This window comes from Amblyomma mixtum, unplaced genomic scaffold, assembly GCF_055824585.1.
Source record: "Amblyomma mixtum isolate Tamu unplaced genomic scaffold, ASM5582458v1 scaffold_15, whole genome shotgun sequence".
Taxonomy (NCBI): domain Eukaryota; kingdom Metazoa; phylum Arthropoda; class Arachnida; order Ixodida; family Ixodidae; genus Amblyomma; species Amblyomma mixtum.
The window spans coordinates 5668-294025 of NW_028317684.1; the positions used below are offsets into that span (position 1 = coordinate 5668).

The following is a 288358-nucleotide window of genomic DNA, read 5'->3' on the forward strand; positions in this document are numbered from 1 at the left end:
CCTTCACCATACCAAGCATCACCTTCACCATACCAAGCATCACCTTCACCATACCAAGCATCACCTTCACCATACCAAGCATCACCTTCACCATACCAAGCATCACCTTCACCATAGCAAGCATCACCTTGACCATAGCAAGCATCACCTTCACCATACCAAGCATCACCTTCACCATAGCAAGCATCACCTTGACCATAGCAAGCATCACCTTCACCATAGCAAGCATCACCTTCACCATACCAAGCATCACCTTCACCATACCAAGCATCACCTTCACCATACCAAGCATCACCTTCACCATACCAAGCATCACCTTCAACATACCAAGCATCACCTTCACCATACCAAGCATCACCTTCACCATACCAAGCATCACCTTCACCATACCAAGCATCACCTCCACCATAGCAAGCATCACCTTCACCATACCAAGCATCACCTTCACCATAGCAAGCATCACCTCCACCATAGCAAGCATCACCTTCACCATACCAAGCATCACCTTCACCATAGCAAGCATCACCTCCACCATAGCAAGCATCACCTCCACCATACCAAGCATCACCTTCACCATACCAAGCATCACCTTCACCATACCAAGCATCACCTTCACCATACCAAGCATCACCTTCACCATACCAAGCAACACCTTCACCATACCAAGCATCACCTCCACCATAGCAAGCATCACCTTCACCATACCAAGCATCACCTTCACCATAGCAAGCATCACCTCCACCATAGCAAGCATCACCTTCACCATACCAAGCATCACCTTCACCATAGCAAGCATCACCTCCACCATAGCAAGCATCACCTTCACCATAGCAAGCATCACCTCCACCATAGCAAGCATCACCTCCACCATACCAAGCATCACCTCCACCATAGCAAGCATCACCTCCACCATAGCAAGCATCACCTTCACCATACTAAGCATCACCTTCACCATACTAAGCATCACCTTCACCATAGCAAGCATCACCTCCACCATAGCAAGCATCACCCTCACCATACCAAGCATCACCCTCACCATAGCAAGCATCACCTCCACCATAGCAAGCATCACCTTCACCATACCAAGCATCACCTTCACCATACCAAGCATCACCTTCACCATACCAAGCATCACCTTCACCATACCAAGCACCACCTTCACCATACCAAGCATCACCTTCACCATGCCAAGCATCACCTTCACCATACCAAGCATCACCTTCACCATAGCAAGCATCACCTTCACCATAGCAAGCATCACCTTCACCATACCAAGCATCACCTTCGCCATAGCAAGCATCACCTTCGCCATAGCAAGCATCACCTTCGCCATAGCAAGCATCACCTTCGCCATAGCAAGCATCACCTTCACCATTGCAAGCATCACCTTCACCATAGCAAGCATCACCTTCACCATAGCAAGCATCACCTTCACCATAGCAAGCATCACCTTCACCATAGCAAGCATCACCTCCACCATAGCAAGCATCACCTTCACCATACCAAGCATCACCTTCACCATACCAAGCATCACCTTCACCATACCAAGCACCACCTTCACCATACCAAGCATCACCTTCACCATGCCAAGCATCACCTTCACCATGCCAAGCATCACCTTCACCATGCCAAGCATCACCTTCACCATGCCAAGCATCACCTGCACCCTACCAAGCATCACCTTCACCATAACAAGCATCACCTTCACCATACCAAGCATCACCTGCACCATACCAAGCATCACCTTCACCATAACAAGCATCACCTTCACCATACCAAGCATCACCTTCACCATACCAAGCATCACCTTCACCATACCAAGCATCACCTTCACCATACCAAGCATCACCTTCACCATACCAAGCATCACCTTCACCATACCAAGCATCACCTTCACCATACCAAGCATCACCTTCACCATACCAAGCATCACCTTCACCATACCAAGCATCACCTTCACCATACCAAGCATCACCTTCACCATACCAAGCAACACCTTCACCATACCAAGCATCACCTCCACCATAGCAAGCATCACCTTCACCATACCAAGCATCACCTTCACCATAGCAAGCATCACCTCCACCATAGCAAGCATCACCTTCACCATACCAAGCATCACCTTCACCATAGCAAGCATCACCTCCACCATAGCAAGCATCACCTCCACCATACCAAGCATCACCTTCACCATACCAAGCATCACCTCCACCATAGCAAGCATCACCTCCACCATAGCAAGCATCACCTCCACCATACCAAGCATCACCTCCACCATAGCAAGCATCACCTCCACCATAGCAAGCATCACCTTCACCATACTAAGCATCACCTTCACCATACTAAGCATCACCTTCACCATAGCAAGCATCACCTCCACCATAGCAAGCATCACCCTCACCATACCAAGCATCACCCTCACCATAGCAAGCATCACCTCCACCATAGCAAGCATCACCTTCACCATACCAAGCATCACCTTCACCATACCAAGCATCACCTTCACCATACCAAGCATCACCTTCACCATACCAAGCACCACCTTCACCATGCCAAGCATCACCTTCACCATGCCAAGCATCACCTTCACCATGCCAAGCATCACCTTCACCATGCCAAGCATCACCTTCACCATACCAAGCATCACCTTCACCATACCAAGCATCACCTTCACCATACCAAGCATCACCTTCACCATACCAAGCATCACCTTCACCATACCAAGCATCACCTTCACCATAGCAAGCATCACCTTGACCATAGCAAGCATCACCTTCACCATACCAAGCATCACCTTCACCATAGCAAGCATCACCTTGACCATAGCAAGCATCACCTTCACCATAGCAAGCATCACCTTCACCATACCAAGCATCACCTTCACCATACCAAGCATCACCTTCACCATACCAAGCATCACCTTCACCATACCAAGCATCACCTTCAACATACCAAGCATCACCTTCACCATACCAAGCATCACCTTCACCATACCAAGCATCACCTTCACCATACCAAGCATCACCTCCACCATAGCAAGCATCACCTTCACCATACCAAGCATCACCTTCACCATAGCAAGCATCACCTCCACCATAGCAAGCATCACCTTCACCATACCAAGCATCACCTTCACCATAGCAAGCATCACCTCCACCATAGCAAGCATCACCTCCACCATACCAAGCATCACCTTCACCATACCAAGCATCACCTTCACCATACCAAGCATCACCTTCACCATACCAAGCATCACCTTCACCATACCAAGCAACACCTTCACCATACCAAGCATCACCTCCACCATAGCAAGCATCACCTTCACCATACCAAGCATCACCTTCACCATAGCAAGCATCACCTCACCATAGCAAGCATCACCTTCACCATACCAAGCATCACCTTCACCATAGCAAGCATCACCTCCACCATAGCAAGCATCACCTTCACCATACCAAGCATCACCTCCACCATAGCAAGCATCACCTCCACCATAGCAAGCATCACCTCCACCATACCAAGCATCACCTCCACCATAGCAAGCATCACCTCCACCATAGCAAGCATCACCTTCACCATACTAAGCATCACCTTCACCATACTAAGCATCACCTTCACCATAGCAAGCATCACCTCCACCATAGCAAGCATCACCCTCACCATACCAAGCATCACCCTCACCATAGCAAGCATCACCTCCACCATAGCAAGCATCACCTTCACCATACCAAGCATCACCTTCACCATACCAAGCATCACCTTCACCATACCAAGCATCACCTTCACCATACCAAGCACCACCTTCACCATACCAAGCATCACCTTCACCATGCCAAGCATCACCTTCACCATGCCAAGCATCACCTTCACCATACCAAGCATCACCTTCACCATAGCAAGCATCACCTTCACCATAGCAAGCATCACCTTCACCATACTAAGCATCATCTTCGCCATAGCAAGCATCACCTTCGCCATAGCAAGCATCACCTTCGCCATAGCAAGCATCACCTTCGCCATAGCAAGCATCACCTTCACCATTGCAAGCATCACCTTCACCATAGCAAGCATCACCTTCACCATAGCAAGCATCACCTTCACCATAGCAAGCATCACCTTCACCATAGCAAGCATCACCTCCACCATAGCAAGCATCACCTTCACCATACCAAGCATCACCTTCACCATACCAAGCATCACCTTCACCATACCAAGCACCACCTTCACCATACCAAGCATCACCTTCACCATGCCAAGCATCACCTTCACCATGCCAAGCATCACCTTCACCATGCCAAGCATCACCTTCACCATGCCAAGCATCACCTGCACCCTACCAAGCATCACCTTCACCATAACAAGCATCACCTTCACCATACCAAGCATCACCTGCACCATACCAAGCATCACCTTCACCATAACAAGCATCACCTTCACCATACCAAGCATCACCTTCACCATACCAAGCATCACCTTCACCATACCAAGCATCACCTTCACCATACCAAGCATCACCTTCACCATACCAAGCATCACCTTCACCATACCAAGCATCACCTTCACCATACCAAGCATCACCTTCACCATACCAAGCAACACCTTCACCATACCAAGCAACACCTTCACCATACCAAGCAACACCTTCACCATACCAAGCATCACCTTCACCATACCAAGCATCACCTTCACCATACCAAGCATCACCTTCACCATACCAAGCATCACCTTCACCATACCAAGCATCACCTTCACCATACCAAGCATCACCTACACCATACCAAGCAACACCTTCACCATACCAAGCAACACCTTCACCATACCAAGCATCACCTTCACCATACCAAGCATCACCTTCACTATACCAAGCATCACCTTCACCATACCAAGCATCACCTTCACCATACCAAGCATCACCTCCACCATAGCAAGCATCACCTCCACCATAGCAAGCATCACCTTCACCATACCAAGCATCACCTTCACCATACCAAGCATCACCTTCACCATACCAAGCAACACCTTCACCATACCAAGCAACACCTTCACCATACCAAGCAACACTTTCACCATACCAAGCATCACCTTCACCATACCAAGCATCACCTTCACCATACCAAGCATCACCTTCACCATACCAAGCATCACCTTCACCATACCAAGCATCACCTTCACCATACCAAGCATCACCTTCACCATACCAAGCATCACCTTCACCATACCAAGCATCACCTTCACCATAGCAAGCATCACCTTGACCATAGCAAGCATCACCTTCACCATACCAAGCATCACCTTCACCATAGCAAGCATCACCTTGACCATAGCAAGCATCACCTTCACCATAGCAAGCATCACCTTCACCATACCAAGCATCACCTTCACCATACCAAGCATCACCTTCACCATACCAAGCATCACCTTCACCATACCAAGCATCACCTTCAACATACCAAGCATCACCTTCACCATACCAAGCATCACCTTCACCATACCAAGCATCACCTTCACCATACCAAGCATCACCTTCACCATACCAAGCATCACCTTCACCATACCAAGCATCACCTTCACCATACCAAGCATCACCTTCACCATACCAAGCATCACCTTCACCATACCAAGCATCACCTTCACCATACCAAGCAACACCTTCACCATACCAAGCATCACCTCCACCATAGCAAGCATCACCTTCACCATACCAAGCATCACCTTCACCATAGCAAGCATCACCTCCACCATAGCAAGCATCACCTTCACCATACCAAGCATCACCTTCACCATAGCAAGCATCACCTCCACCATAGCAAGCATCACCTCCACCATACCAAGCATCACCTTCACCATACCAAGCATCACCTCCACCATAGCAAGCATCACCTCCACCATAGCAAGCATCACCTCCACCATACCAAGCATCACCTCCACCATAGCAAGCATCACCTCCACCATAGCAAGCATCACCTTCACCATACTAAGCATCACCTTCACCATACTAAGCATCACCTTCACCATAGCAAGCATCACCTCCACCATAGCAAGCATCACCCTCACCATACCAAGCATCACCCTCACCATAGCAAGCATCACCTCCACCATAGCAAGCATCACCTTCACCATACCAAGCATCACCTTCACCATACCAAGCATCACCTTCACCATACCAAGCATCACCTTCACCATACCAAGCACCACCTTCACCATGCCAAGCATCACCTTCACCATGCCAAGCATCACCTTCACCATGCCAAGCATCACCTTCACCATGCCAAGCATCACCTTCACCATACCAAGCATCACCTTCACCATACCAAGCATCACCTTCACCATACCAAGCATCACCTTCACCATACCAAGCATCACCTTCACCATACCAAGCATCACCTTCACCATAGCAAGCATCACCTTGACCATAGCAAGCATCACCTTCACCATACCAAGCATCACCTTCACCATAGCAAGCATCACCTTGACCATAGCAAGCATCACCTTCACCATAGCAAGCATCACCTTCACCATACCAAGCATCACCTTCACCATACCAAGCATCACCTTCACCATACCAAGCATCACCTTCACCATACCAAGCATCACCTTCAACATACCAAGCATCACCTTCACCATACCAAGCATCACCTTCACCATACCAAGCATCACCTTCACCATACCAAGCATCACCTCCACCATAGCAAGCATCACCTTCACCATACCAAGCATCACCTTCACCATAGCAAGCATCACCTCCACCATAGCAAGCATCACCTTCACCATACCAAGCATCACCTTCACCATAGCAAGCATCACCTCCACCATAGCAAGCATCACCTCCACCATACCAAGCATCACCTCCACCATACCAAGCATCACCTCCACCATACCAAGCATCACCTTCACCATACCAAGCATCACCTTCACCATACCAAGCATCACCTTCACCATACCAAGCATCACCTTCACCATACCAAGCAACACCTTCACCATACCAAGCATCACCTCCACCATAGCAAGCATCACCTTCACCATACCAAGCATCACCTTCACCATAGCAAGCATCACCTCCACCATAGCAAGCATCACCTTCACCATACCAAGCATCACCTTCACCATAGCAAGCATCACCTCCACCATAGCAAGCATCACCTTCACCATAGCAAGCATCACCTCCACCATAGCAAGCATCACCTCCACCATACCAAGCATCACCTCCACCATAGCAAGCATCACCTCCACCATAGCAAGCATCACCTTCACCATACTAAGCATCACCTTCACCATACTAAGCATCACCTTCACCATAGCAAGCATCACCTCCACCATAGCAAGCATCACCCTCACCATACCAAGCATCACCCTCACCATAGCAAGCATCACCTCCACCATAGCAAGCATCACCTTCACCATACCAAGCATCACCTTCACCATACCAAGCATCACCTTCACCATACCAAGCATCACCTTCACCATACCAAGCACCACCTTCACCATACCAAGCATCACCTTCACCATGCCAAGCATCACCTTCACCATACCAAGCATCACCTTCACCATAGCAAGCATCACCTTCACCATAGCAAGCATCACCTTCACCATACCAAGCATCACCTTCGCCATAGCAAGCATCACCTTCGCCATAGCAAGCATCACCTTCGCCATAGCAAGCATCACCTTCGCCATAGCAAGCATCACCTTCACCATTGCAAGCATCACCTTCACCATAGCAAGCATCACCTTCACCATAGCAAGCATCACCTTCACCATAGCAAGCATCACCTTCACCATAGCAAGCATCACCTCCACCATAGCAAGCATCACCTTCACCATACCAAGCATCACCTTCACCATACCAAGCATCACCTTCACCATACCAAGCACCACCTTCACCATACCAAGCATCACCTTCACCATGCCAAGCATCACCTTCACCATGCCAAGCATCACCTTCACCATGCCAAGCATCACCTTCACCATGCCAAGCATCACCTGCACCCTACCAAGCATCACCTTCACCATAACAAGCATCACCTTCACCATACCAAGCATCACCTGCACCATACCAAGCATCACCTTCACCATAACAAGCATCACCTTCACCATACCAAGCATCACCTTCACCATACCAAGCATCACCTTCACCATACCAAGCATCACCTTCACCATACCAAGCATCACCTTCACCATACCAAGCATCACCTTCACCATACCAAGCATCACCTTCACCATACCAAGCATCACCTTCACCATACCAAGCATCACCTTCACCATACCAAGCATCACCTTCACCATACCAAGCATCACCTTCACCATACCAAGCAACACCTTCACCATACCAAGCATCACCTCCACCATAGCAAGCATCACCTTCACCATACCAAGCATCACCTTCACCATAGCAAGCATCACCTCCACCATAGCAAGCATCACCTTCACCATACCAAGCATCACCTTCACCATAGCAAGCATCACCTCCACCATAGCAAGCATCACCTCCACCATACCAAGCATCACCTTCACCATACCAAGCATCACCTCCACCATAGCAAGCATCACCTCCACCATAGCAAGCATCACCTCCACCATACCAAGCATCACCTCCACCATAGCAAGCATCACCTCCACCATAGCAAGCATCACCTTCACCATACTAAGCATCACCTTCACCATACTAAGCATCACCTTCACCATAGCAAGCATCACCTCCACCATAGCAAGCATCACCCTCACCATACCAAGCATCACCCTCACCATAGCAAGCATCACCTCCACCATAGCAAGCATCACCTTCACCATACCAAGCATCACCTTCACCATACCAAGCATCACCTTCACCATACCAAGCATCACCTTCACCATACCAAGCACCACCTTCACCATGCCAAGCATCACCTTCACCATGCCAAGCATCACCTTCACCATGCCAAGCATCACCTTCACCATGCCAAGCATCACCTTCACCATACCAAGCATCACCTTCACCATACCAAGCATCACCTTCACCATACCAAGCATCACCTTCACCATACCAAGCATCACCTTCACCATACCAAGCATCACCTTCACCATAGCAAGCATCACCTTGACCATAGCAAGCATCACCTTCACCATACCAAGCATCACCTTCACCATAGCAAGCATCACCTTGAGCATAGCAAGCATCACCTTCACCATAGCAAGCATCACCTTCACCATACCAAGCATCACCTTCACCATACCAAGCATCACCTTCACCATACCAAGCATCACCTTCACCATACCAAGCATCACCTTCAACATACCAAGCATCACCTTCACCATACCAAGCATCACCTTCACCATACCAAGCATCACCTTCACCATACCAAGCATCACCTCCACCATAGCAAGCATCACCTTCACCATACCAAGCATCACCTTCACCATAGCAAGCATCACCTCCACCATAGCAAGCATCACCTTCACCATACCAAGCATCACCTTCACCATAGCAAGCATCACCTCCACCATAGCAAGCATCACCTCCACCATACCAAGCATCACCTTCACCATACCAAGCATCACCTTCACCATACCAAGCATCACCTTCACCATACCAAGCATCACCTTCACCATACCAAGCAACACCTTCACCATACCAAGCATCACCTCCACCATAGCAAGCATCACCTTCACCATACCAAGCATCACCTTCACCATAGCAAGCATCACCTCCACCATAGCAAGCATCACCTTCACCATACCAAGCATCACCTTCACCATAGCAAGCATCACCTCCACCATAGCAAGCATCACCTTCACCATACCAAGCATCACCTCCACCATAGCAAGCATCACCTCCACCATAGCAAGCATCACCTCCACCATACCAAGCATCACCTCCACCATAGCAAGCATCACCTCCACCATAGCAAGCATCACCTTCACCATACTAAGCATCACCTTCACCATACTAAGCATCACCTTCACCATAGCAAGCATCACCTCCACCATAGCAAGCATCACCCTCACCATACCAAGCATCACCCTCACCATAGCAAGCATCACCTCCACCATAGCAAGCATCACCTTCACCATACCAAGCATCACCTTCACCATACCAAGCATCACCTTCACCATACCAAGCATCACCTTCACCATACCAAGCACCACCTTCACCATACCAAGCATCACCTTCACCATGCCAAGCATCACCTTCACCATGCCAAGCATCACCTTCACCATACCAAGCATCACCTTCACCATAGCAAGCATCACCTTCACCATAGCAAGCATCACCTTCACCATACTAAGCATCATCTTCGCCATAGCAAGCATCACCTTCGCCATAGCAAGCATCACCTTCGCCATAGCAAGCATCACCTTCGCCATAGCAAGCATCACCTTCACCATTGCAAGCATCACCTTCACCATAGCAAGCATCACCTTCACCATAGCAAGCATCACCTTCACCATAGCAAGCATCACCTTCACCATAGCAATCATCACCTCCACCATAGCAAGCATCACCTTCACCATACCAAGCATCACCTTCACCATACCAAGCATCACCTTCACCATACCAAGCACCACCTTCACCATACCAAGCATCACCTTCACCATGCCAAGCATCACCTTCACCATGCCAAGCATCACCTTCACCATGCCAAGCATCACCTTCACCATGCCAAGCATCACCTGCACCCTACCAAGCATCACCTTCACCATAACAAGCATCACCTTCACCATACCAAGCATCACCTGCACCATACCAAGCATCACCTTCACCATAACAAGCATCACCTTCACCATACCAAGCATCACCTTCACCATACCAAGCATCACCTTCACCATACCAAGCATCACCTTCACCATACCAAGCATCACCTTCACCATACCAAGCATCACCTTCACCATACCAAGCATCACCTTCACCATACCAAGCATCACCTTCACCATACCAAGCAACACCTTCACCATACCAAGCAACACCTTCACCATACCAAGCAACACCTTCACCATACCAAGCATCACCTTCACCATACCAAGCATCACCTTCACCATACCAAGCATCACCTTCACCATACCAAGCATCACCTTCACCATAGCAAGCATCACCTCCACCATAGCAAGCATCACCTCCACCATAGCAAGCATCACCTCCACCATAGCAAGCATCACCTTCACCATACCAAGCATCACCTTCACCATACCAAGCATCACCTTCACCATACCAAGCAACACCTTCACCATACCAAGCAACACCTTCACCATACCAAGCAACACTTTCACCATACCAAGCATCACCTTCACCATACCAAGCATCACCTTCACCATACCAAGCATCACCTTCACCATACCAAGCATCACCTTCACCATACCAAGCATCACCTTCACCATACCAAGCATCACCTTCACCATACCAAGCATCACCTTCACCATAGCAAGCATCACCTTGACCATAGCAAGCATCACCTTCACCATACCAAGCATCACCTTCACCATAGCAAGCATCACCTTGACCATAGCAAGCATCACCTTCACCATACCAAGCATCACCTTCACCATACCAAGCATCACCTTCACCATACCAAGCATCACCTTGACCATAGCAAGCATCACCTTCACCATACCAAGCATCACCTTCACCATACCAAGCATCACCTTCACCATACCAAGCATCACCTTCACCATACCAAGCATCACCTTCACCATACCAAGCATCACCTTCACCATACCAAGCATCACCTTCACCATACCAAGCATCACCTTCACCAAACCAAGCATCACCTTCACCATACCAAGCATCACCTTCACCATACCAAGCATCACCTTCACCATACCAAGCATCACCTTCACCATACCAAGCAACACCTTCACCATACCAAGCATCACCTCCACCATAGCAAGCATCACCTTCACCATACCAAGCATCACCTTCACCATAGCAAGCATCACCTCCACCATAGCAAGCATCACCTTCACCATACCAAGCATCACCTTCACCATAGCAAGCATCACCTCCACCATAGCAAGCATCACCTCCACCATACCAAGCATCACCTTCACCATACCAAGCATCACCTCCACCATAGCAAGCATCACCTTCACCATACTAAGCATCACCTTCACCATACTAAGCATCACCTTCACCATAGCAAGCATCACCTCCACCATAGCAAGCATCACCCTCACCATACCAAGCATCACCCTCACCATAGCAAGCATCACCTCCACCATAGCAAGCATCACCTTCACCATACCAAGCATCACCTTCACCATACCAAGCATCACCTTCACCATACCAAGCATCACCTTCACCATACCAAGCACCACCTTCACCATACCAAGCATCACCTTCACCATGCCAAGCATCACCTTCACCATGCCAAGCATCACCTTCACCGTGCCAAGCATCACCTTCACCATGCCAAGCATCACCTTCACCATACCAAGCATCACCTTCACCATACCAAGCATCACCTTCACCATACCAAGCATCACCTTCACCATACCAAGCATCACCTTCACCATACCAAGCATCACCTTCACCATAGCAAGCATCACCTTGACCATAGCAAGCATCACCTTCACCATACCAAGCATCACCTTCACCATAGCAAGCATCACCTTGACCATAGCAAGCATCACCTTCACCATAGCAAGCATCACCTTCACCATACCAAGCATCACCTTCACCATAGCAAGCATCACCTTCACCATACCAAGCATCACCTTCACCATACCAAGCATCACCTTCAACATACCAAGCATCACCTTCACCATACCAAGCATCACCTTCACCATACCAAGCATCACCTTCACCATACCAAGCATCACCTTCACCATACCAAGCATCACCTTCACCATACCAAGCATCACCTTCACCATACCAAGCATCACCTTCACCATACCAAGCATCACCTTCACCATACCAAGCAACACCTTCACCATACCAAGCATCACCTCCACCATAGCAAGCATCACCTTCACCATACCAAGCATCACCTTCACCATAGCAAGCATCACCTCCACCATAGCAAGCATCACCTTCACCATACCAAGCATCACCTTCACCATAGCAAGCATCACCTCCACCATAGCAAGCATCACCTCCACCATACCAAGCATCACCTTCACCATACCAAGCATCACCTCCACCATAGCAAGCATCACCTCCACCATAGCAAGCATCACCTCCACCATACCAAGCATCACCTCCACCATAGCAAGCATCACCTCCACCATAGCAAGCATCACCTTCACCATACTAAGCATCACCTTCACCATACTAAGCATCACCTTCACCATAGCAAGCATCACCTCCACCATAGCAAGCATCACCCTCACCATACCAAGCATCACCCTCACCATAGCAAGCATCACCTCCACCATAGCAAGCATCACCTTCACCATACCAAGCATCACCTTCACCATACCAAGCATCACCTTCACCATACCAAGCACCACCTTCACCATACCAAGCATCACCTTCACCATGCCAAGCATCACCTTCACCATGCCAAGCATCACCTTCACCATGCCAAGCATCACCTTCACCATGCCAAGCATCACCTTCACCATACCAAGCATCACCTTCACCATACCAAGCATCACCTTCACCATAACAAGCATCACCTTCACCATACCAAGCATCACCTTCACCATACCAAGCATCACCTTCACCATACCAAGCATCACCTTCACCATACCAAGCATCACCTTCACCATACCAAGCATCACCTTCACCATACCAAGCATCACCTTCACCATACCAAGCATCACCTTCACCATACCAAGCATCACCTTCACCATACCAAGCAACACCTTCACCATACCAAGCAACACCTTCACCATACCAAGCAACACCTTCACCATACCAAGCATCACCTTCATCATACCAAGCATCACCTTCACCATACCAAGCATCACCTTCACCATACCAAGCATCACCTTCACCATACCAAGCATCACCTTCACCATAGCAAGCATCACCTCCACCATAGCAAGCATCACCTTCACCATACCAAGCATCACCTTCACCATAGCAAGCATCACCTCCACCATAGCAAGCATCACCTTCACCGTAGCAAGCATCACCTTCACTGTAGCAAGCATCACCTTCTCCGTAGCAAGCATCACCTTCACCGTACCAAGCATCACCTTCACCGTACCAAGCATCACCTTCACCGTACCAAGTATCACCTTCACCGTACCAAGTATCACCTTCACCGTACCAAGCATCACCTTCACCGTACCAAGCATCACCTTCACCGTACCAAGCATCACCTTCACCGTACCAAGCATCACCTTCACCGTACCAAGCATCACCTTCACCATACCAAGCATCACCTTCACCATACCAAGCATCACCTTCACCATACCAAGCATCACCTTCACCATACTGTATCGGGCATGCGCTGTCTGCCTTATCGTGTCAGCGCATTGTCTTATCAGTGCTACCGCAAACTGTACGCTTGGCACTGCTACTGCCCCGCCCCCCTCCATCGCCTATAAAAGGGCGTGCTAATAAACCCTTCCTGTTCTTCTTGTTCCTGCCACCATGTAGTTGCCTCTATCCTTAGTGCGACACACATCACGATACATGGTGTCAGAAGTGGGATTCTGCGACAGCTATGGAACTTCTAAAGGCCCCGCCACCTTTGCAACTGACCGGCAACCTCTCTGAAAATTGGAAACGTTTCAAGCAGAAATTCGACCTGTTCCTGCAGGCGACCGCAACGAAGGAGCAACCTCGCAGCAATTCTGCAAAAGCCGCACTCCTGCTGAGCTTAGCCGGTGATGAAGCGCTCGACGTGTTCAACACGTTCAAGTTCGAGGCAGCCGAAAGCAAAGACGATTACGCAACAGTGGTTGGAAAATTCGAGTCCTACTGTGCCGAGGTGAGCAACGAAGTTCACGAACGTTATGTGTTTCGCTCAAGGAAGCAGGCAGATGGAGAACCTTTCGAAAAGTTTGTCCGGGACCTCAAAAAGCAAGCCACGCAATGCAATTTCGGAGATCAGCATGATTCGCTGATCAGGGATCAGATCGTGTTTGGCACGAATAACTCAAAGCTGCGCGAGAAAATGCTTCGAGAGAAATCTTTAACGTTGCTGAAAGCTGAAGAATTGTGCAAGGTAGCAGAGTCTCTCGCACAACGAAACGAGGTCTGGAAAGCCGCGGATGACAGGGTCGATGCTGTTTCAAGGCACGCGCCACCATCGCGAAGCAGAAGTGATGACTGCAAGAAGCAGTACCGTTGCAAAAAGTGCAACCGGCGGCACAAGCCCACACAGTGCCCAGCCTACGGGAAAAAGTGCCATGAATGTCGAAAACTTCACCACTTCGCGGTTTGCTGTGAAGGCCTATCTAAAGTTGAACAAGTTAGTAAAGACAGCAGCGATGACGACTTTGACATTCTAGAAGTAGGAACTGAAAAAGGAAGCAGCAAAGACTGGATAGTGGAAGCACAAGTTGCCGGAAAAAATATTTGCTTCAAAGTAGACACCGGGTCCCAGGCCATGTCAACATGTCAACAGCTGGTAAATGAAACTGCCCGCGACGACTACCTCCAGGCAGTCATTTCTTGCCTGGCAACTGGCAAGAATGTCGACGGGGAACTTAAACCATTTTCGTCTGAGCTTTCCGTCGTAAATGGGATATTGTTAAAAGGCACGAAGGTGGTGGTACCAAAATCCATGCGGCGTGGCATTTTAGCGAGAATTCATGCCGGGCATTTGGGTCTACAGAAATGCAAAGAAAGAGCCCGTCGTCTTGTTTTTTGGCCCGGTCTCAGCAGTGACATCAGTGTATTGATCAAGGGTTGCCCGACTTGCCGCGAATTTGCTTACAAGCAAGCGCAAGAACCAATGCTGATGCGCCCAGTTCCTCGATGTGCGTGGTATCGCGTTGGTGTTGATATTTTTTCTTTTGGGGGAAGTTCGTACATCCTGGCATTTGACGCGTTTTCTAACTTCCCAGAAGTCGAGAAACTTGTCGACACTACTGCAAGGACGGCAATCGCTGCACTCAGTGCCATGTTCGCGAGGTACGGCGTACCACTTGAAGTGTGCACCGATAACGGGCCACAATTTGCCAGTCACGAGTTCGCAGCCTTTGCAAGAGCATACGACTTCACTCACGTCACATCCAGCCCCCGCTACCCACAATCCAACGGACTGGCAGAGAAAGGTGTCCAGGTGGTAAAGCGGATCATGAAGAAATGTGAACATTCACAGGAAGACTTCTGGCTAGGTCTGCTGGCCTACCGCTGTACGCCACTGGAGGACGGCCGATCACCTGGGGAACTTCTTCAAGGCAGGTGCTTGAGAGCTAATCTTCCAGATTTTGGCGCTGTGCAGACAACTGTGGTCAAGAAGCACCATCAGAAGTGTGGCGGAAAGCCTCTGCCACCTTTGGCTGAAGGTTCTGTCGTGAGGATCCAGGACAAAACATGGTCAAAAAAAGGCACTGTCGTTGGGACTGCGGCTCCCAGGTCCTACAAAGTGCAAACCGAGGATCGGCGGGTGTTTAGGCGCAATAGGCGGCATCTTCTGCAAACCCGTGAGAAGTGTGCAGAAGACACTAGTGATGACGACAGCAGTTCGTCCGAGCGTGGGCCAGATAACTCCGGCCAATCTGCTCCGAATATCTCGCCTGGTGCCACAGCACGAACATCTGCTGACTTCCCTCGGCAACAGTCCGCCACCGACAGCTCGGCGCTCGGAGGCTGTGGGAACCATATGCCACTAACTCTGCCTGGGCCCACACCGGTTCCAAGAAGGTCGGCACGGACAGCAAAGCCACCTCAACGTCTTCAGTACGACGCTGCTTTTAATCAAATAGCTTGAACATTTGTCGTTTTCATTACCCCTCGGAAGATGTATCGGGCATGCGCTGTCTGCCTTATCGTGTCAGCGCATTGTCTTATCAGTGCTACCGCAAACTGTACGCTTGGCACTGCTACTGCCCCGCCCCCCTCCATCGCCTATAAAAGGGCGTGCTAATAAACCCTTCCTGTTCTTCTTGTTCCTGCCACCATGTAGTTGCCTCTATCCTTAGTGCGACACACATCACGATACACATACCAAGCATCACCTTCACCATACCAAGCACCACCTTCACCATACCAAGCATCACCTTCACCATGCCAAGCATCACCTTCACCATGCCAAGCATCACCTTCACCATGCCAAGCATCACCTCCACCATACCAAGCATCACCTCCACCATAGCAAGCATCACCTCCACCATAGCAAGCATCACCTTCACCATACTAAGCATCACCTTCACCATACTAAGCATCACCTTCACCATAGCAAGCATCACCTCCACCATAGCAAGCATCACTCTCACCATACCAAGCATCACCCTCACCATAGCAAGCATCACCTCCACCATAGCAAGCATCACCTTCACCATACCAAGCATCACCTTCACCATACCAAGCATCACCTTCACCGTACCAAGCATCACCTTCACCATACCAAGCACCACCTTCACCATACCAAGCATCACCTTCACGATGCCAAGCATCACCTTCACCATGCCAAGCATCACCTTCACCATGCCAAGCATCACCTTCACCATGCCAAGCATCACCTTCACCATACCAAGCATCACCTTCACCATACCAAGCATCACCTTCACCATACCAAGCATCACCTTCACCATACCAAGCATCACCTTCACCATAGCAAGCATCACCTTGACCATAGCAAGCATCACCTTCACCATACCAAGCATCACCTTCACCATACCAAGCATCACCTTCACCATACCAAGCATCACCTTCACCATACCAAGCATCACCTTCACCATACCAAGCAACACCTTCACCATACCAAGCATCACCTCCACCATAGCAAGCATCACCTTCACCATACCAAGCATCACCTTCACCATAGCAAGCATCACCTCCACCATAGCAAGCATCACCTTCACCATACCAAGCATCACCTTCACCATAGCAAGCATCACCTCCACCATAGCAAGCATCACCTCCACCATACCAAGCATCACCTTCACCATACCAAGCATCACCTCCACCATAGCAAGCATCACCTCCACCATAGCAAGCATCACCTCCACCATACCAAGCATCACCTCCACCATAGCAAGCATCACCTCCACCATAGCAAGCATCACCTTCACCATACTAAGCATCACCTTCACCATACTAAGCATCACCTTCACCATAGCAAGCATCACCTCCACCATAGCAAGCATCACCCTCACCATACCAAGCATCACCCTCACCATAGCAAGCATCACCTCCACCATAGCAAGCATCACCTTCACCATACCAAGCATCACCTTCACCATACCAAGCATCACCTTCACCATACCAAGCATCACCTTCACCATACCAAGCACCACCTTCACCATACCAAGCATCACCTTCACCATGCCAAGCATCACCTTCACCATGCCAAGCATCACCTTCACCATGCCAAGCATCACCTTCACCATGCCAAGCATCATCTTCACCATACCAAGCATCACCTTCACCATACCAAGCATCACCTTCACCATAACAAGCATCACCTTCACCATACCAAGCATCACCTTCACCATACCAAGCATCACCTTCACCATACCAAGCATCACCTTCACCATACCAAGCATCACCTTCACCATACCAAGCATCACCTTCACCATACCAAGCATCACCTTCACCATACCAAGCATCACCTTCACCATACCAAGCATCACCTTCACCATACCAAGCAACACCTTCACCATACCAAGCAACACCTTCACCATACCAAGCAACACCTTCACCATACCAAGCATCACCTTCACCATACCAAGCATCACCTTCACCATACCAAGCATCACCTTCACCATACCAAGCATCACCTTCACCATACCAAGCATCACCTTCACCATAGCAAGCATCACCTCCACCATAGCAAGCATCACCTTCACCATACCAAGCATCATCTTCACCATAGCAAGCATCACCTCCACCATAGCAAGCATCACCTTCACCGTAGCAAGCATCACCTTCACCGTAGCAAGCATCACCTTCTCCGTAGCAAGCGTCACCTTCACCGTACCAAGCATCACCTTCAACGTACCAAGCATCACCTTCACCGTACCAAGTATCACCTTCACCGTACCAAGCATCACCTTCACCGTACCAAGCATCACCTTCACCGTACCAAGCATCACCTTCACCGTACCAAGCATCACCTTCACCATACCAAGCATCACCTTCACCATACCAAGCATCACCTTCACCATACCAAGCATCACCTTCACCATACCAAGCATCACCTTCACCATACCAAGCATCACCTTCACCATACCAAGCATCACCTTCACCATACCAAGCATCAGCTTCACCATACAAAGCATCACCTTCACCATACAAAGCATCACCTTCACCATACCAAGCATCACCTTCACCATACCAAGCATCACCTTCACCATACCAAGCATCACCTTCGCCATACCAAGCATCACCTTCACCATAGCAAGCATCACCTTCACCATAGCAAGCATCACCTTCACCATACCAAGCATCACCTTCGCCATAGCAAGCATCACCTTCGCCATAGCAAGCATCACCTTCGCCATAGCAAGCATCACCTTCGCCATAGCAAGCATCACCTTCACCATTGCAAGCATCACCTTCACCATAGCAAGCATCACCTTCACCATAGCAAGCATCACCTTCACCATAGCAAGCATCACCTTCACCATAGCAAGCATCACCTCCACCATAGCAAGCATCACCTTCACCATACCAAGCATCACCTTCACCATACCAAGCATCACCTTCACCATACCAAGCATCACCTTCACCATACCAAGCACCACCTTCACCATACCAAGCATCACCTTCACCATGCCAAGCATCACCTTCACCATGCCAAGCATCACCTTCACCATGCCAAGCATCACCTTCACCATGCCAAGCATCACCTTCACCATACCAAGCATCACCTGCACCATACCAAGCATCACCTTCACCATAACAAGCATCACCTTCACCATACCAAGCATCACCTTCACCATACCAAGCATCACCTTCACCATACCAAGCATCACCTTCACCATAGCAAGCATCACCTTCACCATACCAAGCATCACCTTCACCATACCAAGCATCACCTTCACCATACCAAGCATCACCTTCACCATACCAAGCAACACCTTCACCATACCAAGCAACACCTTCACCATACCAAGCAACACCTTCACCATACCAAGCATCACCTTCACCATACCAAGCATCACCTTCACCATACCAAGCATCACCTTCACCATACCAAGCATCACCTTCACCATACCAAGCATCACCTTCACCATAGCAAGCATCACCTCCACCATAGCAAGCATCACCTCCACCATAGCAAGCATCACCTCCACCATACCAAGCATCACCTTCACCATACCAAGCATCACCTTCACCATACCAAGCATCACCTTCACCATACCAAGCATCACCTTCACCATACCAAGCATCACCTTCACCATACCAAGCATCACCTTCACCATACCAAGCATCACCTTCACCATACCAAGCATCACCTTCACCATACCAAGCATCACCTTCACCATACCAAGCATCACCTTCACCATACCAAGCATCACCTTCACCATACCAAGCAACACCTTCACCATACCAAGCATCACCTCCACCATAGCAAGCATCACCTTCACCATACCAAGCATCACCTTCACCATAGCAAGCATCACCTCCACCATAGCAAGCATCACCTTCACCATACCAAGCATCACCTTCACCATAGCAAGCATCACCTCCACCATAGCAAGCATCACCTCCACCATACCAAGCATCACCTTCACCATACCAAGCATCACCTCCACCATAGCAAGCATCACCTCCACCATAGCAAGCATCACCTCCACCATACCAAGCATCACCTCCACCATAGCAAGCATCACCTCCACCATAGCAAGCATCACCTTCACCATACTAAGCATCACCTTCACCATACTAAGCATCACCTTCACCATAGCAAGCATCACCTCCACCATAGCAAGCATCACCCTCACCATACCAAGCATCACCCTCACCATAGCAAGCATCACCTCCACCATAGCAAGCATCACCTTCACCATAGCAAGCATCACCTTCACCATAGCAAGCATCACCTTCACCATAGCAAGCATCACCTCCACCATAGCAAGCATCACCTTCACCATACCAAGCATCACCTTCACCATAGCAAGCATCACCTTCACCATAGCAAGCATCACCTTCACCATAGCAAGCATCACCTTCACCAAAGCAAGCATCACCTTCACCAAAGCAAGCATCACCTTCACCATAGCAAGCATCACCTTCACCATAGCAAGCATCTCCTTCACCATAGCAAGCATCACCTTCACCATAGCAAGCATCACCTTCACCATAGCAAGCATCACCTCCACCATAGCAAGCATCACCTCCACCATAGCAAGCATCACCTCCACCATAGCAAGCATCACCTCCACCATACCAAGCATCACCTCCACCATACCAAGCATCACCTTCACCATACCAAGCATCACCTTCACCATACCAAGCATCACCTTCACCATACCAAGCATCACCTTCACCATACCAAGCATCACCTTCACCATACCAAGCATCACCTTCACCATACCAAGCATCACCTTCACCATACCAAGCATCACCTTCACCATACCAAGCAACACCTTCACCATACCAAGCAACACCTTCACCATAAAAAGCATCACCTTCACCATACCAAGCATCACCTTCACCATACCAAGCATCACCTTCACCATACCAAGCATCACCTTCACCATACCAAGCATCACCTTCACCATACCAAGCATCACCTTCACCATACCAAGCATCACCTTCACCATACCAAGCATCACCTTCACCATAGCAAGCATCACCTTCACCATAGCAAGCATCACCTTCACCGTACCAAGCATCACCTTCACCGTACCAAGCATCACCTTCACCGTACCAAGCATCACCTTCACCATACCAAGCATCACCTTCACCATACCAAGCATCACCTTCACCATACCAAGCATCACCTTCACCATACCAAGCATCACCTTCACCATACCAAGCATCACCTTCACCATAGCAAGCATCACCTCCTCCATACCAAGCATCACCTCCACCATAGCAAGCATCACCTTCACCATACCAAGCATCACCTTCACCATACCAAGCGTCACCTTCACCATACCAAGCATCACCTTCACCATACCAAGCATCACCTTCACCATAGCAAGCATCACCTTCACCATAGCAAGCATCACCTCCACCATAGCAAGCATCACCTCCACCATAGCAAGCATCACCTCCACCATAGCAAGCATCACCTTCACCATAGCAAGCATCACCTCCACCATAGCAAGCATCACCTCCACCATAGCAAGCATCACCTCCACCATAGCAAGCATCACCTCCACCATAGCAAGCATCACCTCCACCATAGCAAGCATCACCTTCACCATACCAAGCATCACCTTCACCATACCAAGCATCACCTTCACCATACCAAGCATCACCTTCACCATACCAAGCATCACCTTCACCATACCAAGCATCACCTTCACCATACCAAGCATCACCTTCACCATACCAAGCATCACCTTCACCATACCAAGCATCACCTTCACCATACCAAGCATCACCTTCACCATACCAAGCATCACCTTCACCATACCAAGCATCACCTTCACCATACCAAGCATCACCTTCACCATACCAAGCATCACCTTCACCATAGCAAGCATCACCTTCACCATAGCAAGCATCACCTTCACCATGCCAAGCATCACCTTCACCATGCCAAGCATCACCTTCACCATGCCAAGCATCACCTTCACCATACCAAGCATCACCTTCACCATACCAAGCATCACCTTCACCATACCAAGCATCACCTTCACCATAGCAAGCATCACCTTCACCATAGCAAGCATCACCTTCACCATAGCAAGCATCACCTTCACCATACCAAGCATCACCTTCACCATAGCAAGCATCACCTTCACCATAGCAAGCATCACCTTCACCATAGCAAGCATCACCTTCACCATAGCAAGCATCACCTCCACCATAGCAAGCATCACCTTCACCAAAGCAAGCATCACCTTCACCAAAGCAAGCATCACCTTCACCATAGCAAGCATCACCTTCACCATAGCAAGCATCACCTCCACCATACCAAGCATCACCTTCACCATACCAAGCATCACCTTCACCATACCAAGCATCACCTTCACGATACCAAGCATCACCTTCACCATACCAAGCATCGCCTTCACCATACCAAGCATCGCCTTCACCATACCAAGCATCGCCTTCACCATACCAAGCATCGCCTTCACCATACCAAGCATCGCCTTCACCATACCAAGCATCACCTTCACCATAGCAAGCATGACCTTCACCATACCAAGCATCACCTTCACCATAGCAAGCATCACCTTCACCAAAGCAAGCATCACCTTCACCATAGCAAGCATCACCTTCACCATAGCAAGCATCACCTTCACCATAGCAAGCATCACCTTCACCATAGCAAGCATCACCTTCACCATAGCAAGCATCACCTTCACCATAGCAAGCATCACCTTCACCATAGCAAGCATCACCTTCACCATAGCAAGCATCACCTCCACCATAGCAAGCATCACCTCCACCATAGCAAGCATCACCTCCATAAATAGCAAGCATCACCTCCACCATAGCAAGCATCACCTCCACCATAGCAAGCATCACCTCCACCATAGCAAGCATCACCTCCACCATAGCAAGCATCACCTCCACCATAGCAAGCATCACCTCCACCATACCAAGCATCACCTTCACCATACCAAGCATCACCTTCACCATACCAAGCATCACCTTCACCATACCAAGCATCACCTTCACCATACCAAGCATCACCTTCACCATACCAAGCATCACCTTCACCATACCAAGCAACACCTTCACCATACCAAGCATCACCTTCACCATACCAAGCAACACCTTCACCATACCAAGCATCACCTTCACCATACCAAGCATCACCTTCACCATACCAAGCATCACCTTCACCATACCAAGCATCACCTTCACCATACCAAGCATCACCTTCACCATACCAAGCATCACCTTCACCATACCAAGCATCACCTTCACCATACCAAGCATCACCTTCACCATACCAAGCAACACCTTCACCATACCAAGCATCACCTTCACCATACCAAGCAACACCTTCACCATACCAAGCATCACCTTCACCATACCAAGCATCACCTTCACCATAGCAAGCATCACCTCCTCCATACCAAGCATCACCTCCACCATAGCAAGCATCACCTTCACCATACCAAGCATCACCTTCACCATACCAAGCGTCACCTTCACCATACCAAGCATCACCTTCACCATACCAAGCATCACCTTCACCATAGCAAGCATCACCTTCACCATAGCAAGCATCACCTCCACCATAGCAAGCATCACCTCCACCATAGCAAGCATCACCTTCACCATAGCAAGCATCACCTCCACCATAGCAAGCATCACCTCCACCATAGCAAGCATCACCTCCACCATAGCAAGCATCACCTCCACCATAGCAAGCATCACCTCCACCATAGCAAGCATCACCTTCACCATACCAAGCATCACCTTCACCATACCAAGCATCACCTTCACCATACCAAGCATCACCTTCACCATACCAAGCATCACCTTCACCATACCAAGCATCACCTTCACCATACCAAGCATCACCTTCACCATACCAAGCATCACCTTCACCATACCAAGCATCACCTTCACCATACCAAGCATCACCTTCACCATACCAAGCATCACCTTCACCATACCAAGCATCACCTTCACCATACCAAGCATCACCTTCACCATACCAAGCATCACCTTCACCATAGCAAGCATCACCTTCACCATAGCAAGCATCACCTTCACCATGCCAAGCATCACCTTCACCATGCCAAGCATCACCTTCACCATGCCAAGCATCACCTTCACCATACCAAGCATCACCTTCACCATACCAAGCATCACCTTCACCATACCAAGCATCACCTTCACCATAGCAAGCATCACCTTCACCATAGCAAGCATCACCTTCACCATACCAAGCATCACCTTCACCATAGCAAGCATCACCTTCACCATAGCAAGCATCACCTTCACCATAGCAAGCATCACCTTCACCATAGCAAGCATCACCTCCACCATAGCAAGCATCACCTTCACCAAAGCAAGCATCACCTTCACCAAAGCAAGCATCACCTTCACCATAGCAAGCATCACCTTCACCATAGCAAGCATCACCTCCACCATACCAAGCATCACCTTCACCATACCAAGCATCACCTTCACCATACCAAGCATCACCTTCACGATACCAAGCATCACCTTCACCATACCAAGCATCGCCTTCACCATACCAAGCGTCGCCTTCACCATACCAAGCATCGCCTTCACCATACCAAGCATCGCCTTCACCATACCAAGCATCGCCTTCACCATACCAAGCATCACCTTCACCATAGCAAGCATCACCTTCACCATACCAAGCATCACCTTCACCATAGCAAGCATCACCTTCACCAAAGCAAGCATCACCTTCACCATAGCAAGCATCACCTTCACCATAGCAAGCATCACCTTCACCATAGCAAGCATCACCTTCACCATAGCAAGCATCACCTTCACCATAGCAAGCATCACCTTCACCATAGCAAGCATCACCTTCACCATAGCAAGCATCACCTTCACCATAGCAAGCATCACCTTCACCATAGCAAGCATCACCTCCACCATAGCAAGCATCACCTCCACCATAGCAAGCATCACCTCCATAAATAGCAAGCATCACCTCCACCATAGCAAGCATCACCTCCACCATAGCAAGCATCACCTCCACCATAGCAAGCATCACCTCCACCATAGCAAGCATCACCTCCACCATAGCAAGCATCACCTCCACCATACCAAGCATCACCTCCACCATACCAAGCATCACCTTCACCATACCAAGCATCACCTTCACCATACCAAGCATCACCTTCACCATACCAAGCATCACCTTCACCATACCAAGCATCACCTTCACCATACCAAGCAACACCTTCACCATACCAAGCATCACCTTCACCATACCAAGCAACACCTTCACCATACCAAGCATCACCTTCACCATACCAAGCATCACCTTCACCATACCAAGCATCACCTTCACCATACCAAGCATCACCTTCACCATACCAAGCATCACCTTCACCATACCAAGCATCACCTTCACCATACCAAGCATCACCTTCACCATACCAAGCATCACCTTCACCGTAGCAAGCATCACCTTCACCGTAGCAAGCATCACCTTCACCGTAGCAAGCATCACCTTCACCATAGCAAGCATCACCTTCACCGTAGCAAGCATCACCTTCACCGTAGCAAGCATCACCTTCACCGTAGCAAGCATCACCTTCACCGTAGCAAGCATCACCTTCACCGTAGCAAGCATCACCTTCACCGTAGCAAGCATCACCTTCACCGTAGCAAGCAGCACCTTCACCGTAGCAAGCAGCACCTTCACCGTACCAAGCATCACCTTCACCGTACCAAGCATCACCTTCACCGTACCAAGCATCACCTTCACCGTACCAAGCATCACCTTCACCGTACCAAGCATCACCTTCACCGTACCAAGCATCACCTTCACCGTACCAAGTATCACCTTCACCGTACCAAGTATCACCTTCACCGTACCAAGTATCACCTTCACCGTACCAAGCATCACCTTCACCGTACCAAGCATCACCTTCACCATAGCAAGCATCACCTCCACCATAGCAAGCATCACCTTCACCATACCAAGCATCACCTTCACCATACCAAGCATCACCTTCACCGTACCAAGCACCACCTTCACCATACCAAGCACCACCTTCACCATGCCAAGCATCACCTTCACCATGCCAAGCATCACCTTCACCATGCCAAGCATCACCTTCACCATGCCAAGCATCACCTTCACCATACCAAGCATCACCTTCACCGTACCAAGCATCACCTTCACCGTAGCAAGCATCACCTTCACCGTACCAAGCATCACCTTCACCGTACCAAGCATCACCTTCACCGTACCAAGCATCACCTTCACCGTACCAAGCATCACCTTCACCGTACCAAGCATCACCTTCACCATACCAAGCATCACCTTCACCATACCAAGCATCACCTTCACCATACCAAGCATCACCTTCACCATACCAAGCATCACCTTCACCATACCAAGCATCACCTTCACCATACCAAGCATCACCTTCACCATAGCAAGCATCACCTCCACCATACCAAGCATCACCTCCACCATAGCAAGCATCACCTTCACCATACCAAGCATCACCTTCACCATACCAAGCATCACCTTCACCATACCAAGCATCACCTTCACCATACCAAGCATCACCTTCACCATAGCAAGCATCACCTTCACCATAGCAAGCATCACCTCCACCATAGCAAGCATCACCTCCACCATAGCAAGCATCACCTCCACCATAGCAAGCATCACCTTCACCATAGCAAGCATCACCTCCACCATAGCAAGCATCACCTCCACCCTAGCAAGCATGACCTCCACCATAGCAAGCATCACCTCCACCATAGCAAGCATCACCTCCACCATAGCAAGCATCACCTCCACCATAGCAAGCATCACCTTCACCATACCAAGCATCACCTTCACCATACCAAGCATCACCTTCACCATACCAAGCATCACCTTCACCATACCAAGCATCACCTTCACCATACCAAGCATCACCTTCACCATACCAAGCATCACCTTCACCATACCAAGCAACACCTTCACCATACCAAGCATCACCTTCACCATACCAAGCAACACCTTCACCATACCAAGCATCACCTTCACCATACCAAGCATCACCTTCACCATACCAAGCATCACCTTCACCATACCAAGCATCACCTTCACCATACCAAGCATCACCTTCACCATACCAAGCATCACCTTCACCATACCAAGCATCACCTTCACCATAGCAAGCATCACCTTCACCATAGCAAGCATCACCTTCACCGTACCAAGCATCACCTTCACCGTACCAAGCATCACCTTCACCGTACCAAGCATCACCTTCACCATACCAAGCATCACCTTCACCATACCAAGCATCACCTTCACCATACCAAGCATCACCTTCACCATACCAAGCATCACCTTCACCATACCAAGCATCACCTTCACCATAGCAAGCATCACCTCCACCATACCAAGCATCACCTCCACCATAGCAAGCATCACCTCCACCATAGCAAGCATCACCTTCACCATACCAAGCATCACCTTCACCATACCAAGCATCACCTTCACCATACCAAGCATCACCTTCACCATAGCAAGCATCACCTTCACCATAGCAAGCATCACCTCCACCATAGCAAGCATCACCTCCACCATAGCAAGCATCACCTCCACCATAGCAAGCATCACCTTCACCATAGCAAGCATCACCTCCACCATAGCAAGCATCACCTCCACCATAGCAAGCATCACCTCCACCATAGCAAGCATCACCTCCACCATAGCAAGCATCACCTCCACCCTAGCAAGCATCACCTCCACCATAGCAAGCATCACCTTCACCATACCAAGCATCACCTTCACCATACCAAGCATCACCTTCACCATACCAAGCATCACCTTCACCATACCAAGCATCACCTTCACCATACCAAGCATCACCTTCACCATACCAAGCATCACCTTCACCATACCAAGCATCACCTTCACCATACCAAGCATCACCTTCACCATACCAAGCATCACCTTCACCATACCAAGCATCACCTTCACCATACCAAGCATCACCTTCACCATACCAAGCATCACCTTCACCATAGCAAGCATCACCTTCACCATAGCAAGCATCACCTTCACCATAGCAAGCATCACCTTCACCATAGCAAGCATCACCTTCACCATGCCAAGCATCACCTTCACCATGCCAAGCATCACCTTCACCATGCCAAGCATCACCTTCGCCATACCAATCATCACCTTCACCATACCAAGCATCACCTTCACCATACCAAGCATCACCTTCACCATACCAAGCATCACCTTCACCATAGCAAGCATCACCTTCACCATAGCAAGCATCACCTTCACCATAGCAAGCATCACCTTCACCATACCAAGCATCACCTTCACCATAGCAAGCATCACCTTCACCATAGCAAGCATCACCTTCACCATAGCAAGCATCACCTTCACCATAGCAAGCATCACCTCCACCATAGCAAGCAACACCTCCACCATAGCAAGCATCACTTTCACCAAAGCAAGCATCACCTTCACCATAGCAAGCATCACCTTCACCATAGCAAGCATCACCTTCACCATAGCAAGCATCACCTCGACCATAGCAAGCATCACCTCGACCATAGCAAGCATCACCTCCACCATAGCAAGCATCACCTCCACCATAGCAAGCATCACCTCCACCATAGCAAGCATCACCTCCACCATACCAAGCATCACCTTCACCATACCAAGCATCACCTTCACCATACCAAGCATCACCTTCACGATACCAAGCATCACCTTCACCATACCAAGCATCACCTTCACCATACCAAGCATCGCCTTCACCATACCAAGCATCGCCTTCACCATACCAAGCATCGCCTTCACCATACCAAGCATCGCCTTCACCATACCAAGCATCACCTTCACCATAGCAAGCATCACCTTCACCATACCAAGCATCACCTTCACCATAGCAAGCATCACCTTCACCATAGCAAGCATCACCTTCACCATAGCAAGCATCACCTTCACCATAGCAAGCATCACCTTCACCATAGCAAGCATCACCTTCACCATAGCAAGCATCACCTTCACCATAGCAAGCATCACCTTCACCATAGCAAGCATCACCTTCACCATAGCAAGCATCACCTTCACCATAGCAAGCATCACCTCCACCATAGCAAGCATCACCTCCACCATAGCAAGCATCACCTCCATAAATAGCAAGCATCACCTCCACCATAGCAAGCATCACCTCCACCATAGCAAGCATCACCTCCACCATAGCAAGCATCACCTCCACCATAGCAAGCATCACCTCCACCATAGCAAGCATCACCTCCACCATAGCAAGCATCACCTTCACCATACCAAGCATCACCTTCACCATACCAAGCATCACCTTCACCATACCAAGCATCACCTTCACCATACCAAGCATCACCTTCACCATACCAAGCATCACCTTCACCATACCAAGCATCACCTTCACCATACCAAGCAACACCTTCACCATACCAAGCATCACCTTCACCATACCAAGCAACACCTTCACCATACCAAGCATCACCTTCACCATACCAAGCATCACCTTCACCATACCAAGCATCACCTTCACCATACCAAGCATCACCTTCACCATACCAAGCATCACCTTCACCATACCAAGCATCACCTTCACCATACCAAGCATCACCTTCACCATACCAAGCATCACCTTCACCATACCAAGCATCACCTTCACCATACCAAGCATCACCTTCACCATAGCAAGCATCACCTTCACCATAGCAAGCATCACCTTCACCATAGCAAGCATCACCTTCACCATAGCAAGCATCACCTTCACCGTAGCAAGCATCACCTTCACCGTAGCAAGCATCACCTTCACCGTAGCAAGCATCACCTTCACCGTAGCAAGCATCACCTTCACCGTAGCAAGCATCACCTTCACCATAGCAAGCAGCACCTTCACCGTACCAAGCATCACCTTCACTGTACCAAGCATCACCTTCACCGTACCAAGCATCACCTTCACCGTACCAAGCATCACCTTCACCGTACCAAGCATCACCTTCACCGTACCAAGTATCACCTTCACCGTACCAAGTATCACCTTCACCGTACCAAGTATCACCTTCACCGTACCAAGTATCACCTTCACCGTACCAAGCATCACCTTCACCATAGCAAACATCACCTCCACCATAGCAAGCATCACCTCCACCATAGCAAGCATCACCTTCACCATACCAAGCATCACCTTCACCATACCAAGCATCACCTTCACCATACCAAGCACCACCTTCACCATACCAAGCACCACCTTCACCATGCCAAGCATCACCTTCACCATGCCAAGCATCACCTTCACCATGCCAAGCATCACCTTCACCATACCAAGCATCACCTTCACCGTAGCAAGCATCACCTTCACCGTAGCAAGCATCACCTTCACCGTAGCAAGCATCACCTTCACCGTAGCAAGCATCACCTTCACCGTAGCAAGCATCACCTTCACCGTAGCAAGCATCACCTTCACCGTACCAAGCATCACCTTCACCGTACCAAGCATCACCTTCACCGTACCAAGCATCACCTTCACCATACCAAGCATCACCTTCACCATACCAAGCATCACCTTCACCATACCAAGCATCACCTTCACCATACCAAGCATCACCTTCACCATACCAAGCATCACCTTCACCATACCAAGCATCACCTTCACCATAGCAAGCATCACCTCCACCATACCAAGCATCACCTCCACCATATCAAGCATCACCTTCACCATACCAAGCATCACCTTCACCATACCAAGCATCACCTTCACCATACCAAGCATCACCTTCACCATACCAAGCATCACCTTCACCATAGCAAGCATCACCTTCACCATAGCAAGCATCACCTCCACCATAGCAAGCATCACCTCCACCATAGCAAGCATCACCTCCACCATAGCAAGCATCACCTCCACCATAGCAAGCATCACCTTCACCATAGCAAGCATCACCTCCACCATAGCAAGCATCACCTCCACCCTAGCAAGCATCACCTCCACCATAGCAAGCATCACCTCCACCATAGCAAGCATCACCTCCACCATAGCAAGCATCACCTTCACCATACCAAGCATCACCTTCACCATAGCAAGCATCACCTCCACCATACCAAGCATCACCTCCACCATAGCAAGCATCACCTCCACCATAGCAAGCATCACCTTCACCATACCAAGCATCACCTTCACCATACCAAGCATCACCTTCACCATACCAAGCATCACCTTCACCATAGCAAGCATCACCTTCACCATAGCAAGCATCACCTCCACCATAGCAAGCATCACCTCCACCATAGCAAGCATCACCTTCACCATAGCAAGCATCACCTCCACCATAGCAAGCATCACCTCCACCATAGCAAGCATCACCTCCACCATAGCAAGCATCACCTCCACCATAGCAAGCATCACCTCCACCCTAGCAAGCATCACCTCCACCATAGCAAGCATCACCTTCACCATACCAAGCATCACCTTCACCATACCAAGCATCACCTTCACCATACCAAGCATCACCTTCACCATACCAAGCATCACCTTCACCATACCAAGCATCACCTTCACCATACCAAGCATCACCTTCACCATACCAAGCATCACCTTCACCATACCAAGCATCACCTTCACCATACCAAGCATCACCTTCACCATACCAAGCATCACCTTCACCATACCAAGCATCACCTTCACCATACCAAGCATCACCTTCACCATACCAAGCATCACCTTCACCATAGCAAGCATCACCTTCACCATAGCAAGCATCACCTTCACCATAGCAAGCATCACCTTCACCATAGCAAGCATCACCTTCACCATGCCAAGCATCACCTTCACCATGCCAAGCATCACCTTCACCATGCCAAGCATCACCTTCGCCATACCAATCATCACCTTCACCATACCAAGCATCACCTTCACCATACCAAGCATCACCTTCACCATAGCAAGCATCACCTTCACCATAGCAAGCATCACCTTCACCATAGCAAGCATCACCTTCACCATACCAAGCATCACCTTCACCATAGCAAGCATCACCTCCACCATAGCAAGCAACACCTCCACCATAGCAAGCATCACTTTCACCAAAGCAAGCATCACCTTCACCATAGCAAGCATCACCTTCACCATAGCAAGCATCACCTTCACCATAGCAAGCATCACCTCGACCATAGCAAGCATCACCTCGACCATAGCAAGCATCACCTCCACCATAGCAAGCATCACCTCCACCATAGCAAGCATCACCTCCACCATAGCAAGCATCACCTCCACCATACCAAGCATCACCTTCACCATACCAAGCATCACCTTCACCATACCAAGCATCACCTTCACGATACCAAGCATCACCTTCACCATACCAAGCATCACCTTCACCATACCAAGCATCGCCTTCACCATACCAAGCATCGCCTTCACCATACCAAGCATCGCCTTCACCATACCAAGCATCGCCTTCACCATACCAAGCATCACCTTCACCATAGCAAGCATCACCTTCACCATACCAAGCATCACCTTCACCATAGCAAGCATCACCTTCACCAAAGCAAGCATCACCTTCACCATAGCAAGCATCACCTTCACCATAGCAAGCATCACCTTCACCATAGCAAGCATCACCTTCACCATAGCAAGCATCACCTTCACCATAGCAAGCATCACCTTCACCATAGCAAGCATCACCTTCACCATAGCAAGCATCACCTTCACCATAGCAAGCATCACCTTCACCATAGCAAGCATCACCTCCACCATAGCAAGCATCACCTCCACCATAGCAAGCATCACCTCCATAAATAGCAAGCATCACCTCCACCATAGCAAGCATCACCTCCACCATAGCAAGCATCACCTCCACCATAGCAAGCATCACCTCCACCATAGCAAGCATCACCTCCACCATAGCAAGCATCACCTCCACCATACCAAGCATCACCTTCACCATACCAAGCATCACCTTCACCATACCAAGCATCACCTTCACCATACCAAGCATCACCTTCACCATACCAAGCATCACCTTCACCATACCAAGCATCACCTTCACCATACCAAGCATCACCTTCACCATACCAAGCAACACCTTCACCATACCAAGCATCACCTTCACCATACCAAGCAACACCTTCACCATACCAAGCATCACCTTCACCATACCAAGCATCACCTTCACCATACCAAGCATCACCTTCACCATACCAAGCATCACCTTCACCATACCAAGCATCACCTTCACCATACCAAGCATCACCTTCACCATACCAAGCATCACCTTCACCATACCAAGCATCACCTTCACCATACCAAGCATCACCTTCACCATAGCAAGCATCACCTTCACCATAGCAAGCATCACCTTCACCATAGCAAGCATCACCTTCACCATAGCAAGCATCACCTTCACCGTAGCAAGCATCACCTTCACCGTAGCAAGCATCACCTTCACCGTAGCAAGCATCACCTTCACCGTAGCAAGCATCACCTTCACCGTAGCAAGCATCACCTTCACCATAGCAAGCAGCACCTTCACCGTACCAAGCATCACCTTCACCGTACCAAGCATCACCTTCACCGTACCAAGCATCACCTTCACCGTACCAAGCATCACCTTCACCGTACCAAGCATCACCTTCACCGTACCAAGTATCACCTTCACCGTACCAAGTATCACCTTCACCGTACCAAGTATCACCTTCACCGTACCAAGTATCACCTTCACCGTACCAAGCATCACCTTCACCATAGCAAACATCACCTCCACCATAGCAAGCATCACCTCCACCATAGCAAGCATCACCTTCACCATACCAAGCATCACCTTCACCATACCAAGCATCACCTTCACCATACCAAGCACCACCTTCACCATACCAAGCACCACCTTCACCATGCCAAGCATCACCTTCACCATGCCAAGCATCACCTTCACCATGCCAAGCATCACCTTCACCATACCAAGCATCACCTTCACCGTAGCAAGCATCACCTTCACCGTAGCAAGCATCACCTTCACCGTAGCAAGCATCACCTTCACCGTAGCAAGCATCACCTTCACCGTAGCAAGCATCACCTTCACCGTACCAAGCATCACCTTCACCGTACCAAGCATCACCTTCACCGTACCAAGCATCACCTTCACCGTACCAAGCATCACCTTCACCATACCAAGCATCACCTTCACCATACCAAGCATCACCTTCACCATACCAAGCATCACCTTCACCATACCAAGCATCACCTTCACCATACCAAGCATCACCTTCACCATACCAAGCATCACCTTCACCATAGCAAGCATCACCTCCACCATACCAAGCATCACCTCCACCATATCAAGCATCACCTTCACCATACCAAGCATCACCTTCACCATACCAAGCATCACCTTCACCATACCAAGCATCACCTTCACCATACCAAGCATCACCTTCACCATAGCAAGCATCACCTTCACCATAGCAAGCATCACCTCCACCATAGCAAGCATCACCTCCACCATAGCAAGCATCACCTCCACCATAGCAAGCATCACCTTCACCATAGCAAGCATCACCTCCACCATAGCAAGCATCACCTCCACCCTAGCAAGCATGACCTCCACCATAGCAAGCATCACCTCCACCATAGCAAGCATCACCTCCACCATAGCAAGCATCACCTCCACCATAGCAAGCATCACCTTCACCATACCAAGCATCACCTTCACCATACCAAGCATCACCTTCACCACACCAAGCATCACCTTCACCATACCAAGCAACACCTTCACCATACCAAGCATCACCTTCACCATACCAAGCAACACCTTCACCATACCAAGCATCACCTTCACCATACCAAGCATCACCTTCACCATACCAAGCATCACCTTCACCATACCAAGCATCACCTTCACCATACCAAGCATCACCTTCACCATACCAAGCATCACCTTCACCATACCAAGCATCACCTTCACCATACCAAGCATCACCTTCACCATACCAAGCATCACCTTCACCATAGCAAGCATCACCTTCACCATAGCAAGCATCACCTTCACCGTACCAAGCATCACCTTCACCGTACCAAGCATCACCTTCACCGTACCAAGCATCACCTTCACCGTACCAAGCATCACCTTCACCATACCAAGCATCACCTTCACCATACCAAGCATCACCTTCACCATACCAAGCATCACCTTCACCATACCAAGCATCACCTTCACCATACCAAGCATCACCTTCACCATAGCAAGCATCACCTCCACCATACCAAGCATCACCTCCACCATAGCAAGCATCACCTTCACCATAGCAAGCATCACCTCCACCATAGCAAGCATCACCTTCACCATACCAAGCATCACCTTCACCATACCAAGCATCACCTTCACCATACCAAGCATCACCTTCACCATACCAAGCATCACCTTCACCATACCAAGCATCACCTTCACCATACCAAGCATCACCTTCACCATACCAAGCATCACCTTCACCATACCAAGCATCACCTTCACCATACCAAGCATCACCTTCACCATACCAAGCATCACCTTCACCATACCAAGCATCACCTTCACCATACCAAGCATCACCTTCACCATAGCAAGCATCACCTTCACCATAGCAAGCATCACCTTCACCATAGCAAGCATCACCTTCACCATAGCAAGCATCACCTTCACCATAGCAAGCATCACCTTCACCATAGCAAGCATCACCTTCACCATGCCAAGCATCACCTTCACCATGCCAAGCATCACCTTCACCATGCCAAGCATCACCTTCACCATACCAAGCATCACCTTCACCATAGCAAGCATCACCTTCACCATAGCAAGCATCACCTTCACCATAGCAAGCATCACCTTCACCATAGCAAGCATCACCTTCACCATACCAAGCATCACCTTCACCATAGCAAGCATCACCTTCACCATAGCAAGCATCACCTTCACCATAGCAAGCATCACCTTCACCATAGCAAGCATCACCTCCACCATAGCAAGCATCACCTTCACCAAAGCAAGCATCACCTTCACCAAAGCAAGCATCACCTTCACCATAGCAAGCATCACCTTCACCATAGCAAGCATCACCTTCACCATAGCAAGCATCACCTCGACCATAGCAAGCATCACCTCCACCATAGCAAGCATAACCTTCACCATAGCAAGCATCACCTCCACCATAGCAAGCATCACCTCCACCATAGCAAGCATCACCTTCACCATACCAAGCATCACCTTCACCATAGCAAGCATCACCTTCACCATAGCAAGCATCACCTTCACCATAGCAAGCATCACCTTCACCATAGCAAGCATCACCTTCACCATAGCAAGCATCACCTTCACCATAGCAAGCATCACCTCCACCATAGCAAGCATCACCTTCACCAAAGCAAGCATCACCTTCACCAAAGCAAGCATCACCTTCACCATAGCAAGCATCACCTTCACCATAGCAAGCATCACCTTCACCATAGCAAGCATCACCTCGACCATAGCAAGCATCACCTCGACCATAGCAAGCATCACCTCCACCATAGCAAGCATCACCTTCACCATAGCAAGCATCACCTCCACCATAGCAAGCATCACCTCCACCATAGCAAGCATCACCTCCACCCTAGCAAGCATCACCTCCACCATAGCAAGCATCACCTCCACCATAGCAAGCATCACCTCCACCATAGCAAGCATCACCTCCACCATACCAAGCATCACCTTCACCATACCAAGCATCACCTTCACCATACCAAGCATCACCTTCACCATACCAAGCATCACCTTCACCATACCAAGCATCACCTTCACCATACCAAGCATCACCTTCACCATACCAAGCATCACCTCCACCATACCAAGCATCACCTTCACCATACCAAGCATCACCTTCACCATACCAAGCATCACCTTCACCATACCAAGCATCACCTTCACCATACCAAGCATCACCTTCACCATACCAAGCATCACCTTCACCATACCAAGCATCACCTTCACCATACCAAGCAACACCTTCACCATACCAAGCATCACCTTCACCATACCAAGCATCACCTTCACCATACCAAGCATCACCTTCACCATACCAAGCATCACCTTCACCATACCAAGCATCACCTTCACCATACCAAGCATCACCTTCACCATACCAAGCATCACCTTCACCATACCAAGCATCACCTTCACCATAGCAAGCATCACCTTCACCATAGCAAGCATCACCTTCACCATAGCAAGCATCACCTTCACCGTAGCAAGCATCACCTTCACCGTAGCAAGCATCACCTTCACCGTAGCAAGCATCACCTTCACCATAGCAAGCATCACCTTCACCATAGCAAGCATCACCTTCACCGTAGCAAGCATCACCTTCACCGTAGCAAGCATCACCTTCACCGTAGCAAGCATCACCTTCACCGTAGCAAGCATCACCTTCACCATAGCAAGCATCACCTTCACCGTAGCAAGCATCACCTTCACCGTAGCAAGCATCACCTTCACCATAGCAAGCATCACCTTCACCGTACCAAGCATCACCTTCACCGTACCAAGCATCACCTTCACCGTACCAAGCATCACCTTCACCGTACCAAGCATCACCTTCACCGTACCAAGCATCACCTTCACCGTACCAAGTATCACCTTCACCGTACCAAGTATCACCTTCACCGTACCAAGTATCACCTTCACCGTACCAAGTATCACCTTCACCGTACCAAGTATCACCTTCACCGTACCAAGTATCACCTTCACCGTACCAAGCATCACCTTCACCGTACCAAGCATCACCTTCACCGTACCAAGCATCACCTTCACCATAGCAAGCATCACCTTCACCATACCAAGCATCACCTTCACCATACCAAGCATCACCTTCACCATACCAAGCACCACCTTCACCATACCAAGCACCACCTTCACCATGCCAAGCATCACCTTCACCATGCCAAGCATCACCTTCACCATGCCAAGCATCACCTTCACCATACCAAGCATCACCTTCACCATACCAAGCATCACCTTCACCGTACCAAGCATCACCTTCACCGTAGCAAGCATCACCTTCACCGTAGCAAGCATCACCTTCACCGTAGCAAGCATCACCTTCACCGTACCAAGCATCACCTTCACCGTACCAAGCATCACCTTCACCGTACCAAGCATCACCTTCACCGTACCAAGCATCACCTTCACCGTACCAAGCATCACCTTCACCTTACCAAGCATCACCTTCACCATACCAAGCATCACCTTCACCATACCAAGCATCACCTTCGCCATACCAAGCATCACCTTCGCCATACCAAGCATCACCTTCACCATACCAAGCATCACCTTCACCATAGCAAGCATCACCTCCACCATACCAAGCATCACCTCCACCATAGCAAGCATCACCTTCACCATACCAAGCATCACCTTCACCATACCAAGCATCTCCTTCACCATACCAAGCATCACCTTCACCATACCAAGCATTACCTTCACCATAGCAAGCATCACCTTCATCATAGCAAGCATCACCTCCACCATAGCAAGCATCACCTCCACCATAGCAAGCATCACCTCCACCATAGGAAGCATCAACTTCACCATAGCAAGCATCACCTCCACCATAGCAAGCATCACCTCCACCCTAGCAAGCATCACCTCCACCATAGCAAGCATCACCTCCACCATAGCAAGCATCACCTCCACCATAGCAAGCATCACCTCCACCATAGCAAGCATCACCTTCACCATACCAAGCATCACCTTCACCATAACAAGCATCACCTTCACCATACCAAGCATCACCTTCACCATACCAAGCATCACCTTCACCATACCAAGCATCACCTTCACCATACCAAGCATCACCTTCACCATACCAAGCATCACCTTCACCATACCAAGCATCACCTTCACCATACCAAGCATCACCTTCACCATACCAAGCATCACCTTCACCATACCAAGCATCACCTTCACCATACCAAGCATCACCTTCACCATAGCAAGCATCACCTTCACCATAGCAAGCATCACCTTCACCATAGCAAGCATCACCTTCACCATAGCAAGCATCACCTTCACCATAGCAAGCATCACCTTCACCATGCCAAGCATCACCTTCACCATGCCAAGCATCACCTTCACCATGCCAAGCATCACCTTCACCATACCAAGCATCACCTTCACCATACCAAGCATCACCTTCACCATACCAAGCATCACCTTCACCATACCAAGCATCACCTTCACCATACCAAGCATCACCTTCACCATACCAAGCATCACCTTCACCATACCAAGCATCACCTTCACCATACCAAGCATCACCTTCACCATAGCAAGCATCACCTTCACCATAGCAAGCATCACCTTCACCATACCAAGCATCACCTTCACCATAGCAAGCATCACCTTCACCATAGCAAGCATCACCTTCACCATAGCAAGCATCACCTTCACCATAGCAAGCATCACCTCCACCATAGCAAGCATCACCTTCACCAAAGCAAGCATCACCTTCACCAAAGCAAGCATCACCTTCACCATAGCAAGCATCACCTTCACCATAGCAAGCATCACCTTCACCAGAGCAAGCATCACCTCGACCATAGCAAGCATCACCTCGACCATAGCAAGCATCACCTCCACCATAGCAAGCATCACCTTCACCATAGCAAGCATCACCTCCACCATAGCAAGCATCACCTCCACCATAGCAAGCATCACCTCCACCATAGCAAGCATCACCTCCACCATAGCAAGCATCACCTCCACCATAGCAAGCATCACCTCCACCATAGCAAGCATCACCTTCACCATACCAAGCATCACCTTCACCATACCAAGCATCACCTTCACCATACCAAGCATCACCTTCACCATACCAAGCATCGCCTTCACCATAGCAAGCATCGCCTTCACCATACCAAGCATCGCCTTCACCATACCAAGCATCGCCTTCACCATACCAAGCATCGCCTTCACCATAGCAAGCATCGCCTTCACCATAGCAAGCATCGCCTTCACCATAGCAAGCATCGCCTTCACCATAGCAAGCATCGCCTTCACCATAGCAAGCATCGCCTTCACCATAGCAAGCATCACCTTCACCATAGCAAGCATCACCTTCACCGTACTAAGCATCCCCTTCACCGTACCGAGCATCACCTTCACCGTACCGAGCATCACCTTCACCGTAGCAAGCATCACCTTCACCGTACCAAGCATCACCTTCACCGTACCAAGCATCACCTTCACCGTACCAAGCATCACCTTCACCGTACCAAGCATCACCTTCACCGTACCAAGCATCACCTTCACCGTACCAAGCATCACCTTCACCGTACCAAGTATCACCTTCACCGTACCAAGTATCACCTTCACCGTACCAAGTATCACCTTCACCGTACCAAGTATCACCTTCACCGTACCAAGTATCACCTTCACCGTACCAAGTATCACCTTCACCGTACCAAGCATCACCTTCACCGTACCAAGCATCACCTTCACCGTACCAAGCATCACCTTCACCATACCAAGCATCACCTTCACCGTACCAAGCATCACCTTCACCATAGCAAGCATCACCTCCACCATAGCAAGCATCACCTCCACCATAGCAAGCATCACCTCCACCATAGCAAGCATCACCTTCACCATAGCAAGCATCACCTCCACCATAGCAAGCATCACCTCCACCATAGCAAGCATCACCTCCACCATAGCAAGCATCACCTCCACCATAGCAAGCATCAACTCCACCCTAGCAAGCATCACCTCCACCATAGCAAGCATCACCTTCACCATACCAAGCATCACCTTCACCATACCAAGCATCACCTTCACCGTACCAAGCATCACCTTCACCGTACCAAGTATCACCTTCACCGTACCAAGTATCACCTTCACCATACCAAGCATCACCTTCACCATAGCAAGCATCACCTCCACCATACCAAGCATCACCTCCACCATAGCAAGCATCACCTTCACCATAGCAAGCATCACCTTCACCATACCAAGCATCACCTTCACCATACCAAGCATCACCTTCACCATACCAAGCATCACCTTCACCATAGCAAGCATCACCTTCACCATAGCAAGCATCACCTCCACCATAGCAAGCATCACCTCCACCATAGCAAGCATCACCTCCACCATAGCAAGCATCACCTTCACCATAGCAAGCATCACCTCCACCATAGCAAGCATCACCTCCACCATAGCAAGCATCACCTCCACCATAGCAAGCATCACCTCCACCATAGCAAGCATCACCTCCACCCTAGCAAGCATCACCTCCACCATAGCAAGCATCACCTTCACCATACCAAGCATCACCTTCACCATACCAAGCATCACCTTCACCATACCAAGCATCACCTTCACCATACCAAGCATCACCTTCACCATACCAAGCATCACCTTCACCATACCAAGCATCACCTTCACCATACCAAGCATCACCTTCACCATACCAAGCATCACCTTCACCATACCAAGCATCACCTTCACCATACCAAGCATCACCTTCACCATACCAAGCATCACCTTCACCATACCAAGCATCACCTTCACCATACCAAGCATCACCTTCACCATAGCAAGCATCACCTTCACCATAGCAAGCATCACCTTCACCATAGCAAGCATCACCTTCACCATAGCAAGCATCACCTTCACCATGCCAAGCATCACCTTCACCATGCCAAGCATCACCTTCACCATGCCAAGCATCACCTTCACCATACCAATCATCACCTTCACCATACCAAGCATCACCTTCACCATACCAAGCATCACCTTCACCATACCAAGCATCACCTTCACCATAGCAAGCATCACCTTCACCATAGCAAGCATCACCTTCACCATAGCAAGCATCACCTCCACCATAGCAAGCATCACCTTCACCAAAGCAAGCATCACCTTCACCAAAGCAAGCATCACCTTCACCATAGCAAGCATCGCCTTCACCATACCAAGCATCGCCTTCACCATACCAAGCATCGCCTTCACCATACCAAGCATCACCTTCACCATAGCAAGCATCACCTTCACCATACCAAGCATCACCTTCACCATAGCAAGCATCACCTTCACCAAAGCAAGCATCACCTTCACCATAGCAAGCATCACCTTCACCATAGCAAGCATCACCTTCACCATAGCAAGCATCACCTTCACCATAGCAAGCATCACCTTCACCATAGCAAGCATCACCTTCACCATAGCAAGCATCACCTTCACCATAGCAAGCATCACCTCCACCATAGCAAGCATCACCTCCACCATAGCAAGCATCACCTCCATAAATAGCAAGCATCACCTCCACCATAGCAAGCATCACCTCCACCATAGCAAGCATCACCTCCACCATAGCAAGCATCACCTCCACCATAGCAAGCATCACCTCCACCATAGCAAGCATCACCTCCACCATACCAAGCATCACCTTCACCATACCAAGCATCACCTTCACCATACCAAGCATCACCTTCACCATACCAAGCATCACCTTCACCATACCAAGCATCACCTTCACCATACCAAGCATCACCTTCACCATACCAAGCATCACCTTCACCATACCAAGCATCACCTTCACCATACCAAGCAACACCTTCACCATACCAAGCATCACCTTCACCATACCAAGCAACACCTTCACCATACCAAGCATCACCTTCACCATACCAAGCATCACCTTCACCATACCAAGCATCACCTTCACCATACCAAGCATCACCTTCACCATACCAAGCATCACCTTCACCATACCAAGCATCACCTTCACCATACCAAGCATCACCTTCACCATACCAAGCATCACCTTCACCATACCAAGCATCACCTTCACCATAGCAAGCATCACCTTCACCATAGCAAGCATCACCTTCACCATAGCAAGCATCACCTTCACCATACCAAGCATCACCTTCACCATAGCAAGCATCACCTTCACCATAGCAAGCATCACCTTCACCATAGCAAGCATCACCTTCACCATAGCAAGCATCACCTCCACCATAGCAAGCATCACCTTCACCAAAGCAAGCATCACCTTCACCAAAGCAAGCATCACCTTCACCATAGCAAGCATCACCTTCACCATAGCAAGCATCACCTTCACCATAGCAAGCATCACCTCGACCATAGCAAGCATCACCTCGACCATAGCAAGCATCACCTCCACCATAGCAAGCATCACCTTCACCATAGCAAGCATCACCTCCACCATAGCAAGCATCACCTCCACCATAGCAAGCATCACCTCCACCATAGCAAGCATCACCTCCACCATAGCAAGCATCACCTCCACCATAGCAAGCATCACCTCCACCATAGCAAGCATCACCTCCACCATACCAAGCATCACCTTCACCATACCAAGCATCACCTTCACCATACCAAGCATCACCTTCACCATACCAAGCATCACCTTCACCATACCAAGCATCACCTTCACCATACCAAGCATCACCTTCACCATACCAAGCATCACCTCCACCATACCAAGCATCACCTTCACCATACCAAGCATCACCTTCACCATACCAAGCATCACCTTCACCATACCAAGCATCACCTTCACCATACCAAGCATCACCTTCACCATACCAAGCATCACCTTCACCATACCAAGCATCACCTTCACCATACCAAGCAACACCTTCACCATACCAAGCATCACCTTCACCATACCAAGCATCACCTTCACCATACCAAGCATCACCTTCACCATACCAAGCATCACCTTCACCATACCAAGCATCACCTTCACCATACCAAGCATCACCTTCACCATACCAAGCATCACCTTCACCATACCAAGCATCACCTTCACCATAGCAAGCATCACCTTCACCATAGCAAGCATCACCTTCACCATAGCAAGCATCACCTTCACCATAGCAAGCATCACCTTCACCGTAGCAAGCATCACCTTCACCGTAGCAAGCATCACCTTCACCGTAGCAAGCATCACCTTCACCATAGCAAGCATCACCTTCACCATAGCAAGCATCACCTTCACCGTAGCAAGCATCACCTTCACCGTAGCAAGCATCACCTTCACCGTAGCAAGCATCACCTTCACCGTAGCAAGCATCACCTTCACCATAGCAAGCATCACCTTCACCGTAGCAAGCATCACCTTCACCGTAGCAAGCATCACCTTCACCGTAGCAAGCATCACCTTCACCATAGCAAGCATCACCTTCACCGTACCAAGCATCACCTTCACCGTACCAAGCATCACCTTCACCGTACCAAGCATCACCTTCACCGTACCAAGCATCACCTTCACCGTACCAAGCATCACCTTCACCGTACCAAGTATCACCTTCACCGTACCAAGTATCACCTTCACCGTACCAAGTATCACCTTCACCGTACCAAGCATCACCTTCACCGTACCAAGCATCACCTTCACCGTACCAAGCATCACCTTCACCATAGCAAGCATCACCTTCACCATACCAAGCATCACCTTCACCATACCAAGCATCACCTTCACCATACCAAGCACCACCTTCACCATACCAAGCACCACCTTCACCATGCCAAGCATCACCTTCACCATGCCAAGCATCACCTTCACCATGCCAAGCATCACCTTCACCATACCAAGCATCACCTTCACCATACCAAGCATCACCTTCACCGTACCAAGCATCACCTTCACCGTAGCAAGCATCACCTTCACCGTAGCAAGCATCACCTTCACCGTACCAAGCATCACCTTCACCGTACCAAGCATCACCTTCACCGTACCAAGCATCACCTTCACCGTACCAAGCATCACCTTCACCGTACCAAGCATCACCTTCACCGTACCAAGCATCACCTTCACCTTACCAAGCATCACCTTCACCATACCAAGCATCACCTTCACCATACCAAGCATCACCTTCGCCATACCAAGCATCACCTTCGCCATACCAAGCATCACCTTCACCATACCAAGCATCACCTTCACCATAGCAAGCATCACCTCCACCATACCAAGCATCACCTCCACCATAGCAAGCATCACCTTCACCATACCAAGCATCACCTTCACCATACCAAGCATCACCTTCACCATACCAAGCATCACCTTCACCATACCAAGCATTACCTTCACCATAGCAAGCATCACCTTCATCATAGCAAGCATCACCTCCACCATAGCAAGCATCACCTCCACCATAGCAAGCATCACCTCCACCATAGCAAGCATCAGCTTCACCATAGCAAGCATCACCTCCACCATAGCAAGCATCACCTCCACCCTAGCAAGCATCACCTCCACCATAGCAAGCATCACCTCCACCATAGCAAGCATCACCTCCACCATAGCAAGCATCACCTCCACCATAGCAAGCATCACCTTCACCATACCAAGCATCACCTTCACCATACCAAGCATCACCTTCACCATACCAAGCATCACCTTCACCATACCAAGCATCACCTTCACCATACCAAGCATCACCTTCACCATACCAAGCATCACCTTCACCATACCAAGCATCACCTTCACCATACCAAGCATCACCTTCACCATACCAAGCATCACCTTCACCATACCAAGCATCACCTTCACCATACCAAGCATCACCTTCACCATACCAAGCATCACCTTCACCATACCAAGCATCACCTTCACCATAGCAAGCATCACCTTCACCATAGCAAGCATCACCTTCACCATAGCAAGCATCACCTTCACCATAGCAAGCATCACCTTCACCATGCCAAGCATCACCTTCACCATGCCAAGCATCACCTTCACCATGCCAAGCATCACCTTCACCATACCAAGCATCACCTTCACCATACCAAGCATCACCTTCACCATACCAAGCATCACCTTCACCATACCAAGCATCACCTTCACCATACCAAGCATCACCTTCACCATACCAAGCATCACCTTCACCATACCAAGCATCACCTTCACCATACCAAGCATCACCTTCACCATAGCAAGCATCACCTTCACCATAGCAAGCATCACCTTCACCATACCAAGCATCACCTTCACCATAGCAAGCATCACCTTCACCATAGCAAGCATCACCTTCACCATAGCAAGCATCACCTTCACCATAGCAAGCATCACCTCCACCATAGCAAGCATCACCTTCACCAAAGCAAGCATCACCTTCACCAAAGCAAGCATCACCTTCACCATAGCAAGCATCACCTTCACCATAGCAAGCATCACCTTCACCAGAGCAAGCATCACCTCGACCATAGCAAGCATCACCTCGACCATAGCAAGCATCACCTCCACCATAGCAAGCATCACCTTCACCATAGCAAGCATCACCTCCACCATAGCAAGCATCACCTCCACAATAGCAAGCATCACCTCCACCATAGCAAGCATCACCTCCACCATAGCAAGCATCACCTCCACCATAGCAAGCATCACCTCCACCATAGCAAGCATCACCTTCACCATACCAAGCATCACCTTCACCATACCAAGCATCACCTTCACCATACCAAGCATCACCTTCACCATACCAAGCATCGCCTTCACCATAGCAAGCATCGCCTTCACCATACCAAGCATCGCCTTCACCATACCAAGCATCGCCTTCACCATACCAAGCATCGCCTTCACCATAGCAAGCATCGCCTTCACCATAGCAAGCATCGCCTTCACCATAGCAAGCATCGCCTTCACCATAGCAAGCATCGCCTTCACCATAGCAAGCATCGCCTTCACCATAGCAAGCATCACCTTCACCATAGCAAGCATCACCTTCACCGTACCAAGCATCCCCTTCACCGTACCGAGCATCACCTTCACCGTACCGAGCATCACCTTCACCGTAGCAAGCATCACCTTCACCGTACCAAGCATCACCTTCACCGTACCAAGCATCACCTTCACCGTACCAAGCATCACCTTCACCGTACCAAGCATCACCTTCACCGTACCAAGCATCACCTTCACCGTACCAAGCATCACCTTCACCGTACCAAGCATCACCTTCACCGTACCAAGTATCACCTTCACCGTACCAAGTATCACCTTCACCGTACCAAGTATCACCTTCACCGTACCAAGTATCACCTTCACCGTACCAAGTATCACCTTCACCGTACCAAGCATCACCTTCACCGTACCAAGCATCACCTTCACCGTACCAAGCATCACCTTCACCATACCAAGCATCACCTTCACCATACCAAGCATCACCTTCACCATAGCAAGCATCACCTCCACCATAGCAAGCATCACCTCCACCATAGCAAGCATCACCTCCACCATAGCAAGCATCACCTTCACCATAGCAAGCATCACCTCCACCATAGCAAGCATCACCTCCACCATAGCAAGCATCACCTCCACCATAGCAAGCATCACCTCCACCATAGCAAGCATCACCTCCACCCTAGCAAGCATCACCTCCACCATAGCAAGCATCACCTTCACCATACCAAGCATCACCTTCACCATACCAAGCATCACCTTCACCGTACCAAGCATCACCTTCACCGTACCAAGTATCACCTTCACCGTACCAAGTATCACCTTCACCATACCAAGCATCACCTTCACCATAGCAAGCATCACCTCCACCATACCAAGCATCACCTCCACCATAGCAAGCATCACCTTCACCATAGCAAGCATCACCTTCACCATACCAAGCATCACCTTCACCATACCAAGCATCACCTTCACCATACCAAGCATCACCTTCACCATAGCAAGCATCACCTTCACCATAGCAAGCATCACCTCCACCATAGCAAGCATCACCTCCACCATAGCAAGCATCACCTCCACCATAGCAAGCATCACCTTCACCATAGCAAGCATCACCTCCACCATAGCAAGCATCACCTCCACCATAGCAAGCATCACCTCCACCATAGCAAGCATCACCTCCACCATAGCAAGCATCACCTCCACCCTAGCAAGCATCACCTCCACCATAGCAAGCATCACCTTCACCATACCAAGCATCACCTTCACCATACCAAGCATCACCTTCACCATACCAAGCATCACCTTCACCATACCAAGCATCACCTTCACCATACCAAGCATCACCTTCACCATACCAAGCATCACCTTCACCATACCAAGCATCACCTTCACCATACCAAGCATCACCTTCACCATACCAAGCATCACCTTCACCATACCAAGCATCACCTTCACCATACCAAGCATCACCTTCACCATACCAAGCATCACCTTCACCATAGCAAGCATCACCTTCACCATAGCAAGCATCACCTTCACCATAGCAAGCATCACCTTCACCATAGCAAGCATCACCTTCACCATGCCAAGCATCACCTTCACCATGCCAAGCATCACCTTCACCATGCCAAGCATCACCTTCACCATACCAATCATCACCTTCACCATACCAAGCATCACCTTCACCATACCAAGCATCACCTTCACCATACCAAGCATCACCTTCACCATAGCAAGCATCACCTTCACCATAGCAAGCATCACCTTCACCATAGCAAGCATCACCTTCACCATACCAAGCATCACCTTCACCATAGCAAGCATCACCTTCACCATAGCAAGCATCACCTTCACCATAGCAAGCATCACCTTCACCATAGCAAGCATCACCTCCACCATAGCAAGCAACACCTTCACCAAAGCAAGCATCACCTTCACCAAAGCAAGCATCACCTTCACCATAGCAAGCATCACCTTCACCATAGCATCACCTTCACCATAGCAAGCATCACCTCGACCATAGCAAGCATCACCTCGACCATAGCAAGCATCACCTCCACCATAGCAAGCATCACCTCCACCATAGCAAGCATCACCTCCACCATAGCAAGCATCACCTCCACCATACCAAGCATCACCTTCACCATACCAAGCATCACCTTCACCATACCAAGCATCACCTTCACGATACCAAGCATCACCTTCACCATACCAAGCATCACCTTCACCATACCAAGCATCGCCTTCACCATACCAAGCATCGCCTTCACCATACCAAGCATCGCCTTCACCATACCAAGCATCGCCTTCACCATACCAAGCATCACCTTCACCATAGCAAGCATCACCTTCACCATACCAAGCATCACCTTCACCATAGCAAGCATCACCTTCACCAAAGCAAGCATCACCTTCACCATAGCAAGCATCACCTTCACCATAGCAAGCATCACCTTCACCATAGCAAGCATCACCTTCACCATAGCAAGCATCACCTTCACCATAGCAAGCATCACCTTCACCATAGCAAGCATCACCTTCACCATAGCAAGCATCACCTCCACCATAGCAAGCATCACCTCCACCATAGCAAGCATCACCTCCATAAATAGCAAGCATCACCTCCATAAATAGCAAGCATCACCTCCACCATAGCAAGCATCACCTCCACCATAGCAAGCATCACCTCCACCATAGCAAGCATCACCTCCACCATAGCAAGCATCACCTCCACCATAGCAAGCATCACCTCCACCATACCAAGCATCACCTTCACCATACCAAGCATCACCTTCACCATACCAAGCATCACCTTCACCATACCAAGCATCACCTTCACCATACCAAGCATCACCTTCACCATACCAAGCATCACCTTCACCATACCAAGCATCACCTTCACCATACCAAGCATCACCTTCACCATACCAAGCAACACCTTCACCATACCAAGCATCACCTTCACCATACCAAGCAACACCTTCACCATACCAAGCATCACCTTCACCATACCAAGCATCACCTTCACCATACCAAGCGTCACCTTCACCATACCAAGCATCACCTTCACCATACCAAGCATCACCTTCACCATACCAAGCATCACCTTCACCATACCAAGCATCACCTTCACCATACCAAGCATCACCTTCACCATACCAAGCATCACCTTCACCATAGCAAGCATCACCTTCACCATAGCAAGCATCACCTTCACCATAGCAAGCATCACCTTCACCATAGCAAGCATCACCTTCACCGTAGCAAGCATCACCTTCACCGTAGCAAGCATCACCTTCACCGTAGCAAGCATCACCTTCACCGTAGCAAGCATCACCTTCACCGTAGCAAGCATCACCTTCACCGTAGCAAGCATCACCTTCACCGTAGCAAGCATCACCTTCACCATAGCAAGCAGCACCTTCACCGTACCAAGCATCACCTTCACCGTACCAACCATCACCTTCACCGTACCAAGCATCACCTTCACCGTACCAAGCATCACCTTCACCGTACCAAGTATCACCTTCACCGTACCAAGTATCACCTTCACCGTACCAAGTATCACCTTCACCGTACCAAGTATCACCTTCACCGTACCAAGCATCACCTTCACCGTACCAAGCATCACCTTCACCATAGCAAACATCACCTCCACCATAGCAAGCATCACCTCCACCATAGCAAGCATCACCTTCACCATACCAAGCATCACCTTCACCATACCAAGCACCACCTTCACCATACCAAGCACCACCTTCACCATACCAAGCACCACCTTCACCATGCCAAGCATCACCTTCACCATGCCAAGCATCACCTTCACCATGCCAAGCATCACCTTCACCATACCAAGCATCACCTTCACCATACCAAGCATCACCTTCACCGTAGCAAGCATCACCTTCACCGTAGCAAGCATCACCTTCACCGTACCAAGCATCACCTTCACCGTACCAAGCATCACCTTCACCGTACCAAGCATCACCTTCACCGTACCAAGCATCACCTTCACCGTACCAAGCATCACCTTCACCGTACCAAGCATCACCTTCACCATACCAAGCATCACCTTCACCATACCAAGCATCACCTTCACCATACCAAGCATCACCTTCACCATACCAAGCATCACCTTCACCATACCAAGCATCACCTTCACCATAGCAAGCATCACCTCCACCATACCAAGCATCACCTCCACCATACCAAGCATCACCTCCACCATAGCAAGCATCACCTTCACCATACCAAGCATCACCTTCACCATACCAAGCATCACCTTCACCATACCAAGCATCACCTTCACCATACCAAGCATCACCTTCACCATAGCAAGCATCACCTCCACCATAGCAAGCATCACCTCCACCATAGCAAGCATCACCTCCACCATAGCAAGCATCACCTCCACCATAGCAAGCATCACCTTCACCATAGCAAGCATCACCTCCACCATAGCAAGCATCACCTCCACCCTAGCAAGCATGACCTCCACCATAGCAAGCATCACCTCCACCATAGCAAGCATCACCTCCACCATAGCAAGCATCACCTCCACCATAGCAAGCATCACCTTCACCATACCAAGCATCACCTTCACCATACCAAGCATCACCTTCACCATACCAAGCAACACCTTCACCATACCAAGCATCACCTTCACCATACCAAGCAACACCTTCACCATACCAAGCATCACCTTCACCATACCAAGCATCACCTTCACCATACCAAGCATCACCTTCACCATACCAAGCATCACCTTCACCATACCAAGCATCACCTTCACCATACCAAGCATCACCTTCACCATACCAAGCATCACCTTCACCATAGCAAGCATCACCTTCACCATAGCAAGCATCACCTTCACCATAGCAAGCATCACCTTCACCGTACCAAGCATCACCTTCACCGTACCAAGCATCACCTTCACCGTACCAAGCATCACCTTCACCGTACCAAGCATCACCTTCACCATACCAAGCATCACCTTCACCATACCAAGCATCACCTTCACCATACCAAGCATCACCTTCACCATACCAAGCATCACCTTCACCATACCAAGCATCACCTTCACCATAGCAAGCATCACCTCCACCATACCAAGCATCACCTCCACCATAGCAAGCATCACCTTCACCATAGCAAGCATCACCTCCACCATAGCAAGCATCACCTTCACCATACCAAGCATCACCTTCACCATACCAAGCATCACCTTCACCATACCAAGCATCACCTTCACCATACCAAGCATCACCTTCACCATACCAAGCATCACCTTCACCATACCAAGCATCACCTTCACCACACCAAGCATCACCTTCACCATACCAAGCATCACCTTCACCATACCAAGCATCACCTTCACCATAGCAAGCATCACCTTCACCATAGCAAGCATCACCTTCACCATAGCAAGCATCACCTTCACCATAGCAAGCATCACCTTCACCATAGCAAGCATCACCTTCACCATAGCAAGCATCACCTTCACCATAGCAAGCATCACCTTCACCATGCCAAGCATCACCTTCACCATGCCAAGCATCACCTTCACCATGCCAAGCATCACCTTCACCATACCAAGCATCACCTTCACCATAGCAAGCATCACCTTCACCATAGCAAGCATCACCTTCACCATAGCAAGCATCACCTTCACCATACCAAGCATCACCTTCACCATAGCAAGCATCACCTTCACCATAGCAAGCATCACCTTCACCATAGCAAGCATCACCTTCACCATAGCAAGCATCACCTCCACCATAGCAAGCATCACCTTCACCAAAGCAAGCATCACCTTCACCAAAGCAAGCATCACCTTCACCATAGCAAGCATCACCTTCACCATAGCAAGCATCACCTTCACCATAGCAAGCATCACCTCGACCATAGCAAGCATCACCTCCACCATAGCAAGCATCACCTTCACCATAGCAAGCATCACCTCCACCATAGCAAGCATCACCTCCACCATAGCAAGCATCACCTTCACCATACCAAGCATCACCTTCACCATAGCAAGCATCACCTTCACCATAGCAAGCATCACCTTCACCATAGCAAGCATCACCTTCACCATAGCAAGCATCACCTCCACCATAGCAAGCATCACCTTCACCAAAGCAAGCATCACCTTCACCAAAGCAAGCATCACCTTCACCATAGCAAGCATCACCTTCACCATAGCAAGCATCACCTTCACCATAGCAAGCATCACCTCGACCATAGCAAGCATCACCTCGACCATAGCAAGCATCACCTCCACCATAGCAAGCATCACCTTCACCATAGCAAGCATCACCTCCACCATAGCAAGCATCACCTCCACCATAGCAAGCATCACCTCCACCATAGCAAGCATCACCTCCACCATAGCAAGCATCACCTCCACCATAGCAAGCATCACCTCCACCATAGCAAGCATCACCTCCACCATACCAAGCATCACCTTCACCATACCAAGCATCACCTTCACCATACCAAGCATCACCTTCACCATACCAAGCATCACCTTCACCATACCAAGCATCACCTTCACCATACCAAGCATCACCTTCACCATACCAAGCATCACCTTCACCATACCAAGCATCACCTTCACCATACCAAGCATCACCTTCACCATACCAAGCATCACCTTCACCATACCAAGCATCACCTTCACCATACCAAGCATCACCTTCACCATACCAAGCATCACCTTCACCATACCAAGCAACACCTTCACCATACCAAGCATCACCTTCACCATACCAAGCATCACCTTCACCATACCAAGCATCACCTTCACCATACCAAGCATCACCTTCACCATACCAAGCATCACCTTCACCATACCAAGCATCACCTTCACCATACCAAGCATCACCTTCACCATACCAAGCATCACCTTCACCATACCAAGCATCACCTTCACCATACCAAGCATCACCTTCACCATAGCAAGCATCACCTTCACCATAGCAAGCATCACCTTCACCATAGCAAGCATCACCTTCACCATAGCAAGCATCACCTTCACCGTAGCAAGCATCACCTTCACCGTAGCAAGCATCACCTTCACCGTAGCAAGCATCACCTTCACCATAGCAAGCATCACCTTCACCATAGCACGCATCACCTTCACCGTAGCAAGCATCACCTTCACCGTAGCAAGCATCACCTTCACCGTAGCAAGCATCACCTTCACCGTAGCAAGCATCACCTTCACCATAGCAAGCATCACCTTCACCGTAGCAAGCATCACCTTCACCGTAGCAAGCATCACCTTCACCATAGCAAGCATCACCTTCACCGTACCAAGCATCACCTTCACCGTACCAAGCATCACCTTCACCGTACCAAGCATCACCTTCACCGTACCAAGCATCACCTTCAGCGTACCAAGCATCACCTTCACCGTACCAAGTATCACCTTCACCGTACCAAGTATCACCTTCACCGTACCAAGTATCACCTTCACCGTACCAAGTATCACCTTCACCGTACCAAGTATCACCTTCACCGTACCAAGTATCACCTTCACCATACCAAGCATCACCTTCACCGTACCAAGCATCACCTTCACCGTACCAAGCACCACCTTCACCATAGCAAGCATCACCTTCACCATACCAAGCATCACCTTCACCATACCAAGCATCACCTTCACCATACCAAGCACCACCTTCACCATACCAAGCACCACCTTCACCATGCCAAGCATCACCTTCACCATGCCAAGCATCACCTTCACCATGCCAAGCATCACCTTCACCATACCAAGCATCACCTTCACCATACCAAGCATCACCTTCACCATACCAAGCATCACCTTCACCGTAGCAAGCATCACCTTCACCGTAGCAAGCATCACCTTCACCGTAGCAAGCATCACCTTCACCGTACCAAGCATCACCTTCACCGTACCAAGCATCACCTTCACCGTACCAAGCATCACCTTCACCGTACCAAGCATCACCTTCACCGTACCAAGCATCACCTTCACCTTACCAAGCATCACCTTCACCATACCAAGCATCACCTTCACCATACCAAGCATCACCTTCACCATACCAAGCATCACCTTCGCCATACCAAGCATCACCTTCACCATACCAAGCATCACCTTCACCATAGCAAGCATCACCTCCACCATACCAAGCATCACCTCCACCATAGCAAGCATCACCTTCACCATACCAAGCATCACCTTCACCATACCAAGCATCACCTTCACCATACCAAGCATCACCTTCACCATACCAAGCATTACCTTCACCATAGCAAGCATCACCTTCATCATAGCAAGCATCACCTCCACCATAGCAAGCATCACCTCCACCATAGCAAGCATCACCTCCACCATAGCAAGCATCACCTTCACCATAGCAAGCATCACCTCCACCATAGCAAGCATCACCTCCACCCTAGCAAGCATCACCTCCACCATAGCAAGCATCACCTCCACCATAGCAAGCATCACCTCCACCATAGCAAGCATCACCTCCACCATAGCAAGCATCACCTTCACCATACCAAGCATCACCTTCACCATACCAAGCATCACCTTCACCATACCAAGCATCACCTTCACCATACCAAGCATCACCTTCACCATACCAAGCATCACCTTCACCATACCAAGCATCACCTTCACCATACCAAGCATCACCTTCACCATACCAAGCATCACCTTCACCATACCAAGCATCACCTTCACCATACCAAGCATCACCTTCACCATACCAAGCATCACCTTCACCATACCAAGCATCACCTTCACCATACCAAGCATCACCTTCACCATAGCAAGCATCACCTTCACCATAGCAAGCATCACCTTCACCATAGCAAGCATCACCTTCACCATAGCAAGCATCACCTTCACCATAGCAAGCATCACCTTCACCATGCCAAGCATCACCTTCACCATGCCAAGCATCACCTTCACCATGCCAAGCATCACCTTCACCATACCAAGCATCACCTTCACCATACCAAGCATCACCTTCACCATACCAAGCATCACCTTCACCATACCAAGCATCACCTTCACCATACCAAGCATCACCTTCACCATACCAAGCATCACCTTCACCATACCAAGCATCACCTTCACCATACCAAGCATCACCTTCACCATAGCAAGCATCACCTTCACCATAGCAAGCATCACCTTCACCATACCAAGCATCACCTTCACCATAGCAAGCATCACCTTCACCATAGCAAGCATCACCTTCACCATAGCAAGCATCACCTTCACCATAGCAAGCATCACCTCCACCATAGCAAGCATCACCTTCACCAAAGCAAGCATCACCTTCACCAAAGCAAGCATCACCTTCACCATAGCAAGCATCACCTTCACCATAGCAAGCATCACCTTCACCAGAGCAAGCATCACCTCGACCATAGCAAGCATCACCTCGACCATAGCAAGCATCACCTTCACCATAGCAAGCATCACCTCCACCATAGCAAGCATCACCTCCACCATAGCAAGCATCACCTCCACCATAGCAAGCATCACCTCCACCATAGCAAGCATCACCTCCACCATAGCAAGCATCACCTCCACCATAGCAAGCATCACCTTCACCATACCAAGCATCACCTTCACCATACCAAGCATCACCTTCACCATACCAAGCATCACCTTCACCATACCAAGCATCGCCTTCACCATAGCAAGCATCGCCTTCACCATACCAAGCATCGCCTTCACCATACCAAGCATCGCCTTCACCATACCAAGCATCGCCTTCACCATAGCAAGCATCGCCTTCACCATAGCAAGCATCGCCTTCACCATAGCAAGCATCGCCTTCACCATAGCAAGCATCGCCTTCACCATAGCAAGCATCGCCTTCACCATAGCAAGCATCACCTTCACCGTACCAAGCATCACCTTCACCGTACCGAGCATCACCTTCACCGTACCGAGCATCACCTTCACCGTAGCAAGCATCACCTTCACCGTAGCAAGCATCACCTTCACCGTACCAAGCATCACCTTCACCGTACCAAGCATCACCTTCACCGTACCAAGCATCACCTTCACCGTACCAAGCATCACCTTCACCGTACCAAGCATCACCTTCACCGTACCAAGCATCACCTTCACCGTACCAAGCATCACCTTCACCGTACCAAGTATCACCTTCACCGTACCAAGTATCACCTTCACCGTACCAAGTATCACCTTCACCGTACCAAGTATCACCTTCACCGTACCAAGTATCACCTTCACCGTACCAAGCATCACCTTCACCGTACCAAGCATCACCTTCACCATACCAAGCATCACCTTCACCATACCAAGCATCACCTTCACCATACCAAGCATCACCTTCACCATAGCAAGCATCACCTTCACCATAGCAAGCATCACCTTCACCGTACCAAGCATCACCTTCACCGTACCAAGCATCACCTTCACCATACCAAGCATCACCTTCACCATACCAAGCATAACCTTCACCATACCAAGAAACACCTTCACCATACCAAGCATCACCTTCACCATACCAAGCAACACCTTCACCATACCAAGCATCACCTTCACCATACCAAGCATCACCTTCACCATACCAAGCATCACCTTCACCATACCAAGCATCACCTTCACCATACCAAGCATCACCTTCACCATACCAAGCATCACCTTCACCATACCAAGCATCACCTTCACCATACCAAGCATCACCTTCACCATACCAAGCATCACCTTCACCATACCAAGCATCACCTTCACCATACCAAGCATCACCTTCACCATACCAAGGATCACCTTCACCATACCAAGCATCACCTTCACCATACCAAGCATCACCTTCACCATAGCAAGCATCACCTTCACCATAGCAAGCATCACCTTCACCATAGCAAGCATCACCTTCACCATACCAAGCATCACCTTCACCATACCAAGCATCACCTTCACCATACCAAGCATCACCTTCACCATACCAAGCATCACCTTCACCATACCAAGCATCACCTTCACCATACCAAGCATCACCTTCACCATAGCAAGCATCACCTTCACCATAGCAAGCATCACCTTCACCATAGCAAGCATCACCTTCACCATAGCAAGCATCACCTTCACCATGCCAAGCATCACCTTCACCATGCCAAGCATCACCTTCACCATGCCAAGCATCACCTTCACCATACCAATCATCACCTTCACCATACCAAGCATCACCTTCACCATACCAAGCATCACCTTCACCATACCAAGCATCACCTTCACCATAGCAAGCATCACCTTCACCATAGCAAGCATCACCTTCACCATAGCAAGCATCACCTTCACCATACCAAGCATCACCTTCACCATAGCAAGCATCACCTTCACCATAGCAAGCATCACCTTCACCATAGCAAGCATCACCTTCACCATAGCAAGCATCACCTCCACCATAGCAAGCAACACCTTCACCAAAGCAAGCATCACCTTCACCAAAGCAAGCATCACCTTCACCATAGCAAGCATCACCTTCACCATAGCAAGCATCACCTTCACCATAGCAAGCATCACCTCGACCATAGCAAGCATCACCTCGACCATAGCAAGCATCACCTCCACCATAGCAAGCATCACCTCCACCATAGCAAGCATCACCTCCACCATAGCAAGCATCACCTCCACCATACCAAGCATCACCTTCACCATACCAAGCATCACCTTCACCATACCAAGCATCACCTTCACGATACCAAGCATCACCTTCACCATACCAAGCATCACCTTCACCATACCAAGCATCGCCTTCACCATACCAAGCATCGCCTTCACCATACCAAGCATCGCCTTCACCATACCAAGCATCGCCTTCACCATACCAAGCATCACCTTCACCATAGCAAGCATCACCTTCACCATACCAAGCATCACCTTCACCATAGCAAGCATCACCTTCACCAAAGCAAGCATCACCTTCACCATAGCAAGCATCACCTTCACCATAGCAAGCATCACCTTCACCATAGCAAGCATCACCTTCACCATAGCAAGCATCACCTTCACCATAGCAAGCATCACCTTCACCATAGCAAGCATCACCTCCACCATAGCAAGCATCACCTCCACCATAGCAAGCATCACCTCCATAAATAGCAAGCATCACCTCCATAAATAGCAAGCATCACCTCCACCATAGCAAGCATCACCTCCACCATAGCAAGCATCACCTCCACCATAGCAAGCATCACCTCCACCATAGCAAGCATCACCTCCACCATAGCAAGCATCACCTCCACCATAGCAAGCATCACCTCCACCATACCAAGCATCACCTTCACCATACCAAGCATCACCTTCACCATACCAAGCATCACCTTCACCATACCAAGCATCACCTTCACCATACCAAGCATCACCTTCACCATACCAAGCATCACCTTCACCATACCAAGCATCACCTTCACCATACCAAGCATCACCTTCACCATACCAAGCAACACCTTCACCATACCAAGCATCACCTTCACCATACCAAGCAACACCTTCACCATACCAAGCATCACCTTCACCATACCAAGCATCACCTTCACCATACCAAGCATCACCTTCACCATACCAAGCATCACCTTCACCATACCAAGCATCACCTTCACCATACCAAGCATCACCTTCACCATACCAAGCATCACCTTCACCATACCAAGCATCACCTTCACCATACCAAGCATCACCTTCACCATAGCAAGCATCACCTTCACCATAGCAAGCATCACCTTCACCATAGCAAGCATCACCTTCACCGTAGCAAGCATCACCTTCACCGTAGCAAGCATCACCTTCACCGTAGCAAGCATCACCTTCACCGTAGCAAGCATCACCTTCACCGTAGCAAGCATCACCTTCACCGTAGCAAGCATCACCTTCACCGTAGCAAGCAGCACCTTCACCGTACCAAGCATCACACCGTACCAACCATCACCTTCACCGTACCAACCATCACCTTCACCGTACCAAGCATCACCTTCACCGTACCAAGCATCACCTTCACCGTACCAAGCATCACCTTCACCGTACCAAGTATCACCTTCACCGTACCAAGTATCACCTTCACCGTACCAAGTATCACCTTCACCGTACCAAGCATCACCTTCACCGTACCAAGCATCACCTTCACCGTACCAAACATCACCTCCACCGTACCAAGCATCACCTCCACCATAGCAAGCATCACCTTCACCATACCAAGCATCACCTTCACCATACCAAGCACCACCTTCACCATACCAAGCATCACCTTCACCATGCCAAGCACCACCTTCACCATGCCAAGCATCACCTTCACCATGCCAAGCATCACCTTCACCATGCCAAGCATCACCTTCACCATGCCAAGCATCACCTTCACCATGCCAAGCATCACCTTCACCGTAGCAAGCATCACCTTCACCGTAGCAAGCATCACCTTCACCGTACCAAGCATCACCTTCACCGTACCAAGCATCACCTTCACCGTACCAAGCATCACCTTCACCGTACCAAGCATCACCTTCACCGTACCAAGCATCACCTTCACCGTACCAAGCATCACCTTCACCGTACCAAGCATCACCTTCACCGTACCAAGCATCACCTTCACCATACCAAGCATCACCTTCACCATACCAAGCATCACCTTCACCATACCAAGCATCACCTTCACCATACCAAGCATCACCTTCACCATAGCAAGCATCACCTCCACCATACCAAGCATCACCTCCACCATACCAAGCATCACCTCCACCATAGCAAGCATCACCTTCACCATACCAAGCATCACCTTCACCATACCAAGCATCACCTTCACCATACCAAGCATCACCTTCACCATACCAAGCATCACCTTCACCATAGCAAGCATCACCTCCACCATAGCAAGCATCACCTCCACCATAGCAAGCATCACCTCCACCATAGCAAGCATCACCTCCACCATAGCAAGCATCACCTCCACCATAGCAAGCATCACCTCCACCCTAGCAAGCATGACCTCCACCATAGCAAGCATCACCTCCACCATAGCAAGCATCACCTCCACCATAGCAAGCATCACCTCCACCATAGCAAGCATCACCTTCACCATACCAAGCATCACCTTCACCATACCAAGCATCACCTTCACCATACCAAGCATCACCTTCACCATACCAAGCAACACCTTCACCATACCAAGCATCACCTTCACCATACCAAGCAACACCTTCACCATACCAAGCATCACCTTCACCATACCAAGCATCACCTTCACCATACCAAGCATCACCTTCACCATACCAAGCATCACCTTCACCATACCAAGCATCACCTTCACCATACCAAGCATCACCTTCACCATACCAAGCATCACCTTCACCATACCAAGCATCACCTTCACCATAGCAAGCATCACCTTCACCATAGCAAGCATCACCTTCACCATAGCAAGCATCACCTTCACCGTACCAAGCATCACCTTCACCGTACCAAGCATCACCTTCACCGTACCAAGCATCACCTTCACCGTACCAAGCATCACCTTCACCGTACCAAGCATCACCTTCACCGTACCAAGCATCACCTTCACCGTACCAAGCATCACCTTCACCATACCAAGCATCACCTTCACCATACCAAGCATCACCTTCACCATAGCAAGCATCACCTCCACCATACCAAGCATCACCTCCACCATAGCAAGCATCACCTTCACCATAGCAAGCATCACCTCCACCATAGCAAGCATCACCTTCACCATACCAAGCATCACCTTCACCATACCAAGCATCACCTTCACCATACCAAGCATCACCTTCACCATACCAAGCATCACCTTCACCATACCAAGCATCACCTTCACCATACCAAGCATCACCTTCACCATACCAAGCATCACCTTCACCATACCAAGCATCACCTTCACCACACCAAGCATCACCTTCACCACACCAAGCATCACCTTCACCACACCAAGCATCACCTTCACCATACCAAGCATCACCTTCACCATAGCAAGCATCACCTTCACCATAGCAAGCATCACCTTCACCATAGCAAGCATCACCTTCACCATAGCAAGCATCACCTTCACCATAGCAAGCATCACCTTCACCATAGCAAGCATCACCTTCACCATGCCAAGCATCACCTTCACCATGCCAAGCATCACCTTCACCATGCCAAGCATCACCTTCACCATGCCAAGCATCACCTTCACCATAGCAAGCATCACCTTCACCATATCAAGCATCACCTTCACCATACCAAGCATCACCTTCACCATAGCAAGCATCACCTTCACCATAGCAAGCATCACCTTCACCATAGCAAGCATCACCTTCACCATAGCAAGCATCACCTCCACCATAGCAAGCATCACCTTCACCAAAGCAAGCATCACCTTCACCAAAGCAAGCATCACCTTCACCATAGCAAGCATCACCTTCACCATAGCAAGCATCACCTTCACCATAGCAAGCATCACCTCGACCATAGCAAGCATCACCTCCACCATAGCAAGCATCACCTTCACCATAGCAAGCATCACCTCCACCATAGCAAGCATCACCTCCACCATAGCAAGCATCACCTTCACCATACCAAGCATCACCTTCACCATAGCAAGCATCACCTTCACCATAGCAAGCATCACCTTCACCATAGCAACCATCACCTTCACCATAGCAAGCATCACCTCCACCATAGCAAGCATCACCTTCACCAAAGCAAGCATCACCTTCACCAAAGCAAGCATCACCTTCACCATAGCAAGCATCACCTTCACCATAGCAAGCATCACCTTCACCATAGCAAGCATCACCTCGACCATAGCAAGCATCACCTCGACCATAGCAAGCATCACCTCCACCATAGCAAGCATCACCTTCACCATAGCAAGCATCACCTCCACCATAGCAAGCATCACCTCCACCATAGCAAGCATCACCTCCACCATAGCAAGCATCACCTCCACCATAGCAAGCATCACCTCCACCATAGCAAGCATCACCTCCACCATAGCAAGCATCACCTCCACCATAGCAAGCATCACCTCCACCATACCAAGCATCACCTTCACCATACCAAGCATCACCTTCACCATACCAAGCATCACCTTCACCATACCAAGCATCACCTTCACCATACCAAGCATCACCTTCACCATACCAAGCATCACCTTCACCATACCAAGCATCACCTTCACCATACCAAGCATCACCTTCACCATACCAAGCATCACCTTCACCATACCAAGCATCACCTTCACCATACCAAGCATCACCTTCACCATACCAAGCATCACCTTCACCATACCAAGCATCACCTTCACCATACCAAGCAACACCTTCACCATACCAAGCATCACCTTCACCATACCAAGCAACACCTTCACCATACCAAGCATCACCTTCACCATACCAAGCATCACCTTCACCATACCAAGCATCACCTTCACCATACCAAGCATCACCTTCACCATACCAAGCATCACCTTCACCATACCAAGCATCACCTTCACCATACCAAGCATCACCTTCACCATACCAAGCATCACCTTCACCATACCAAGCATCACCTTCACCATACCAAGCATCACCTTCACCATAGCAAGCATCACCTTCACCATAGCAAGCATCACCTTCACCATAGCAAGCATCACCTTCACCGTAGCAAGCATCACCTTCACCGTAGCAAGCATCACCTTCACCGTAGCAAGCATCACCTTCACCGTAGCAAGCATCACCTTCACCATAGCAAGCATCACCTTCACCATAGCACGCATCACCTTCACCGTAGCAAGCATCACCTTCACCGTAGCAAGCATCACCTTCACCGTAGCAAGCATCACCTTCACCGTAGCAAGCATCACCTTCACCGTAGCAAGCATCACCTTCACCGTAGCAAGCATCACCTTCACCGTAGCAAGCATCACCTTCACCATAGCAAGCATCACCTTCACCGTACCAAGCATCACCTTCACCGTACCAAGCATCACCTTCACCGTACCAAGCATCACCTTCACCGTACCAAGCATCACCTTCAGCGTACCAAGCATCACCTTCACCGTACCAAGTATCACCTTCACCGTACCAAGTATCACCTTCACCGTACCAAGTATCACCTTCACCGTACCAAGTATCACCTTCACCGTACCAAGTATCACCTTCACCGTACCAAGTATCACCTTCACCATACCAAGCATCACCTTCACCGTACCAAGCATCACCTTCACCGTACCAAGCATCACCTTCACCATAGCAAGCATCACCTTCACCATACCAAGCATCACCTTCACCATACCAAGCACCACCTTCACCATACCAAGCACCACCTTCACCATACCAAGCACCACCTTCACCATGCCAAGCATCACCTTCACCATGCCAAGCATCACCTTCACCATGCCAAGCATCACCTTCACCATACCAAGCATCACCTTCACCATACCAAGCATCACCTTCACCGTAGCAAGCATCACCTTCACCGTAGCAAGCATCACCTTCACCGTAGCAAGCATCACCTTCACCGTACCAAGCATCACCTTCACCGTACCAAGCATCACCTTCACCGTACCAAGCATCACCTTCACCGTACCAAGCATCACCTTCACCGTACCAAGCATCACCTTCACCTTACCAAGCATCACCTTCACCATACCAAGCATCACCTTCACCATACCAAGCATCACCTTCACCATACCAAGCATCACCTTCGCCATACCAAGCATCACCTTCACCATACCAAGCATCACCTTCACCATAGCAAGCATCACCTCCACCATACCAAGCATCACCTCCACCATAGCAAGCATCACCTTCACCATACCAAGCATCACCTTCACCATACCAAGCATTACCTTCACCATACCAAGCATCACCTTCACCATACCAAGCATCACCTCCACCATAGCAAGCATCACCTCCACCATAGCAAGCATCACCTCCACCATAGCAAGCATCACCTTCACCATAGCAAGCATCACCTCCACCATAGCAAGCATCACCTCCACCCTAGCAAGCATCACCTCCACCATAGCAAGCATCACCTCCACCATAGCAAGCATCACCTCCACCATAGCAAGCATCACCTCCACCATAGCAAGCATCACCTTCACCATACCAAGCATCACCTTCACCATACCAAGCATCACCTTCACCATACCAAGCATCACCTTCACCATACCAAGCATCACCTTCACCATACCAAGCATCACCTTCACCATACCAAGCATCACCTTCACCATACCAAGCATCACCTTCACCATACCAAGCATCACCTTCACCATACCAAGCATCACCTTCACCATACCAAGCATCACCTTCACCATACCAAGCATCACCTTCACCATACCAAGCATCACCTTCACCATACCAAGCATCACCTTCACCATAGCAAGCATCACCTTCACCATAGCAAGCATCACCTTCACCATAGCAAGCATCACCTTCACCATAGCAAGCATCACCTTCACCATAGCAAGCATCACCTTCACCATGCCAAGCATCACCTTCACCATGCCAAGCATCACCTTCACCATGCCAAGCATCACCTTCACCATACCAAGCATCACCTTCACCATACCAAGCATCACCTTCACCATACCAAGCATCACCTTCACCATACCAAGCATCACCTTCACCATACCAAGCATCACCTTCACCATACCAAGCATCACCTTCACCATACCAAGCATCACCTTCACCATACCAAGCATCACCTTCACCATACCAAGCATCACCTTCACCATACCAAGCATCACCTTCACCATAGCAAGCATCACCTTCACCATAGCAAGCATCACCTTCACCATACCAAGCATCACCTTCACCATAGCAAGCATCACCTTCACCATAGCAAGCATCACCTCCACCATAGCAAGCATCACCTTCACCATAGCAAACATCACCTCCACCATAGCAAGCATCACCTTCACCAAAGCAAGCATCACCTTCACCAAAGCAAGCATCACCTTCACCATAGCAAGCATCACCTCGACCATAGCAAGCATCACCTCGACCATAGCAAGCATCACCTCCACCATAGCAAGCATCACCTTCACCATAGCAAGCATCACCTCCACCATAGCAAGCATCACCTCCACCATAGCAAGCATCACCTCCACCATAGCAAGCATCACCTCCACCATAGCAAGCATCACCTCCACCATAGCAAGCATCACCTCCACCATAGCAAGCATCACCTCCACCATAGCAAGCATCACCTCCACCATAGCAAGCATCACCTTCACCATACCAAGCATCACCTTCACCATACCAAGCATCACCTTCACCATACCAAGCATCACCTTCACCATACCAAGCATCGCCTTCACCATAGCAATCATCGCCTTCACCATACCAAGCATCGCCTTCACCATACCAAGCATCGCCTTCACCATACCAAGCATCGCCTTCACCATAGCAAGCATCGCCTTCACCATAGCAAGCATCGCCTTCACCATAGCAAGCATCGCCTTCACCATAGCAAGCATCGCCTTCACCATAGCAAGCATCGCCTTCACCATAGCAAGCATCACCTTCACCATAGCAAGCATCACCTTCACCGTACCAAGCATCACCTTCACCGTACCGAGCATCACCTTCACCGTACCGAGCATCACCTTCACCGTAGCAAGCATCACCTTCACCGTACCAAGCATCACCTTCACCGTACCAAGCATCACCTTCACCGTACCAAGCATCACCTTCACCGTACCAAGCATCACCTTCACCGTACCAAGCATCACCTTCACCGTACCAAGCATCACCTTCACCGTACCAAGTATCACCTTCACCGTACCAAGTATCACCTTCACCGTACCAAGTATCACCTTCACCGTACCAAGCATCACCTTCACCGTACCAAGCATCACCTTCACCGTACCAAGCATCACCTTCACCGTACCAAGCATCACCTTCACCATACCAAGCATCACCTTCACCATAGCAAGCATCACCTTCACCATACCAAGCATCACCTTCACCATAGCAAGCATCACCTTCACCATAGCAAGAATCACCTTCACCGTACCAAGCATCACCTTCACCATACCAAGCATAACCTTCACCATACCAAGCATCACCTTCACCATACCAAGCATAACCTTCACCATACCAAGCAACACCTTCACCATACCAAGCATCACCTTCACCATACCAAGCAACACCTTCACCATACCAAGCATCACCTTCACCATACCAAGCATCACCTTCACCATACCAAGCATCACCTTCACCATACCAAGCATCACCTTCACCATACCAAGCATCACCTTCACCATACCAAGCATCACCTTCACCATACCAAGCATCACCTTCACCATACCAAGCATCACCTTCTCCATACCAAGGATCACCTTCACCATACCAAGCATCACCTTCACCATACCAAGCATCACCTTCACCATAGCAAGCATCACCTTCACCATAGCAAGCATCACCTTCACCATAGCAAGCATCACCTTCACCATAGCAAGCATCACCTTCACCGTAGCAAGCATCACCTTCACCGTAGCAAGCATCACCTTCACCGTAGCAAACATCACCTTCACCGTAGCAAGCATCACCTTCACCATAGCAAGCATCACCTTCACCGTACCAAGCATCACCTTCACCGTAGCAAGCATCACCTTCACCATAGCAAGCATCACCTTCACCGTACCAAGCATCACCTTCACCGTACCAAGCATCACCTTCACCGTACCAAGCATCACCTTCACCGTACCAAGCATCACCTTCACCGTACCAAGTATCACCTTCACCGTACCAAGTATCACCTTCACCGTACCAAGTATCACCTTCACCGTACCAAGTATCACCTTCACCGTACCAAGTATCACCTTCACCGTACCAAGTATCACCTTCACCGTACCAAGCATCACCCTCACCGTACCAAGCATCACCTTCACCATAGCAAACATCACCTTCACCATAGCAAGCATCACCTTCACCAAAGCAAGCATCACCTTCACCATAGCAAGCATCACCTTCACCATAGCAAGCATCACCTTCACCATAGCAAGCATCACCTTCACCATAGCAAGCATCACCTTCACCATAGCAAGCATCACCTTCACCATACCAAGCATCACCTTCACCATACCAAGCATCACCTTCACCATACCAAGCATCACCTTCACCATACCAAGCATCACCTTCACCATACCAAGCATCACCTTCACCATACCAAGCATCACCTTCACCATACCAAGCATCACCTTCACCATACCAAGCATCACCTTCACCATACCAAGCATCACCTTCACCATAGCAAGCATCACCTTCACCATAGCAAGCATCACCTTCACCGTACCAAGCATCACCTTCACCGTACCAAGCATCACCTTCACCGTACCAAGCATCACCTTCACCGTACTAAGCATCACCTTCACCATACCAAGCATCACCTTCACCATACCAAGCATCACCTTCACCATACCAAGCATCACCTTCACCATACCAAGCATCACCTTCACCATACCAAGCATCACCTTCACCATAGCAAGCATCACCTCCACCATACCAAGCATCACCTCCACCATAGCAAGCATCACCTTCACCATACCAAGCATCACCTTCACCATACCAAGCATCACCTTCACCATACCAAGCATCACCTTCACCATAGCAAGCATCACCTTCACCATAGCAAGCATCACCTCCACCATAGCAAGCATCACCTCCACCATAGCAAGCATCACCTCCACCATAGCAAGCATCACCTTCACCATAGCAAGCATCACCTCCACCATAGCAAGCATCACCTTCACCATAGCAAGCATCACCTCCACCATAGCAAGCATCACCTCCACCATAGCAAGCATCACCTCCACCATAGCAAGCATCACCTCCACCATAGCAAGCATCACCTTCACCATACCAAGCATCACCTTCACCATACCAAGCATCACCTTCACCATACCAAGCATCACCTTCACCATACCAAGCATCACCTTCACCATACCAAGCATCACCTTCACCATACCAAGCATCACCTTCACCATACCAAGCATCACCTTCACCATACCAAGCATCACCTTCACCATACCAAGCATCACCTTCACCATACCAAGCATCACCTTCACCATAGCAAGCATCACCTTCACCATAGCAAGCATCACCTTCACCATAGCAAGCATCACCTTCACCATAGCAAGCATCACCTTCACCATAGCAAGCATCACCTTCACCATGCCAAGCATCACCTTCACCATGCCAAGCATCACCTTCACCATGCCAAGCATCACCTTCACCATACCAAGCATCACCTTCACCATGCCAAGCATCACCTTCACCATACCAAGCATCACCTTCACCATGCCAAGCATCACCTTCACCATAGCAAGCATCACCTTCACCATAGCAAGCATCACCTTCACCATAGCAAGCATCACCTTCACCATACCAAGCATCACCTTCACCATAGCAAGCATCACCTTCACCATAGCAAGCATCACCTTCACCATAGCAAGCATCACCTTCACCATAGCAAGCATCACCTCCACCATAGCAAGCATCACCTTCACCAAAGCAAGCATCACCTTCACCAAAGCAAGCATCACCTTCACCATAGCAAGCATCACCTTCACCATAGCAAGCATCACCTTCACCATAGCAAGCATCACCTCGACCATAGCAAGCATCACCTCGACCATAGCAAGCATCACCTCCACCATAGCAAGCATCACCTTCACCATAGCAAGCATCACCTTCACCATAGCAAGCATCACCTCCACCATAGCAAGCATCACCTCCACCATAGCAAGCATCACCTCCACCATAGCAAGCATCACCTCCACCATAGCAAGCATCACCTTCACCATACCAAGCATCACCTTCACCATACCAAGCATCACCTTCACCATACCAAGCATCACCTTCACCATACCAAGCATCACCTTCACCATAGCAAGCATCACCTTCACCATACCAAGCATCGCCTTCACCATACCAAGCATCGCCTTCACCATACCAAGCATCGCCTTCACCATACCAAGCATCGCCTTCACCATACCAAGCATCGCCTTCACCATACCAAGCATCGCCTTCACCATACCAAGCATCGCCTTCACCATAGCAAGCATCACCTTCACCATACCAAGCATCACCTTCACCATAGCAAGCATCACCTTCACCATACCAAGCATCACCTTCACCATAGCAAGCATCACCTTCACCAAAGCAAGCATCACCTTCACCATAGCAAGCATCACCTTCACCATAGCAAGCATCACCTTCACCATAGCAAGCATCACCTTCACCATAGCAAGCATCACCTTCACCAAAGCAAGCATCACCTTCACCATAGCAAGCATCACCTTCACCATAGCAAGCATCACCTCCACCATAGCAAGCATCACCTCCACCATAGGAAGCATCACCTCCATAAATAGCAAGCATCACCTCCACCATAGCAAGCATCACCTCCACCATAGCAAGCATCACCTCCACCATAGCAAGCATCACCTCCACCATAGCAAGCATCACCTCCACCATAGCAAGCATCACCTCCACCATAGCAAGCATCACCTCCACCATAGCAAGCATCACCTCCACCATAGCAAGCATCACCTCCACCATACCAAGCATCACCTTCACCATACCAAGCATCACCTTCACCATACCAAGCAACACCTTCACCATACCAAGCATCACCTTCACCATACCAAGCATCACCTTCACCATACCAAGCATCACCTTCACCATACCAAGCATCACCTTCACCATACCAAGCATCACCTTCACCATACCAAGCACCACCTTCAGCATGCCAAGCATCACCTTCACCATGCCAAGCATCACCTTCATCATGCCAAGCATCACCTTCACCATAAGAAGCATCACCTTCACCATACCAAGCATCACCTTCACCATACCAAGCATCACCTTCACCATACCAAGCATCACCTTCACCATACCAAGCATCACCTTCACCATACCAAGCATCACCTTCACCATACCAAGCATCACCTTCACCATACCAAGCATCACCTTCACCATACCAAGCATCACCTTCACCATACAAAGCATCACCTTCACCATACAAAGCATCACCTTCACCATACCAAGCATCACCTTCACCATACCAAGCATCACCTTCACCATACCAAGCATCACCTTCACCATAGCAAGCATCACCTTCACCATAGCAAGCATCACCTTCACCATACCAAGCATCACCTTCGCCATAGCAAGCATCACCTTCGCCATAGCAAGCATCACCTTCGCCATAGCAAGCATCACCTTCGCCATAGCAAGCATCACCTTCACCATTGCAAGCATCATCTTCACCATAGCAAGCATCACCTTCACCATAGCAAGCATCACCTGCACCATAGCAAGCATCACCTTCACCGTACCAAGCATCACCTTCACCGTACCAAGCATCACCTTCACCGTACCAAGCATCACCTTCACCGTACCAAGTATCACCTTCACCGTACCAAGCATCACCTTCACCATACCAAGCATCACCTTCACCATACCAAGCAACACCTCCACCATACCAAGCATCACCTCCACCATACCACGCATCACCTTCACCATACCAAGCATCACCTTCACCATACCAAGCATCACCTTCAAAATACCAAGCATCACCTTCACCATACCAAGCATCACCTTCACCATACCAAGCATCACCTTCACCATACCAAGCATCACCTTCACCATACCAAGCATCACCTTCAACATACCAAGCATCACCTTCACCATACCAAGCATCACCTTCACCATACCAAGCATCACCTTCACCATACCAAGCATCACCTTCACCATACCAAGCATCACCTTCACCATACCAATCATCACCTTCACAATACCAAGCATCACCTTCACCATACCAAGCATCACCTTCACCATAGCAGGCATCACCTTCACCATAGCAAGCATCACCTTCCATACCAAGCATCACCTTCACCATAGCAAGCATCACCTTCACCATAGCAAGCATCACCTTCACCATAGCAAGCATCACCTTCACCATACCAAGCATCACCTTCACCATAGCAAGCATCACCTTCACCATAGCAAGCATCACCTTCACCATAGCAAGCATCACCTTCACCATAGCAAGCATCACCTTCACCATAGGAAGCATCACCTTCACCGTACAGAGCATCACCTTCACCGTACAGAGCATCACCTTCACCGTACCAAGCATCACCTTCACCGTACCAAGCATCACCTTCACCGTACCAAGCATCACCTTCACCGTACCAAGCATCACCTTCACCGTACCAAGTATCACCTTCACCGTACCAAGTATCAGCTTCACCGTACCAAGTATCAGCTTCACCGTACCAAGTATCACCTTCACCGTACCAAGCATCACCTTCACCATACCAAGCATCACCTTCACCATACCAAGCATCACCTTCACCATACCAAGCATCACCTTCACCATACCAAGCATCACCTTCACCATACCAAGCATCACCTTCACCATACCAAGCATCACCTTCACCATACCAAGCATCACCTTCACCATACCAAGCATCACCTTCACCATACCAAGCATCACCTTCACCATACCAAGCATCACCTTCACCATAGCAAGCATCACCTTCACCATAGCAAGCATCACCTTCACCATAGCAAGCATCACCTTCACCGTAGCAAGCATCACCTTCACCGTAGCAAGCATCACCTTCACCGTAGCAAGCATCACCTTCACCGTAGCAAGCATCACCTTCACCATAGCAAGCATCACCTTCACCGTACCAAGCATCACCTTCACCGTAGCAAGCATCACCTTCACCATAGCAAGCATCACCTTCACCGTACCAAGCATCACCTTCACCGTACCAAGCATCACCTTCACCGTACCAAGCATCACCTTCACCGTACCAAGCATCACCTTCACCGTAACAAGCATCACCTTCACCGTACCAAGTATCACCTTCACCGTACCAAGTATCACCTTCACCGTACCAAGTATCACCTTCACCGTACCAAGTATCACCTTCACCGTACCAAGTATCACCTTCACCGTACCAAGTATCACCTTCACCGTACCAAGTATCACCTTCACCGTACCAAGCATCACCCTCACCGTACCAAGCATCACCTTCACCATAGCAAACATCACCTTCACCATAGCAAGCATCACCTTCACCAAAGCAAGCATCACCTTCACCAAAGCAAGCATCACCTTCACCATAGCAAGCATCACCTTCACCATAGCAAGCATCACCTTCACCATAGCAAGCATCACCTTCACCATAGCAAGCATCACCTTCACCATAGCAAGCATCACCTTCACCATAGCAAGCATCACCTCCACCATAGCAAGCATCACCTCCACCATAGCAAGCATCACCTCCATAAATAGCAAGCATCACCTCCACCATAGCAAGCATCACCTCCACCATAGCAAGCATCACCTCCACCATAGCAAGCATCACCTCCACCATAGCAAACATCACCTCCACCATAGCAAGCATCACCTCCACCATAGCAAGCATCACCTCCACCATACCAAGCATCACCTTCACCATACCAAGCATCACCTTCACCATACCAAGCATCACCTTCACCATACCAAGCATCACCTTCACCATACCAAGCATCACCTTCACCATACCAAGCATCACCTTCACCATACCAAGCATCACCTTCACCATACCAAGCAACACCTTCACCATACCAAGCATCACCTTCACCATACCAAGCAACACCTTCACCATACCAAGCATCACCTTCACCATACCAAGCATCACCTTCACCATACCAAGCATCACCTTCACCATACCAAGCATCACCTTCACCATACCAAGCATCACCTTCACCATACCAAGCATCACCTTCACCATACCAAGCATCACCTTCACCATACCAAGCATCACCTTCACCATAGCAAGCATCACCTTCACCATAGCAAGCATCACCTTCACCATAGCAAGCATCACCTTCACCGTACCAAGCATCACCTTCACCGTACCAAGCATCACCTTCACCGTACCAAGCATCACCTTCACCGTACCAAGCATCACCTTCACCATACCAAGCATCACCTTCACCATACCAAGCATCACCTTCACCATACCAAGCATCACCTTCACCATACCAAGCATCACCTTCACCATAGCAAGCATCACCTCCACCATACCAAGCATCACCTCCACCATACCAAGCATCACCTCCACCATAGCAAGCATCACCTTCACCATACCAAGCATCACCTTCACCATACCAAGCATCACCTTCACCATACCAAGCATCACCTTCACCATACCAAGCATCACCTTCACCATAGCAAGCATCACCTCCACCATAGCAAGCATCACCTCCACCATAGCAAGCATCACCTCCACCATAGCAAGCATCACCTCCACCATAGCAAGCATCACCTCCACCATAGCAAGCGTCACCTCCACCATAGCAAGCATCACCTCCACCATAGCAAGCATCACCTTCACCATACCAAGCATCACCTTCACCATACCAAGCATCACCTTCACCATACCAAGCATCACCTTCACCATACCAAGCATCACCTTCACCATACCAAGCATCACCTTCACCATACCAAGCATCACCTTCACCATACCAAGCATCACCTTCACCATACCAAGCATCACCTTCACCATACCAAGCATCACCTTCACCATACCAAGCATCACCTTCACCATACCAAGCATCACCTTCACCATACCAAGCATCACCTTCACCATACCAAGCATCACCTTCACCATAGCAAGCATCACCTTCACCATAGCAAGCATCACCTTCACCATAGCAAGCATCACCTTCACCGTAGCAAGCATCACCTTCACCGTAGCAAGCATCACCTTCACCGTAGCAAGCATCACCTTCACCGTAGCAAGCATCACCTTCACCATAGCAAGCATCACCTTCACCGTACCAAGCATCACCTTCACCGTAGCAAGCATCACCTTCACCATAGCAAGCATCACCTTCACCGTACCAAGCATCACCTTCACCGTACCAAGCATCACCTTCACCGTACCAAGCATCACCTTCACCGTACCAAGCATCACCTTCACCGTAACAAGCATCACCTTCACCGTACCAAGTATCACCTTCACCGTACCAAGTATCACCTTCACCGTACCACGTATCACCTTCACCGTACCAAGTATCACCTTCACCGTACCAAGTATCACCTTCACCGTACCAAGTATCACCTTCACCGTACCAAGCATCACCCTCACCGTACCAAGCATCACCTTCACCATAGCAAACATCACCTTCACCATAGCAAGCATCACCTTCACCAAAGCAAGCATCACCTTCACCAAAGCAAGCATCACCTTCACCATAGCAAGCATCACCTTCACCATAGCAAGCATCACCTTCACCATAGCAAGCATCACCTTCAACATAGCAAGCATCACCTTCACCATAGCAAGCATCACCTTCACCATAGCAAGCATCACCTCCACCATAGCAAGCATCACCTCCACCATAGCAAGCATCACCTCCATAAATAGCAAGCATCACCTCCACCATAGCAAGCATCACCTCCACCATAGCAAGCATCACCTCCACCATAGCAAGCATCACCTCCACCATAGCAAGCATCACCTCCACCATAGCAAGCATCACCTCCACCATAGCAAGCATCACCTCCACCATACCAAGCATCACCTTCACCATACCAAGCATCACCTTCACCATACCAAGCATCACCTTCACCATACCAAGCATCACCTTCACCATACCAAGCATCACCTTCACCATACCAAGCATCACCTTCACCATACCAAGCATCACCTTCACCATACCAAGCAACACCTTCACCATACCAAGCATCACCTTCACCATACCAAGCAACACCTTCACCATACCAAGCATCACCTTCACCATACCAAGCATCACCTTCACCATACCAAGCATCACCTTCACCATACCAAGCATCACCTTCACCATAGCAAGCATCACCTCCACCATACCAAGCATCACCTCCACCATACCAAGCATCACCTCCACCATAGCAAGCATCACCTTCACCATACCAAGCATCACCTTCACCATACCAAGCATCACCTTCACCATACCAAGCATCACCTTCACCATACCAAGCATCACCTTCACCATAGCAAGCATCACCTCCACCATAGCAAGCATCACCTCCACCATAGCAAGCATCACCTCCACCATAGCAAGCATCACCTCCACCATAGCAAGCATCACCTCCACCATAGCAAGCATCACCTCCACCATAGCAAGCATCACCTCCACCATAGCAAGCATCACCTTCACCATACCAAGCATCACCTTCACCATACCAAGCATCACCTTCACCATACCAAGCATCACCTTCACCATACCAAGCATCACCTTCACCATACCAAGCATCACCTTCACCATACCAAGCATCACCTCCACCATAGCAAGCATCACCTCCACCATAGCAAGCATCACCTCCACCATGGCAAGCATCACCTTCACCATACCAAGCATCACCTTCACCATACCAAGCATCACCTTCACCATACCAAGCATCACCTTCACCATACCAAGCATCACCTTCACCATACCAAGCATCACCTTCACCATACCAAGCATCACCTTCACCATACCAAGCATCACCTTCACCATACCAAGCATCACCTTCACCATACCAAGCATCACCTTCACCATACCAAGCATCACCTTCACCATAGCAAGCATCACCTTCACCATAGCAAGCATCACCTTCACCGTACCAAGCATCACCTTCACCGTACCAAGCATCACCTTCACCGTACCAAGCATCACCTTCACCGTACCAAGCATCACCTTCACCGTACCAAGCATCACCTTCACCATACCAAGCATCACCTTCACCATACCAAGCATCACCTTCACCATAGCAAGCATCACCTCCACCATACCAAGCATCACCTCCACCATAGCAAGCATCACCTTCACCATACCAAGCATCACCTTCACCATACCAAGCATCACCTTCACCATACCAAGCATCACCTTCACCATACCAAGCATCACCTTCACCATAGCAAGCATCACCTCCACCATAGCAAGCATCACCTCCACCATAGCAAGCATCACCTCCACCATAGCAAGCATCACCTTCACCATAGCAAGCATCACCTCCACCATAGCAAGCATCACCTCCACCATAGCAAGCATCACCTCCACCATAGCAAGCATCACCTCCACCATAGCAAGCATCACCTTCACCATACCAAGCATCACCTTCACCATACCAAGCATCACCTTCACCATACCAAGCATCACCTTCACCATACCAAGCATCACCTTCACCATACCAAGCATCACCTTCACCATACCAAGCATCACCTCCACCATACCAAGCATCACCTTCACCATACCAAGCATCACCTTCACCATACCAAGCATCACCTTCACCATACCAAGCATCACCTTCACCATACCAAGCATCACCTTCACCATACCAAGCACCACCTTCACCATACCAAGCATCACCTTCACCATACCAAGCATCACCTTCACCATACCAAGCATCACCTTCACCATACCAAGCATCACCTTCACCATACCAAGCATCACCTTCACCATAGCAAGCATCACCTTCACCATAGCAAGCATCACCTTCACCGTACCAAGCATCACCTTCACCGTACCAAGCATCACCTTCACCGTACCAAGCATCACCTTCACCGTACCAAGCATCACCTTCACCATACCAAGCATCACCTTCACCATACCAAGCATCACCTTCACCATACCAAGCATCACCTTCACCATAGCAAGCATCACCTCCACCATACCAAGCATCACCTTCACCATACCAAGCATCACCTTCACCATAGCAAGCATCACCTTCACCAAAGCAAGCATCACCTTCACCATAGCAAGCATCACCTTCACCATAGCAAGCATCACCTTCACCAAAGCAAGCATCACCTTCACCATAGCAAGCATCACCTTCACCATAGCAAGCATCACCTTCACCATAGCAAGCATCACCTTCACCATAGCAAGCATCACCTTCACCATAGCAAGCATCACCTTCACCATAGCAAGCATCACCTTCACCATAGCAAGCATCACCTCCACCATAGCAAGCATCACCTCCACCATAGCAAGCATCACCTCCATAAATAGCAAGCATCACCTCCACCATAGCAAGCATCACCTCCACCATAGCAAGCATCACCTCCACCATAGCAAGCATCACCTCCACCATAGCAAGCATCACCTCCACCATAGCAAGCATCACCTCCACCATAGCAAGCATCACCTCCACCATACCAAGCATCACCTTCACCATACCAAGCATCACCTTCACCATACCAAGCAACACCTTCACCATACCAAGCATCACCTTCACCATACCAAGCATCACCTTCACCATACCAAGCATCACCTTCACCATACCAAGCATCACCTTCACCATACCAAGCATCACCTTCACCATACCAAGCACCACCTTCACCATGCCAAGCATCACCTTCACCATGCCAAGCATCACCTTCATCATGCCAAGCATCACCTTCACCATAACAAGCATCACCTTCACCATACCAAGCATCACCTTCACCATACCAAGCATCACCTTCACCATACCAAGCATCACCTTCACCATACCAAGCATCACCTTCACCATACCAAGCATCACCTTCACCATACCAAGCATCACCTTCACCATACCAAGCATCACCTTCACCATACCAAGCATCACCTTCACCATACCAAGCATCACCTTCACCATACAAAGCATCACCTTCACCATACCAAGCATCACCTTCACCATAGCAAGCATCACCTTCACCATAGCAAGCATCACCTTCACCATACCAAGCATCACCTTCGCCATAGCAAGCATCACCTTCGCCATAGCAAGCATCACCTTCGCCATAGCAAGCATCACCTTCGCCATAGCAAGCATCACCTTCGCCATAGCAAGCATCACCTTCACCATTCCAAGCATCACCTTCACCATAGCAAGCATCACCTTCACCATTCCAAGCATCACCTTCACCATAGCAAGCATCACCTTCACCGTACCAAGCATCACCTTCACCATACCAAGCATCACCTTCACCGTACCAAGCATCACCTTCACCGTACCAAGCATCACCTTCACCGTACCAAGTATCACCTTCACCGTACCAAGCATCACCTTCACCATACCAAGCATCACCTTCACCATACCAAGCAACACCTCCACCATACCAAGCATCACCTCCACCATACCACGCATCACCTTCACCATACCAAGCATCACCTTCACCATACCAAGCATCACCTTCAAAATACCAAGCATCACCTTCACCATACCAAGCATCACCTTCACCATACCAAGCATCACCTTCACCATACCAAGCATCACCTTCAACATACCAAGCATCACCTTCACCATACCAAGCATCACCTTCACCATACCAAGCATCACCTTCACCATACCAAGCATCACCTTCACCATACCAAGCATCACCTTCACCATACCAAGCATCACCTTCACCATACCAAGCATCACCTTCACCATAGCAGGCATCACCTTCACCATAGCAAGCATCACCTTCCATACCAAGCATCACCTTCACCATAGCAAGCATCACCTTCACCATAGCAAGCATCACCTTCACCATACCAAGCATCACCTTCACCATACCAAGCATCACCTTCACCATAGCAAGCATCACCTTCACCATAGCAAGCATCACCTTCACCATAGCAAGCATCACCTTCACCATAGGAAGCATCACCTTCACCATAGCAAGCATCACCTTCACCGTACAGAGCATCACCTTCACCGTACCAAGCATCACCTTCACCGTACCAAGCATCACCTTCACCGTACCAAGCATCACCTTCACCGTACCAAGCATCACCTTCACCGTACCAAGTATCACCTTCACCGTACCAAGTATCACCTTCACCGTACCAAGTATCAGCTTCACCGTACCAAGTATCAGCTTCACCGTACCAAGTATCACCTTCACCATACCAAGCATCACCTTCACCATACCAAGCATCACCTTCACCATACCAAGCATCACCTTCACCATACCAAGCATCACCTTCACCATACCAAGCATCGCCTTCACCATACCAAGCAACACCTTCACCATACCAAGCATCACCTTCACCATAGCAAGCATCACCTCCACCATAGCAAGCATCACCTTCGCCATACCAAGCATCACCTTCACCATTGCAAGCATCACCTCCACCATAGCAAGCATCACCTTCACCATACCAAGCATCACCGTCACCATACCAAGCATCACCTTCACCATACCAAGCATCACCTTCACCATACCAAGCATCACCTTCACCATACCAAACATCACCTTCACCATACCAAGCATCACCTTCACCATACCAAGCAACACCTTCACCATACCAAGCATCACCTTCACCATAGCAAGCATCACCTCCACCATAGCAAGCATCACCTTCACCATACCAAGCATCACCTTCACCATACCAAGCATCACCTTCACCATAGCAAGCATCACCTTCACCATACCAATCATCACCGTCACCATACCAAGCATCACCTTCACCATAGCAAGCATCACCTCCACCATAGCAAGCATCACCTTCAACATACCAAGCATCATCTTCACCATACCAAGCATCACCTTCACCATACCAAGCATCACCTTCACCATAGCAAGCATCACCTTCACCATACCAAGCATCACCTTCACCATAGCAAGCATCACCTCCACCATAGCAAGCATCACCTTCACCATACCAAGCATCACCTTCACCATACCAAGCAACACCTCCACCATAGCAAGCATCACCTTCACCATACCAAGCATCACCGTCACCATACCAAGGATCACCTTCACCATAGCAAGCATCACCTCCACCATAGCAAGCATCACCTTCACCATACCAAGCATCACCTTCACCATAGCAAGCATCACCTCCACCATAGCAAGCATCACCTTCACCATACCAAGCATCACCTTCACCGTACCAAGCATCACCTTCACCGTACCAAGTATCACCTTCACCGTACCAAGTATCACCTGCACCGTACCAACTATCACCTTCATCATAGCAACCATCACCTTCACCATAGCAAGCATCACCTTCACCATAGCAAGCATCACCTTCACCATACCAAGTATCACCTTCACCGTACCAAGTATCACCTTCACCGTACCAAGTATCACCTTCACCGTACCAACTATCACCTTCACCATAGCAAGCATCACCTTCACCATAGCAAGCATCACCTTCACCATAGCAAGCATCACCTTCACCATAGCAAGCATCACCTTCACCATACCAAGTATCACCTTCACCATACCAAGTATCACCTTCACCATACCAAGCATCACCTTCACCATACCAAGCATCACCTTCACCATACCAAGCATCACCTTCAACATACCAAGCATCACCTTCACCATACCAAGCATCACCTTCACCATACCAAGCATCACCTTCACCATACCAAGCATCACCTTCACCATACCAAGCATCACCTTCACCATACCAAGCATCACCTTCACCATACCAAGCATCACCTTCACCATACCAAGCATCACCTTCACCATACCAAGCATCACCTTCACCATACCAAGCATCACCTTCCCCATAGCAAGCATCACCTTCACCATAGCAAGCATCACCTTCACCATAGCAAGCATCACCTTCACCATAGCAAGCATCACCTTCACCATAGCAAGCATCACCTTCACCATACCAAGCATCACCTTCACCATACCAAGCATCACCTTCACCATACCAAGCATCACCTTCACCATACCAAGCATCACCATCACCATACCAAGCATCACCTTCACCATACCAAGCATCACCTTCACCATAGCAGGCATCACCTTCACCATAGCAAGCATCACCTTCCATACCAAGCATCACCTTCACCATAGCAAGCATCACCTTCACCATAGCAAGCATCACCTTCACCATACCAAGCATCACCTTCACCATACCAAGCATCACCTTCACCATAGCAAGCATCACCTTCACCATAGCAAGCATCACCTTCACCATTGCAAGCATCACCTTCACCATAGCAAGCATCACCTTCACCATAGCAAGCATCACCTTCACCATAGCAAGCATCACCTTCACCATAGCAAGCATCACCTTCACCATAGCAAGCATCACCTTCACCGTACCAAGCATCACCTTCACCGTACCAAGCATCACCTTCACCGTACCAAGCATCACCTTCACCGTACCAAGTATCACCTTCACCGTACCAAGCATCACCTTCACCATACCAAGCATCACCTTGTGGGAATCCTGGCTTTGCGCCGTCGCCTTTGCGCGGCTGTGCCTGCCGCCCGCGTTGTTTCTCCTCTTTCCCTTGCTCCCGCCTCAGGCGGTGGAGAGGCGGCTGGGTGACTAATCACTGTCATTTAGCCACAGCTCCGCCCCGGCTCCCCAAGGGCCTTTGCCATTGGCGCCTTTTGGCGGGAATTCGGGACCCCGCTTTGGGCGGCCGCGCGCCGCGCGACCGTCCGAGCGGGGCCCGAGAGAGAGATCCCTCCGAGACAGCGTAAGGTGCGTACGTTACTGTTTGTCCGTGCCGGCCTTTGCCGTTCGGACCAGTGCTTACTCGAGCTCGCCCGCACATGTCCTCTGACCTGCAGCGGCTCGAGCCTGTCCAGCGGGGCCACTTAGCAAGAGAATGCACCGTAGCCAGGCCTCCTGCGAGGCAGGGAAACGGCGGCGGGGATCGGTCGTAAAGGGACCACCGGCCCAATCTCTGCTAATTCCCTCTGCGTACAGAGCAAGCTGCCTTGCTAATGCGCACGCGCCGTTTATTCCGGTCACCATTGCTGGCCGCGAATTTTCGGCGTTACTGGATACGGGAGCCAGCGCTTCCTTGTTCGGTGAAGAGGTGTTGTCCCACTTGCAAAAGCACTCTGTGCGCTTGCGGGACTGCCGTACGGCATTCAACCTTGCGAAAGGCGTAGCCCATTCGGCTGGCGCCGCGAGGCTGACTGTCAGGTGGGGAGAGCGGACGAGACGCACGCGTTTCATCCATCTCCCGGGGCTCAGTGTGCCCATGATTCTCGGACGGGACTTTCTCCTGAAAACCGGGATCGTGGTGGACATTGCGAATGGCGGCTATCGCGACGGACCATTTTCCCAGCTTAAGCCGTTCATTAGCCCACCGGCGTCAGTATCTGCCTGCGCAGTGAAGGCGTTCGGAGAGTGCCACGCTCAGCAGACAGGGCCACGCCCTTGTGTAGAGCGTTCCGTCGTTCAGCCTCCCCATTGGGACCGAGCGGCGCGGCACGACCAGGCACCACATCCGCTGGCCGCCTGTGCGGTAACATTCGATGACACACAGAAGGCTCGTTTGACAGCGCTATTGCGTCAGTACGATGAGCTCTTCACGGATCAACCTGGCTGTACCACTTTAGTGAGCCACAAGATCCACACTGGAGACGCGCTTCCTTTGAAGTGCAACCCTAGACCCGTCAGCCTTGCGAAAAGGCAGGTGATTGATGGGTTGCTGGATGAGATGCTGTCGGCGGACATTATCCGCCGCTCGTCCAGCGCCTGGGCGTCTCCGGTGGTGTTGGTGCCTAAGAAAGATGGCAGCCACCGTTTGTGTGTGGATTATCGCCGTCTGAATGCGCTGACTCGCAAGGATGCCTATCCGCTCCCGACGATCAGCTCAATCGTAGGAAACCTGGGCAGCGCGCGGTACTTTTCCACGCTAGATGCCTCCAAAGGTTACCTACAGGTCCAGATGGCTGACACTGACCGGTCCAAGACCGCGTTCACGTGCCACAGGGGGCTGTTTGAGTTCACTCGTATGCCCTTTGGTCTCTGCAATGGTCCTGCGACTTTTCAGAGGCTCATGGACCGCGTCCTGGGGGAAGCGAAATGGTCCCACGCCATGTGCTACCTGGACGATATCGTGATTTATTCACGAACCTTCGATGAGCACTTAGGCCACATTGCCGACGTGCTCGAGAGGGTACGGGCTGCTGGGATGACTTTGAATCCTGCGAAAGCCCAAATAGCGCGGACCCGGGTTCAGTTACTAGGGTTCACGCTGGGCGAGGGCTCCATTGAGCCTGATGCGGAGAAACTTCGAGCCATACTCGAATTTCCCGCGCCCAAGGACGTACGCGGCCTGCGCCGTTTTCTGGGAATGGCCAATTTTTATCGGTCGTTCATCCCGTCCTGTGCCCGCGTGCAGGCACCCTTGACCAAGCTCTTGGGGAAGACTGCAGCGTGGCGATGGGGGCCCGAGCAAGAGCGATCCTTTCGCCTCCTGTCTAGTGCCATTGCCGAGACAGCGCAGCTCAGGCTACCCGACCTGACCAGACAGTTCGTAGTCCAGACTGACGCGAGCGATCTGGGTTTAGGAGCAGTTCTCCTACAGGAATTCGATGGCGTGCTGCAACCGCTGGCCTTTGCCAGCCGCTCCTTGCTGCCCTCGGAGAGGAATTATTCCGTGACCGAGAAGGAGTGCCTCGCCATCGTGTTTGCACTGCGCAAATTTGACGTCTACCTTGATGGAACGCAATTCGTGGTGCAGACAGACCACAGTGCGCTCAGTTGGCTGATGCGGCTCCGCGAGCCTGCGGGTCGGCTGGCGCGCTGGGCTCTCCTGATACAGCATTACGACTTTTCGGTGCAGTATCGAAAGGGGAGCACAAACGTGGTAGCTGACGCGCTATCCCGTGCCCCACTCGCCAGCGGCGCTTTGACGCCTGTAGGCGGAGGGGGCGAAACAGCGGACGAGCCGCCGGGCGGCAAGGAGGGAGAGCCCGGAAACGGGTTAACCCATTCCGCTAACCAGGCAAGCAGCGCTTCGCAAAGAGGACGAGAGGCGAAGCTCTTTGTGAGCGCCTCGGAGTTGCCGACGCGAACGGAAATTTTGGCTGCAAACCTGAGTGGGGACGAGACCACGCTCCCCTCTGGGATGACTGGAATCGTTTTCAGCCTTAAAGAGCTACTGAAAGCCCAGCAAAATGACCCCTTTTGTCGCGTAATGAGCGACGGTCTCAGGGAGACGGAGCGCCGTGACGCTACTGGTATTGTAGCGGGCGCAGGGGGGCAGAAGCCAGCGTGTGTCGCGGCGAACCCCGGGGATTCATATTTGCTGGACAATGACGGGCTCGTGCTGAAGTACATAGCCACCGATGACGAGTCCATCGACCCGTTCAAGGTGGTTATCCCCAAAAGTCTGAGAGGTGCACTGTTGAGATTCTCTCATGACGAACCACTGGCCGGTCATCTGAGTGGCTCCAAAGTTTTTGCAAAACTGAGTCAATCGGTGACGTGGCCCGGCATGAAGCGTGACATTTTCCACTATTGCCGTTCCTGCCATGTCTGTCAAGCGGTGAAGTCACGGGGCGGCAAGCCGCCTGGAATGATGAAACCAATTGACAGTGTGCGTCCGTGGCAGATGGCCACCTGCGATTTGATGGGGCCTTTCCCCAGGAGCAAGCAGGGGTTCATTTACCTGATGGTAGTCGCTGACCACTTTTCCAAATGGGTTGAGTTGTACCCCCTTCGGAAAGTGTCAGCACGAGCGGTGCTGGATAAACTCCAGGAAGTGTTCTGTCGGTTCGGCTTTCCGGAAAGACTGATCACGGACAATGCGTCCTATTTCACCGCTCGGGTGTTCGGTAACACGTGCCGTTCCCTCGGAATCGAGCACTACACCACTTCACCCTACCACCCCCAGTCCAATTTGACCGAGCGAATCAACCGAACGCTCAAGCCAATGCTTGCGGCCTTTGCCGAGTGTCAAAAGGATTGGGCAGACCATTTGAGCGAGTTTGCGTTCGCCATCCGAACAGCTGAGAATCGCTCAACTGGTTTCTCTCCCGCCTTCCTCAATTTCGGGAGGGAGCTGGCGAATCCGATGTCAAACGTCGTGCAGAGCCAGCTCGGGGATGAGCAGACGCGGGCAGACTGCTCTGCTTATGCGTCGACGCTTCGGGACCGGCTTGGTCGGGCTCTCAACAGAGCAAGGCAGAGTTTGGCGGCAGCCAGAGCCCAACAGAAGGCTCAATATGACCGCAAGCACCGCCGCCTGACTTTTCAGGTGGGTGGTCTTGTCCTGAAGCGCAACCACGTTCTTAGCGATGCGAGCAAGGGGTTCTCAGCCTCGCTCGCTCCTAAGTGGCTTGGTCCGTACCGAGTGGTCAGAGTCTGGTCTCCACTCGCGTACCTGCTGGAGGATCCCCTTACGGGGAAAACCAGCCGTGCCCACATCGCAGACCTGAAGGCCTACGCGTCACGGTCTGACGAGCTTGCGCCGGTACCCATTGGTATCAAAGGCAAGCGCAAAGGCACAACTGGTGCTGCGGAACGCAAGCGTACGGAGCACCGGTACAATCTGAGGCGACGCTCACCGGTGTGATTGATGCCGGACGGCGGACTTTTCCGCAACCGAAGGCACGCAGCCTCAGCTAGCTGGCGAGCTTTCTCGTCAGGCCCTACCCAGGCGAAGCACGGTGTGTTATTTTTTTTTGTTGTTCTTGCAGCATGCTCAGTTCCAGCCTTGTGTGTTTATCAGTTTATTTGTTTGTTTGCTTGAGTCAGTTTCTAGCCACTTTCGTTTCCCCGCTTGTACGTCTGTTTTCGTTCTAACGTACCGAGATGTACATAGGCAAACCTCAGCCCGCTCGTGCTTGCTCTTGTCTGCTAGAAGGAATAGATTGGGTGTCGTTTGTACAGCGCGCCTTTTCTCATTTCCGGCCCGACTGTGGGTGGTTGGCTCGTTAAGGAGCCATGTGTCGCGGTGCGAGTTTTGTGCGGCCCGTATGGAGGGGAAGTTGGCGGGGCGTTTGGGGCGATGGAGGGCGGAAAGTGCACCCTTTGACCCTCGCCGCGGCGCCTCTGGACGCTTCTGATGAGGGGGTCGTTGTCGCCGACCAGCGTCCGCGCACTTGCGGGTGTATGCGTGGTTGTGGCTGTGACTGTGTGCGCGCGTAACCATGAGCCAAGGCGACGCCTGTGAGTTGTGCCGTTGTGTCCTTCTGCGTGAGCGCGAGGATGAGAAGGACCCCTCGCGGTGGACAAGGTTACACATCTGGACGCCGCCGAACGTCCTCGCCCGTTTCAGCCGGCGTGAAAGGGGTGCACTAACTTTCTTGTGCCCGAACGTGATGTCATGTCCAAGGGCGCGAGGTCAGTGCTCTGCCGCGGCCCCGTCGTCATCAAAGCACCCTACATCAACGGAAAGAAGACCGCCATCAGTCGTCGGCCCTCCCAACCTGTTCAACTTGAAGTCTGCGAGCGGTGAGTCGCCGGCCGGCCTACTGGGCCGCGCCATCGAACTTTGAGGCTGGCATCCACCTGTAACATAGCTGTACAGTTGTATTCACATCTCCTTGTGAACCGTGTATATAATCTGCAGGCTGCTTTGATTTAATGAAGCGTATGCAAGTGTTGTTTGCCTTGTTTTCCTTTGTTTGTGTTGTTTTTTTTTCTTACGTTGTTGTGGCTGGAACTGAAGGGTAGCTAGTTTTGTTTTGTGTATTCATTTCTTTATTTTGGAACTGAAGTGTAGCTTATTTTTTTGTGTATTGATTTCTTTATTTTGGCCGCGTGCTTTGCCGATGGGTAGGAGGGCATTTAAGGAGAGGGGGATGTGGGAATCCTGGCTTTGCGCCGTCGCCTTTGCGCGGCTGTGCCGGCCGCCCGCGTTGTTTCTCCTCTTTCCCTTGCTCCCGCCTCAGGCGGTGGAGAGGCGGCTGGGTGACTAATCACTGTCATTTAGCCACAGCTCCGCCCCGGCTCCCCAAGGGCCTTTGCCATTGGCGCCTTTTGGCGGGAATTCGGGACCCCGCTTTGGGCGGCCGCGCGCCGCGCGACCGTCCGAGCGGGGCCCGAGAGAGAGATCCCTCCGAGACAGCGTAAGGTGCGTACGTTACTGTTTGTCCGTGCCGGCCTTTGCCGTTCGGACCAGTGCTTACTCGAGCTCGCCCGCACATGTCCTCTGATCTGCAGCGGCTCGAGCCTGTCCAGCGGGGTCCAGCGACCTCTGACAGGCGTACCTTGCGTTGAATGCCCACTCTCTCTCGCAACCGGCCCAACGGTCGACACGAGAGAGAGATCACAGCACTACCGCGGGGACATTCTCCTGCAGCGGCGTGCTAGCGGTGCGCATTACTCGAGTCGCTTCGTGCGCGCAGCGGAGCCTTGCTCCTCGCGCGCCCCCGGGACGGGGTGACTATTGAGTGTGTGTGTATCAGCTGGAGGACGACGTCAATAAACGTCTCCTTTGTGAACTTGGAGGCCTATTTCTTTGCGGCGAATCGCTCTCCTCCCAGCGGAGGTTGAGTGCGCTGCAGCGGTGTCCCAGTGTGTGTGTGGTGACGGCTGATCGGGGCCCTTGGCTCGCGCGAAGCTCGAACCCGCGGTGGGTGGTGGCCTGTGTCCACTTAGAAACCCACAACCTTCACCATACCAAGCAACACCTCCACCATACCAAGCATCACCTCCACCATACCAAGCATCACCTTCACCATACCAAGCATCACCTTCACCATACCAAGCATCACCTTCAAAATACCAAGCATCACCTTCACCATACCAAGCATCACCTTCACCATACCAAGCATCACCTTCACCATACCAAGCATCACCTTCACCATACCAAGCATCCCCTTCAACATACCAAGCATCACCTTCACCATACCAAGCATCACCTTCACCATACCAAGCATCACCTTCACCATACCAAGCATCACCTTCACCATACCAAGCATCACCTTCACCATACCAAGCATCACCTTCACCATACCAAGCATCACCTTCACCATACCAAGCATCACCTTCACCATAGCAGGCATCACCTTCACCATAGCAAGCATCACCTTCCATACCAAGCATCACCTTCACCATAGCAAGCATCACCTTCACCATAGCAAGCATCACCTTCACCATACCAAGCATCACCTTCACCATACCAAGCATCACCTTCACCATAGCAAGCATCACCTTCACCATAGCAAGCATCACCTTCACCATAGCAAGCATCACCTTCACCATAGGAAGCATCACCTTCACCATAGCAAGCATCACCTTCACCGTACCAAGCATCACCTTCACCGTACCAAGCATCACCTTCACCATACCAAGCATCACCTTCAGAGTACCAAGCATCACCTTCACCGTACCAAGCATCACCTTCACCGTACCAAGTATCACCTTCACCGTACCAAGTATCACCTTCACCGTACCAAGTATCACCTTCACCGTACCAAGTATCAGCTTCACCGTACCAAGTATCAGCTTCACCGTACCAAGTATCACCTTCACCATACCAAGCATCACCTTCACCATACCAAGCATCACCTTCACCATACCAAGCATCACCTTCACCATACCAAGCATCACCTTCACCATACCAAGCATCACCTTCACCATACCAAGCATCACCTTCCCCATAGCAAGCATCACCTTCACCATAGCAAGCATCACCTTCACCATAGCAAGCATCACCTTCACCATAGCAAGCATCACCTTCACCATAGCAAGCATCACCTTCACCATACCAAGCATCACCTTCACCATACCAAGCATCACCTTCACCATACCAAGCATCACCTTCACCATACCAAGCATCACCATCACCATACCAAGCATCACCTTCACCATACCAAGCATCACCTTCACCATACCAAACATCACCTTCACCATACCAAGCATCACCTTCACCATACCAAGCAACACCTTCACCATACCAAGCATCACCTTCACCATAGCAAGCATCACCTCCACCATAGCAAGCATCACCTTCACCATACCAAGCATCACCTTCACCATAGCAAGCATCACCTCCACCATAGCAAGCATCACCTTCACCATACCAATCATCACCGTCACCATACCAAGCATCACCTTCACCATAGCAAGCATCACCTCCACCATAGCAAGCATCACCTTCAACATACCAAGCATCATCTTCACCATACCAAGCATCACCTTCACCATACCAAGCATCACCTTCACCATACCAAGCATCACCTTCACCATACCAAGCATCACCTTCACCATAGCAAGCATCACCTTCACCATACCAAGCATCACCTTCACCATACCAAGCATCACCTTCACCATACCAAGCATCACCTTCACCATAGCAAGCATCACCTCCACCATAGCAAGCATCACCTTCACCATACCAAGCATCACCTTCACCATACCAAGCAACACCTCCACCATAGCAAGCATCACCTCCACCATAGCAAGCATCACCTTCACCATACCAAGCATAACCTTCACCGTACCAAGCATCACCTTCACCGTACCAAGCATCACCTTCACCATAGCAAGCATCACCTTCACCATACCAAGCATCACCTTCACCAAAGCAAGCATCACCTTCAACATAGCAAGCATCACCTTCACCATACCAAGCATCACCTTCACCATACCAAGCATCACCTCCACCATAGCAAGCATCACCTTCACCATAGCAAGCATCACCTTCACCATAGCAAGCATCACCTTCACCATAGCAAGCATCACCTTCACCATAGCAATCATCACCTTGACCATAGCAAGCATCACCTTCACCATAGCAAGCATGACCTTCACCATAGCAAGCATCACCTTCACCATAGCAAGCATCACCTTCACCATAGCAAGCATCACCTCGACCATAGCAAGCATCACCTCCACCATAGCAAGCATCACCTCCACCATAGCAAGCATCACCTCCACCATAGCAAGCATCACCTCCACCATAGCAAGCATCACCTCCACCATAGCAAGCATCACCTCCACCATAGCAGGCATCACCTTCACCATACCAAGCATCGCCTTCACCATACCAAGCATCGCCTTCACCATAGCAAGCATCGCCTTCACCATACCAAGCATCACCTTCACCATACAAAGCATCACCTTCACCGTACCAAGCATCACCTTCACCGTACCAAGCATCACCTTCACCGTACCAAGCATCACCTTCACCGTAGCAAGCATCACCTTCACCATAACAAGCATCACCTTCACCATACCAAGCATCACCTTCACCATACCAAGCATCACCTTCACCATACCAAGCATCACCTTCACCATACCAAGCATCACCTTCACCATACCAAGCATCACCTTCACCATACCAAGCATCACCTTCACCATACCAAGCATCACCTTCACCATACCAAGCATCACCTTCACCATACCAAGCATCACCTTCACCATACAAAGCATCACCTTCACCATACAAAGCATCACCTTCACCATACCAAGCATCACCTTCACCATACCAAGCATCACCTTCACCATACCAAGCATCACCTTCACCATACCAAGCATCACCTTCACCATAGCAAGCATCACCTTCACCATAGCAAGCATCACCTTCGCCATAGCAAGCATCACCTTCGCCATAGCAAGCATCACCTTCGCCATAGCAAGCATCACCTTCGCCATAGCAAGCATCACCTTCACCATTGCAAGCATCACCTTCACCATAGCAAGCATCACCTTCACCATAGCAAGCATCACCTTCACCATACCAAGCATCACCTTCACCATACCAAGCATCACCTTCACCATAGCAAGCATCACCTTCACCATACCAAGCATCACCTTCACCATACCAAGCATCACCTTCACCATACCAAGCATCACCTTCACCATAGCAAGCATCACCTCCACCATAGCAAGCATCACCTTCACCATACCAAGCATCACCTTCACCATACCAAGCATCACCGTCACCATACCAAGCATCACCTTCACCATACCAAGCATCACCTTCACCATACCAAGCATCACCTTCACCATACCAAACATCACCTTCACCATACCAAGCATCACCTTCACCATACCAAGCAACACCTTCACCATACCAAGCATCACCTTCACCATACCAAGCATCACCTTCACCATAGCAAGCATCACCTCCACCATAGCAAGCATCACCTTCACCGTACCAAGCATCACCTTCACCGTACCAAGCATCACCTTCACCGTACCAAGCATCACCTTCACCGTACCAAGTATCACCTTCACCGTACCAAGCATCACCTTCACCATACCAAGCATCACCTTGTGGGAATCCTGGCTTTGCGCCGTCGCCTTTGCGCGGCTGTGCCGGCCGCCCGCGTTGTTTCTCCTCTTTCCCTTGCTCCCGCCTCAGGCGGTGGAGAGGCGGCTGGGTGACTAATCACTGTCATTTAGCCACAGCTCCGCCCCGGCTCCCCAAGGGCCTTTGCCATTGGCGCCTTTTGGCGGGAATTCGGGACCCCGCTTTGGGCGGCCGCGCGCCGCGCGACCGTCCGAGCGGGGCCCGAGAGAGAGATCCCTCCGAGACAGCGTAAGGTGCGTACGTTACTGTTTGTCCGTGCCGGCCTTTGCCGTTCGGACCAGTGCTTACTCGAGCTCGCCCGCACATGTCCTCTGACCTGCAGCGGCTCGAGCCTGTCCAGCGGGGCCACTTAGCAAGAGAATGCACCGTAGCCAGGCCTCCTGCGAGGCAGGGAAACGGCGGCGGGGGTCGGTCGTAAAGGGACCACCGGCCCAATCTCTGCTAATTCCCTCTGCGTACAGAGCAAGCTGCCTTGCTAATGCGCACGCGCCGTTTATTCCGGTCACCATTGCTGGCCGCGAATTTTCGGCGTTACTGGATACGGGAGCCAGCGCTTCCTTGTTCGGTGAAGAGGTGTTGTCCCACTTGCAAAAGCACTCTGTGCGCTTGCGGGACTGCCGTACGGCATTCAACCTTGCGAAAGGCGTAGCCCATTCGGCTGGCGCCGCGAGGCTGACTGTCAGGTGGGGAGAGCGGACGAGACGCACGCGTTTCATCCATCTCCCGGGGCTCAGTGTGCCCATGATTCTCGGACGGGACTTTCTCCTGAAAACCGGGATCGTGGTGGACATTGCGAATGGCGGCTATCGCGACGGACCATTTTCCCAGCTTAAGCCGTTCATTAGCCCACCGGCGTCAGTATCTGCCTGCGCAGTGAAGGCGTTCGGAGAGTGCCACGCTCAGCAGACAGGGCCACGCCCTTGTGTAGAGCGTTCCGTCGTTCAGCCTCCCCATTGGGACCGAGCGGCGCGGCACGACCAGGCACCACATCCGCTGGCCGCCTGTGCGGTAACATTCGATGACACACAGAAGGCTCGTTTGACAGCGCTATTGCGTCAGTACGATGAGCTCTTCACGGATCAACCTGGCTGTACCACTTTAGTGAGCCACAAGATCCACACTGGAGACGCGCTTCCTTTGAAGTGCAACCCTAGACCCGTCAGCCTTGCGAAAAGGCAGGTGATTGATGGGTTGCTGGATGAGATGCTGTCGGCGGACATTATCCGCCGCTCGTCCAGCGCCTGGGCGTCTCCGGTGGTGTTGGTGCCTAAGAAAGATGGCAGCCACCGTTTGTGTGTGGATTATCGCCGTCTGAATGCGCTGACTCGCAAGGATGCCTATCCGCTCCCGACGATCAGCTCAATCGTAGGAAACCTGGGCAGCGCGCGGTACTTTTCCACGCTAGATGCCTCCAAAGGTTACCTACAGGTCCAGATGGCTGACACTGACCGGTCCAAGACCGCGTTCACGTGCCACAGGGGGCTGTTTGAGTTCACTCGTATGCCCTTTGGTCTCTGCAATGGTCCTGCGACTTTTCAGAGGCTCATGGACCGCGTCCTGGGGGAAGCGAAATGGTCCCACGCCATGTGCTACCTGGACGATATCGTGATTTATTCACGAACCTTCGATGAGCACTTAGGCCACATTGCCGACGTGCTCGAGAGGGTACGGGCTGCTGGGATGACTTTGAATCCTGCGAAAGCCCAAATAGCGCGGACCCGGGTTCAGTTACTAGGGTTCACGCTGGGCGAGGGCTCCATTGAGCCTGATGCGGAGAAACTTCGAGCCATACTCGAATTTCCCGCGCCCAAGGACGTACGCGGCCTGCGCCGTTTTCTGGGAATGGCCAATTTTTATCGGTCGTTCATCCCGTCCTGTGCCCGCGTGCAGGCACCCTTGACCAAGCTCTTGGGGAAGACTGCAGCGTGGCGATGGGGGCCCGAGCAAGAGCGATCCTTTCGCCTCCTGTCTAGTGCCATTGCCGAGACAGCGCAGCTCAGGCTACCCGACCTGACCAGACAGTTCGTAGTCCAGACTGACGCGAGCGATCTGGGTTTAGGAGCAGTTCTACAGGAATTCGATGGCGTGCTGCAACCGCTGGCCTTTGCCAGCCGCTCCTTGCTGCCCTCGGAGAGGAATTATTCCGTGACCGAGAAGGAGTGCCTCGCCATCGTGTTTGCACTGCGCAAATTTGACGTCTACCTTGATGGAACGCAATTCGTGGTGCAGACAGACCACAGTGCGCTCAGTTGGCTGATGCGGCTCCGCGAGCCTGCGGGTCGGCTGGCGCGCTGGGCTCTCCTGATACAGCATTACGACTTTTCGGTGCAGTATCGAAAGGGGAGCACAAACGTGGTAGCTGACGCGCTATCCCGTGCCCCACTCGCCAGCGGCGCTTTGACGCCTGTAGGCGGAGGGGGCGAAACAGCGGACGAGCCGCCGGGCGGCAAGGAGGGAGAGCCCGGAAACGGGTTAACCCATTCCGCTAACCAGGCAAGCAGCGCTTCGCAAAGAGGACGAGAGGCGAAGCTCTTTGTGAGCGCCTCGGAGTTGCCGACGCGAACGGAAATTTTGGCTGCAAACCTGAGTGGGGACGAGACCACGCTCCCCTCTGGGATGACTGGAATCGTTTTCAGCCTTAAAGAGCTACTGAAAGCCCAGCAAAATGACCCCTTTTGTCGCGTAATGAGCGACGGTCTCAGGGAGACGGAGCGCCGTGACGCTACTGGTATTGTAGCGGGCGCAGGGGGGCAGAAGCCAGCGTGTGTCGCGGCGAACCCCGGGGATTCATATTTGCTGGACAATGACGGGCTCGTGCTGAAGTACATAGCCACCGATGACGAGTCCATCGACCCGTTCAAGGTGGTTATCCCCAAAAGTCTGAGAGGTGCACTGTTGAGATTCTCTCATGACGAACCACTGGCCGGTCATCTGAGTGGCTCCAAAGTTTTTGCAAAACTGAGTCAATCGGTGACGTGGCCCGGCATGAAGCGTGACATTTTCCACTATTGCCGTTCCTGCCATGTCTGTCAAGCGGTGAAGTCACGGGGCGGCAAGCCGCCTGGAATGATGAAACCAATTGACAGTGTGCGTCCGTGGCAGATGGCCACCTGCGATTTGATGGGGCCTTTCCCCAGGAGCAAGCAGGGGTTCATTTACCTGATGGTAGTCGCTGACCACTTTTCCAAATGGGTTGAGTTGTACCCCCTTCGGAAAGTGTCAGCACGAGCGGTGCTGGATAAACTCCAGGAAGTGTTCTGTCGGTTCGGCTTTCCGGAAAGACTGATCACGGACAATGCGTCCTATTTCACCGCTCGGGTGTTCGGTAACACGTGCCGTTCCCTCGGAATCGAGCACTACACCACTTCACCCTACCACCCCCAGTCCAATTTGACCGAGCGAATCAACCGAACGCTCAAGCCAATGCTTGCGGCCTTTGCCGAGTGTCAAAAGGATTGGGCAGACCATTTGAGCGAGTTTGCGTTCGCCATCCGAACAGCTGAGAATCGCTCAACTGGTTTCTCTCCCGCCTTCCTCAATTTCGGGAGGGAGCTGGCGAATCCGATGTCAAACGTCGTGCAGAGCCAGCTCGGGGATGAGCAGACGCGGGCAGACTGCTCTGCTTATGCGTCGACGCTTCGGGACCGGCTTGGTCGGGCTCTCAACAGAGCAAGGCAGAGTTTGGCGGCAGCCAGAGCCCAACAGAAGGCTCAATATGACCGCAAGCACCGCCGCCTGACTTTTCAGGTGGGTGGTCTTGTCCTGAAGCGCAACCACGTTCTTAGCGATGCGAGCAAGGGGTTCTCAGCCTCGCTCGCTCCTAAGTGGCTTGGTCCGTACCGAGTGGTCAGAGTCTGGTCTCCACTCGCGTACCTGCTGGAGGATCCCCTTACGGGGAAAACCAGCCGTGCCCACATCGCAGACCTGAAGGCCTACGCGTCACGGTCTGACGAGCTTGCGCCGGTACCCATTGGTATCAAAGGCAAGCGCAAAGGCACAACTGGTGCTGCGGAACGCAAGCGTACGGAGCACCGGTACAATCTGAGGCGACGCTCACCGGTGTGATTGATGCCGGACGGCGGACTTTTCCGCAACCGAAGGCACGCAGCCTCAGCTAGCTGGCGAGCTTTCTCGTCAGGCCCTACCCAGGCGAAGCACGGTGTGTTATTTTTTTTTGTTGTTCTTGCAGCATGCTCAGTTCCAGCCTTGTGTGTTTATCAGTTTATTTGTTTGTTTGCTTGAGTCAGTTTCTAGCCACTTTCGTTTCCCCGCTTGTACGTCTGTTTTCGTTCTAACGTACCGAGATGTACATAGGCAAACCTCAGCCCGCTCGTGCTTGCTCTTGTCTGCTAGAAGGAATAGATTGGGTGTCGTTTGTACAGCGCGCCTTTTCTCATTTCCGGCCCGACTGTGGGTGGTTGGCTCGTTAAGGAGCCATGTGTCGCGGTGCGAGTTTTGTGCGGCCCGTATGGAGGGGAAGTTGGCGGGGCGTTTGGGGCGATGGAGGGCGGAAAGTGCACCCTTTGACCCTCGCCGCGGCGCCTCTGGACGCTTCTGATGAGGGGGTCGTTGTCGCCGACCAGCGTCCGCGCACTTGCGGGTGTATGCGTGGTTGTGGCTGTGACTGTGTGCGCGCGTAACCATGAGCCAAGGCGACGCCTGTGAGTTGTGCCGTTGTGTCCTTCTGCGTGAGCGCGAGGATGAGAAGGACCCCTCGCGGTGGACAAGGTTACACATCTGGACGCCGCCGAACGTCCTCGCCCGTTTCAGCCGGCGTGAAAGGGGTGCACTTTCTTGTGCCCGAACGTGATGTCATGTCCAAGGGCGCGAGGTCAGTGCTCTGCCGCGGCCCCGTCGTCATCAAAGCACCCTACATCAACGGAAAGAAGACCGCCATCAGTCGTCGGCCCTCCCAACCTGTTCAACTTGAAGTCTGCGAGCGGTGAGTCGCCGGCCGGCCTACTGGGCCGCGCCATCGAACTTTGAGGCTGGCATCCACCTGTAACATAGCTGTACAGTTGTATTCACATCTCCTTGTGAACCGTGTATATAATCTGCAGGCTGCTTTGATTTAATGAAGCGTATGCAAGTGTTGTTTGCCTTGTTTTCCTTTGTTTGTGTTGTTTTTTTTTCTTACGTTGTTGTGGCTGGAACTGAAGGGTAGCTAGTTTTGTTTTGTGTATTCATTTCTTTATTTTGGAACTGAAGTGTAGCTTATTTTTTTGTGTATTGATTTCTTTATTTTGGCCGCGTGCTTTGCCGATGGGTAGGAGGGCATTTAAGGAGAGGGGGATGTGGGAATCCTGGCTTTGCGCCGTCGCCTTTGCGCGGCTGTGCCGGCCGCCCGCGTTGTTTCTCCTCTTTCCCTTGCTCCCGCCTCAGGCGGTGGAGAGGCGGCTGGGTGACTAATCACTGTCATTTAGCCACAGCTCCGCCCCGGCTCCCCAAGGGCCTTTGCCATTGGCGCCTTTTGGCGGGAATTCGGGACCCCGCTTTGGGCGGCCGCGCGCCGCGCGACCGTCCGAGCGGGGCCCGAGAGAGAGATCCCTCCGAGACAGCGTAAGGTGCGTACGTTACTGTTTGTCCGTGCCGGCCTTTGCCGTTCGGACCAGTGCTTACTCGAGCTCGCCCGCACATGTCCTCTGATCTGCAGCGGCTCGAGCCTGTCCAGCGGGGTCCAGCGACCTCTGACAGGCGTACCTTGCGTTGAATGCCCACTCTCTCTCGCAACCGGCCCAACGGTCGACACGAGAGAGAGATCACAGCACTACCGCGGGGACATTCTCCTGCAGCGGCGTGCTAGCGGTGCGCATTACTCGAGTCGCTTCGTGCGCGCAGCGGAGCCTTGCTCCTCGCGCGCCCCCGGGACGGGGTGACTATTGAGTGTGTGTGTATCAGCTGGAGGACGACGTCAATAAACGTCTCCTTTGTGAACTTGGAGGCCTATTTCTTTGCGGCGAATCGCTCTCCTCCCAGCGGAGGTTGAGTGCGCTGCAGCGGTGTCCCAGTGTGTGTGTGGTGACGGCTGATCGGGGCCCTTGGCTCGCGCGAAGCTCGAACCCGCGGTGGGTGGTGGCCTGTGTCCACTTAGAAACCCACAACCTTCACCATACCAAGCAACACCTCCACCATACCAAGCATCACCTCCACCATACCAAGCATCACCTTCACCATACCAAGCATCACCTTCACCATACCAAGCATCACCTTCAAAATACCAAGCATCACCTTCACCATACCAAGCATCACCTTCACCATACCAAGCATCACCTTCACCATACCAAGCATCACCTTCACCATACCAAGCATCCCCTTCAACATACCAAGCATCACCTTCACCATACCAAGCATCACCTTCACCATACCAAGCATCACCTTCACCATACCAAGCATCACCTTCACCATACCAAGCATCACCTTCACCATACCAAGCATCACCTTCACCATACCAAGCATCACCTTCACCATACCAAGCATCACCTTCACCATAGCAGGCATCACCTTCACCATAGCAAGCATCACCTTCCATACCAAGCATCACCTTCACCATAGCAAGCATCACCTTCACCATAGCAAGCATCACCTTCACCATACCAAGCATCACCTTCACCATACCAAGCATCACCTTCACCATAGCAAGCATCACCTTCACCATAGCAAGCATCACCTTCACCATAGCAAGCATCACCTTCACCATAGGAAGCATCACCTTCACCATAGCAAGCATCACCTTCACCGTACCAAGCATCACCTTCACCGTACCAAGCATCACCTTCACCATACCAAGCATCACCTTCAGAGTACCAAGCATCACCTTCACCGTACCAAGCATCACCTTCACCGTACCAAGTATCACCTTCACCGTACCAAGTATCACCTTCACCGTACCAAGTATCACCTTCACCGTACCAAGTATCAGCTTCACCGTACCAAGTATCAGCTTCACCGTACCAAGTATCACCTTCACCATACCAAGCATCACCTTCACCATACCAAGCATCACCTTCACCATACCAAGCATCACCTTCACCATACCAAGCATCACCTTCACCATACCAAGCATCACCTTCACCATACCAAGCATCACCTTCACCATACCAAGCAACACCTTCACCATACCAAGCATCACCTTCACCATAGCAAGCATCACCTCCACCATAGCAAGCATCACCTTCGCCATACCAAGCATCACCTTCACCATAGCAAGCATCACCTCCACCATAGCAAGCATCACCTTCACCATACCAAGCATCACCGTCACCATACCAAGCATCACCTTCACCATACCAAGCATCACCTTCACCATACCAAGCATCACCTTCACCATACCAAACATCACCTTCACCATACCAAGCATCACCTTCACCATACCAAGCAACACCTTCACCATACCAAGCATCACCTTCACCATAGCAAGCATCACCTCCACCATAGCAAGCATCACCTTCACCATACCAAGCATCACCTTCACCATAGCAAGCATCACCTCCACCATAGCAAGCATCACCTTCACCATACCAATCATCACCGTCACCATACCAAGCATCACCTTCACCATAGCAAGCATCACCTCCACCATAGCAAGCATCACCTTCAACATACCAAGCATCATCTTCACCATACCAAGCATCACCTTCACCATACCAAGCATCACCTTCACCATACCAAGCATCACCTTCACCATACCAAGCATCACCTTCACCATAGCAAGCATCACCTTCACCATACCAAGCATCACCTTCACCATACCAAGCATCACCTTCACCATACCAAGCATCACCTTCACCATAGCAAGCATCACCTCCACCATAGCAAGCATCACCTTCACCATACCAAGCATCACCTTCACCATACCAAGCAACACCTCCACCATAGCAAGCATCACCTCCACCATAGCAAGCATCACCTTCACCATACCAAGCATAACCTTCACCGTACCAAGCATCACCTTCACCGTACCAAGCATCACCTTCACCATACCAAGCATCACCTTCACCATAGCAAGCATCACCTTCACCATACCAAGCATCACCTTCACCAAAGCAAGCATCACCTTCAACATAGCAAGCATCACCTTCACCATACCAAGCATCACCTTCACCATACCAAGCATCACCTCCACCATAGCAAGCATCACCTTCACCATAGCAAGCATCACCTTCACCATAGCAAGCATCACCTTCACCATAGCAAGCATCACCTTCACCATAGCAAGCATCACCTTGACCATAGCAAGCATCACCTTCACCATAGCAAGCATGACCTTCACCATAGCAAGCATCACCTTCACCATAGCAAGCATCACCTTCACCATAGCAAGCATCACCTCGACCATAGCAAGCATCACCTCCACCATAGCAAGCATCACCTCCACCATAGCAAGCATCACCTCCACCATAGCAAGCATCACCTCCACCATAGCAAGCATCACCTCCACCATAGCAAGCATCACCTCCACCATAGCAGGCATCACCTTCACCATACCAAGCATCGCCTTCACCATACCAAGCATCGCCTTCACCATAGCAAGCATCGCCTTCACCATACCAAGCATCACCTTCACCATACAAAGCATCACCTTCACCGTACCAAGCATCACCTTCACCGTACCAAGCATCACCTTCACCGTACCAAGCATCACCTTCACCGTAGCAAGCATCACCTTCACCATAACAAGCATCACCTTCACCATACCAAGCATCACCTTCACCATACCAAGCATCACCTTCACCATACCAAGCATCACCTTCACCATACCAAGCATCACCTTCACCATACCAAGCATCACCTTCACCATACCAAGCATCACCTTCACCATACCAAGCATCACCTTCACCATACCAAGCATCACCTTCACCATACCAAGCATCACCTTCACCATACAAAGCATCACCTTCACCATACAAAGCATCACCTTCACCATACCAAGCATCACCTTCACCATACCAAGCATCACCTTCACCATACCAAGCATCACCTTCACCATACCAAGCATCACCTTCACCATAGCAAGCATCACCTTCACCATAGCAAGCATCACCTTCGCCATAGCAAGCATCACCTTCGCCATAGCAAGCATCACCTTCGCCATAGCAAGCATCACCTTCGCCATAGCAAGCATCACCTTCACCATTGCAAGCATCACCTTCACCATAGCAAGCATCACCTTCACCATAGCAAGCATCACCTTCACCATACCAAGCATCACCTTCACCATACCAAGCATCACCTTCACCATAGCAAGCATCACCTTCACCATACCAAGCATCACCTTCACCATACCAAGCATCACCTTCACCATACCAAGCATCACCTTCACCATAGCAAGCATCACCTCCACCATAGCAAGCATCACCTTCACCATACCAAGCATCACCTTCACCATACCAAGCATCACCGTCACCATACCAAGCATCACCTTCACCATACCAAGCATCACCTTCACCATACCAAGCATCACCTTCACCATACCAAACATCACCTTCACCATACCAAGCATCACCTTCACCATACCAAGCAACACCTTCACCATACCAAGCATCACCTTCACCATACCAAGCATCACCTTCACCATAGCAAGCATCACCTCCACCATAGCAAGCATCACCTTCACCATACCAAGCATCACCTTCACCGTACCAAGCATCACCTTCACCGTACCAAGTATCACCTTCACCGTACCAAGTATCACCTGCACCGTACCAACTATCACCTTCATCATAGCAACCATCACCTTCACCATAGCAAGCATCACCTTCACCATAGCAAGCATCACCTTCACCATACCAAGTATCACCTTCACCGTACCAAGTATCACCTTCACCGTACCAAGTATCACCTTCACCGTACCAACTATCACCTTCACCATAGCAAGCATCACCTTCACCATAGCAAGCATCACCTTCACCATAGCAAGCATCACCTTCACCATAGCAAGCATCACCTTCACCATACCAAGTATCACCTTCACAATACCAAGTATCACCTTCACCATACCAAGCATCACCTTCACCATACCAAGCATCACCTTCACCATACCAAGCATCACCTTCAACATACCAAGCATCACCTTCACCATACCAAGCATCACCTTCACCATACCAAGCATCACCTTCACCATACCAAGCATCACCTTCACCATACCAAGCATCACCTTCACCATACCAAGCATCACCTTCACCATACCAAGCATCACCTTCACCATACCAAGCATCACCTTCACCATACCAAGCATCACCTTCACCATACCAAGCATCACCTTCCCCATAGCAAGCATCACCTTCACCATAGCAAGCATCACCTTCACCATAGCAAGCATCACCTTCACCATAGCAAGCATCACCTTCACCATAGCAAGCATCACCTTCACCATACCAAGCATCACCTTCACCATACCAAGCATCACCTTCACCATACCAAGCATCACCTTCACCATACCAAGCATCACCATCACCATACCAAGCATCACCTTCACCATACCAAGCATCACCTTCACCATAGCAGGCATCACCTTCACCATAGCAAGCATCACCTTCCATACCAAGCATCACCTTCACCATAGCAAGCATCACCTTCACCATAGCAAGCATCACCTTCACCATACCAAGCATCACCTTCACCATACCAAGCATCACCTTCACCATAGCAAGCATCACCTTCACCATTGCAAGCATCACCTTCACCATTGCAAGCATCACCTTCACCATAGCAAGCATCACCTTCACCATAGCAAGCATCACCTTCACCATAGCAAGCATCACCTTCACCATAGCAAGCATCACCTTCACCGTACCAAGCATCACCTTCACCGTACCAAGCATCACCTTCACCGTACCAAGCATCACCTTCACCGTACCAAGTATCACCTTCACCGTACCAAGCATCACCTTCACCATACCAAGCATCACCTTGTGGGAATCCTGGCTTTGCGCCGTCGCCTTTGCGCGGCTGTGCCGGCCGCCCGCGTTGTTTCTCCTCTTTCCCTTGCTCCCGCCTCAGGCGGTGGAGAGGCGGCTGGGTGACTAATCACTGTCATTTAGCCACAGCTCCGCCCCGGCTCCCCAAGGGCCTTTGCCATTGGCGCCTTTTGGCGGGAATTCGGGACCCCGCTTTGGGCGGCCGCGCGCCGCGCGACCGTCCGAGCGGGGCCCGAGAGAGAGATCCCTCCGAGACAGCGTAAGGTGCGTACGTTACTGTTTGTCCGTGCCGGCCTTTGCCGTTCGGACCAGTGCTTACTCGAGCTCGCCCGCACATGTCCTCTGACCTGCAGCGGCTCGAGCCTGTCCAGCGGGGCCACTTAGCAAGAGAATGCACCGTAGCCAGGCCTCCTGCGAGGCAGGGAAACGGCGGCGGGGGTCGGTCGTAAAGGGACCACCGGCCCAATCTCTGCTAATTCCCTCTGCGTACAGAGCAAGCTGCCTTGCTAATGCGCACGCGCCGTTTATTCCGGTCACCATTGCTGGCCGCGAATTTTCGGCGTTACTGGATACGGGAGCCAGCGCTTCCTTGTTCGGTGAAGAGGTGTTGTCCCACTTGCAAAAGCACTCTGTGCGCTTGCGGGACTGCCGTACGGCATTCAACCTTGCGAAAGGCGTAGCCCATTCGGCTGGCGCCGCGAGGCTGACTGTCAGGTGGGGAGAGCGGACGAGACGCACGCGTTTCATCCATCTCCCGGGGCTCAGTGTGCCCATGATTCTCGGACGGGACTTTCTCCTGAAAACCGGGATCGTGGTGGACATTGCGAATGGCGGCTATCGCGACGGACCATTTTCCCAGCTTAAGCCGTTCATTAGCCCACCGGCGTCAGTATCTGCCTGCGCAGTGAAGGCGTTCGGAGAGTGCCACGCTCAGCAGACAGGGCCACGCCCTTGTGTAGAGCGTTCCGTCGTTCAGCCTCCCCATTGGGACCGAGCGGCGCGGCACGACCAGGCACCACATCCGCTGGCCGCCTGTGCGGTAACATTCGATGACACACAGAAGGCTCGTTTGACAGCGCTATTGCGTCAGTACGATGAGCTCTTCACGGATCAACCTGGCTGTACCACTTTAGTGAGCCACAAGATCCACACTGGAGACGCGCTTCCTTTGAAGTGCAACCCTAGACCCGTCAGCCTTGCGAAAAGGCAGGTGATTGATGGGTTGCTGGATGAGATGCTGTCGGCGGACATTAACCGCCGCTCGTCCAGCGCCTGGGCGTCTCCGGTGGTGTTGGTGCCTAAGAAAGATGGCAGCCACCGTTTGTGTGTGGATTATCGCCGTCTGAATGCGCTGACTCGCAAGGATGCCTATCCGCTCCCGACGATCAGCTCAATCGTAGGAAACCTGGGCAGCGCGCGGTACTTTTCCACGCTAGATGCCTCCAAAGGTTACCTACAGGTCCAGATGGCTGACACTGACCGGTCCAAGACCGCGTTCACGTGCCACAGGGGGCTGTTTGAGTTCACTCGTATGCCCTTTGGTCTCTGCAATGGCCCTGCGACTTTTCAGAGGCTCATGGACCGCGTCCTGGGGGAAGCGAAATGGTCCCACGCCATGTGCTACCTGGACGATATCGTGATTTATTCACGAACCTTCGATGAGCACTTAGGCCACATTGCCGACGTGCTCGAGAGGGTACGGGCTGCTGGGATGGCTTTGAATCCTGCGAAAGCCCAAATAGCGCGGACCCGGGTTCAGTTACTAGGGTTCACGCTGGGCGAGGGCTCCATTGAGCCTGATGCGGAGAAACTTCGAGCCATACTCGAATTTCCCGCGCCCAAGGACGTACGCGGCCTGCGCCGTTTTCTGGGAATGGCCAATTTTTATCGGTCGTTCATCCCGTCCTGTGCCCGCGTGCAGGCACCCTTGACCAAGCTCTTGGGGAAGACTGCAGCGTGGCGATGGGGGCCCGAGCAAGAGCGATCCTTTCGCCTCCTGTCTAGTGCCATTGCCGAGACAGCGCAGCTCAGGCTACCCGACCTGACCAGACAGTTCGTAGTCCAGACTGACGCGAGCGATCTGGGTTTAGGAGCAGTTCTCCTACAGGAATTCGATGGCGTGCTGCAACCGCTGGCCTTTGCCAGCCGCTCCTTGCTGCCCTCGGAGAGGAATTATTCCGTGACCGAGAAGGAGTGCCTCGCCATCGTGTTTGCACTGCGCAAATTTGACGTCTACCTTGATGGAACGCAATTCGTGGTGCAGACAGACCACAGTGCGCTCAGTTGGCTGATGCGGCTCCGCGAGCCTGCGGGTCGGCTGGCGCGCTGGGCTCTCCTGATACAGCATTACGACTTTTCGGTGCAGTATCGAAAGGGGAGCACAAACGTGGTAGCTGACGCGCTATCCCGTGCCCCACTCGCCAGCGGCGCTTTGACGCCTGTAGGCGGAGGGGGCGAAACAGCGGACGAGCCGCCGGGCGGCAAGGAGGGAGAGCCCGGAAACGGGTTAACCCATTCCGCTAACCAGGCAAGCAGCGCTTCGCAAAGAGGACGAGAGGCGAAGCTCTTCGTGAGCGCCTCGGAGTTGCCGACGCGAACGGAAATTTTGGCTGCAAACCTGAGTGGGGACGAGACCACGCTCCCCTCTGGGATGACTGGAATCGTTTTCAGCCTTAAAGAGCTACTGAAAGCCCAGCAAAATGACCCCTTTTGTCGCGTAATGAGCGACGGTCTCAGGGAGACGGAGCGCCGTGACGCTACTGGTATTGTAGCGGGCGCAGGGGGGCAGAAGCCAGCGTGTGTCGCGGCGAACCCCGGGGATTCATATTTGCTGGACAATGACGGGCTCGTGCTGAAGTACATAGCCACCGATGACGAGTCCATCGACCCGTTCAAGGTGGTTATCCCCAAAAGTCTGAGAGGTGCACTGTTGAGATTCTCTCATGACGAACCACTGGCCGGTCATCTGAGTGGCTCCAAAGTTTTTGCAAAACTGAGTCAATCGGTGACGTGGCCCGGCATGAAGCGTGACATTTTCCACTATTGCCGTTCCTGCCATGTCTGTCAAGCGGTGAAGTCACGGGGCGGCAAGCCGCCTGGAATGATGAAACCAATTGACAGTGTGCGTCCGTGGCAGATGGCCACCTGCGATTTGATGGGGCCTTTCCCCAGGAGCAAGCAGGGGTTCATTTACCTGATGGTAGTCGCTGACCACTTTTCCAAATGGGTTGAGTTGTACCCCCTTCGGAAAGTGTCAGCACGAGCGGTGCTGGATAAACTCCAGGAAGTGTTCTGTCGGTTCGGCTTTCCGGAAAGACTGATCACGGACAATGCGTCCTATTTCACCGCTCGGGTGTTCGGTAACACGTGCCGTTCCCTCGGAATCGAGCACTACACCACTTCACCCTACCACCCCCAGTCCAATTTGACCGAGCGAATCAACCGAACGCTCAAGCCAATGCTTGCGGCCTTTGCCGAGTGTCAAAAGGATTGGGCAGACCATTTGAGCGAGTTTGCGTTCGCCATCCGAACAGCTGAGAATCGCTCAACTGGTTTCTCTCCCGCCTTCCTCAATTTCGGGAGGGAGCTGGCGAATCCGATGTCAAACGTCGTGCAGAGCCAGCTCGGGGATGAGCAGACGCGGGCAGACTGCTCTGCTTATGCGTCGACGCTTCGGGACCGGCTTGGTCGGGCTCTCAACAGAGCAAGGCAGAGTTTGGCGGCAGCCAGAGCCCAACAGAAGGCTCAATATGACCGCAAGCACCGCCGCCTGACTTTTCAGGTGGGTGGTCTTGTCCTGAAGCGCAACCACGTTCTTAGCGATGCGAGCAAGGGGTTCTCAGCCTCGCTCGCTCCTAAGTGGCTTGGTCCGTACCGAGTGGTCAGAGTCTGGTCTCCACTCGCGTACCTGCTGGAGGATCCCCTTACGGGGAAAACCAGCCGTGCCCACATCGCAGACCTGAAGGCCTACGCGTCACGGTCTGACGAGCTTGCGCCGGTACCCATTGGTATCAAAGGCAAGCGCAAAGGCACAACTGGTGCTGCGGAACGCAAGCGTACGGAGCACCGGTACAATCTGAGGCGACGGTCACCGGTGTGATTGATGCCGGACGGCGGACTTTTCCGCAACCGAAGGCACGCAGCCTCAGCTAGCTGGCGAGCTTTCTCGTCAGGCCCTACCCAGGCGAAGCACGGTGTGTTATTTTTTTTTGTTGTTCTTGCAGCATGCTCAGTTCCAGCCTTGTGTGTTTATCAGTTTATTTGTTTGTTTGCTTGAGTCAGTTTCTAGCCACTTTCGTTTCCCTGCTTGTACGTCTGTTTTCGTTCTAACGTACCGAGATGTACATAGGCAAACTTCAGCCCGCTCGTGCTTGCTCTTATCTGCTAGAAGGAATAGATTGGGTGTCGTTTGTACAGCGCGCCTTTTCTCATTTCCGGCCCGACTGTGGGTGGTTGGCTCGTTAAGGAGCCATGTGTCGCGGTGCGAGTTTTGTGCGGCCCGTATGGAGGGGAAGTTGGCGGGGCGTTTGGGGCGATGGAGGGCGGAAAGTGCACCCTTTGACCCTCGCCGCGGCGCCTCTGGACGCTTCTGATGAGGGGGTCGTTGTCGCCGACCAGCGTCCGCGCACTTGCGGGTGTATGCGTGGTTGTGGCTGTGACTGTGTGCGCGCGTAACCATGAGCCAAGGCGACGCCTGTGAGTTGTGCCGTTGTGTCCTTCTGCGTGAGCGCGAGGATGAGAAGGACCCCTCGCGGTGGACAAGGTTACACATCTGGACGCCGCCGAACGTCCTCGCCCGTTTCAGCCGGCGTGAAAGGGGTGCACTAACTTTCTTGTGCCCGAACGTGATGTCATGTCCAAGGGCGCGAGGTCAGTGCTCTGCCGCGGCCCCGTCGTCATCAAAGCACCCTACATCAACGGAAAGAAGACCGCCATCAGTCGTCGGCCCTCCCAACCTGTTCAACTTGAAGTCTGCGAGCGGTGAGTCGCCGACCGGCCTACTGGGCCGCGCCATCGAACTTTGAGGCTGGCATCCACCTGTAACATAGCTGTACAGTTGTATTCACATCTCCTTGTGAACCGTGTATATAATCTGCAGGCTGCTTTGATTTAATGAAGCGTATGCAAGTGTTGTTTGCCTTGTTTTCCTTTGTTTGTGTTGTTTTTTTTTCTTACGTTGTTGTGGCTGGAACTGAAGGGTAGCTAGTTTTGTTTTGTGTATTCATTTCTTTATTTTGGAACTGAAGTGTAGCTTATTTTTTTGTGTATTGATTTCTTTATTTTGGCCGCGTGCTTTGCCGATGGGTAGGAGGGCATTTAAGGAGAGGGGGATGTGGGAATCCTGGCTTTGCGCCGTCGCCTTTGCGCGGCTGTGCCGGCCGCCCGCGTTGTTTCTCCTCTTTCCCTTGCTCCCGCCTCAGGCGGTGGAGAGGCGGCTGGGTGACTAATCACTGTCATTTAGCCACAGCTCCGCCCCGGCTCCCCAAGGGCCTTTGCCATTGGCGCCTTTTGGCGGGAATTCGGGACCCCGCTTTGGGCGGCCGCGCGCCGCGCGACCGTCCGAGCGGGGCCCGAGAGAGAGATCCCTCCGAGACAGCGTAAGGTGCGTACGTTACTGTTTGTCCGTGCCGGCCTTTGCCGTTCGGACCAGTGCTTACTCGAGCTCGCCCGCACATGTCCTCTGATCTGCAGCGGCTCGAGCCTGTCCAGCGGGGTCCAGCGACCTCTGACAGGCGTACCTTGCGTTGAATGCCCACTCTCTCTCGCAACCGGCCCAACGGTCGACACGAGAGAGAGATCACAGCACTACCGCGGGGACATTCTCCTGCAGCGGCGTGCTAGCGGTGCGCATTACTCGAGTCGCTTCGTGCGCGCAGCGGAGCCTTGCTCCTCGCGCGCCCCCGGGACGGGGTGACTATTGAGTGTGTGTGTATCAGCTGGAGGACGACGTCAATAAACGTCTCCTTTGTGAACTTGGAGGCCTATTTCTTTGCGGCGAATCGCTCTCCTCCCAGCGGAGGTTGAGTGCGCTGCAGCGGTGTCCCAGTGTGTGTGTGGTGACGGCTGATCGGGGCCCTTGGCTCGCGCGAAGCTCGAACCCGCGGTGGGTGGTGGCCTGTGTCCACTTAGAAACCCACAACCTTCACCATACCAAGCAACACCTCCACCATACCAAGCATCACCTCCATCATACCAAGCATCACCTTCACCATACCAAGCATCACCTTCACCATACCAAGCATCACCTTCAAAATACCAAGCATCACCTTCACCATACCAAGCATCACCTTCACCATACCAAGCATCACCTTCACCATACCAAGCATCACCTTCACCATACCAAGCATCACCTTCAACATACCAAGCATCACCTTCACCATACCAAGCATCACCTTCACCATACCAAGCATCACCTTCACCATACCAAGCATCACCTTCACCATACCAAGCAACACCTCCACCATACCAAGCATCACCTCCACCATACCAAGCATCACCTTCACCATACCAAGCATCACCTTCACCATACCAAGCATCACCTTCAAAATACCAAGCATCACCTTCACCATACCAAGCATCACCTTCACCATACCAAGCATCACCTTCACCATACCAAGCATCACCTTCACCATACCAAGCATCACCTTCAACATACCAAGCATCACCTTCACCATACCAAGCATCACCTTCACCATACCAAGCATCACCTTCACCATACCAAGCATCACCTTCACCATAGGAAGCATCACCTTCACCATAGCAAGCATCACCTTCACCGTACCAAGCATCACCTTCACCGTACCAAGCATCACCTTCACCGTACCAAGCATCACCTTCAGAGTACCAAGCATCACCTTCACCGTACCAAGCATCACCTTCACCGTACCAAGTATCACCTTCACCGTACCAAGTATCACCTTCACCGTACCAAGTATCACCTTCACCGTACCAAGTATCAGCTTCACCGTACCAAGTATCAGCTTCACCGTACCAAGTATCACCTTCACCATAGCAAGCATCACCTTCACCATAGGAAGCATCACCTTCACCATAGCAAGCATCACCTTCACCGTACCAAGCATCACCTTCACCGTACCAAGCATCACCTTCACCGTACCAAGCATCACCTTCAGAGTACCAAGCATCACCTTCACCGTACCAAGCATCACCTTCACCGTACCAAGTATCACCTTCACCGTACCAAGTATCACCTTCACCGTACCAAGTATCACCTTCACCGTACCAAGTATCAGCTTCACCGTACCAAGTATCAGCTTCACCGTACCAAGTATCACCTTCACCATACCAAGCATCACCTTCACCATACCAAGCATCACCTTCACCATACCAAGCATCACCTTCACCATACCAAGCATCACCTTCACCATACCAAGCATCACCTTCACCATACCAAGCATCACCTTCACCATACCAAGCAACACCTTCACCATACCAAGCATCACCTTCACCATAGCAAGCATCACCTCCACCATAGCAAGCATCACCTTCGCCATACCAAGCATCACCTTCACCATAGCAAGCATCACCTCCACCATAGCAAGCATCACCTTCACCATACCAAGCATCACCGTCACCATACCAAGCATCACCTTCACCATACCAAGCATCACCTTCACCATACCAAGCATCACCTTCACCATACCAAACATCACCTTCACCATACCAAGCATCACCTTCACCATACCAAGCAACACCTTCACCATACCAAGCATCACCTTCACCATAGCAAGCATCACCTCCACCATAGCAAGCATCACCTTCACCATACCAAGCATCACCTTCACCATAGCAAGCATCACCTCCACCATAGCAAGCATCACCTTCACCATACCAATCATCACCGTCACCATACCAAGCATCACCTTCACCATAGCAAGCATCACCTCCACCATAGCAAGCATCACCTTCAACATACCAAGCATCATCTTCACCATACCAAGCATCACCTTCACCATACCAAGCATCACCTTCACCATACCAAGCATCACCTTCACCATACCAAGCATCACCTTCACCATAGCAAGCATCACCTTCACCATACCAAGCATCACCTTCACCATACCAAGCATCACCTTCACCATACCAAGCATCACCTTCACCATAGCAAGCATCACCTCCACCATAGCAAGCATCACCTTCACCATACCAAGCATCACCTTCACCATACCAAGCAACACCTCCACCATAGCAAGCATCACCTCCACCATAGCAAGCATCACCTTCACCATACCAAGCATCACCTTCACCGTACCAAGCATCACCTTCACCGTACCAAGCATCACCTTCACCATACCAAGCATCACCTTCACCATAGCAAGCATCACCTTCACCATACCAAGCATCACCTTCACCAAAGCAAGCATCACCTTCAACATAGCAAGCATCACCTTCACCATACCAAGCATCACCTTCACCATACCAAGCATCACCTCCACCATAGCAAGCATCACCTTCACCATAGCAAGCATCACCTTCACCATTGCAAGCATCACCTTCACCATAGCAAGCATCACCTTCACCATAGCAAGCATCACCTTGACCATAGCAAGCATCACCTTCACCATAGCAAGCATGACCTTCACCATAGCAAGCATCACCTTCACCATAGCAAGCATCACCTTCACCATAGCAAGCATCACCTCGACCATAGCAAGCATCACCTCCACCATAGCAAGCATCACCTCCACCATAGCAAGCATCACCTCCACCATAGCAAGCATCACCTCCACCATAGCAAGCATCACCTCCACCATAGCAAGCATCACCTCCACCATAGCAAGCATCACCTCCACCATAGCAAGCATCACCTTCACCATACCAAGCATCGCCTTCACCATACCAAGCATCGCCTTCACCATACCAAGCATCGCCTTCACCATACCAAGCATCACCTTCACCATACAAAGCATCACCTTCACCGTACCAAGCATCACCTTCACCGTACCAAGCATCACCTTCACCGTACCAAGCATCACCTTCACCGTAGCAAGCATCACCTTCACCATAACAAGCATCACCTTCACCATACCAAGCATCACCTTCACCATACCAAGCATCACCTTCACCATACCAAGCATCACCTTCACCATACCAAGCATCACCTTCACCATACCAAGCATCACCTTCACCATACCAAGCATCACCTTCACCATACCAAGCATCACCTTCACCATACCAAGCATCACCTTCACCATACCAAGCATCACCTTCACCATACAAAGCATCACCTTCACCATACAAAGCATCACCTTCACCATACCAAGCATCACCTTCACCATACCAAGCATCACCTTCACCATACCAAGCATCACCTTCACCATACCAAGCATCACCTTCACCATAGCAAGCATCACCTTCACCATAGCAAGCATCACCTTCGCCATAGCAAGCATCACCTTCGCCATAGCAAGCATCACCTTCGCCATAGCAAGCATCACCTTCACCATTGCAAGCATCACCTTCACCATAGCAAGCATCACCATCACCATAGCAAGCATCACCTTCACCATAGCAAGCATCACCTTCACCATAGCAAGCATCACCTTCACCGTAGCAAGCATCACCTTCACCGTACCAAGCATCACCTTCACCGTACCAAGCATCACCTTCACCGTACCAAGCATCACCTTCACCGTACCAAGCATCACCTTCACCATACCAAGCATCACCTTCACCATACCAAGCAACACCTCCACCATACCAAGCATCACCTCCACCATACCACGCATCACCTTCACCATACCAAGCATCACCTTCACCATACCAAGCATCACCTTCAAAATACCAAGCATCACCTTCACCATACCAAGCATCACCTTCACCATACCAAGCATCACCTTCACCATACCAAGCATCACCTTCAACATACCAAGCATCACCTTCACCATACCAAGCATCACCTTCACCATACCAAGCATCACCTTCACCATACCAAGCATCACCTTCACCATACCAAGCATCACCTTCACCATACCAAGCATCACCTTCACCATACCAAGCATCACCTTCACCATACCAAGCATCACCTTCACCATAGCAGGCATCACCTTCACCATAGCAAGCATCACCTTCCATACCAAGCATCACCTTCACCATAGCAAGCATCACCTTCACCATAGCAAGCATCACCTTCACCATACCAAGCATCACCTTCACCATACCAAGCATCACCTTCACCATAGCAAGCATCACCTTCACCATAGCAAGCATCACCTTCACCATAGCAAGCATCACCTTCACCATAGGAAGCATCACCTTCACCATAGCAAGCATCACCTTCACCGTACAGAGCATCACCTTCACCGTACCAAGCATCACCTTCACCGTACCAAGCATCACCTTCACCGTACCAAGCATCACCTTCACCGTACCAAGCATCACCTTCACCGTACCAAGTATCACCTTCACCGTACCAAGTATCACCTTCACCGTACCAAGTATCAGCTTCACCGTACCAAGTATCAGCTTCACCGTACCAAGTATCACCTTCACCATACCAAGCATCACCTTCACCATACCAAGCATCACCTTCACCATAGCAAGCATCACCTCCACCATAGCAAGCATCACCTTCACCATACCAATCATCACCGTCACCATACCAAGCATCACCTTCACCATAGCAAGCATCACCTCCACCATAGCAAGCATCACCTTCAACATACCAAGCATCATCTTCACCATACCAAGCATCACCTTAACCATACCAAGCATCACCTTCACCATAGCAAGCATCACCTTCACCATACCAAGCATCACCTTCACCATACCAAGCATCACCTTCACCATACCAAGCATCACCTTCACCATAGCAAGCATCACCTCCACCATAGCAAGCATCACCTTCACCATACCAAGCATCACCTTCACCATAGCAAGCATCACCTCCACCATAGCAAGCAACACCTTCACCATACCAAGCATCACCTTCACCATACCAAGCAACACCTCCACCATAGCAAGCATCACCTCCACCATAGCAAGCATCACCTTCACCATACCAAGCATAACCTTCACCGTACCAAGCATCACCTTCACCGTACCAAGCATCACCTTCACCATACCAAGCATCACCTTCACCATAGCAAGCATCACCTTCACCATACCAAGCATCACCTTCACCAAAGCAAGCATCACCTTCAACATAGCAAGCATCACCTTCACCATACCAAGCATCACCTTCACCATACCAAGCATCACCTCCACCATAGCAAGCATCACCTTCACCATAGCAAGCATCACCTTCACCATAGCAAGCATCACCTTCACCATAGCAAGCATCACCTTCACCATAGCAAGCATCACCTTGACCATAGCAAGCATCACCTTCACCATAGCAAGCATGACCTTCACCATAGCAAGCATCACCTTCACCATAGCAAGCATCACCTTCACCATAGCAAGCATCACCTCGACCATAGCAAGCATCACCTCCACCATAGCAAGCATCACCTCCACCATAGCAAGCATCACCTCCACCATAGCAAGCATCACCTCCACCATAGCAAGCATCACCTCCACCATAGCAAGCATCACCTCCACCATAGCAAGCATCACCTCCACCATAGCAAGCATCACCTTCACCATACCAAGCATCGCCTTCACCATACCAAGCATCGCCTTCACCATAGCAAGCATCGCCTTCACCATACCAAGCATCACCTTCACCATACAAAGCATCACCTTCACCGTACCAAGCATCACCTTCACCGTACCAAGCATCACCTTCACCGTACCAAGCATCACCTTCACCGTAGCAAGCATCACCTTCACCATAACAAGCATCACCTTCACCATACCAAGCATCACCTTCACCATACCAAGCATCACCTTCACCATACCAAGCATCACCTTCACCATACCAAGCATCACCTTCACCATACCAAGCATCACCTTCACCATACCAAGCATCACCTTCACCATACCAAGCATCACCTTCACCATACCAAGCATCACCTTCACCATACCAAGCATCACCTTCACCATACAAAGCATCACCTTCACCATACAAAGCATCACCTTCACCATACCAAGCATCACCTTCACCATACCAAGCATCACCTTCACCATACCAAGCATCACCTTCACCATACCAAGCATCACCTTCACCATAGCAAGCATCACCTTCACCATAGCAAGCATCACCTTCGCCATAGCAAGCATCACCTTCGCCATAGCAAGCATCACCTTCGCCATAGCAAGCATCACCTTCGCCATAGCAAGCATCACCTTCACCATTGCAAGCATCACCTTCACCATAGCAAGCATCACCTTCACCATAGCAAGCATCACCTTCACCATACCAAGCATCACCTTCACCATACCAAGCATCACCTTCACCATAGCAAGCATCACCTTCACCATACCAAGCATCACCTTCACCATACCAAGCATCACCTTCACCATACCAAGCATCACCTTCACCATAGCAAGCATCACCTCCACCATAGCAAGCATCACCTTCACCATACCAAGCATCACCTTCACCATACCAAGCATCACCGTCACCATACCAAGCATCACCTTCACCATACCAAGCATCACCTTCACCATACCAAGCATCACCTTCACCATACCAAACATCACCTTCACCATACCAAGCATCACCTTCACCATACCAAGCAACACCTTCACCATACCAAGCATCACCTTCACCATACCAAGCATCACCTTCACCATAGCAAGCATCACCTCCACCATAGCAAGCATCACCTTCACCATACCAAGCATCACCTTCACCGTACCAAGCATCAACTTCACCGTACCAAGTATCACCTTCACCGTACCAAGTATCACCTGCACCGTACCAACTATCACCTTCATCATAGCAACCATCACCTTCACCATAGCAAGCATCACCTTCACCATAGCAAGCATCACCTTCACCATACCAAGTATCACCTTCACCGTACCAAGTATCACCTTCACCGTACCAAGTATCACCTTCACCGTACCAACTATCACCTTCACCATAGCAAGCATCACCTTCACCATAGCAAGCATCACCTTCACCATAGCAAGCATCACCTTCACCATAGCAAGCATCACCTTCACCATACCAAGTATCACCTTCACCATACCAAGCATCACCTTCACCATACCAAGCATCACCTTCACCATACCAAGCATCACCTTCACCATACCAAGCATCACCTTCAACATACCAAGCATCACCTTCACCATACCAAGCATCACCTTCACCATACCAAGCATCACCTTCACCATACCAAGCATCACCTTCACCATACCAAGCATCACCTTCACCATACCAAGCATCACCTTCACCATACCAAGCATCACCTTCACCATACCAAGCATCACCTTCACCATACCAAGCATCACCTTCACCATACCAAGCATCACCTTCCCCATAGCAAGCATCACCTTCACCATAGCAAGCATCACCTTCACCATAGCAAGCATCACCTTCACCATAGCAAGCATCACCTTCACCATAGCAAGCATCACCTTCACCATACCAAGCATCACCTTCACCATACCAAGCATCACCTTCACCATACCAAGCATCACCTTCACCATACCAAGCATCACCATCACCATACCAAGCATCACCTTCACCATACCAAGCATCACCTTCACCATAGCAGGCATCACCTTCACCATAGCAAGCATCACCTTCCATACCAAGCATCACCTTCACCATAGCAAGCATCACCTTCACCATAGCAAGCATCACCTTCACCATACCAAGCATCACCTTCACCATACCAAGCATCACCTTCACCATAGCAAGCATCACCTTCACCATTGCAAGCATCACCTTCACCATTGCAAGCATCACCTTCACCATAGCAAGCATCACCTTCACCATAGCAAGCATCACCTTCACCATAGCAAGCATCACCTTCACCATAGCAAGCATCACCTTCACCGTACCAAGCATCACCTTCACCGTACCAAGCATCACCTTCACCGTACCAAGCATCACCTTCACCGTACCAAGTATCACCTTCACCGTACCAAGCATCACCTTCACCATACCAAGCATCACCTTGTGGGAATCCTGGCTTTGCGCCGTCGCCTTTGCGCGGCTGTGCCGGCCGCCCGCGTTGTTTCTCCTCTTTCCCTTGCTCCCGCCTCAGGCGGTGGAGAGGCGGCTGGGTGACTAATCACTGTCATTTAGCCACAGCTCCGCCCCGGCTCCCCAAGGGCCTTTGCCATTGGCGCCTTTTGGCGGGAATTCGGGACCCCGCTTTGGGCGGCCGCGCGCCGCGCGACCGTCCGAGCGGGGCCCGAGAGAGAGATCCCTCCGAGACAGCGTAAGGTGCGTACGTTACTGTTTGTCCGTGCCGGCCTTTGCCGTTCGGACCAGTGCTTACTCGAGCTCGCCCGCACATGTCCTCTGACCTGCAGCGGCTCGAGCCTGTCCAGCGGGGCCACTTAGCAAGAGAATGCACCGTAGCCAGGCCTCCTGCGAGGCAGGGAAACGGCGGCGGGGGTCGGTCGTAAAGGGACCACCGGCCCAATCTCTGCTAATTCCCTCTGCGTACAGAGCAAGCTGCCTTGCTAATGCGCACGCGCCGTTTATTCCGGTCACCATTGCTGGCCGCGAATTTTCGGCGTTACTGGATACGGGAGCCAGCGCTTCCTTGTTCGGTGAAGAGGTGTTGTCCCACTTGCAAAAGCACTCTGTGCGCTTGCGGGACTGCCGTACGGCATTCAACCTTGCGAAAGGCGTAGCCCATTCGGCTGGCGCCGCGAGGCTGACTGTCAGGTGGGGAGAGCGGACGAGACGCACGCGTTTCATCCATCTCCCGGGGCTCAGTGTGCCCATGATTCTCGGACGGGACTTTCTCCTGAAAACCGGGATCGTGGTGGACATTGCGAATGGCGGCTATCGCGACGGACCATTTTCCCAGCTTAAGCCGTTCATTAGCCCACCGGCGTCAGTATCTGCCTGCGCAGTGAAGGCGTTCGGAGAGTGCCACGCTCAGCAGACAGGGCCACGCCCTTGTGTAGAGCGTTCCGTCGTTCAGCCTCCCCATTGGGACCGAGCGGCGCGGCACGACCAGGCACCACATCCGCTGGCCGCCTGTGCGGTAACATTCGATGACACACAGAAGGCTCGTTTGACAGCGCTATTGCGTCAGTACGATGAGCTCTTCACGGATCAACCTGGCTGTACCACTTTAGTGAGCCACAAGATCCACACTGGAGACGCGCTTCCTTTGAAGTGCAACCCTAGACCCGTCAGCCTTGCGAAAAGGCAGGTGATTGATGGGTTGCTGGATGAGATGCTGTCGGCGGACATTATCCGCCGCTCGTCCAGCGCCTGGGCGTCTCCGGTGGTGTTGGTGCCTAAGAAAGATGGCAGCCACCGTTTGTGTGTGGATTATCGCCGTCTGAATGCGCTGACTCGCAAGGATGCCTATCCGCTCCCGACGATCAGCTCAATCGTAGGAAACCTGGGCAGCGCGCGGTACTTTTCCACGCTAGATGCCTCCAAAGGTTACCTACAGGTCCAGATGGCTGACACTGACCGGTCCAAGACCGCGTTCACGTGCCACAGGGGGCTGTTTGAGTTCACTCGTATGCCCTTTGGTCTCTGCAATGGTCCTGCGACTTTTCAGAGGCTCATGGACCGCGTCCTGGGGGAAGCGAAATGGTCCCACGCCATGTGCTACCTGGACGATATCGTGATTTATTCACGAACCTTCGATGAGCACTTAGGCCACATTGCCGACGTGCTCGAGAGGGTACGGGCTGCTGGGATGACTTTGAATCCTGCGAAAGCCCAAATAGCGCGGACCCGGGTTCAGTTACTAGGGTTCACGCTGGGCGAGGGCTCCATTGAGCCTGATGCGGAGAAACTTCGAGCCATACTCGAATTTCCCGCGCCCAAGGACGTACGCGGCCTGCGCCGTTTTCTGGGAATGGCCAATTTTTATCGGTCGTTCATCCCGTCCTGTGCCCGCGTGCAGGCACCCTTGACCAAGCTCTTGGGGAAGACTGCAGCGTGGCGATGGGGGCCCGAGCAAGAGCGATCCTTTCGCCTCCTGTCTAGTGCCATTGCCGAGACAGCGCAGCTCAGGCTACCCGACCTGACCAGACAGTTCGTAGTCCAGACTGACGCGAGCGATCTGGGTTTAGGAGCAGTTCTCCTACAGGAATTCGATGGCGTGCTGCAACCGCTGGCCTTTGCCAGCCGCTCCTTGCTGCCCTCGGAGAGGAATTATTTCGTGACCGAGAAGGAGTGCCTCGCCATCGTGTTTGCACTGCGCAAATTTGACGTCTACCTTGATGGAACGCAATTCGTGGTGCAGACAGACCACAGTGCGCTCAGTTGGCTGATGCGGCTCCGCGAGCCTGCGGGTCGGCTGGCGCGCTGGGCTCTCCTGATACAGCATTACGACTTTTCGGTGCAGTATCGAAAGGGGAGCACAAACGTGGTAGCTGACGCGCTATCCCGTGCCCCACTCGCCAGCGGCGCTTTGACGCCTGTAGGCGGAGGGGGCGAAACAGCGGACGAGCCGCCGGGCGGCAAGGAGGGAGAGCCCGGAAACGGGTTAACCCATTCCGCTAACCAGGCAAGCAGCGCTTCGCAAAGAGGACGAGAGGCGAAGCTCTTCGTGAGCGCCTCGGAGTTGCCGACGCGAACGGAAATTTTGGCTGCAAACCTGAGTGGGGACGAGACCACGCTCCCCTCTGGGATGACTGGAATCGTTTTCAGCCTTAAAGAGCTACTGAAAGCCCAGCAAAATGACCCCTTTTGTCGCGTAATGAGCGACGGTCTCAGGGAGACGGAGCGCCGTGACGCTACTGGTATTGTAGCGGGCGCAGGGGGGCAGAAGCCAGCGTGTGTCGCGGCGAACCCCGGGGATTCATATTTGCTGGACAATGACGGGCTCGTGCTGAAGTACATAGCCACCGATGACGAGTCCATCGACCCGTTCAAGGTGGTTATCCCCAAAAGTCTGAGAGGTGCACTGTTGAGATTCTCTCATGACGAACCACTGGCCGGTCATCTGAGTGGCTCCAAAGTTTTTGCAAAACTGAGTCAATCGGTGACGTGGCCCGGCATGAAGCGTGACATTTTCCACTATTGCCGTTCCTGCCATGTCTGTCAAGCGGTGAAGTCACGGGGCGGCAAGCCGCCTGGAATGATGAAACCAATTGACAGTGTGCGTCCGTGGCAGATGGCCACCTGCGATTTGATGGGGCCTTTCCCCAGGAGCAAGCAGGGGTTCATTTACCTGATGGTAGTCGCTGACCACTTTTCCAAATGGGTTGAGTTGTACCCCCTTCGGAAAGTGTCAGCACGAGCGGTGCTGGATAAACTCCAGGAAGTGTTCTGTCGGTTCGGCTTTCCGGAAAGACTGATCACGGACAATGCGTCCTATTTCACCGCTCGGGTGTTCGGTAACACGTGCCGTTCCCTCGGAATCGAGCACTACACCACTTCACCCTACCACCCCCAGTCCAATTTGACCGAGCGAATCAACCGAACGCTCAAGCCAATGCTTGCGGCCTTTGCCGAGTGTCAAAAGGATTGGGCAGACCATTTGAGCGAGTTTGCGTTCGCCATCCGAACAGCTGAGAATCGCTCAACTGGTTTCTCTCCCGCCTTCCTCAATTTCGGGAGGGAGCTGGCGAATCCGATGTCAAACGTCGTGCAGAGCCAGCTCGGGGATGAGCAGACGCGGGCAGACTGCTCTGCTTATGCGTCGACGCTTCGGGACCGGCTTGGTCGGGCTCTCAACAGAGCAAGGCAGAGTTTGGCGGCAGCCAGAGCCCAACAGAAGGCTCACTATGACCGCAAGCACCGCCGCCTGACTTTTCAGGTGGGTGGTCTTGTCCTGAAGCGCAACCACGTTCTTAGCGATGCGAGCAAGGGGTTCTCAGCCTCGCTCGCTCCTAAGTGGCTTGGTCCGTACCGAGTGGTCAGAGTCTGGTCTCCACTCGCGTACCTGCTGGAGGATCCCCTTACGGGGAAAACCAGCCGTGCCCACATCGCAGACCTGAAGGCCTACGCGTCACGGTCTGACGAGCTTGCGCCGGTACCCATTGGTATCAAAGGCAAGCGCAAAGGCACAACTGGTGCTGCGGAACGCAAGCGTACGGAGCACCGGTACAATCTGAGGCGACGGTCACCGGTGTGATTGATGCCGGACGGCGGACTTTTCCGCAACCGAAGGCACGCAGCCTCAGCTAGCTGGCGAGCTTTCTCGTCAGGCCCTACCCAGGCGAAGCACGGTGTGTTATTTTTTTTGTTGTTCTTGCAGCATGCTCAGTTCCAGCCTTGTGTGTTTATCAGTTTATTTGTTTGTTTGCTTGAGTCAGTTTCTAGCCACTTTCGTTTCCCCGCTTGTACGTCTGTTTTCGTTCTAACGTACCGAGATGTACATAGGCAAACTTCAGCCCGCTCGTGCTTGCTCTTATCTGCTAGAAGGAATAGATTGGGTGTCGTTTGTACAGCGCGCCTTTTCTCATTTCCGGCCCGACTGTGGGTGGTTGGCTCGTTAAGGAGCCATGTGTCGCGGTGCGAGTTTTGTGCGGCCCGTATGGAGGGGAAGTTGGCGGGGCGTTTGGGGCGATGGAGGGCGGAAAGTGCACCCTTTGACCCTCGCCGCGGCGCCTCTGGACGCTTCTGATGAGGGGGTCGTTGTCGCCGACCAGCGTCCGCGCACTTGCGGGTGTATGCGTGGTTGTGGCTGTGACTGTGTGCGCGCGTAACCATGAGCCAAGGCGACGCCTGTGAGTTGTGCCGTTGTGTCCTTCTGCGTGAGCGCGAGGATGAGAAGGACCCCTCGCGGTGGACAAGGTTACACATCTGGACGCCGCCGAACGTCCTCGCCCGTTTCAGCCGGCGTGAAAGGGGTGCACTAACTTTCTTGTGCCCGAACGTGATGTCATGTCCAAGGGCGCGAGGTCAGTGCTCTGCCGCGGCCCCGTCGTCATCAAAGCACCCTACATCAACGGAAAGAAGACCGCCATCAGTCGTCGGCCCTCCCAACCTGTTCAACTTGAAGTCTGCGAGCGGTGAGTCGCCGACCGGCCTACTGGGCCGCGCCATCGAACTTTGAGGCTGGCATCCACCTGTAACATAGCTGTACAGTTGTATTCACATCTCCTTGTGAACCGTGTATATAATCTGCAGGCTGCTTTGATTTAATGAAGCGTATGCAAGTGTTGTTTGCCTTGTTTTCCTTTGTTTGTGTTGTTTTTTTTTCTTACGTTGTTGTGGCTGGAACTGAAGGGTAGCTAGTTTTGTTTTGTGTATTCATTTCTTTATTTTGGAACTGAAGTGTAGCTTATTTTTTTGTGTATTGATTTCTTTATTTTGGCCGCGTGCTTTGCCGATGGGTAGGAGGGCATTTAAGGAGAGGGGGATGTGGGAATCCTGGCTTTGCGCCGTCGCCTTTGCGCGGCTGTGCCGGCCGCCCGCGTTGTTTCTCCTCTTTCCCTTGCTCCCGCCTCAGGCGGTGGAGAGGCGGCTGGGTGACTAATCACTGTCATTTAGCCACAGCTCCGCCCCGGCTCCCCAAGGGCCTTTGCCATTGGCGCCTTTTGGCGGGAATTCGGGACCCCGCTTTGGGCGGCCGCGCGCCGCGCGACCGTCCGAGCGGGGCCCGAGAGAGAGATCCCTCCGAGACAGCGTAAGGTGCGTACGTTACTGTTTGTCCGTGCCGGCCTTTGCCGTTCGGACCAGTGCTTACTCGAGCTCGCCCGCACATGTCCTCTGATCTGCAGCGGCTCGAGCCTGTCCAGCGGGGTCCAGCGACCTCTGACAGGCGTACCTTGCGTTGAATGCCCACTCTCTCTCGCAACCGGCCCAACGGTCGACACGAGAGAGAGATCACAGCACTACCGCGGGGACATTCTCCTGCAGCGGCGTGCTAGCGGTGCGCATTACTCGAGTCGCTTCGTGCGCGCAGCGGAGCCTTGCTCCTCGCGCGCCCCCGGGACGGGGTGACTATTGAGTGTGTGTGTATCAGCTGGAGGACGACGTCAATAAACGTCTCCTTTGTGAACTTGGAGGCCTATTTCTTTGCGGCGAATCGCTCTCCTCCCAGCGGAGGTTGAGTGCGCTGCAGCGGTGTCCCAGTGTGTGTGTGGTGACGGCTGATCGGGGCCCTTGGCTCGCGCGAAGCTCGAACCCGCGGTGGGTGGTGGCCTGTGTCCACTTAGAAACCCACAACCTTCACCATACCAAGCAACACCTCCACCATACCAAGCATCACCTCCACCATACCAAGCATCACCTTCACCATACCAAGCATCACCTTCACCATACCAAGCATCACCTTCAAAATACCAAGCATCACCTTCACCATACCAAGCATCACCTTCACCATACCAAGCATCACCTTCACCATACCAAGCATCACCTTCACCATACCAAGCATCACCTTCAACATACCAAGCATCACCTTCACCATACCAAGCATCACCTTCACCATACCAAGCATCACCTTCACCATACCAAGCATCACCTTCACCATACCAAGCATCACCTTCACCATACCAAGCATCACCTTCACCATACCAAGCATCACCTTCACCATACCAAGCATCACCTTCACCATAGCAGGCATCACCTTCACCATAGCAAGCATCACCTTCCATACCAAGCATCACCTTCACCATAGCAAGCATCACCTTCACCATAGCAAGCATCACCTTCACCATACCAAGCATCACCTTCACCATACCAAGCATCACCTTCACCATAGCAAGCATCACCTTCACCATAGCAAGCATCACCTTCACCATAGCAAGCATCACCTTCACCATAGGAAGCATCACCTTCACCATAGCAAGCATCACCTTCACCGTACCAAGCATCACCTTCACCGTACCAAGCATCACCTTCACCGTACCAAGCATCACCTTCAGAGTACCAAGCATCACCTTCACCGTACCAAGCATCACCTTCACCGTACCAAGTATCACCTTCACTAGTACCAAGTATCACCTTCACCGTACCAAGTATCACCTTCACCGTACCAAGTATCAGCTTCACCGTACCAAGTATCAGCTTCACCGTACCAAGTATCACCTTCACCATACCAAGCATCACCTTCACCATACCAAGCATCACCTTCACCATACCAAGCATCACCTTCACCATACCAAGCATCACCTTCACCATACCAAGCATCACCTTCACCATACCAAGCATCACCTTCACCATACCAAGCAACACCTTCACCATACCAAGCATCACCTTCACCATAGCAAGCATCACCTCCACCATAGCAAGCATCACCTTCGCCATACCAAGCATCACCTTCACCATAGCAAGCATCACCTCCACCATAGCAAGCATCACCTTCACCATACCAAGCATCACCGTCACCATACCAAGCATCACCTTCACCATACCAAGCATCACCTTCACCATACCAAGCATCACCTTCACCATACCAAACATCACCTTCACCATACCAAGCATCACCTTCACCATACCAAGCAACACCTTCACCATACCAAGCATCACCTTCACCATAGCAAGCATCACCTCCACCATAGCAAGCATCACCTTCACCATACCAAGCATCACCTTCACCATAGCAAGCATCACCTCCACCATAGCAAGCATCACCTTCACCATACCAATCATCACCGTCACCATACCAAGCATCACCTTCACCATAGCAAGCATCACCTCCACCATAGCAAGCATCACCTTCAACATACCAAGCATCATCTTCACCATACCAAGCATCACCTTCACCATACCAAGCATCACCTTCACCATACCAAGCATCACCTTCACCATACCAAGCATCACCTTCACCATAGCAAGCATCACCTTCACCATACCAAGCATCACCTTCACCATACCAAGCATCACCTTCACCATACCAAGCATCACCTTCACCATAGCAAGCATCACCTCCACCATAGCAAGCATCACCTTCACCATACCAAGCATCACCTTCACCATACCAAGCAACACCTCCACCATAGCAAGCATCACCTCCACCATAGCAAGCATCACCTTCACCATACCAAGCATCACCTTCACCGTACCAAGCATCACCTTCACCGTACCAAGCATCACCTTCACCATACCAAGCATCACCTTCACCATAGCAAGCATCACCTTCACCATACCAAGCATCACCTTCACCAAAGCAAGCATCACCTTCAACATAGCAAGCATCACCTTCACCATACCAAGCATCACCTTCACCATACCAAGCATCACCTCCACCATAGCAAGCATCACCTTCACCATAGCAAGCATCACCTTCACCATAGCAAGCATCACCTTCACCATAGCAAGCATCACCTTCACCATAGCAAGCATCACCTTGACCATAGCAAGCATCACCTTCACCATAGCAAGCATGACCTTCACCATAGCAAGCATCACCTTCACCATAGCAAGCATCACCTTCACCATAGCAAGCATCACCTCGACCATAGCAAGCATCACCTCCACCATAGCAAGCATCACCTCCACCATAGCAAGCATCACCTCCACCATAGCAAGCATCACCTCCACCATAGCAAGCATCACCTCCACCATAGCAAGCATCACCTCCACCATAGCAAGCATCACCTCCACCATAGCAAGCATCACCTTCACCATACCAAGCATCGCCTTCACCATACCAAGCATCGCCTTCACCATAGCAAGCATCGCCTTCACCATACCAAGCATCACCTTCACCATACAAAGCATCACCTTCACCGTACCAAGCATCACCTTCACCGTACCAAGCATCACCTTCACCGTACCAAGCATCACCTTCACCGTAGCAAGCATCACCTTCACCATAACAAGCATCACCTTCACCATACCAAGCATCACCTTCACCATACCAAGCATCACCTTCACCATACCAAGCATCACCTTCACCATACCAAGCATCACCTTCACCATACCAAGCATCACCTTCACCATACCAAGCATCACCTTCACCATACCAAGCATCACCTTCACCATACCAAGCATCACCTTCACCATACCAAGCATCACCTTCACCATACAAAGCATCACCTTCACCATACAAAGCATCACCTTCACCATACCAAGCATCACCTTCACCATACCAAGCATCACCTTCACCATACCAAGCATCACCTTCACCATACCAAACATCACCTTCACCATAGCAAGCATCACCTTCACCATAGCAAGCATCACCTTCGCCATAGCAAGCATCACCTTCGCCATAGCAAGCATCACCTTCGCCATAGCAAGCATCACCTTCGCCATAGCAAGCATCACCTTCACCATTGCAAGCATCACCTTCACCATAGCAAGCATCACCTTCACCATAGCAAGCATCACCTTCACCATAGCAAGCATCACCTTCACCATAGCAAGCATCACCTTCACCGTAGCAAGCATCACCTTCACCGTACCAAGCATCACCTTCACCGTACCAAGCATCACCTTCACCGTACCAAGCATCACCTTCACCGTACCAAGCATCACCTTCACCATACCAAGCATCACCTTCACCATACCAAGCAACACCTCCACCATACCAAGCATCACCTCCACCATACCACGCATCACCTTCACCATACCAAGCATCACCTTCACCATACCAAGCATCACCTTCAAAATACCAAGCATCACCTTCACCATACCAAGCATCACCTTCACCATACCAAGCATCACCTTCACCATACCAAGCATCACCTTCAACATACCAAGCATCACCTTCACCATGCCAAGCATCACCTTCACCATACCAAGCATCACCTTCACCATACCAAGCATCACCTTCACCATACCAAGCATCACCTTCACCATACCAAGCATCACCTTCACCATACCAAGCATCACCTTCACCATAGCAGGCATCACCTTCACCATAGCAAGCATCACCTTCCATACCAAGCATCACCTTCACCATAGCAAGCATCACCTTCACCATAGCAAGCATCACCTTCACCATACCAAGCATCACCTTCACCATACCAAGCATCACCTTCACCATAGCAAGCATCACCTTCACCATAGCAAGCATCACCTTCACCATAGCAAGCATCACCTTCACCATAGGAAGCATCACCTTCACCATAGCAAGCATCACCTTCACCGTACAGAGCATCACCTTCACCGTACCAAGCATCACCTTCACCGTACCAAGCATCACCTTCACCGTACCAAGCATCACCTTCACCGTACCAAGCATCACCTTCACCGTACCAAGTATCACCTTCACCGTACCAAGTATCACCTTCACCGTACCAAGTATCAGCTTCACCGTACCAAGTATCAGCTTCACCGTACCAAGTATCACCTTCACCATACCAAGCATCACCTTCACCATACCAAGCATCACCTTCACCATACCAAGCATCACCTTCACCATACCAAGCATCACCTTCACCATACCAAGCATCACCTTCACCATACCAAGCATCACCTTCACCATACCAAGCATCACCTTCACCATACCAAGCATCACCTTCACCATACCAAGCATCACCTTCACCATACCAAGCATCACCTTCACCATACCAAGCATCACCTTCACCATACCAAGCATCACCTTCACCATAGCAAGCATCACCTTCACCATAGGAAGCATCACCTTCACCATAGCAAGCATCACCTTCACCATAGCAACCATCACCTTCACCATAGCAAGCATCACCTTCACCATACCAAGCATCACCGTCACCATACCAAGCATCACCTTCACCATACCAAGCATCACCTTCACCATACCAAGCATCACCTTCACCATACCAAACATCACCTTCACCATACCAAGCATCACCTTCACCATACCAAGCAACACCTTCACCATACCAAGCATCACCTTCACCATAGCAAGCATCACCTCCACCATAGCAAGCATCACCTTCACCATACCAAGCATCACCTTCACCATAGCAAGCATCACCTCCACCATAGCAAGCATCACCTTCACCATACCAATCATCACCGTCACCATACCAAGCATCACCTTCACCATAGCAAGCATCACCTCCACCATAGCAAGCATCACCTTCAACATACCAAGCATCATCTTCACCATACCAAGCATCACCTTCACCATACCAAGCATCACCTTCACCATAGCAAGCATCACCTTCACCATACCAAGCATCACCTTCACCATACCAAGCATCACCTTCACCATACCAAGCATCACCTTCACCATAGCAAGCATCACCTCCACCATAGCAAGCATCACCTTCACCATACCAAGCATCACCTTCACCATACCAAGCAACACCTCCACCATAGCAAGCATCACCTTCACCATACCAAGCATCACCGTCACCATACCAAGGATCACCTTCACCATAGCAAGCATCACCTCCACCATAGCAAGCATCACCTTCACCATACCAAGCATCACCTTCACCATAGCAAGCATCACCTCCACCATAGCAAGCATCACCTTCACCATACCAAGCATCACCTTCACCGTACCAAGCATCACCTTCACCGTACCAAGTATCACCTTCACCGTACCAAGTATCACCTGCACCGTACCAACTATCACCTTCATCATAGCAACCATCACCTTCACCATAGCAAGCATCACCTTCACCATAGCAAGCATCACCTTCACCATACCAAGTATCACCTTCACCGTACCAAGTATCACCTTCACCGTACCAAGTATCACCTTCACCGTACCAACTATCACCTTCACCATAGCAAGCATCACCTTCACCATAGCAAGCATCACCTTCACCATAGCAAGCATCACCTTCACCATAGCAAGTATCACCTTCACCATACCAAGTATCACCTTCACCATACCAAGTATCACCTTCACCATACCAAGCATCACCTTCACCATACCAAGCATCACCTTCACCATACCAAGCATCACCTTCAACATACCAAGCATCACCTTCACCATACCAAGCATCACCTTCACCATACCAAGCATCACCTTCACCATACCAAGCATCACCTTCACCATACCAAGCATCACCTTCACCATACCAAGCATCACCTTCACCATACCAAGCATCACCTTCACCATACCAAGCATCACCTTCACCATACCAAGCATCACCTTCACCATACCAAGCATCACCTTCACCATAGCAAGCATCACCTTCACCATAGGAAGCATCACCTTCACCATAGCAAGCATCACCTTCACCATAGCAACCATCACCTTCACCATAGCAAGCATCACCTTCACCATAGCAAGCATCACCTTCACCATAGCAAGCATCACCTTCACCATAGCAAGCATCACCTTCACCATAGCAAGCATCACCTTCACCATAGCAAGCATCACCTTCACCATAGCAAGCATCACCTTCACCATAGCAAGCATCACCTTCACCATAGCAAGCATCACCTTCACCGTACCAAGTATCACCTTCACTGTACCAAGTATCACCTTCACCGTACCAACCATCACCTTCACCGTACCAACCATCACCTTCACCATAGCAAGCATCACCTTCACCATAGCAAGCATCACCTTCACCATAGCAAGCATCACCTTCACCATAGCAAGCATCACCTTCACCATACCAAGCATCACCTTCACCATACCAAGCATCACCTTCACCATACCAAGCATCACCTTCACCATACCAAGCATCACCTTCACCATACCAAGCATCACCTTCACCATACCAAGCATCACCTTCACCATACCAAGCATCACCTTCACCATAGCAAGTATCACCTTCACCATAGCAAGCATCACCTTCACCATAGCAAGCATCACCTTCACCATACCAAGCATCACCTTCACCATACCAAGCATCACCTTCACCATACCAAGCAACACCTTCACCATACCAAGCAACACCTTCACCATACCAAGCAACACCTTCACCATACCAAGCATCACCTTCACCATACCAAGCATCACCTTCACCATACCAAGCATCACCTTCACCATACCAAGCATCACCTTCACCATACCAAGCATCACCTTCACCATACCAAGCATCACCTTCACCATACCAAGCATCACCTTCACCATACCAAGCATCACCTTCACCATACCAAGCATTACCTTCACCATAGCAAGCATCACCTTCACCATAGCAAGCATCACCTCCACCATACCAAGCATCACCTTCACCATACCAAGCATAACCTTCACCATAGCAAGCATCACCTCCACCATACCAAGCATCACCTTCACCATACCAAGCATCACCTTCACCATACCAAGCATCACCTTCACCATACCAAGCATCACCTTCACCATACCAAGCATCACCTTCACCATACCAAGCATCACCTTCACCATGCCAAGCATCACCTTCACCATGCCAAGCATCACCTTCACCATACCAAGCATCACCTTCACCATACCAAGCATCACCTTCACCATACCAAGCATCACCTTCACCATACCAAGCATCACCTTCTTGCTTGGTATGGTGAAGGTGATGCTTGCTATGGTGAAGGTGATGCTTGCTATGGTGAAGGTGATGCTTGCTATGGTGAAGGTGATGCTTGCTATGGTGAAGGTTATGCTTGCTATGGTGAAGGTGATGCTTGCTATGGTGAAGGTGATGCTTGGTATGGTGAAGGTGATGCTTGGTATGGTGAAGGTGATGCTTGGTATGGTGAAGGTGATGCTTGCTATGGTGAAGGTGATGCTTGCTATGGTGAAGGTGATGCTTGCTATGGTGAAGGTGATGGTTGGTACGGTGAAGGTGATACTTGGTATGGTGAAGGTGATACTTGGTACGGTGAAGGTGATACTTGCTATGGTGAAGGTGATGCTTGCTATGGTGAAGGTGATGCTTGCTATGGTGAAGGTGATGCTTGCTATGGTGAAGGTGATGCTTGCTATGGTGAAGGTGATGCTTGCTATGGTGAAGGTGATGCTTGCTATGGTGAAGGTGATGCTTGGTATGGTGAAGGTGATGCTTGCCATGGTGAAGGTGATGCTTGCTATGGTGAAGGTGATGCTTGCTATGGTGAAGGTGATGCTTGCTATGGTGAAGGTGATGCTTGGTATGGTGAAGGTGATGCTTGGTATGGTGAAGGTGATGCTTGGTATGGTGAAGGTGATGCTTGGTATGGTGAAGGTGATGCTTGGTATGGTGAAGGTGATGCTTGGTATGGTGAAGGTGATGCTTGGTATGGTGAAGGTGATGCTTGGTATGTTGAAGGTGATGCTTGGTATGGTGAAGGTGATGCTTGGTATGGTGAAGGTGATGCTTGGTATGGTGAAGGTGATGCTTGGTATGGTGAAGGTGATGCTTGGTATGGTGAAGGTGATGCTTGGTATAGTGAAGGTGATGCTTGGTATGGTGAAGGTGATGCTTGGTATGGTGAAGGTGATGCTTGGTATGTTGAAGGTGATGCTTGGTATGGTGAAGGTGATGCTTGGTATGGTGAAGGTGATGCTTGGTATGGTGAAGGTGATACTTGGTATGGTGAAGGTGATACTTGGTATGGTGAAGGTGATACTTGGTATGGTGAAGGTGATGCTTGCTATGGTGAAGGTGATGCTTGCTATGGTGAAGGTGATGCTTGCTATGGTGAAGGTGATAGTTGGTACGGTGAAGGTGATACTTGGTACGGTGAAGGTGATACTTGGTACGGTGAAGGTGATGCTTGCTATGGTGAAGGTGATGCTTGCTATGGTGAAGGTGATGGTTGCTATGATGAAGGTGATAGTTGGTACGGTGAAGGTGATACTTGGTACGGTGAAGGTGATGCTTGGTACGGTGAAGGTGATGCTTGGTATGGTGAAGGTGATGCTTGCTATGGTGGAGGTGATGCTTGCTATGGTGAAGGTGATGCTTGGTATGGTGAAGGTGATGCTTGCTATGGTGGAGGTGATGCTTGCTATGGTGAAGGTGATGCTTGGTATGGTGACGGTGATGCTTGGTATGGTGAAGGTGATGCTTGCTATGGTGGAGGTGTTGCTTGGTATGGTGAAGGTGATGCTTGGTATGGTGAAGGTGATGCTTGCTATGGTGGAGGTGATGCTTGCTATGGTGAAGGTGATGCTTGGTATGGTGAAGGTGATGCTTGGTATGGTGAAGGTGATGCTTGGTATGGTGAAGGTGATGCTTGCTATGGTGAAGGTGATGCTTGGTATGGTGAAGGTGATGCTTGGTATGGTGAAGGTGATGCTTGGTATGGTGAAGGTGATGCTTGGTATGGTGAAGATGATGCTTGGTATGTTGAAGGTGATGCTTGCTATGGTGGAGGTGATGCTTGCTATGGTGAAGGTGATGCTTGGTATGGTGACGGTGATGATTGGTATGGTGAAGGTGATGCTTGCTATGGTGGAGGTGATGCTTGCTATGGTGAAGGTGATGCTTGGTATGGTGAAGGTGATGCTTGCTATGGTGGAGGTGATGCTTGCTATGGTGAAGGTGATGCTTGGTATGGTGAAGGTGTTGCTTGGTATGGTGAAGGTGATGCTTGGTATGGTGAAGGTGATGTTTGGTATGGTGAAGGTGATGCTTGCTATGGTGGAGGTGATGCTTGCTATGGTGAAGGTGATGCTTGGTATGGTGACGGTGATGATTGGTATGGTGAAGGTGATGCTTGCTATGGTGGAGGTGATGCTTGCTATGTTGAAGGTGATGCTTGGTATGGTGAAGGTGATGCTTGCTATGGTGGAGGTGATGCTTGCTATGGTGAAGGTGATGCTTGGTATGGTGAAGGTGTTGCTTGGTATGGTGAAGGTGATGCTTGGTATGGTGAAGGTGATGTTTGGTATGGTGAAGGTGATGCTTGGTATGGTGAAGGTGATGCTTGGTATGGTGAAGGTGATGCTTGCTATGGTGAAGGTGATGTTTGGTATGGTGACGGTGATGCTTGGTATGGTGAAGGTGATGCTTGCTATGGTGGAGGTGATGCTTGGTATGTTGAAGGTGATGCTTGCTATGGTGGAGGTGATGCTTGCTATGGTGAAGGTGATGCTTGGTATGGTGATGGTGATGATTGGTATGGTGAAGGTGATGCTTGCTATGGTGGAGGTGATGCTTGCTATGGTGAAGGTGATGCTTGGTATGGTGGAGGTGATGCTTGCTATGGTGAAGGTGATGCTTGGTATGGTGAAGGTGTTGCTTGGTATGGTGAAGGTGATGCTTGGTATGGTGAAGGTGATGCTTGGTATGGTGAAGGTGATGCTTGGTATGGTGAAGGTGATGCTTGGTATGGTGAAGGTGATGCTTGGTTTGGTGAAGGTGATGCTTGGTATGGTGAAGGTGATGCTTGGTATGGTGAAGGTGATGCTTGGTATGGTGAAGGTGATGCTTGGTATGGTGAAGGTGATGCTTGGTATGGTGAAGGTGATGCTTGGTATGGTGAAGGTGATGCTTGGTATGGTGAAGGTGATGCTTGGTATGGTGAAGGTGATGCTTGGTATGGTGAAGGCGATGCTTGCTATGGTGGAGGCGATGCTTGGTATGGTGACGGTGATGATTGGTATGGTGAAGGTGATGCTTGCTATGGTGGAGGTGATGCTTGCTATGGTGAAGGTGATGCTTGGTATGGTGAAGGTGATGCTTGCTATGGTGGAGGTGATGCTTGCTATGGTGAAGGTGATGCTTGGTATGGTGAAGGTGTTGCTTGGTATGGTGAAGGTGATGCTTGGTATGGTGAAGGTGATGTTTGGTATGGTGAAGGTGATGCTTGCTATGGTGGAGGTGATGCTTGTTTATGGTGAAGGTGATGCTTGGTATGGTGACGGTGATGATTGGTATGGTGAAGGTGATGCTTGCTATGGTGGAGGTGATGCTTGCTATGGTGAAGGTGATGCTTGGTATGGTGAAGGTGATGCTTGCTATGGTGGAGGTGATGCTTGCTATGGTGAAGGTGATGCTTGGTATGGTGAAGGTGTTGCTTGGTATGGTGAAGGTGATGCTTGGTATGGTGAAGGTGATGTTTGGTATGGTGAAGGTGATGCTTGGTATGGTGAAGGTGATGCTTGGTATGGTGAAGGTGATGCTTGCTATGGTGAAGGTGATGCTTGGTATGGTGACGGTGATGCTTGGTATGGTGAAGGTGATGCTTGCTATGGTGGAGGTGATGCTTGGTATGTTGAAGGTGATGCTTGCTATGGTGGAGGTGATGCTTGCTATGGTGAAGGTGATGCTTGGTATGGTGATGGTGATGATTGGTATGGTGAAGGTGATGCTTGCTATGGTGGAGGTGATGCTTGCTATGGTGAAGGTGATGCTTGGTATGGTGGAGGTGATGCTTGCTATGGTGAAGGTGATGCTTGGTATGGTGAAGGTGTTGCTTGGTATGGTGAAGGTGATGCTTGGTATGGTGAAGGTGATGCTTGGTATGGTGAAGGTGATGCTTGGTATGGTGAAGGTGATGCTTGGTATGGTGAAGGTGATGCTTGGTATGGTGAAGGTGATGCTTGGTTTGGTGAAGGTGATGCTTGGTATGGTGAAGGTGATGCTTGGTATGGTGAAGGTGATGCTTGGTATGGTGAAGGTGATGCTTGGTATGGTGAAGGTGATGCTTGGTATGGTGAAGGTGATGCTTGGTATGGTGAAGGTGATGCTTGGTATGGTGAAGGTGATGCTTGGTATGGTGAAGGTGATGCTTGGTATGGTGAAGGCGATGCTTGCTATGGTGGAGGCGATGCTTGCTATGGTGGAGGCGATGCTTGCTATGGTGGAGGTGATGCTTGCTATGGTGGAGGTGATGCTTGCTATGGTGGAGGTGATGCTTGCTATGGTGGAGGTGATGCTTGCTATGGTCGAGGTGATGCTTGCTATGGTGAAGGTGATGCTTGCTATGGTGAAGGTGATGCTTGGTATGGTGAAGGTGATGCTTGGTATGGTGAAGGTGATGCTTGGTATGTTGAAGGTGATGCTTGGTATGGTGAAGGTGATGCTTGGTATGGTGAAGGTGATGCTTGGTATGGTGAAGGTGATGCTTGGTATGGTGAAGGTGATGCTTGGTATGGTGAAGGTGATGCTTGGTATGGTGAAGGTGATGCTTGGTATGGTGAAGGTGATGCTTGGTATGGTGAAGGTGATGCTTGGTATGTTGAAGGTGATGCTTGGTATGGTGAAGGTGATGCTTGGTATGGTGAAGGTGATGCTTGGTATGGTGAAGGTGATACTTGGTATGGTGAAGGTGATACTTGGTATGGTGAAGGTGATACTTGGTATGGTGAAGGTGATGCTTGCTATGGTGAAGGTGATGCTTGCTATGGTGAAGGTGATGCTTGCTATGGTGAAGGTGATAGTTGGTACGGTGAAGGTGATACTTGGTACGGTGAAGGTGATACTTGGTACGGTGAAGGTGATACTTGGTATGGTGAAGGTGATGCTTGCTATGGTGAAGGTGATGCTTGCTATGGTGAAGGTGATGGTTGCTATGATGAAGGTGATAGTTGGTACGGTGAAGGTGATAGTTGGTACGGTGAAGGTGATACTTGGTACGGTGAAGGTGATGCTTGGTACGGTGAAGGTGATGCTTGGTATGGTGAAGGTGATGCTTGCTATGGTGGAGGTGATGCTTGCTATGGTGAAGGTGATGCTTGGTATGGTGAAGGTGATGCTTGCTATGGTGGAGGTGATGCTTGCTATGGTGAAGGTGATGCTTGGTATGGTGACGGTGATGCTTGGTATGGTGAAGGTGATGCTTGCTATGGTGGAGGTGTTGCTTGGTATGGTGAAGGTGATGCTTGGTATGGTGAAGGTGATGCTTGCTATGGTGGAGGTGATGCTTGCTATGGTGAAGGTGATGCTTGGTATGGTGAAGGTGATGCTTGGTATGGTGAAGGTGATGCTTGGTATGGTGAAGGTGATGCTTGCTATGGTGAAGGTGATGCTTGGTATGGTGAAGGTGATGCTTGGTATGGTGAAGGTGATGCTTGGTATGGTGAAGGTGATGCTTGGTATGGTGAAGATGATGCTTGGTATGTTGAAGGTGATGGTTGCTATGGTGGAGGTGATGCTTGCTATGGTGAAGGTGATGCTTGGTATGGTGACGGTGATGATTGGTATGGTGAAGGTGATGCTTGCTATGGTGGAGGTGATGCTTGCTATGGTGAAGGTGATGCTTGGTATGGTGACGGTGATGCTTGGTATGGTGAAGGTGATGCTTGCTATGGTGGAGGTGATGCTTGGTATGTTGAAGGTGATGCTTGCTATGGTGGAGGTGATGCTTGCTATGGTGAAGGTGATGCTTGGTATGGTGATGGTGATGATTGGTATGGTGAAGGTGATGCTTGCTATGGTGGAGGTGATGCTTGCTATGGTGAAGGTGATGCTTGGTATGGTGGAGGTGATGCTTGCTATGGTGAAGGTGATGCTTGGTATGGTGAAGGTGATGCTTGCTATGGTGGAGGTGATGCTTGCTATGGTGAAGGTGATGCTTGGTATGGTGAAGGTGTTGCTTGGTATGGTGAAGGTGATGCTTGGTATGGTGACGGTGATGATTGGTATGGTGAAGGTGATGCTTGGTATGGTGAAGGTGATGCTTGCTATGGTGAAGGTGATGCTTGGTATGGTGACGGTGATGCTTGGTATGGTGAAGGTGATGCTTGCTATGGTGGAGGTGATGCTTGGTATGTTGAAGGTGATGCTTGCTATGGTGGAGGTGATGCTTGCTATGGTGAAGGTGATGCTTGGTATGGTGATGGTGATGATTGGTATGGTGAAGGTGATGCTTGCTATGGTGGAGGTGATGCTTGCTATGGTGAAGGTGATGCTTGGTATGGTGGAGGTGATGCTTGCTATGGTGAAGGTGATGCTTGGTATGGTGAAGGTGATGCTTGCTATGGTGGAGGTGATGCTTGCTATGGTGAAGGTGATGCTTGGTATGGTGAAGGTGTTGCTTGGTATGGTGAAGGTGATGATTGGTATGGTGAAGGTGATGTTTGGTATGGTGAAGGTGATGCTTGGTATGGTGAAGGTGATGCTTGGTATGGTGAAGGTGATGCTTGCTATGGTGAAGGTGATGCTTGGTATGGTGACGGTGATGCTTGGTATGGTGAAGGTGATGCTTGCTATGGTGGAGGTGATGCTTGGTATGTTGAAGGTGATGCTTGCTATGGTGGAGGTGATGCTTGCTATGGTGAAGGTGATGCTTGGTATGGTGATGGTGATGATTGGTATGGTGAAGGTGATGCTTGCTATGGTGGAGGTGATGCTTGCTATGGTGAAGGTGATGCTTGGTATGGTGGAGGTGATGCTTGCTATGGTGAAGGTGATGCTTGGTATGGTGAAGGTGTTGCTTGGTATGGTGAAGGTGATGCTTGGTATGGTGAAGGTGATGCTTGGTATGGTGAAGGTGATGCTTGGTATGGTGAAGGTGATGCTTGGTATGGTGAAGGTGATGCTTGGTTTGGTGAAGGTGATGCTTGGTATGGTGAAGGTGATGCTTGGTATGGTGAAGGTGATGCTTGGTATGGTGAAGGTGATGCTTGGTATGGTGAAGGTGATGCTTGGTATGGTGAAGGTGATGCTTGGTATGGTGAAGGTGATGCTTGGTATGGTGAAGGTGATGCTTGGTATGGTGAAGGTGATGCTTGGTATGTTGAAGGTGATGCTTGGTATGGTGAAGGTGATGCTTGGTATGGTGAAGGTGATACTTGGTATGGTGAAGCTGATACTTGGTATGGTGAAGGTGATACTTGGTATATTGAAGGTGATACTTGGTACGGTGAAGGTGATGCTTGGTATGGTGAAGGTGATACTTGGTATGGTGAAGCTGATACTTGGTATGGTGAAGCTGATACTTGGTACGGTGAAGGTGATACTTGGTACGGTGAAGGTGATACTTGGTACGGTGAAGGTGATACTTGGTATGGTGAAGGTGATGCTTGCTATGGTGGAGGTGATGCTTGCTATGGTAAAGGTGATGCTTGGTATGGTGACGGTGATGCTTGGTATGGTGAAGGTGATGCTTGCTATGGTGGAGGTGTTGCTTGGTATGGTGAAGGTGATGCTTGGTATGGTGAAGGTGATGCTTGCTATGGTGGAGGTGATGCTTGCTATGGTGAAGGTGATGCTTGGTATGGTGAAGGTGATGCTTGGTATGGTGAAGGTGATGCTTGGTATGGTGAAGGTGATGCTTGCTATGGTGAAGGTGATGCTTGGTATGGTGAAGGTGATGCTTGGTATGGTGAAGGTGATGCTTGGTATGGTGAAGGTGATGCTTGGTATGGTGAAGATGATGCTTGGTATGTTGAAGGTGATGCTTGCTATGGTGGAGGTGATGCTTGCTATGGTGAAGGTGATGCTTGGTATGGTGACGGTGATGATTGGTATGGGAAGGTGATGCTTGCTATGGTGGAGGTGATGCTTGCTATGGTGAAGGTGATGCTTGGTATGGTGAAGGTGATGCTTGCTATGGTGGAGGTGATGCTTGCTATGGTGAAGGTGATGCTTGGTATGGTGAAGGTGTTGCTTGGTATGGTGAAGGTGATGCTTGGTATGGTGAAGGTGATGTTTGGTATGGTGAAGGTGATGCTTGCTATGGTGGAGGTGATGCTTGCTATGGTGAAGGTGATGCTTGGTATCGTGACGGTGATGATTGGTATGGTGAAGGTGATGCTTGCTATGGTGGAGGTGATGCTTGCTATGGTGAAGGTGATGCTTGGTATGGTGAAGGTGATGCTTGCTATGGTGGAGGTGATGCTTGCTATGGTGAAGGTGATGCTTGGTATGGTGAAGGTGTTGCTTGGTATGGTGAAGGTGATGCTTGGTATGGTGAAGGTGATGTTTGGTATGGTGAAGGTGATGCTCGGTATGGTGAAGGTGATGCTTGCTATGGTGAAGGTGATGCTTGGTATGGTGACGGTGATGCTTGGTATGGTGAAGGTGATGCTTGCTATGGTGGAGGTGATGCTTGGTATGTTGAAGGTGATGCTTGCTATGGTGGAGGTGATGCTTGCTATGGTGAAGGTGATGCTTGGTATGGTGATGGTGATGATTGGTATGGTGAAGGTGATGCTTGCTATGGTGGAGGTGATGCTTGCTATGGTGAAGGTGATGCTTGGTATGGTGGAGGTGATGCTTGCTATGGTGAAGGTGATGCTTGGTATGGTGAAGGTGTTGCTTGGTATGGTGAAGGTGATGCTTGGTATGGTGAAGGTGATGCTTGGTATGGTGAAGGTGATGCTTGGTATGGTGAAGGTGATGCTTGGTATGGTGAAGGTGATGCTTGGTATGGTGAAGGTGATGCTTGGTTTGGTGAAGGTGATGCTTGGTATGGTGAAGGTGATGCTTGGTATGGTGAAGGTGATGCTTGGTATGGTGAAGGTGATGCTTGGTATGGTGAAGGTGATGCTTGGTATGGTGAAGGTGATGCTTGGTATGGTGAAGGTGATGCTTGGTATGGTGAAGGCGATGCTTGCTATGGTGGAGGTGATGCTTGCTATGGTGGAGGTGATGCTTGCTATGGTGGAGGTGATGCTTGCTATGGTGGAGGTGATGCTTGCTATGGTGGAGGTGATGCTTGCTATGGTGGAGGTGATGCTTGCTATGGTGGAGGTGATGCTTGCTATGGTGGAGGTGATGCTTGCTATGGTCGAGGTGATGCTTGCTATGGTGAAGGTGATGCTTGCTATGGTGAAGGTGATGCTTGGTATGGTGAAGGTGATGCTTGGTATGGTGAAGGTGATGCTTGGTATGTTGAAGGTGATGCTTGGTATGGTGAAGGTGATGCTTGGTATGGTGAAGGTGATGCTTGGTATGGTGAAGGTGATGCTTGGTATGGTGAAGGTGATGCTTGGTATGGTGAAGGTGATGCTTGGTATGGTGAAGGTGATGCTTGGTATGGTGAAGGTGATGCTTGGTATGGTGAAGGTGATGCTTGGTATGTTGAAGGTGATGCTTGGTATGGTGAAGGTGATGCTTGGTATGGTGAAGGTGATGCTTGGTATGGTGAAGGTGATACTTGGTATGGTGAAGGTGATACTTGGTATGGTGAAGGTGATACTTGGTATGGTGAAGGTGATGCTTGCTATGGTGAAGGTGATGCTTGCTATGGTGAAGGTGATGCTTGCTATGGTGAAGGTGATAGTTGGTACGGTGAAGGTGATACTTGGTACGGTGAAGGTGATACTTGGTACGGTGAAGGTGATACTTGGTATGGTGAAGGTGATGCTTGCTATGATGAAGGTGATGCTTGCTTTGGTGAAGGTGATGGTTGCTATGATGAAGGTGATAGTTGGTACGGTGAAGGTGATACTTGGTACGGTGAAGGTGATACTTGGTACGGTGAAGGTGATGCTTGGTACGGTGAAGGTGATGCTTGGTATGGTGAAGGTGATGCTTGCTATGGTGGAGGTGATGCTTGCTATGGTGAAGGTGATGCTTGGTATGGTGAAGGTGATGCTTGCTATGGTGGAGGTGATGCTTGCTATGGTGAAGGTGATGCTTGGTATGGTGACGGTGATGCTTGGTATGGTGAAGGTGATGCTTGCTATGGTGGAGGTGTTGCTTGGTATGGTGAAGGTGATGCTTGGTATGGTGAAGGTGATGCTTGCTATGGTGGAGGTGATGCTTGCTATGGTGAAGGTGATGCTTGGTATGGTGAAGGTGATGCTTGGTATGTTGAAGGTGATGCTTGGTATGGTGAAGGTGATGCTTGCTATGGTGAAGGTGATGCTTGGTATGGTGAAGGTGATGCTTGGTATGGTGAAGGTGATGCTTGGTATGGTGAAGGTGATGCTTGGTATGGTGAAGATGATGCTTGGTATGTTGAAGGTGATGCTTGCTATGGTGGAGGTGATGCTTGCTATGGTGAAGGTGATGCTTGGTATGGTGAAGGTGTTGCTTGGTATGGTGAAGGTGATGCTTGGTATGGTGAAGGTGATGTTTGGTATGGTGAAGGTGATGCTTGGTATGGTGAAGGTGATGCTTGGTATGGTGAAGGTGATGCTTGCTATGGTGAAGGTGATGCTTGGTATGGTGAAGGTGATGCTTGGTATGGTGAAGGCGATGCTTGCTATGGTGGAGGTGATGCTTGCTATGGTGGAGGTGATGCTTGCTATGGTGGAGGTGATGCTTGCTATGGTGGAGGTGATGCTTGCTATGGTGGAGGTGATGCTTGCTATGGTGGAGGTGATGCTTGCTATGGTCCAGGTGATGCTTGCTATGGTGAAGGTGATGCTTGGTATGGTGAAGGTGATGCTTGGTATGGTGAAGGTGATGCTTGGTATGGTGAAGGTGATGCTTGGTATGTTGAAGGTGATGCTTGGTATGGTGAAGGTGATGCTTGGTATGGTGAAGGTGATGCTTGGTATGGTGAAGGTGATACTTGGTATGGTGAAGGTGATACTTGGTATGGTGAAGGTGATACTTGGTATGGTGAAGGTGATGCTTGCTATGGTGAAGGTGATGCTTGCTATGGTGAAGGTGATGCTTGCTATGGTGAAGGTGATAGTTGGTACGGTGAAGGTGATACTTGGTACGGTGAAGGTGATACTTCGTACGGTGAAGGTGATACTTGGTATGGTGAAGGTGATGCTTGCTATGGTGAAGGTGATGCTTGCTATGGTGAAGGTGATGGTTGCTATGATGAAGGTGATGGTTGGTACGGTGAAGGTGATACTTGGTACGGTGAAGGTGATACTTGGTACGGTGAAGGTGATACTTGGTACGGTGAAGGTGATGCTTGGTACGGTGAAGGTGATGCTTGGTATGGTGAAGGTGATGCTTGCTATGGTGGAGGTGATGCTTGCTATGGTGAAGGTGATGCTTGGTATGGTGAAGGTGATGCTTGCTATGGTGGAGGTGATGCTTGCTATGGTGAAGGTGATGCTTGGTATGGTGACGGTGATGCTTGGTATGGTGAAGGTGATGCTTGCTATGGTGGAGGTGTTGCTTGGTATGGTGAAGGTGATGCTTGGTATGGTGAAGGTGATGCTTGCTATGGTGGAGGTGTTGCTTGGTATGGTGAAGGTGATGCTTGGTATGGTGAAGGTGATGCTTGGTATGGTGAAGGTGATGCTTGGTATGTTGAAGGTGATGCTTGGTATGGTGAAGGTGATGCTTGGTATGGTGAAGGTGATGCTTGGTATGGTGAAGGTGATACTTGGTATGGTGAAGGTGATACTTGGTATGGTGAAGGTGATACTTGGTATGGTGAAGGTGATGCTTGCTATGGTGAAGGTGATGCTTGCTATGGTGAAGGTGATGCTTGCTATGGTGAAGGTGATAGTTGGTACGGTGAAGGTGATACTTGGTACGGTGAAGGTGATACTTGGTACGGTGAAGGTGATACTTGGTATGGTGAAGGTGATGCTTGCTATGGTGGAGGTGATGCTTGCTATGGTGAAGGTGATGCTTGGTATGGTGAAGGTGATGCTTGCTATGGTGGAGGTGATGCTTGCTATGGTGAAGGTGATGCTTGGTATGGTGACGGTGATGCTTGGTATGGTGAAGGTGATGCTTGCTATGGTGGAGGTGTTGCTTGGTATGGTGAAGGTGATGCTTGGTATGGTGAAGGTGATGCTTGCTATGGTGGAGGTGATGCTTGCTATGGTGAAGGTGATGCTTGGTATGGTGAAGGTGATGCTTGGTATGGTGAAGGTGATGCTTGGTATGGTGAAGGTGATGCTTGCTATGGTGAAGGTGATGCTTGGTATGGTGAAGGTGATGCTTGGTATGGTGAAGGTGATGCTTGGTATGGTGAAGGTGATGCTTGGTATGGTGAAGATGATGCTTGGTATGTTGAAGGTGATGGTTGCTATGGTGGAGGTGATGCTTGCTATGGTGAAGGTGATGCTTGGTATGGTGACGGTGATGATTGGTATGGTGAAGGTGATGCTTGCTATGGTGGAGGTGATGCTTGCTATGGTGAAGGTGATGCTTGGTATGGTGACGGTGATGCTTGGTATGGTGAAGGTGATGCTTGCTATGGTGGAGGTGATGCTTGGTATGTTGAAGGTGATGCTTGCTATGGTGGAGGTGATGCTTGCTATGGTGAAGGTGATGCTTGGTATGGTGATGGTGATGATTGGTATGGTGAAGGTGATGCTTGCTATGGTGGAGGTGATGCTTGCTATGGTGAAGGTGATGCTTGGTATGGTGGAGGTGATGCTTGCTATGGTGAAGGTGATGCTTGGTATGGTGAAGGTGATGCTTGCTATGGTGGAGGTGATGCTTGCTATGGTGAAGGTGATGCTTGGTATGGTGAAGGTGTTGCTTGGTATGGTGAAGGTGATGCTTGGTATGGTGACGGTGATGATTGGTATGGTGAAGGTGATGCTTGGTATGGTGAAGGTGATGCTTGCTATGGTGAAGGTGATGCTTGGTATGGTGACGGTGATGCTTGGTATGGTGAAGGTGATGCTTGCTATGGTGGAGGTGATGCTTGGTATGTTGAAGGTGATGCTTGCTATGGTGGAGGTGATGCTTGCTATGGTGAAGGTGATGCTTGGTATGGTGATGGTGATGATTGGTATGGTGAAGGTGATGCTTGCTATGGTGGAGGTGATGCTTGCTATGGTGAAGGTGATGCTTGGTATGGTGGAGGTGATGCTTGCTATGGTGAAGGTGATGCTTGGTATGGTGAAGGTGATGCTTGCTATGGTGGAGGTGATGCTTGCTATGGTGAAGGTGATGCTTGGTATGGTGAAGGTGTTGCTTGGTATGGTGAAGGTGATGATTGGTATGGTGAAGGTGATGTTTGGTATGGTGAAGGTGATGCTTGGTATGGTGAAGGTGATGCTTGGTATGGTGAAGGTGATGCTTGCTATGGTGAAGGTGATGCTTGGTATGGTGACGGTGATGCTTGGTATGGTGAAGGTGATGCTTGCTATGGTGGAGGTGATGCTTGGTATGTTGAAGGTGATGCTTGCTATGGTGGAGGTGATGCTTGCTATGGTGAAGGTGATGCTTGGTATGGTGATGGTGATGATTGGTATGGTGAAGGTGATGCTTGCTATGGTGGAGGTGATGCTTGCTATGGTGAAGGTGATGCTTGGTATGGTGGAGGTGATGCTTGCTATGGTGAAGGTGATGCTTGGTATGGTGAAGGTGTTGCTTGGTATGGTGAAGGTGATGCTTGGTATGGTGAAGGTGATGCTTGGTATGGTGAAGGTGATGCTTGGTATGGTGAAGGTGATGCTTGGTATGGTGAAGGTGATGCTTGGTTTGGTGAAGGTGATGCTTGGTATGGTGAAGGTGATGCTTGGTATGGTGAAGGTGATGCTTGGTATGGTGAAGGTGATGCTTGGTATGGTGAAGGTGATGCTTGGTATGGTGAAGGTGATGCTTGGTATGGTGAAGGTGATGCTTGGTATGGTGAAGGTGATGCTTGGTATGGTGAAGGTGATGCTTGGTATGTTGAAGGTGATGCTTGGTATGGTGAAGGTGATGCTTGGTATGGTGAAGGTGATACTTGGTATGGTGAAGCTGATACTTGGTATGGTGAAGGTGATACTTGGTATATTGAAGGTGATACTTGGTACGGTGAAGGTGATGCTTGGTATGGTGAAGGTGATACTTGGTATGGTGAAGCTGATACTTGGTATGGTGAAGCTGATACTTGGTACGGTGAAGGTGATACTTGGTACGGTGAAGGTGATACTTGGTACGGTGAAGGTGATACTTGGTATGGTGAAGGTGATGCTTGCTATGGTGGAGGTGATGCTTGCTATGGTAAAGGTGATGCTTGGTATGGTGACGGTGATGCTTGGTATGGTGAAGGTGATGCTTGCTATGGTGGAGGTGTTGCTTGGTATGGTGAAGGTGATGCTTGGTATGGTGAAGGTGATGCTTGCTATGGTGGAGGTGATGCTTGCTATGGTGAAGGTGATGCTTGGTATGGTGAAGGTGATGCTTGGTATGGTGAAGGTGATGCTTGGTATGGTGAAGGTGATGCTTGCTATGGTGAAGGTGATGCTTGGTATGGTGAAGGTGATGCTTGGTATGGTGAAGGTGATGCTTGGTATGGTGAAGATGATGCTTGGTATGTTGAAGGTGATGCTTGCTATGGTGGAGGTGATGCTTGCTATGGTGAAGGTGATGCTTGGTATGGTGACGGTGATGATTGGTATGGGAAGGTGATGCTTGCTATGGTGGAGGTGATGCTTGCTATGGTGAAGGTGATGCTTGGTATGGTGACGGTGATGATTGGTATGGTGAAGGTGATGCTTGCTATGGTGGAGGTGATGCTTGCTATGGTGAAGGTGATGCTTGGTATGGTGACGGTGATGCTTGGTATGGTGAAGGTGATGCTTGCTATGGTGGAGGTGATGCTTGGTATGTTGAAGGTGATGCTTGCTATGGTGGAGGTGATGCTTGCTATGGTGAAGGTGATGCTTGGTATGGTGATGGTGATGATTGGTATGGTGAAGGTGATGCTTGCTATGGTGGAGGTGATGCTTGCTATGGTGAAGGTGATGCTTGGTATGGTGGAGGTGATGCTTGCTATGGTGAAGGTGATGCTTGGTATGGTGAAGGTGATGCTTGCTATGGTGGAGGTGATGCTTGCTATGGTGAAGGTGATGCTTGGTATGGTGAAGGTGTTGCTTGGTATGGTGAAGGTGATGCTTGGTATGGTGACGGTGATGATTGGTATGGTGAAGGTGATGCTTGGTATGGTGAAGGTGATGCTTGCTATGGTGAAGGTGATGCTTGGTATGGTGACGGTGATGCTTGGTATGGTGAAGGTGATGCTTGCTATGGTGGAGGTGATGCTTGGTATGTTGAAGGTGATGCTTGCTATGGTGGAGGTGATGCTTGCTATGGTGAAGGTGATGCTTGGTATGGTGATGGTGATGATTGGTATGGTGAAGGTGATGCTTGCTATGGTGGAGGTGATGCTTGCTATGGTGAAGGTGATGCTTGGTATGGTGGAGGTGATGCTTGCTATGGTGAAGGTGATGCTTGGTATGGTGAAGGTGATGCTTGCTATGGTGGAGGTGATGCTTGCTATGGTGAAGGTGATGCTTGGTATGGTGAAGGTGTTGCTTGGTATGGTGAAGGTGATGATTGGTATGGTGAAGGTGATGTTTGGTATGGTGAAGGTGATGCTTGGTATGGTGAAGGTGATGCTTGGTATGGTGAAGGTGATGCTTGCTATGGTGAAGGTGATGCTTGGTATGGTGACGGTGATGCTTGGTATGGTGAAGGTGATGCTTGCTATGGTGGAGGTGATGCTTGGTATGTTGAAGGTGATGCTTGCTATGGTGGAGGTGATGCTTGCTATGGTGAAGGTGATGCTTGGTATGGTGATGGTGATGATTGGTATGGTGAAGGTGATGCTTGCTATGGTGGAGGTGATGCTTGCTATGGTGAAGGTGATGCTTGGTATGGTGGAGGTGATGCTTGCTATGGTGAAGGTGATGCTTGGTATGGTGAAGGTGTTGCTTGGTATGGTGAAGGTGATGCTTGGTATGGTGAAGGTGATGCTTGGTATGGTGAAGGTGATGCTTGGTATGGTGAAGGTGATGCTTGGTATGGTGAAGGTGATGCTTGGTTTGGTGAAGGTGATGCTTGGTATGGTGAAGGTGATGCTTGGTATGGTGAAGGTGATGCTTGGTATGGTGAAGGTGATGCTTGGTATGGTGAAGGTGATGCTTGGTATGGTGAAGGTGATGCTTGGTATGGTGAAGGTGATGCTTGGTATGGTGAAGGTGATGCTTGGTATGGTGAAGGTGATGCTTGGTATGTTGAAGGTGATGCTTGGTATGGTGAAGGTGATGCTTGGTATGGTGAAGGTGATACTTGGTATGGTGAAGCTGATACTTGGTATGGTGAAGGTGATACTTGGTATATTGAAGGTGATACTTGGTACGGTGAAGGTGATGCTTGGTATGGTGAAGGTGATACTTGGTATGGTGAAGCTGATACTTGGTATGGTGAAGCTGATACTTGGTACGGTGAAGGTGATACTTGGTACGGTGAAGGTGATACTTGGTACGGTGAAGGTGATACTTGGTATGGTGAAGGTGATGCTTGCTATGGTGGAGGTGATGCTTGCTATGGTAAAGGTGATGCTTGGTATGGTGACGGTGATGCTTGGTATGGTGAAGGTGATGCTTGCTATGGTGGAGGTGTTGCTTGGTATGGTGAAGGTGATGCTTGGTATGGTGAAGGTGATGCTTGCTATGGTGGAGGTGATGCTTGCTATGGTGAAGGTGATGCTTGGTATGGTGAAGGTGATGCTTGGTATGGTGAAGGTGATGCTTGGTATGGTGAAGGTGATGCTTGCTATGGTGAAGGTGATGCTTGGTATGGTGAAGGTGATGCTTGGTATGGTGAAGGTGATGCTTGGTATGGTGAAGGTGATGCTTGGTATGGTGAAGATGATGCTTGGTATGTTGAAGGTGATGCTTGCTATGGTGGAGGTGATGCTTGCTATGGTGAAGGTGATGCTTGGTATGGTGACGGTGATGATTGGTATGGGAAGGTGATGCTTGCTATGGTGGAGGTGATGCTTGCTATGGTGAAGGTGATGCTTGGTATGGTGAAGGTGATGCTTGCTATGGTGGAGGTGATGCTTGCTATGGTGAAGGTGATGCTTGGTATGGTGAAGGTGTTGCTTGGTATGGTGAAGGTGATGCTTGGTATGGTGAAGGTGATGTTTGGTATGGTGAAGGTGATGCTTGCTATGGTGGAGGTGATGCTTGCTATGGTGAAGGTGATGCTTGGTATCGTGACGGTGATGATTGGTATGGTGAAGGTGATGCTTGCTATGGTGGAGGTGATGCTTGCTATGGTGAAGGTGATGCTTGGTATGGTGAAGGTGATGCTTGCTATGGTGGAGGTGATGCTTGCTATGGTGAAGGTGATGCTTGGTATGGTGAAGGTGTTGCTTGGTATGGTGAAGGTGATGCTTGGTATGGTGAAGGTGATGTTTGGTATGGTGAAGGTGATGCTCGGTATGGTGAAGGTGATGCTTGCTATGGTGAAGGTGATGCTTGGTATGGTGACGGTGATGCTTGGTATGGTGAAGGTGATGCTTGCTATGGTGGAGGTGATGCTTGGTATGTTGAAGGTGATGCTTGCTATGGTGGAGGTGATGCTTGCTATGGTGAAGGTGATGCTTGGTATGGTGATGGTGATGATTGGTATGGTGAAGGTGATGCTTGCTATGGTGGAGGTGATGCTTGCTATGGTGAAGGTGATGCTTGGTATGGTGGAGGTGATGCTTGCTATGGTGAAGGTGATGCTTGGTATGGTGAAGGTGTTGCTTGGTATGGTGAAGGTGATGCTTGGTATGGTGAAGGTGATGCTTGGTATGGTGAAGGTGATGCTTGGTATGGTGAAGGTGATGCTTGGTATGGTGAAGGTGATGCTTGGTATGGTGAAGGTGATGCTTGGTTTGGTGAAGGTGATGCTTGGTATGGTGAAGGTGATGCTTGGTATGGTGAAGGTGATGCTTGGTATGGTGAAGGTGATGCTTGGTATGGTGAAGGTGATGCTTGGTATGGTGAAGGTGATGCTTGGTATGGTGAAGGTGATGCTTGGTATGGTGAAGGCGATGCTTGCTATGGTGGAGGTGATGCTTGCTATGGTGGAGGTGATGCTTGCTATGGTGGAGGTGATGCTTGCTATGGTGGAGGTGATGCTTGCTATGGTGGAGGTGATGCTTGCTATGGTGGAGGTGATGCTTGCTATGGTGGAGGTGATGCTTGCTATGGTGGAGGTGATGCTTGCTATGGTCGAGGTGATGCTTGCTATGGTGAAGGTGATGCTTGCTATGGTGAAGGTGATGCTTGGTATGGTGAAGGTGATGCTTGGTATGGTGAAGGTGATGCTTGGTATGTTGAAGGTGATGCTTGGTATGGTGAAGGTGATGCTTGGTATGGTGAAGGTGATGCTTGGTATGGTGAAGGTGATGCTTGGTATGGTGAAGGTGATGCTTGGTATGGTGAAGGTGATGCTTGGTATGGTGAAGGTGATGCTTGGTATGGTGAAGGTGATGCTTGGTATGGTGAAGGTGATGCTTGGTATGTTGAAGGTGATGCTTGGTATGGTGAAGGTGATGCTTGGTATGGTGAAGGTGATGCTTGGTATGGTGAAGGTGATACTTGGTATGGTGAAGGTGATACTTGGTATGGTGAAGGTGATACTTGGTATGGTGAAGGTGATGCTTGCTATGGTGAAGGTGATGCTTGCTATGGTGAAGGTGATGCTTGCTATGGTGAAGGTGATAGTTGGTACGGTGAAGGTGATACTTGGTACGGTGAAGGTGATACTTGGTACGGTGAAGGTGATACTTGGTATGGTGAAGGTGATGCTTGCTATGATGAAGGTGATGCTTGCTTTGGTGAAGGTGATGGTTGCTATGATGAAGGTGATAGTTGGTACGGTGAAGGTGATACTTGGTACGGTGAAGGTGATACTTGGTACGGTGAAGGTGATGCTTGGTACGGTGAAGGTGATGCTTGGTATGGTGAAGGTGATGCTTGCTATGGTGGAGGTGATGCTTGCTATGGTGAAGGTGATGCTTGGTATGGTGAAGGTGATGCTTGCTATGGTGGAGGTGATGCTTGCTATGGTGAAGGTGATGCTTGGTATGGTGACGGTGATGCTTGGTATGGTGAAGGTGATGCTTGCTATGGTGGAGGTGTTGCTTGGTATGGTGAAGGTGATGCTTGGTATGGTGAAGGTGATGCTTGCTATGGTGGAGGTGATGCTTGCTATGGTGAAGGTGATGCTTGGTATGGTGAAGGTGATGCTTGGTATGTTGAAGGTGATGCTTGGTATGGTGAAGGTGATGCTTGCTATGGTGAAGGTGATGCTTGGTATGGTGAAGGTGATGCTTGGTATGGTGAAGGTGATGCTTGGTATGGTGAAGGTGATGCTTGGTATGGTGAAGATGATGCTTGGTATGTTGAAGGTGATGCTTGCTATGGTGGAGGTGATGCTTGCTATGGTGAAGGTGATGCTTGGTATGGTGAAGGTGTTGCTTGGTATGGTGAAGGTGATGCTTGGTATGGTGAAGGTGATGTTTGGTATGGTGAAGGTGATGCTTGGTATGGTGAAGGTGATGCTTGGTATGGTGAAGGTGATGCTTGCTATGGTGAAGGTGATGCTTGGTATGGTGAAGGTGATGCTTGGTATGGTGAAGGCGATGCTTGCTATGGTGGAGGTGATGCTTGCTATGGTGGAGGTGATGCTTGCTATGGTGGAGGTGATGCTTGCTATGGTGGAGGTGATGCTTGCTATGGTGGAGGTGATGCTTGCTATGGTGGAGGTGATGCTTGCTATGGTCCAGGTGATGCTTGCTATGGTGAAGGTGATGCTTGGTATGGTGAAGGTGATGCTTGGTATGGTGAAGGTGATGCTTGGTATGGTGAAGGTGATGCTTGGTATGTTGAAGGTGATGCTTGGTATGGTGAAGGTGATGCTTGGTATGGTGAAAGTGATGCTTGGTATGGTGAAGGTGATACTTGGTATGGTGAAGGTGATACTTGGTATGGTGAAGGTGATACTTGGTATGGTGAAGGTGATGCTTGCTATGGTGAAGGTGATGCTTGCTATGGTGAAGGTGATGCTTGCTATGGTGAAGGTGATAGTTGGTACGGTGAAGGTGATACTTGGTACGGTGAAGGTGATACTTCGTACGGTGAAGGTGATACTTGGTATGGTGAAGGTGATGCTTGCTATGGTGAAGGTGATGCTTGCTATGGTGAAGGTGATGGTTGCTATGATGAAGGTGATGGTTGGTACGGTGAAGGTGATACTTGGTACGGTGAAGGTGATACTTGGTACGGTGAAGGTGATACTTGGTACGGTGAAGGTGATGCTTGGTACGGTGAAGGTGATGCTTGGTATGGTGAAGGTGATGCTTGCTATGGTGGAGGTGATGCTTGCTATGGTGAAGGTGATGCTTGGTATGGTGAAGGTGATGCTTGCTATGGTGGAGGTGATGCTTGCTATGGTGAAGGTGATGCTTGGTATGGTGACGGTGATGCTTGGTATGGTGAAGGTGATGCTTGCTATGGTGGAGGTGTTGCTTGGTATGGTGAAGGTGATGCTTGGTATGGTGAAGGTGATGCTTGCTATGGTGGAGGTGTTGCTTGGTATGGTGAAGGTGATGCTTGGTATGGTGAAGGTGATGCTTGGTATGGTGAAGGTGATGCTTGGTATGTTGAAGGTGATGCTTGGTATGGTGAAGGTGATGCTTGGTATGGTGAAGGTGATGCTTGGTATGGTGAAGGTGATACTTGGTATGGTGAAGGTGATACTTGGTATGGTGAAGGTGATACTTGGTATGGTGAAGGTGATGCTTGCTATGGTGAAGGTGATGCTTGCTATGGTGAAGGTGATGCTTGCTATGGTGAAGGTGATAGTTGGTACGGTGAAGGTGATACTTGGTACGGTGAAGGTGATACTTGGTACGGTGAAGGTGATACTTGGTATGGTGAAGGTGATGCTTGCTATGGTGGAGGTGATGCTTGCTATGGTGAAGGTGATGCTTGGTATGGTGAAGGTGATGCTTGCTATGGTGGAGGTGATGCTTGCTATGGTGAAGGTGATGCTTGGTATGGTGACGGTGATGCTTGGTATGGTGAAGGTGATGCTTGCTATGGTGGAGGTGTTGCTTGGTATGGTGAAGGTGATGCTTGGTATGGTGAAGGTGATGCTTGCTATGGTGGAGGTGATGCTTGCTATGGTGAAGGTGATGCTTGGTATGGTGAAGGTGATGCTTGGTATGGTGAAGGTGATGCTTGGTATGGTGAAGGTGATGCTTGCTATGGTGAAGGTGATGCTTGGTATGGTGAAGGTGATGCTTGGTATGGTGAAGGTGATGCTTGGTATGGTGAAGGTGATGCTTGGTATGGTGAAGATGATGCTTGGTATGTTGAAGGTGATGGTTGCTATGGTGGAGGTGATGCTTGCTATGGTGAAGGTGATGCTTGGTATGGTGACGGTGATGATTGGTATGGTGAAGGTGATGCTTGCTATGGTGGAGGTGATGCTTGCTATGGTGAAGGTGATGCTTGGTATGGTGACGGTGATGCTTGGTATGGTGAAGGTGATGCTTGCTATGGTGGAGGTGATGCTTGGTATGTTGAAGGTGATGCTTGCTATGGTGGAGGTGATGCTTGCTATGGTGAAGGTGATGCTTGGTATGGTGATGGTGATGATTGGTATGGTGAAGGTGATGCTTGCTATGGTGGAGGTGATGCTTGCTATGGTGAAGGTGATGCTTGGTATGGTGGAGGTGATGCTTGCTATGGTGAAGGTGATGCTTGGTATGGTGAAGGTGATGCTTGCTATGGTGGAGGTGATGCTTGCTATGGTGAAGGTGATGCTTGGTATGGTGAAGGTGTTGCTTGGTATGGTGAAGGTGATGCTTGGTATGGTGACGGTGATGATTGGTATGGTGAAGGTGATGCTTGGTATGGTGAAGGTGATGCTTGCTATGGTGAAGGTGATGCTTGGTATGGTGACGGTGATGCTTGGTATGGTGAAGGTGATGCTTGCTATGGTGGAGGTGATGCTTGGTATGTTGAAGGTGATGCTTGCTATGGTGGAGGTGATGCTTGCTATGGTGAAGGTGATGCTTGGTATGGTGATGGTGATGATTGGTATGGTGAAGGTGATGCTTGCTATGGTGGAGGTGATGCTTGCTATGGTGAAGGTGATGCTTGGTATGGTGGAGGTGATGCTTGCTATGGTGAAGGTGATGCTTGGTATGGTGAAGGTGATGCTTGCTATGGTGGAGGTGATGCTTGCTATGGTGAAGGTGATGCTTGGTATGGTGAAGGTGTTGCTTGGTATGGTGAAGGTGATGATTGGTATGGTGAAGGTGATGTTTGGTATGGTGAAGGTGATGCTTGGTATGGTGAAGGTGATGCTTGGTATGGTGAAGGTGATGCTTGCTATGGTGAAGGTGATGCTTGGTATGGTGACGGTGATGCTTGGTATGGTGAAGGTGATGCTTGCTATGGTGGAGGTGATGCTTGGTATGTTGAAGGTGATGCTTGCTATGGTGGAGGTGATGCTTGCTATGGTGAAGGTGATGCTTGGTATGGTGATGGTGATGATTGGTATGGTGAAGGTGATGCTTGCTATGGTGGAGGTGATGCTTGCTATGGTGAAGGTGATGCTTGGTATGGTGGAGGTGATGCTTGCTATGGTGAAGGTGATGCTTGGTATGGTGAAGGTGTTGCTTGGTATGGTGAAGGTGATGCTTGGTATGGTGAAGGTGATGCTTGGTATGGTGAAGGTGATGCTTGGTATGGTGAAGGTGATGCTTGGTATGGTGAAGGTGATGCTTGGTTTGGTGAAGGTGATGCTTGGTATGGTGAAGGTGATGCTTGGTATGGTGAAGGTGATGCTTGGTATGGTGAAGGTGATGCTTGGTATGGTGAAGGTGATGCTTGGTATGGTGAAGGTGATGCTTGGTATGGTGAAGGTGATGCTTGGTATGGTGAAGGTGATGCTTGGTATGGTGAAGGTGATGCTTGGTATGTTGAAGGTGATGCTTGGTATGGTGAAGGTGATGCTTGGTATGGTGAAGGTGATACTTGGTATGGTGAAGCTGATACTTGGTATGGTGAAGGTGATACTTGGTATATTGAAGGTGATACTTGGTACGGTGAAGGTGATGCTTGGTATGGTGAAGGTGATACTTGGTATGGTGAAGCTGATACTTGGTATGGTGAAGCTGATACTTGGTACGGTGAAGGTGATACTTGGTACGGTGAAGGTGATACTTGGTACGGTGAAGGTGATACTTGGTATGGTGAAGGTGATGCTTGCTATGGTGGAGGTGATGCTTGCTATGGTAAAGGTGATGCTTGGTATGGTGACGGTGATGCTTGGTATGGTGAAGGTGATGCTTGCTATGGTGGAGGTGTTGCTTGGTATGGTGAAGGTGATGCTTGGTATGGTGAAGGTGATGCTTGCTATGGTGGAGGTGATGCTTGCTATGGTGAAGGTGATGCTTGGTATGGTGAAGGTGATGCTTGGTATGGTGAAGGTGATGCTTGGTATGGTGAAGGTGATGCTTGCTATGGTGAAGGTGATGCTTGGTATGGTGAAGGTGATGCTTGGTATGGTGAAGGTGATGCTTGGTATGGTGAAGGTGATGCTTGGTATGGTGAAGATGATGCTTGGTATGTTGAAGGTGATGCTTGCTATGGTGGAGGTGATGCTTGCTATGGTGAAGGTGATGCTTGGTATGGTGACGGTGATGATTGGTATGGGAAGGTGATGCTTGCTATGGTGGAGGTGATGCTTGCTATGGTGAAGGTGATGCTTGGTATGGTGAAGGTGATGCTTGCTATGGTGGAGGTGATGCTTGCTATGGTGAAGGTGATGCTTGGTATGGTGAAGGTGTTGCTTGGTATGGTGAAGGTGATGCTTGGTATGGTGAAGGTGATGTTTGGTATGGTGAAGGTGATGCTTGCTATGGTGGAGGTGATGCTTGCTATGGTGAAGGTGATGCTTGGTATCGTGACGGTGATGATTGGTATGGTGAAGGTGATGCTTGCTATGGTGGAGGTGATGCTTGCTATGGTGAAGGTGATGCTTGGTATGGTGAAGGTGATGCTTGCTATGGTGGAGGTGATGCTTGCTATGGTGAAGGTGATGCTTGGTATGGTGAAGGTGTTGCTTGGTATGGTGAAGGTGATGCTTGGTATGGTGAAGGTGATGTTTGGTATGGTGAAGGTGATGCTTGGTATGGTGAAGGTGATGCTTGGTATGGTGAAGGTGATGCTTGCTATGGTGAAGGTGATGCTTGGTATGGTGACGGTGATGCTTGGTATGGTGAAGGTGATGCTTGCTATGGTGGAGGTGATGCTTGGTATGTTGAAGGTGATGCTTGCTATGGTGGAGGTGATGCTTGCTATGGTGAAGGTGATGCTTGGTATGGTGATGGTGATGATTGGTATGGTGAAGGTGATGCTTGCTATGGTGGAGGTGATGCTTGCTATGGTGAAGGTGATGCTTGGTATGGTGGAGGTGATGCTTGCTATGGTGAAGGTGATGCTTGGTATGGTGAAGGTGTTGCTTGGTATGGTGAAGGTGATGCTTGGTATGGTGAAGGTGATGCTTGGTATGGTGAAGGTGATGCTTGGTATGGTGAAGGTGATGCTTGGTATGGTGAAGGTGATGCTTGGTATGGTGAAGGTGATGCTTGGTTTGGTGAAGGTGATGCTTGGTATGGTGAAGGTGATGCTTGGTATGGTGAAGGTGATGCTTGGTATGGTGAAGGTGATGCTTGGTATGGTGAAGGTGATGCTTGGTATGGTGAAGGTGATGCTTGGTATGGTGAAGGTGATGCTTGGTATGGTGAAGGCGATGCTTGCTATGGTGGAGGTGATGCTTGCTATGGTGGAGGTGATGCTTGCTATGGTGGAGGTGATGCTTGCTATGGTGGAGGTGATGCTTGCTATGGTGGAGGTGATGCTTGCTATGGTGGAGGTGATGCTTGCTATGGTGGAGGTGATGCTTGCTATGGTGGAGGTGATGCTTGCTATGGTCGAGGTGATGCTTGCTATGGTGAAGGTGATGCTTGCTATGGTGAAGGTGATGCTTGGTATGGTGAAGGTGATGCTTGGTATGGTGAAGGTGATGCTTGGTATGTTGAAGGTGATGCTTGGTATGGTGAAGGTGATGCTTGGTATGGTGAAGGTGATGCTTGGTATGGTGAAGGTGATGCTTGGTATGGTGAAGGTGATGCTTGGTATGGTGAAGGTGATGCTTGGTATGGTGAAGGTGATGCTTGGTATGGTGAAGGTGATGCTTGGTATGGTGAAGGTGATGCTTGGTATGTTGAAGGTGATGCTTGGTATGGTGAAGGTGATGCTTGGTATGGTGAAGGTGATGCTTGGTATGGTGAAGGTGATACTTGGTATGGTGAAGGTGATACTTGGTATGGTGAAGGTGATACTTGGTATGGTGAAGGTGATGCTTGCTATGGTGAAGGTGATGCTTGCTATGGTGAAGGTGATGCTTGCTATGGTGAAGGTGATAGTTGGTACGGTGAAGGTGATACTTGGTACGGTGAAGGTGATACTTGGTACGGTGAAGGTGATACTTGGTATGGTGAAGGTGATGCTTGCTATGATGAAGGTGATGCTTGCTTTGGTGAAGGTGATGGTTGCTATGATGAAGGTGATAGTTGGTACGGTGAAGGTGATACTTGGTACGGTGAAGGTGATACTTGGTACGGTGAAGGTGATGCTTGGTACGGTGAAGGTGATGCTTGGTATGGTGAAGGTGATGCTTGCTATGGTGGAGGTGATGCTTGCTATGGTGAAGGTGATGCTTGGTATGGTGAAGGTGATGCTTGCTATGGTGGAGGTGATGCTTGCTATGGTGAAGGTGATGCTTGGTATGGTGACGGTGATGCTTGGTATGGTGAAGGTGATGCTTGCTATGGTGGAGGTGTTGCTTGGTATGGTGAAGGTGATGCTTGGTATGGTGAAGGTGATGCTTGCTATGGTGGAGGTGATGCTTGCTATGGTGAAGGTGATGCTTGGTATGGTGAAGGTGATGCTTGGTATGTTGAAGGTGATGCTTGGTATGGTGAAGGTGATGCTTGCTATGGTGAAGGTGATGCTTGGTATGGTGAAGGTGATGCTTGGTATGGTGAAGGTGATGCTTGGTATGGTGAAGGTGATGCTTGGTATGGTGAAGATGATGCTTGGTATGTTGAAGGTGATGCTTGCTATGGTGGAGGTGATGCTTGCTATGGTGAAGGTGATGCTTGGTATGGTGAAGGTGTTGCTTGGTATGGTGAAGGTGATGCTTGGTATGGTGAAGGTGATGTTTGGTATGGTGAAGGTGATGCTTGGTATGGTGAAGGTGATGCTTGGTATGGTGAAGGTGATGCTTGCTATGGTGAAGGTGATGCTTGGTATGGTGAAGGTGATGCTTGGTATGGTGAAGGCGATGCTTGCTATGGTGGAGGTGATGCTTGCTATGGTGGAGGTGATGCTTGCTATGGTGGAGGTGATGCTTGCTATGGTGGAGGTGATGCTTGCTATGGTGGAGGTGATGCTTGCTATGGTGGAGGTGATGCTTGCTATGGTCCAGGTGATGCTTGCTATGGTGAAGGTGATGCTTGGTATGGTGAAGGTGATGCTTGGTATGGTGAAGGTGATGCTTGGTATGGTGAAGGTGATGCTTGGTATGTTGAAGGTGATGCTTGGTATGGTGAAGGTGATGCTTGGTATGGTGAAGGTGATGCTTGGTATGGTGAAGGTGATACTTGGTATGGTGAAGGTGATACTTGGTATGGTGAAGGTGATACTTGGTATGGTGAAGGTGATGCTTGCTATGGTGAAGGTGATGCTTGCTATGGTGAAGGTGATGCTTGCTATGGTGAAGGTGATAGTTGGTACGGTGAAGGTGATACTTGGTACGGTGAAGGTGATACTTCGTACGGTGAAGGTGATACTTGGTATGGTGAAGGTGATGCTTGCTATGGTGAAGGTGATGCTTGCTATGGTGAAGGTGATGGTTGCTATGATGAAGGTGATGGTTGGTACGGTGAAGGTGATACTTGGTACGGTGAAGGTGATACTTGGTACGGTGAAGGTGATACTTGGTACGGTGAAGGTGATGCTTGGTACGGTGAAGGTGATGCTTGGTATGGTGAAGGTGATGCTTGCTATGGTGGAGGTGATGCTTGCTATGGTGAAGGTGATGCTTGGTATGGTGAAGGTGATGCTTGCTATGGTGGAGGTGATGCTTGCTATGGTGAAGGTGATGCTTGGTATGGTGACGGTGATGCTTGGTATGGTGAAGGTGATGCTTGCTATGGTGGAGGTGTTGCTTGGTATGGTGAAGGTGATGCTTGGTATGGTGAAGGTGATGCTTGCTATGGTGGAGGTGTTGCTTGGTATGGTGAAGGTGATGCTTGGTATGGTGAAGGTGATGCTTGCTATGGTGGAGGTGATGCTTGCTATGGTGAAGGTGATGCTTGGTATGGTGAAGGTGATGCTTGGTATGTTGAAGGTGATGCTTGGTATGGTGAAGGTGATGCTTGCTATGGTGAAGGTGATGCTTGGTATGGTGAAGGTGATGCTTGGTATGGTGAAGGTGATGCTTGGTATGGTGAAGGTGATGCTTGGTATGGTGAAGATGATGCTTGGTATGTTGAAGGTGATGCTTGCTATGGTGGAGGTGATGCTTGCTATGGTGAAGGTGATGCTTGGTATGGTGAAGGTGTTGCTTGGTATGGTGAAGGTGATGCTTGGTATGGTGAAGGTGATGTTTGGTATGGTGAAGGTGATGCTTGGTATGGTGAAGGTGATGCTTGGTATGGTGAAGGTGATGCTTGCTATGGTGAAGGTGATGCTTGGTATGGTGAAGGTGATGCTTGGTATGGTGAAGGCGATGCTTGCTATGGTGGAGGTGATGCTTGCTATGGTGGAGGTGATGCTTGCTATGGTGGAGGTGATGCTTGCTATGGTGGAGGTGATGCTTGCTATGGTGGAGGTGATGCTTGCTATGGTGGAGGTGATGCTTGCTATGGTCCAGGTGATGCTTGCTATGGTGAAGGTGATGCTTGGTATGGTGAAGGTGATGCTTGGTATGGTGAAGGTGATGCTTGGTATGGTGAAGGTGATGCTTGGTATGTTGAAGGTGATGCTTGGTATGGTGAAGGTGATGCTTGGTATGGTGAAGGTGATGCTTGGTATGGTGAAGGTGATGCTTGGTATGGTGAAGGTGATGCTTGGTATGGTGAAGGTGATGCTTGGTATGTTGAAGGTGATGCTTGGTATGGTGAAGGTGATGCTTGGTATGGTGAAGGTGATGCTTGGTATGGTGAAGGTGATACTTGGTATGGTGAAGGTGATACTTGGTATGGTGAAGGTGATACTTGGTATGGTGAAGGTGATGCTTGCTATGGTGAAGGTGATGCTTGCTATGGTGAAGGTGATGCTTGCTATGGTGAAGGTGATAGTTGGTACGGTGAAGGTGATACTTGGTACGGTGAAGGTGATACTTCGTACGGTGAAGGTGATACTTGGTATGGTGAAGGTGATGCTTGCTATGGTGAAGGTGATGCTTGGTATGGTGAAGGTGATGCTTGGTATGGTGAAGGTGATGCTTGGTATGTTGAAGGTGATGCTTGGTATGGTGAAGGTGTTGCTTGGTATGGTGAAGGTGATGCTTGGTATGGTGAAGGTGATGCTTGCTATGGTGGAGGTGATGCTTGCTATGGTGAAGGTGATGCTTGGTATGGTGAAGGTGATGCTTGGTATGTTGAAGGTGATGCTTGGTATGGTGAAGGTGATGCTTGCTATGGTGAAGGTGATGCTTGGTATGGTGAAGGTGATGCTTGGTATGGTGAAGGTGATGCTTGGTATGGTGAAGGTGATGCTTGGTATGGTGAAGATGATGCTTGGTATGTTGAAGGTGATGCTTGCTATGGTGGAGGTGATGCTTGATATGGTGAAGGTGATGCTTGGTATGGTGAAGGTGTTGCTTGGTATGGTGAAGGTGATGCTTGGTATGGTGAAGGTGATGTTTGGTATGGTGAAGGTGATGCTTGGTATGGTGAAGGTGATGCTTGGTATGGTGAAGGTGATGCTTGCTATGGTGAAGGTGATGCTTGGTATGGTGAAGGTGATGCTTGGTATGGTGAAGGCGATGCTTGCTATGGTGGAGGTGATGCTTGCTATGGTGGAGGTGATGCTTGCTATGGTGGAGGTGATGCTTGCTATGGTGGAGGTGATGCTTGCTATGGTGGAGGTGATGCTTGCTATGGTGGAGGTGATGCTTGCTATGGTCCAGGTGATGCTTGCTATGGTGAAGGTGATGCTTGCTATGGTGAAGGTGATGCTTGGTATGGTGAAGGTGATGCTTGGTATGGTGAAGGTGATGCTTGGTATGTTGAAGGTGATGCTTGGTATGGTGAAGGTGATGCTTGGTATGGTGAAGGTGATGCTTGGTATGGTGAAGGTGATGCTTGGTATGGTGAAGGTGATGCTTGGTATGGTGAAGGTGATGCTTGGTATGTTGAAGGTGATGCTTGGTATGGTGAAGGTGATGCTTGGTATGGTGAAGGTGATGCTTGGTATGGTGAAGGTGATACTTGGTATGGTGAAGGTGATACTTGGTATGGTGAAGGTGATACTTGGTATGGTGAAGGTGATGCTTGCTATGGTGAAGGTGATGCTTGTTATGGTGAAGGTGATGCTTGCTATGGTGAAGGTGATAGTTGGTACGGTGAAGGTGATACTTGGTACGGTGAAGGTGATACTTCGTACGGTGAAGGTGATACTTGGTATGGTGAAGGTGATGCTTGCTATGGTGAAGGTGATGCTTGCTATGGTGAAGGTGATGGTTGCTATGATGAAGGTGATGGTTGGTACGGTGAAGGTGATACTTGGTACGGTGAAGGTGATACTTGGTACGGTGAAGGTGATGCTTGGTACGGTGAAGGTGATGCTTGGTGTGGTGAAGGTGATGCTTGCTATGGTGGAGGTGATGCTTGCTATGGTGAAGGTGATGCTTGGTATGGTGAAGGTGATGCTTGCTATGGTGGAGGTGATGCTTGCTATGGTGAAGGTGATGCTTGGTATGGTGACGGTGATGCTTGGTATGGTGAAGGTGATGCTTGCTATGGTGGAGGTGTTGCTTGGTATGGTGAAGGTGATGCTTGGTATGGTGAAGGTGATGCTTGCTATGGTGAAGGTGATGCTTGGTATGGTGAAGGTGATGCTTGGTATGGTGAAGGTGATGCTTGGTATGGTGAAGGTGATGCTTGGTATGGTGAAGGTGATGCTTGGTATGGTGAAGGTGATGCTTGGTATGGTGAAGGTGATGCTTGGTATGGTGAAGGTGATGCTTGGTATGGTGAAGATGATGCTTGGTATGTTGAAGGTGATGCTTGCTATGGTGGAGGTGATGCTTGCTATGGTGAAGGTGATGCTTGCTATGGTGAAGGTGATGCTTGGTATGGTGAAGGTGATGCTTGCTATGGTGGAGGTGATGCTTGCTATGGTGAAGGTGATGCTTGGTATGGTGACGGTGATGCTTGGTATGGTGAAGGTGATGCTTGCTATGGTGGAGGTGATGCTTGGTATGTTGAAGGTGATGCTTGCTATGGTGGAGGTGATGCTTGCTATGGTGAAGGTGATGCTTGGTATGGTGATGGTGATGATTGGTATGGTGAAGGTGATGCTTGCTATGGTGGAGGTGATGCTTGCTATGGTGAAGGTGATGCTTGGTATGGTGGAGGTGATGCTTGCTATGGTGAAGGTGATGCTTGGTATGGTGAAGGTGATGCTTGCTATGGTGGAGGTGATGCTTGCTATGGTGAAGGTGATGCTTGGTATGGTGAAGGTGTTGCTTGGTATGGTGAAGGTGATGCTTGGTATGGTGACGGTGATGATTGGTATGGTGAAGGTGATGCTTGGTATGGTGAAGGTGATGCTTGCTATGGTGAAGGTGATGCTTGGTATGGTGACGGTGATGCTTGGTATGGTGAAGGTGATGCTTGCTATGGTGGAGGTGATGCTTGGTATGTTGAAGGTGATGCTTGCTATGGTGGAGGTGATGCTTGCTATGGTGAAGGTGATGCTTGGTATGGTGATGGTGATGATTGGTATGGTGAAGGTGATGCTTGCTATGGTGGAGGTGATGCTTTGCTATGGTGAAGGTGATGCTTGGTATGGTGGAGGTGATGCTTGCTATGGTGAAGGTGATGCTTGGTATGGTGAAGGTGATGCTTGCTATGGTGGAGGTGATGCTTGCTATGGTGAAGGTGATGCTTGGTATGGTGAAGGTGTTGCTTGGTATGGTGAAGGTGATGATTGGTATGGTGAAGGTGATGTTTGGTATGGTGAAGGTGATGCTTGGTATGGTGAAGGTGATGCTTGGTAAGGTGAAGGTGATGCTTGCTATGGTGAAGGTGATGCTTGGTATGGTGACGGTGATGCTTGGTATGGTGAAGGTGATGCTTGCTATGGTGGAGGTGATGCTTGGTATGTTGAAGGTGATGCTTGCTATGGTGGAGGTGATGCTTGCTATGGTGAAGGTGATGCTTGGTATGGTGATGGTGATGATTGGTATGGTGAAGGTGATGCTTGCTATGGTGGAGGTGATGCTTGCTATGGTGAAGGTGATGCTTGGTATGGTGGAGGTGATGCTTGCTATGGTGAAGGTGATGCTTGGTATGGTGAAGGTGTTGCTTGGTATGGTGAAGGTGATGCTTGGTATGGTGAAGGTGATGCTTGGTATGGTGAAGGTGATGCTTGGTATGGTGAAGGTGATGCTTGGTATGGTGAAGGTGATGCTTGGTATGGTGAAGGTGATGCTTGGTTTGGTGAAGGTGATGCTTGGTATGGTGAAGGTGATGCTTGGTATGGTGAAGGTGATGCTTGGTATGGTGAAGCTGATACTTGGTATGGTGAAGGTGATACTTGGTATGGTGAAGGTGATACTTGGTACGGTGAAGGTGATGCTTGGTATGGTGAAGGTGATACTTGGTATGGTGAAGCTGATACTTGGTATGGTGAAGCTGATACTTGGTACGGTGAAGGTGATACTTGGTACGGTGAAGGTGATACTTGGTACGGTGAAGGTGATACTTGGTACGGTGAAGGTGATGCTTGGTACGGTGAAGGTGATGCTTGGTACGGTGAAGGTGATGCTTGGTATGGTGAAGGTGATGCTTGGTATGGTGAAGATGATGCATGGTATGTTGAAGGTGATGCTTGCTATGGTGGAGGTGATGCTTGCTATGGTGAAGGTGATGCTTGGTATGGTGACGGTGATGATTGGTATGGTGAAGGTGATGCTTGCTATGGTGGAGGTGATGCTTGCTATGGTGAAGGTGATGCTTGGTATGGTGACGGTGATGCTTGGTATGGTGAAGGTGATGCTTGCTATGGTGGAGGTGATGCTTGGTATGTTGAAGGTGATGCTTGCTATGGTGGAGGTGATGCTTGCTATGGTGAAGGTGATGCTTGGTATGGTGATGGTGATGATTGGTATGGTGAAGGTGATGCTTGCTATGGTGGAGGTGATGCTTGCTATGGTGAAGGTGATGCTTGGTATGGTGGAGGTGATGCTTGCTATGGTGAAGGTGATGCTTGGTATGGTGAAGGTGATGCTTGCTATGGTGGAGGTGATGCTTGCTATGGTGAAGGTGATGCTTGGTATGGTGAAGGTGTTGCTTGGTATGGTGAAGGTGATGCTTGGTATGGTGACGGTGATGATTGGTATGGTGAAGGTGATGCTTGGTATGGTGAAGGTGATGCTTGCTATGGTGAAGGTGATGCTTGGTATGGTGACGGTGATGCTTGGTATGGTGAAGGTGATGCTTGCTATGGTGGAGGTGATGCTTGGTATGTTGAAGGTGATGCTTGCTATGGTGGAGGTGATGCTTGCTATGGTGAAGGTGATGCTTGGTATGGTGATGGTGATGATTGGTATGGTGAAGGTGATGCTTGCTATGGTGGAGGTGATGCTTGCTATGGTGAAGGTGATGCTTGGTATGGTGGAGGTGATGCTTGCTATGGTGAAGGTGATGCTTGGTATGGTGAAGGTGATGCTTGCTATGGTGGAGGTGATGCTTGCTATGGTGAAGGTGATGCTTGGTATGGTGAAGGTGTTGCTTGGTATGGTGAAGGTGATGATTGGTATGGTGAAGGTGATGTTTGGTATGGTGAAGGTGATGCTTGGTATGGTGAAGGTGATGCTTGGTATGGTGAAGGTGATGCTTGCTATGGTGGAGGTGATGCTTGGTATGTTGAAGGTGATGCTTGCTATGGTGGAGGTGATGCTTGCTATGGTGAAGGTGATGCTTGGTATGGTGATGGTGATGATTGGTATGGTGAAGGTGATGCTTGCTATGGTGGAGGTGATGCTTGCTATGGTGAAGGTGATGCTTGGTATGGTGGAGGTGATGCTTGCTATGGTGAAGGTGATGCTTGGTATGGTGAAGGTGATGCTTGCTATGGTGGAGGTGATGCTTGCTATGGTGAAGGTGATGCTTGGTATGGTGAAGGTGTTGCTTGGTATGGTGAAGGTGATGATTGGTATGGTGAAGGTGATGTTTGGTATGGTGAAGGTGATGCTTGGTATGGTGAAGGTGATGCTTGGTATGGTGAAGGTGATGCTTGCTATGGTGAAGGTGATGCTTGGTATGGTGACGGTGATGCTTGGTATGGTGAAGGTGATGCTTGCTATGGTGGAGGTGATGCTTGGTATGTTGAAGGTGATGCTTGCTATGGTGAAGGTGTTGCTTGGTATGGTGAAGGTGATGCTTGGTATGGTGAAGGTGATGCTTGGTATGGTGAAGGTGATGCTTGGTATGGTGAAGGTGATGCTTGGTATGGTGAAGGTGATGCTTGGTTTGGTGAAGGTGATGCTTGGTATGGTGAAGGTGATGCTTGGTATGGTGAAGGTGATGCTTGGTATGGTGAAGGTGATGCTTGGTATGGTGAAGGTGATGCTTGGTATGGTGAAGGTGATGCTTGGTATGGTGAAGGTGATGCTTGGTATGGTGAAGGTGATGCTTGGTATGGTGAAGGTGATGCTTGGTATGTTGAAGGTGATGCTTGGTATGGTGAAGGTGATGCTTGGTATGGTGAAGGTGATACTTGGTATGGTGAAGCTGATACTTGGTATGGTGAAGGTGATACTTGGTACGGTGAAGGTGATACTTGGTACGGTGAAGGTGATGCTTGGTATGGTGAAGGTGATACTTGGTATGGTGAAGCTGATACTTGGTACGGTGAAGCTGATACTTGGTACGGTGAAGGTGATACTTGGTACGGTGAAGGTGATACTTGGTACGGTGAAGGTGATACTTGGTACGGTGAAGGTGATGCTTGGTACGGTGAAGGTGATGCTTGGTACGGTGAAGGTGATGCTTGGTACGGTGAAGGTGATGCTTGGTACGGTGAAGGTGATGCTTGGTACGGTGAAGGTGATGCTTGCTATGGTGAAGGTGATGCTTCCTATGGTGAAGGTGATGCTTGCTATGGTGAAGGTGATGCTTGCTATGGTGAAGGTGATGCTTGGTATGGAAGGTGATGCTTGCTATGGTGAAGGTGATGCTTGCTATGGTGAAGGTGATGCCTGCTATGGTGAAGGTGATGCTTGGTATGGTGAAGGTGATGCTTGGTATGGTGAAGGTGATGCTTGGTATGGTGAAGGTGATGCTTGGTATGGTGAAGGTGATCCTTGCTATGGCGAAGGTGATGCTTGGTATGGTGAAGGTGATGCTTGCTATGGTGAAGGTGATGCTTGCTATGGTGAAGGTGATGCTTGCTATGGTGAAGGTGATGCTTGGTATGGTGAAGGTGATGCTTGGTATGGTGAAGGTGATGCTTTGTATGGTGAAGGTGATGCTTGGTATGGTGAAGGTGATGCTTGGTATGGTGAAGGTGATGCTTGGTATGGTGAAGGTGATGCTTGGTATGGTGAAGGTGATGCTTGGTATTGTGAAGGTGATGCTTGGTATGGTGAAGGTGATGCTTGGTATGGTGAAGGTGATGCTTGGTATGGTGAAGGTGATGCTTGGTATGGTGAAGGTGATGCTTGGTACGGTGAAGGTGATGCTTGGTACGGTGAAGGTGATGCTTGGTACGGTGAAGGTGATGCTTGGTACGGTGAAGGTGATGCTTGGTACGGTGAAGGTGATGCTTGGTACGGTGAAGGTGATGCTTGGTACGGTGAAGGTGATACTTGGTACGGCGAAGGTGATACTTGGTACGGCGAAGGTGATGCTTGGTACGGCGAAGGTGATGCTTGGTACGGTGATGGTGATGCTTGCTACGGTGAAGGTGATGCTTGCTACGGTGAAGGTGATGCTTGCTACGGTGAAGGTGATGCTTGCTACGGTGAAGGTGATGCTTGGTATGGTGAAGGTGATGCTTGGTATGGTGAAGATGATGCTTGGTATGTTGAAGGTGATGCTTGCTATGGTGGAGGTGATGCTTGCTATGGTGAAGGTGATGCTTGGTATGGTGACGGTGATGATTGGTATGGTGAAGGTGATGCTTGCTATGGTGGAGGTGATGCTTGCTATGGTGAAGGTGATGCTTGGTATGGTGACGGTGATGCTTGGTATGGTGAAGGTGATGCTTGCTATGGTGGAGGTGATGCTTGGTATGTTGAAGGTGATGCTTGCTATGGTGGAGGTGATGCTTGCTATGGTGAAGGTGATGCTTGGTATGGTGATGGTGATGATTGGTATGGTGAAGGTGATGCTTGCTATGGTGGAGGTGATGCTTGCTATGGTGAAGGTGATGCTTGGTATGGTGGAGGTGATGCTTGCTATGGTGAAGGTGATGCTTGGTATGGTGAAGGTGATGCTTGCTATGGTGGAGGTGATGCTTGCTATGGTGAAGGTGATGCTTGGTATGGTGAAGGTGTTGCTTGGTATGGTGAAGGTGATGCTTGGTATGGTGACGGTGATGATTGGTATGGTGAAGGTGATGCTTGGTATGGTGAAGGTGATGCTTGCTATGGTGAAGGTGATGCTTGGTATGGTGACGGTGATGCTTGGTATGGTGAAGGTGATGCTTGCTATGGTGGAGGTGATGCTTGGTATGTTGAAGGTGATGCTTGCTATGGTGGAGGTGATGCTTGCTATGGTGAAGGTGATGCTTGGTATGGTGATGGTGATGATTGGTATGGTGAAGGTGATGCTTGCTATGGTGGAGGTGATGCTTGCTATGGTGAAGGTGATGCTTGGTATGGTGGAGGTGATGCTTGCTATGGTGAAGGTGATGCTTGGTATGGTGAAGGTGATGCTTGCTATGGTGGAGGTGATGCTTGCTATGGTGAAGGTGATGCTTGGTATGGTGAAGGTGTTGCTTGGTATGGTGAAGGTGATGATTGGTATGGTGAAGGTGATGTTTGGTATGGTGAAGGTGATGCTTGGTATGGTGAAGGTGATGCTTGGTATGGTGAAGGTGATGCTTGCTATGGTGAAGGTGATGCTTGGTATGGTGACGGTGATGCTTGGTATGGTGAAGGTGATGCTTGCTATGGTGGAGGTGATGCTTGGTATGTTGAAGGTGATGCTTGCTATGGTGGAGGTGATGCTTGCTATGGTGAAGGTGATGCTTGGTATGGTGATGGTGATGATTGGTACGGTGAAGGTGATACTTCGTACGGTGAAGGTGATACTTGGTATGGTGAAGGTGATGCTTGCTATGGTGAAGGTGATGCTTGCTATGGTGAAGGTGATGGTTGCTATGATGAAGGTGATGGTTGGTACGGTGAAGGTGATACTTGGTACGGTGAAGGTGATACTTGGTACGGTGAAGGTGATGCTTGGTACGGTGAAGGTGATGCTTGGTATGGTGAAGGTGATGCTTGCTATGGTGGAGGTGATGCTTGCTATGGTGAAGGTGATGCTTGGTATGGTGAAGGTGATGCTTGCTATGGTGGAGGTGATGCTTGCTATGGTGAAGGTGATGCTTGCTATGGTGGAGGTGATGCTTACTATGGTGAAGGTGATGCTTGGTATGGTGATGGTGATGATTGGTATGGTGAAGGTGATGCTTGCTATGGTGGAGGTGATGCTTGCTATGGTGAAGGTGATGCTTGGTATGGTGGAGGTGATGCTTGCTATGGTGAAGGTGATGCTTGGTATGGTGAAGGTGTTGCTTGGTATGGTGAAGGTGATGCTTGGTATGGTGAAGGTGATGCTTGGTATGGTGAAGGTGATGCTTGGTATGGTGAAGGTGATGCTTGGTATGGTGAAGGTGATGCTTGGTATGGTGAAGGTGATGCTTGGTTTGGTGAAGGTGATGCTTGGTATGGTGAAGGTGATGCTTGGTATGGTGAAGGTGATGCTTGGTATGGTGAAGGTGATGCTTGGTATGGTGAAGGTGATGCTTGGTATGGTGAAGGTGATGCTTGGTATGGTGAAGGTGATGCTTGGTATGGTGAAGGTGATGCTTGGTATGGTGAAGGTGATGCTTGGTATGGTGAAGGCGATGCTTGCTATGGTGGAGGTGATGCTTGCTATGGTGGAGGTGATGCTTGCTATGGTGGAGGTGATGCTTGCTATGGTGGAGGTGATGCTTGCTATGGTGGAGGTGATGCTTGCTATGGTGGAGGTGATGCTTGCTATGGTCGAGGTGATGCTTGCTATGGTGAAGGTGATGCTTGCCATGGTGAAGGTGATGCTTGGTATGGTGAAGGTGATGCTTGGTATGGTGAAGGTGATGCTTGGTATGTTGAAGGTGATGCTTGGTATGGTGAAGGTGATGCTTGGTATGGTGAAGGTGATGCTTGGTATGGTGAAGGTGATGCTTGGTATGGTGAAGGTGATGCTTGGTATGGTGAAGGTGATGCTTGGTATGGTGAAGGTGATGCTTGGTATGGTGAAGGTGATGCTTGGTATGTTGAAGGTGATGCTTGGTATGGTGAAGGTGATGCTTGGTATGGTGAAGGTGATGCTTGGTATGGTGAAGGTGATACTTGGTATGGTGAAGGTGATACTTGGTATGGTGAAGGTGATACTTGGTATGGTGAAGGTGATGCTTGCTATGGTGAAGGTGATGCTTGCTATGGTGAAGGTGATGCTTGCTATGGTGAAGGTGATAGTTGGTACGGTGAAGGTGATACTTGGTACGGTGAAGGTGATACTTGGTACGGTGAAGGTGATACTTGGTATGGTGAAGGTGATGCTTGCTATGGTGAAGGTGATGCTTGCTATGGTGAAGGTGATGGTTGCTATGATGAAGGTGATAGTTGGTACGGTGAAGGTGATAGTTGGTACGGTGAAGGTGATACTTGGTACGGTGAAGGTGATGCTTGGTACGGTGAAGGTGATGCTTGGTATGGTGAAGGTGATGCTTGCTATGGTGGAGGTGATGCTTGCTATGGTGAAGGTGATGCTTGGTATGGTGAAGGTGATGCTTGCTATGGTGGAGGTGATGCTTGCTATGGTGAAGGTGATGCTTGGTATGGTGACGGTGATGCTTGGTATGGTGAAGGTGATGCTTGCTATGGTGGAGGTGTTGCTTGGTATGGTGAAGGTGATGCTTGGTATGGTGAAGGTGATGCTTGCTATGGTGGAGGTGATGCTTGCTATGGTGAAGGTGATGCGTGGTATGGTGAAGGTGATGCTTGGTATGGTGAAGGTGATGCTTGGTATGGTGAAGGTGATGCTTGCTATGGTGAAGGTGATGCTTGGTATGGTGAAGGTGATGCTTGGTATGGTGAAGGTGATGCTTGGTATGGTGAAGGTGATGCTTGGTATGGTGAAGATGATGCTTGGTATGTTGAAGGTGATGCTTGCTATGGTGGAGGTGATGCTTGCTATGGTGAAGGTGATGCTTGGTATGGTGAAGGTGTTGCTTGGTATGGTGAAGGTGATGCTTGGTATGGTGAAGGTGATGCTTGGTTTGGTGAAGGTGATGCTTGGTATGGTGAAGGTGATGCTTGGTATGGTGAAGGTGATGCTTGGTATGGTGAAGGTGATGCTTGGTATGGTGAAGGTGATGCTTGGTATGGTGAAGGTGATGCTTGGTATGGTGAAGGTGATGCTTGGTATGGTGAAGGTGATGCTTGGTATGGTGAAGGTGATGCTTGGTATGGTGAAGGCGATGCTTGCTATGGTGGAGGTGATGCTTGCTATGGTGGAGGTGATGCTTGCTATGGTGGAGGTGATGCTTGCTATGGTGGAGGTGATGCTTGCTATGGTGGAGGTGATGCTTGCTATGGTGGAGGTGATGCTTGCTATGGTGAAGGTGATGCTTGGTATGGTGAAGGTGATGCTTGGTATGGTGAAGGTGATGCTTGGTATGGTGAAGGTGATGCTTGGTATGTTGAAGGTGATGCTTGGTATGGTGAAGGTGATGCTTGGTATGGTGAAGGTGATGCTTGGTATGGTGAAGGTGATGCTTGGTATGGTGAAGGTGATGCTTGGTATGGTGAAGGTGATGCTTGGTATGGTGAAGGTGATGCTTGGTATGTTGAAGGTGATGCTTGGTATGGTGAAGGTGATGCTTGGTATGGTGAAGGTGATGCTTGGTATGGTGAAGGTGATACTTGGTATGGTGAAGGTGATACTTGGTATGGTGAAGGTGATACTTGGTATGGTGAAGGTGATGCTTGCTATGGTGAAGGTGATGCTTGCTATGGTGAAGGTGATGCTTGCTATGGTGAAGGTGATAGTTGGTACGGTGAAGGTGATACTTGGTACGGTGAAGGTGATACTTGGTACGGTGAAGGTGATACTTGGTATGGTGAAGGTGATGCTTGCTATGGTGAAGGTGATGCTTGCTATGGTGAAGGTGATGGTTGCTATGATGAAGGTGATAGTTGGTACGGTGAAGGTGATACTTGGTACGGTGAAGGTGATACTTGGTACGGTGAAGGTGATGCTTGGTACGGTGAAGGTGATGCTTGGTATGGTGAAGGTGATGCTTGCTATGGTGGAGGTGATGCTTGCTATGGTGAAGGTGATGCTTGGTATGGTGAAGGTGATGCTTGCTATGGTGGAGGTGATGCTTGCTATGGTGAAGGTGATGCTTGGTATGGTGACGGTGATGCTTGGTATGGTGAAGGTGATGCTTGCTATGGTGGAGGTGTTGCTTGGTATGGTGAAGGTGATGCTTGGTATGGTGAAGGTGATGCTTGCTATGGTGGAGGTGATGCTTGCTATGGTGAAGGTGATGCTTGGTATGGTGAAGGTGATGCTTGGTATGGTGAAGGTGATGCTTGCTATGGTGAAGGTGATGCTTGGTATGGTGAAGGTGATGCTTGGTATGGTGAAGGTGATGCTTGGTATGGTGAAGGTGATGCTTGGTATGGTGAAGATGATGCTTGGTATGTTGAAGGTGATGCTTGCTATGGTGGAGGTGATGCTTGCTATGGTGAAGGTGATGCTTGGTATGGTGACGGTGATGATTGGTATGGTGAAGGTGATGCTTGCTATGGTGGAGGTGATGCTTGCTATGGTGAAGGTGATGCTTGGTATGGTGACGGTGATGCTTGGTATGGTGAAGGTGATGCTTGCTATGGTGGAGGTGATGCTTGGTATGTTGAAGGTGATGCTTGCTATGGTGGAGGTGATGCTTGCTATGGTGAAGGTGATGCTTGGTATGGTGATGGTGATGATTGGTATGGTGAAGGTGATGCTTGCTATGGTGGAGGTGATGCTTGCTATGGTGAAGGTGATGCTTGGTATGGTGGAGGTGATGCTTGCTATGGTGAAGGTGATGCTTGGTATGGTGAAGGTGATGCTTGCTATGGTGGAGGTGATGCTTGCTATGGTGAAGGTGATGCTTGGTATGGTGAAGGTGTTGCTTGGTATGGTGAAGGTGATGCTTGGTATGGTGACGGTGATGATTGGTACGGTGAAGGTGATGCTTGGTATGGTGAAGGTGATGCTTGCTATGGTGAAGGTGATGCTTGGTATGGTGACGGTGATGCTTGGTATGGTGAAGGTGATGCTTGCTATGGTGGAGGTGATGCTTGGTATGTTGAAGGTGATGCTTGCTATGGTGGAGGTGATGCTTGCTATGGTGAAGGTGATGCTTGGTATGGTGATGGTGATGATTGGTATGGTGAAGGTGATGCTTGCTATGGTGGAGGTGATGCTTGCTATGGTGAAGGTGATGCTTGGTATGGTGGAGGTGATGCTTGCTATGGTGAAGGTGATGCTTGGTATGGTGAAGGTGATGCTTGCTATGGTGGAGGTGATGCTTGCTATGGTGAAGGTGATGCTTGGTATGGTGAAGGTGTTGCTTGGTATGGTGAAGGTGATGATTGGTATGGTGAAGGTGATGTTTGGTATGGTGAGGGTGATGCTTGGTATGGTGAAGGTGATGCTTGGTATGGTGAAGGTGATGCTTGCTATGGTGAAGGTGATGCTTGGTATGGTGACGGTGATGCTTGGTATGGTGAAGGTGATGCTTGCTATGGTGGAGGTGATGCTTGGTATGTTGAAGGTGATGCTTGCTATGGTGGAGGTGATGCTTGCTATGGTGAAGGTGATGCTTGGTATGGTGATGGTGATGATTGGTATGGTGAAGGTGATGCTTGCTATGGTGGAGGTGATGCTTGCTATGGTGAAGGTGATGCTTGGTATGGTGGAGGTGATGCTTGCTATGGTGAAGGTGATGCTTGGTATGGTGAAGGTGTTGCTTGGTATGGTGAAGGTGATGCTTGGTATGGTGAAGGTGATGCTTGGTATGGTGAAGGTGATGCTTGGTATGGTGAAGGTGATGCTTGGTATGGTGAAGGTGATGCTTGGTATGGTGAAGGTGATGCTTGGTTTGGTGAAGGTGATGCTTGGTATGGTGAAGGTGATGCTTGGTATGGTGAAGGTGATGCTTGGTATGGTGAAGGTGATGCTTGGTATGGTGAAGGTGATGCTTGGTATGGTGAAGGTGATGCTTGGTATGGTGAAGGTGATGCTTGGTATGGTGAAGGTGATGCTTGGTATGGTGAAGGTGATGCTTGGTATGTTGAAGGTGATGCTTGGTATGGTGAAGGTGATGCTTGGTATGGTGAAGGTGATACTTGGTATGGTGAAGCTGATACTTGGTATGGTGAAGGTGATACTTGGTATGGTGAAGGTGATACTTGGTACGGTGAAGGTGATGCTTGGTATGGTGAAGCTGATACTTGGTATGGTGAAGCTGATACTTGGTACGGTGAAGGTGATACTTGGTACGGTGAAGGTGATACTTGGTACGGTGAAGGTGATACTTGGTACGGTGAAGGTGATGCTTGGTACGGTGAAGGTGATGCTTGGTACGGTGAAGGTGATGCTTGGTACGGTGAAGGTGATGCTTGGTACGGTGAAGGTGATGTTTGGTACGGTGAAGGTGATGCTTGCTATGGTGAAGGTGATGCTTCCTATGGTGAAGGTGATGCTTGCTATGGTGAAGGTGATGCTTGGTATGGTGAAGGTGATGCTTGGTTTGGTGAAGGTGATGCTTGGTATGGTGAAGGTGATGCTTGGTATGGTGAAGGTGATGCTTGGTATGGTGAAGGTGATGCTTGGTATGGTGAAGGTGATGCTTGGTATGGTGAAGGTGATGCTTGGTATGGTGAAGGCGATGCTTGGTATGGTGAAGGTGATGCTTGGTATGGTGAAGGCGATGCTTGCTATGGTGGAGGTGATGCTTGCTATGGTGGAGGTGATGCTTGCTATGGTGGAGGTGATGCTTGCTATGGTGGAGGTGATGCTTGCTATGGTGGAGGTGATGCTTGCTATGGTGGAGGTGATGCTTGCTATGGTCGAGGTGATGCTTGCTATGGTGAAGGTGATGCTTGCTATGGTGAAGGTGATGCTTGGTATGGTGAAGGTGATGCTTGGTATGGTGAAGGTGATGCTTGGTATGTTGAAGGTGATGCTTGGTATGGTGAAGGTGATGCTTGGTATGGTGAAGGTGATGCTTGGTATGGTGAAGGTGATGCTTGGTATGGTGAAGGTGATGCTTGGTATGGTGAAGGTGATGCTTGGTATGGTGAAGGTGATGCTTGGTATGTTGAAGGTGATGCTTGGTATGGTGAAGGTGATGCTTGGTATGGTGAAGGTGATGCTTGGTATGGTGAAGGTGATACTTGGTATGGTGAAGGTGATACTTGGTATGGTGAAGGTGATACTTGGTATGGTGAAGGTGATGCTTGCTATGGTGAAGGTGATGCTTGCTATGGTGAAGGTGATGCTTGCTATGGTGAAGGTGATAGTTGGTACGGTGAAGGTGATACTTGGTACGGTGAAGGTGATACTTGGTACGGTGAAGGTGATACTTGGTATGGTGAAGGTGATGCTTGCTATGATGAAGGTGATGCTTGCTTTGGTGAAGGTGATGGTTGCTATGATGAAGGTGATAGTTGGTACGGTGAAGGTGATACTTGGTACGGTGAAGGTGATACTTGGTACGGTGAAGGTGATGCTTGGTACGGTGAAGGTGATGCTTGGTATGGTGAAGGTGATGCTTGCTATGGTGGAGGTGATGCTTGCTATGGTGAAGGTGATGCTTGGTATGGTGAAGGTGATGCTTGCTATGGTGGAGGTGATGCTTGCTATGGTGAAGGTGATGCTTGGTATGGTGACGGTGATGCTTGGTATGGTGAAGGTGATGCTTGCTATGGTGGAGGTGTTGCTTGGTATGGTGAAGGTGATGCTTGGTATGGTGAAGGTGATGCTTGCTATGGTGGAGGTGATGCTTGCTATGGTGAAGGTGATGCTTGGTATGGTGAAGGTGATGCTTGGTATGTTGAAGGTGATGCTTGGTATGGTGAAGGTGATGCTTGCTATGGTGAAGGTGATGCTTGGTATGGTGAAGGTGATGCTTGGTATGGTGAAGGTGATGCTTGGTATGGTGAAGGTGATGCTTGGTATGGTGAAGATGATGCTTGGTATGTTGAAGGTGATGCTTGCTATGGTGGAGGTGATGCTTGCTATGGTGAAGGTGATGCTTGGTATGGTGAAGGTGTTGCTTGGTATGGTGAAGGTGATGCTTGGTATGGTGAAGGTGATGTTTGGTATGGTGAAGGTGATGCTTGGTATGGTGAAGGTGATGCTTGGTATGGTGAAGGTGATGCTTGCTATGGTGAAGGTGATGCTTGGTATGGTGAAGGTGATGCTTGGTATGGTGAAGGCGATGCTTGCTATGGTGGAGGTGATGCTTGCTATGGTGGAGGTGATGCTTGCTATGGTGGAGGTGATGCTTGCTATGGTGGAGGTGATGCTTGCTATGGTGGTGGTGATGCTTGCTATGGTGGAGGTGATGCTTGCTATGGTCCAGGTGATGCTTGCTATGGTGAAGGTGATGCTTGCTATGGTGAAGGTGATGCTTGGTATGGTGAAGGTGATGCTTGGTATGGTGAAGGTGATGCTTGGTATGTTGAAGGTGATGCTTGGTATGGTGAAGGTGATGCTTGGTATGGTGAAGGTGATGCTTGGTATGGTGAAGGTGATGCTTGGTATGGTGAAGGTGATGCTTGGTATGGTGAAGGTGATGCTTGGTATGTTGAAGGTGATGCTTGGTATGGTGAAGGTGATGCTTGGTATGGTGAAGGTGATGCTTGGTATGGTGAAGGTGATACTTGGTATGGTGAAGGTGATACTTGGTATGGTGAAGGTGATACTTGGTATGGTGAAGGTGATGCTTGCTATGGTGAAGGTGATGCTTGCTATGGTGAAGGTGATGCTTGCTATGGTGAAGGTGATAGTTGGTACGGTGAAGGTGATACTTGGTACGGTGAAGGTGATACTTCGTACGGTGAAGGTGATACTTGGTATGGTGAAGGTGATGCTTGCTATGGTGAAGGTGATGCTTGCTATGGTGAAGGTGATGCTTGGTATGGTGAAGGTGATGCTTGGTACGGTGAAGGTGATGCTTGGTACGGTGAAGGTGATACTTGGTACGGTGAAGGTGATGCTTGGTACGGTGAAGGTGATGCTTGGTATGGTGAAGGTGATGCTTGCTATGGTGGAGGTGATGCTTGCTATGGTGAAGGTGATGCTTGGTATGGTGAAGGTGATGCTTGCTATGGTGGAGGTGATGCTTGCTATGGTGAAGGTGATGCTTGGTATGGTGACGGTGATGCTTGGTATGGTGAAGGTGATGCTTGCTATGGTGGAGGTGTTGCTTGGTATGGTGAAGGTGATGCTTGGTATGGTGAAGGTGATGCTTGCTATGGTGAAGGTGATGCTCGGTATGGTGAAGGTGATGCTTGGTATGGTGAAGGTGATGCTTGGTATGGTGAAGGTGATGCTTGGTATGGTGAAGGTGATGCTTGGTATGGTGAAGGTGATGCTTGGTATGGTGAAGGTGATGCTTGGTATGGTGAAGGTGATGCTTGGTATGGTGAAGATGATGCTTGGTATGTTGAAGGTGATGCTTGCTATGGTGGAGGTGATGCTTGCTATGGTGAAGGTGATGCTTGCTATGGTGAAGGTGATGCTTGGTATGGTGAAGGTGATGCTTGCTATGGTGGAGGTGATGCTTGCTATGGTGAAGGTGATGCTTGGTATGGTGACGGTGATGCTTGGTATGGTGAAGGTGATGCTTGCTATGGTGGAGGTGATGCTTGGTATGTTGAAGGTGATGCTTGCTATGGTGGAGGTGATGCTTGCTATGGTGAAGGTGATGCTTGGTATGGTGATGGTGATGATTGGTATGGTGAAGGTGATGCTTGCTATGGTGGAGGTGATGCTTGCTATGGTGAAGGTGATGCTTGGTATGGTGGAGGTGATGCTTGCTATGGTGAAGGTGATGCTTGGTATGGTGAAGGTGATGCTTGCTATGGTGGAGGTGATGCTTGCTATGGTGAAGGTGATGCTTGGTATGGTGAAGGTGTTGCTTGGTATGGTGAAGGTGATGCTTGGTATTGTGACGGTGATGATTGGTATGGTGAAGGTGATGCTTGGTATGGTGAAGGTGATGCTTGCTATGGTGAAGGTGATGCTTGGTATGGTGACGGTGATGCTTGGTATGGTGAAGGTGATGCTTGCTATGGTGGAGGTGATGCTTGGTATGTTGAAGGTGATGCTTGCTATGGTGGAGGTGATGCTTGCTATGGTGAAGGTGATGCTTGGTATGGTGATGGTGATGATTGGTATGGTGAAGGTGATGCTTGCTATGGTGGAGGTGATGCTTGCTATGGTGAAGGTGATGCTTGGTATGGTGGAGGTGATGCTTGCTATGGTGAAGGTGATGCTTGGTATGGTGAAGGTGATGCTTGCTATGGTGGAGGTGATGCTTGCTATGGTGAAGGTGATGCTTGGTATGGTGAAGGTGTTGCTTGGTATGGTGAAGGTGATGATTGGTATGGTGAAGGTGATGTTTGGTATGGTGAAGGTGATGCTTGGTATGGTGAAGGTGATGCTTGGTATGGTGAAGGTGATGCTTGCTATGGTGAAGGTGATGCTTGGTATGGTGACGGTGATGCTTGGTATGGTGAAGGTGATGCTTGCTATGGTGGAGGTGATGCTTGGTATGTTGAAGGTGATGCTTGCTATGGTGGAGGTGATGCTTGCTATGGTGAAGGTGATGCTTGGTTTGGTGATGGTGATGATTGGTATGGTGAAGGTGATGCTTGCTATGGTGGAGGTGATGCTTGCTATGGTGAAGGTGATGCTTGGTATGGTGGAGGTGATGCTTGCTATGGTGAAGGTGATGCTTGGTATGGTGAAGGTGTTGCTTGGTATGGTGAAGGTGATGCTTGGTATGGTGAAGGTGATGCTTGGTATGGTGAAGGTGATGCTTGGTATGGTGAAGGTGATGCTTGGTATGGTGAAGGTGATGCTTGGTATGGTGAAGGTGATGCTTGGTTTGGTGAAGGTGATGCTTGGTATGGTGAAGGTGATGCTTGGTATGGTGAAGGTGATGCTTGGTATGGTGAAGGTGATGCTTGGTATGGTGAAGGTGATGCTTGGTATGGTGAAGGTGATGCTTGGTATGGTGAAGGTGATGCTTGGTATGGTGAAGGTGATGCTTGGTATGTTGAAGGTGATGCTTGGTATGGTGAAGGTGATGCTTGGTATGGTGAAGGTGATACTTGGTATGGTGAAGCTGATACTTGGTATGGTGAAGGTGATACTTGGTATGGTGAAGGTGATACTTGGTACGGTGAAGGTGATGCTTGGTATGGTGAAGGTGATACTTGGTATGGTGAAGCTGATACTTGGTATGGTGAAGCTGATACTTGGTACGGTGAAGGTGATACTTGGTACGGTGAAGGTGATACTTGGTACGGTGAAGGTGATACTTGGTACGGTGAAGGTGATGCTTGGTACGGTGAAGGTGATGCTTGGTACGGTGAAGGTGATGCTTGGTACGGTGAAGGTGATGCTTGGTATGGTGAAGGTGATGCTTGGTATGGTGAAGATGATGCTTGGTATGTTGAAGGTGATGCTTGCTATGGTGGAGGTGATGCTTGCTATGGTGAAGGTGATGCTTGGTATGGTGACGGTGATGATTGGTATGGTGAAGGTGATGCTTGCTATGGTGGATGTGATGCTTGCTATGGTGAAGGTGATGCTTGGTATGGTGACGGTGATGCTTGGTATGGTGAAGGTGATGCTTGCTATGGTGGAGGTGATGCTTGGTATGTTGAAGGTGATGCTTGCTATGGTGGAGGTGATGCTTGCTATGGTGAAGGTGATGCTTGGTATGGTGATGGTGATGATTGGTATGGTGAAGGTGATGCTTGCTATGGTGGAGGTGATGCTTGCTATGGTGAAGGTGATGCTTGGTATGGTGGAGGTGATGCTTGCTATGGTGAAGGTGATGCTTGGTATGGTGAAGGTGATGCTTGCTATGGTGGAGGTGATGCTTGCTATGGTGAAGGTGATGCTTGGTATGGTGAAGGTGTTGCTTGGTATGGTGAAGGTGATGCTTGGTATGGTGACGGTGATGATTGGTATGGTGAAGGTGATGCTTGGTATGGTGAAGGTGATGCTTGCTATGGTGAAGGTGATGCTTGGTATGGTGACGGTGATGCTTGGTATGGTGAAGGTGATGCTTGCTATGGTGGAGGTGATGCTTGGTATGTTGAAGGTGATGCTTGCTATGGTGGAGGTGATGCTTGCTATGGTGAAGGTGATGCTTGGTATGGTGATGGTGATGATTGGTATGGTGAAGGTGATGCTTGCTATGGTGGAGGTGATGCTTGCTATGGTGAAGGTGATGCTTGGTATGGTGGAGGTGATGCTTGCTATGGTGAAGGTGATGCTTGGTATGGTGAAGGTGATGCTTGCTATGGTGGAGGTGATGCTTGCTATGGTGAAGGTGATGCTTGGTATGGTGAAGGTGTTGCTTGGTATGGTGAAGGTGATGATTGGTATGGTGAAGGTGATGTTTGGTATGGTGAAGGTGATGCTTGGTATGGTGAAGGTGATGCTTGGTATGGTGAAGGTGATGCTTGCTATGGTGAAGGTGATGCTTGGTATGGTGACGGTGATGCTTGGTATGGTGAAGGTGATGCTTGCTATGGTGGAGGTGATGCTTGGTATGTTGAAGGTGATGCTTGCTATGGTGGAGGTGATGCTTGCTATGGTGAAGGTGATGCTTGGTATGGTGATGGTGATGATTGGTATGGTGAAGGTGATGCTTGCTATGGTGGAGGTGATGCTTGCTATGGTGAAGGTGATGCTTGGTATGGTGGAGGTGATGCTTGCTATGGTGAAGGTGATGCTTGGTATGGTGAAGGTGTTGCTTGGTATGGTGAAGGTGATGCTTGGTATGGTGAAGGTGATGCTTGGTATGGTGAAGGTGATGCTTGGTATGGTGAAGGTGATGCTTGGTATGGTGAAGGTGATGCTTGGTATGGTGAAGGTGATGCTTGGTTTGGTGAAGGTGATGCTTGGTATGGTGAAGGTGATGCTTGGTATGGTGAAGGTGATGCTTGGTATGGTGAAGGTGATGCTTGGTATGGTGAAGGTGATGCTTGGTATGGTGAAGGTGATGCTTGGTATGGTGAAGGTGATGCTTGGTATGGTGAAGGTGATGCTTGGTATGGTGAAGGTGATGCTTGGTATGTTGAAGGTGATGCTTGGTATGGTGAAGGTGATGCTTGGTATGGTGAAGGTGATACTTGGTATGGTGAAGCTGATACTTGGTATGGTGAAGGTGATACTTGGTATGGTGAAGGTGATACTCGGTACGGTGAAGGTGATGCTTGGTATGGTGAAGGTGATACTTGGTATGGTGAAGCTGATACTTGGTATGGTGAAGCTGATACTTGGTACGGTGAAGGTGATACTTGGTACGGTGAAGGTGATACTTGGTACGGTGAAGGTGATACTTGGTACGGTGAAGGTGATGCTTGGTACGGTGAAGGTGATGCTTGGTACGGTGAAGGTGATGCTTGGTACGGTGAAGGTGATGCTTGGTACGGTGAAGGTGATGCTTGGTACGGTGAAGGTGATGTTTGGTACGGTGAAGGTGATGCTTGCTATGGTGAAGGTGATGCTTCCTATGGTGAAGGTGATGCTTGCTATGGTGAAGGTGATGCTTGCTATGGTGAAGGTGATGCTTGGTATGGAAGGTGATGCTTGCTATGGTGAAGGTGATGCTTGCTATGGTGAAGGTGATGCCTGCTATGGTGAAGGTGATGCTTGGTATGGTGAAGGTGATGCTTGGTATGGTGAAGGTGATGCTTGGTATGGTGAAGGTGATGCTTGGTATGGTGAAGGTGATCCTTGCTATGGCGAAGGTGATGCTTGGTATGGTGAAGGTGATGCTTGCTATGGTGAAGGTGATGCTTGCTATGGTGAAGGTGATGCTTGGTATGGTGAAGGTGATGCTTGGTATGGTGAAGGTGATGCTTGGTATGGTGAAGGTGATGCTTTGTATGGTGAAGGTGATGCTTGGTATGGTGAAGGTGATGCTTGGTATGGTGAAGGTGATGCTTGGTATTGTGAAGGTGATGCTTGGTATGGTGAAGGTGATGCTTGGTATGGTGAAGGTGATGCTTGGTATGGTGAAGGTGATGCTTGGTATGGTGAAGGTGATGCTTGGTACGGTGAAGGTGATGCTTGGTACGGTGAAGGTGATGCTTGGTACGGTGAAGGTGATGCTTGGTACGGTGAAGGTGATGCTTGGTACGGTGAAGGTGATGCTTGGTACGGTGAAGGTGATGCTTGGTACGGTGAAGGTGATACTTGGTACGGCGAAGGTGATACTTGGTACGGCGAAGGTGATGCTTGGTACGGCGAAGGTGATGCTTGGTACGGTGATGGTGATGCTTGCTACGGTGAAGGTGATGCTTGCTACGGTGAAGGTGATGCTTGCTACGGTGAAGGTGATGCTTGCTACGGTGAAGGTGATGCTTGCTACGGTGAAGGTGATGCTTGCTACGGTGAAGGTGATGCTTGCTACGGTGAAGGCGATGCTTGCTACGGTGAAGGCGATGCTTGCTATGGTGAAGGCGATGCTTGCTATGGTGAAGGCGATGCTTGCTATGGTGAAGGCGATGCTTGCTATGGTGAAGGCGATGCTTGGTATGGTGAAGGCGATGCTTGCTATGGTGAAGGCGATGCTTGGTATGGTGAAGGCGATGCTTGGTATGGTGAAGGCGATGCTTGCTATGGTGAAGGCGATGCTTGCTATGGTGAAGGCGATGCTTGCTATGGTGAAGGCGATGCTTGGTATGGTGAAGGCGATGCTTGGTATGGTGAAGGCGATGCTTGGTATGGTGAAGGTGTTGCTTGGTATGGTGAAGGTGATGCTTGGTATGGTGAAGGTGATGTTTGGTATGGTGAAGGTGATGCTTGCTATGGTGGAGGTGATGCTTGCTATGGTGAAGGTGATGCTTGGTATGGTGACGGTGATGATTGGTATGGTGAAGGTGATGCTTGCTATGGTGGAGGTGATGCTTGCTATGGTGAAGGTGATGCTTGGTATGGTGAAGGTGATGCTTGCTATGGTGGAGGTGATGCTTGCTATGGTGAAGGTGATGCTTGGTATGGTGAAGGTGTTGCTTGGTATGGTGAAGGTGATGCTTGGTATGGTGAAGGTGATGTTTGGTATGGTGAAGGTGATGCTTGGTATGGTGAAGGTGATGCTTGGTATGGTGAAGGTGATGCTTGCTATGGTGAAGGTGATGCTTGGTATGGTGACGGTGATGCTTGGTATGGTGAAGGTGATGCTTGCTATGGTGGAGGTGATGCTTGGTATGTTGAAGGTGATGCTTGCTATGGTGGAGGTGATGCTTGCTATGGTGAAGGTGATGCTTGGTATGGTGATGGTGATGATTGGTATGGTGAAGGTGATGCTTGCTATGGTGGAGGTGATGCTTGCTATGGTGAAGGTGATGCTTGGTATGGTGGAGGTGATGCTTGCTATGGTGAAGGTGATGCTTGGTATGGTGAAGGTGTTGCTTGGTATGGTGAAGGTGATGCTTGGTATGGTGAAGGTGATGCTTGGTATGGTGAAGGTGATGCTTGGTATGGCGAAGGTGATGCTTGGTATGGTGAAGGTGATGCTTGGTATGGTGAAGGTGATGCTTGGTTTGGTGAAGGTGATGCTTGGTATGGTGAAGGTGATGCTTGGTATGGTGAAGGTGATGCTTGGTATGGTGAAGGTGATGCTTGGTATGGTGAAGGTGATGCTTGGTATGGTGAAGGTGATGCTTGGTATGGTGAAGGTGATGCTTGGTATGGTGAAGGTGATGCTTGGTATGGTGAAGGTGATGCTTGGTATGGTGAAGGCGATGCTTGCTATGGTGGAGGTGATGCTTGCTATGGTGGAGGTGATGCTTGCTATGGTGGAGGTGATGCTTGCTATGGTGGAGGTGATGCTTGCTATGGTGGAGGTGATGCTTGCTATGGTGGAGGTGATGCTTGCTATGGTCGAGGTGATGCTTGCTATGGTGAAGGTGATGCTTGCTATGGTGAAGGTGATGCTTGGTATGGTGAAGGTGATGCTTGGTATGGTGAAGGTGATGCTTGGTATGTTGAAGGTGATGCTTGGTATGGTGAAGGTGATGCTTGGTATGGTGAAGGTGATGCTTGGTATGGTGAAGGTGATGCTTGGTATGGTGAAGGTGATGCTTGGTATGGTGAAGGTGATGCTTGGTATGGTGAAGGTGATGCTTGGTATGGTGAAGGTGATGCTTGGTATGTTGAAGGTGATGCTTGGTATGGTGAAGGTGATGCTTGGTATGGTGAAGGTGATGCTTGGTATGGTGAAGGTGATACTTGGTATGGTGAAGGTGATACTTGGTATGGTGAAGGTGATACTTGGTATGGTGAAGGTGATGCTTGCTATGGTGAAGGTGATGCTTGCTATAGTGAAGGTGATGCTTGCTATGGTGAAGGTGATAGTTGGTACGGTGAAGGTGATAGTTGGTACGGTGAAGGTGATACTTGGTACGGTGAAGGTGATACTTGGTATGGTGAAGGTGATGCTTGCTATGGTGAAGGTGATGCTTGCTATGGTGAAGGTGATGGTTGCTATGATGAAGGTGATAGTTGGTACGGTGAAGGTGATAGTTGGTACGGTGAAGGTGATACTTGGTACGGTGAAGGTGATGCTTGGTACGGTGAAGGTGATGCTTGGTATGGTGAAGGTGATGCTTGCTATGGTGGAGGTGATGCTTGCTATGGTGAAGGTGATGCTTGGTATGGTGAAGGTGATGCTTGCTATGGTGGAGGTGATGCTTGCTATGGTGAAGGTGATGCTTGGTATGGTGACGGTGATGCTTGGTATGGTGAAGGTGATGCTTGCTATGGTGGAGGTGTTGCTTGGTATGGTGAAGGTGATGCTTGGTATGGTGAAGGTGATGCTTGCTATGGTGGAGGTGATGCTTGCTATGGTGAAGGTGATGCTTGGTATGGTGAAGGTGATGCTTGGTATGGTGAAGGTGATGCTTGGTATGGTGAAGGTGATGCTTGCTATGGTGAAGGTGATGCGTGGTATGGTGAAGGTGATGCTTGGTATGGTGAAGGTGATGCTTGGTATGGTGAAGGTGATGCTTGGTATGGTGAAGATGATGCTTGGTATGTTGAAGGTGATGCTTGCTATGGTGGAGGTGATGCTTGCTATGGTGAAGGTGATGCTTGGTATGGTGAAGGTGTTGCTTGGTATGGTGAAGGTGATGCTTGGTATGGTGAAGGTGATGCTTGGTTTGGTGAAGGTGATGCTTGGTATGGTGAAGGTGATGCTTGGTATGGTGAAGGTGATGCTTGGTATGGTGAAGGTGATGCTTGGTATGGTGAAGGTGATGCTTGGTATGGTGAAGGTGATGCTTGGTATGGTGAAGGTGATGCTTGGTATGGTGAAGGTGATGCTTGGTATGGTGAAGGTGATGCTTGGTATGGTGAAGGCGATGCTTGCTATGGTGGAGGTGATGCTTGCTATGGTGGAGGTGATGCTTGCTATGGTGGAGGTGATGCTTGCTATGGTGGAGGTGATGCTTGCTATGGTGGAGGTGATGCTTGCTATGGTGGAGGTGATGCTTGCTATGGTGAAGGTGATGCTTGGTATGGTGAAGGTGATGCTTGGTATGGTGAAGGTGATGCTTGGTATGGCGAAGGTGATGCTTGGTATGTTGAAGGTGATGCTTGGTATGGTGAAGGTGATGCTTGGTATGGTGAAGGTGATGCTTGGTATGGTGAAGGTGATGCTTGGTATGGTGAAGGTGATGCTTGGTATGGTGAAGGTGATGCTTGGTATGGTGAAGGTGATGCTTGGTATGGTAAAGGTGATGCTTGGTATGTTGAAGGTGATGCTTGGTATGGTGAAGGTGATGCTTGGTATGGTGAAGGTGATGCTTGGTATGGTGAAGGTGATACTTGGTATGGTGAAGGTGATACTTGGTATGGTGAAGGTGATACTTGGTATGGTGAAGGTGATGCTTGCTATGGTGAAGGTGATGCTTGCTATGGTGAAGGTGATGCTTGCTATGGTGAAGGTGATAGTTGGTACGGTGAAGGTGATACTTGGTACGGTGAAGGTGATACTTGGTACGGTGAAGGTGATACTTGGTATGGTGAAGGTGATGCTTGCTATGGTGAAGGTGATGCTTGCTATGGTGAAGGTGATGGTTGCTATGATGAAGGTGATAGTTGGTACGGTGAAGGTGATACTTGGTACGGTGAAGGTGATACTTGGTACGGTGAAGGTGATGCTTGGTACGGTGAAGGTGATGCTTGGTATGGTGAAGGTGATGCTTGCTATGGTGGAGGTGATGCTTGCTATGGTGAAGGTGATGCTTGGTATGGTGAAGGTGATGCTTGCTATGGTGGAGGTGATGCTTGCTATGGTGAAGGTGATGCTTGGTATGGTGACGGTGATGCTTGGTATGGTGAAGGTGATGCTTGCTATGGTGGAGGTGTTGCTTGGTATGGTGAAGGTGATGCTTGGTATGGTGAAGGTGATGCTTGCTATGGTGGAGGTGATGCTTGCTATGGTGAAGGTGATGCTTGGTATGGTGAAGGTGATGCTTGGTATGGTGAAGGTGATGCTTGGTATGGTGAAGGTGATGCTTGCTATGGTGAAGGTGTTGCTTGGTATGGTGAAGGTGATGCTTGGTATGGTGAAGGTGATGCTTGGTATGGTGAAGGTGATGCTTGGTATGGTGAAGATGATGCTTGGTATGTTGAAGGTGATGCTTGCTATGGTGGAGGTGATGCTTGCTATGGTGAAGGTGATGCTTGGTATGGTGACGGTGATGATTGGTATGGTGAAGGTGATGCTTGCTATGGTGGAGGTGATGCTTGCTATGGTGAAGGTGATGCTTGGTATGGTGACGGTGATGCTTGGTATGGTGAAGGTGATGCTTGCTATGGTGGAGGTGATGCTTGGTATGTTGAAGGTGATGCTTGCTATGGTGGAGGTGATGCTTGCTATGGTGAAGGTGATGCTTGGTATGGTGATGGTGATGATTGGTATGGTGAAGGTGATGCTTGCTATGGTGGAGGTGATGCTTGCTATGGTGAAGGTGATGCTTGCTATGGTGGAGGTGATGCTTGCTATGGTGGAGGTGATGCTTGCTATGGTGGAGGTGATGCTTGCTATGGTGAAGGTGATGCTTGGTATGGTGAAGGTGATGCTTGGTATGTTGAAGGTGATGCTTGGTATGGTGAAGGTGATGCTTGGTATGGTGAAGGTGATGCTTGCTATGGTGAAGGTGATGCTTGGTATGGTGAAGGTGATGCTTGGTATGGTGAAGGTGATGCTTGGTATGTTGAAGGTGATGCTTGGTATGGTGAAGGTGATGCTTGGTATGGTGAAGGTGATGCTTGGTATGGTGAAGGTGATGCTTGGTATGGTGAAGGTGATGCTTGGTATGGTGAAGGTGATGCTTGGTATGGTGAAGGTGATGCTTGGTATGGTGAAGGTGATGCTTGGTATGTTGAAGGTGATGCTTGGTATGGTGAAGGTGATGCTTGGTATGGTGAAGGTGATGCTTGGTATGGTGAAGGTGATACTTGGTATGGTGAAGGTGATACTTGGTATGGTGAAGGTGATACTTGGTATGGTGAAGGTGATGCTTGCTATGGTGAAGGTGATGCTTGCTATAGTGAAGGTGATGCTTGCTATGGTGAAGGTGATAGTTGGTACGGTGAAGGTGATAGTTGGTACGGTGAAGGTGATACTTGGTACGGTGAAGGTGATACTTGGTATGGTGAAGGTGATGCTTGCTATGGTGAAGGTGATGCTTGCTATGGTGAAGGTGATGGTTGCTATGATGAAGGTGATAGTTGGTACGGTGAAGGTGATAGTTGGTACGGTGAAGGTGATACTTGGTACGGTGAAGGTGATGCTTGGTACGGTGAAGGTGATGCTTGGTATGGTGAAGGTGATGCTTGCTATGGTGGAGGTGATGCTTGCTATGGTGAAGGTGATGCTTGGTATGGTGAAGGTGATGCTTGCTATGGTGGAGGTGATGCTTGCTATGGTGAAGGTGATGCTTGGTATGGTGACGGTGATGCTTGGTATGGTGAAGGTGATGCTTGCTATGGTGGAGGTGTTGCTTGGTATGGTGAAGGTGATGCTTGGTATGGTGAAGGTGATGCTTGCTATGGTGGAGGTGATGCTTGCTATGGTGAAGGTGATGCTTGGTATGGTGAAGGTGATGCTTGGTATGGTGAAGGTGATGCTTGGTATGGTGAAGGTGATGCTTGCTATGGTGAAGGTGATGCGTGGTATGGTGAAGGTGATGCTTGGTATGGTGAAGGTGATGCTTGGTATGGTGAAGGTGATGCTTGGTATGGTGAAGATGATGCTTGGTATGTTGAAGGTGATGCTTGCTATGGTGGAGGTGATGCTTGCTATGGTGAAGGTGATGCTTGGTATGGTGAAGGTGTTGCTTGGTATGGTGAAGGTGATGCTTGGTATGGTGAAGGTGATGCTTGGTTTGGTGAAGGTGATGCTTGGTATGGTGAAGGTGATGCTTGGTATGGTGAAGGTGATGCTTGGTATGGTGAAGGTGATGCTTGGTATGGTGAAGGTGATGCTTGGTATGGTGAAGGTGATGCTTGGTATGGTGAAGGTGATGCTTGGTATGGTGAAGGTGATGCTTGGTATGGTGAAGGTGATGCTTGGTATGGTGAAGGCGATGCTTGCTATGGTGGAGGTGATGCTTGCTATGGTGGAGGTGATGCTTGCTATGGTGGAGGTGATGCTTGCTATGGTGGAGGTGATGCTTGCTATGGTGGAGGTGATGCTTGCTATGGTGGAGGTGATGCTTGCTATGGTGAAGGTGATGCTTGGTATGGTGAAGGTGATGCTTGGTATGGTGAAGGTGATGCTTGGTATGGTGAAGGTGATGCTTGGTATGGTGAAGGTGATGCTTGGTATGGTGAAGGTGATGCTTGGTATGGTGAAGGTGATGCTTGGTATGGTGAAGGTGATGCTTGGTATGGTGAAGGTGATGCTTGGTATGGTGAAGGTGATGCTTGGTATGGTGAAGGTGATGCTTGGTATGGTAAAGGTGATGCTTGGTATGTTGAAGGTGATGCTTGGTATGGTGAAGGTGATGCTTGGTATGGTGAAGGTGATGCTTGGTATGGTGAAGGTGATACTTGGTATGGTGAAGGTGATACTTGGTATGGTGAAGGTGATACTTGGTATGGTGAAGGTGATGCTTGCTATGGTGAAGGTGATGCTTGCTATGGTGAAGGTGATGCTTGCTATGGTGAAGGTGATAGTTGGTACGGTGAAGGTGATACTTGGTACGGTGAAGGTGATACTTGGTACGGTGAAGGTGATACTTGGTATGGTGAAGGTGATGCTTGCTATGGTGAAGGTGATGCTTGCTATGGTGAAGGTGATGGTTGCTATGATGAAGGTGATAGTTGGTACGGTGAAGGTGATACTTGGTACGGTGAAGGTGATACTTGGTACGGTGAAGGTGATGCTTGGTACGGTGAAGGTGATGCTTGGTATGGTGAAGGTGATGCTTGCTATGGTGGAGGTGATGCTTGCTATGGTGAAGGTGATGCTTGGTATGGTGAAGGTGATGCTTGCTATGGTGGAGGTGATGCTTGCTATGGTGAAGGTGATGCTTGGTATGGTGACGGTGATGCTTGGTATGGTGAAGGTGATGCTTGCTATGGTGGAGGTGTTGCTTGGTATGGTGAAGGTGATGCTTGGTATGGTGAAGGTGATGCTTGCTATGGTGGAGGTGATGCTTGCTATGGTGAAGGTGATGCTTGGTATGGTGAAGGTGATGCTTGGTATGGTGAAGGTGATGCTTGGTATGGTGAAGGTGATGCTTGCTATGGTGAAGGTGTTGCTTGGTATGGTGAAGGTGATGCTTGGTATGGTGAAGGTGATGCTTGGTATGGTGAAGGTGATGCTTGGTATGGTGAAGATGATGCTTGGTATGTTGAAGGTGATGCTTGCTATGGTGGAGGTGATGCTTGCTATGGTGAAGGTGATGCTTGGTATGGTGACGGTGATGATTGGTATGGTGAAGGTGATGCTTGCTATGGTGGAGGTGATGCTTGCTATGGTGAAGGTGATGCTTGGTATGGTGACGGTGATGCTTGGTATGGTGAAGGTGATGCTTGCTATGGTGGAGGTGATGCTTGGTATGTTGAAGGTGATGCTTGCTATGGTGGAGGTGATGCTTGCTATGGTGAAGGTGATGCTTGGTATGGTGATGGTGATGATTGGTATGGTGAAGGTGATGCTTGCTATGGTGGAGGTGATGCTTGCTATGGTGAAGGTGATGCTTGGTATGGTGGAGGTGATGCTTGCTATGGTGAAGGTGATGCTTGGTATGGTGAAGGTGATGCTTGCTATGGTGGAGGTGATGCTTGCTATGGTGAAGGTGATGCTTGGTATGGTGAAGGTGTTGCTTGGTATGGTGAAGGTGATGCTTGGTATGGTGACGGTGATGATTGGTACGGTGAAGGTGATGCTTGGTATGGTGAAGGTGATGCTTGCTATGGTGAAGGTGATGCTTGGTATGGTGACGGTGATGCTTGGTATGGTGAAGGTGATGCTTGCTATGGTGGAGGTGATGCTTGGTATGTTGAAGGTGATGCTTGCTATGGTGGAGGTGATGCTTGCTATGGTGAAGGTGATGCTTGGTATGGTGATGGTGATGATTGGTATGGTGAAGGTGATGCTTGCTATGGTGGAGGTGATGCTTGCTATGGTGAAGGTGATGCTTGGTATGGTGGAGGTGATGCTTGCTATGGTGAAGGTGATGCTTGGTATGGTGAAGGTGATGCTTGCTATGGTGGAGGTGATGCTTGCTATGGTGAAGGTGATGCTTGGTATGGTGAAGGTGTTGCTTGGTATGGTGAAGGTGATGATTGGTATGGTGAAGGTGATGTTTGGTATGGTGAGGGTGATGCTTGGTATGGTGAAGGTGATGCTTGGTATGGTGAAGGTGATGCTTGCTATGGTGAAGGTGATGCTTGGTATGGTGACGGTGATGCTTGGTATGGTGAAGGTGATGCTTGCTATGGTGGAGGTGATGCTTGGTATGTTGAAGGTGATGCTTGCTATGGTGGAGGTGATGCTTGCTATGGTGAAGGTGATGCTTGGTATGGTGATGGTGATGATTGGTATGGTGAAGGTGATGCTTGCTATGGTGGAGGTGATGCTTGCTATGGTGAAGGTGATGCTTGGTATGGTGGAGGTGATGCTTGCTATGGTGAAGGTGATGCTTGGTATGGTGAAGGTGTTGCTTGGTATGGTGAAGGTGATGCTTGGTATGGTGAAGGTGATGCTTGGTATGGTGAAGGTGATGCTTGGTATGGTGAAGGTGATGCTTGGTATGGTGAAGGTGATGCTTGGTATGGTGAAGGTGATGCTTGGTTTGGTGAAGGTGATGCTTGGTATGGTGAAGGTGATGCTTGGTATGGTGAAGGTGATGCTTGGTATGGTGAAGGTGATGCTTGGTATGGTGAAGGTGATGCTTTTATTGGTGAAGGTGATGCTTGGTATGGTGAAGGTGATGCTTGGTATGGTGAAGGTGATGCTTGGTATGGTGAAGGTGATGCTTGGTATGTTGAAGGTGATGCTTGGTATGGTGAAGGTGATGCTTGGTATGGTGAAGGTGATACTTGGTATGGTGAAGCTGATACTTGGTATGGTGAAGGTGATACTTGGTATGGTGAAGGTGATACTTGGTACGGTGAAGGTGATGCTTGGTATGGTGAAGGTGATACTTGGTATGGTGAAGCTGATACTTGGTATGGTGAAGCTGATACTTGGTACGGTGAAGGTGATACTTGGTACGGTGAAGGTGATACTTGGTACGGTGAAGGTGATACTTGGTACGGTGAAGGTGATGCTTGGTACGGTGAAGGTGATGCTTGGTACGGTGAAGGTTATGCTTGGTACGGTGAAGGTGATGCTTGCTATGGTGAAGGTGATGCTTGCTATGGTGAAGGTGATGCTTGGTATGGTGAAGGTGATGCTTGGTATGGTGAAGGTGATGCTTTGTATGGTGAAGGTGATGCTTGGTATGGTGAAGGTGATGCTTGGTATGGTGAAGGTGATGCTTGGTATGGTGAAGGTGATGCTTGGTATTGTGAAGGTGATGCTTGGTATGGTGAAGGTGATGCTTGGTATGGTGAAGGTGATGCTTGGTATGGTGAAGGTGATGCTTGGTATGGTGAAGGTGATGCTTGGTACGGTGAAGGTGATGCTTGGTACGGTGAAGGTGATGCTTGGTACGGTGAAGGTGATGCTTGGTACGGTGAAGGTGATGCTTGGTACGGTGAAGGTGATGCTTGGTACGGTGAAGGTGATGCTTGGTACGGTGAAGGTGATACTTGGTACGGCGAAGGTGATACTTGGTACGGCGAAGGTGATGCTTGGTACGGTGAAGGTGATGCTTGGTACGGTGATGGTGATGCTTGCTACGGTGAAGGTGATGCTTGCTACGGTGAAGGTGATGCTTGCTACGGTGAAGGTGATGCTTGCTACGGTGAAGGTGATGCTTGCTACGGTGAAGGTGATGCTTGCTACGGTGAAGGTGATGCTTGCTACGGTGAAGGTGATGCTTGCTACGGTGAAGGCGATGCTTGCTATGGTGAAGGCGATGCTTGCTATGGTGAAGGCGATGCTTGCTATGGTGAAGGCGATGCTTGCTATGGTGAAGGCGATGCTTGCTATGGTGAAGGCGATGCTTGCTATGGTGAAGGCGATGCTTGGTATGGTGAAGGCGATGCTTGCTATGGTGAAGGCGATGCTTGGTATGGTGAAGGCGATGCTTGGTATGGTGAAGGCGATGCTTGCTATGGTGAAGGCGATGCTTGCTATGGTGAAGGCGATGCTTGGTATGGTGAAGGCGATGCTTGGTATGGTGAAGGCGATGCTTGCTATGGTGGAGGTGATGCTTGCTATGGTGGAGGTGATGCTTGCTATGGTGGAGGTGATGCTTGCTATGGTGGAGGTGATGCTTGCTATGGTGGAGGTGATGCTTGCTATGGTGGAGGTGATGCTTGCTATGGTCGAGGTGATGCTTGCTATGGTGAAGGTGATGCTTGCTATGGTGAAGGTGATGCTTGCTATGGTGAAGGTGATGCTTGCTATGGTGAAGGTGATGCTTGCTATGGTGGAGGTGATGCTTGCTATGGTGAAGGTGATGCTTGCTATGGTGAAGGTGATGCTTGGTATGGTGAAGGTGATGCTTGGTATGGTGAAGGTGATGCTTGCTATGGTGAAGGTGATGCTTGGTATGGTGAAGGTGATGCTTGGTATGGTGAAGGTGATGCTTGGTATGGTGAAGGTGATGCTTGGTATGGTGAAGGTGATGCTTGGTATGGTGAAGGTGATGCTTGGTATGGTGAAGGTGATGCTTGGTATGGTGAAGGTGATGCTTGGTATGGTGAAGGTGATGCTTGGTATGGTGAAGGTGATGCTTGGTATGGTGAAGGTGATGCTTGGCATGGTGAAGGTGATGCTTGGCATGGTGAAGGTGGTGCTTGGCATGGTGAAGGTGATGCTTGCTATGGTGAAGGTGATAGTTGGTACGGTGAAGGTGATACTTGGTACGGTGAAGGTGATACTTGGTACGGTGAAGGTGATACTTGGTATGGTGAAGGTGATGCTTGCTATGGTGAAGGTGATGCTTGCTATGGTGAAGGTGATGGTTGCTATGATGAAGGTGATAGTTGGTACGGTGAAGGTGATACTTGGTACGGTGAAGGTGATACTTGGTACGGTGAAGGTGATGCTTGGTACGGTGAAGGTGATGCTTGGTATGGTGAAGGTGATGCTTGCTATGGTGGAGGTGATGCTTGCTATGGTGAAGGTGATGCTTGGTATGGTGAAGGTGATGCTTGCTATGGTGGAGGTGATGCTTGCTATGGTGAAGGTGATGCTTGGTATGGTGACGGTGATGCTTGGTATGGTGAAGGTGATGCTTGCTATGGTGGAGGTGTTGCTTGGTATGGTGAAGGTGATGCTTGGTATGGTGAAGGTGATGCTTGCTATGGTGGAGGTGATGCTTGCTATGGTGAAGGTGATGCTTGGTATGGTGAAGGTGATGCTTGGTATGGTGAAGGTGATGCTTGGTATGGTGAAGGTGATGCTTGCTATGGTGAAGGTGTTGCTTGGTATGGTGAAGGTGATGCTTGGTATGGTGAAGGTGATGCTTGGTATGGTGAAGGTGATGCTTGGTATGGTGAAGATGATGCTTGGTATGTTGAAGGTGATGCTTGCTATGGTGGAGGTGATGCTTGCTATGGTGAAGGTGATGCTTGGTATGGTGACGGTGATGATTGGTATGGTGAAGGTGATGCTTGCTATGGTGGAGGTGATGCTTGCTATGGTGAAGGTGATGCTTGGTATGGTGACGGTGATGCTTGGTATGGTGAAGGTGATGCTTGCTATGGTGGAGGTGATGCTTGGTATGTTGAAGGTGATGCTTGCTATGGTGGAGGTGATGCTTGCTATGGTGAAGGTGATGCTTGGTATGGTGATGGTGATGATTGGTATGGTGAAGGTGATGCTTGCTATGGTGGAGGTGATGCTTGCTATGGTGAAGGTGATGCTTGGTATGGTGGAGGTGATGCTTGCTATGGTGAAGGTGATGCTTGGTATGGTGAAGGTGATGCTTGCTATGGTGGAGGTGATGCTTGCTATGGTGAAGGTGATGCTTGGTATGGTGAAGGTGTTGCTTGGTATGGTGAAGGTGATGCTTGGTATGGTGACGGTGATGATTGGTACGGTGAAGGTGATGCTTGGTATGGTGAAGGTGATGCTTGCTATGGTGAAGGTGATGCTTGGTATGGTGACGGTGATGCTTGGTATGGTGAAGGTGATGCTTGCTATGGTGGAGGTGATGCTTGGTATGTTGAAGGTGATGCTTGCTATGGTGGAGGTGATGCTTGCTATGGTGAAGGTGATGCTTGGTATGGTGATGGTGATGATTGGTATGGTGAAGGTGATGCTTGCTATGGTGGAGGTGATGCTTGCTATGGTGAAGGTGATGCTTGGTATGGTGGAGGTGATGCTTGCTATGGTGAAGGTGATGCTTGGTATGGTGAAGGTGATGCTTGCTATGGTGGAGGTGATGCTTGCTATGGTGAAGGTGATGCTTGGTATGGTGAAGGTGTTGCTTGGTATGGTGAAGGTGATGATTGGTATGGTGAAGGTGATGTTTGGTATGGTGAGGGTGATGCTTGGTATGGTGAAGGTGATGCTTGGTATGGTGAAGGTGATGCTTGCTATGGTGAAGGTGATGCTTGGTATGGTGACGGTGATGCTTGGTATGGTGAAGGTGATGCTTGCTATGGTGGAGGTGATGCTTGGTATGTTGAAGGTGATGCTTGCTATGGTGGAGGTGATGCTTGCTATGGTGAAGGTGATGCTTGGTATGGTGATGGTGATGATTGGTATGGTGAAGGTGATGCTTGCTATGGTGGAGGTGATGCTTGCTATGGTGAAGGTGATGCTTGGTATGGTGGAGGTGATGCTTGCTATGGTGAAGGTGATGCTTGGTATGGTGAAGGTGTTGCTTGGTATGGTGAAGGTGATGCTTGGTATGGTGAAGGTGATGCTTGGTATGGTGAAGGTGATGCTTGGTATGGTGAAGGTGATGCTTGGTATGGTGAAGGTGATGCTTGGTATGGTGAAGGTGATGCTTGGTTTGGTGAAGGTGATGCTTGGTATGGTGAAGGTGATGCTTGGTATGGTGAAGGTGATGCTTGGTATGGTGAAGGTGATGCTTGGTATGGTGAAGGTGATGCTTTTATTGGTGAAGGTGATGCTTGGTATGGTGAAGGTGATGCTTGGTATGGTGAAGGTGATGCTTGGTATGGTGAAGGTGATGCTTGGTATGTTGAAGGTGATGCTTGGTATGGTGAAGGTGATGCTTGGTATGGTGAAGGTGATACTTGGTATGGTGATGCTGATACTTGGTATGGTGAAGGTGATACTTGGTATGGTGAAGGTGATACTTGGTACGGTGAAGGTGATGCTTGGTATGGTGAAGGTGATACTTGGTATGGTGAAGCTGATACTTGGTATGGTGAAGCTGATACTTGGTACGGTGAAGGTGATACTTGGTACGGTGAAGGTGATACTTGGTACGGTGAAGGTGATACTTGGTACGGTGAAGGTGATGCTTGGTACGGTGAAGGTGATGCTTGGTACGGTGAAGGTTATGCTTGGTACGGTGAAGGTGATGCTTGGTACGGTGAAGGTGATGTTTGGTACGGTGAAGGTGATGCTTGCTATGGTGAAGGTGATGCTTCCTATGGTGAAGGTGATGCTTGCTATGGTGAAGGTGATGCTTGCTATGGTGAAGGTGATGCTTGGTATGGAAGGTGATGCTTGCTATGGTGAAGGTGATGCTTGCTATGGTGAAGGTGATGCCTGCTATGGTGAAGGTGATGCTTGGTATGGTGAAGGTGATGCTTGGTATGGTGAAGGTGATGCTTGGTATGGTGAAGGTGATGCTTGGTATGGTGAAGGTGATCCTTGCTATGGCGAAGGTGATGCTTGGTATGGTGAAGGTGATGCTTGCTATGGTGAAGGTGATGCTTGCTATGGTGAAGGTGATGCTTGGTATGGTGAAGGTGATGTTTGGTATGGTGAAGGTGATGCTTGGTATGGTGAAGGTGATGCTTGGTATGGTGAAGGTGATGCTTTGTATGGTGAAGGTGATGCTTGGTATGGTGAAGGTGATGCTTGGTATGGTGAAGGTGATGCTTGGTATGGTGAAGGTGATGCTTGGTATTGTGAAGGTGATGCTTGGTATGGTGAAGGTGATGCTTGGTATGGTGAAGGTGATGCTTGGTATGGTGAAGGTGATGCTTGGTATGGTGAAGGTGATGCTTGGTACGGTGAAGGTGATGCTTGGTACGGTGAAGGTGATGCTTGGTACGGTGAAGGTGATGCTTGGTACGGTGAAGGTGATGCTTGGTACGGTGAAGGTGATGCTTGGTACGGTGAAGGTGATGCTTGGTACGGTGAAGGTGATACTTGGTACGGCGAAGGTGATACTTGGTACGGCGAAGGTGATGCTTGGTACGGTGAAGGTGATGCTTGGTACGGTGATGGTGATGCTTGCTACGGTGAAGGTGATGCTTGCTACGGTGAAGGTGATGCTTGCTACGGTGAAGGTGATGCTTGCTACGGTGAAGGTGATGCTTGCTACGGTGAAGGTGATGCTTGCTACGGTGAAGGTGATGCTTGCTACGGTGAAGGTGATGCTTGCTACGGTGAAGGCGATGCTTGCTATGGTGAAGGCGATGCTTGCTATGGTGAAGGCGATGCTTGCTATGGTGAAGGCGATGCTTGCTATGGTGAAGGCGATGCTTGCTATGGTGAAGGCGATGCTTGGTATGGTGAAGGCGATGCTTGCTATGGTGAAGGCGATGCTTGGTATGGTGAAGGCGATGCTTGGTATGGTGAAGGCGATGCTTGCTATGGTGAAGGCGATGCTTGCTATGGTGAAGGCGATGCTTGGTATGGTGAAGGCGATGCTTGGTATGGTGAAGGCGATGCTTGCTATGGTGGAGGTGATGCTTGCTATGGTGGAGGTGATGCTTGCTATGGTGGAGGTGATGCTTGCTATGGTGGAGGTGATGCTTGCTATGGTGGAGGTGATGCTTGCTATGGTGGAGGTGATGCTTGCTATGGTGAAGGTGATGCTTGCTATGGTGAAGGTGATGCTTGCTATGGTGAAGGTGATGCTTGCTATGGTGAAGGTGATGCTTGCTATGGTGGAGGTGATGCTTGCTATGGTGAAGGTGATGCTTGCTATGGTGAAGGTGATGCTTGGTATGGTGAAGGTGATGCTTGGTATGGTGAAGGTGATGCTTGCTATGGTGAAGGTGATGCTTGGTATGGTGAAGGTGATGCTTGGTATGGTGAAGGTGATGCTTGGTATGGTGAAGGTGATGCTTGGTATGGTGAAGGTGATGCTTGGTATGGTGAAGGTGATGCTTGGTATGGTGAAGGTGATGCTTGGTATGGTGAAGGTGATGCTTGGTATGGTGAAGGTGATGCTTGGTATGGTGAAGGTGATGCTTGGTATGGTGAAGGTGATGCTTGGCATGGTGAAGGTGATGCTTGGCATGGTGAAGGTGGTGCTTGGCATGGTGAAGGTGGTGCTTGCTATGGTGAAGGTGATGCTTGGTATGGTGAAGGTGATGCTTGGTATGGTGAAGGTGATGCTTGGTATGGTGAAGGTGATGCTTGGTATGGTGAAGGTGATGCTTGGTATGGTGAAGGTGATGCTTGGTATGGTGAAGGTGATGCTTGCTATGGTGGAGGTGATGCTTGGTATGGTGGAGGTGATGCTTGCTATGGTGAAGGTGATGCTTGGTATGGTGAAGGTGATGCTTGGTATGGTGGAGGTGATGCTTGGTATGTTGAAGGTGATGCTTGCTATGGTGGAGGTGATGCTTGCTATGGTGAAGGTGATGCTTGGTATGGTGATGGTGATGATTGGTATGGTGAAGGTGATGCTTGCTATGGTGGAGGTGATGCTTGCTATGGTGAAGGTGATGCTTGGTATGGTGGAGGTGATGCTTGCTATGGTGAAGGTGATGCTTGGTATGGTGAAGGTGTTGCTTGGTATGGTGAAGGTGATGCTTGGTATGGTGAAGGTGATGCTTGGTATGGTGAAGGTGATGCTTGGTATGGTGAAGGTGATGCTTGGTATGGTGAAGGTGATGCTTGGTATGGTGAAGGTGATGCTTGGTTTGGTGAAGGTGATGCTTGTTATGGTGAAGGTGATGCTTGGTATGGTGAAGGTGATGCTTGGTATGGTGAAGGTGATGCTTGGTATGGTGAAGGTGATGCTTGGTATGGTGAAGGTGATGCTTGGTATGGTGAAGGTGATGCTTGGTATGGTGAAGGTGATGCTTGGTATGGTGAAGGTGATGCTTGGTATGGTGAAGGTGATGCTTGGTATGGTGAAGGTGATGCTTGGTATGGTGAAGGTGATGCTTGGTATGGTGAAGGTGATGCTTGGTATGGTGAAGGTGATGCTTGGTATGGTGAAGGTGATGCTTGGTATGGTGAAGGTGATGCTTGGTATGTTGAAGGTGATGCTTGGTATGGTGAAGGTGATGCTTGGTATGGTGAAGGTGATACTTGGTATGGTGAAGGTGATACTTGGTATGGTGCAGGTGATACTTGGTATGGTGAAGGTGATGCTTGCTATGGTGAAGGTGATGCTTGCTATGGTGAAGGTGATGCTTGGTATGGTGACGGTGATGCTTGGTATGGTGAAGGTGATGCTTGCTATGGTGGAGGTGTTGCTTGGTATGGTGAAGGTGATGCTTGGTATGGTGAAGGTGATGCTTGCTATGGTGGAGGTGATGCTTGCTATGGTGAAGGTGATGCTTGGTATGGTGAAGGTGATGCTTGGTATGGTGAAGGTGATGCTTGGTATGGTGAAGGTGATGCTTGCTATGGTGAAGGTGATGCTTAGTATGGTGAAGGTGATGCTTGGTATGGTGAAGGTGATGCTTGGTATGGTGAAGATGATGCTTGGTATGTTGAACGTGATGCTTGCTATGGTGGAGGTGATGCTTGCTATGGTGAAGGTGATGCTTGGTATGGTGACGGTGATGATTGGTATGGTGAAGGTGATGCTTGCTATGGTGGAGGTGATGCTTGCTATGGTGAAGGTGATGCTTGGTATGGTGACAGTGATGCTTGGTATGGTGAAGGTGATGCTTGCTATGGTGGAGGTGATGCTTGGTATGTTGAAGGTGATGCTTGCTATGGTGGAGGTGATGCTTGCTATGGTGAAGGTGATGCTTGGTATGGTGATGGTGATGATTGGTATGGTGAAGGTGATGCTTGCTATGGTGGAGGTGATGCTTGCTATGGTGAAGGTGATGCTTGGTATGGTGGAGGTGATGCTTGCTATGGTGAAGGTGATGCTTGGTATGGTGAAGGTGATGCTTGCTATGGTGGAGGTGATGCTTGCTATGGTGAAGGTGATGCTTGGTATGGTGAAGGTGTTGCTTGGTATGGTGAAGGTGATGCTTGGTATGGTGACGGTGATGATTGGTATGGTGAAGGTGATGCTTGGTATGGTGAAGGTGATGCTTGCTATGGTGAAGGTGATGCTTGGTATGGTGACGGTGATGCTTGGTAGGGTGAAGGTGATGCTTGCTATGGTGGAGGTGATGCTTGGTATGTTGAAGGTGATGCTTGCTATGGTGGAGGTGATGCTTGCTATGGTGAAGGTGATGCTTGGTATGGTGATGGTGATGATTGGTATGGTGAAGGTGATGCTTGCTATGGTGGAGGTGATGCTTGCTATGGTGAAGGTGATGCTTGGTATGGTGGAGGTGATGCTTGCTATGGTGAAGGTGATGCTTGGTATGGCGAAGGTGATGCTTGCTATTGTGGAGGTGATGCTTGCTATGGTGAAGGTGATGCTTGGTATGGTGAAGGTGTTGCTTGGTATGGTGAAGGTGATGCTTGGTATGGTGAAGGTGATGTTTGGTATGGTGAAGGTGATGCTTGGTATGGTGAAGGTGATGCTTGGTATGGTGAAGGTGATGCTTGCTATGGTGAAGGTGATGCTTGGTATGGTGACGGTGATGCTTGGTATGGTGAAGGTGATGCTTGCTATGGTGGAGGTGATGCTTGGTATGTTGAAGGTGATGCTTGCTATGGTGGAGGTGATGCTTGCTATGGTGAAGGTGATGCTTGGTATGGTGATGGTGATGATTGGTATGGTGAAGGTGATGCTTGTTATGGTGGAGGTGATGCTTGCTATGGTGAAGCTGATACTTGGTATGGTGAAGCTGATACTTGGTACGGTGAAGGTGATACTTGGTACGGTGAAGGTGATACTTGGTACGGTGAAGGTGATACTTGGTACGGTGAAGGTGATGCTTGGTACGGTGAAGGTGATGCTTGGTACGGTGAAGGTGATGCTTGGTACGGTGAAGGTGATGCTTGGTACGGTGAAGGTGATGCTTGGTACGGTGAAGGTGATGCTTGCTATGGTGAAGGTGATGCTTCCTATGGTGAAGGTGATGCTTGCTATGGTGAAGGTGATGCTTGCTATGGTGAAGGTGATGCTTGGTATGGAAGGTGATGCTTGCTATGGTGAAGGTGATGCTTGCTATGGTGAAGGTGATGCCTGCTATGGTGAAGGTGATGCTTGGTATGGTGAAGGTGATGCTTGGTATGGTGAAGGTGATGCTTGCTATGGTGGAGGTGATGCTTGCTATGGTGAAGGTGATGCTTGGTATGGTGAAGGTGTTGCTTGGTATGGTGAAGGTGATGATTGGTATGGTGAAGGTGATGTTTGGTATGGTGAGGGTGATGCTTGGTATGGTGAAGGTGATGCTTGGTATGGTGAAGGTGATGCTTGCTATGGTGAAGGTGATGCTTGGTATGGTGACGGTGATGCTTGGTATGGTGAAGGTGATGCTATGGTGGAGGTGATGCTTGGTATGTTGAAGGTGATGCTTGCTATGGTGGAAGTGATGCTTGCTATGGTGAAGGTGATGCTTGGTATGGTGATGGTGATGATTGGTATGGTGAAGGTGATGCTTGCTATGGTGGAGGTGATGCTTGCTATGGTGAAGGTGATGCTTGGTATGGTGGAGGTGATGCTTGCTATGGTGAAGGTGATGCTTGGTATGGTGAAGGTGTTGCTTGGTATGGTGAAGGTGATGCTTGGTATGGTGAAGGTGATGCTTGGTATGGTGAAGGTGATGCTTGGTATGGTGAAGGTGATGCTTGGTATGGTGAAGGTGATGCTTGGTATGGTGAAGGTGATGCTTGGTTTGGTGAAGGTGATGCTTGGTATGGTGAAGGTGATGCTTGGTATGGTGAAGGTGATGCTTGGTATGGTGAAGGTGATGCTTGGTATGGTGAAGGTGATGCTTTTATTGGTGAAGGTGATGCTTGGTATGGTGAAGGTGATGCTTGGTATGGTGAAGGTGATGCTTGGTATGGTGAAGGTGATGCTTGGTATGTTGAAGGTGATGCTTGGTATGGTGAAGGTGATGCTTGGTATGGTGAAGGTGATGCTTGCTATGGTGAAGGTGATGCTTCCTATGGTGAAGGTGATGCTTGCTATGGTGAAGGTGATGCTTGCTATGGTGAAGGTGATGCTTGGTATGGAAGGTGATGCTTGCTATGGTGAAGGTGATGCTTGCTATGGTGAAGGTGATGCCTGCTATGGTGAAGGTGATGCTTGGTATGGTGAAGGTGATGCTTGGTATGGTGAAGGTGATGCTTGGTTTGGTGAAGGTGATGCTTGGTATGGTGAAGGTGATCCTTGCTATGGCGAAGGTGATGCTTGGTATGGTGAAGGTGATGCTTGCTATGGTGAAGGTGATGCTTGCTATGGTGAAGGTGATGCTTGGTATGGTGAAGGTGATGCTTGGTATGGTGAAGGTGATGCTTGGTATGGTGAAGGTGATGCTTGGTATGGTGAAGGTGATGCTTTGTATGGTGAAGGTGATGCTTGGTATGGTGAAGGTGATGCTTGGTATGGTGAAGGTGATGCTTGGTATTGTGAAGGTGATGCTTGGTATGGTGAAGGTGATGCTTGGTATGGTGAAGGTGATGCTTGGTATGGTGAAGGTGATGCTTGGTATGGTGAAGGTGATGCTTGGTACGGTGAAGGTGATGCTTGGTACGGTGAAGGTGATGCTTGGTACGGTGAAGGTGATGCTTGGTACGGTTAAGGTGATGCTTGGTACGGTGAAGGTGATGCTTGGTACGGTGAAGGTGATGCTTGGTACGGTGAAGGTGATACTTGGTACGGCGAAGGTGATACTTGGTACGGCGAAGGTGATGCTTGGTACGGTGAAGGTGATGCTTGGTACGGTGATGGTGATGCTTGCTACGGTGAAGGTGATGCTTGCTACGGTGAAGGTGATGCTTGCTACGGTGAAGGTGATGCTTGCTACGGTGAAGGTGATGCTTGCTACGGTGAAGGTGATGCTTGCTACGGTGAAGGTGATGCTTGCTACGGTGAAGGTGATGCTTGCTACGGTGAAGGTGATGCTTGCTACGGTGAAGGCGATGCTTGCTATGGTGAAGGCGATGCTTGCTATGGTGAAGGCGATGCTTGCTATGGTGAAGGCGATGCTTGCTATGGTGAAGGCGATGCTTGCTATGGTGAAGGCGATGCTTGCTATGGTGAAGGCGATGCTTGGTATGGTGAAGGCGATGCTTGCTATGGTGAAGGCGATGCTTGGTATGGTGAAGGCGATGCTTGGTATGGTGAAGGCGATGCTTGCTATGGTGAAGGCGATGCTTGCTATGGTGAAGGCGATGCTTGGTATGGTGAAGGCGATGCTTGGTATGGTGAAGGCGATGCTTGCTATGGTGGAGGTGATGCTTGCTATGGTGGAGGTGATGCTTGCTATGGTGGAGGTGATGCTTGCTATGGTGGAGGTGATGCTTGCTATGGTGGAGGTGATGCTTGCTATGGTGGAGGTGATGCTTGCTATGGTCGAGGTGATGCTTGCTATGGTGAAGGTGATGCTTGCTATGGTGAAGGTGATGCTTGCTATGGTGAAGGTGATGCTTGCTATGGTGAAGGTGATGCTTGCTATGGTGAAGGTGATGCTTGCTATGGTGGAGGTGATGCTTGCTATGGTGAAGGTGATGCTTGCTATGGTGAAGGTGATGCTTGCTATGGTGAAGGTGATGCTTGGTATGGTGAAGGTGATGCTTGGTATGGTGAAGGTGATGCTTGCTATGGTGAAGGTGATGCTTGGTATGGTGAAGGTGATGCTTGGTATGGTGAAGGTGATGCTTGGTATGGTGAAGGTGATGCTTGGTATGGTGAAGGTGATGCTTGGTATGGTGAAGGTGATGCTTGGTATGGTGAAGGTGATGCTTGGTATGGTGAAGGTGATGCTTGGTATGGTGAAGGTGATGCTTGGTATGGTGAAGGTGATGCTTGGCATGGTGAAGGTGGTGCTTGGCATGGTGAAGGTGGTGCTTGGCATGGTGAAGGTGGTGCTTGCTATGGTGAAGGTGATGCTTGGTATGGTGAAGGTGATGCTTGGTATGGTGAAGGTGATGCTTGGTATGGTGAAGGTGATGCTTGGTATGGTGAAGGTGATGCTTGGTATGGTGAAGGTGATGCTTGCTATGGTGGAGGTGATGCTTGGTATGGTGGAGGTGATGCTTGCTATGGTGAAGGTGATGCTTGGTATGGTGAAGGTGATGCTTGGTATGGTGGAGGTGATGCTTGGTATGTTGAAGGTGATGCTTGCTATGGTGGAGGTGATGCTTGCTATGGTGAAGGTGATGCTTGGTATGGTGATGGTGATGATTGGTATGGTGAAGGTGATGCTTGCTATGGTGGAGGTGATGCTTGCTATGGTGAAGGTGATGCTTGGTATGGTGGAGGTGATGCTTGCTATGGTGAAGGTGATGCTTGGTATGGTGAAGGTGTTGCTTGGTATGGTGAAGGTGATGCTTGGTATGGTGAAGGTGATGCTTGGTATGGTGAAGGTGATGCTTGGTATGGTGAAGGTGATGCTTGGTATGGTGAAGGTGATGCTTGGTATGGTGAAGGTGATGCTTGGTTTGGTGAAGGTGATGCTTGGTATGGTGAAGGTGATGCTTGGTATGGTGAAGGTGATGCTTGGTATGGTGAAGGTGATGCTTGGTATGGTGAAGGTGATGCTTGGTATGGTGAAGGTGATGCTTGGTATGGTGAAGGTGATGCTTGGTATGGTGAAGGTGATGCTTGGTATGGTGAAGGTGATGCTTGGTATGGTGAAGGTGATGCTTGGTATGGTGAAGGTGATGCTTGGTATGGTGAAGGTGATGCTTGGTATGGTGAAGGTGATGCTTGGTATGGTGAAGGTGATGCTTGGTATGGTGAAGGTGATGCTTGGTATGGTGAAGGTGATACTTGGTATGGTGCAGGTGATGCTTGGTATGGTGAAGGTGATGCTTGGTATGGTGAAGGTGATGCTTGGTATGGTGAAGGTGATGCTTGGTATGGTGAAGGTGATGCTTGGTATGGTGAAGGTGATGCTTGGTTTGGTGAAGGTGATGCTTGGTATGGTGAAGGTGATGCTTGGTATGGTGAAGGTGATGCTTGGTATGTTGAAGGTGATGCTTGGTATGGTGAAGGTGATGCTTGGTATGGTGAAGGTGATACTTGGTATGGTGAAGGTGATACTTGGTATGGTGCAGGTGATACTTGGTATGGTGAAGGTGATGCTTGCTATGGTGAAGGTGATGCTTGCTATGGTGAAGGTGATGCTTGGTATGGTGACGGTGATGCTTGGTATGGTGAAGGTGATGCTTGCTATGGTGGAGGTGTTGCTTGGTATGGTGAAGGTGATGCTTGGTATGGTGAAGGTGATGCTTGCTATGGTGGAGGTGATGCTTGCTATGGTGAAGGTGATGCTTGGTATGGTGAAGGTGATGCTTGGTATGGTGAAGGTGATGCTTGGTATGGTGAAGGTGATGCTTCCTATGGTGAAGGTGATGCTTGGTATGGTGAAGGTGATGCTTGGTATGGTGAAGGTGATGCTTGGTATGGTGAAGATGATGCTTGGTATGTTGAACGTGATGCTTGCTATGGTGGAGGTGATGCTTGCTATGGTGAAGGTGATGCTTGGTATGGTGACGGTGATGATTGGTATGGTGAAGGTGATGCTTGCTATGGTGGAGGTGATGCTTGCTATGGTGAAGGTGATGCTTGGTATGGTGACAGTGATGCTTGGTATGGTGAAGGTGATGCTTGCTATGGTGGAGGTGATGCTTGGTATGTTGAAGGTGATGCTTGCTATGGTGGAGGTGATGCTTGCTATGGTGAAGGTGATGCTTGGTATGGTGATGGTGATGATTGGTATGGTGAAGGTGATGCTTGCTATGGTGGAGGTGATGCTTGCTATGGTGAAGGTGATGCTTGCTATGGTGAAGGTGATGCTTGGTATGGTGAAGGTGATGCTTGCTATGGTGGAGGTGATGCTTGCTATGGTGAAGGTGATGCTTGGTATGGTGAAGGTGTTGCTTGGTATGGTGAAGGTGATGCTTGGTATGGTGACGGTGATGATTGGTATGGTGAAGGTGATGCTTGGTATGGTGAAGGTGATGCTTGCTATGGTGGAGGTGATGCTTGCTATGGTGAAGGTGATGCTTGGTATGGTGGAGGTGATGCTTGCTATGGTGAAGGTGATGCTTGGTATGGCGAAGGTGATGCTTGCTATTGTGGAGGTGATGCTTGCTATGGTGAAGGTGATGCTTGGTATGGTGAAGGTGTTGCTTGGTATGGTGAAGGTGATGCTTGGTATGGTGAAGGTGATGTTTGGTATGGTGAAGGTGATGCTTGGTATGGTGAAGGTGATGCTTGGTATGGTGAAGGTGATGCTTGCTATGGTGAAGGTGATGCTTGGTATGGTGACGGTGATGCTTGGTATGGTGAAGGTGATGCTTGCTATGGTGGAGGTGATGCTTGGTATGTTGAAGGTGATGCTTGCTATGGTGGAGGTGATGCTTGCTATGGTGAAGGTGATGCTTGGTATGGTGATGGTGATGATTGGTATGGTGAAGGTGATGCTTGTTATGGTGGAGGTGATGCTTGCTATGGTGAAGCTGATACTTGGTATGGTGAAGCTGATACTTGGTACGGTGAAGGTGATACTTGGTACGGTGAAGGTGATACTTGGTACGGTGAAGGTGATACTTGGTACGGTGAAGGTGATGCTTGGTACGGTGAAGGTGATGCTTGGTATGGTGAAGGTGATGCTTGGTACGGTGAAGGTGATGCTTGGTACGGTGAAGGTGATGCTTGGTACGGTGAAGGTGATGCTTGCTATCGTGAAGGTGATGCTTCCTATGGTGAAGGTGATGCTTGCTATGGTGAAGGTGATGCTTGCTATGGTGAAGGTGATGCTTGGTATGGAAGGTGATGCTTGCTATGGTGAAGGTGATGCTTGCTATGGTGAAGGTGATGCCTGCTATGGTGAAGGTGATGCTTGGTATGGTGAAGGTGATGCTTGGTATGGTGAAGGTGATGCTTGGTATGGTGAAGGTGATGCTTGGTATGGTGAAGGTGATCCTTGCTATGGCGAAGGTGATGCTTGGTATGGTGAAGGTGATGCTTGCTATGGTGAAGGTGATGCTTGCTATGGTGAAGGTGATGCTTGGTATGGTGAAGGTGATGCTTGGTATGGTGAAGGTGATGCTTGGTATGGTGAAGGTGATGCTTTGTATGGTGAAGGTGATGTTTGGTATGGTGAAGGTGATGCTTGGTATGGTGAAGGTGATGCTTGGTATGGTGAAGGTGATGCTTGGTATTGTGAAGGTGATGCTTGGTATGGTGAAGGTGATGCTTGGTATGGTGAAGGTGATGCTTGGTATGGTGAAGGTGATGCTTGGTATGGTGAAGGTGATGCTTGGTACGGTGAAGGTGATGCTTGGTACGGTGAAGGTGATGCTTGGTACGGTGAAGGTGATGCTTGGTACGGTGAAGGTGATGCTTGGTACGGTGAAGGTGATGCTTGGTACGGTGAAGGTGATACTTGGTACGGCGAAGGTGATACTTGGTACGGCGAAGGTGATGCTTGGTACGGCGAAGGTGATGCTTGGTACGGCGATGGTGATGCTTGCTACGGTGAAGGTGATGCTTGCTACGGTGAAGGTGATGCTTGCTACGGTGAAGGTGATGCTTGCTACGGTGAAGGTGATGCTTGCTACGGTGAAGGTGATGCTTGCTACGGTGAAGGCGATGCTTGCTATGGTGAAGGCGATGCTTGCTACGGTGAAGGCGATGCTTGCTACGGTGAAGGCGATGCTTGCTATGGTGAAGGCGATGCTTGCTATGGTGAAGGCGATGCTTGGTATGGTGAAGGCGATGCTTGGTATGGTGAAGGCGATGCTTGCTATGGTGGAGGCGATGCTTGCTATGGTGGAGGTGATGCTTGCTATGGTGGAGGTGATGCTTGCTATGGTGGAGGTGATGCTTGCTATGGTGGAGGTGATGCTTGCTATGGTGGAGGTGATGCTTGCTATGGTGAAGGTGATGCTTGGTTTGGTGAAGGTGATGCTTGGTTTGGTGAAGGTGATGCTTGGTATGGTGAAGGTGATGCTTGGTATGGTGAAGGTGATGCTTGGTATGGTGAAGGTGATGCTTGGTATGGTGAAGGTGATGCTTGGTATGGTGAAGGTGATGCTTGGTATGGTGAAGGTGATGCTTGGTATGGTGAAGGCGATGCTTGCTATGGTGGAGGTGATGCTTGCTATGGTGGAGGTGATGCTTGCTATGGTGGAGGTGATGCTTGCTATGGTGGAGGGGATGCTTGCTATGGTGGAGGTGATGCTTGCTATGGTGGAGGTGATGCTTGCTATGGTCGAGGTGATGCTTGCTATGGTGAAGGTGATGCTTGCTATGGTGAAGGTGATGCTTGGTATGGTGAAGGTGATGCTTGGTATGGTGAAGGTGATGCTTGGTATGTTGAAGGTGATGCTTGGTATGGTGAAGGTGATGCTTGGTATGGTGAAGGTGATGCTTGGTATGGTGAAGGTGATGCTTGGTATGGTGAAGGTGATGCTTGGTATGGTGAAGGTGATGCTTGGTATGGTGAAGGTGATGCTTGGTATGGTGAAGGTGATGCTTGGTATGTTGAAGGTGATGCTTGGTATGGTGAAGGTGATGCTTGGTATGGTGAAGGTGATGCTTGGTATGGTGAAGGTGATACTTGGTATGGTGAAGGTGATACTTGGTATGGTGAAGGTGATACTTGGTATGGTGAAGGTGATGCTTGCTATGGTGAAGGTGATGCTTGCTATGGTGAAGGTGATGCTTGCTATGGTGAAGGTGATAGTTGGTACGGTGAAGGTGATACTTGGTACGGTGAAGGTGATACTTGGTACGGTGAAGGTGATACTTGGTATGGTGAAGGTGATGCTTGCTATGGTGAAGGTGATGCTTGCTATGGTGAAGGTGATGGTTGCTATGATGAAGGTGATAGTTGGTACGGTGAAGGTGATACTTGGTACGGTGAAGGTGATACTTGGTACGGTGAAGGTGATGCTTGGTACGGTGAAGGTGATGCTTGGTATGGTGAAGGTGATGCTTGCTATGGTGGAGGTGATGCTTGCTATGGTGAAGGTGATGCTTGGTATGGTGAAGGTGATGCTTGCTATGGTGGAGGTGATGCTTGGTATGGTGACGGTGATGCTTGGTATGGTGAAGGTGATGCTTGCTATGGTGGAGGTGTTGCTTGGTATGGTGAAGGTGATGCTTGGTATGGTGAAGATGATGCTTGCTATGGTGGAGGTGATGCTTGCTATGGTGAAGGTGATGCTTGGTATGGTGAAGGTGATGCTTGGTATGGTGAAGGTGATGGTTGGTATGGTGAAGGTGATGCTTGCTATGGTGAAGGTGATGCTTGGTATGGTGAAGGTGATGCTTGGTATGGTGAAGGTGATGCTTGGTATGGTGAAGGTGATGCTTGGTATGGTGAAGATGATGCTTGGTATGTTGAAGGTGATGCTTGCTATGGTGGAGGTGATGCTTGCTATGGTGAAGGTGATGCTTGGTATGGTGAAGGTGTTGCTTGGTATGGTGAAGGTGATGCTTGGTATGGTGAAGGTGATGTTTGGTATGGTGAAGGTGATGCTTGGTATGGTGAAGGTGATGCTTGGTATGGTGAAGGTGATGCTTGCTATGGTGAAGGTGATGCTTGGTATGGTTACGGTGATGCTTGGTATGGTTACGGTGATGCTTGCTATGGTGGAGGTGATGCTTGGTATGTTGAAGGTGATGCTTGCTATGGTGGAGGTGATGCTTGCTATGGTGAAGGTGATGCTTGGTATGGTGATGGTGATGATTGGTATGGTGAAGGTGATGCTTGCTATGGTGGAGGTGATGCTTGCTATGGTGAAGGTGATGCTTGGTATGGTGGAGGTGATGCTTGCTATGGTGAAGGTGATGCTTGGTATGGTGAAGGTGTTGCTTGGTATGGTGAAGGTGATGCTTGGTATGGTGAAGGTGATGCTTGGTATGGTGAAGGTGATGCTTGGTATGGTGAAGGTGATGCTTGGTATGGTGAAGGTTATGCTTGGTATGGTGAAGGTGATGCTTGGTTTGGTGAAGGTGATGCTTGGTATGGTGAAGGTGATGCTTGGTATGGTGAAGGTGATGCTTGGTATGGTAGGTGATGCTTGGTATGGTGAAGGTGATGCTTGGTATGGTGAAGGTGATGCTTGGTATGGTGAAGGTGATGCTTGGTATGGTGAAGGTGATGCTTGGTATGGTGAAGGTGATGCTTGGTATGGTGAAGGCGATGCTTGCTATGGTGGAGGTGATGCTTGCTATGGTGGAGGTGATGCTTGCTATGGTGGAGGTGATGCTTGCTATGGTGGAGGTGATGCTTGCTATGGTGGAGGTGATGCTTGCTATGGTGGAGGTGATGCTTGCTATGGTGGAGGTGATGCTTGCTATGGTGAAGGTGATGCTTGCTATGGTGAAGGTGATGCTTGGTATGGTGAAGGTGATGCTTGGTATGGTGAAGGTGATGCTTGGTATGTTGAAGGTGATGCTTGGTATGGTGAAGGTGATGCTTGGTATGGTGAAGGTGATGCTTGGTATGGTGAAGGTGATGCTTGGTATGGTGAAGGTGATGCTTGGTATGGTGAAGGTGATGCTTGGTATGGTGAAGGTGATGCTTGGTATGGTGAAGGTGATGCTTGGTATGTTGAAGGTGATGCTTGGTATGGTGAAGGTGATGCTTGGTATGGTGAAGGTGATGCTTGGTATGGTGAAGGTGATACTTGGTATGGTGAAGGTGATACTTGGTATGGTGAAGGTGATACTTGGTATGGTGAAGGTGATGCTTGCTATGGTGAAGGTGATGCTTGCTATGGTGAAGGTGATGCTTGCTATGGTGAAGGTGATAGTTGGTACGGTGAAGGTGATACTTGGTACGGTGAAGGTGATACTTGGTACGGTGAAGGTGATACTTGGTATGGTGAAGGTGATGCTTGCTATGGTGAAGGTGATGCTTGCTATGGTGAAGGTGATGGTTGCTATGATGAAGGTGATAGTTGGTACGGTGAAGGTGATACTTTGTATGGTGAAGGTGATACTTGGTACGGTGAAGGTGATGCTTGGTACGGTGAAGGTGATGCTTGCTATGGTGGAGGTGATGCTTGCTATGGTGAAGGTGATGCTTGGTATGGTGAAGGTGATGCTTGCTATGGTGGAGGTGATGCTTGCTATGGTGAAGGTGATGCTTGGTATGGTGACGGTGATGCTTGGTATGGTGAAGGTGATGCTTGCTATGGTGGAGGTGTTGCTTGGTATGGTGAAGGTGATGCTTGGTATGGTGAAGGTGATGCTTGCTATGGTGGAGGTGATGCTTGCTATGGTGAAGGTGATGCTTGGTATGGTGAAGGTGATGCTTGGTATGGTGAAGGTGATGCTTGGTATGGTGAAGGTGATGCTTGCTATGGTGAAGGTGATGCTTGGTATGGTGAAGGTGATGCTTGGTATGGTGAAGGTGATGCTTGGTATGGTGAAGGTGATGCTTGGTATGGTGAAGATGATGCTTGGTATGTTGAAGGTGATGCTTGCTATGGTGGAGGTGATGCTTGCTATGGTGAAGGTGATGCTTGGTATGGTGACGGTGATGATTGGTATGGTGAAGGTGATGCTTGCTATGGTGGAGGTGATGCTTGCTATGGTGAAGGTGATGCTTGGTATGGTGACGGTGATGCTTGGTATGGTGAAGGTGATGCTTGCTATGGTGGAGGTGATGCTTGGTATGTTGAAGGTGATGCTTGCTATGGTGGAGGTGATGCTTGCTATGGTGAAGGTGATGCTTGGTATGGTGATGGTGATGATTGGTATGGTGAAGGTGATGCTTGCTATGGTGGAGGTGATGCTTGCTATGGTGAAGGTGATGCTTGGTATGGTGGAGGTGATGCTTGCTATGGTGAAGGTGATGCTTGGTATGGTGAAGGTGATGCTTGCTATGGTGGAGGTGATGCTTGCTATGGTGAAGGTGATGCTTGGTATGGTGAAGGTGTTGCTTGGTATGGTGAAGGTGATGCTTGGTATGGTGACGGTGATGATTGGTATGGTGAAGGTGATGCTTGGTATGGTGAAGGTGATGCTTGCTATGGTGAAGGTGATGCTTGGTATGGTGACGGTGATGCTTGGTATGGTGAAGGTGATGCTTGCTATGGTGGAGGTTATGCTTGGTATGTTGAAGGTGATGCTTGCTATGGTGGAGGTGATGCTTGCTATGGTGAAGGTGATGCTTGGTATGGTGATGGTGATGATTGGTATGGTGAAGGTGATGCTTGCTATGGTGGAGGTGATGCTTGCTATGGTGAAGGTGATGCTTGCTATGGTGAAGGTGATGCTTGCTATGGTGGAGGTGATGCTTGCTATGGTGAAGGTGATGCTTGGTATGGTGAAGGTGTTGCTTGGTATGGTGAAGGTGATGATTGGTATGGTGAAGGTGATGTTTGGTATGGTGAAGGTGATGCTTGGTATGGTGAAGGTGATGCTTGGTATGGTGAAGGTGATGCTTGCTATGGTGAAGGTGATGCTTGCTATGGTGACGGTGATGCTTGGTATGGTGAAGGTGATGCTTGCTATGGTGGAGGTGATGCTTGGTATGTTGAAGGTGATGCTTGCTATGGTGGAGGTGATGCTTGCTATGGTGAAGGTGATGCTTGGTATGGTGATGGTGATGATTGGTATGGTGAAGGTGATGCTTGCTATGGTGGAGGTGATGCTTGCTATGGTGAAGGTGATGCTTGGTATGGTGGAGGTGATGCTTGCTATGGTGAAGGTGATGCTTGGTATGGTGAAGGTGTTGCTTGGTATGGTGAAGGTGATGCTTGGTATGGTGAAGGTGATGCTTGGTATGGTGAAGGTGATGCTTGGTACGGTGAAGGTGATGCTTGGTATGGTGAAGGTGATGCTTGGTATGGTGAAGGTGATGCTTGGTTTGGTGAAGGTGATGCTTGGTATGGTGAAGGTGATGCTTGGTATGGTGAAGGTGATGCTTGGTATGGTGAAGGTGATGCTTGGTATGGTGAAGGTGATGCTTGGTATGGTGAAGGTGATGCTTGGTATGGTGAAGGTGATGCTTGGTATGGTGAAGGTGATGCTTGGTATGGTGAAGGTGATGCTTGGTATGTTGAAGGTGATGCTTGGTATGGTGAAGGTGATGCTTGGTATGGTGAAGGTGATACTTGGTATGGTGAAGCTGATACTTGGTATGGTGAAGGTGATACTTGGTATGGTGAAGGTGATACTTGGTACGGTGAAGATGATGCTTGGTATGGTGAAGGTGATACTTGGTATGGTGAAGCTGATACTTGGTATGGTGAAGCTGATACTTGGTACGGTGAAGGTGATACTTGGTACGGTGAAGGTGATACTTGGTACGGTGAAGGTGATACTTGGTACGGTGAAGGTGATGCTTGGTACGGTGAAGGTGAAGCTTGGTACGGTGAAGGTGATGCTTGGTACGGTGAAGGTGATGCTTGGTACGGTGAAGGTGATGTTTGGTACGGTGAAGGTGATGCTTGCTATGGTGAAGGTGATGCTTCCTATGGTGAAGGTGATGCTTGCTATGGTGAAGGTGATGCTTGCTATGGTGAAGGTGATGCTTGGTATGGAAGGTGATGCTTGCTATGGTGAAGGTGATGCTTGCTATGGTGAAGGTGATGCCTGCTATGGTGAAGGTGATGCTTGGTATGGTGAAGGTGATGCTTGGTATGGTGAAGGTGATGCTTGGTATGGTGAAGGTGATCCTTGCTATGGCGAAGGTGATGCTTGGTATGGTGAAGGTGATGCTTGCTATGGTGAAGGTGATGCTTGCTATGGTGAAGGTGATGCTTGGTATGGTGAAGGTGATGCTTGGTATGGTGAAGGTGATGCTTGGTATGGTGAAGGTGATGCTTGGTATGGTGAAGGTGATGCTTTGTATGGTGAAGGTGATGCTTGGTATGGTGAAGGTGATGCTTGGTATGGTGAAGGTGATGCTTGGTATGGTGAAGGTGATGCTTGGTATGGTGAAGGTGATGCTTGGTATTGTGAAGGTGATGCTTGGTATGGTGAAGGTGATGCTTGGTATGGTGAAGGTGATGCTTGGTATGGTGAAGGTGATGCTTGGTACGGTGAAGGTGATGCTTGGTACGGTGAAGGTGATGCTTGGTATGGTGAAGGTGATGCTTGGTACGGTGAAGGTGATGCTTGGTACGGTGAAGGTGATGCTTGGTACGGTGAAGGTGATACTTGGTACGGCGAAGGTGATACTTGGTACGGCGAAGGTGATGCTTGGTACGGTGAAGGTGATGCTTGGTACGGTGATGGTGATGCTTGCTACGGTGAAGGTGATGCTTGCTACGGTGAAGGTGATGCTTGCTACGGTGAAGGTGATGCTTGCTACGGTGAAGGTGATGCTTGCTACGGTGAAGGTGATGCTTGCTACGGTGAAGGTGATGCTTGCTACGGTGAAGGTGATGCTTGCTACGGTGAAGGCGATGCTTGCTATGGTGAAGGCGATGCTTGCTATGGTGAAGGCGATGCTTGCTATGGTGAAGGCGATGCTTGCTATGGTGAAGGCGATGCTTGCTATGGTGAAGGCGATGCTTGGTATGGTGAAGGCGATGCTTGCTATGGTGAAGGCGATGCTTGGTATGGTGAAGGCGATGCTTGGTATGGTGAAGGCGATGCTTGCTATGGTGAAGGCGATGCTTGGTATGGTGAAGGCGATGCTTGGTATGGTGAAGGCGATGCTTGCTATGGTGGAGGTGATGCTTGCTATGGTGGAGGTGATGCTTGCTATGGTGGAGGTGATGCTTGCTATGGTGGAGGTGATGCTTGCTATGGTGGAGGTGATGCTTGCTATGGTCGAGGTGATGCTCGCTATGGTGAAGGTGATGCTCGCTATGGTGAAGGTGATGCTTGCTATGGTGAAGGTGATGCTTGCTATGGTGAAGGTGATGCTTGCTATGGTGGAGGTGATGCTTGCTATGGTGAAGGTGATGCTTGCTATGGTGAAGGTGATGCTTGGTATGGTGAAGGTGATGCTTGGTATGGTGAAGGTGATGCTTGCTATGGTGAAGGTGATGCTTGGTATGGTGAAGGTGATGCTTTGTATGGTGAAGGTGATGCTTGGTATGGTGAAGGTGATGCTTGGTATGGTGAAGGTGATGCTTGGTATGGTGAAGGTGATGCTTGGTATGGTGAAGGTGATGCTTGGTATGGTGAAGGTGATGCTTGGTATGGTGAAGGTGATGCTTGGCATGGTGAAGGTGATGCTTGGCATGGTGAAGGTGGTGCTTGGCATGGTGAAGGTGGTGCTTGCTATGGTGAAGGTGATGCTTGGTATGGTGAAGGTGATGCTTGGTATGGTGAAGGTGATGCTTGGTATGGTGAAGGTGATGCTTGGTATGGTGAAGGTGATGCTTGGTATGGTGAAGGTGATGCTTGGTATGGTGAAGGTGATGCTTGCTATGGTGGAGGTGATGCTTGGTATGGTGGAGGTGATGCTTGCTATGGTGAAGGTGATGCTTGGTATGGTGAAGGTGATGCTTGGTATGGTGGAGGTGATGCTTGGTATGTTGAAGGTGATGCTTGCTATGGTGGAGGTGATGCTTGCTATGGTGAAGGTGATGCTTGGTATGGTGATGGTGATGATTGGTATGGTGAAGGTGATGCTTGCTATGGTGGAGGTGATGCTTGCTATGGTGAAGGTGATGCTTGGTATGGTGGAGGTGATGCTTGCTATGGTGAAGGTGATGCTTGGTATGGTGAAGGTGTTGCTTGGTATGGTGAAGGTGATGCTTGGTATGGTGAAGGTGATGCTTGGTATGGTGAAGGTGATGCTTGTTATGGTGAAGGTGATGCTTGGTATGGTGAAGGTGATGCTTGGTATGGTGAAGGTGATGCTTGGTTTGGTGAAGGTGATGCTTGGTATGGTGAAGGTGATGCTTGGTATGGTGAAGGTGATGCTTGGTATGGTGAAGGTGATGCTTGGTATGGTGAAGGTGATGCTTGGTATGGTGAAGGTGATGCTTGGTATGGTGAAGGTGATGCTTGGTATGGTGAAGGTGATGCTTGGTATGGTGAAGGTGATGCTTGCTACGGTGAAGGTGATGCTTGCTACGGTGAAGGTGATGCTTGCTACGGTGAAGGTGATGCTTGCTACGGTGAAGGCGATGCTTGCTATGGTGAAGGCGATGCTTGCTATGGTGAAGGCGATGCTTGCTATGGTGAAGGCGATGCTTGCTATGGTGAAGGCGATGCTTGCTATGGTGAAGGCGATGCTTGGTATGGTGAAGGCGATGCTTGCTATGGTGAAGGCGATGCTTGGTATGGTGAAGGCGATGCTTGGTATGGTGAAGGCGATGCTTGCTATGGTGAAGGCGATGCTTGGTATGGTGAAGGCGATGCTTGGTATGGTGAAGGCGATGCTTGCTATGGTGGAGGTGATGCTTGCTATGGTGGAGGTGATGCTTGCTATGGTGGAGGTGATGCTTGCTATGGTGGAGGTGATGCTTGCTATGGTGGAGGTGATGCTTGCTATGGTCGAGGTGATGCTCGCTATGGTGAAGGTGATGCTTGCTATGGTGAAGGTGATGCTTGCTATGGTGAAGGTGATGCTTGCTATGGTGGAGGTGATGCTTGCTATGGTGAAGGTGATGCTTGCTATGGTGAAGGTGATGCTTGGTATGGTGAAGGTGATGCTTGGTATGGTGAAGGTGATGCTTGCTATGGTGAAGGTGATGCTTGGTATGGTGAAGGTGATGCTTTGTATGGTGAAGGTGATGCTTGGTATGGTGAAGGTGATGCTTGGTATGGTGAAGGTGATGCTTGGTATGGTGAAGGTGATGCTTGGTATGGTGAAGGTGATGCTTGGTATGGTGAAGGTGATGCTTGGTATGGTGAAGGTGATGCTTGGCATGGTGAAGGTGATGCTTGGCATGGTGAAGGTGGTGCTTGGCATGGTGAAGGTGGTGCTTGCTATGGTGAAGGTGATGCTTGGTATGGTGAAGGTGATGCTTGGTGGTGAAGGTGATGCTTGGTATGGTGAAGGTGATGCTTGGTATGGTGAAGGTGATGCTTGGTATGGTGAAGGTGATGCTTGGTATGGTGAAGGTGATGCTTGCTATGGTGGAGGTGATGCTTGGTATGGTGGAGGTGATGCTTGCTATGGTGAAGGTGATGCTTGGTATGGTGAAGGTGATGCTTGGTATGGTGGAGGTGATGCTTGGTATGTTGAAGGTGATGCTTGCTATGGTGGAGGTGATGCTTGCTATGGTGAAGGTGATGCTTGGTATGGTGATGGTGATGATTGGTATGGTGAAGGTGATGCTTGCTATGGTGGAGGTGATGCTTGCTATGGTGAAGGTGATGCTTGGTATGGTGGAGGTGATGCTTGCTATGGTGAAGGTGATGCTTGGTATGGTGAAGGTGTTGCTTGGTATGGTGAAGGTGATGCTTGGTATGGTGAAGGTGATGCTTGGTATGGTGAAGGTGATGCTTGTTATGGTGAAGGTGATGCTTGGTATGGTGAAGGTGATGCTTGGTATGGTGAAGGTGATGCTTGGTTTGGTGAAGGTGATGCTTGGTATGGTGAAGGTGATGCTTGGTATGGTGAAGGTGATGCTTGGTATGGTGAAGGTGATGCTTGGTATGGTGAAGGTGATGCTTGGTATGGTGAAGGTGATGCTTGGTATGGTGAAGGTGATGCTTGGTATGGTGAAGGTGATGCTTGGTATGTTGAAGGTGATGCTTGGTATGGTGAAGGTGATGCTTGGTATGGTGAAGGTGATGCTTGGTATGGTGAAGGTGATGCTTGGTATGGTGAAGGTGATGCTTGGTATGGTGAAGGTGATGCTTGGTATGGTGAAGGTGATGCTTGGTATGGTGAAGGTGATGCTTGGTATGTTGAAGGTGATGCTTGGTATGGTGAAGGTGATGCTTGGTATGGTGAAGGTGATGCTTGGTATGGTGAAGGTGATACTTGGTATGGTGAAGGTGATACTTGGTATGGTGCAGGTGATACTTGGTATGGTGAAGGTGATGCTTGCTATGGTGAAGGTGATGCTTGCTATGGTGAAGGTGATGCTTGGTATGGTGACGGTGATGCTTGGTATGGTGAAGGTGATGCTTGCTATGGTGGAGGTGTTGCTTGGTATGGTGAAGGTGATGCTTGGTATGGTGAAGGTGATGCTTGCTATGGTGGAGGTGATGCTTGCTATGGTGAAGGTGATGCTTGGTATGGTGAAGGTGATGCTTGGTATGGTGAAGGTGATGCTTGGTATGGTGAAGGTGATGCTTGCTATGGTGAAGGTGATGCTTGGTATGGTGAAGGTGATGCTTGGTATGGTGAAGGTGATGCTTGGTATGGTGAAGATGATGCTTGGTATGTTGAACGTGATGCTTGCTATGGTGGAGGTGATGCTTGCTATGGTGAAGGTGATGCTTGGTATGGTGACGGTGATGATTGGTATGGTGAAGGTGATGCTTGCTATGGTGGAGGTGATGCTTGCTATGGTGAAGGTGATGCTTGGTATGGTGACAGTGATGCTTGGTATGGTGAAGGTGATGCTTGCTATGGTGGAGGTGATGCTTGGTATGTTGAAGGTGATGCTTGCTATGGTGGAGGTGATGCTTGCTATGGTGAAGGTGATGGTTGGTATGGTGATGGTGATGATTGGTATGGTGAAGGTGATGCTTGCTATGGTGGAGGTGATGCTTGCTATGGTGAAGGTGATGCTTGGTATGGTGGAGGTGATGCTTGCTATGGTGAAGGTGATGCTTGGTATGGTGAAGGTGATGCTTGCTATGGTGGAGGTGATGCTTGCTATGGTGAAGGTGATGCTTGGTATGGTGAAGGTGTTGCTTGGTATGGTGAAGGTGATGCTTGGTATGGTGACGGTGATGATTGGTATGGTGAAGGTGATGCTTGGTATGGTGAAGGTGATGCTTGCTATGGTGAAGGTGATGCTTGGTATGGTGACGGTGATGCTTGGTAGGGTGAAGGTGATGCTTGCTATGGTGGAGGTGATGCTTGGTATGTTGAAGGTGATGCTTGCTATGGTGGAGGTGATGCTTGCTATGGTGAAGGTGATGCTTGGTATGGTGATGGTGATGATTGGTATGGTGAAGGTGATGCTTGCTATGGTGGAGGTGATGCTTGCTATGGTGAAGGTGATGCTTGGTATGGTGGAGGTGATGCTTGCTATGGTGAAGGTGATGCTTGGTATGGCGAAGGTGATGCTTGCTATTGTGGAGGTGATGCTTGCTATGGTGAAGGTGATGCTTGGTATGGTGAAGGTGTTTCTTGGTATGGTGAAGGTGATGCTTGGTATGGTGAAGGTGATGTTTGGTATGGTGAAGGTGATGCTTGGTATGGTGAAGGTGATGCTTGGTATGGTGAAGGTGATGCTTGCTATGGTGAAGGTGATGCTTGGTATGGTGACGGTGATGCTTGGTATGGTGAAGGTGATGCTTGCTATGGTGGAGGTGATGCTTGGTATCTTGAAGGTGATGCTTGCTATGGTGGAGGTGATGCTTGCTATGGTGAAGGTGATGCTTGGTATGGTGATGGTGATGATTGGTATGGTGAAGGTGATGCTTGCTATGGTGGAGGTGATGCTTGCTATGGTGAAGGTGATGCTTGGTATGGTGGAGGTGATGCTTGCTATGGTGAAGGTGATGCTTGGTATGGTGAAGGTGTTGCTTGGTATGGTGAAGGTGATGCTTGGTATGGTGAAGGTGATGCTTGGTATGGTGAAGGTGATGCTTGGTATGGTGAAGGTGATGCTTGGTATGGTGAAGGTGATGCTTGGTATGGTGAAGGTGATGCTTGGTTTGGTGAAGGTGATGCTTGGTATGGTGAAGGTGATGCTTGGTATGGTGAAGGTGATGCTTGGTATGGTGAAGGTGATGCTTGGTATGGTGAAGGTGATGCTTGGTATGGTGAAGGTGATGCTTGGTATGGTGAAGGTGATGCTTGGTATGGTGAAGGTGATGCTTGGTATGGTGAAGGTGATGCTTGGTATGTTGAAGGTGATGCTTGGTATGTTGAAGGTGATGCTTGGTATGGTGAAGGTGATACTTGGTATGGTGAAGCTGATACTTGGTATGGTGAAGGTGATACTTGGTATGGTGAAGGTGATACTTGGTACGGTGAAGGTGATGCTTGGTATGGTGAAGGTGATACTTGGTATGGTGAAGCTGATACTTGGTATGGTGAAGCTGATACTTGGTACGGTGAAGGTGATACTTGGTACGGTGAAGGTGATACTTGGTACGGTGAAGGTGATACTTGGTACGGTGAAGGTGATGCTTGGTACGGTGAAGGTGATGCTTGGTACGGTGAAGGTGATGCTTGGTACGGTGAAGGTGATGCTTGGTACGGTGAAGGTGATGCTTGGTACGGTGAAGGTGATGCTTGCTATGGTGAAGGTGATGCTTCCTATGGTGAAGGTGATGCTTGCTATGGTGAAGGTGATGCTTGCTATGGTGAAGGTGATGCTTGGTATGGAAGGTGATGCTTGCTATGGTGAAGGTGATGCTTGCTATGGTGAAGGTGATGCTTGCTATGGTGAAGGTGATGCCTGCTATGGTGAAGGTGATGCTTGGTATGGTGAAGGTGATGCTTGGTATGGTGAAGGTGATGCTTGGTATGGTGAAGGTGATCCTTGCTATGGCGAAGGTGATGCTTGGTATGGTGAAGGTGATGCTTGCTATGGTGAAGGTGATGCTTGCTATGGTGAAGGTGATGCTTGGTATGGTGAAGGTGATGCTTGGTATGGTGAAGGTGATGCTTGGTATGGTGAAGGTGATGCTTGGTATGGTGAAGGTGATGCTTGGTATGGTGAAGGTGATGCTTTGTATGGTGAAGGTGATGCTTGGTATGGTGAAGGTGATGCTTGGTATGGTGAAGGTGATGCTTGGTATTGTGAAGGTGATGCTTGGTATGGTGAAGGTGATGCTTGGTATGGTGAAGGTGATGCTTGGTATGGTGAAGGTGATGCTTGGTATGGTGAAGGTGATGCTTGGTACGGTGAAGGTGATGCTTGGTACGGTGAAGGTGATGCTTGGTACAGGGAAGGTGATGCTTGGTACGGTGAAGGTGATGCTTGGTACGGTGAAGGTGATGCTTGGTACGGTGAAGGTGATGCTTGGTACGGTGAAGGTGATACTTGGTACGGCGAAGGTGATACTTGGTACGGCTAAGGTGATGCTTGGTACGGCGAAGGTGATGCTTGGTACGGTGATGGTGATGCTTGCTACGGTGAAGGTGATGCTTGCTACGGTGAAGGTGATGCTTGCTACGGTGAAGGTGATGCTTGCTACGGTGAAGGTGATGCTTGCTACGGTGAAGGTGATGCTTGCTACGGTGAAGGTGATGCTTGCTACGGTGAAGGTGATGCTTGCTACGGTGAAGGCGATGCTTGCTACGGTGAAGGCGATGCTTGCTATGGTGAAGGCGATGCTTGCTATGGTGAAGGCGATGCTTGCTATGGTGAAGGCGATGCTTGGTATGGTGAAGGCGATGCTTGGTATGGTGAAGGCGATGCTTGCTATGGTGGAGGTGATGCTTGCTATGGTGGAGGTGATGCTTGCTATGGTGGAGGTGATGCTTGCTATGGTGGAGGTGATGCTTGCTATGGTGGAGGTGATGCTTGCTATGGTGGAGGTGATGCTTGCTATGGTCGAGGTGATGCTTGCTATGGTGAAGGTGATGCTTGCTATGGTGAAGGTGATGCTTGCTATGGTGAAGGTGATGCTTGCTATGGTGAAGGTGATGCTTGCTATGGTGGAGGTGATGCTTGCTATGGTGAAGGTGATGCTTGCTATGGTGAAGGTGATGCTTGCTATGGTGAAGGTGATGCTTGGTATGGTGAAGGTGATGCTTGGTATGATGAAGGTGATGCTTGCTATGGTGAAGGTGATGCTTGGTATGGTGAAGGTGATGCTTGGTATGGTGAAGGTGATGCTTGGTATGGTGAAGGTGATGCTTGGTATGGTGAAGGTGATGCTTGGTATGGTGAAGGTGATGCTTGGTTTGGTGAAGGTGATGCTTGGTATGGTGAAGGTGATGCTTGGTATGGTGAAGGTGATGCTTGGTATGGTGAAGGTGATGCTTGGTATGGTGAAGGTGATGCTTGGCATGGTGAAGGTGATGCTTGGCATGGTGAAGGTGGTGCTTGGCATGGTGAAGGTGGTGCTTGGTATGGTGAAGGTGATGCTTGGTATGGTGAAGGTGATGCTTGGTATGGTGAACGTGATGCTTGGTATGGTGAAGGTGATGCTTGGTATGGTGAAGGTGATGCTTGGTATGGTGAAGGTGATGCTTGGTATGGTGAAGGTGATGCTTGCTATGGTGGAGGTGATGCTTGGTATGGTGGAGGTGATGCTTGCTATGGTGAAGGTGATGCTTGGTATGGTGAAGGTGATGCTTGGTATGGTGGAGGTGATGCTTGGTATGTTGAAGGTGATGCTTGCTATGGTGGAGGTGATGCTTGCTATGGTGAAGGTGATGCTTGGTATGGTGATGGTGATGATTGGTATGGTGAAGGTGATGCTTGCTATGGTGGAGGTGATGCTTGCTATGGTGAAGGTGATGCTTGGTATGGTGGAGGTGATGCTTGCTATGGTGAAGGTGATGCTTGGTATGGTGAAGGTGTTGCTTGGTATGGTGAAGGTGATGCTTGGTATGGTGAAGGTGATGCTTGGTATGGTGAAGGTGATGCTTGGTATGGTGAAGGTGATGCTTGGTATGGTGAAGGTGATGCTTGGTATGGTGAAGGTGATGCTTGGTTTGGTGAAGGTGATGCTTGGTATGGTGAAGGTGATGCTTGGTATGGTGAAGGTGATGCTTGGTATGGTGAAGGTGATGCTTGGTATGGTGAAGGTGATGCTTGGTATGGTGAAGGTGATGCTTGGTATGGTGAAGGTGATGCTTGGTATGGTGAAGGTGATGCTTGGTATGGTGAAGGTGATGCTTGGTATGGTGAAGGTGATGCTTGGTATGTTGAAGGTGATGCTTGGTATGGTGAAGGTGATGCTTGGTATGGTGAAGGTGATACTTGGTATGGTGAAGCTGATTCTTGGTATGGTGAAGGTGATACTTGGTATGGTGAAGGTGATACTTGGTACAGTGAAGGTGATGCTTGGTATGGTGAAGGTGATACTTGGTATGGTGAAGGTGATACTTGGTATGGTGAAGCTGATACTTGGTACGGTGAAGGTGATACTTGGTACGGTGAAGGTGATACTTGGTACGGTGAAGGTGATACTTGGTACGGTGAAGGTGATGCTTGGTACGGTGAAGGTGATGCTTGGTACGGTGAAGGTGATGCTTGGTACGGTGAAGGTGATGCTTGGTACGGTGAAGGTGATGCTTGGTACGGTGAAGGTAATGCTTGCTATGGTGAAGGTGATGCTTCCTATGGTGAAGGTGATGCTTGCTATGGTGAAGGTGATGCTTGCTATGGTGAAGGTGATGCTTGGTATTGAAGGTGATGCTTGCTATGGTGAAGGTGATGCTTGCTATGGTGAAGGTGATGCCTGCTATGGTGAAGGTGATGCTTGGTATGGTGAAGGTGATGCTTGGTATGGTGAAGGTGATGCTTGGTATGGTGAAGGTGATGCTTGGTATGGTGAAGGTGATCCTTGCTATGGCGAAGGTGATGCTTGGTATGGTGAAGGTGATGCTTGCTATGGTGAAGGTGATGCTTGCTATGGTGAAGGTGATGCTTGGTATGATGAAGGTGATGCTTGGTATGGTGAAGGTGATGCTTGGTATGGTGAAGGTGATGCTTGGTATGGTGAAGGTGATGCTTTGTATGGTGAAGGTGATGCTTGGTATGGTGAAGGTGATGCTTGGTATGGTGAAGGTGATGCTTGGTATGGTGAAGGCGATGCTTGGTATGGTGAAGGTGATGCTTGGTATTGTGAAGGTGATGCTTGGTATGGTGAAGGTGATGCTTGGTATGGTGAAGGTGATGCTTGGTATGGTGAAGGTGATGCTTGGTATGGTGAAGGTGATGCTTGGTACGGTGAAGGTGATGCTTGGTACGGTGAAGGTGATGCTTGGTACGGTGAAGGTGATGTTTGGTACGGTGAAGGTGATGCTTGGTACGGTGAAGGTGATGCTTGGTACGGTGAAGGTGATACTTGGTACGGCGAAGGTGATACTTGGTACGGCGAAGGTGATGCTTGGTACGGTGAAGGTGATGCTTGGTACGGCGAAGGTGATACTTGGTACGGCGAAGGTGATGCTTGGTACGGTGAAGGTGATGCTTGGTACGGTGATGGTGATGCTTGCTACGGTGAAGGTGATGCTTGCTACGGTGAAGGTGATGCTTGGTATGGTGATGGTGATGATTGGTATGGTGAAGGTGATGCTTGCTATGGTGGAGGTGATGCTTGCTATGGTGAAGGTGATGCTTGGTATGGTGGAGGTGATGCTTGCTATGGTGAAGGTGATGCTTGGTATGGTGAAGGTGATGCTTGCTATGGTGGAGGTGATGCTTGCTATGGTGAAGGTGATGCTTGGTATGGTGAAGGTGTTGCTTGGTATGGTGAAGGTGATGCTTGGTATGGTGAAGGTGATGTTTGGTATGGTGAAGGTGATGCTTGGTATGGTGAAGGTGATGCTTGGTATGGTGAAGGTGATGCTTGCTATGGTGAAGGTGATGCTTGGTATGGTGACGGTGATTCTTGGTATGGTGAAGGTGATGCTTGCTATGGTGGAGGTGATGCTTGGTATGTTGAAGGTGATGCTTGCTATGGTGGAGGTGATGCTTGCTATGGTGAAGGTGATGCTTGGTATGGTGATGGTGATGATTGGTATGGTGAAGGTGATGCTTGCTATGGTGGAGGTGATGCTTGCTATGGTGAAGGTGATGCTTGGTATGGTGGAGGTGATGCTTGCTATGGTGAAGGTGATGCTTGGTATGGTGAAGGTGATGCTTGGTTTGGTGAAGGTGATGCTTGGTATGGTGAAGGTGATGCTTGGTATGGTGAAGGTGATGCTTGCTATGGTGGAGGTGATGCTTGCTATGGTGAAGGTGATGCTTGCTATGGTGAAGGTGATGCTTGCTATGGTGGAGGTGATGCTTGCTATGGTGAAGGTGATGCTTGCTATGGTGAAGGTGATGCTTGCTATGGTGAAGGTGATGCTTGGTATGGTGAAGGTGATGCTTGGTATGATGAAGGTGATGCTTGCTATGGTGAAGGTGATGCTTGGTATGGTGAAGGTGATGCTTGGTATGGTGAAGGTGATGCTTGGTATGGTGAAGGTGATGCTTGCTATGGTGGAGGTGATGCTTGCTATGGTGAAGGTGATGCTTGGTATGGTGGAGGTGATGCTTGCTATGGTGAAGGTGATGCTTGGTATGGTGAAGGTGATGCTTGCTATGGTGGAGGTGATGCTTGCTATGGTGAAGGTGATGCTTGGTATGGTGAAGGTGTTGCTTGGTATGGTGAAGGTGATGCTTGGTATGGTGACGGTGATGATTGGTATGGTGAAGGTGATGCTTGGTATGGTGAAGGTGATGCTTGCTATGGTGAAGGTGATGCTTGGTATGGTGACGGTGATGCTTGGTAGGGTGAAGGTGATGCTTGCTATGGTGGAGGTGATGCTTAGTATGTTGAAGGTGATGCTTGCTATGGTGGAGGTGATGCTTGCTATGGTGAAGGTGATGCTTGGTATGGTGATGGTGATGATTGGTATGGTGAAGGTGATGCTTGCTATGGTGGAGGTGATGCTTGCTATGGTGAAGGTGATGCTTGGTATGGTGGAGGTGATGCTTGCTATGGTGAAGGTGATGCTTGGTATGGCGAAGGTGATGCTTGCTATTGTGGAGGTGATGCTTGCTATGGTGAAGGTGATGCTTGGTATGGTGAAGGTGTTTCTTGGTATGGTGAAGGTGATGCTTGGTATGGTGAAGGTGATGTTTGGTATGGTGAAGGTGATGCTTGGTATGGTGAAGGTGATGCTTGGTATGGTGAAGGTGATGCTTGCTATGGTGAAGGTGATGCTTGGTATGGTGACGGTGATGCTTGGTATGGTGAAGGTGATGCTTGCTATGGTGGAGGTGATGCTTGGTATGTTGAAGGTGATGCTTGCTATGGTGGAGGTAATGCTTGCTATGGTGAAGGTGATGCTTGGTATGGTGATGGTGATGATTGGTATGGTGAAGGTGATGCTTGCTATGGTGGAGGTGATGCTTGCTATGGTGAAGGTGATGCTTGGTATGGTGGAGGTGATGCTTGCTATGGTGAAGGTGATGCTTGGTATGGTGAAGGTGTTGCTTGGTATGGTGAAGGTGATGCTTGGTATGGTGAAGGTGATGCTTGGTATGGTGAAGGTGATGCTTGGTATGGTGAAGGTGATGCTTGGTATGGTGAAGGTGATGCTTGGTATGGTGAAGGTGATGCTTGGTTTGGTGAAGGTGATGCTTGGTATGGTGAAGGTGATGCTTGGTATGGTGAAGGTGATGCTTGGTATGGTGAAGGTGATGCTTGGTATGGTGAAGGTGATGCTTGGTATGGTGAAGGTGATGCTTGGTATGGTGAAAGTGATGCTTGGTATGGTGAAGGTGATGCTTGGTATGGTGAAGGTGATGCTTGGTATGTTGAAGGTGATGCTTGGTATGTTGAAGGTGATGCTTGGTATGGTGAAGGTGATACTTGGTATGGTGAAGCTGATACTTGGTATGGTGAAGGTGATACTTGGTATGGTGAAGGTGATACTTGGTACGGTGAAGGTGATGCTTGGTATGGTGAAGGTGATACTTGGTATGGTGAAGCTGATACTTGGTATGGTGAAGCTGATACTTGGTACGGTGAAGGTGATACTTGGTACGGTGAAGGTGATACTTGGTACGGTGAAGGTGATACTTGGTACGGTGAAGGTGATGCTTGGTACGGTGAAGGTGATGCTTGGTACGGTGAAGGTGATGCTTGGTACGGTGAAGGTGATGCTTGGTACGGTGAAGGTGATGCTTGCTATGGTGAAGGTGATGCTTCCTATGGTGAAGGTGATGCTTGCTATGGTGAAGGTGATGCTTGCTATGGTGAAGGTGATGCTTGGTATGGAAGGTGATGCTTGCTATGGTGAAGGTGATGCTTGCTATGGTGAAGGTGATGCTTGCTATGGTGAAGGTGATGCCTGCTATGGTGAAGGTGATGCTTGGTATGGTGAAGGTGATGCTTGGTATGGTGAAGGTGATGCTTGGTATGGTGAAGGTGATCCTTGCTATGGCGAAGGTGATGCTTGGTATGGTGAAGGTGATGCTTGCTATGGTGAAGGTGATGCTTGCTATGGTGAAGGTGATGCTTGGTATGGTGAAGGTGATGCTTGGTATGGTGAAGGTGATGCTTGGTATGGTGAAGGTGATGCTTGGTATGGTGAAGGTGATGCTTGGTATGGTGAAGGTGATGCTTTGTATGGTGAAGGTGATGCTTGGTATGGTGAAGGTGATGCTTGGTATGGTGAAGGTGATGCTTGGTATTGTGAAGGTGATGCTTGGTATGGTGAAGGTGATGCTTGGTATGGTGAAGGTGATGCTTGGTATGGTGAAGGTGATGCTTGGTATGGTGAAGGTGATGCTTGGTACGGTGAAGGTGATGCTTGGTACGGTGAAGGTGATGCTTGGTACAGGGAAGGTGATGCTTGGTACGGTGAAGGTGATGCTTGGTACGGTGAAGGTGATGCTTGGTACGGTGAAGGTGATGCTTGGTACGGTGAAGGTGATACTTGGTACGGCGAAGGTGATACTTGGTACGGCTAAGGTGATGCTTGGTACGGCGAAGGTGATGCTTGGTACGGTGATGGTGATGCTTGCTACGGTGAAGGTGATGCTTGCTACGGTGAAGGTGATGCTTGCTACGGTGAAGGTGATGCTTGCTACGGTGAAGGTGATGCTTGCTACGGTGAAGGTGATGCTTGCTACGGTGAAGGTGATGCTTGCTACGGTGAAGGCGATGCTTGCTACGGTGAAGGCGATGCTTGCTATGGTGAAGGCGATGCTTGCTATGGTGAAGGCGATGCTTGCTATGGTGAAGGCGATGCTTGGTATGGTGAAGGCGATGCTTGGTATGGTGAAGGCGATGCTTGCTATGGTGGAGGTGATGCTTGCTATGGTGGAGGTGATGCTTGCTATGGTGGAGGTGATGCTTGCTATGGTGGAGGTGATGCTTGCTATGGTGGAGGTGATGCTTGCTATGGTGGAGGTGATGCTTGCTATGGTCGAGGTGATGCTTGCTATGGTGAAGGTGATGCTTGCTATGGTGAAGGTGATGCTTGCTATGGTGAAGGTGATGCTTGCTATGGTGAAGGTGATGCTTGCTATGGTGGAGGTGATGCTTGCTATGGTGAAGGTGATGCTTGCTATGGTGAAGGTGATGCTTGCTATGGTGAAGGTGATGCTTGGTATGGTGAAGGTGATGCTTGGTATGATGAAGGTGATGCTTGCTATGGTGAAGGTGATGCTTGGTATGGTGAAGGTGATGCTTGGTATGGTGAAGGTGATGCTTGGTATGGTGAAGGTGATGCTTGGTATGGTGAAGGTGATGCTTGGTATGGTGAAGGTGATGCTTGGTTTGGTGAAGGTGATGCTTGGTATGGTGAAGGTGATGCTTGGTATGGTGAAGGTGATGCTTGGTATGGTGAAGGTGATGCTTGGTATGGTGAAGGTGATGCTTGGCATGGTGAAGGTGATGCTTGGCATGGTGAAGGTGATGCTTGGCATGGTGAAGGTGATGCTTGGTATGGTGAAGGTGGTGCTTGGTATGGTGAAGGTGATGCTTGGTATGGTGAACGTGATGCTTGGTATGGTGAAGGTGATGCTTGGTATGGTGAAGGTGATGCTTGGTATGGTGAAGGTGATGCTTGGTATGGTGAAGGTGATGCTTGCTATGGTGGAGGTGATGCTTGGTATGGTGGAGGTGATGCTTGCTATGGTGAAGGTGATGCTTGGTATGGTGAAGGTGATGCTTGGTATGGTGGAGGTGATGCTTGGTATGTTGAAGGTGATGCTTGCTATGGTGGAGGTGATGCTTGCTATGGTGAAGGTGATGCTTGGAATGGTGATGGTGATGATTGGTATGGTGAAGGTGATGCTTGCTATGGTGGAGGTGATGCTTGCTATGGTGAAGGTGATGCTTGGTATGGTGGAGGTGATGCTTGCTATGGTGAAGGTGATGCTTGGTATGGTGAAGGTGTTGCTTGGTATGGTGAAGGTGATGCTTGGTATGGTGAAGGTGATGCTTGGTATGGTGAAGGTGATGCTTGGTATGGTGAAGGTGATGCTTGGTATGGTGAAGGTGATGCTTGGTATGGTGAAGGTGATGCTTGGTATGGTGAAGGTGATGCTTGGTTTGGTGAAGGTGATGCTTGGTATGGTGAAGGTGATGCTTGGTATGGTGAAGGTGATGCTTGGTATGGTGAAGGTGATGCTTGGTATGGTGAAGGTGATGCTTGGTATGGTGAAGGTGATGCTTGGTATGGTGAAGGTGATGCTTGGTATGGTGAAGGTGATGCTTGGTATGTTGAAGGTGATGCTTGGTATGGTGAAGGTGATGCTTGGTATGGTGAAGGTGATACTTGGTATGGTGAAGCTGATTCTTGGTATGGTGAAGGTGATACTTGGTATGGTGAAGGTGATACTTGGTACGGTGAAGGTGATGCTTGGTATGGTGAAGGTGATACTTGGTATGGTGAAGCTGATACTTGGTATGGTGAAGCTGATACTTGGTACGGTGAAGGTGATACTTGGTACGGTGAAGGTGATACTTGGTACGGTGAAGGTGATACTTGGTACGGTGAAGGTGATGCTTGGTACAGTGAAGGTGATGCTTGGTACGGTGAAGGTGATGCTTGGTACGGTGAAGGTGATGCTTGGTACGGTGAAGGTGATGCTTGGTACGGTGAAGGTGATGCTTGCTATGGTGAAGGTGATGCTTCCTATGGTGAAGGTGATGCTTGCTATGGTGAAGGTAATGCTTGCTATGGTGAAGGTGATGCTTGGTATGGAAGGTGATGCTTGCTATGGTGAAGGTGATGCTTGCTATGGTGAAGGTGATGCCTGCTATGGTGAAGGTGATGCTTGGTATGGTGAAGGTGATGCTTGGTATGGTGAAGGTGATGCTTGGTATGGTGAAGGTGATGCTTGGTATGGTGAAGGTGATCCTTGCTATGGCGAAGGTGATGCTTGGTATGGTGAAGGTGATGCTTGCTATGGTGAAGGTGATGCTTGCTATGGTGAAGGTGATGCTTGGTATGATGAAGGTGATGCTTGGTATGGTGAAGGTGATGCTTGGTATGGTGAAGGTGATGCTTGGTATGGTGAAGGTGATGCTTTGTATGGTGAAGGTGATGCTTGGTATGGTGAAGGTGATGCTTGGTATTGTGAAGGTGATGCTTGGTATGGTGAAGGTGATGCTTGGTATGGTGAAGGTGATGCTTGGTATGGTGAAGGTGATGCTTGGTATGGTGAAGGTGATGCTTGGTACGGTGAAGGTGATGCTTGGTACGGTGAAGGTGATGCTTGGTACGGTGAAGGTGATGTTTGGTACGGTGAAGGTGATGCTTGGTACGGTGAAGGTGATGCTTGGTACGGTGAAGGTGATACTTGGTACGGCGAAGGTGATACTTGGTACGGCGAAGGTGATGCTTGGTACGGTGAAGGTGATGCTTGGTACGGCGAAGGTGATACTTGGTACGGCGAAAGTGATGCTTGGTACGGTGAAGGTGATGCTTGGTACGGTGATGGTGATGCTTGCTACGGTGAAGGTGATGCTTGCTACGGTGAAGGTGATGCTTGGTATGGTGATGGTGATGATTGGTATGGTGAAGGTGATGCTTGCTATGGTGGAGGTGATGCTTGCTATGGTGAAGGTGATGCTTGGTATGGTGGAGGTGATGCTTGCTATGGTGAAGGCGATGCTTGGTATGGTGAAGGTGATGCTTGCTATGGTGGAGGTGATGCTTGCTATGGTGAAGGTGATGCTTGGTATGGTGAAGGTGTTGCTTGGTATGGTGAAGGTGATGCTTGGTATGGTGAAGGTGATGTTTGGTATGGTGAAGGTGATGCTTGGTATGGTGAAGGTGATGCTTGGTATGGTGAAGGTGATGCTTGCTATGGTGAAGGTGATGCTTGGTATGGTGACGGTGATGCTTGGTATGGTGAAGGTGATGCTTGCTATGGTGGAGGTGATGCTTGGTATGTTGAAGGTGATGCTTGCTATGGTGGAGGTGATGCTTGATATGGTGAAGGTGATGCTTGGTATGGTGATGGTGATGATTGGTATGGTGAAGGTGATGCTTGCTATGGTGGAGGTGATGCTTGCTATGGTGAAGGTGATGCTTGGTATGGTGGAGGTGATGCTTGCTATGGTGAAGGTGATGCTTGGTATGGTGAAGGTGATGCTTGGTTTGGTGAAGGTGATGCTTGGTATGGTGAAGGTGATGCTTGGTATGGTGAAGGTGATGCTTGCTATGGTGGAGGTGATGCTTGCTATGGTGAAGGTGATGCTTGGTATGGTGAAGGTGTTGCTTGGTATGGTGAAGGTGATGCTTGGTATGGTGAAGGTGATGCTTGGTATGGTGAAGGTGATGCTTGGTATGGTGAAGGTGATGCTTGGTATGGTGAAGGTGATGCTTGGTATGGTGAAGGTGATGCTTGGTTTGGTGAAGGTGATGCTTGGTATGGTGAAGGTGATGCTTGGTATGGTGAAGGTGATGCTTGGTATGGTGAAGGTGATGCTTGGTATGGTGAAGGTGATGCTTGGTATGGTGAAGGTGATGCTTGGTATGGTGAAGGTGATGCTTGGTATGGTGAAGGTGATGCTTGGTATGGTGAAGGTGATGCTTGGTATGTTGAAGGTGATGCTTGGTATGGTGAAGGTGATGCTTGGTATGGTGAAGGTGATACTTGGTATGGTGAAGCTGATTCTTGGTATGGTGAAGGTGATACTTGGTATGGTGAAGGTGATACTTGGTACGGTGAAGGTGATGCTTGGTATGGTGAAGGTGATACTTGGTATGGTGAAGCTGATACTTGGTATGGTGAAGCTGATACTTGGTACGGTGAAGGTGATACTTGGTACGGTGAAGGTGATACTTGGTACGGTGAAGGTGATACTTGGTACGGTGAAGGTGATGCTTGGTACGGTGAAGGTGATGCTTGGTACGGTGAAGGTGATGCTTGGTACGGTGAAGGTGATGCTTGGTACGGTGAAGGTGATGCTTGGTACGGTGAAGGTGATGCTTGCTATGGTGAAGGTGATGCTTCCTATGGTGAAGGTGATGCTTGCTATGGTGAAGGTGATGCTTGCTATGGTGAAGGTGATGCTTGGTATGGAAGGTGATGCTTGCTATGGTGAAGGTGATGCTTGCTATGGTGAAGGTGATGCCTGCTATGGTGAAGGTGATGCTTGGTATGGTGAAGGTGATGCTTGGTATGGTGAAGGTGATGCTTGGTATGGTGAAGGTGATGCTTGGTATGGTGAAGGTGATCCTTGCTATGGCGAAGGTGATGCTTGGTATGGTGAAGGTGATGCTTGCTATGGTGAAGGTGATGCTTGCTATGGTGAAGGTGATGCTTGGTATGGTGAAGGTGATGCTTGGTATGGTGAAGGTGATGCTTGGTATGGTGAAGGTGATGCTTGGTATGGTGAAGGTGATGCTTTGTATGGTGAAGGTGATGCTTGGTATGGTGAAGGTGATGCTTGGTATGGTGAAGGTGATGCTTGGTATGGTGAAGGCGATGCTTGGTATGGTGAAGGTGATGCTTGGTATTGTGAAGGTGATGCTTGGTGTGGTGAAGGTGATGCTTGGTATGGTGAAGGTGATGCTTGGTATGGTGAAGGTGATGCTTGGTATGGTGAAGGTGATGCTTGGTACGGTGAAGGTGATGCTTGGTACGGTGAAGGTGATGCTTGGTACGGTGAAGGTGATGCTTGGTACGGTGAAGGTGATGCTTGGTACGGTGAAGGTGATGCTTGGTACGGTGAAGGTGATGCTTGGTACGGTGAAGGTGATACTTGGTACGGCGAAGGTGATGCTTGGTACGGCGAAGGTGATGCTTGGTACGGTGATGGTGATGCTTGCTACGGTGAAGGTGATGCTTGCTACGGTGAAGGTGATGCTTGCTACGGTGAAGGTGATGCTTGCTACGGTGAAGGTGATGCTTGCTATGGTGAAGGTGATGATTGGTATGGTGATGGTGATGATTGGTATGGTGAAGGTGATGCTTGCTATGGTGGAGGTGATGCTTGGTATGGTGGAGGTGATGCTTGCTATGGTGAAGGTGATGCTTGGTATGGTGAAGGTGATGCTTGCTATGGTGGAGGTGATGCTTGCTATGGTGAAGGTGATGCTTGGTATGGTGAAGGTGTTGCTTGGTATGGTGAAGGTGATGCTTGGTATGGTGAAGGTGATGTTTGGTATGGTGAAGGTGATGCTTGGTATGGTGAAGGTGATGCTTGGTATGGTGAAGGTGATGCTTGCTATGGTGAAGGTGATGCTTGGTATGGTGACGGTGATGCTTGGTATGGTGAAGGTGATGCTTGCTATGGTGGAGGTGATGCTTGGTATGGTGAAGGTGATGCTTGGTATGGTGAAGGTGATGCTTGGTATGGTGAACGTGATGCTTGGTATGGTGAAGGTGATGCTTGGTATGGTGAAGGTGATGCTTGGTATGGTGAAGGTGATGCTTGGTATGGTGAAGGTGATGCTTGCTATGGTGGAGGTGATGCTTGGTATGGTGGAGGTGATGCTTGCTATGGTGAAGGTGATGCTTGGTATGGTGAAGGTGATGCTTGGTATGGTGGAGGTGATGCTTGGTATGTTGAAGGTGATGCTTGCTATGGTGGAGGTGATGCTTGCTATGGTGAAGGTGATGCTTGGTATGGTGATGGTGATGATTGGTATGGTGAAGGTGATGCTTGCTATGGTGGAGGTGATGCTTGCTATGGTGAAGGTGATGCTTGGTATGGTGGAGGTGATGCTTGCTATGGTGAAGGTGATGCTTGGTATGGTGAAGGTGTTGCTTGGTATGGTGAAGGTGATGCTTGGTATGGTGAAGGTGATGCTTGGTATGGTGAAGGTGATGCTTGGTATGGTGAAGGTGATGCTTGGTATGGTGAAGGTGATGCTTGGTATGGTGAAGGTGATGCTTGGTATGGTGAAGGTGATGCTTGGTTTGGTGAAGGTGATGCTTGGTATGGTGAAGGTGATGCTTGGTATGGTGAAGGTGATGCTTGGTATGGTGAAGGTGATGCTTGGTATGGTGAAGGTGATGCTTGGTATGGTGAAGGTGATGCTTTGTATGGTGAAGGTGATGCTTGGTATGGTGAAGGTGATGCTTGGTATGGTGAAGGTGATGCTTGGTATGTTGAAGGTGATGCTTGGTATGGTGAAGGTGATGCTTGGTATGGTGAAGGTGATACTTGGTATGGTGAAGCTGATTCTTGGTATGGTGAAGGTGATACTTGGTATGGTGAAGGTGATACTTGGTACGGTGAAGGTGATGCTTGGTATGGTGAAGGTGATACTTGGTATGGTGAAGCTGATACTTGGTATGGTGAAGCTGATACTTGGTACGGTGAAGGTGATACTTGGTACGGTGAAGGTGATACTTGGTACAGTGAAGGTGATACTTGGTACGGTGAAGGTGATGCTTGGTACGGTGAAGGTGATGCTTGGTACAGTGAAGGTGATGCTTGGTACGGTGAAGGTGATGCTTGGTACGGTGAAGGTGATGCTTGGTACAGTGAAGGTGATGCTTGCTATGGTGAAGGTGATGCTTCCTATGGTGAAGGTGATGCTTGCTATGGTGAAGGTGATGCTTGCTATGGTGAAGGTGATGCTTGGTATGGAAGGTGATGCTTGCTATGGTGAAGGTGATGCCTGCTATGGTGAAGGTGATGCTTGGTATGGTGAAGGTGATGCTTGGTATGGTGAAGGTGATGCTTGGTATGGTGAAGGTGATGCTTGGTATGGTGAAGGTGATCCTTGCTATGGCGAAGGTGATGCTTGGTATGGTGAAGGTGATGCTTGCTATGGTGAAGGTGATGCTTGCTATGGTGAAGGTGATGCTTGGTATGATGAAGGTGATGCTTGGTATGGTGAAGGTGATGCTTGGTATGGTGAAGGTGATGCTTGGTATGGTGAAGGTGATGCTTTGTATGGTGAAGGTGATGCTTGGTATGGTGAAGGTGATGCTTGGTATGGTGAAGGTGATGCTTGGTATGGTGAAGGCGATGCTTGGTATGGTGAAGGTGATGCTTGGTATTGTGAAGGTGATGCTTGGTATGGTGAAGGTGATGCTTGGTATGGTGAAGGTGATGCTTGGTATGGTGAAGGTGATGCTTGGTATGGTGAAGGTGATGCTTGGTACGGTGAAGGTGATGCTTGGTACGGTGAAGGTGATGCTTGGTACGGTGAAGGTGATGTTTGGTACGGTGAAGGTGATGCTTGGTACGGTGAAGGTGATGCTTGGTACGGTGAAGGTGATACTTGGTACGGCGAAGGTGATACTTGGTACGGCGAAGGTGATGCTTGGTACGGTGAAGGTGATGCTTGGTACGGCGAAGGTGATACTTGGTACGGCGAAGGTGATGCTTGGTACGGTGAAGGTGATGCTTGGTACGGTGATGGTGATGCTTGCTACGGTGAAGGTGATGCTTGCTACGGTGAAGGTGATGCTTGGTACAGTGATGGTGATGCTTGCTACGGTGAAGGTGATGCTTGCTACGGTGAAGGTGATGCTTGGTATGGTGATGGTGATGATTGGTATGGTGAAGGTGATGCTTGCTATGGTGGAGGTGATGCTTGCTATGGTGAAGGTGATGCTTGGTATGGTGGAGGTGATGCTTGCTATGGTGAAGGTGATGCTTGGTATGGTGAAGGTGATGCTTGCTATGGTGGAGGTGATGCTTGCTATGGTGAAGGTGATGCTTGGTATGGTGAAGGTGTTGCTTGGTATGGTGAAGGTGATGCTTGGTATGGTGAAGGTGATGTTTGGTATGGTGAAGGTGATGCTTGGTATGGTGAAGGTGATGCTTGGTATGGTGAAGGTGATGCTTGCTATGGTGAAGGTGATGCTTGGTATGGTGACGGTGATGCTTGGTATGGTGAAGGTGATGCTTGCTATGGTGGAGGTGATGCTTGGTATGTCTAAGGTGATGCTTGCTATGGTGGAGGTGATGCTTGCTATGGTGAAGGTGATGCTTGGTATGGTGATGGTGATGATTGGTATGGTGAAGGTGATGCTTGCTATGGTGGAGGTGATGCTTGCTATGGTGAAGGTGATGCTTGGTATCGTGGAGGTGATGCTTGCTATGGTGAAGGTGATGCTTGGTATGGTGAAGGTGATGCTTGGTTTGGTGAAGGTGATGCTTGGTATGGTGAAGGTGATGCTTGGTATGGTGAAGGTGATGCTTGCTATGGTGGAGGTGATGCTTGCTATGGTGAAGGTGATGCTTGGTATGGTGAAGGTGTTGCTTGGTATGGTGAAGGTGATGCTTGGTATGGTGAAGGTGATGCTTGGTATGGTGAAGGTGATGCTTGGTATGGTGAAGGTGATGCTTGGTATGGTGAAGGTGATGCTTGGTTTGGTGAAGGTGATGCTTGGTATGGTGAAGGTGATGCTTGGTATGGTGAAGGTGATGCTTGGTATGGTGAAGGTGATGCTTGGTATGGTGAAGGTGATGCTTGGTTTGGTGAAGGTGATGCTTGGTATGGTGAAGGTGATGCTTGGTATGGTGAAGGTGATGCTTGGTATGGTGAAGGTGATGCTTGGTATGGTGAAGGTGATGCTTGGTATGGTGAAGGTGATGCTTGGTATGGTGAAGGTGATGCTTGGTATGGTGAAGGTGATGCTTGGTATGGTGAAGGTGATGCTTGGTATGTTGAAGGTGATGCTTGGTATGGTGAAGGTGATGCTTGGTATGGTGAAGGTGATACTTGGTATGGTGAAGCTGATTCTTGGTATGGTGAAGGTGATACTTGGTATGGTGAAGGTGATACTTGGTACGGTGAAGGTGATGCTTGGTATGGTGAAGGTGATACTTGGTATGGTGAAGCTGATACTTGGTATGGTGAAGCTGATACTTGGTACGGTGAAGGTGATACTTGGTACGGTGAAGGTGATACTTGGTACGGTGAAGGTGATACTTGGTACGGTGAAGGTGATGCTTGGTACGGTGAAGGTGATGCTTGGTACGGTGAAGGTGATGCTTGGTACGGTGAAGGTGATGCTTGGTACGGTGAAGGTGATGCTTGGTACGGTGAAGGTGATGCTTGCTATGGTGAAGGTGATGCTTCCTATGGTGAAGGTGATGCTTGCTATGGTGAAGGTGATGCTTGCTATGGTGAAGGTGATGCTTGGTATGGAAGGTGATGCTTGCTATGGTGAAGGTGATGCTTGCTATGGTGAAGGTGATGCCTGGTATGGTGAAGGTGATGCTTGGTATGGTGAAGGTGATGCTTGGTATGGTGAAGGTGATGCTTGGTATGGTGAAGGTGATGCTTGGTATGGTGAAGGTGATCCTTGCTATGGCGAAGGTGATGCTTGGTATGGTGAAGGTGATGCTTGCTATGGTGAAGGTGATGCTTGCTATGGTGAAGGTGATGCTTGGTATGGTGAAGGTGATGCTTGGTATGGTGAAGGTGATGCTTGGTATGGTGAAGGTGATGCTTGGTATGGTGAAGGTGATGCTTTGTATGGTGAAGGTGATGCTTGGTATGGTGAAGGTGATGCTTGGTATGGTGAAGGTGATGCTTGGTATGGTGAAGGCGATGCTTGGTATGGTGAAGGTGATGCTTGGTATTGTGAAGGTGATGCTTGGTGTGGTGAAGGTGATGCTTGGTATGGTGAAGGTGATGCTTGGTATGGTGAAGGTGATGCTTGGTATGGTGAAGGTGATGCTTGGTACGGTGAAGGTGATGCTTGGTACGGTGAAGGTGATGCTTGGTACGGTGAAGGTGATGCTTGGTACGGTGAAGGTGATGCTTGGTACGGTGAAGGTGATGCTTGGTACGGTGAAGGTGATGCTTGGTACGGTGAAGGTGATACTTGGTACGGCGAAGGTGATGCTTGGTACGGCGAAGGTGATGCTTGGTACGGTGATGGTGATGCTTGCTACGGTGAAGGTGATGCTTGCTACGGTGAAGGTGATGCTTGCTACGGTGAAGGTGATGCTTGCTACGGTGAAGGTGATGCTTGCTATGGTGAAGGTGATGATTGGTATGGTGATGGTGATGATTGGTATGGTGAAGGTGATGCTTGCTATGGTGGAGGTGATGCTTGGTATGGTGGAGGTGATGCTTGCTATGGTGAAGGTGATGCTTGGTATGGTGAAGGTGATGCTTGCTATGGTGGAGGTGATGCTTGCTATGGTGAAGGTGATGCTTGGTATGGTGAAGGTGTTGCTTGGTATGGTGAAGGTGATGCTTGGTATGGTGAAGGTGATGTTTGGTATGGTGAAGGTGATGCTTGGTATGGTGAAGGTGATGCTTGGTATGGTGAAGGTGATGCTTGCTATGGTGAAGGTGATGCTTGGTATGGTGACGGTGATGCTTGGTATGGTGAAGGTGATGCTTGCTATGGTGGAGGTGATGCTTGGTATGGTGAAGGTGATGCTTGGTATGGTGAAGGTGATGCTTGGTATGGTGAACGTGATGCTTGGTATGGTGAAGGTGATGCTTGGTATGGTGAAGGTAATGCTTGGTATGGTGAAGGTGATGCTTGGTATGGTGAAGGTGATGCTTGCTATGGTGGAGGTGATGCTTGGTATGGTGGAGGTGATGCTTGCTATGGTGAAGGTGATGCTTGGTATGGTGAAGGTGATGCTTGGTATGGTGGAGGTGATGCTTGGTATGTTGAAGGTGATGCTTGCTATGGTGGAGGTGATGCTTGCTATGGTGAAGGTGATGCTTGGTATGGTGATGGTGATGATTGGTATGGTGAAGGTGATGCTTGCTATGGTGGAGGTGATGCTTGCTATGGTGAAGGTGATGCTTGGTATGGTGGAGGTGATGCTTGCTATGGTGAAGGTGATGCTTGGTATGGTGAAGGTGTTGCTTGGTATGGTGAAGGTGATGCTTGGTATGGTGAAGGTGATGCTTGGTATGGTGAAGGTGATGCTTGGTATGGTGAAGGTGATGCTTGGTATGGTGAAGGTGATGCTTGGTATGGTGAAGGTGATGCTTGGTATGGTGAAGGTGATGCTTGGTTTGGTGAAGGTGATGCTTGGTATGGTGAAGGTGATGCTTGGTATGGTGAAGGTGATGCTTGGTATGGTGAAGGTGATGCTTGGTATGGTGAAGGTGATGCTTGGTATGGTGAAGGTGATGCTTTGTATGGTGAAGGTGATGCTTGGTATGGTGAAGGTGATGCTTGGTATGGTGAAGGTGATGCTTGGTATGTTGAAGGTGATGCTTGGTATGGTGAAGGTGATGCTTGGTATGGTGAAGGTGATACTTGGTATGGTGAAGCTGATTCTTGGTATGGTGAAGGTGATACTTGGTATGGTGAAGGTGATACTTGGTACGGTGAAGGTGATGCTTGGTATGGTGAAGGTGATACTTGGTATGGTGAAGCTGATACTTGGTATGGTGAAGCTGATACTTGGTACGGTGAAGGTGATACTTGGTACGGTGAAGGTGATACTTGGTACAGTGAAGGTGATACTTGGTACGGTGAAGGTGATGCTTGGTACGGTGAAGGTGATGCTTGGTACAGTGAAGGTGATGCTTGGTACGGTGAAGGTGATGCTTGGTACGGTGAAGGTGATGCTTGGTACGGTGAAGGTGATGCTTGCTATGGTGAAGGTGATGCTTCCTATGGTGAAGGTGATGCTTGCTATGGTGAAGGTGATGCTTGCTATGGTGAAGGTGATGCTTGGTATGGAAGGTGATGCTTGCTATGGTGAAGGTGATGCCTGCTATGGTGAAGGTGATGCTTGGTATGGTGAAGGTGATGCTTGGTATGGTGAAGGTGATGCTTGGTATGGTGAAGGTGATGCTTGGTATGGTGAAGGTGATCCTTGCTATGGCGAAGGTGATGCTTGGTATGGTGAAGGTGATGCTTGCTATGGTAAAGGTGATGCTTGCTATGGTGAAGGTGATGCTTGGTATGATGAAGGTGATGCTTGGTATGGTGAAGGTGATGCTTGGTATGGTGAAGGTGATGCTTGGTATGGTGAAGGTGATGCTTTGTATGGTGAAGGTGATGCTTGGTATGGTGAAGGTGATGCTTGGTATGGTGAAGGTGATGCTTGGTATGGTGAAGGCGATGCTTGGTATGGTGAAGGTGATGCTTGGTATTGTGAAGGTGATGCTTGGTATGGTGAAGGTGATGCTTGGTATGGTGAAGGTGATGCTTGGTATGGTGAAGGTGATGCTTGGTATGGTGAAGGTGATGCTTGGTACGGTGAAGGTGATGCTTGGTACGGTGAAGGTGATGCTTGGTACGGTGAAGGTGATGTTTGGTACGGTGAAGGTGATGCTTGGTACGGTGAAGGTGATGCTTGGTACGGTGAAGGTGATACTTGGTACGGCGAAGGTGATACTTGGTACGGCGAAGGTGATGCTTGGTACGGTGAAGGTGATGCTTGGTACGGCGAAGGTGATACTTGGTACGGCGAAGGTGATGCTTGGTACGGTGAAGGTGATGCTTGGTACGGTGATGGTGATGCTTGCTACGGTGAAGGTGATGCTTGCTACGGTGAAGGTGATGCTTGGTACGGTGATGGTGATGCTTGCTACGGTGAAGGTGATGCTTGCTACGGTGAAGGTGATGCTTGGTATGGTGATGGTGATGATTGGTATGGTGAAGGTGATGCTTGCTATGGTGGAGGTGATGCTTGCTATGGTGAAGGTGATGCTTGGTATGGTGGAGGTGATGCTTGCTATGGTGAAGGTGATGCTTGGTATGGTGAAGGTGATGCTTGCTATGGTGGAGGTGATGCTTGCTATGGTGAAGGTGATGCTTGGTATGGTGAAGGTGTTGCTTGGTATGGTGAAGGTGATGCTTGGTATGGTGAAGGTGATGTTTGGTATGGTGAAGGTGATGCTTGGTATGGTGAAGGTGATGCTTGGTATGGTGAAGGTGATGCTTGCTATGGTGAAGGTGATGCTTGGTATGGTGACGGTGATGCTTGGTATGGTGAAGGTGATGCTTGCTATGGTGGAGGTGATGCTTGGTATGTCTAAGGTGATGCTTGCTATGGTGGAGGTGATGCTTGCTATGGTGAAGGTGATGCTTGGTATGGTGATGGTGATGATTGGTATGGTGAAGGTGATGCTTGCTATGGTGGAGGTGATGCTTGCTATGGTGAAGGTGATGCTTGGTATGGTGGAGGTGATGCTTGCTATGGTGAAGGTGATGCTTGGTATGGTGAAGGTGATGCTTGGTTTGGTGAAGGTGATGCTTGGTATGGTGAAGGTGATGCTTGGTATGGTGAAGGTGATGCTTGGTACGGTGAAGGTGATGCTTGGTATGGTGAAGGTGATGCTTGGTACGGTGAAGGTGATGTTTGGTACGGTGAAGGTGATGCTTGGTACGGTGAAGGTGATGCTTGGTACGGTGAAGGTGATACTTGGTACGGCGAAGGTGATACTTGGTACGGCGAAGGTGATGCTTGGTACGGTGAAGGTGATGCTTGGTACGGCGAAGGTGATACTTGGTACGGCGAAGGTGATGCTTGGTACGGTGAAGGTGATGCTTGGTACGGTGATGGTGATGCTTGCTACGGTGAAGGTGATGCTTGCTACGGTGAAGGTGATGCTTGGTACGGTGATGGTGATGCTTGCTACGGTGAAGGTGATGCTTGCTACGGTGAAGGTGATGCTTGGTATGGTGATGGTGATGATTGGTATGGTGAAGGTGATGCTTGCTATGGTGGAGGTGATGCTTGCTATGGTGAAGGTGATGCTTGGTATGGTGGAGGTGATGCTTGCTATGGTGAAGGTGATGCTTGGTATGGTGAAGGTGATGCTTGCTATGGTGGAGGTGATGCTTGCTATGGTGAAGGTGATGCTTGGTATGGTGAAGGTGTTGCTTGGTATGGTGAAGGTGATGCTTGGTATGGTGAAGGTGATGTTTGGTATGGTGAAGGTGATGCTTGGTATGGTGAAGGTGATGCTTGGTATGGTGAAGGTGATGCTTGCTATGGTGAAGGTGATGCTTGGTATGGTGACGGTGATGCTTGGTATGGTGAAGGTGATGCTTGCTATGGTGGAGGTGATGCTTGGTATGTCTAAGGTGATGCTTGCTATGGTGGAGGTGATGCTTGCTATGGTGAAGGTGATGCTTGGTATGGTGATGGTGATGATTGGTATGGTGAAGGTGATGCTTGCTATGGTGGAGGTGATGCTTGCTATGGTGAAGGTGATGCTTGGTATGGTGGAGGTGATGCTTGCTATGGTGAAGGTGATGCTTGGTATGGTGAAGGTGATGCTTGGTTTGGTGAAGGTGATGCTTGGTATGGTGAAGGTGATGCTTGGTATGGTGAAGGTGATGCTTGCTATGGTGGAGGTGATGCTTGCTATGGTGAAGGTGATGCTTGGTATGGTGAAGGTGTTGCTTGGTATGGTGAAGGTGATGCTTGGTATGGTGAAGGTGATGCTTGGTATGGTGAAGGTGATGCTTGGTATGGTGAAGGTGATGCTTGGTATGGTGAAGGTGATGCTTGGTTTGGTGAAGGTGATGCTTGGTATGGTGAAGGTGATGCTTGGTATGGTGAAGGTGATGCTTGGTATGGTGAAGGTGATGCTTGGTATGGTGAAGGTGATGCTTGGTTTGGTGAAGGTGATGCTTGGTATGGTGAAGGTGATGCTTGGTATGGTGAAGGTGATGCTTGGTATGGTGAAGGTGATGCTTGGTATGGTGAAGGTGATGCTTGGTATGGTGAAGGTGATGCTTGGTATGGTGAAGGTGATGCTTGGTATGGTGAAGGTGATGCTTGGTATGGTGAAGGTGATGCTTGGTATGTTGAAGGTGATGCTTGGTATGGTGAAGGTGATGCTTGGTATGGTGAAGGTGATACTTGGTATGGTGAAGCTGATTCTTGGTATGGTGAAGGTGATACTTGGTATGGTGAAGGTGATACTTGGTACGGTGAAGGTGATGCTTGGTATGGTGAAGGTGATACTTGGTATGGTGAAGCTGATACTTGGTATGGTGAAGCTGATACTTGGTACGGTGAAGGTGATACTTGGTACGGTGAAGGTGATACTTGGTACGGTGAAGGTGATACTTGGTACGGTGAAGGTGATGCTTGGTACGGTGAAGGTGATGCTTGGTACGGTGAAGGTGATGCTTGGTACGGTGAAGGTGATGCTTGGTACGGTGAAGGTGATGCTTGGTACGGTGAAGGTGATGCTTGCTATGGTGAAGGTGATGCTTCCTATGGTGAAGGTGATGCTTGCTATGGTGAAGGTGATGCTTGCTATGGTGAAGGTGATGCTTGGTATGGAAGGTGATGCTTGCTATGGTGAAGGTGATGCTTGCTATGGTGAAGGTGATGCCTGCTATGGTGAAGGTGATGCTTGGTATGGTGAAGGTGATGCTTGGTATGGTGAAGGTGATGCTTGGTATGGTGAAGGTGATCCTTGCTATGGCGAAGGTGATGCTTGGTATGGTGAAGGTGATGCTTGCTATGGTGAAGGTGATGCTTGCTATGGTGAAGGTGATGCTTGGTATGGTGAAGGTGATGCTTGGTATGGTGAAGGTGATGCTTGGTATGGTGAAGGTGATGCTTGGTATGGTGAAGGTGATGCTTTGTATGGTGAAGGTGATGCTTGGTATGGTGAAGGTGATGCTTGGTATGGTGAAGGTGATGCTTGGTATGGTGAAGGCGATGCTTGGTATGGTGAAGGTGATGCTTGGTATTGTGAAGGTGATGCTTGGTGTGGTGAAGGTGATGCTTGGTATGGTGAAGGTGATGCTTGGTATGGTGAAGGTGATGCTTGGTATGGTGAAGGTGATGCTTGGTACGGTGAAGGTGATGCTTGGTACGGTGAAGGTGATGCTTGGTACGGTGAAGGTGATGCTTGGTACGGTGAAGGTGATGCTTGGTACGGTGAAGGTGATGCTTGGTACGGTGAAGGTGATGCTTGGTACGGTGAAGGTGATACTTGGTACGGCGAAGGTGATGCTTGGTACGGCGAAGGTGATGCTTGGTACGGTGATGGTGATGCTTGCTACGGTGAAGGTGATGCTTGCTACGGTGAAGGTGATGCTTGCTACGGTGAAGGTGATGCTTGCTACGGTGAAGGTGATGCTTGCTATGGTGAAGGTGATGATTGGTATGGTGATGGTGATGATTGGTATGGTGAAGGTGATGCTTGCTATGGTGGAGGTGATGCTTGGTATGGTGGAGGTGATGCTTGCTATGGTGAAGGTGATGCTTGGTATGGTGAAGGTGATGCTTGCTATGGTGGAGGTGATGCTTGCTATGGTGAAGGTGATGCTTGGTATGGTGAAGGTGTTGCTTGGTATGGTGAAGGTGATGCTTGGTATGGTGAAGGTGATGTTTGGTATGGTGAAGGTGATGCTTGGTATGGTGAAGGTGATGCTTGGTATGGTGAAGGTGATGCTTGCTATGGTGAAGGTGATGCTTGGTATGGTGACGGTGATGCTTGGTATGGTGAAGGTGATGCTTGCTATGGTGGAGGTGATGCTTGGTATGGTGAAGGTGATGCTTGGTATGGTGAAGGTGATGCTTGGTATGGTGAACGTGATGCTTGGTATGGTGAAGGTGATGCTTGGTATGGTGAAGGTAATGCTTGGTATGGTGAAGGTGATGCTTGGTATGGTGAAGGTGATGCTTGCTATGGTGGAGGTGATGCTTGGTATGGTGGAGGTGATGCTTGCTATGGTGAAGGTGATGCTTGGTATGGTGAAGGTGATGCTTGGTATGGTGGAGGTGATGCTTGGTATGTTGAAGGTGATGCTTGCTATGGTGGAGGTGATGCTTGCTATGGTGAAGGTGATGCTTGGTATGGTGATGGTGATGATTGGTATGGTGAAGGTGATGCTTGCTATGGTGGAGGTGATGCTTGCTATGGTGAAGGTGATGCTTGGTATGGTGGAGGTGATGCTTGCTATGGTGAAGGTGATGCTTGGTATGGTGAAGGTGTTGCTTGGTATGGTGAAGGTGATGCTTGGTATGGTGAAGGTGATGCTTGGTATGGTGAAGGTGATGCTTGGTATGGTGAAGGTGATGCTTGGTATGGTGAAGGTGATGCTTGGTATGGTGAAGGTGATGCTTGGTATGGTGAAGGTGATGCTTGGTTTGGTGAAGGTGATGCTTGGTATGGTGAAGGTGATGCTTGGTATGGTGAAGGTGATGCTTGGTATGGTGAAGGTGATGCTTGGTATGGTGAAGGTGATGCTTGGTATGGTGAAGGTGATGCTTTGTATGGTGAAGGTGATGCTTGGTATGGTGAAGGTGATGCTTGGTATGGTGAAGGTGATGCTTGGTATGTTGAAGGTGATGCTTGGTATGGTGAAGGTGATGCTTGGTATGGTGAAGGTGATACTTGGTATGGTGAAGCTGATTCTTGGTATGGTGAAGGTGATACTTGGTATGGTGAAGGTGATACTTGGTACGGTGAAGGTGATGCTTGGTATGGTGAAGGTGATACTTGGTATGGTGAAGCTGATACTTGGTATGGTGAAGCTGATACTTGGTACGGTGAAGGTGATACTTGGTACGGTGAAGGTGATACTTGGTACAGTGAAGGTGATACTTGGTACGGTGAAGGTGATGCTTGGTACGGTGAAGGTGATGCTTGGTACAGTGAAGGTGATGCTTGGTACGGTGAAGGTGATGCTTGGTACGGTGAAGGTGATGCTTGGTACGGTGAAGGTGATGCTTGCTATGGTGAAGGTGATGCTTCCTATGGTGAAGGTGATGCTTGCTATGGTGAAGGTGATGCTTGCTATGGTGAAGGTGATGCTTGGTATGGAAGGTGATGCTTGCTATGGTGAAGGTGATGCCTGCTATGGTGAAGGTGATGCTTGGTATGGTGAAGGTGATGCTTGGTATGGTGAAGGTGATGCTTGGTATGGTGAAGGTGATGCTTGGTATGGTGAAGGTGATCCTTGCTATGGCGAAGGTGATGCTTGGTATGGTGAAGGTGATGCTTGCTATGGTAAAGGTGATGCTTGCTATGGTGAAGGTGATGCTTGGTATGATGAAGGTGATGCTTGGTATGGTGAAGGTGATGCTTGGTATGGTGAAGGTGATGCTTGGTATGGTGAAGGTGATGCTTTGTATGGTGAAGGTGATGCTTGGTATGGTGAAGGTGATGCTTGGTATGGTGAAGGTGATGCTTGGTATGGTGAAGGCGATGCTTGGTATGGTGAAGGTGATGCTTGGTATTGTGAAGGTGATGCTTGGTATGGTGAAGGTGATGCTTGGTATGGTGAAGGTGATGCTTGGTATGGTGAAGGTGATGCTTGGTATGGTGAAGGTGATGCTTGGTACGGTGAAGGTGATGCTTGGTACGGTGAAGGTGATGCTTGGTACGGTGAAGGTGATGTTTGGTACGGTGAAGGTGATGCTTGGTACGGTGAAGGTGATGCTTGGTACGGTGAAGGTGATACTTGGTACGGCGAAGGTGATACTTGGTACGGCGAAGGTGATGCTTGGTACGGTGAAGGTGATGCTTGGTACGGCGAAGGTGATACTTGGTACGGCGAAGGTGATGCTTGGTACGGTGAAGGTGATGCTTGGTACGGTGATGGTGATGCTTGCTACGGTGAAGGTGATGCTTGCTACGGTGAAGGTGATGCTTGGTACGGTGATGGTGATGCTTGCTACGGTGAAGGTGATGCTTGCTACGGTGAAGGTGATGCTTTGTATGGTGAAGGTGATGCTTGGTATGGTGAAGGTGATGCTTGGTATGGTGAAGGTGATGCTTGGTATGGTGAAGGCGATGCTTGGTATGGTGAAGGTGATGCTTGGTATTGTGAAGGTGATGCTTGGTATGGTGAAGGTGATGCTTGGTATGGTGAAGGTGATGCTTGGTATGGTGAAGGTGATGCTTGGTATGGTGAAGGTGATGCTTGGTACGGTGAAGGTGATGCTTGGTACGGTGAAGGTGATGCTTGGTACGGTGAAGGTGATGTTTGGTACGGTGAAGGTGATGCTTGGTACGGTGAAGGTGATGCTTGGTACGGTGAAGGTGATACTTGGTACGGCGAAGGTGATACTTGGTACGGCGAAGGTGATGCTTGGTACGGTGAAGGTGATGCTTGGTACGGCGAAGGTGATACTTGGTACGGCGAAGGTGATGCTTGGTACGGTGAAGGTGATGCTTGGTACGGTGATGGTGATGCTTGCTACGGTGAAGGTGATGCTTGCTACGGTGAAGGTGATGCTTGGTACGGTGATGGTGATGCTTGCTACGGTGAAGGTGATGCTTGCTACGGTGAAGGTGATGCTTGGTATGGTGATGGTGATGATTGGTATGGTGAAGGTGATGCTTGCTATGGTGGAGGTGATGCTTGCTATGGTGAAGGTGATGCTTGGTATGGTGGAGGTGATGCTTGCTATGGTGAAGGTGATGCTTGGTATGGTGAAGGTGATGCTTGCTATGGTGGAGGTGATGCTTGCTATGGTGAAGGTGATGCTTGGTATGGTGAAGGTGTTGCTTGGTATGGTGAAGGTGATGCTTGGTATGGTGAAGGTGATGCTTGCTATGGTGACGGTGATGCTTGGTATGGTGACGGTGATGCTTGGTATGGTGAAGGTGATGCTTGCTATGGTGGAGGTGATGCTTGGTATGTCTAAGGTGATGCTTGCTATGGTGGAGGTGATGCTTGCTATGGTGAAGGTGATGCTTGGTATGGTGATGGTGATGATTGGTATGGTGAAGGTGATGCTTGCTATGGTGGAGGTGATGCTTGCTATGGTGAAGGTGATGCTTGGTATGGTGGAGGTGATGCTTGCTATGGTGAAGGTGATGCTTGGTATGGTGAAGGTGATGCTTGGTTTGGTGAAGGTGATGCTTGGTATGGTGAAGGTGATGCTTGGTATGGTGAAGGTGATGCTTGCTATGGTGGAGGTGATGCTTGCTATGGTGAAGGTGATGCTTGGTATGGTGAAGGTGTTGCTTGGTATGGTGAAGGTGATGCTTGGTATGGTGAAGGTGATGCTTGGTATGGTGAAGGTGATGCTTGGTATGGTGAAGGTGATGCTTGGTATGGTGAAGGTGATGCTTGGTATGGTGAAGGTGATGCTTGGTTTGGTGAAGGTGATGCTTGGTATGGTGAAGGTGATGCTTGGTATGGTGAAGGTGATGCTTGGTATGGTGAAGGTGATGCTTGGTATGGTGAAGGTGATGCTTGGTATGGTGAAGGTGATGCTTGGTATGGTGAAGGTGATGCTTGGTATGGTGAAGGTGATGCTTGGTATGGTGAAGGTGATGCTTGGTATGTTGAAGGTGATGCTTGGTATGGTGAAGGTGATGCTTGGTATGGTGAAGGTGATACTTGGTATGGTGAAGCTGATTCTTGGTATGGTGAAGGTGATACTTGGTATGGTGAAGGTGATACTTGGTACGGTGAAGGTGATGCTTGGTATGGTGAAGGTGATACTTGGTATGGTGAAGCTGATACTTGGTATGGTGAAGCTGATACTTGGTACGGTGAAGGTGATACTTGGTACGGTGAAGGTGATACTTGGTACGGTGAAGGTGATACTTGGTACGGTGAAGGTGATGCTTGGTACGGTGAAGGTGATGCTTGGTACGGTGAAGGTGATGCTTGGTACGGTGAAGGTGATGCTTGGTACGGTGAAGGTGATGCTTGGTACGGTGAAGGTGATGCTTGCTATGGTGAAGGTGATGCTTCCTATGGTGAAGGTGATGCTTGCTATGGTGAAGGTGATGCTTGCTATGGTGAAGGTGATGCTTGGTATGGAAGGTGATGCTTGCTATGGTGAAGGTGATGCTTGCTATGGTGAAGGTGATGCCTGCTATGGTGAAGGTGATGCTTGGTATGGTGAAGGTGATGCTTGGTATGGTGAAGGTGATGCTTGGTATGGTGAAGGTGATGCTTGGTATGGTGAAGGTGATCCTTGCTATGGCGAAGGTGATGCTTGGTATGGTGAAGGTGATGCTTGCTATGGTGAAGGTGATGCTTGCTATGGTGAAGGTGATGCTTGGTATGGTGAAGGTGATGCTTGGTATGGTGAAGGTGATGCTTGGTATGGTGAAGGTGATGCTTGGTATGGTGAAGGTGATGCTTTGTATGGTGAAGGTGATGCTTGGTATGGTGAAGGTGATGCTTGGTATGGTGAAGGTGATGCTTGGTATGGTGAAGGCGATGCTTGGTATGGTGAAGGTGATGCTTGGTATTGTGAAGGTGATGCTTGGTGTGGTGAAGGTGATGCTTGGTATGGTGAAGGTGATGCTTGGTATGGTGAAGGTGATGCTTGGTATGGTGAAGGTGATGCTTGGTACGGTGAAGGTGATGCTTGGTACGGTGAAGGTGATGCTTGGTACGGTGAAGGTGATGCTTGGTACGGTGAAGGTGATGCTTGGTACGGTGAAGGTGATGCTTGGTACGGTGAAGGTGATGCTTGGTACGGTGAAGGTGATACTTGGTACGGCGAAGGTGATGCTTGGTACGGCGAAGGTGATGCTTGGTACGGTGATGGTGATGCTTGCTACGGTGAAGGTGATGCTTGCTACGGTGAAGGTGATGCTTGCTACGGTGAAGGTGATGCTTGCTACGGTGAAGGTGATGCTTGCTACGGTGAAGGTGATGATTGGTATGGTGATGGTGATGATTGGTATGGTGAAGGTGATGCTTGCTATGGTGGAGGTGATGCTTGGTATGGTGGAGGTGATGCTTGCTATGGTGAAGGTGATGCTTGGTATGGTGAAGGTGATGCTTGCTATGGTGGAGGTGATGCTTGCTATGGTGAAGGTGATGCTTGGTATGGTGAAGGTGTTGCTTGGTATGGTGAAGGTGATGCTTGGTATGGTGAAGGTGATGTTTGGTATGGTGAAGGTGATGCTTGGTATGGTGAAGGTGATGCTTGGTATGGTGAAGGTGATGCTTGCTATGGTGAAGGTGATGCTTGGTATGGTGACGGTGATGCTTGGTATGGTGAAGGTGATGCTTGCTATGGTGGAGGTGATGCTTGGTATGTTGAAGGTGATGCTTGCTATGGTGGAGGTGATGCTTGCTATGGTGAAGGTGATGCTTGGTATGGTGATGGTGATGATTGGTATGGTGAAGGTGATGCTTGCTATGGTGGAGGTGATGCTTGCTATGGTGAAGGTGATGCTTGGTATGGTGGAGGTGATGCTTGCTATGGTGAAGGTGATGCTTGGTATGGTGAAGGTGATGCTTGCTATGGTGGAGGTGATGCTTGCTATGGTGAAGGTGATGCTTGGTATGGTGAAGGTGTTGCTTGGTATGGTGAAGGTGATGCTTGGTATGGTGACGGTGATGATTGGTATGGTGAAGGTGATGCTTGGTATGGTGAAGGTGATGCTTGCTATGGTGAAGGTGATGCTTGGTATGGTGACGGTGATGCTTGGTATGGTGAAGGTGATGCTTGCTATGGTGGAGGTGATGCTTGGTATGTTGAAGGTGATGCTTGCTATGGTGGAGGTGATGCTTGCTATGGTGGAGGTGATGCTTGCTATGGTGAAGGTGATGCTTGGTATGGTGGAGGTGATGCTTGCTATGGTGGAGGTGATGCTTGCTATGGTGAAGGTGATGCTTGGTATGGAGGAGGTGATGCTTGCTATGGTGAAGGTGATGCTTGGTATGGCGAAGGTGATGCTTGCTATTGTGGAGGTGATGCTTGCTATGGTGAAGGTGATGCTTGGTATGGTGAAGGTGTTGCTTGGTATGGTGAAGGTGATGCTTGGTATGGTGAAGGTGATGTTTGGTATGGTGAAGGTGATGCTTGGTATGGTGAAGGTGATGCTTGGTATGGTGAAGGTGATGCTTGCTATGGTGAAGGTGATGCTTGGTATGGTGACGGTGATGCTTGGTATGGTGAAGGTGATGCTTGCTATGGTGGAGGTGATGCTTGGTATGTTGAAGGTGATGCTTGCTATGGTGGAGGTGATGCTTGCTATGGTGAAGGTGATGCTTGGTATGGTGATGGTGATGATTGGTATGGTGAAGGTGATGCTTGCTATGGTGGAGGTGATGCTTGCTATGGTGAAGGTGATGCTTGGTATGGTGGAGGTGATGCTTGCTATGGTGAAGGTGATGCTTGCTATGGTGAAGGTGATGCTTGGTATGGTGAAGGTGTTGCTTGGTATGGTGAAGGTGATGCTTGGTATGGTGAAGGTGATGCTTGGTATGGTGAAGGTGATGCTTGGTACGGTGAAGGTGATGCTTGGTATGGTGAAGGTGATGCTTGGTATGGTGAAGGTGATGCTTGGTTTGGTGAAGGTGATGCTTGGTATGGTGAAGGTGATGCTTGGTATGGTGAAGGTGATGCTTGGTATGGTGAAGGTGATGCTTGGTATGGTGAAGGTGATGCTTGGTATGGTGAAGGTGATGTTTGGTATGGTGAAGGTGATGCTTGGTATGGTGAAGGTGATGCTTGGTATGTTGAAGGTGATGCTTGGTATGGTGAAGGTGATGCTTGGTATGGTGAAGGTGATACTTGGTATGGTGAAGCTGATACTTGGTATGGTGAAGGTGATACTTGGTATGGTGAAGGTGATACTTGGTACGGTGAAGGTGATGCTTGGTATGGTGAAGGTGATACTTGGTATGGTGAAGCTGATACTTGGTATGGTGAAGCTGATACTTGGTACGGTGAAGGTGATACTTGGTACGGTGAAGGTGATGCTTGGTACGGTGAAGGTGATGCTTGGTACGGTGAAGGTGATGCTTGGTACGGTGAAGGTGATGCTTGGTACGGTGAAGGTGATGCTTGGTACGGTGAAGGTGATGCTTGCTATGGTGAAGGTGATGCTTCCTATGGTGAAGGTGATGCTTGCTATGGTGAAGGTGATGCTTGCTATGGTGAAGGTGATGCTTGGTATGGAAGGTGATGCTTGCTATGGTGAAGGTGATGCTTGCTATGGTGAAGGTGATGCCTGCTATGGTGAAGGTGATGCTTGGTATGGTGAAGGTGATGCTTGGTATGGTGAAGGTGATGCTTGGTATGGTGAAGGTGATGCTTGGTATGGTGAAGGTGATCCTTGCTATGGCGAAGGTGATGCTTGGTATGGTGAAGGTGATGCTTGCTATGGTGAAGGTGATGCTTGGTATGGTGAAGGTGATGCTTGGTATGGTGAAGGTGATGCTTGGTATGGTGAAGGTGATGCTTTGTATGGTGAAGGTGATGCTTGGTATGGTGAAGGTGATGCTTGGTATGGTGAAGGTGATGCTTGGTATGGTGAAGGTGATGCTTGGTATTGTGAAGGTGATGCTTGGTATGGTGAAGGTGATGCTTGGTATGGTGAAGGTGATGCTTGGTATGGTGAAGGTGATGCTTGGTATGGTGAAGGTGATGCTTGGTACGGTGAAGGTGATGCTTGGTACGGTGAAGGTGATGCTTGGTACGGTGAAGGTGATGCTTGGTACGGTGAAGGTGATGCTTGGTACGGTGAAGGTGATGCTTGGTACGGTGAAGGTGATACTTGGTACGGCGAAGGTGATACTTGGTACGGCGAAGGTGATGCTTGGTACGGCGAAGGTGATGCTTGGTACGGTGATGGTGATGCTTGCTACGGTGAAGGTGATGCTTGCTACGGTGAAGGTGATGCTTGCTACGGTGAAGGTGATGCTTGCTACGGTGAAGGTGATGCTTGCTACGGTGAAGGTGATGCTTGGTATGGTGAAGGTGATACTTGGTATGGTGAAGCTGATACTTGGTATGGTGAAGCTGATACTTGGTACGGTGAAGGTGATACTTGGTACGGTGAAGGTGATACTTGGTACGGTGAAGGTGATGCTTGGTATTGTGAAGGTGATGCTTGGTATGGTGAAGGTGATGCTTGGTATGGTGAAGGTGATGCTTGGTATGGTGAAGGTGATGCTTGGTTTGGTGAAGGTGATGCTTGGTATGGTGAAGGTGATGCTTGGTATGGTGAAGGTGATGCTTGGTATGGTGAAGGTGATGCTTGGTATGGTGAAGGTGATGCTTGGTATGGTGAAGGTGATGCTTGGTATGGTGAAGGTGATGCTTGGTATGGTGAAGGTGATGCTTGGTATGGTGAAGGTGATGCTTGGTATGTTGAAGGTGATGCTTGGTATGGTGAAGGTGATGCTTGGTATGGTGAAGGTGATACTTGGTATGGTGAAGCTGATTCTTGGTATGGTGAAGGTGCTACTTGGTATGGTGAAGGTGATACTTGGTACGGTGAAGGTGATGCTTGGTATGGTGAAGGTGATACTTGGTATGGTGAAGCTGATACTTGGTATGGTGAAGCTGATACTTGGTACGGTGAAGGTGATACTTGGTACGGTGAAGGTGATACTTGGTACGGTGAAGGTGATACTTGGTACGGTGAAGGTGATGCTTGGTACGGTGAAGGTGATGCTTGGTACGGTGAAGGTGATGCTTGGTACGGTGAAGGTGATGCTTGGTACGGTGAAGGTGATGCTTGGTACGGTGAAGGTGATGCTTGCTATGGTGAAGGTGATGCTTCCTATGGTGAAGGTGATGCTTGCTATGGTGAAGGTGATGCTTGCTATGGTGAAGGTGATGCTTGGTATGGAAGGTGATGCTTGCTATGGTGAAGGTGATGCTTGCTATGGTGAAGGTGATGCCTGCTATGGTGAAGGTGATGCTTGGTATGGTGAAGGTGATGCTTGGTATGGTGAAGGTGATGCTTGGTATGGTGAAGGTGATGCTTGGTATGGTGAAGGTGATCCTTGCTATGGCGAAGGTGATGCTTGGTATGGTGAAGGTGATGCTTGCTATGGTGAAGGTGATGCTTGCTATGGTGAAGGTGATGCTTGGTATGGTGAAGGTGATGCTTGGTATGGTGAAGGTGATGCTTGGTATGGTGAAGGTGATGCTTGGTATGGTGAAGGTGATGCTTTGTATGGTGAAGGTGATGCTTGGTATGGTGAAGGTGATGCTTGGTATGGTGAAGGTGATGCTTGGTATGGTGAAGGCGATGCTTGGTATGGTGAAGGTGATGCTTGGTATTGTGAAGGTGATGCTTGGTGTGGTGAAGGTGATGCTTGGTATGGTGAAGGTGATGCTTGGTATGGTGAAGGTGATGCTTGGTATGGTGAAGGTGATGCTTGGTACGGTGAAGGTGATGCTTGGTACGGTGAAGGTGATGCTTGGTACGGTGAAGGTGATGCTTGGTACGGTGAAGGTGATGCTTGGTACGGTGAAGGTGATGCTTGGTACGGTGAAGGTGATGCTTGGTACGGTGAAGGTGATACTTGGTACGGCGAAGGTGATGCTTGCTATGGTGAAGGTGATGCTTGCTATGGTGAAGGTGATGCCTGCTATGGTGAAGGTGATGCTTGGTATGGTGAAGGTGATGCTTGGTATGGTGAAGGTGATGCTTGGTATGGTGAAGGTGATGCTTGCTATGGTGAAGGTGATGCTTGGTATGGTGACGGTGATGCTTGGTATGGTGAAGGTGATGCTTGCTATGGTGGAGGTGATGCTTGGTATGTTGAAGGTGATGCTTGCTATGGTGGAGGTGATGCTTGCTATGGTGAAGGTGATGCTTGGTATGGTGATGGTGATGATTGGTATGGTGAAGGTGATGCTTGCTATGGTGGAGGTGATGCTTGCTATGGTGAAGGTGATGCTTGGTATGGTGGAGGTGATGCTTGCTATGGTGAAGGTGATGCTTGCTATGGTGAAGGTGATGCTTGGTATGGTGAAGGTGTTGCTTGGTATGGTGAAGGTGATGCTTGGTATGGTGAAGGTGATGCTTGGTATGGTGAAGGTGATGCTTTGTACGGTGAAGGTGATGCTTGGTATGGTGAAGGTGATGCTTGGTATGGTGAAGGTGATGCTTGGTTTGGTGAAGGTGATGCTTGGTATGGTGAAGGTGATGCTTGGTATGGTGAAGGTGATGCTTGGTATGGTGAAGGTGATGCTTGGTATGGTGAAGGTGATGCTTGGTATGGTGAAGGTGATGCTTGGTATGGTGAAGGTGATGCTTGGTATGGTGAAGGTGATGCTTGGTATGTTGAAGGTGATGCTTGGTATGGTGAAGGTGATGCTTGGTATGGTGAAGGTGATACTTGGTATGGTGAAGCTGATACTTGGTATGGTGAAGGTGATACTTGGTATGGTGAAGGTGATACTTGGTACGGTGAAGGTGATGCTTGGTATGGTGAAGGTGATACTTGGTATGGTGAAGCTGATACTTGGTATTGTGAAGCTGATACTTGGTACGGTGAAGGTGATACTTGGTACGGTGAAGGTGATGCTTGGTACGGTGAAGGTGATGCTTGGTACGGTGAAGGTGATGCTTGGTACGGTGAAGGTGATGCTTGGTACGGTGAAGGTGATGCTTGGTACGGTGAAGGTGATGCTTGCTATGGTGAAGGTGATGCTTCCTATGGTGAAGGTGATGCTTGCTATGGTGAAGGTGATGCTTGCTATGGTGAAGGTGATGCTTGGTATGGAAGGTGATGCTTGCTATGGTGAAGGTGATGCTTGCTATGGTGAAGGTGATGCCTGCTATGGTGAAGGTGATGCTTGGTATGGTGAAGGTGATGCTTGGTATGGTGAAGGTGATGCTTGGTATGGTGAAGGTGATGCTTGGTATGGTGAAGGTGATCCTTGCTATGGCGAAGGTGATGCTTGGTATGGTGAAGGTGATGCTTGCTATGGTGAAGGTGATGCTTGGTATGGTGAAGGTGATGCTTGGTATGGTGAAGGTGATGCTTGGTATGGTGAAGGTGATGCTTTGTATGGTGAAGGTGATGCTTGGTATGGTGAAGGTGATGCTTGGTATGGTGAAGGTGATGCTTGGTATGGTGAAGGTGATGCTTGGTATTGTGAAGGTGATGCTTGGTATGGTGAAGGTGATGCTTGGTATGGTGAAGGTGATGCTTGGTATGGTGAAGGTGATGCTTGGTATGGTGAAGGTGATGCTTGGTACGGTGAAGGTGATGCTTGGTACGGTGAAGGTGATGCTTGGTACGGTGAAGGTGATGCTTGGTACGGTGAAGGTGATGCTTGGTACGGTGAAGGTGATGCTTGGTACGGTGAAGGTGATACTTGGTACGGCGAAGGTGATACTTGGTACGGCGAAGGTGATGCTTGGTACGGCGAAGGTGATGCTTGGTACGGTGATGGTGATGCTTGCTACGGTGAAGGTGATGCTTGCTACGGTGAAGGTGATGCTTGCTACGGTGAAGGTGATGCTTGCTACGGTGAAGGTGATGCTTGCTACGGTGAAGGTGATGCTTGCTACGGTGAAGGTGATGCTTGCTACGGTGAAGGTGATGCTTGCTACGGTGAAGGCGATGCTTGCTACGGTGAAGGCGATGCTTGCTATGGTGAAGGCGATGCTTGCTATGGTGAAGGCGATGCTTGCTATGGTGAAGGCGATGCTTGGTATGGTGAAGGCGATGCTTGGTATGGTGAAGGCGATGCTTGCTATGGTGGAGGTGATGCTTGCTATGGTGGAGGTGATGCTTGCTATGGTGGAGGTGATGCTTGCTATGGTCGAGGTGTCTTGCTATGGTGAAGGTGATGCTTGCTATGGTGAAGGTGATGCTTGCTATGGTGAAGGTGATGCTTGCTATGGTGAAGGTGATGCTTGCTATGGTGGAGGTGATGCTTGCTATGGTGAAGGTGATGCTTGCTATGGTGAAGGTGATGCTTGCTATGGTGAAGGTGATGCTTGGTATGGTGAAGGTGATGCTTGGTATGGTGAAGGTGATGCTTGCTATGGTGAAGGTGATGCTTGGTATGGTGAAGGTGATGCTTGGTATGGTGAAGGTGATGCTTGGTACGGTGAAGGTGATGCTTGGTATGGTGAAGGTGATGCTTGGTATGGTGAAGGTGATGCTTGGTATGGTGAAGGTGATGCTTGGTATGGTGAAGGTGATGCTTGGTATGGTGAAGGTGATGCTTGGTATGGTGAAGGTGATGCTTGGCATGGTGAAGGTGATGCTTGGCATGGTGAAGGTGATGCTTGGCATGGTGAAGGTGGTGCTTGGCATGGTGAAGGTGGTGCTTGGTATGGTGAAGGTGATGCTTGGTATGGTGAAGGTGATGCTTGGTATGGTGAAGGTGATGCTTGGTATGGTGAAGGTGATGCTTGGTATGGTGAAGGTGATGCTTGGTATGGTGAAGGCGATGCTTGGTATGGTGAAGGCGATGCTTGCTATGGTGGAGGTGATGCTTGGTATGGTGGAGGTGATGCTTGCTATGGTGAAGGTGATGCTTGGTATGGTGAAGGTGATGCTTGGTATGGTGGAGGTGATGCTTGGTATGTTGAAGGTGATGCTTGCTATGGTGGAGGTGATGCTTGCTATGGTGAAGGTGATGCTTGGTATGGTGATGGTGATGATTGGTATGGTGAAGGTGATGCTTGCTATGGTGGAGGTGATGCTTGGTATGGTGAAGGTGATGCTTGGTATGGTGGAGGTGATGCTTGCTATGGTGAAGGTGATGCTTGGTATGGTGAAGGTGTTGCTTGGTATGGTGAAGGTGATGCTTGGTATGGTGAAGGTGATGCTTGGTATGGTGAAGGTGATGCTTGGTATGGTGAAGGTGATGCTTGGTATGGTGAAGGTGATGCTTGGTATGGTGAAGGTGATGCTTGGTTTGGTGAAGGTGATGCTTGGTATGGTGAAGGTGATGCTTGGTATGGTGAAGGTGATGCTTGGTATGGTGAAGGTGATGCTTGGTATGGTGAAGGTGATGCTTGGTATGGTGAAGGTGATGCTTGGTATGGTGAAGGTGATGCTTGGTATGGTGAAGGTGATGCTTGGTATGGTGAAGGTGATGCTTGGTATGTTGAAGGTGATGCTTGGTATGGTGAAGGTGATGCTTGGTATGGTGAAGGTGATACTTGGTATGGTGAAGCTGATTCTTGGTATGGTGAAGGTGATACTTGGTACGGTGAAGGTGATGCTTGGTACGGTGAAGGTGATACTTGGTACGGTGAAGCTGATACTTGGTACGGTGAAGGTGATACTTGGTACGGTGAAGGTGATACTTGGTACGGTGAAGGTGATACTTGGTACGGTGAAGGTGATGCTTGGTACGGTGAAGGTGATGCTTGGTACGGTGAAGGTGATGCTTGGTACGGTGAAGGTGATGCTTGCTATGGTGAAGGTGATGCTTCCTATGGTGAAGGTGATGCTTGCTATGGTGAAGGTGATGCTTGCTATGGTGAAGGTGATGCTTGGTATGGAAGGTGATGCTTGCTATGGTGAAGGTGATGCTTGCTATGGTGAAGGTGATGCCTGCTATGGTGAAGGTGATGCTTGGTATGGTGAAGGTGATGCTTGGTATGGTGAAGGTGATGCTTGGTATGGTGAAGGTGATGCTTGGTATGGTGAAGGTGATCCTTGCTATGGCGAAGGTGATGCTTGGTATGGTGAAGGTGATGCTTGCTATGGTGAAGGTGATGCTTGGTATGGTGAAGGTGATGCTTTGTATGGTGAAGGTGATGCTTGGTATGGTGAAGGTGATGCTTGGTATGGTGAAGGTGATGCTTTGTATGGTGAAGGTGATGCTTTGTATGGTGAAGGTGATGCTTGGTATGGTGAAGGTGATGCTTGGTATGGTGAAGGCGATGCTTGGTATGGTGAAGGCGATGCTTGGTATGGTGAAGGTGATGCTTGGTATTGTGAAGGTGATGCTTGGTATGGTGAAGGTGATGCTTGGTATGGTGAAGGTGATGCTTGGTATGGTGAAGGTGATGCTTGGTACGGTGAAGGTGATGCTTGGTACGGTGAAGGTGATGCTTGGTACGGTGAAGGTGATGCTTGGTACGGTGAAGGTGATGCTTGGTACGGTGAAGGTGATGCTTGGTACGGTGAAGGTGATGCTTGGTACGGCGAAGGTGATGCTTGGTACGGTGAAGGTGATGCTTGGTACGGTGATGGTGATGCTTGCTACGGTGAAGGTGATGCTTGCTACGGTGAAGGTGATGCTTGCTACGGTGAAGGTGATGCTTGCTACGGTGAAGGTGATGCTTGCTACGGTGAAGGTGATGCTTGGTATGGTGATGGTGATGATTGGTATGGTGAAGGTGATGCTTGCTATGGTGGAGGTGATGCTTGCTATGGTGAAGGTGATGCTTGGTATGGTGGAGGTGATGCTTGCTATGGTGAAGTTGATGCTTGGTATGGTGAAGGTGATGCTTGCTATGGTGGAGGTGATGCTTGCTATGGTGAAGGTGATGCTTGGTATGGTGAAGGTGTTGCTTGGTATGGTGAAGGTGATGCTTGGTATGGTGAAGGTGATGTTTGGTATGGTGAAGGTGATGCTTGGTATGGTGAAGGTGATGCTTAGTATGGTGAAGGTGATGCTTGCTATGGTGAAGGTGATGCTTGGTATGGTGACGGTGATGCTTGGTATGGTGAAGGTGATGCTTGCTATGGTGGAGGTGATGCTTGGTATGTTGAAGGTGATGCTTGGTATGGTGGAGGTGATGCTTGCTATGGTGAAGGTGATGCTTGGTATGGTGATGGTGATGATTGGTATGGTGAAGGTGATGCTTGCTATGGTGGAGGTGATGCTTGCTATGGTGAAGGTGATGCTTGGTATGGTGGAGGTGATGCTTGCTAAGGTGAAGGTGATGCTTGGTATGGTGAAGGTGTTGCTTGGTATGGTGGAGGTGATGCTTGGTATGGTGAAGGTGATGCTTGGTATGGTGAAGGTGATGCTTGGTATGGTGAAGGTGATGGTTGTTATGGTGAAGGTGATGCTTGGTTTGGTGAAGGTGATGCTTGGTATGGTGAAGGTGATGGTTGTTATGGTGAAGGTGATGCTTGGTTTGGTGAAGGTGATGCTTGGTATGGTGAAGGTGATGCTTGGTATGGTGAAGGTGATGCTTGGTATGGTGAAGGTGATGCTTGGTATGGTGAAGGTGATGCTTGGTATGGTGAAGGTGATGCTTGGTATGGTGAAGGTGATGCTTGGTATGGTGAAGGTGATGCTTGGTATGGTGAAGGTGATGCTTGGTATGTTGAAGGTGATGCTTGGTATGGTGAAGGTGATGCTTGGTATGGTGAAGGTGATACTTGGTATGGTGAAGCTGATACTTGGTATGGTGAAGGTGATACTTGGTACGGTGAAGGTGATACTTGGTACGGTGAAGGTGATGCTTGGTATGGTGAAGGTGATACTTGGTATGGTGAAGCTGATACTTGGTACGGTGAAGGTGATACTTGGTACGGTGAAGGTGATACTTGGTACGGTGAAGGTGATACTTGGTACGGTGAAGGTGATACTTGGTACGGTGAAGGTGATGCTTGGTACGGTGAAGGTGATGCTTGGTACGGTGAAGGTGATGCTTGGTACGGTGAAGGTGATGCTTGGTACGGTGAAGGTGATGCTTGCTACGGTGAAGGTGATGCTTCCTATGGTGAAGGTGATGCTTGCTATGGTGAAGGTGATGCTTGCTATGGTGAAGGTGATGCTTGGTATGGAAGGTGATGCTTGCTATGGTGAAGGTGATGCTTGCTATGGTGAAGGTGATGCTTGGTATGGTGAAGGTGATGCTTGGTATGGTGAAGGTGATGCTTGGTATGGTGAAGGTGATGCTTTGTATGGTGAAGGTGATGCTTGGTATGGTGAAGGTGATGCTTGGTATGGTGAAGGTGATGCTTGGTATGGTGAAGGTGATGCTTGGTATGGTGAAGGTGATGCTTGGTATGGTGAAGGTGATGCTTGGTATGGTGAAGGTGATGCTTGGTATGGTGAAGGTGATGCTTGGTATGGCGAAGGTGATCCTTGCTATGGCGAAGGTGATGCTTGGTATGGTGAAGGTGATGCTTGCTATGATGAAGGTGATGCTTGCTATGGTGAAGGTGATGCTTGGTATGGTGAAGGTGATGCTTGGTATGGTGAAGGTGATGCTTGGTATGGTGAAGGTGATGCTTGGTATGGTGAAGGTGATGCTTGGTATGGTGAAGGTGATGCTTGGTATGGTGAAGGTGATGCTTGGTATGGTGAAGGTGATGCTTGGTATGGTGAAGGTGATGCTTGGTATGGTGAAGGTGATGCTTGGTATGGTGAAGGTGATGCTTGGTATGGTGAAGGTGATGCTTGGTATGGTGAAGGTGATGCTTGGCATGGTGAAGGTGATGCTTGGCATGGTGAAGGTGATGCTTGCTACGGTGAAGGTGATGCTTGCTACGGTGAAGGTGATGCTTGCTACGTTGAAGGTGATGCTTGCTACGGTGAAGGTGATGCTTGCTACGGTGAAGGTGATGCTTGCTACGGTGAAGGTGATGCTTGCTATGGTGAAGGTGATGCTTGCTATGGTGAAGGTGATGCTTGCTATGGTGAAGGTGATGCTTGGTATGGTGAAGGTGATGCTTGCTATGGTGAAGGTGATGCTTGGTATGGTGAAGGTGATGCTTGGTATGGTGAAGGTGATGCTTGGTATGGTGAAGGTGGTGCTTGGTATGGTGAAGGTGATGCTTGGTATGGTGAAGGTGATGCTTGGTATGGTGAAGGTGATGCTTGGTATGGTGAAGGTGATGCTTGGTATGGTGAAGGTGATGCTTGGTATGGTGAAGGTGATGCTTGGTATGGTGAAGGTGATGCTTGGCATGGTGAAGGTGATGCTTGGCATGGTGAAGGTGGTGCTTGGCATGGTGAAGGTGATGCTTGGTATGGTGAAGGTGATGCTTGGTATGGTGAAGGTGATGCTTGGTATGGTGAAGGTGATGCTTGGTATGGTGAAGGTGATGCTTGGTATGGTGAAGGTGATGCTTGGTATGGTGAAGGTGATGCTTGGCATGGTGAAGGTGATGCTTGGCATGGTGAAGGTGATGCTTGGCATGGTGAAGGTGATGCTTGGCATGGTGAAGGTGATGCTTGGTATGGTGAAGGTGATGCTTGGTATGGTGAAGGTGATGCTTGGTATGGTGAAGGTGATGCTTGGCATAGTGAAGGTGATGCTTGGTATGGTGAAGGTGATGCTTGGTATGGTGAAGGTGATGCTTGGTATGGTGAAGGTGATGCTTGGTATGGTGAAGGTGATGCTTGGTATGGTGAAGGTGATGCTTGGTATGGTGGAGGTGATGCTTGGTATGGTGAGGGTGATGCTTGGTATGGTGAGGGTGATGCTTAGTATGGTGAAGGTGATGCTTGCTATGGTGGAGGTGATGCTTGCTATGGTGAAGGTGATGCTTGCTATGGTGGAGGTGATGCTTGCTATGGTGAAGGTGATGCTTGGTATGGTGAAGGTGATGCTTGGTATGGTGAAGGTGATGCTTGGTATGGTGAAGGTGATGCTTGGTATGGTGAAGGTGATGCTTGGTATGGTGAAGGTGATGCTTGGTATGGTGAAGGTGATGCTTGGTATGGTGAAGGTGATGCTTGCTATGGTGGAGGTGATGCTTGCTATGGTGGAGGTGATGCATGCTATGGTGAAGGTGATGCTTGCTATGGTGGAGGTGATGCTTGCTATGGTGAAGGTGATGCTTGCTATGGTGAAGGTGATGCTTGCTATGGTGAAGGTGATGCTTGCTATGGTGAAGGTGATGCTTGCTATGGTGAAGGTGATGCTTGCTATGGTGGAGGTGATGCTTGCTATGGTGAAGGTGATGCTTGCTATGGTGAAGGTGATGCTTGCTATGGTGAAGGTGATGCTTGCTATGGTGAAGGTGATGCTTGCTATGGTGAAGGTGATGCTTGGTATGGTGAAGGTGATGCTTGCTATGGTGAAGGTGATGCTTGGTATGGTGAAGGTGATGCTTGGTATGGTGAAGGTGATGCTTGGTATGGTGAAGGTGATGCTTGGTATGGTGAAGGTGATGCTTGGTATGGTGAAGGTGATGCTTGGTATGGTGAAGGTGACGCTTGGTATGGTGAAGGTGATGCTTGGTATGGTGAAGGTGATGCTTGGTATGGTGAAGGTGATGCTTGGCATGGTGAAGGTGGTGCTTGGCATGGTGAAGGTGGTGCTTGGCATGGTGAAGGTGGTGCTTGGTATGGTGAAGGTGATGCTTGGTATGGTGAAGGTGATGCTTGGTATGGTGAAGGTGATGCTTGGTATGGTGAAGGTGATGCTTGGTATGGTGAAGGTGATGATTGCTATGGTGAAGGTGATGCTTGGTATGGTGGAGGTGATGCTTGCTATGGTGAAGGTGATGCTTGGTATGGTGAAGGTGATGCTTGGTATGGTGAAGGTGATGCTTGGTATGGTGAAGGTGATGCTTGGTATGGTGAAGGTGATGCTTGGTATGGTGAAGGTGATGCTTGGTATGGTGAAGGTGATGCTTGGTATGGTGAAGGTGATGCTTGGTATGGTGAAGGTGATGCTTGGTATGGTGAAGGTGATGCTTGGTATGGTGAAGGTGTTGCTTGGTATGGTGAAGGTGTTGCTTGGTATGGTGAAGGTGTTGCTTGGTATGGTGAAGGTGATGCTTGGTATGGTGAAGGTGATGCTTGGTATGGTGAAGGTGATGCTTGGTATGGTGAAGGTGATGCTTGGTATGGTGAAGGTGATGCTTGGTATGGTGGAGGTGATGCTTGCTATGGTGGAGGTGATGCTTGCTATGGTGAAGGTGATGCTTGGTATGGTGAAGGTGATGCTTGGTATGGTGAAGGTGATGCTTGGTATGGTGAAGGTGATGCTTGGTATGGTGAAGGTGATGCTTGGTATGGTGAAGGTGATGCTTGGTATGGTGAAGGTGATGCTTGGTACGGTGAAGGTGATGCTTGGTATGGTGAAGGTGATGCTTGGTATGGTGAAGGTGTTGCTTGGTATGGTGAAGGTGTTGCTTGGTATGGTGAAGGTGTTGCTTGGTATGGTGAAGGTGATGCTTGGTATGGTGAAGGTGATGCTTGGTATGGTGAAGGTGATGCTTGGTATGGTGAAGGTGATGCTTGGTATGGTGAAGGTGATGCTTGGTATGGTGAAGGTGATGCTTGGTATGGTGAAGGTGATGCTTGGTATGGTGAAGGTGATGCTTGTTATGGTGAAGGTGATGCTCGGCATGGTGAAGGTGATGCTTGGCATGGTGAAGGTGATGCTTGGCATGGTGAAGGTGATGCTTGGTATGGTGAAGGTGATGCTTGGTATGGTGAAGGTGATGCTTGGTATGGTGAAGGTGATGCTTGGTATGGTGAAGGTGATGCTTGGTATGGTGAGGGTGATGCTTGGTATGGTGAGGGTGATGCTTGGTACGGTGAGGTGATGCTTGCTATGGTGGAGGTGATGCTTGCTATGGTGGAGGTGATGCTTAGTATGGTGAAGGTGATGCTTAGTATGGTGAAGGTGATGCTTGCTATGGTGGAGGTGATGCTTGCTATGGTGGAGGTGATGCTTGCTATGGTGAAGGTGATGCTTGCTATGGTGAAGGCGATGCTTGCTATGGTGAAGGTGATGCTTGCTATGGTGAAGGTGATGCTTGGTATGGTGAAGGTGATGCTTCCTATGGTGAAGGTGATGCTTGCTATGGTGGAGGTGATGCTTGCTATGGTGAAGGTGATGCTTGGTACGGTGAAGGTGATGCTTGGTACGGTGAAGGTGATGCTTGGTACGGTGAAGGTGATACTTGGTACGGTGAAGGTGATACTTGGTACGGTGAAGGTGATACTTGGTACGGTGAAGGTGATACTTGGTACGGTGAAGGTGATGCTTGGTACGGTGAAGGTGATGCTTGGTACGGTGAAGGTGATGCTTGGTACGGTGAAGGTGATGCTTGGTACGGTGAAGGTGATGCTTGGTACGGTGAAGGTGATGCTTGGTACGGTGAAGGTGATGCTTGGTACGGTGAAGGTGATGCTTGCTACGGTGAAGGTGATGCTTGGTATGGTGAAGGTGATGCTTGGTATGGTGAAGGTGATGCTTGGTATGGTGAAGGTGATGCTTGGTATGGTGAAGGTGATGCTTGGTATGGTGAAGGTGATGCTTGGTATGGTGAAGGTGATGCTTTGTATGGTGAAGGTGATGCTTGGCATGGTGAAGGTGATGCTTGGCATGGTGAAGGTGATGCTTGGCATGGTGAAGGTGATGCTTGGCATGGTGAAGGTGATGCTTGGCATGGTGAAGGTGATGCTTGGTATGGTGAAGGTGGTGCTTGGTATGGTGAAGGTGATGCTTGGTATGGTGAAGGTGATGCTTGGTATGGTGAAGGCGATGCTTGGTATGGTGATGGTGATGCTTGCTATGGTGAAGGTGATGCTTGCTATGGTGGAGGTGATGCTTGCTATGGTGAAGGTGATGCTTGGTATGGTGAAGGTGATGCTTGGTATGGTGGAGGTGATGCTTGCTATGGTGAAGGTGATGCTTGGTATGGTGAAGGTGATGCTTGGTATGGTGAAGGTGATGCTTGGTATGGTGAAGGCGATGCTTGGTATGGTGAAGGTGATGCTTGGTATGGTGAAGGTGATGCTTGGTATGGTGAAGGTGTTGCTTGGTATGGTGAAGGTGTTGCTTGGTATGGTGAAGGTGATGCTTGGTATGGTGAAGGTGATGCTTGGTATGGTGAAGGTGATGCTTGGTATGGTGAAGGTGATGCTTGGTATGGTGAAGGTGATGCTTGGTATGGTGAAGGTGATGCTTGGTATGGTGAAGGTGATGCTTGGTATGGTGAAGGTGATGCTTGCTATGGTGGAGGTGATGCTTGCTATGGTGGAGGTGATGCTTGCTATGGTGGAGGTGATGCTTGCTATGGTGGAGGTGATGCTTGCTATGGTGGAGGTGATGCTTGCTATGGTGGAGGTGATGCTTGCTATGGTGGAGGTGATGCTTGCTATGGTGGAGGTGATGCTTGCTATGGTGGAGGTGATGCTTGCTATGGTGAAGGTGATGCTTGTTATGGTGAAGGTGATGCTTGCTATGGTGAAGGTGATGCTTGCTATGGTGAAGGTGATGCTTGCTATGGTGAACGTGATGCTTGCTATGGTGAAGATGATGCTTGCTTTGGTGAAGGTGATGCTTGCTTTGGTGAAGGTGATGCTTGCTTTGGTGAAGGTGATGCTTGCTATGGTGAAGGTGATGCTTGGTATGGTGAAGGTGATGCTTGGTATGGTGAAGGTGATGCTTGGTATGGTGAAGGTGATGCTTGGTATGGTGAAGGTGATGCTTGATATGGTGAAAGTGATGCTTGGTATGGTGAAAGTGATGCTTGGTATGGTGAAGGTGATGCTTGGTATGGTGAAGGTGATGCTTGGTATGGTGAAGGTGATGCTTGGTATGGTGAAGGTGATGCTTGGTATGGTGAAGGTGATGCTTGGTATGGTGAAGGTGATACTTGGTATGGTGAAGGTGATACTTGGTATGGTGAAGGTGATGCTTGGTATGGTGAAGGTGATGCTTGGTATGGTGAAGGTGATGCTTGGTATGGTGAAGGTGATGCTTGGTATGGTGAAGGTGATGCTTGGTACGGTGAAGGTGATGCTTGGTATGGTGAAGGTGATGCTTGTTATGGTGAAGGTGATGCTTGGCATGGTGAAGGTGATGCTTGGCATGGTGAAGGTGATGCTTGGCATGGTGAAGGTGATGCTTGGTATGGTGAAGGTGATGCTTGGTATGGTGAAGGTGATGCTTGGTATGGTGAAGGTGATGCTTGGTATGGTGAGGGTGATGCTTGGTATGGTGAGGGTGATGCTTGGTATGGTGAGGTGATGCTTGCTATGGTGGAGGTGATGCTTGCTATGGTGGAGGTGATGCTTAGTATGGTGAAGGTGATGCTTAGTATGGTGAAGGTGATGCTTGCTATGGTGGAGGTGATGCTTGCTATGGTGGAGGTGATGCTTGCTATGGTGAAGGTGATGCTTGCTATGGTGAAGGTGATGCTTGCTATGGTGAAGGTGATGCTTGGTATGGTGAAGGTGATGCTTGGTATGGTGAAGGTGATGCTTGCTATGGTGGAGGTGATGCTTGCTATGGTGGAGGTGATGCTTGCTATGGTGAAGGTGATGCTTGGTACGGAGAAGGTGATGCTTGGTACGGTGAAGGTGATGCTTGGTACGGTGAAGGTGATACTTGGTACGGTGAAGGTGATACTTGGTACGGTGAAGGTGATGCTTGGTACGGTGAAGGTGATACTTGGTACGGTGAAGGTGATGCTTGGTACGGTGAAGGTGATGCTTGGTACGGTGAAGGTGATGCTTGGTACGGTGAAGGTGATGCTTGGTACGGTGAAGGTGATGCTTGGTACGGTGAAGGTGATGCTTGGTACGGTGAAGGTGATGCTTGGTACGGTGAAGGTGATGCTTGCTACGGTGAAGGTGATGCTTGCTACGGTGAAGGTGATGCTTGCTACGGTGAAGGTGATGCTTGCTACGGTGAAGGTGATGCTTGCTACGGTGAAGGTGATGCTTGCTACGGTGAAGGTGATGCTTGCTACGGTGAAGGTGATGCTTGCTAGGGTGAAGGTGATGCTTGCTAAGGTGAAGGTGATGCTTGCTATGGTGAAGGTGATGCTTGCTATGGTGAAGGTGATGCTTGGTATGGTGAAGGTGATGCTTGGTATGGTGAAGGTGATGCTTGGTATGGTGAAGGTGATGCTTGGTATGGTGAAGGTGATGCTTGGTATGGTGAAGGTGATGCTTGGTATGGTGAAGGTGATGCTTGGTATGGTGAAGGTGATGCTTGGTATGGTGAAGGTGTTGCTTGGTATGGTGAAGGTGATGCTTGGTATGGTGAAGGTGTTGCTTGGTATGGTGAAGGTGATGCTTGGTATGGTGAAGGTGATGCTTGGTATGGTGAAGGTGATGCTTGGTATGGTGAAGGTGATGCTTGGTATGGTGAAGGTGATGCTTGGTATGGTGAAGGTGATGCTTGGTATGGTGAAGGTGATGCTTGGTATGGTGAAGGTGATGCTTGCTATGGTGGAGGTGATGCTTGCTATGGTGGAGGTGATGCTTGCTATGGTGGAGGTGATGCTTGCTATGGTGGAGGTGATGCTTGCTATGGTGGAGGTGATGCTTGCTATGGTGGAGGTGATGCTTGCTATGGTGGAGGTGATGCTTGCTATGGTGGAGGTGATGCTTGCTATGGTGAAGGTGATGCTTGTTATGGTGAAGGTGATGCTTGCTATGGTGAAGGTGATGCTTGCTATGGTGAAGGTGATGCTTGCTATGGTGAACGTGATGCTTGCTATGGTGAAGGTGATGCTTGCTTTGGTGAAGGTGATGCTTGCCATGGTGAAGGTGATGCTTGCTTTGGTGAAGGTGATGCTTGCTATGGTGAAGGTGATGCTTGGTATGGTGAAGGTGATGCTTGGTATGGTGAAGGTGATGCTTGGTATGGTGAAGGTGATGCTTGGTATGGTGAAGGTGATGCTTGGTATGGTGAAAGTGATGCTTGGTATGGTGAAAGTGATGCTTGGTATGGTGAAGGTGATGCTTGGTATGGTGAAGGTGATGCTTGGTATGGTGAAGGTGATGCTTGGTATGGTGAAGGTGATGCTTGGTATGGTGAAGGTGATGCTTGGTATGGTGAAGGTGATGCTTGGTATGGTGAAGGTGATGCTTGCTATGGTGAAGGTGATGCTTGGTATGGTGACGGTGATGCTTGGTATGGTGAAGGTGATGCTTGCTATGGTGGAGGTGATGCTTGGTATGTTGAAGGTGATGCTTGCTATGGTGGAGGTGATGCTTGCTATGGTGAAGGTGATGCTTGGTATGGTGATGGTGATGATTGGTATGGTGAAGGTGATGCTTGCTATGGTGGAGGTGATGCTTGCTATGGTGAAGGTGATGCTTGGTATGGTGGAGGTGATGCTTGCTATGGTGAAGGTGATGCTTGGTATGGTGAAGGTGATGCTTGCTATGGTGGAGGTGATGCTTGCTATGGTGAAGGTGATGCTTGGTATGGTGAAGGTGTTGCTTGGTATGGCGAAGGTGATGCTTGCTATTGTGGAGGTGATGCTTGCTATGGTGAAGGTGATGCTTGGTATGGTGAAGGTGTTGCTTGGTATGGTGAAGGTGATGCTTGGTATGGTGAAGGTGATGTTTGGTATGGTGAAGGTGATGCTTGGTATGGTGAAGGTGATGCTTGGTATGGTGAAGGTGATGCTTGCTATGGTGAAGGTGATGCTTGGTATGGTGACGGTGATGCTTGGTATGGTGAAGGTGATGCTTGCTATGGTGGAGGTGATGCTTGGTATGTTGAAGGTGATGCTTGCTATGGTGGAGGTGATGCTTGCTATGGTGAAGGTGATGCTTGGTATGGTGATGGTGATGATTGGTATGGTGAAGGTGATGCTTGCTATGGTGGAGGTGATGCTTGCTATGGTGAAGGTGATGCTTGGTATGGTGGAGGTGATGCTTGCTATGGTGAAGGTGATGCTTGCTATGGTGAAGGTGATGCTTGGTATGGTGAAGGTGTTGCTTGGTATGGTGAAGGTGATGCTTGGTATGGTGAAGGTGATGCTTGGTATGGTGAAGGTGATGCTTGGTACGGTGAAGGTGATGCTTGGTATGGTGAAGGTGATGCTTGGTATGGTGAAGGTGATGCTTGGTTTGGTGAAGGTGATGCTTGGTATGGTGAAGGTGATGCTTGGTATGGTGAAGGTGATGCTTGGTATGGTGAAGGTGATGCTTGGTATGGTGAAGGTGATGCTTGGTATGGTGAAGGTGATGCTTGGTATGGTGAAGGTGATGCTTGGTATGTTGAAGGTGATGCTTGGTATGGTGAAGGTGATGCTTGGTATGGTGAAGGTGATACTTGGTATGGTGAAGCTGATACTTGGTATGGTGAAGGTGATACTTGGTATGGTGAAGGTGATACTTGGTACGGTGAAGGTGATGCTTGGTATGGTGAAGGTGATACTTGGTATGGTGAAGCTGATACTTGGTATGGTGAAGCTGATACTTGGTACGGTGAAGGTGATACTTGGTACGGTGAAGGTGATGCTTGGTACGGTGAAGGTGATGCTTGGTACGGTGAAGGTGATGCTTGGTACGGTGAAGGTGATGCTTGGTACGGTGAAGGTGATGCTTGGTACGGTGAAGGTGATGCTTGCTATGGTGAAGGTGATGCTTCCTATGGTGAAGGTGATGCTTGCTATGGTGAAGGTGATGCTTGCTATGGTGAAGGTGATGCTTGGTATGGAAGGTGATGCTTGCTATGGTGAAGGTGATGCTTGCTATGGTGAAGGTGATGCCTGCTATGGTGAAGGTGATGCTTGGTATGGTGAAGGTGATGCTTGGTATGGTGAAGGTGATGCTTGGTATGGTGAAGGTGATGCTTGGTATGGTGAAGGTGATCCTTGCTATGGTGAAGGTGATGCTTGCTATGGTGAAGGTGATGCTTGCTATGGTGAAGGTGATGCTTGCTATGGTGAAGGTGATGCTTGGTATGGTGAAGGTGATGCTTGGTATGGTGAAGGTGATGCTTGGTATGGTGAAGGTGATGCTTTGTATGGTGAAGGTGATGCTTTGTATGGTGAAGGTGATGCTTGGTATGGTGAAGGTGATGCTTGGTATGGTGAAGGTGATGCTTGGTATGGTGAAGGTGATGCTTGGTATAGTGAAGGTGATGCTTGGTATGGTGAAGGTGATGCTTGGTATGGTGAAGGTGATGCTTGGTATGGTGAAGGTGATGCTTGGTACGGTGAAGGTGATGCTTGGTACGGTGAAGGTGATGCTTGGTACGGTGAAGGTGATGCTTGGTACGGTGAAGGTGATGCTTGGTACGGTGAAGGTGATGCTTGGTACGGTGAAGGTGATACTTGGTACGGCGAAGGTGATACTTGGTACGGCGAAGGTGATGCTTGGTACGGCGAAGGTGATGCTTGCTACGGTGAAGGTGATGCTTGCTACGGTGAAGGTGATGCTTGCTACGGTGAAGGTGATGCTTGCTACGGTGAAGGTGATGCTTGCTACGGTGAAGGTGATGCTTGCTACGGTGAAGGTGATGCTTGCTACGGTGAAGGTGATGCTTGCTACGGTGAAGGTGATGCTTGCTACGGTGAAGGCGATGCTTGCTACGGTGAAGGCGATGCTTGCTATGGTGAAGGCGATGCTTGCTATGGTGAAGGCGATGCTTGCTATGGTGAAGGCGATGCTTGGTATGGTGAAGGCGATGCTTGCTATGGTGGAGGTGATGCTTGCTATGGTGGAGGTGATGCTTGCTATGGTGGAGGTGATGCTTGCTATGGTGGAGGTGATGCTTGCTATGGTCGAGGTGTCTTGCTATGGTGAAGGTGATGCTTGCTATGGTGAAGGTGATGCTTGCTATGGTGAAGGTGATGCTTGCTATGGTGGAGGTGATGCTTGCTATGGTGAAGGTGATGCTTGCTATGGTGAAGGTGATGCTTGCTATGGTGAAGGTGATGCTTGGTATGGTGAAGGTGATGCTTGGTATGGTGAAGGTGATGCTTGCTATGGTGAAGGTGATGCTTGGTATGGTGAAGGTGATGCTTGGTATGGTGAAGGTGATGCTTGGTATGGTGAAGGTGATGCTTGGTATGGTGAAGGTGATGCTTGGTATGGTGAAGGTGATGCTTGGTATGGTGAAGGTGATGCTTGGTATGGTGAAGGTGATGCTTGGTATGGTGAAGGTGATGCTTGGCATGGTGAAGGTGATGCTTGGCATGGTGAAGGTGATGCTTGGCATGGTGAAGGTGGTGCTTGGCATGGTGAAGGTGGTGCTTGGTATGGTGAAGGTGATGCTTGGTATGGTGAAGGTGATGCTTGGTATGGTGAAGGTGATGCTTGGTATGGTGAAGGTGATGCTTGGTATGGTGAAGGTGATGCTTGGTATGGTGAAGGCGATGCTTGGTATGGTGAAGGCGATGCTTGCTATGGTGGAGGTGATGCTTGGTATGGTGGAGGTGATGCTTGCTATGGTGAAGGTGATGCTTGGTATGGTGAAGGTGATGCTTGGTATGGTGGAGGTGATGCTTGGTATGTTGAAGGTGATGCTTGCTATGGTGGAGGTGATGCTTGCTATGGTGAAGGTGATGCTTGGTATGGTGATGGTGATGATTGGTATGGTGAAGGTGATGCTTGCTATGGTGGAGGTGATGCTTGGTATGGTGAAGGTGATGCTTGGTATGGTGGAGGTGATGCTTGCTATGGTGAAGGTGATGCTTGGTATGGTGAAGGTGTTGCTTGGTATGGTGAAGGTGATGCTTGGTATGGTGAAGGTGATGCTTGGTATGGTGAAGGTGATGCTTGGTATGGTGAAGGTGATGCTTGGTATGGTGAAGGTGATGCTTGGTATGGTGAAGGTGATGCTTGGTTTGGTGAAGGTGATGCTTGGTATGGTGAAGGTGATGCTTGGTATGGTGAAGGTGATGCTTGGTATGGTGAAGGTGATGCTTGGTATGGTGAAGGTGATGCTTGGTATGGTGAAGGTGATGCTTGGTATGGTGAAGGTGATGCTTGGTATGGTGAAGGTGATGCTTGGTATGGTGAAGGTGATGCTTGGTATGGTGAAGGTGATGCTTGGTATGGTGAAGGTGATGCTTGGTATGTTGAAGGTGATGCTTGGTATGGTGAAGGTGATGCTTGGTATGGTGAAGGTGATACTTGGTATGGTGAAGCTGATTCTTGGTATGGTGAAGGTGATACTTGGTACGGTGAAGGTGATGCTTGGTATGGTGAAGGTGATACTTGGTATGGTGAAGCTGATACTTGGTACGGTGAAGCTGATACTTGGTACGGTGAAGGTGATACTTGGTACGGTGAAGGTGATACTTGGTACGGTGAAGGTGATACTTGGTACGGTGAAGGTGATGCTTGGTACGGTGAAGGTGATGCTTGGTACGGTGAAGGTGATGCTTGGTACGGTGAAGGTGATGCTTGCTATGGTGAAGGTGATGCTTCCTATGGTGAAGGTGATGCTTGCTATGGTGAAGGTGATGCTTGCTATGGTGAAGGTGATGCTTGGTATGGAAGGTGATGCTTGCTATGGTGAAGGTGATGCTTGCTATGGTGAAGGTGATGCCTGCTATGGTGAAGGTGATGCTTGGTATGGTGAAGGTGATGCTTGGTATGGTGAAGGTGATGCTTGGTATGGTGAAGGTGATGCTTGGTATGGTGAAGGTGATCCTTGCTATGGCGAAGGTGATGCTTGGTATGGTGAAGGTGATGCTTGCTATGGTGAAGGTGATGCTTGCTATGGTGAAGGTGATGCTTGGTATGGTGAAGGTGATGCTTGGTATGGTGAAGGTGATGCTTGGTATGGTGAAGGTGATGCTTTGTATGGTGAAGGTGATGCTTTGTATGGTGAAGGTGATGCTTGGTATGGTGAAGGTGATGCTTGGTATGGTGAAGGCGATGCTTGGTATGGTGAAGGCGATGCTTGGTATGGTGAAGGTGATGCTTGGTATTGTGAAGGTGATGCTTGGTATGGTGAAGGTGATGCTTGGTATGGTGAAGGTGATGCTTGGTATGGTGAAGGTGATGCTTGGTACGGTGAAGGTGATGCTTGGTACGGTGAAGGTGATGCTTGGTACGGTGAAGGTGATGCTTGGTACGGTGAAGGTGATGCTTGGTACGGTGAAGGTGATGCTTGGTACGGTGAAGGTGATGCTTGGTACGGTGAAGGTGATGCTTGGTACGGCGAAGGTGATACTTGGTACGGCGAAGGTGATACTTGGTACGGCGAAGGTGATGCTTGGTACGGTGAAGGTGATGCTTGGTACGGTGATGGTGATGCTTGCTACGGTGAAGGTGATGCTTGCTACGGTGAAGGTGATGCTTGCTACGGTGAAGGTGATGCTTGCTACGGTGAAGGTGATGCTTGCTACGGTGAAGGTGATGCTTGGTATGGTGATGGTGATGATTGGTATGGTGAAGGTGATGCTTGCTATGGTGGAGGTGATGCTTGCTATGGTGAAGGTGATGCTTGGTATGGTGGAGGTGATGCTTGCTATGGTGAAGTTGATGCTTGGTATGGTGAAGGTGATGCTTGCTATGGTGGAGGTGATGCTTGCTATGGTGAAGGTGATGCTTGGTATGGTGAAGGTGTTGCTTGGTATGGTGAAGGTGATGCTTGGTATGGTGAAGGTGATGTTTGGTATGGTGAAGGTGATGCTTGGTATGGTGAAGGTGATGCTTAGTATGGTGACGGTGATGCTTGGTATGGTGAAGGTGATGCTTGCTATGGTGGAGGTGATGCTTGGTATGTTGAAGGTGATGCTTGCTATGGTGGAGGTGATGCTTGCTATGGTGAAGGTGATGCTTGGTATGGTGATGGTGATGATTGGTATGGTGAAGGTGATGCTTGCTATGGTGGAGGTGATGCTTGCTATGGTGAAGGTGATGCTTGGTATGGTGGAGGTGATGCTTGCTAAGGTGAAGGTGATGCTTGGTATGGTGAAGGTGTTGCTTGGTATGGTGAAGGTGATGCTTGGTATGGTGAAGGTGTTGCTTGGTATGGTGAAGGTGATGCTTGGTATGGTGAAGGTGATGCTTGGTATGGTGAAGGTGATGCTTGGTATGGTGAAGGTGATGGTTGTTATGGTGAAGGTGATGCTTGGTTTGGTGAAGGTGATGCTTGGTATGGTGAAGGTGATGCTTGGTATGGTGAAGGTGATGCTTGGTATGGTGAAGGTGATGCTTGGTATGGTGAAGGTGATGCTTGGTATGGTGAAGGTGATGCTTGGTATGGTGAAGGTGATGCTTGGTATGGTGAAGGTGATGCTTGGTATGGTGAAGGTGATGCTTGGTATGTTGAAGGTGATGCTTGGTATGGTGAAGGTGATGCTTGGTATGGTGAAGGTGATACTTGGTATGGTGAAGCTGATACTTGGTATGGTGAAGGTGATACTTGGTACGGTGAAGGTGATACTTGGTACGGTGAAGGTGATGCTTGGTACGGTGAAGGTGATACTTGGTATGGTGAAGCTGATACTTGGTACGGTGAAGGTGATACTTGGTACGGTGAAGGTGATACTTGGTACGGTGAAGGTGATGCTTGGTACGGTGAAGGTGATGCTTGGTACGGTGAAGGTGATGCTTGGTACGGTGAAGGTGATGCTTGGTACGGTGAAGGTGATGCTTGCTACGGTGAAGGTGATGCTTCCTATGGTGAAGGTGATGCTTGCTATGGTGAAGGTGATGCTTGCTATGGTGAAGGTGATGCTTGGTATGGAAGGTGATGCTTGCTATGGTGAAGGTGATGCTTGCTATGGTGAAGGTGATGCTTGGTATGGTGAAGGTGATGCTTGGTATGGTGAAGGTGATGCTTGGTATGGTGAAGGTGATGCTTTGTATGGTGAAGGTGATGCTTGGTATGGTGAAGGTGATGCTTGGTATGGTGAAGGTGATGCTTGGTATGGTGAAGGTGATGCTTGGTATGGTGAAGGTGATGCTTGGTATGGTGAAGGTGATGCTTGGTATGGTGAAGGTGATGCTTGGTATGGCGAAGGTGATCCTTGCTATGGCGAAGGTGATGCTTGCTATGGCGAAGGTGATGCTTGCTATGATGAAGGTGATGCTTGCTATGGTGAAGGTGATGCTTGGTATGGTGAAGGTGATGCTTGGTATGGTGAAGGTGATGCTTGGTATGGTGAAGGTGATGCTTGGTATGGTGAAGGTGATGCTTGGTATGGTGAAGGTGATGCTTGGTATGGTGAAGGTGATGCTTGGTATGGTGAAGGTGATGCTTGGTATGGTGAAGGTGATGCTTGGTATTGTGAAGGTGATGCTTGGTATGGTGAAGGTGATGCTTGGTATGGTGAAGGTGATGCTTGGTATGGTGAAGGTGATGCTTGGTACGGTGAAGGTGATGCTTGGTACGGTGAAGGTGATGCTTGGTACGGTGAAGGTGATGCTTGGTACGGTGAAGGTGATGCTTGGTACGGTGAAGGTGATGCTTGGTACGGTGAAGGTGATGCTTGGTACGGTGAAGGTGATGCTTGGTACGGCGAAGGTGATGCTTGGTACGGCGAAGATGATGCTTGGTACGGCGAAGGTGATGCTTGGTACGGTGATGGTGATGCTTGCTACGGTGAAGGTGATGCTTGCTACGGTGAAGGTGATGCTTGCTACGGTGAAGGTGATGCTTGCTACGGTGAAGGTGATGCTTGCTACGGTGAAGGTGATGCTTGCTACGGTGAAGGTGATGCTTGCTACGGTGAAGGTGATGCTTGCTACGGTGAAGGCGATGCTTGCTACGGTGAAGGCGATGCTTGCTATGGTGAAGGTGATGCTTGGTATGGTGAAGGTGATGCTTGGTATGGTGAAGGTGATGCTTGGTATGGTGAAGGTGATGCTTGGTATGGTGAAGGTGATGCTTGGTATGGTGAAGGTGATGCTTGGTATGGTGAAGGTGATGCTTGGTATGGTGAAGGTGATGCTTGGTATGGTGAAGGTGATGCTTGGTATGGTGAAGGTGATGCTTGGTATGGTGAAGGTGATGCTTGGTATGGTGAAGGTGATGCTTGGTATGGTGAAGGTGATGCTTGGCATGGTGAAGGTGATGCTTGGCATGGTGAAGGTGATGCTTGCTACGGTGAAGGTGATGCTTGCTACGGTGAAGGTGATGCTTGCTACGTTGAAGGTGATGCTTGCTACGGTGAAGGTGATGCTTGCTACGGTGAAGGTGATGCTTGCTACGGTGAAGGTGATGCTTGCTATGGTGAAGGTGATGCTTGCTATGGTGAAGGTGATGCTTGCTATGGTGAAGGTGATGCTTGGTATGGTGAAGGTGATGCTTGCTATGGTGAAGGTGATGCTTGGTATGGTGAAGGTGATGCTTGGTATGGTGAAGGTGATGCTTGGTATGGTGAAGGTGGTGCTTGGTATGGTGAAGGTGATGCTTGGTATGGTGAAGGTGATGCTTGGTATGGTGAAGGTGATGCTTGGTATGGTGAAGGTGATGCTTGGTATGGTGAAGGTGATGCTTGGTATGGTGAAGGTGATGCTTGGTATGGTGAAGGTGATGCTTGGCATGGTGAAGGTGATGCTTGGCATGGTGAAGGTGGTGCTTGGCATGGTGAAGGTGGTGCTTGGCATGGTGAAGGTGATGCTTGGTATGGTGAAGGTGATGCTTGGTATGGTGAAGGTGATGCTTGGTATGGTGAAGGTGATGCTTGGTATGGTGAAGGTGATGCTTGGTATGGTGAAGGTGATGCTTGGTATGGTGAAGGTGATGCTTGGCATGGTGAAGGTGATGCTTGGCATGGTGAAGGTGATGCTTGGCATGGTGAAGGTGATGCTTGGCATGGTGAAGGTGATGCTTGGTATGGTGAAGGTGATGCTTGGTATGGTGAAGGTGATGCTTGGTATGGTGAAGGTGATGCTTGGCATGGTGAAGGTGATGCTTGGTATGGTGAAGGTGATGCTTGGTATGGTGAAGGTGATGCTTGGTATGGTGAAGGTGATGCTTGGTATGGTGAAGGTGATGCTTGGTATGGTGAAGGTGATGCTTGGTATGGTGGAGGTGATGCTTGGTATGGTGAGGGTGATGCTTGGTATGGTGAGGGTGATGCTTGGTATGGTGAGGTGATGCTTGCTATGGTGGAGGTGATGCTTGCTATGGTGGAGGTGATGCTTAGTATGGTGAAGGTGATGCTTAGTATGGTGAAGGTGATGCTTGCTATGGTGGAGGTGATGCTTGCTATGGTGAAGGTGATGCTTGCTATGGTGGAGGTGATGCTTGCTATGGTGAAGGTGATGCTTGGTATGGTGAAGGTGATGCTTGCTATGGTGAAGGTGATGCTTGGTATGGTGAAGGTGATGCTTGGTATGGTGAAGGTGATGCTTGGTATGGTGAAGGTGATGCTTGGTATGGTGAAGGTGATGCTTGCTATGGTGGAGGTGATGCTTGCTATGGTGGAGGTGATGCTTGCTATGGTGGAGGTGATGCATGCTATGGTGAAGGTGATGCTTGCTATGGTGGAGGTGATGCTTGCTATGGTGAAGGTGATGCTTGCTATGGTGAAGGTGATGCTTGCTATGGTGAAGGTGATGCTTGCTATGGTGAAGGTGATGCTTGCTATGGTGGAGGTGATGCTTGCTATGGTGAAGGTGATGCTTGCTATGGTGAAGGTGATGCTTGCTATGGTGAAGGTGATGCTTGCTATGGTGAAGGTGATGCTTGCTATGGTGAAGGTGATGCTTGCTATGGTGAAGGTGATGCTTGGTATGGTGAAGGTGATGCTTGCTATGGTGAAGGTGATGCTTGGTATGGTGAAGGTGATGCTTGGTATGGTGAAGGTGATGCTTGGTATGGTGAAGGTGATGCTTGGTATGGTGAAGGTGATGCTTGGTATGGTGAAGGTGATGCTTGGTATGGTGAAGGTGACGCTTGGTATGGTGAAGGTGATGCTTGGTATGGTGAAGGTGATGCTTGGTATGGTGAAGGTGATGCTTGGTATGGTGAAGGTGATGCTTGGCATGGTGAAGGTGGTGCTTGGCATGGTGAAGGTGGTGCTTGGCATGGTGAAGGTGGTGCTTGGTATGGTGAAGGTGATGCTTGGTATGGTGAAGGTGATGCTTGGTATGGTGAAGGTGATGCTTGGTATGGTGAAGGTGATGCTTGGTATGGTGAAGGTGATGATTGCTATGGTGAAGGTGATGCTTGGTATGGTGGAGGTGATGCTTGCTATGGTGAAGGTGATGCTTGGTATGGTGAAGGTGATGCTTGGTATGGTGAAGGTGATGCTTGGTATGGTGAAGGTGATGCTTGGTATGGTGAAGGTGATGCTTGGTATGGTGAAGGTGATGCTTGGTATGGTGAAGGTGATGCTTGGTATGGTGAAGGTGATGCTTGGTATGGTGAAGGTGATGCTTGGTATGGTGAAGGTGATGCTTGGTATGGTGAAGGTGTTGCTTGGTATGGTGAAGGTGTTGCTTGGTATGGTGAAGGTGTTGCTTGGTATGGTGAAGGTGATGCTTGGTATGGTGAAGGTGATGCTTGGTATGGTGAAGGTGATGCTTGGTATGGTGAAGGTGATGCTTGGTATGGTGAAGGTGATGCTTGGTATGGTGGAGGTGATGCTTGCTATGGTGGAGGTGATGCTTGCTATGGTGAAGGTGATGCTTGGTATGGTGAAGGTGATGCTTGGTATGGTGAAGGTGATGCTTGGTATGGTGAAGGTGATGCTTGGTATGGTGAAGGTGATGCTTGGTATGGTGAAGGTGATGCTTGGTACGGTGAAGGTGATGCTTGGTACGGTGAAGGTGATGCTTGGTATGGTGAAGGTGTTGCTTGGTATGGTGAAGGTGTTGCTTGGTATGGTGAAGGTGTTGCTTGGTATGGTGAAGGTGATGCTTGGTATGGTGAAGGTGATGCTTGGTATGGTGAAGGTGATGCTTGGTATGGTGAAGGTGATGCTTGGTATGGTGAAGGTGATGCTTGGTATGGTGAAGGTGATGCTTGGTATGGTGAAGGTGATGCTTGGTATGGTGAAGGTGATGCTTGTTATGGTGAAGGTGATGCTTGGCATGGTGAAGGTGATGCTTGGCATGGTGAAGGTGATGCTTGGCATGGTGAAGGTGATGCTTGGTATGGTGAAGGTGATGCTTGGTATGGTGAACGTGATGCTTGGTATGGTGAAGGTGATGCTTGGTATGGTGAAGGTGATGCTTGGTATGGTGAGGGTGATGCTTGGTATGGTGAGGGTGATGCTTGGTACGGTGAGGTGATGCTTGCTATGGTGGAGGTGATGCTTGCTATGGTGGAGGTGATGCTTAGTATGGTGAAGGTGATGCTTAGTATGGTGAAGGTGATGCTTGCTATGGTGGAGGTGATGCTTGCTATGGTGGAGGTGATGCTTGCTATGGTGAAGGTGATGCTTGCTATGGTGAAGGCGATGCTTGCTATGGTGAAGGTGATGCTTGCTATGGTGAAGGTGATGCTTGGTATGGTGAAGGTGATGCTTGCTATGGTGAAGGTGATGCTTGCTATGGTGGAGGTGATGCTTGCTATGGTGAAGGTGATGCTTGGTACGGTGAAGGTGATGCTTGGTACGGTGAAGGTGATGCTTGGTACGGTGAAGGTGATACTTGGTACGGTGAAGGTGATACTTGGTACGGTGAAGGTGATGCTTGGTACGGTGAAGGTGATGCTTGGTACGGTGAAGGTGATGCTTGGTACGGTGAAGGTGATGCTTGGTACGGTGAAGGTGATGCTTGGTACGGTGAAGGTGATGCTTGGTACGGTGAAGGTGATGCTTGCTACGGTGAAGGTGATGCTTGCTACGGTGAAGGTGATGCTTGCTTCGGTGAAGGTGATGCTTGCTACGGTGAAGGTGATGCTTGCTACGGTGAAGGTGATGCTTGCTACGGTGAAGGTGATGCTTGCTACGGTGAAGGTGATGCTTGCTATGGTGAAGGTGATGCTTGGTATGGTGAAGGTGATGCTTGGTATGGTGAAGGTGATGCTTGGTATGGTGAAGGTGATGCTTGGTATGGTGAAGGTGATGCTTGGTATGGTGAAGGTGATGCTTGGTATGGTGAAGGTGATGCTTGGTATGGTGAAGGTGTTGCTTGGTATGGTGAAGGTGATGCTTGGTATGGTGAAGGTGTTGCTTGGTATGGTGAAGGTGATGCTTGGTATGGTGAAGGTGATGCTTGGTATGGTGAAGGTGATGCTTGGTATGGTGAAGGTGATGCTTGGTATGGTGAAGGTGATGCTTGGTATGGTGAAGGTGATGCTTGGTATGGTGAAGGTGATGCTTGGTATGGTGAAGGTGATGCTTGCTATGGTGGAGGTGATGCTTGCTATGGTGGAGGTGATGCTTGCTATGGTGGAGGTGATGCTTGCTATGGTGGAGGTGATGCTTGCTATGGTGGAGGTGATGCTTGCTATGGTGGAGGTGATGCTTGCTATGGTGGAGGTGATGCTTGCTATGGTGGAGGTGATGCTTGCTATGGTGAAGGTGATGCTTGTTATGGTGAAGGTGATGCTTGCTATGGTGAAGGTGATGCTTGCTATAGTGAAGGTGATGCTTGCTATGGTGAACGTGATGCTTGCTATGGTGAAGGTGATGCTTGCTTTGGTGAAGGTGATGCTTGCTTTGGTGAAGGTGATGCTTGCTTTGGTGAAGGTGATGCTTGCTATGGTGAAGGTGATGCTTGGTATGGTGAAGGTGATGCTTGGTATGGTGAAGGTGATGCTTGGTATGGTGAAGGTGATGCTTGGTATGGTGAAGGTGATGCTTGGTATGGTGAAAGTGATGCTTGGTATGGTGAAAGTGATGCTTGGCATGGTGAAGGTGATGCTTGGTATGGTGAAGGTGATGCTTGGTATGGTGAAGGTGATGCTTGGTATGGTGAAGGTGATGCTTGGTATGGTGAAGGTGATGCTTGGTATGGTGAAGGTGATGCTTGGTATGGTGAAGGTGATGCTTGGTATGGTGAAGGTGATGCTTTGTATGGTGAAGGTGATGCTTGGCATGGTGAAGGTGATGCTTGGCATGGTGAAGGTGATGCTTGGCATGGTGAAGGTGATGCTTGGCATGGTGAAGGTGATGCTTGGCATGGTGAAGGTGATGCTTGGTATGGTGAAGGTGGTGCTTGGTATGGTGAAGGTGATGCTTGGTATGGTGAAGGTGATGCTTGGTATGGTGAAGGCGATGCTTGGTATGGTGATGGTGATGCTTGCTATGGTGAAGGTGATGCTTGCTATGGTGGAGGTGATGCTTGCTATGGTGAAGGTGATGCTTGGTATGGTGAAGGTGATGCTTGGTATGGTGGAGGTGATGCTTGCTATGGTGAAGGTGATGCTTGGTATGGTGAAGGTGATGCTTGGTATGGTGAAGGTGATGCTTGGTATGGTGAAGGTGATGCTTGGTATGGTGAAGGTGATGCTTGGTATGGTGAAGGTGATGCTTGGTATGGTGAAGGTGTTGCTTGGTATGGTGAAGGTGTTGCTTGGTATGGTGAAGGTGATGCTTGGTATGGTGAAGGTGATGCTTGGTATGGTGAAGGTGATGCTTGGTATGGTGAAGGTGATGCTTGGTATGGTGAAGGTGATGCTTGGTATGGTGAAGGTGATGCTTGGTATGGTGAAGGTGATGCTTGGTATGGTGAAGGTGATGCTTGCTATGGTGGAGGTGATGCTTGCTATGGTGGAGGTGATGCTTGCTATGGTGGAGGTGATGCTTGCTATGGTGGAGGTGATGCTTGCTATGGTGGAGGTGATGCTTGCTATGGTGGAGGTGATGCTTGCTATGGTGGAGGTGATGCTTGCTATGGTGGAGGTGATGCTTGCTATGGTGGAGGTGATGCTTGCTATGGTGAAGGTGATGCTTGTTATGGTGAAGGTGATGCTTGCTATGGTGAAGGTGATGCTTGCTATGGTGAAGGTGATGCTTGCTATGGTGAACGTGATGCTTGCTATGGTGAAGATGATGCTTGCTTTGGTGAAGGTGATGCTTGCTTTGGTGAAGGTGATGCTTGCTATGGTGAAGGTGATGCTTGGTATGGTGAAGGTGATGCTTGGTATGGTGAAGGTGATGCTTGGTATGGTGAAGGTGATGCTTGGTATGGTGAAGGTGATGCTTGATATGGTGAAAGTGATGCTTGGTATGGTGAAAGTGATGCTTGGTATGGTGAAGGTGATGCTTGGTATGGTGAAGGTGATGCTTGGTATGGTGAAGGTGATGCTTGGTATGGTGAAGGTGATGCTTGGTATGGTGAAGGTGATGCTTGGTATGGTGAAGGTGATACTTGGTATGGTGAAGGTGATACTTGGTATGGTGAAGGTGATGCTTGGTATGGTGAAGGTGATGCTTGGTATGGTGAAGGTGATGCTTGGTATGGTGACGGTGATGCTTGGTATGGTGAAGGTGATGCTTGGTACGGTGAAGGTGATGCTTGGTATGGTGAAGGTGATGCTTGTTATGGTGAAGGTGATGCTTGGCATGGTGAAGGTGATGCTTGGCATGGTGAAGGTGATGCTTGGCATGGTGAAGGTGATGCTTGGTATGGTGAAGGTGATGCTTGGTATGGTGAAGGTGATGCTTGGTATGGTGAAGGTGATGCTTGGTATGGTGAGGGTGATGCTTGGTATGGTGAGGGTGATGCTTGGTATGGTGAGGTGATGCTTGCTATGGTGGAGGTGATGCTTGCTATGGTGGAGGTGATGCTTAGTATGGTGAAGGTGATGCTTAGTATGGTGAAGGTGATGCTTGCTATGGTGGAGGTGATGCTTGCTATGGTGGAGGTGATGCTTGCTATGGTGAAGGTGATGCTTGCTATGGTGAAGGTGATGCTTGCTATGGTGAAGGTGATGCTTGGTATGGTGAAGGTGATGCTTGGTATGGTGAAGGTGATGCTTGCTATGGTGGAGGTGATGCTTGCTATGGTGGAGGTGATGCTTGCTATGGTGAAGGTGATGCTTGGTACGGAGAAGGTGATGCTTGGTACGGTGAAGGTGATGCTTGGTACGGTGAAGGTGATACTTGGTACGGTGAAGGTGATACTTGGTACGGTGAAGGTGATACTTGGTACGGTGAAGGTGATGCTTGGTACGGTGAAGGTGATGCTTGGTACGGTGAAGGTGATGCTTGGTACGGTGAAGGTGATGCTTGGTACGGTGAAGGTGATGCTTGGTACGGTGAAGGTGATGCTTGGTACGGTGAAGGTGATGCTTGGTACGGTGAAGGTGATGCTTGGTACGGTGAAGGTGATGCTTGCTACGGTGAAGGTGATGCTTGCTACGGTGAAGGTGATGCTTGCTACGGTGAAGGTGATGCTTGCTACGGTGAAGGTGATGCTTGCTACGGTGAAGGTGATGCTTGCTACGGTGAAGGTGATGCTTGCTACGGTGAAGGTGATGCTTGCTAGGGTGAAGGTGATGCTTGCTAAGGTGAAGGTGATGCTTGCTATGGTGAAGGTGATGCTTGCTATGGTGAAGGTGATGCTTGGTATGGTGAAGGTGATGCTTGGTATGGTGAAGGTGATGCTTGGTATGGTGAAGGTGATGCTTGGTATGGTGAAGGTGATGCTTGGTATGGTGAAGGTGATGCTTGGTATGGTGAAGGTGATGCTTGGTATGGTGAAGGTGATGCTTGGTATGGTGAAGGTGTTGCTTGGTATGGTGAAGGTGATGCTTGGTATGGTGAAGGTGTTGCTTGGTATGGTGAAGGTGATGCTTGGTATGGTGAAGGTGATGCTTGGTATGGTGAAGGTGATGCTTGGTATGGTGAAGGTGATGCTTGGTATGGTGAAGGTGATGCTTGGTATGGTGAAGGTGATGCTTGGTATGGTGAAGGTGATGCTTGCTATGGTGGAGGTGATGCTTGCTATGGTGGAGGTGATGCTTGCTATGGTGGAGGTGATGCTTGCTATGGTGGAGGTGATGCTTGCTATGGTGGAGGTGATGCTTGCTATGGTGGAGGTGATGCTTGCTATGGTGGAGGTGATGCTTGCTATGGTGGAGGTGATGCTTGCTATGGTGAAGGTGATGCTTGTTATGGTGAAGGTGATGCTTGCTATGGTGAAGGTGATGCTTGCTATGGTGAAGGTGATGCTTGCTATGGTGAACGTGATGCTTGCTATGGTGAAGGTGATGCTTGCTTTGGTGAAGGTGATGCTTGCCATGGTGAAGGTGATGCTTGCTTTGGTGAAGGTGATGCTTGCTATGGTGAAGGTGATGCTTGGTATGGTGAAGGTGATGCTTGGTATGGTGAAGGTGATGCTTGGTATGGTGAAGGTGATGCTTGGTATGGTGAAAGTGATGCTTGGTATGGTGAAAGTGATGCTTGGTATGGTGAAGGTGATGCTTGGTATGGTGAAGGTGATGCTTGGTATGGTGAAGGTGATGCTTGGTATGGTGAAGGTGATGCTTGGTATGGTGAAGGTGATGCTTGGTATGGTGAAGGTGATGCTTGGTATGGTGAAGGTGATGCTTTGTATGGTGAAGGTGATGCTTGGCATGGTGAAGGTGATGCTTGGCATGGTGAAGGTGATGCTTGGCATGGTGAAGGTGATGCTTGGCATGGTGAAGGTGATGCTTGGTATGGTGAAGGTGGTGCTTGGTATGGTGAAGGTGATGCTTGGTATGGTGAAGGTGATGCTTGGTACGGTGAAGGCGATGCTTGGTATGGTGATGGTGATGCTTGCTATGGTGAAGGTGATGCTTGCTATGGTGGAGGTGATGCTTGCTATGGTGAAGGTGATGCTTGGTATGGTGAAGGTGATGCTTGGTATGGTGGAGGTGATGCTTGCTATGGTGAAGGTGATGCTTGGTATGGTGAAGGTGATGCTTGGTATGGTGAAGGTGATGCTTGGTATGGTGAAGGTGATGCTTGGTATGGTGAAGGTGATGCTTGGTATGGTGAAGGTGATGCTTGGTATGGTGAAGGTGTTGCTTGGTATGGTGAAGGTGTTGCTTGGTATGGTGAAGGTGATGCTTGGTATGGTGAAGGTGATGCTTGGTATGGTGAAGGTGATGCTTGGTATGGTGAAGGTGATGCTTGGTATGGTGAAGGTGATGCTTGGTATGGTGAAGGTGATGCTTGGTATGGTGAAGGTGATGCTTGGTATGGTGAAGGTGATGCTTGCTATGGTGGAGGTGATGCTTGCTATGGTGGAGGTGATGCTTGCTATGGTGGAGGTGATGCTTGCTATGGTGGAGGTGATGCTTGCTATGGTGGAGGTGATGCTTGCTATGGTGGAGGTGATGCTTGCTATGGTGGAGGTGATGCTTGCTATGGTGGAGGTGATGCTTGCTATGGTGAAGGTGATGCTTGTTATGGTGAAGGTGATGCTTGCTATGGTGAAGGTGATGCTTGCTATGGTGAAGGTGATGCTTGCTATGGTGAACGTGATGCTTGCTATGGTGAAGGTGATGCTTGCTTTGGTGAAGGTGATGCTTGCTTTGGTGAAGGTGATGCTTGCTTTGGTGAAGGTGATGCTTGCTATGGTGAAGGTGATGCTTGGTATGGTGAAGGTGATGCTTGGTATGGTGAAGGTGATGCTTGGTATGGTGAAGGTGATGCTTGGTATGGTGAAAGTGATGCTTGGTATGGTGAAAGTGATGCTTGGTATGGTGAAGGTGATGCTTGGTATGGTGAAGGTGATGCTTGGTATGGTGAAGGTGATGCTTGGTATGGTGAAGGTGATGCTTGGTATGGTGAAGGTGATGCTTGGTATGGTGAAGGTGATGCTTGGTATGGTGAAGGTGATGCTTGGTATGGTGAAGGTGATGCTTGGTATGGTGAAGGTGATGCTTGGTATGGTGAAGGTGATGCTTTGTATGATGAAGGTGATGCTTGGTATGGTGAAGGTGATGCTTGGTATGGTGAAGGTGATGCTTGGTATGGTGAAGGTGATGCTTGTTATGGTGAAGGTGATGCTTGGCATGGTGAAGGTGATGCTTGGCATGGTGAAGGTGATGCTTGGCATGGTGAAGGTGATGCTTGGTATGGTGAAGGTGATGCTTGGTATGGTGAAGGTGATGCTTGGTATGGTGAAGGTGATGCTTGGTATGGTGAAGGTGATGCTTGGTATGGTGAGGGTGATGCTTGGTATGGTGAGGGTGATGCTTGGTATGGTGAGGTGATGCTTGCTATGGTGGAGGTGATGCTTGCTATGGTGGAGGTGATGCTTAGTATGGTGAAGGTGATGCTTAGTATGGTGAAGGTGATGCTTGCTATGGTGGAGGTGATGCTTGCTATGGTGGAGGTGATGCTTGCTATGGTGAAGGTGATGCTTGCTATGGTGAAGGTGATGCTTGCTATGGTGAAGGTGATGCTTGGTATGGTGAAGGTGATGCTTGGTACGGTGAAGGTGATGCTTGGTACGGTGAAGGTGATGCTTGGTACAGTGAAGGTGATGCTTGGTACGGTGAAGGTGATGCTTGGTACGGTGAAGGTGATGCTTGCTACGGTGAAGGTGATGCTTGCTACGGTGAAGGTGATGCTTGCTACGGTGAAGGTGATGCTTGCTACGGTGAAGGTGATGCTTGCTATGGTGAAGGTGATGCTTGCTACGGTGAAGGTGATGCTTGCTACGGTGAAGGTGATGCTTGCTACGGTGAAGGTGATGCTTGCTATGGTGAAGGTGATGCTTGGTATGGTGAAGGTGATGCTTGGTATGGTGAAGGTGATGCTTGGTATGGTGAAGGTGATGCTTGGTATGGTGAAGGTGATGCTTGGTATGGTGAAGGTGATGCTTGGTATGGTGAAGGTGATGCTTGGTATGGTGAAGGTGATGCTTGGTATGGTGAAGGTGATGCTTGGTATGGTGAAGGTGTTGCTTGGTATGGTGAAGGTGATGCTTGGTATGGTGAAGGTGTTGCTTGGTATGGTGAAGGTGATGCTTGGTATGGTGAAGGTGATGCTTGGTATGGTGAAGGTGATGCTTGGTATGGTGAAGGTGATGCTTGCTATGGTGGAGGTGATGCTTGCTATGGTGGAGGTGATGCTTGCTATGGTGGAGGTGATGCTTGCTATGGTGGAGGTGATGCTTGCTATGGTGGAGGTGATGCTTGCTATGGTGGAGGTGATGCTTGCTATGGTGGAGGTGATGCTTGCTATGGTGGAGGTGATGCTTGCTATGGTGGAGGTGATGCTTGCTATGGTGAAGGTGATGCTTGTTATGGTGAAGGTGATGCTTGCTATGGTGAAGGTGATGCTTGCTATGGTGAAGGTGATGCTTGCTATGGTGAACGTGATGCTTGCTATGGTGAAGGTGATGCTTGCTTTGGTGAAGGTGATGCTTGCTTTGGTGAAGGTGATGCTTGCTTTGGTGAAGGTGATGCTTGCTATGGTGAAGGTGATGCTTGGTATGGTGGTGATGCTTGCTATGGTGAAGGTGATGCTTGGTATGGTGAAGGTGATGCTTGGTATGGTGAAAGTGATGCTTGGTATGGTGAAAGTGATGCTTGGTATGGTGAAGATGATGCTTGGTATGGTGAAGGTGATGCTTGGTATGGTGAAGGTGATGCTTGGTATGGTGAAGGTGATGCTTGGTATGGTGAAGGTGATGCTTGGTATGGTGAAGGTGATGCTTGGTATGGTGAAGGTGATGCTTTGTATGGTGAAGGTGATGCTTGGCATGGTGAAGGTGATGCTTGGCATGGTGAAGGTGATGCTTGGCATGGTGAAGGTGATGCTTGGCATGGTGAAGGTGATGCTTGGTATGGTGAAGGTGGTGCTTGGCATGGTGAAGGTGATGCTTGGTATGGTGAAGGTGATGCTTGGTATGGTGAAGGCGATGCTTGGTATGGTGATGGTGATGCTTGCTATGGTGAAGGTGATGCTTGCTATGGTGGAGGTGATGCTTGCTATGGTGAAGGTGATGCTTGGTATGGTGAAGGTGATGCTTGGTATGGTGGAGGTGATGCTTGCTATGGTGAAGGTGATGCTTGGTATGGTGAAGGTGATGCTTGGTATGGTGAAGGTGATGCTTGGTATGGTGAAGGTGATGCTTGGTATGGTGAAGGTGATGCTTGGTATGGTGAAGGTGATGCTTGGTATGGTGAAGGTGTTGCTTGGTATGGTGAAGGTGTTGCTTGGTATGGTGAAGGTGATGCTTGGTATGGTGAAGGTGATGCTTGGTATGGTGAAGGTGATGCTTGGTATGGTGAAGGTGATGCTTGGTATGGTGAAGGTGATGCTTGTATGGTGAAGGTGATGGTTGCTATGGTGGAGGTGATGCTTGCTATGGTGGAGGTGATGCTTGCTATGGTGGAGGTGATGCTTGCTATGGTGGAGGTGATGCTTGCTATGGTGGAGGTGATGCTTGCTATGGTGGAGGTGATGCTTGCTATGGTGAAGGTGATGCTTGTTATGGTGAAGGTGATGCTTGCTATGGTGAAGGTGATGCTTGCTATGGTGAAGGTGATGCTTGCTATGGTGAACGTGATGCTTGCTATGGTGAAGGTGATGCTTGCTTTGGTGAAGGTGATGCTTGCTTTGGTGAAGGTGATGCTTGCTATGGTGAAGCTGATGCTTGGTATGGTGAAGGTGATGCTTGGTATGGTGAAGGTGATGCTTGGTATGGTGAAGGTGATGCTTGGTATGGTGAAGGTGATGCTTGGTATGGTGAAAGTGATGCTTGGTATGGTGAAAGTGATGCTTGGTATGGTGAAGGTGATGCTTGGTATGGTGAAGGTGATGCTTGGTATGGTGAAGGTGATGCTTGGTATGGTGAAGGTGATGCTTGGTATGGTGAAGGTGATGCTTGGTATGGTGAAGGTGATGCTTGGTATGGTGAAGGTGATGCTTGGTATGGTGAAGGTGATGCTTGGCATGGTGAAGGTGATGCTTGGCATGGTGAAGGTGATGCTTGGCATGGTGAAGGTGATGCTTGGCATGGTGAAGGTGATGCTTGGCATGGTGAAGGTGATGCTTGGCATGGTGAAGGTGATGCTTGGTATGGTGAAGGTGATGCTTGGTATGGTGAAGGTGGTGCTTGGTATGGTGAAGGTGATGCTTGGTATGGTGAAGGTGATGCTTGGTATGGTGAAGGCGATGCTTGGTATGGTGATGGTCATGCTTGCTATGGTGAAGGTGATGCTTGCTATGGTGGAGGTGATGCTTGCTATGGTGAAGGTGATGCTTGCTATGGTGAAGGTGATGCTTGGTATGGTGGAGGTGATGCTTGCTATGGTGAAGGTGATGCTTGGTATGGTGAAGGTGATGCTTGGTATGGTGAAGGTGATGCTTGGTATGGTGAAGGTGATGCTTGGTATGGTGAAGGTGATGCTTGGTATGGTGAAGGTGATGCTTGGTATGGTGAAGGTGTTGCTTGGTATGGTGAAGGTGTTGCTTGGTATGGTGAAGGTGATGCTTGGTATGGTG

At 49.6% G+C, this 288358-nt stretch overlaps 1 protein-coding gene across 1 annotated transcript; it reads left to right on the forward strand.

The window, feature by feature from the left end:
• Window positions 1-14365: 14365 nt before the first annotated feature.
• Window positions 14366-16375, forward strand: LOC149324803 (uncharacterized). The gene is made up of 3 exons (XM_089565263.1): window positions 14366-15268; window positions 16106-16224; window positions 16314-16375. Exons 1-3 carry the CDS (start codon window positions 14586-14588, stop codon window positions 16373-16375), a joined length of 864 nt encoding a protein of 287 aa, XP_089421389.1. The 5' UTR covers window positions 14366-14585.
• Window positions 16376-288358: the final 271983 nt, after the last annotated feature.

Coding starts and splice junctions, on each gene's coding strand:
- LOC149324803 (XM_089565263.1), top strand. CDS start 14,586: ATGGAACTTCTAAAGGCCCCGCCACCTTTGCAACTGACCGGCAACCTC. Junction 15,269..16,105: donor TGCCCAGCCTACGGGAAAAA/GTGCCATGAATG, acceptor CGTCACATCCAG/CCCCCGCTACCCACAATCCA. Junction 16,225..16,313: donor AGGTCTGCTGGCCTACCGCT/GTACGCCACTGG, acceptor GGCGCTGTGCAG/ACAACTGTGGTCAAGAAGCA.